Genomic DNA, 288,358 nt, shown 5'->3' on the forward strand with positions numbered 1-288,358 from the left:
GATCAAGGTTTAAAAATAACGTGTTATTGTCTACTTGAAAGATCGATATGAATATAATAGACAAAATTCCTAAAAGTTAAGTCGGTAACGTACAAGTCTTAAAGATTAATTCTCCGACTCTGGTTTATCATATTTTACAGACGTTCGACTGTATTTTGTGATAGCAGATTACTAAATGCATCTGTTAATTATTTTTGGATAAAAATGTTTGTCGTGTTTTCAATATTTTACCTTCCAATCCAATATCGTAAGCGGCAGGACTTCTATAACTGGCACTGAGTACCTTCCTCAAACGACTGCTTGTCCTACACAAATAGCGGGAAATAAAGTAGTTATGCCACATAAGAGACAAACTAACTCCCGAGTTAGGATTTCGAGTTGGATTTTCGAGTTAGGATTTCGAGTTGGATTTTCGAGTTAGGATTTTCGAGTCAGGATTTTTTTGGCGAAGCAAACCAATAACAATTATTGAAAGCTAACCGTAAACAGGCTATTAAACCGGAGTGCATAGTAGGCCGGCTAACGGAAGTGAATAGTAGGCTAACCGGGGTGTATAGCAGGCTAACCGGAGTGTATAGTATTCTAACCGGAGTGCATAGAAGGCTAAACCGAAGTGTATAGTACCGGTAAGTGGCGGAAATCTTAAAGTTTTGCTTGTTTCGGTGATTTCGTTTCATCCTGACTCGGAAATCCTAACTCGAAAATCCAACTCGGAATCCAAATTTGAAAATCCAACTCAAAAATCAAACTCGAAATCCTAACTCGAAATCCAACTCGAATCTCTACTCGGTAAATAGGCAACCTCGCCACATAATGGTTAAAGAAATTACCATTTTAGCACATTTCAATATAAGCCAATAGCACACAAGATACCGTTCGTTTCTGTACCTCAACTCTATGCTATTAAAGCTCGTTTTCTATCCTGCAGAATATTGATCACAAACACATCGCCTATATAGCTGTGATCTTCTTTTAAAGGTTCCACATGTGATCCACCTACCCCTCCCTATGGTTCAACCATTATTTATCCGTCAAATCAAGGAAAGCACGCAAGTGGCAGTGTGGTCCTGTTTGGTTGTAAACAAGGTTTTTATCTTGTTGGAAAACCCATAATAAGATGCACTGGAAATACTTGGACAAAAAGCATGTTCAGTTGTGTAGGTATGATCACTTTCAGTATTAAACGAAAAATACTAAAATTCCAGTCAGGAGAAGACATTAAAGTTATTTAAAAGTTCTGACGCTGACTTGTGTTGAACGTAACACTACGCTTATAAAAAACTTTTACAAGACGTTTCGACCGAAAATCTTCGGTCTTCTTCGGTTTAAATATGGCAGAAAAAGCAACGGCTTTTTAGCGGTTACACATTTGAACGCGCGCGAGTGACTAATACAAGTACACGCGAACACTGCGCGAGATCGGGAACAGTTATGTAAGTGATTTATAAATATCAGGGATGTCTATATGTTCATTTCCCGCATTCTGGTCCCTCTGCGCAGTGTTCGTTCAACACAAGTCAGCGTCAGAACTTTTTAAGAACTTTACTTTCAGTATTCTTCTTTATGTATCTTGCTCCTTCAGTCTGTGATCCCAATAGAATCCCTTCATCTTTTTATGACGATTACGCTTCATTTTTTTCAGGTTTTTGTCCAGACCTTCGTCATATTCCGAATGGTCAAGTTGTTCCTGCAAGTCCTAACGTCGGCCAAGCTGCCGTGGAATTTCGCTGCAATATAAATTTTCGTCTGATCGGTACACCAAGGCTGGAATGCATTAATGGACGATGGAACGGAATGGTGCCCTTTTGTGAGAGTAAGTTGTCAAACCTATGATGGTAGAGCATCTATCGAAGTTATTATTGTTTCTAACCTTGGTTACAAATTAGAACCAACGATTTTCCCGATTAATAAGTACCAAGACAACGGCAGCTGTCCGTTGTCTAGCTTTTTTTTACAGCGCGATGTTCTTAGCCTCTGCACTGTCTTGGTTACAGAACCTCAGACCTTCGTTCACATGCTTACTGAGTGACTCACACCAAGTACGTACAGGCTTGATTAGTAAACCTAGTCAGTCACACGAGTATAGTAAAGCACGAGCGCAACGCGTGGGTATGGCGGCGGTTCGAACGTCGCTCGTTTCTCGGGCATTTTGACTCACTATGATTTGACCCGTTTCAGGCCTTCGGCTCGTTCTTTCTTCTTGTTTTGGTTGTTGTTTGGTTGTTTGGTTGTTTGCTCTTTTTTCACTTGCCGTTCTTTGCGCTGTTCCCCACTTCGATAAAGTAACAATTAATTAACAAGCCGAAAATAGAACTTTAAAAATTTAATTTTAAAAAGGCTATTTGATCTAAGCCGAAAAATATCTATCACATAAATAATATGCATAAAGAGCCACATTTTATTTTTTTCTGGCCAAGTTTTCTTACTCGGAAATTAACGTTCATTTATTTTATCTTATTTTATTTTATTTGTTGTTACTATAGAGTTACGGTCATGTGTACCACTGAGAGCTCCTGCTAACGGTACTTTACATGGAACTGACACTACTCATGGTACCAAGGCAAGCTTCTCCTGTTTAACAGGTTTTGATTTATTTGGTTCGTCAACTTCAACATGCAACAATGGGGCCTGGAGTGCCAGGGTTCCATCTTGTAAAGGTAAATTGATTGTTTTTTTTTTCCTTTTTGTATGCTTTTATTAAACCAAAACAATTGATAGTTTTACAAATTCCTAAATCCTGTGAAGCAGACACTTTTTTACACTCTCGCCCTTATATTTCATTTTTTTTTTCTCCTAGCCTATTGCTTGAAGATCAGAGATCCACCAAATGGTCGGAAGTTTGGTACACGCTTTGCACATGGCCGAGTGGTTTCCTTTGAGTGCAAGACTGGGTACCAGTTGGTTGGAGATCGTGCAGTGCGCTGTATTCATGGCAGATGGAATTCAACTGTTCCAGTATGCAAAGGTCAGCTAATTTACAAAATCGTCGCTAATTACGATCCACGATTATTTATTCGCATTTCATCTCCTATTTTTATTCGCTACTGGCTGTCAACTTTTTGTCTTAAGTTTTTTGTATGATTTTAATTGTTTCAAATGTGTATAATATTGTGAACTTAGGACAGCACAAAATGTTTTAATACTGCAAAATTGAGGCAGTCGCGTGATTAAAAGAAAACAAAGACTGTAAAAATATAGTACCGCAGAAGCTATATAAACTCTCTCTTCAAATCTCACGTCCGTCATTAACCTCTCTTGAAATTCATATTTTTAATAAGTCCCCCTCTGTACTAGCTTCTTTTATTCCCATTCAATACTGGTGAGGCAAAAACTTTTTTTCTCAAGTGGAAAACAATCACTTATACAGCAAATATGAATAGTGATACATTTTTTTTCTGTGTACACCTTCATCTCTAGCAATGTTGTGTTCAAAGCCCGCCATTCCAAGTAACTCTTACATTATTCATCCTCAATCAAATCAAGTCAACTACACTCATGGAACCCACGTTTTTCTGGCCTGTCGTGATGGATATTATCTTAAAGGATCACCAATCATGGTTTGCAACCAGACTGTATGGATCAAGAAGGAATTCAGCTGCATTGGTACGTTTATGCACAGTTTAATACATTCAGTTTTTAATTTACTACATAACACCCGATAGTAGCACCAGCAATTGACCTGACTTACAACGGAATTCGTGAAAATATTGAACACTTTCCTTCGATATTATAGCTTCCTGCCCTGCTGTTCTTTCAATTAAAAATGGAATCATTACACATGTTACGTTGAAGGAAGGTGGTGAAGTTGGCATAAAGTGTCGCACCAACTACACGTTAGTCGGATCATCAAAACTTAGATGTATTAATGGAGGATGGAATGACAGCCTACCATCGTGTAAAGGTTTGCAAGACATTTTTTTTTTCAATAAAAGCATTTTTCGATTAAAAAATTGCGTTCACTACATTTAGCTAAGAACAGCTGTTGTCTTATTTATGGGTTGCTTCAGTAGGGGACGTATTCAAAACTGTCTTTTCGTTTTATTCGTTCGCTATCTTGTTTGTTTGTTCGCTTACTTGTTTGTTTGTTCGTTTGCTTGTTTGTTTTGTTTTGTTTAAAAAACTTTAATTTAGGGTGTTGAAATGTAAAATGTTTGTTTGTGATATTCAAATTCATGCCAGAAATGGTATCCGGAATCTAAACCATCTTGGAACCTATAAAGAGGATCATAACGGTTCTTTTTAACATTGACAGCCATTACCTTGGTTTTCGACTTTTCTTTTTAACAGCACCTTGCCCTGACCCTGGCCATTCTTACCAAGGAAACAGGATTGGTGATGACTTTCGTCATGAAAAAACAGTTACATTCACGTGCCCTAGAAATTACATCATGATGGGTGCGCGAACGATAAAGTGTTCAAACGGCCGGTGGAGCAATGCGAAACCAATTTGCAAGGGTAAGTTTTATTTTCTGTTTGAGGCGAGTGGTTTTCTAATGACATTCATTAAACCAAAACCAAGGTACAAGTATCCACATGTGACTGATGACAATTATGTAAACAATGCAGTGATTCTCCCTGATCTCAAAGCAAAACATGTAATGGTGTAAAGTTCAGCGAAGAATATGCGCTGCGAAGGGCTTCTAGCCAATGTAAATAAACTTTGCTTTGCCTTAATAGAATGTAAACCACAGGGGGTCTAACAAACCCTTCACCCTTGTCTGTACCACGGCTGGGTATGAATTTGCTTGTTCAATTGCAGAAGAATCATGTGTATCTCTGTACCATTGTCACCAGGGCGTTATTTTTTTAACTAGATTTACGGAATCCAGTGAACATTAAGGATTTTAAATACTACTGCCCACTTTCCTATATAACCAGATACTTTTAATGAGAGCTTCCAGAACCAGTTGACAGTCACTACCATCAACATTTTCAATATTAACAGAAACACATAAGGGTTTAAAAAGTGTAACGCGCGCGCACAGCGTTTGAATATTAATTTTGCTAAGTACTATATCTGGAAACACGAAGAATTTGTATGCGAATGCTTTATACACGTAATGACACACGCAACATAATTTGTGGTTAATTTTGCGGTAAGTTGCTTGAATTTCGACCTAAACGCCGTAAATTTCTTACAAAAATTAAAGAAATTCATTAAGTGTATCGAAGCGAAGTTCTCCAGACTAGTTCATGAAGATGAAACATGAGAATTTAACCAAATTTAACTTTATTCAACCAAGCTTGTTCAAAAACAATATTACGCCATCGAGCGCGAGCTAGCGCGCGCTGTGAATTTAATCCAAATAGAGTAATTTTGATTGGTTAAACGTTTCTCCTGCTTTTCCAAATATGGTACTAAGTGTAAACGAATGTGCAAACGCTTTGTACAATGCAAATCATAAGGAGTTACACGTTCCAACCCTTATGGGTTTCTGATATTAATTACTTGTATTAACGTTTTCTAACGACAACGACGAAGAAGACGACGATAAGGATGATAATGATCGTTACGACGGCGATGACTAGGACGACGACGACGACGATGATGATGATGATGATGATGATGATGAACAAATTAAGAAAAGTTAAAGACTTTGAGACCTGTATGTTAGCATATTTTAGAGTGAAAACCCACTGAAATCGGGGTTTTCAGTTTCACTCCGCGTTTTAACAATAAAACTCCTAATGTGAGTATGTTATGCCAAAACAAAGAAAAATATTTTCATCAGTGGCTGATTGAATTGATTGTGTTGGACTACGTAGCACCATGTGACAAACTCGTCGCTCCAGCTCATGGCAGAAGATCGGGAAATGACTTCAGACATGGACGCTCTATGAAGTTTTACTGTTCTTATGGCTATGCAAGGGTTGGCGCCTCTTCTGTCACGTGCAACGATGGTAACTGGGACAATCCGGCTCCAGTCTGCAAAGGTTAGTTTAAGTTTCTCACATTGTCAAATTTTGGGATGCTTAGCACCAATGAAACCAACAACAACACTTCACTGATATTTCGACAGGTATTTGCCCACGACCGAGAACTCCATCCAGTGGAAGACTGCATGGTAATAAAGCCCGATTTATTGAAGGAGATGAAGTTAGGTTTTCTTGCGACAGCAACTATGACCTGTTTGGAAATGCCAAACTGCGCTGTGTTGGCAGAAATTGGGACTCCAGAGAACCAGTTTGTAAAGGTGAGTTGTATTTCTGCTAAAGGGTTGACAGCTGCCAAACGCAAACGTATTTACAATCGTCTATTGTTGATGTTCATGACCTTTCTGCATGACAATAAGTTGCTGACATTCATGAGACATTACTTTACTTGTTAAAGTCCCCTTAATTCTGAAATTAAAATTTGAGATTTATTTTCGTACAAAACATGGAACCAGTTTCTAGTTGGTTTACACTGAAACATAACAAATGTTCGTCCAAAAGCAAAAAACCTACGACAAGACTCGCCGTTACGAATGTGCGCAGTATCGTTAAGGTGATGGTTCAGTTTCCTTTGTGACTTCTTCATAAATGAAAGAAGGCACCATTTTATACATATTTCCAATTAACAGTCCTTCCTCTGACTGTTAAGGGACTATGAAAGGTCGACAGGAGACAAACTCAGTTAAAAGTTTGGTCAGCCGATTTCAACTTCATTTTAAATAAAGTTGTAGACTTACTTTTCGCAGTAAGTTTTTTTTGTAATTCTCTGCTACTTTCGATTTCAAACGAAAAAAACGTGAAGTGTTCTTTCGACAATTTGTGACTAAGAAATATTTTCATACTTCTATAATTCACATACTTCTATACTCACATCCTGGGTACTGGGCCTCTGTAATTATCAGCGGCCAATACCTGCTCACATTCTATCGCGCGTAAACGGCGGCTATGTTCTAATGATTTACGTGGTCCAGCCTCTTTGACTTGCAAGCAAGGAGCATGGAACGGTGGAATGCCGGAATTCAAGAGTGAGTAATCAGCAATGATGCAAATCGAGCTCTGAGTAGTCCAGCTATTTCTAACTCCACCCTCAAAGCAACATATATTAACATTTTCACTACAGAAGGAGCATAAGCGTTACATCAGAGCCTTATAACGACATACAGAATTCATTCATTTATTCATTCAGGGTGGGGGAGCTCAGCGATCGCGCTCGCAGCGTAAATTGATTTGTCAAGATATTTCGTCTGATCTTTTCACAAACGCTCCACCGCCACTTTCAGTATTATAAATAGTCATTTTCTTATTACTCTTTCTTGTTAGAACGCTGCAAGGATCCTGGGAACCCTCTAAATGGTTATCGTTTTGGCGCCAACTATACCCACGGTGGTGCTGTACTATTTAAATGCAAATACGGGTCTTTTGACCTCATTGGGGCATCATGGATAACATGTGATGAGGGTGAGTGGAGTCACCCAATACCCTCCTGTGAAGGTGAGTATGTGAAGGTTAGCTTATAAAAGCTTTTAAAAAAGCTTATCTTATAAAAAAAATCAATCATTAATGTACTGTTTCTAGTTTGTTAGTGGTTTGACGCTGACTGTTTTTTTAAAAGAAGGTGGCGCGAGACTTAGGGTGCGTTTCTTTGGGAAAAATCCAAATCCGGATTCTTGATCCAAAAACGGATTTTTCGTTTCTTTACCTATATCCGAAAATGGATTAATCTTGGATCAATGATCTGAAGAATCCACATTTCGAGTGGATACATCAGATCATATCTGAATCCGGATTTTTAGGATTCATGATCCGTGCGTTTCTTTGGGAAAGGATTCGAAAAAAGTATCTTGACCCAGCGGTCTTTGCTGTGAAAATACAGGTTCGCTTTTTGTAAACACTGCCATACGGAAAGTTTTAGGCGGTTATTTCGATCAAAATACAAAAATATTTCACGATAAAAAGAAACGGTAGCTTCAGATAGGTATGTAATATCATTTTAAACGGGATACAGGTTTTCTAGAACAGCCACTGTGTGCCTACGGAAGTTGTATCCTTTTGAAATTGTCACGAGTGAAATTTGCACTGATCATTTCGCAATCATTCTTCGCTCTCAGATGCTTTCTCGCCACATTGTGCTTAACGCTAAAGAAGATCTACTTCGACGTGTGGTTTTTGTAAAAGATTTTGTATGCCTAAATTATTTTAGCTAGGATACATTCGACGAAAAATAAATTTGTGCTGATATGTTATGTTCAGTACGAAATGTGTTTACGGGGTTGTCATGGCAAAAATCCGTTTTCGGATTCTCCGTTTCTTTGGGAGCAAAGTATCCGTGTGATCTGAGATCAATGATCCAATTTTGGATTTTTCCAAAGAAACGCACCCTTATGCACTCATACCAAGGATTTGTATATTTCTGGGATAGCATTGTTGTCGTTTTGTTATAACAATTGACCAGGTCTTTTAAAACTTACATGATTGATATTTCTGTTTTTATCTTTTATCGTTTTTATCTTTATTTGATGAATAACTATTTCATTTCTTGCGAAACGTCTGTCAAAAACAAACGAAAGAAAAGGAATTGTACAACTAGAATAATACTAAGATTCTCCTTAAGTTATAAATATTCTCGTGTAACTCTTTGACAGCTCAATGCAGTGATCCTGGTTCACCTGTTGATGGTACAAAAGAGGGAAATGACTATCAAAGTAGAGCAAATGTCACCTTTAGATGTAATCATCCACTGGAGTTAATTGGAAGTCATGTAATTGTCTGCCAGAATGGGAAATGGTCCGATTCGAGGCCCACTTGCTCAAGTAAGTATCAATGGACCTTGCTACCATTTTCAAATGTACTGTAATAACATAACTCATTTGCCCGTCCTATTTTTATTATTATTATAACATAACACATCTAATCTGGAGGAGGCAAAAAGTAGAAAAATTATGTGGTTAAAGACAAGTAATATAAAAAGCAGTATAAAAATATAGGTAAGACAAACTTTAGAGGATTGAAAAAAAAAATTAAAGGAAAAAATACAGAATGTAATATCGACTCGTTTTATTTTGATTTGCCATGAGGCCCTTATTCCGGCTTAGGCGACTCGCCTGATAACGGAGATCAACATTTGGAAACTTTTTTATTTCCTTATGTCATGTTTTTTTTCTTCTTAATCACACAAATTGAAGTCTTGCGAAATTTGCCCGTCCTATTTTCACGAAATTTATAAGGTAATATTAAGCCAATCCGGGCCAGTTTTCATTTGAAAGGTACCATTTTTTTTCCTTATGTATCTTATGCCCCACACAAACTGATCTTTAGAGCGACTGTTGTTAACCCATTTTGTCGACATGACGACTATGGCAAAAATTGCAGTTTGAACTTGAACTATTTAAAGTTGTGTCTTTTAGGTTGTGCAAGGCCTCTTGGTTTAGAAAACAGCACAAATCTAGATATCACAATCATATCACCTGCATCTTCTATACACTCTGTTTATGGACCCAGTGCTGCTCGTCTTAATGGTCCTTCCGCTTGGTGCCCATCAAGGCAAAGTTACTTACAAATTGACCTCGGTAAAAGTTACAAGCTCACGGCGATTGCTACACAGGGAGGAACACGTCTTAATAGATGGGTTAAAAAATACAGAATCAGCTTCAAGGCTGGTGCCAAAACGGTAGCTTACAGCGAGTCTGGATCAACAAAGGTTAGACCTACACGGCAGTTCACGGCATTGTAATATAATGCTGCTTTTAAAATCATAATGCTACTTTTACACGTTCAGCACTACTGCTGCTGCCGCTTCTAAAAACGGTATTACTGTTGTCTTTGGTGTTTGTTATTCTTATCTTTTTTGTTTGTTTGTTTGCTCTGGTTGAAGTTGCTGCTACAATTGTTTTAGTTGCATAGTTGCTTGCTTGCTTGCTCCCTACTTGCTTGCTTGATTAGTTGCTTTGCCTTGCCTTGCCTGCCTGCCTGCCCGCCTGTCCTCCTAGTTGGTTGATTATTTTGTTTGTTGGTTGATTTCGATGGTATACCATTCTCACTCATTAATTATGCCGCTCATATCATTGTTCGGCGTGGATAAGATATGGGAAAAGATTGTGGCCGAGGCAATGAGCGACTGGGCGAGAAAGCACTATACCTGTGTATTACGTCGCCGAAGGGGAGGTGGGTGGGTCGAACATTCGCCCGGACTTCCCGGCTTGCGTATCTCTTTCGAAATGCCCCGAAACTAAGCAAAGGGATCTTTAAATACGGCGATTGTGCACGTGGTGATTAAGCATTATCTAACGCAACTATCTATAAACAAACGGGGTTATGTAATCCACGCACTTCTGGATTCCGCGTCATAATTATGAATGGGAATATAAGTCTCACGGCTTATCATTCATGTTAATGTTGTTTTTGTTGTTTTTGTGTACTTGTTTCAACTATCTGGAAATGATTATAAAATCATCCGAGGGATTCACGACACATTTGATAAAAAGCCGTTTACTTTGTATTTTGTATTCTTTTTAAAGGATATCGATGGCAACCAAGATGCTTCATCTCCTCTAAAATATAAATTTAAGGAGCCATTTGTAACCAGCACTGTGTGGATTTATCCCTTGTCTGTTAACAATGGCCCTATCTGTTTAAGAACGGAATTATACGGCTGTGATCCTACTCCAGGTAACTTCCTTGTGGTTTCTCTTCCCTTGTTATATTAACTTTCTGTATATTTAACTAAATTATTTTTCGAATCCTAATTGAGAACATTTCTGGCAAATTCCACATGCCGAAGCTAGGTACGTGTTTGAATAGCGAGAAGAAAAAGACATCACGTCTCTTTGTCGCTTACGACGCACTTAGTAAAAGATATTAAAACTTATATAAGTTCGCCGTTGTTATAAAAATATGTTAATAATATTGTAAAAATGAGGAATATATTTCGATCTTTCGATCCTATTCATCCGCCACATAAAAATATGTAAAAGTTTGCTGATGTAAACTCTACTGAAACGGTTCATGTTTTTCAGGATTTATGTATGCCACCATGAAACTATTTTAATATTCCACGTGCAGTGGTCACGCATGGCTGCGTAAATCCACCAAGATGAGAAATCTCACGTGGCATACAAGAATCCTGAAAAAACATGGATCGTTTCAGTAGAGCGTAAAAGAACAAACTTTTACACATTTTTATATGGCTGCTATTGAGAATCGAAAGATCGAAATATATATTCCGCGTTTTTACTATATTATTAAGATATTTTTAATACAACAGCGATCTTATATAGTTTGACTGAGTGCGTCGACATGACAAAGAGACGTGATCTCCAGTTCTCTCGCTAATTGAGAGCAAGGACTGAATAAGGCCCTAATTTTTTTCCGTACGGAAATTCCCAAACGTTAACCGGCAATAAGTATTTTCATGCAATTTAATTCCTAGAACCCACGGCAGGATTTACCACGCTTACCTATTTTTCCTTTCTATTTTCTTTAGATTGTATCCTGGTTGGTTCAATGGTCTGGGGATTATGGAAGTATAATAATGGCGCGTTTAACTACTACCCGGCTTACGTGACAAAGCTTACTACCACACATGTTGACTTTGTCTTAATATTAGGTGAAAAGTTTACACGTAGCTACAACAGGACTGAGCAAGTGCTTATTGTAGATGAAATTCCAAAACAGAAGGATATCTCGGTTAATACAGCAGTTATAACCCAGCACGGTGATAAGCCAGAATGGTATCGATCCGGCACTATCGTGGGAATTCCGAGTGATATGTTCGCCACAGTAAGATTTGATGACGGTAAAATACAAAAATGGGTTAACCTAGATAATATCCGTATAGTTAAAAGACCGCGTTTTTGTAATGACAACATCTAACACAGATAAAGGCACGTTTAACGACGAGTTGCATTGAAGTTTTTTTTTTCAGTTCATAGTCAATGGAACTGAAGTACTTCCTTTCGATATTTTAAAGATTAGGCCGGAATAACATTTGTAGGAAGATAATTAAAGAAACATATATTATTTTGTTAAGAGAAGCCATATTAGCAACGTTATTACTTAAAAGACACTGTAAAAGATATTTGTTGTCACCATGTCGTAGGATTGTTGTCAACGTTTACATAAACAGTTTGCAACTGTGTAATTTAACTGTACAAAATAAACGTATGAAAAAAAGATTTTCACTGTTGTTCATTCCATTTTGCCCTTTTGTCACATAAGTTGTGAGGAACCTCACTTCTGTCCTTGAAAAATATAAAAAAACTAAAGCAATACAGCTTTATGCATTTTGTGCTTAAGCCCTGAACTATTCATGTAGAACCGTGCTTGTCGAACAAACATTTTAAAATAATGAGCACAACACAAATCTCGGAAAATTCCCCGTAACAGTTTCTGCTTTTTTTTATCAGAGCATGGATTTCTGAACGTACTCTAGCAATACAACAACATATAATATCAGGTCAACAGTTTTTTGCTTGCAATTGGAAGACGTTATTTTTTTCCTAAGGACTTAATCGAAATACATATAAAGCATTTAAGGTCATTGCCCCGAAATAAAACTGAACATAGATTTTTAACCAAACTTCGCCTACTGGTTTATTACTTTAAGGGAACTTAAATTTGAAATAAAAAAGGGGGTCATCACTTTCGTTTAGGAGCAGGAAGACCTTGTATATTCCATATAATTCCTTTATAATTCCTCTTCGAGTACTGGCAAAGTACACGTTTTAAGCGATAATTTATTTTTCAAACATCTGTTTTCATTTTACAGAAAGAATTTGATCGCTACCCCCAAAATATGAGAAAAAATTCATAGGTCACCATACTCGTTTACGAACTAAGGGGAGCTTAAAAACAACTCAAAGAAACCATCGCTCTCAATGTTTAGAGACTGCAGTAGCCTTCAAAAGACTCGGATCTTAGACCCTCACAACCGTCGTAACGAAACGTTATCCTACGAGCTAACCGCCACTTCAGATATACGAGTTGACGGTTAGAAATCCACTGATCCGATACACAATACATTCCTTTAAAGGCTATTAAGAATCTTTCAACAAACATGAGCCGATAAACCTAACGTATTATGCCACAGAGCTAGCAAACACAATGGCTTAAAGATCATCACTGAAACGGCTCTAGAGAGCAATAATTAAATCCTCCGTTAGCAGACCTGAAGGCTAACATTTAGCAACCAGCGGGAGTCGTGTTTGGCCTGTCACACTTTATATTATCACACTGACCCGGGTAAATTTGAAAATGCATCTTGTTTTACACGGATAGGCCAACCGTCCACACTGAAACGGCGTTTTTTGGTCACCGAAAACGTAGCTTTTCAAAAATGCTCTCCAAAGTAAGTATCGTTTTAAAATTCACCCGGGTTAATGTGGACGGAAAACATTTTACCCGGCTTTTCAAATGTATTCGTTTTCAAATTTACCCGGGTCAGTGTGGGCGGGGCCTTAGTGCTGAAATGCAAATGATTGTACCACAATTTTCACCTGGCCCACATGGGGATTGTAAAAGAGGTAAAACAAAGAACGACCAAGTCAACAAACAACCTCAAAACGAAAGAACAAGAACAATAGCGCCGACCGGCGCGGGAATATTCGATCGCCACGTTTTCATGACCATCTCCGTGATGGTTTAATTTCATAACAAGCACCACATATTGACACCAAGAACTTTTCCGGAGAAATTTTTGCTGCTTTGAAGACAAAACTTACAAAACCTTTTTTTCTTTCACTACTATAAAAATAAATAATCGAACTCTCCCACTGGTCCCATGTTGTTATTGTTTTGGCAAGTTCACAACGAAAGAAGCTGCTTATGCGCCTTAGAGACATCCGCTGACTACTGCCCCGATGATTGCTTTGCAAGTTCTGAGAGCATAGCTCAGATTTCATATAAGAGAATGTATGGAAAGTTGCTCCCCCCTCCCCCCCCCCCCCCTCGTTAAAAAAGTGTTATAACCGTATATTTCCCACCCAGTGGCATAAATGTTTAAAAAATTCATTGAATAAGTTGGATGAACACAAAATAATTTTTTTTTGAAACACAACTAATTTTAGCATAGTCTGTTTTGTCTTTCATTGATTTTTTTCTGTATCAGTTTCGCCAGTCGTCTTTAGAACAAGGCTCTGGTTGAGGACAAAAGTTGTTGCTGTTGTCTTTCTTAACTTTTTTATGGGCTGGCCACCAAAGACTTGGTCTTCATACAACCGCAAACAAGGCTAGTTCTGAAGATGACTAGCAAGGCTGATCAAAACGTCAACACGAAAAGTTATCTGCTCCCAAATTTTTACGTTGGTCAGATGCGTCATCATTCAATTTCAATGCCTATAAAGATAAAGGTAAAAGGTAAAGGTAAAGCAACTTTATTTATACACGGTTTGTGTTTAAAGCTAGAAGCTTGTGGGGCCGTGTATATGAAACAAATATAATATATTAAATAAACATAACATGATTAAAAATCCCAACTGGCAGGAGACAGACCAGTTGGCTATTTACAAGCATGACCGAGGATTTGAACTCGGGACGACCGATAACAAATCCAGATAGTGGTCAGAACGGGACTTGAACCGGGGACCTCCAGATTTCAAGTCCGGCACTCTAACCACTCGGCCACGCTGCCTCCAAGATGAAAAAAAAATATCAAACGTAAGGAAACTTGCACAGTATCGCTATTCTGTTATCATTTGAATTGCATTTTAAAAGTGGAGGGTGTTGATTCACAACAATTTGAATTTATTTTTCTTTGTTTTATGTCTTTCAGCCTGTGACCTTCCCCTTGGTATGGAAGATAAACGAATCGAGGACAGGCAAATCTCCGCGGAACCACAATCAATAATTCAAGTTTCCTCAAGAAGCTGGGCACGACTTAACGGCCATATGGCTGGTGTGCGAACATGTTTTTTCTCTTTTCTACCACCTTTATTCAAGTTGATTTCACAAAACAATGCGGATAACGGCGATAGAAACACATGGAAGTGAATACTACAAATCGTGGGTGACTCGGTACTCGATGAAATACAAGCAATCAGGCAACGAGTTTGTTTGGTACAAAGAAAGTCATGGTCAAAAGGTATGGCTGTTCATTACACGAAAGAAAGAAACAGAAAGAAACAGAAAACCCGATTCAGGTGCAATACCCATAATTTACTTATATCTTTCTAATGATGATTGCCTGACGTTTCACATTTTTCGTTATTTCCATTTATTTCAGATTTTTCAAGGCAACAATGATGCTAGTGGAATTGTGAGTCACAAATTACAAAAGCCGATCATCGCACGTGCCCTGCGAGTTGTGCCGTCAGGGCATTCAAGGCGGCCTTGTCTTAGAATGGAGCTTTATTGCTGTGAAGTTTGATAAGGTTAGATTATTGGCAAATTACATCAACACCTTCGTTATCGTTCGTCATTGTAGTCGTCGTCATCACCATCATCATCATCATTATCATCAACAGCGTTATCATATTTACGTCATAGAGTTACAGTAAATTACCTATGATAATAATTGCTTTCCCACTAATTTACTGCACTCTTATACTCTTATACTACTTAAGAAGAAAAACTACACAGCTGGCCTGTAGAACAGGAAAAAGGCATTCTTTTTGTTTTTCCTTTAGTCAGTGTCCTCTACACGTTTTTCACGATTTTCAGCTTCTAAAGCAGTGTCTAAAACTACATTTTCTACATTCCTGTCTAGGAATCAAGATAAAGCCAAAAGTTACAGAAATTGAGGCATACACATTACGGTGGAGTATCCGTTTGACACAGTCCAAACAACGTGTTGCAACAAGGGTCCTTATATCGGTTCTTATTACTAATAACAAAAATTAATAAGAAAAAATAAAACTTAGGTTCACACTATTCAACAAAAGCAATCTTTTAATCGGGATACTGATAGAAGGAATTTATATTTTGTCAGTCTGCTCACATATAGAGGAGAAAATGAGTGTCGTTGTATTTCGGGGGTACACAATTAGGCCCAGCGATTATTTCTATTCAGCTAGATTGTGATTTGCTGAAAACAATAAAAACAGGGAACAATAATTTTCTAGTGTTTTATTACGGTGACTTTGACTCTTCCCTCCCTTATAATCAGATATTCAGGTTAATAGCAATTACTTAAACCTGTCCCCTTTTCAATTATAATAAAACCCCCTATAATTGTGACTTTATGGGATCACAGAAAGTGTATGTAGAAAGGGATTATTAAAAGAAAATGTATGGGACTATCTAAACTAATGTCTGTAATAACAAGGTCTCCGTAAATCTGAAATCCCTCGCATATGTACCAAAACTATTAGTTTGAAAGGAAACTGTTACGCTGCGTTTGCGGGCAAGTTTAACACTAATCTTGTTTTTTAAAAAAACTGTCAGTGAATAGAGGCAAAAAACCTGCCGCAGTGAATTAGAACAGCTGACGTTTCAGGTGTTAATCCCTTTTCACCCTTTCCTCCTACGTACGGCAGGGCTTAAAACGCATTCTCGTCCCCAGAGCCGCTTGTCCCTCTTAGCTGGCAGAGTCTGGAGCACTATGGGGACACATGATTTGATTGGCTAGATTTTCAACAAAGGAAATTTAAATCAAACCAATCAAATCAACCCGTTTTTAAACCCTTTTGTGGTAGGGGAATTTAAAACGGTTGATTTGATTGGCTAGATTTAAATCATCTGTTAAAAATCTAGCCAATCAAATCTTGTGTCCCAATAACCACTGGTTCCTCTTGCCCCTGGCTGTGCCAGCTTAGAGAAAAAGGCGACTCTGGGGACGACAATGCCAAAAACGTTAACGGTTAACATTTTTTTTTTTTTTGTTAACGGTTAACATACTTCTAAGTCATAACTAATGATTGGATAAGCAAGTCGATTGTACAACCTTTCAGTTATAAATTATGTTTCAAAGGTGGCAAAAGTTCTTATATCAGAACCCTGGCCGAGTAATATCTAGGAAAGCAGGTTCCTAATTTTTAGAATATATTTTTCAGTTGATTATGTTACGATGAAGGATTTTTTTCACTCCCTAACAATCTGGCCATCAACCGGGTATGAATCCAGTTAGTGTTTTTTTGTGTGAGAGTATTGCTTCGTTTTCTTTTCTTTCTTTCTTTCTTTTTTTTTTTCAAGTCATGCAATACCTTCTAGTTTCATCGCCCACGAGCTGTTTGCTGCAAAGGTAATGTAAATACCTGGCAAATGATAGTCTACGTTCACGAGATAGCAACGAGGAAAACATATTGAATCTTTTATAAGTAACGCTGACTGCAGAAGCAAGGTCAAGAATATGAAACAAGGAAAAAAATATTAAACCTTATATTACAATCGTGTCACACGCTACGTGGCTGCCGCGCTCGCTTACAGAGTCTGTAAGGGCAGTATGGTAGTTTTTCCTGATCGTCAGTGCTTATTCCATTTATGCCCCTGAGGTTAGTGCTATACGTAAAAACCGTTCATTTTTATTAATTGTAACAGGTGTTGATACACCATCCCGCTTTGGGTCTTTCTTAAAGTAGAGTAACTGTTTACTGTGTACGATTAACGCTTTTTGCAATGTCTCTTAGTTCAATAGCATCTGAGGAAGTTCTAAAACCCCCAAAAATAGCTCTAGCTGTTATTTGGCAAGTGTTCAAGACACGAACGCTTGGTCCTTTGACATTGTGGAGTAAACAGATGGTTACCCTGTGATATGAGGTTAATATTTTTAAAAGATATCAGTAACTCACGCACGTTTCTGCGTTTACTCTCCTCAATTCAAGCCAAAACTTGGACCTGTGAATAGTGTCGACATCGTACAAATTAAAATGTTCGTTGGGTTAATCTTCTGCATCAAAATGAGGCATGTCGTTTGGGCTTTTTACTTCTGGATAATTTGCACGATCGTTGGTATGGTAAGTAGCAACTTTAACTCGGAGTAGCAGTTCAGACGTCGTGCTTCTGCCGTGTCGAACTAAATTCAGGAATTAAGTTCGACAAAAGCACGGCAGAAGCACGGCGTCTAAATCAAACTTTTGAATTAAGTTCGGCAAAGCAATTCAGTTCGACACGCCATGCCGTGCTGCACGGCACGACTCTGGCACGACAGCGGTTCAAACGTCGTGCTTTTGCCGCACCAAACCAAATTTATAAATTATAATAGTAGTAATCAGAGATTAGGGGAGTCCGTTCGACCTATTGCTGGTTTTCACTGTCACGCAAGTAACGATACTGTCACACGCTGCAAAAAATAAATCCAAAGCTATTGAGTCAAAAAAATCAAGAATATTACAGGTTAAAGAAAATTACTAGATAGTCTACGTGTCCAAGTTTCAGGTCTGTACGGTATTCCGTACTCGAGTTATCCGTTAAAATGTTCCACACAAATTTAGAGAGCACAGTATGGAAATTCCATGCTGGAGTCCGTGTCAAGGGGCACCAAGATGGCCGCCGGAAATCAATGAAAACATCTGGCATTCACTTCTGCTATAAAAAGAGGTCAGTTTACCTTCGTGAACACCTAGACATTCACATAAACACTTCTTGTAAAACCTCCGTTGTTTAGATCGTTTAAAATCACAGGATGATGCATTCTTTTTAAGCATACGTGACTGCCTTCCGGCGGCCATTCTGATGGCGTGTGTCGCAAAACTCCGAAATTCAAAATGTTATATTTTAAAGACGGCGGATGTTATCGAGCTGAAAACCTTCAATAAGATATATATTAAAAACGTCAAATAGCCAGTGAAGGATAAAAAGGCAGGGTTCTCGCGATTCTGGATTTTAGAATTTTGATGATGTCACGTGAAAGCCAAGAATAGGTAAAATAGACATAAGATAGGCAGGAATTGGCAAATACGATATGGCTGGCCTACTAGTAGTATGCCTTATACCAAAGTTAGTTACCATGCTTATACCTCACTAAACACGAGGAGGATAAGTGTTAGAAAGATTGTGTAACGAGCCAAAAGAACATAGAACTGAATGGAATATTATGTACACAAATTTTTATTTCACTTAACTTTTTATCGTTTAGCACTAAACGAGATTTAAACTTTCACAAACTTGTGGAAATAGTTTCATATCGATTTAAAATTCCACAAAGTATTTAAGAGTGTGCCCGTGAGAGACCAGGGCAGAACCATGCAACAGGTGATACAGCTCATATCACCGATTTCGCCCAAACTTAGCATAAATGTTGGGTATGGTGAGCTATTTACTGTGGCAAAACATCAACTCAAAATATTTTATTCCCTTCAAGTTATGGCACCTTTTGCAAAAATGGCCATTTTTCACTAATTTATGCATATTTAATTAGCTGACTTTGATTGACCAGTTCCACAAGAAAAAAAGACTTCTGAAAATAAAATTCACTGCACTATATTCTGTGGTTATTATAGTCCAGGAAAGTTAACGGGATAAGGTACAATGTGGTCAAAATGCTTGCAACAGAATTTCTATCTTCAGGGACGTTTTCTTTAAGGACTCCAAATAAACATATTAAAAGTCAACAAAAATCAACCTAGGGGAAATACGAAAAAAAGCAAGTATTTTACCTCCGTAATTTTTCCCTTTAGACGCCATGTTTTTATGGAAATTAGCCTTATCACATATACGTTTTACAACAAAACTCCATTTTATGTGGCATTTATCAACTAACTTTTTTAGTAAAGTGTGTTTAAAGGGCGAATTAAGGCTTTGGTTTGCTCATCGAACATTCTCGAAACGAAATATTACTTTCACTAAAATGTTACGAAGTTTTTAATGTGTTTAGCTGAACAGGGCACTTTGATATTACAACTGCAAAGTACAGTGTAAAAGTACAGTCTTTAAATCGCGTTCTTAGAGAGAACAAAATATGCAAGCACCCTGAAAGATTGAGTTCTCTCCAGTTTCGCGTTAAAACTGACGATAGAGTAAAAGGTCGACATCAGTTCCTTAATAGTTCCAGCCCAGTCCATCAGATTTGAAGTTTTCGACAGTGGACACGCCTTATAGTTCTGGCGCGCCAGTAAGCTGCAACGTGTCGTCTACTCATTCAAGTAATTTATTACGATAAACAAAACAAACATTGGATAACATGCTGTCTGATGGTAGTATCGATGAAGAGCCAAGGGCTACATTAGAGGATGTTGATTCAAGAATTAAAAAAGAGAAGAAAAGAAATGAAGCTAGCCTTTGGCTTCAGTACATGAAAATGGTGAATGTACTGAAGCGTTTTCTAAGGGCAAAAAGGACGGGAGACTGGAATCTCCATTTGTCTTCATTGCAAGAAATCTTTCCTTATTTTGCGGCAGCTGGGCATGCCGTTTTTATTCTATTAACCGCCCTGGGCGCTTATTATTTTTTTGAATCTTGAGAGGAAGCGCTTATTCGAGGCTGGGCGCTTATTAAATTTTCACCATTTTTAACAAACTGTAGTAAGTTTATTTTGCAACAAAATAATAAATAATAAGAACACGAGAAGATATTTCAAAGCAGAATTTTAACTGTTCGTTGAAAGTTTCTATAAAATGCTAAGAAAACTCGGTCTTCCAGGGGTCTCTTAGTAGTACTTAGTCAATCAATACTCCTACAGGTGTCCTAGGCCTCTTGCGCACTTCAGTTTTTTCATGAAGGTAGGGGTGGGCGCTTATTCGAGGTGGGCGCTTATTCGAGTTCGGGCGCTTAATCGAATAAATGCGGTAATTTGTATACCAAAACGATCTACGTGTACCTTCAGCAAATGGTTATACTGCAAACTGACCATCCAGATATCTATTTTCATTTTTTGAATGGTCTGCATGTTGTTCGCCGCACTGATGAATTTTGGGATGGTCTTTCAACTAATTTGATAACTGAAGAAACGCTGATGCGCAGCATCAAATCAACTGGCGGCCTTACAAGAGAAAGAGGAATAGTTGAGCTGCAAAGATTAGTGTGGGTCAAGTCTATGCCTGTCTGTTGCGACGTGAACAGGTCTATGCAAGATTTCACCAGCGTCGCTTACAACACTAGCGAGCAACACGTAGAAGCTTTAGACACTCGACAGAAGAAAGACTGCAAGGATACAGAGAAACTAGCCTGCTTTCTACGGATAAGGAACCCCTTTTCCAAGCGCGATACCTGACTAAGAAGCATAGTATCAGGAGTTGTAGCACAGGAATCTGTAAATGTTGGAATGATCATGCTGGACGATCCTTAAGTCTATGCAGGAAAGAGTATCAATGAGTATTCTTTTAAACGAAAGTAACAAGCTACCACCTTTGGATCAAAAGCGACTGTGGCAATCACAAGGATCATGTGCAAATTGATCCATAGTTGCTCTTTCAGCGATTGCTCTCTCTATGTTCTTGATGGAGGACGGTACATGGAAACACGGTACAACCTTTTTGTGACATCTGTAGCTGCTATGTTCATTACGTTTCTCAAAATTATGACAGGTGTATTGTTGTTTTTGACGGTTATTGCAATGGGCCTTCAGTTAAGAGGATCAAACAACACTGTAGCTGTACATTGTGATCTTCTGAGCACACTCACTGTAAAGAAAGACGTTTTTTTTCTGCGAGACAAACAGAATAAACAACGTTTCATCAACATGCTGAGTGAGAAGTTAAAGGAGGTGAGGTTTGACACCATCCATGGTGCAGGTGATGCTGATATCTTGATAGCTCAACCTGCGGTCTCTGTATCTGCTACTAGAGACAGCGTCGTCATCGCAGATGACACAGACATTTTAAATTATTTTACTCTGCCATCATGGAAACAACAGCAATAAAAAAACTTTTCTTCAAACCAAAGCCGAAACGAGGAGTCCGCGCAAGGCAAGGTTTGCCGGGACATCCAAGCTACTTGTTCTGTACTCGGGTAAAACCTCTACAGACATCTCCCGTTTCTACACGCGCTGCTGGGATGTGATACCACGTCACGTCTGTTTGGTATTGGAAAGGCCGTCGGTCTTAAGAAGTGATCACAGTTGTAGCAGCGTACCGAAGTATTTTATGATGGCAATTCGTTCAAAAAAGATGTTATCAAAGCAGGAGAACGCGCATTGGTAGAGTTGTATGGCGGCAAGGTGAGCAACAGTTTGGAGGCCTGCGATATCCTTGCCTCCGACGTCGTCTGCAGCGAAATTTCATTCCCTTCGCGTGTATTACCAGGTGCAACATTGGACTGGGAATCAAGAGCTTCCACCGTGTGACTGGGGATGAAAAAAAAAACAGATAGTACCCTAACTCCGGAAATGACCGAGAAAACTCCTGCACTGGAAACTCTCCTCCGTGTTATCAGATGTAACTGCAAGGTGGACTGTAACATTGCTCAATCGGCAGTTACAGAAAGCACGGACTTGACTGTTCACCTGCCTGTGGAGGGTGTCGTGGAAGTGCTTGTTTCAATTGACACCAGCTCTGACAGATCCAGATAGCGATACAAAGGACGCAGTCAATGCCATATGATTTAATGTCAGTACTGTTAGAAAGGTACCGATAGATCATCAGTGATGTTTTTATGTCTAAAGGTATTCCAGTTACTGACCAGCAAGGGTTGATAAATTGCTATTTTAATACTTTTTTGTTGAATATTGTTTTGAAAACGGTCCATGGTAGAACTTAAATGTAAACTTTACATAAAAGCACAATGTTTTTACATGTTAATTGTAACTACAAGTAGTAAATGTCTTGATCGAACAGTTTACAATGGCTAATTTGCATAAAAAACATGGCAGTCGTCATCACATGGATTTTTTACGTATTTCCCATAAGTTGATTTTTGTTGACTTTTAGTATGTTAATATACATGCCTCAAAAGCAAACAATATGAAAAGAAAAATTCTGTTGCAAGCATTTTGACCTCCTGGCATAACTTTACTGGGCTAATTAGGCTTTAAGTACAATAATTCACTTTAACCGTCAAATTTGATTTCTTCTCCTCAAACGGTCTTTTGGAAGGTACACATTTCGTACTGTTGGAAATAGCCTTTAACTAGTGCCCAATATCTCCCATGAGCAACAACTTATATACATTATTCTTACATGGGTAATGAAGTCCATCATTAAACTTTACAAGAATGCAACAAAATGTCTGGGGACTACAATATTTTATTAGTATTGAGGAACTAAACACACGTGACTTAACGATTTCTTACTATTTCATCAAAATTCACCGAAACACAGAAGCCATTTATTTGCCTCAATTTGGCATAAAATCGGTACGAAATAGCTAATCAAGCATTAATCTATAGATAACAATCAAAATATTGGCGAAGAAAAGGCAGTTAGGACATTTTTCGGAGCGTTTTCAGAGCCATATAATTCGGCAATATTGTGATATAGCAAATGTAAAAACAGCAGCGAAAGATTTTCTTTACAAGCTCGCTCAATTCAACATTTAGGCACATCAGAGTAAAGAAACAAGAAAGTAATACTACATACATGCCACCTATCGACACACAGATGCTTTCTTTTGAAGAATTTGTTCTTCCTCGCTGCACTTCGATTCTTTGATCGATCTCAATTGACATGTACTGTTGCTTTGAGGCGCGCTGAACTTAGTCAATCCATCGTGGTTCATCCTTCGTGAAAGGTGTAAGCAGGTTGTCAATAAAGTCATTCAAAGAGCTGTTTAAAGTTTACGGAAGGACACTTGTCTCAGCCAGTTTGCATGAAATAAATTTAACTGGAAAATAAACAGCCGCCATGTTGAATTTCTACCTTTGAGCCTGCCGTTTCAGTCAGCGGTACGGCTGTTCACTAGGCATCACGCGTCCATCACGCGTGACCACACCACACGCGCGATCATTTGCTTTTCCTCCCCGAGTGTTCGTTGGATGCGTTTGTGATGAAAATGAGAATATTTTCAAATTGTCGTAGGGAAAACAATTTCCTCCGCTACAGCTTAACGTGTTTACCGCAATGTGATGCTGAACGAACTTTAGGGTGCTTACCATTTGTTGGAAAGAACCGGTTGGAATGACCACTGAAAAATGGAAAGGCTTCTTTCCAAAATTAGCAAACTAACCGAAATAGATGTCGCTTACCATTTGTAGCTCAGTTTCCTGTTATTTCTTTCCGTTGATGGGAGACCTGATGCATGGGAAACTAGAACTGGGAAACCTTACAAATGGTAAGAAAATTCCTGACGTTCCGTCAATCTCCGAAGAGATTTTCCAGAAAAAATACTGTTCCATTTGACTTTCACCGAGACAGAGTTCTTGATTTTTCTGTTCAACGGTCGGCTAGCCTGCGTGGCAGGCGTCGTTAGTTTCTAGCGCGCGCATGGGAGAAACGCGAAAGGCGCGAGAGCGCCACGCGAGGAAAAAATCGAGAAGACGGCGTCTCCTCTATTTTTACCTCGCGTGGCCTTCTCGCGATCGCGCACTCTTTTACGCGCGCTAAAAACTACACAGACGCCTGCTACGCAGGCTAACGGTCGGCATGCACGGCAACCGAGTCAAAATAATTGTTTATGTTCCAAAATGACGCTAAATGGCGGTATAAAACTGCTCCGACGTCTCGGCAATACTGCCTTTTGGGGGGTGGCACCCTGAAGAAGGCAGTATTGCCGAAACGTCGGAGCAGTTTTATACCGCCATTTAGCGTCATTTTGGAACATAAACAATTATTTTTAGCATAAAAGACGCTACACAGTTAAATAGATCAAAATTTCAACGTCTCCCAGTTACTTTCCAGACATTTGTATTTTTTTATGGCTTGTTCAAATTCCCCTCCCCTGGCGGGAATAGTGATTAATACCGTGCATAACGATTACATTTTTTGACCAAATTCCCCTACCCCGGGGCATAAATGGGAAAAAATGAATAACTCAGCAAAATTGGAGAATAACGTTTACCACGGGATAAATCACTATACGGTGGATAGCGAGGTAGGTTTTGTAATCGTTTCTTGCCCAAGTGCCTTAGTTGGGGGAGCGTCTGTGCTGAACTGAACAAAGAATTCACGTACGAAATGCCTTTAGGGACGCAGTCTATATGGCGCAGCAAATATATACATTTATTACACGACTAAGGCGGTCCGAGGGCCAATAACTAAATCAGCCAATCAAATTACTTTATTTCCGGTCCCGCGAGGGCCGATATTTTCCAAGTATCGGACCGGTCTTTGTCCCAGATGATCCCGCACTAATTCCCGCGCGATTTAGCGCAAGATTTTTTGCAAGATTTTTTTTTGTAAAAATATTTTGGAGTTTTTATTGCTTTGAAAATGAAATAACCTTCAACACAGAAATAATTTTAACTCCTTTGGCGCACGTAAAAGTTTTGCCGCATATTGTTTTCCACGACATCTACCGGGTAGCAATTCTTAATACACAAAGTTTCCAGTCGTGAAATAAATCTCTTATTAGCCACGCGCGAGGGCCGTACTGGGCGAATATTGGCCCGAGGTCTTAACAGTACGGATCGAGCGCAGCGAGGTCCGTACAAAAAAGACCGAGGGCTAATATTCGCCCAGTACGGTCCCGAGCAAGCTTGGAGAAGGCTACCTGTGCTGGTTGAAATATTAGCTAATAAGTTTTGCCGTCTTGCGTAGTCCTAGTCTTACAATAAATTTGTTTAGTTTTAATGCGGGGTTTAAGCTCTCTACAAAAGTCTGCATTCGCGTCTTTGTAACTCACATAGCCACTTAAATTGAGTCGGTGATGAAGAAAATTATCATTTGAAGCCGCAATTCGTCACTTGCAATGTGGGCATTCAGGAGGAAAAATTTGTCCCCATAAAAGCCCTTTTCTAAAACAAATTAATAAAACTGCAGTAATGACGTTTATCGGTAAATGGACAGATGGAGAACTTTGTGGGATCCCGAAAAAGAGAGTGGGTACAAATTCAGTCTCCTAGCTGCCAAAGTGTAATATAATATAGACGATTTGAACAGAAGGAATAGATGTACACAGGCCAGGCTGGCAACCTGACCGCGATTTCTTCGAATGTCCATATTCACCCCCTCCCCCCACCTCCCAAAAAAGACAGAAACAACAACAACAAAAAAATAAACATACTTGTTTTAACCTGATATAAGATGTAAAAACTTGCTCTGATTATTTAATGGTTTACTTATTCCGACGAAAACAAACATTTGCGAAGGAAAAGCAAATGAACACGCGTGTGTATAGCTGTGTATAGCTGTGTTGGGCTATGTATAGGCGTGTATAGCTGTGTAGGGCTATGCTATGTATCCCGTCTATGAACATCCCTATATAGGATTTAGTCAAACAACTATTTGATCACTACACTACGTACTTGCCCAAGTGTACGGCTTTAGCGCTGACTGAAACGGCAGGCTCAAAGGTACAAATACAACATGGCGGCTGTTTATTTTCCAGTTAAATCTATTTCATTCAAACTGGCTGAGACAAGTGCCCTTCCGTGAACTTTAAACAGCTCTTTGAATGACTTTATTGACAACCTGTTTACACCTTTCACGAAGGATGAACCACGATGTATTGGCTAAGTTCATCGCGCCTCAAAGCAACAGTACATGTCAATTGAGATCGATCGAAGGATCGAAGTGCAGCGAGGAAGAACAAATTCTTCAAAAGAAAGCATCTGTGTGTCGATAAGTGGCATGTATGTAGTATTACTTTCTTGTTTCTTAACTTTGATGTGCCTAAATGTTGAATTGAGCGAGCTTTTGAAGAAAATCTTTCGCTGCTATTTTTACATTTACTATCACAACATTGCCGAATTATATGGCTCTGAAAACGCTCCGAAAAATGCCGTAACTGCCAATCTTCGCCAATATTTTGATTGTTATCTATAAATTTATGCTTGATTAGCTATTTCGTACCGATTTTGTGCCAAATTGAGGCAAATAAATGGCTTCTGTGTTTCCGTGAATTTTGATGAAATAGCAAGAAATCGTTAAGTCACGTGTGTTTAGTTCCTCAATACTAATAGAATATTGAAGTCCCCAGACATTTTGTTGCATTTTTGTGAAGTTTAATGATGGACTTCATTACCCATGTAAGAATAATGTATATAAGTTGTTGCTCATGGGAGATAATGGGCACTAGTTAAAGGCTATTTCCAACAGTACGAAATGTGTACCTTCCAAAAGACCGTTTGAGGAGAAGAAATCAAATTTGACGGTTGAAGTGAATTATTGTACTTAAAGCCTAATAACCACAAAATATAATGCAGTGAAATTTATTTTCAGAAGTCTTTTTTTCTTGTGGAACTGGTCAATCAAAGTCAGCTAATTAAATATGCATAAATTAGTGAAAAATGGTCATTTTTGCAAAAGGTGCCATAACTTGAAGGGAATAAAATATTTTGAGCTGATGTTTTGTCACAGTAAATAGCTCACCATACCCAACATTTATGCTAAGTTTGGGCGAAATCGGTGATATGAGCTGTATCACATGTTGCCTGGTCCTCTTATGGATACACTCTTAAAAATACAGACATAATTTACACAGTAATCCACAACACGCAGTAACATTCAATGTACAACGATTTCCCAGTCAAAACGTCGCGTGTTTCTAGGAACAACGATATATCAAAAATTCAAAGAAGCGAAAAACAATTTTGATCTGTATTATACCCACTCTCGATGCATGTAATTCTAACAATTCAATTGTAGTTTTGTGCAACGTATAATTGCAGGAAAACACTCTGGTTTAGCTACGAACGAACTCCGTACGAAACTACGCATCAACTTACTCGATTTCCACTCTTTTTACGATGTTCAGTGGCTAAAGACAACTCTGCTACTTTGGATGATAATAATAATAATAATAATAATAATAATAATAATAATAATAATAATAATAATAATAATCTAATTTATATAGCGCTAAAATTATATAATGATAACCCTCTAATGTTCTTCATGACATTTTCGGCAAAATTACAATTTTGGCCACACGTTTTTAGCCCCCTTTTCTCAAGCAAAATAATGTTTTTGAGGTCAGTTTTGGACGCCATCTTGTTTTGCATGAAATCGAGGCCATCTGTGGCTACCAGTTTCCCGACCGAGATTTGCCCCTGCAAAAATTAAGCAGGAGAGGCTTAATGTGTGTCCATACATCTGCGCGCTCAATGCGGCTCGATTCATTTCTCATAACAGTGCACAGGTATACCAACTCATAAGACACAGGACACAAAATCAAAATTAGGCTTGCGCTCTCCTTCGTCCAACACAATTAATGTATTTTGGCTGGATTACGTTCCCGCGAGGAGTTACGAGGAGACCGAGAATAATTCTCCTTTACGGAGTGTGCGCACAACCCCGTCCCCAGGGTCTTCTCCGTTTTCAACCGCCATTTTGAAAAACATGGCGGCCAGCTAAAGGAATACATATGAAACTTTTTTTTTAAAGGAATACATATGAAACACGTCGGGGATGTTTCATTCAACGAAGTAAATGACACTTATGAGAGGGAGCAGGACGAAGAAGAAGTTAGCGAGGCTGAATCTGAAATAAGCAAGTTTTCGGAAACTAGTCGGGCAAAGAAACAAACATTCGCCGTACTTGCAAAAAGAAAAGTTTTTTTCTGTTGCTTTTCTTTGCTTCTTTTTCTTGAGTCTTGCAATGATTTTAAAAGTAGGAGTTTTTGCTACAATTTGGAAAGGGCGCCCTTTTTTGTTGGATCACCGCTGACTAATTGTTACGTAGCTTCAGTACTACTGAATTTGGTACGACTCTGGCACGACGTCTGAATCAGAGTCGTGCTTCTGCCGTGCTACAGTTGCAATTTAGTTCGGCAATACAGAAGCACGACGTCTGAACTAGGCCTTTGCTGTAAGCAATACAACTAATAATGCAACTTGTTCAAGGAATACTATTTAACAACCATCCACGGACCAACTTTCTCCAGAAAGTCATTAAGTGAAATTAAAGACACACTGGACTTTTTTTACTGCAGTATTTCGGTTTTATTGCAAAAAGCTTTGTTAAAGGAATACGATACAATTTAATTTTATCACGAAATAATTTGAGCGAACTTTGGAAGCCATCCAACACATCCAACGCCAACTAACGTACAGACATTTATTGAATAACGCATGGCACAGTTTACAAAACCAAAATATTTAATGCAGCTTTCCGAAACATTCATTGGAAATAATTCCGTTCATTTAAGGAAATTGCAGAGAAAAAAAACAGCAAAGAAAATCTGTTCTTTTATAGACACAGGAAGACAATTATTATTTTTTTTTTTATCATTTCAGGGCAGATGTCTAAGAATTTGACCTTTATTTCCGTTGAAGCGGCAGTTCAAACAAATCTGTGTCAGAGTGTACGTGTTCTCATTCAATTGTTTTTATTATTTCTGGCAAATGAACAAAATTGGCTCAGACGGATTAGATAGACGACATTAGAGAAAAAATAAAAAAAAACAGCCGATCTGAATTCACAATCGGAAGCACTTATCATTAGTGTGGAAGATCTGAGAGAAGGAATTCCATTTGGAATAAAAGTGTCATTAAGTGGTATATTCAAAGTCCAAGATGTCCTGCTGTAAGGTATGTTCAGGGTTTTTACGGCTGCCAAACTGATAACGTAACGATCGAACTGCCTTGGCGTTCTGACATATCTGATCAACGTGACATATTTGATCAACGAGAGGGCGCATAACAAACTTCAAATTATACCTTTTATTGTTGTCTATTGCAGCGAGAAACGACATAAGCACCGTTCGGAATTTAATTTTAAACGAGATCACTGTGGTTTTTGCCAAAGTGAGACGTAAAATATGTCCGATTTTGTTGAAAACTATACATCTGACTTGATTTAATAAAAGGTGTCTTCTGAATTTTGACACAACACTTCAGTTCTGAAGCCATATGTTTGTAAGGAGCGTTGAATGAGGGCTAATTTTAGCTTAATTTTTAACGGAACTTATAAATCAAGTCAGAGCATATTTCCCTGGTTTGCTTATGTGCGAGATATATTTAATTTCATTTACCCAAGTTTGCAGTAACCGTTGTTTCCGAAAATAGGAAAGAGGAAGTTACATTTCCTATCATTATTAACCCTAATCAAATATAATAAGAATCTGCAACATCACAGAAACAAGCGATGAATGGTGCCGGATCTCATGAAGCATGGATCCGTAACTTGGTTTAAACGGAAAATATAGACGGCAGACTCATCATGACGGCGTAAGCGGTTAAAAATTAAAACCATTCATACCAGAGGGGAGGGGGGGGGCTTTTGAGGCCCGCCCCAACTTTGAAGATTTGTAACTTCAAAACGATTTTAAAGCTACAACCACCGAACTTGGCGACTTTCCCTAAAATTGTTCTGGCAACACATGACCAGCAACTTTGACGTTGCCATGGCAACCACGTTTTGATAGCTGTGTTTTGCAAAATTTTCATTTTGTGTGTTTTGACCAACATTTTTCTCTGTTTTATGATGGATTTCTATTTTTTACTTAATTTATTAATTAATTACAAAATTCCAAAATCCAAGATGGCGGACAAACTTTCTCACTAGACCATTTTTGTCTGTAATTTCAATATTGCTTTATATTTTCTCATCTTGAAACATTTTTTTAATAAAGGACTTGCGTCTTACAGTCCGCAAACTTTGATTTTTAGGATATTTCATGAAATAAAACGGTGTCTTTCGGGCTGTTAAGGAAATGTATGGGGTTGAGATATTTTTATTTATTTATTTTTTAAAGGATAGGTAGGATTATTTGGCTTACTTGCAATAGAAATGAAGTGATTTCAATTTGATACTCGTGACTTTTTTCCCTTTCCTCCCCCCCCTCTCCCTCCATCTCTCCATTAATTTACTTTTGTTTAGTTTACCCCAGGCTCCAAGCCCAGGCTGCTTTTATCGTACCTTAAACAAACGGGTTGAACACTTGACTCGGTACGCTATGCAAGTTATAGATAATGAAGTGCTTGCTTTAGACAGCAAAGGTCTTGAGCCACATCATTTAGGACTCGGAAGTAGACGATGAATGCAGTCCTGACGATTTCGTTGAATGTTTCCGTGACTTAAGACTTAGTAATGTTTAGTTAATGTATGGACTGCCAAATCTTCAAATTTCCAAACTGCAACGTGTTCAAAATGCCGCTGCAAGACTAATTATGGACATACCTAAGTACTCACATATAACTCCAGCCCTCTACGAGCTTCATTGGCTTCCCGTTGCTCATCGAATTAAGTTTAAGATTTTAATTCTTACCTTTAAATCAATTTATGGTCTTGCGCCATCTTATCTTAGTGATTTGGTGAAAGTTAAGCAAACGAGCTCATACTCGTTACGCTCAAATAGTAGCCTATTATTAGAAGTTCCACGGGAGACAATGCGCCCAACACTTGGCGGCAGGTCCTTCACTTCATCTGCACCGGCTTTATGGAACAGTTTGCCGGCCGACCTGCGTATTATTACGACACTTGGTGTTTTTAAAAGTAAACTTAAGACATTTTTATTTAGATCAGCTTTTTAATGTATTTTTTTAAATTTTTACTGTATTTTACCTTTAGGTTTTAGTAGTTTTATGTATATGTATACTTTTTATTGTTTTTAATGAAATTATTGTAAAGCGCTTTTGATCAGCACATGTAAAAAGCGCTATATAAATTATTAAATTATTATTATTATTATTGTAAAGTGCGGAGGTATTGGGCCATGATGATGATGTAAACAAGCCATCATGATGTAAACAAGTTAATTAAACTGGTTCAATTCATGATCTGAACAAAATGCCGTACATGCAGTCTTCTTGGTTCGAAAAGACATTAATTAGAGTAATTTACGTTGAACTTGAGCTAAAACTTTATTCAAAGCTCCTTGCAAAAACCCAGACCAATTATTGCAAGGTTTTTACGCTACAAAGATTGCGAGCAAATTCTTGCTATGGGCCGCCGTTTAAAAGATACGGACTATAAAATGTACCAAGACTTGCCCTACGGCATTGTCGAAAGAAGACGAAAGCAAATGGAAGCCTTCAAAACAGCCAGAAGGAACAACATTCCAGCAACTTTCAGTAAGTCACAACCTGACAAGCTATATATAAGAGGAAGGTTATGGCCTATCGGCAAACCTTTTGACTTGAGTTCTCACTAAGCCACTCTAACACCATAGTCTCGCCTTAAAAGTAACTTTTCAACACTTGAAATCCGCTAGTATATCATACCTATTCAAAAATCAACGTATTTGATCTAGTTTAGCGGTCGGGCAAACGCTGCAAAGTAATCCGACAATTATTTGCTTGCTGCCGTGATCCAGTCCGAAACGCAAACAAGTGCGTTTTAAGTCCATCTGTAGGGCCTCGTTTATATTTTTTTTCTTTTTCTTCGTGTTATCGATGTATCTATTACCTGTTTGCTGCTGTGTTTTAATTTTGTTAGTTGATAGTTACTTTTGTTTACTTTTTATCGCACTCAAATTTTCTTTGCAGAATTATGCCCAAATGCCAAAATATGCAAATTGCCCCACTCCCGCAGGACGAAAGAAAGCTGTCAAAACCGTATCGTACTTTAACATTGCCGTTACGCATCTGCAAATTTTAAATAATCTTAAACACCCCAACTGAATTCCACTGAAAATCTTGACATTAAGTGCCTCTCGTTTAACACCAGAGGCATGAATAAATCTATAAAGCGCCGTTCCATTTTTAGATGGATTCACAACCAAAATTCACACTTCACCTTTCTACAAGAAACTCACAGCTCTAAGATTTGTGAAGACACTTGGTCAGCCGAATGGGGAGGCAAAGTCTTCTTTAGTCATGGTTCAACAAATAGCAAAGGAGTAATGATACTCATTAACCCCAAACTTGACTGTAAAATAGAAAACTGCATCACTGACAATAATGGTCGATATATCATCTTGGACGTATCTTTTGACGATTCCCACATAATTTTAGTTAATATTTATGCCCCAAATGATTTGAACCAACAAACCAAATTCTTTAATCTACTACAACATAAGCTGCAAGACTTCACGCAAGAAAAAGTCATTATCGGTGGTGATTTTAATTGCGCTTTGTCCGACAAAGACAAAAAAGGTGGGAACTCAGTCGCAAAGAAAGCTGCGGTAATTAGGGAAATTGAACAATTATGTAGATGCAACAACTTAGTGGATATCTGGCGTCGCTTAAACCCCGAATTAGAATCTTATACTTGGAGAAACAAGTCACACAAAATTCAGTGCAGGTTAGACTTCTTCCTAATCTCAGAAGAGCTCACAAGCATTGTCGCGTCCAATAAAATTTTTCATGCTCCAGAAACTGATCACTCTGCGATCTCATTACACCTTCAAGCTGAAATCAACAAACAAAAGAGGGGCCCGGGATTCTGGAAGTTTAACACTTCACTACTAAAAGATGAAGATTATGTTAATGATCTACGCAAAAACATGAATGTGTATAAAACCAAATATGAAAGCATTGACGACAAAGGCTTGAAATGGGATCTGATAAAAATGGAAATACGAGGTTTTACAGTCAAGTATGCTAAAACGAAAGCAAAAAAACGCAAAAATGAAGAAGTAGAACTTCAAAACAAAATAAATGAACTTCAGCAAAAATTGGCAAACAATCCGAAAAATAATCATGATTTAAATGAACTATATGCAGCCAAATTGCGCTTACAAAAAATAATGCACTTTAAGACAAAAGGAGCAATCCTTAGAAGCAAAGTACGATGGTACGACGAAGGCGAACGCAACACCAGATATTTTTACAACTTAGAAAAACGTAGTCAAACCAAAAAAACCATCCACAAACTAAAAATAAACGACACATATATTTACGACCAATTTGCAATTCTAAACGAACAGAAAAAGTTCTACGAATCAATTTACCAATCCAAAGAAAGCGACAATACCAGCTCCCAAGAGTCCTCGTTTTTTAAAGCCGAAAATGTAACACCATTATCACACGACGAACAACAGTTATGCGACGGTCCCATCACGGAAGCTGAATGTCTAAATGCAATCAACGGGTTTAAAAAAGACAAAACGCCAGGAACCGACGGCTTTCCTGTAGAATTCTACAAATTCTTTTGGCCCGAGCTACGATCTGAAATGTTGTCAAGTTTTCATTTCGCCTTTCAAACCGGATCACTGTCGATTAGTCAACGACGCGGTGTAATTTCTCTCATTCCCAAAAAAGACAAAGACAAATCCTTATTAGAGAACTTGCGACCGATCTCGTTACTAAATTTAGACTATAAAATACTTACAAAAGTCATTGCGAAGAGACTAGAAAAAGTTTTGCCTAAAATTATCAACCCCGACCAAACGGGTTATGTGAAGGGTCGCTACATAGGTGAAAATATTAGACTGATTCAAGATGTTATGTTTTTTACGAAAAATGCGAACTTACCTGGAATTGCTATTTTTCTAGACTTTCGAAAAGCTTTTGATACAATTGAATGGAACTACTTACTATCTGCACTCAAAATGTTTAATTTCGGACCAGACATTCAAAGATGGATAGAAGTTATTTATCAAAATGTATCCAGCTGTGTCCTGAACAACGGTCACGCTTCGCCTTTTTTTCAATTGCATCGAGGCGTCAGGCAAGGATGCCCACTATCAGGTGTCCTTTTCGTGATCGGCATTGAACTTCTCGCAAGAGCCTTGAAAAATAACGAGTCCATCAAAGGCATCAACGTCGGCAAGAAAGAAATAAAACTTACGCAATTCGCAGACGACACCACGGTGTTTGTAAACGATCAAGTCTCAGTGATCAATCTACTCAAACTGCTACGTGAATTTAAACATACCTCCGGTCTAGAAATCAATACAAGCAAAACAGAGGCAATGTGGCTAGGCGCCTGGAGAAACAAAACGGATACACCATACAACTTCAGATGGCCCCAAGAACCGATCCGAGCCCTCGGTGTTTTCTTTTCCTACAATGCCGATGAAGCAAATAATTTGAATTTTGGAGAGAAAATCCGCAATTTAGAAAAAACATTCAATGGATGGAAAAGAAGGAAACTTACTCTGCATGGTAGGATAAAAATAGTTAAGACTCTAGGTTTATCGAAGCTGATATACAACACCTCTGTGTTAGAAATTCCTGAGTTTTACGTGAAAGAAATTAACAAATTAACATTCAATTTTATATGGGAAGGAAAACCAGCAAAAATAAAAAGAAAGACCATTATTAGTAGCATAAAGCAAGGAGGTCTAAAGATGATGGATTTTGAACTCATGGACAAAGCTCTCAAAATTGCTTGGATCAAGCGAATTACTGAAAACGTCGATGCAGCCTGGAAGGTAATCCCAGAATTCGCAGCTGCGCACTATGGCGGTCTCTCCTTTTTAACAGAATGTCAATACGACATCAAGTACCTACGCCTAGACAACCTACCACCATTTTACCACACTCTTCTCAAATATTGGCAAGAATATAACACCGACAAATTCTCAGACGAATCCCTCATTCAAAATAAAATTATCTGGAATAATAGCTGCATCCTAGTTAATGGTCGACCGATATTTAACAAAACCATGTTCAAAGCTCAGATCATCCGAGTTAAACACTTTCTTAAAGAAAATCAAAATTTTCTCTCACTGGACGAACTCTCGCGCAAGTTCAACATTAACATTCCTTTCACAGTTTACTATGGCATCATCTCGGCTATTCCAACCAAATGGAAGAAGTTATTAAGAAATGAATTCAATTTACCGCAAACTGTAATCCCCTCTCAGGACCTCCCGTCAACCCGAACCGCCTACTCTGCTCTTCTAATCAACCAAGTGAATCCACCAACATCAGAAATCAGAATTTTAAATTACGGCTTCACCAAAGAAAATATCCACAAAGTGTACACTCTACCATTTGCGATAACCAAAGATTCTAAATTAATTGCATTTCAGTATAATGTTATTCACCATATATTACCAACTAAATCAAGCCTCTTTCGAGCCGGAATTACTGAAAGTGCTGCATGCAATTTCTGCAAAACTGAAAAACAAACTATAAACCACTTGCTCTTCCACTGTTCTGAAACTAAAGCTTTCTGGGAAAAATTCACCAACTGGTGGTTTTTAAAATTTACACAGCTTATTTCTTTAACAGAAAGCACCGTCCTATACGGATTACATGACAATATTCAAAACAAGCAGGCACTTAATGTCACTCTCCTCATTGCAAAGTACCACATCTTCTCAACAAGCTCATGCGACGGCAAACTATGTTTTGAAAGCTTTCTCCTCCGCCTTCAGAACCATATACAAATATTAAAACAAAGTTTCACAGCCAATAACAAACTGCAAATATTTTTGTCTTTATGGGGTAAAATTCTGTAATTTATCTTTGCTCCTTTTCTCTTTTTTTTTTTCTGGACAATTATATTCAATCTTAGATGTAAGTTCACTTTTGCTATCGTTATCGTAAACGTTCTTCGAAAAAATGTAACTGTTGTAAACATCAATGTATAAGTAATCTAAGCACCATATTGTAAGCAGAGCATTGTTAAGTAGAGTAATGTAAGTAGCGCCCTTGTGTAAGCATTATAATGTAAGTGATGTAGTTAAGTAATGTAAGTAATGGTTGTAAGTAGTGCTTCTTACCGTAATGTAATGTAATGTTATGTAATGTAACTTGTTTGTGTCTTGCAATTAAAAAAAAAAAAAAAAAAAAAAAGCTCCTTGCAAAAATATTGCTTCAGAGCTATAGTTGTGTCAAAATTCTGTAGACACTTTTACACAATTTTATCTTACCTGTAAAGCGCTTTAGAATAATTTTTGTATAATTTAAGCGTTATATAAATAGGGTTATTATTATTATTATTATTATTATTATTATTATTATTATTATTATTATTATTATTAAATCAAGTCAGAAATCAATGTTAAAGAAATTCAAAATGGCGGATCCAAGGTTGCTGATTCAAGATGGCGGCAAATTCACTGAAATACGTCATAATGACGTCATTGCTGTTGCTAATGACAAAAGTTTATCAGAAACAAACTCTTATCAGGCATGTTGCTACTAAGTTTTTGTGGTCATACATTCAACTGCGATTCAGCCAATAAAATTTTGCATATGACGTCATAATGACGTCGTATTACGTCATAATGAAGTCATAATGACACCAAAACATCTACACAAACTAAATCTGCGAGTTTTATTAAAAATTTTGGGAGCTGTTAGGACAGGAATTAGTTGACAGCCTGAATCACGCTTTCGAGATTGGTGAATTTTCAATGTCGAAAAAAATGAGGAACAATTACCCTCATGCATGCTAAAGAAAGATAAAAATAAAGCTTTTCTAGATAATTGGGGACTCATCTCGCTGCTGAACACAAACTGTTAAATTGCCAAGTTGAACTCAATCTATACCTATGTTGAAAAAAACTGAACAAGAAAAAAAACTAAATTAACAACATAATCGGACAAATGGAAACTGTGAAACCTACAATTACAACAACAACACTGCGAGCGCAATCTTCCCGACATGAAACTCTTTCAAAGACAAAACATGTGCGACTGTGTCACGTGATTCGACACAGTCCGAAAAACTATGCACAGTTCGGCCAAAACGAGTGTCAGCTTATAACGGGCCTAGATCAATTTCAGTTTATCAAGTTCGGGCCTTAGTCGGCCTCAACAATTTTGGAATATGTAGAAAGAGGGGATGGTATTGACATGTAATTTAAATTAGTCTCGGAAGAATGTTTTTTCTTTGTTATTTGCTGGTAGTAACATCTTTTCTCCCGGTTTAGAAGAATTATAAACATGTTTTATTTTTGCCTTCCAGGTTATGTTGTGTATATTTGCTGTTACGTGGTTATTTTCGAGTCCAAAAACTGACGGTGCAAGTAGGTTTAATTTTTTTTTTCTAGTAGAAAAACAATTGTGCGTGTACAAGTGAGTGCTTTTCGCGCGCGCTGATTGGTTAACTCGGAGATGATTGGCAAAGCCCTATTCACCTCGGAGCAGCTAAAGAGAAACAAACCGCCTTAGCGTGTCTCTTTGTTTACCGAAAGAGATGTTTTCGTTCGCTAGTTAATCAACTTGTGTGGTATACTGACTAAAACAGTTATTCATCTCAGTTTCAGTGAATGTGATGGATATTTACTTTTACTTCCGGTAAATAATTGTTAATAAGCTAGATTTAAAATTGTGTTTTTGTATGTTGTTACGAGGGATGATAACCTACATATATCCTTATGGAGATTAAATAAAATATTTAAAGTCAGTTGTTAAGATGAAGCTTTAAACTTAGGGAAAAAATACTTGATTAATGAAGGTAAGAAAGCCTTCCATCATGAAAGTTCGATGGTATGTTCTTAAAAAAATATAACTTGGCTTTTGCAGGAACGTATATTTCAGCATAAATACAAAAATACTCTGTAAAAGCATTCCTCTTTATTCAAGTTCTACGTTATAATTAGTTATTTATTGCAGGAACCGATAGAAGATGCAGCAATTTGCTGCGAAGACTTCGGAAGAACCCACCAAGTAATACCAAGATTGCTATAAACATTGGCCTTTCTAAGGCAAGATATCTCTGTCATGAAGGATTTAAGCTGGTTGGCCAAGAGGTGCGAACTTGTAGAAGAGGAAGGTGGACAGAAAATAAAGAGCCCAAGTGTATGAGTAAGTACACGAGACCATTAATTAAATACTATACTAAGAAACAAAATTTAAAAAAGGTTACGTTTAGGGTAATGATAAGGCCTGCTAGTCTGACCACAAAATTCTGTTTGTGTTAACGGGGTGGCTCTTAAAGGAGAAGTTCACTCCAGAATGGCCATTTATTTTCTTTACGCCAATAAAAAGTTTATACAAAGATATGTTATTCACCAAAATTTCAGCCTCCAACGTTCGCTATAACCCTGCGAAATCTTTCCCAAAACTCGACAACTGAACGCCGCCATCTTGGAGCTGGTAATGTATGCGTGACGTCAAAGAGCTCAGCCTGAAGTTTGACGGGGAAATTTTAATAGTCGAAACTCCTTGTTTTTTGTATTTCTAGGAGCTCTGTTTGAGAAAAATAGAGCTGCACAAAGAGGCATTTTGTGTAACAAAAGCCACTTCGAAGAAACAAGGAGTTTAGAGTATTTAAATTTTCCCACAAAACTTCAGGCTGAGCTCTTTGACGTCACGCATACATTACCAGCTCCAAGATGGCGGCGTCCAGTTGTCGAGTTTTGGATAAGATTTCGTAGGGTTAAAGCGCACGTTTGGGGCTAAAATTTTGGCGAATAACATATCTTTGTATAAACTTTTTATTGACGTAAAGAAAAAATGGCCATTCTGGAGTGAACTTCTCCTTTAAGGGATTCATAACTAAAGGAGGTTATTTGGTAAGCTTTCTTACTTCGGCAAAGGAGCCAAGTTTTCCGTAGTTATTATTGATCAGTTGGCTAGCGGGTAATAGCGAGTTTCGGTTAGCTTCGAGGTCCTTTCCTGCTGAACAAAACTTTTCATTTTCGTAGGATTCGGATTGACCGACGGTACATAGCGGTAGAAACCAGAAATAACATTTTATTTGTAAAGCTTAGCAACATGTTATTTTTAATTGTGTTCCTGTGTTTTTGTTTTGTTCTCCAAATCAGGACCTTGCGGCAAACCAGAGGATATTCCACACTCCAAAGTTGTTGGCTCAAGTTTTAATTTTAATGACCAGTTAAGGTACAGATGTGTAGAAGGCTACACGCTTAATGGACCCAGACTGAGAACATGTGGCGAGGATGAAAAGTGGTCCGAGGCTCCTACATGCGAAGGTAAGCAATATCATTTGATTTTTTTGAAAACCCTTAGTAGAAATTTCCGTTATCGCTGTGTGACACTTCGCCGGAAGTTTTGTTTTTGTTTTGTATAATGATAGTCCTTTCGATTTCTCTTGTATTCGTTGTAAAGTCGGAGAAAGAGGATGTGGAGATCGGTGGGAAGATGGATGCAATCCCCCTAAGAAAGAAATACCCCTGAGGGTTTCCTTCTATAAAGACACATCAAAATTATTTTGCTTGTACTAGATAGCCCTTAGCTCACTCTGCAGGGTTTTCTGTTACCGCCGAATTCAGTGCCGTGTAAAAACCGGTGTTTTTCAAAACATCATTCGACTGTCGATCATTTGCCAAAGGCGATCATGAAAGTGGCAATATACAAATTTTATGCCCACACATTTTTTTTTTATAAAGAAAGCGTTTTTTGAAAAAGACGAAGAATAATGGCGAAACCTAACCAAGCTGAATAAAATAACAATGTGATGCTAGATCGCATATAATATTACATTGGAAAATAGGAATGAAAAAATCCCAAAAGGCGAATGATACAGTAGTCGCTTATAATGTCAGCAAGGCTTATATATGAGTATTTTTTTTATCTTAAAGAGAGAATTCCCTGTGGCCAGAAAGTAGTTAATACAAGGGAAAGAATAGTTGGAGGACAAATTTCTCAAAGAGGAATGTGGCCTTGGCAGATTGGACTATACAGGCTCAACAAAAACGGTAAAATGTTTGGTTTGATTATTTTTCCTACCGTTCAAAAATTGGTTCAATATTTTCCTTTTCCTTTTTAGTTATTGGTACTTTCAGCTATTTTGGTCGATTAATAACATAAGGTAGGGATTTTAGTTTATTTCTGTCAATTAAGGGCCAAACGGGACCGCTTGGTCATAAATCGACACTAAAAAACTCTTGATCAGAACAGATGGGACCTCGAACTCGTTAGCTAAATAGAATGCTTTATTTTTAATCTCAAGCTCCTTGGTTTTCAAGCGTTCAGATTTTCAAACTTACGCTGTTATTTTATTGTTTCCATCTAACCAAGTAATAATTGAAACAAACAAACTGGAATCGATTTTTACAATCCATGTTTCAATTTATGCTATTCCTAGGTTAGATGGTAACAATTCGCTTTTTTTTTCAATTATAGTTTATCAATTTAGTTGTGGTGGTGCTCTAGTTTCTCGACAGTGGGTTTTAACTGCAGCTCACTGTTTCTACGATGGCCGACTGTTCATCGGGAATGCAAATCTGTAAGTGTACAATTATAGTTAAAACATAACAATTTCCAGACGGTTTAACAGACTTACCTTTTAGAATGAAACGAGAGTGGACCAAAGAGGTCAAAAATTATATGTTGCTGTTGTTGTTGTTGTTGTTGTTGTTATTCCATCAGCAAGGACAATTTTAACAATTTTGCTTGATAGATTATACTATTTGGTTTGCCTTTAACATACCCGTGTCACGTACACTTATGTTTTAGTTACCTAATTAAAGCTGGCGACCACAACTTGTCTATAAACGAAACTTCCCAACAAGAAGTTGTTCCTGAGAACATTTTCGTTCATCCTCGATTTAAACCGACGGGTTTGCCGTTTTTTGACGGTGACATAGCTCTCGTGAAGCTCAGCCAGAAAGTGACACTTACTACTGAGTTTGTTCGAGCAGTGTGCCTTCCAAAAAAGGACGAAGGGGAACTGGCAATTCCTAAAACAAAAGGTACAGTGGCAGGATGGGGAGTAACACGAGCTTTAGAGCGTCACGAGCGTCTCAGTTTAAGTGACATATCCAAAGTTCTTCGTCATGCTACCTTCACGATTCAAAGCGACCAGCTGTGCTTCAATAAATCAGGTATCCCATTTAACTCAACGACAGCATTTTGCGCTGGGGATGGAAAAGGAGGAAAAGAAGGAAGCGACGCTTGTGTGGGAGATAGCGGGGGAGCTTTTGTTCGAGAAGGCAGTGATTCTAAATGGGTCGCTGTTGGAGTTGTCAGCTGGGGAAATGGATGCGCGCAAAAAAATCAGTATGGATATTACACCAGGGTGTATCCATTCCTTGACTGGATTGAGAAGACTATGGATAAAAAGGCAAAAGAAGGACAAAGTAAGTTGCTTATTTTGACAGACAATTAACTAAAGTGCATAATAGTGAAATGAGGTATATAACATAATTCATACGTGAACACAGATGTAGATGTAAGTGAGAAACGATCTACAGAGATCCATGGTGATGTAACTTCTTATGCAGTTTTCGAACATTTTATGCTTACTTGAAACCATTTCGAGCTTCATACAATGTCTAAACTAGTCCAGCCCTTTAATTAAAGGGGGTTGAACCCAGGCGCGCGAAGAGAGAGTCCAGGATAACTTGCATGCGCATGCTCAGAACGAACCAATCAGAAGCGAGGAGTGTGGCGTCACTTGCTTGGGACGCGCTTGCTAGGCTAAATTTGACTCGCTCAAATGACGAATTCAACTACGCGACCGAGCGCGCGAATAAATGCAAGAAAAAACTGTGCTCGATTGCATCCATCCGGATAAAGATTTTTGTTTTTGCCGTTAGCTTTTAGCAGCTAGACACTGACTACAAAGCTAGGCTTTTTAAAGTTATTCCAGTGATCCTGCTTTAGTACATGGTCGCATAGTTGAACTCGTCATCTGTGCGCGCGGGTTTTCAAAAGGGCTGCCAAATATGGTTTTTCCCCAAATTTTGGGGGAAAAACTGGCGCATGCAAGTTATCCTGGACTCTCTCTTCGCGCGCCTGGGTTCAGCCCCTATAAAACGCGCGCGAAAAAGAGAGTTCAGGGACTGGACTAAGTCTAAACGGACCATATTGTTGCTAATATGGCTATCCAAACCTTTCCTCTGTAATGCCCCTCGCCCTTCATTGTCAAACCCTTCGTAAGCAGACACCTCGTAAGCATATAGGCGAGTTTAGACTATAATTATCATGAGGTTCATTTAGGTTTGTTTCAATTGTCCTGCACTCGCTCTCTTGTAAATGTAATCCCAAGTTCATGTTTCGACAGCTGACGAACCTAAAAACAGATGCAGCAGGAAAGCAGGAAGTCAACAAAAAAGAAAAGGGATCGACTTAAACGAAGATTGTGGACTGGATCTAGTGTTTGTTTTTGATGCCTCCGTCAGTGTTAACAGATACTATTTCCAGACTAGTTTGGAATTTGCAAAAGAACTTCTTGGAATCATTGGGGCAAGTAAAAGGTATAAGTAAAGAGTGAATAAGAAATTTGCACTGTTGCCTTCAGAAGTGCCAATAAGGCAACAGGGAATTAGGTCATTAAGATGTTCTTGCATGTTCTACTGTAGTTTGAATTTGTTTCGCTCTTTTATTTTCTCGTATAGCCTCCCACTTCTAACACTGCTTTGAAATGAAACCCCGCGAATGTGAGGGGGGTGGTGATGGGAATGATTGGAACGCCTACCCTTTCCCCTGCTAAGCTCCCTGTTCGCACTCATCGTCGTTTCCAGTTCACTTCACCCGCCATTTATTCTCAATTCCCTTTTACCCTGACTTCTCAAGTTCCCTGGAAAAGCCTGTGGCTGGAACGCAGGCTTAAGTTGTTCGTCGTGACGTCTGTGGGATTCTCAGAATTAATGCGCATGGTCAATTGAATAAATCAAACTGGTACAACACAACAAGGTTTAATCAAACATGGCGGTTCAATTCAACAATAGGCGCATATGGCATCCGTGCGCATTGTAGTAACAAAACCGCAGACCATCTTGTGCGGCATATCATTCATGAACATCATTCGTGTTCATATTGGAATTATAATTATGTATAAACGGTTAATTTTACATCTTAATTTTAGGGCTGGAATCATACAAGTAGCAGCTGTGACTGAAGCTAAGCTTGAATTCAACTTAGGAGACAACAACGTGGATACTATCGATAAAGCCATCAAAGCTATTGACAATATCTTGTACGTGGGCTGGGTTTCTTCCTACATTCGTGCAATTAAAATTGTAAAGAATAAAGTGGCTCCAAATGCTCGTAATGATAGCCATCAGGTGATGATGTTCATTACAGACGGATTGGATCTCAGTGGATCCCTGAGAAGAGAAGTGAGGTATCTTCGCGATGACAAACATTTTGAAGTGTACGCAATTGGTAAGATTTAATAGTTGTTCATTCTGAAACTTACTTGTTGTTTCTACACTCCCAATTTTTGTTTGTTTCAAATGCTTTTGCACTTTTTTCTCATGTTACCATAGTTACTCGAAACGTTGGTGCTGTGAGAGCTTCAAGTCAACAATGAACTTCAAACCTGGCCGAGTTGCAAATGGATCGAACCTTTTGATTCATCATAAAAATCTATATATATTTAGTGTTAGCCCTGTAGTAATTAAATAATGTCAAGCGTTAAAATGTTGTTGTTTTTTGTTTCGTTTTTTTGCTCTTAAAGGTGTTGGAAGGAAAGTAAATACACGTACTCTGATGAGCATAGCGTCCGTTAACCGATATCATAATCACGTGATCTCTGTTAGAAAATACAAAAGTCTCCAAGAGGCCGTCAGAAGAGTAGTGGTAACAGAGACACGAGGTAGGTCAATACATGACATTTTGCGACCAAGTCGTTGGAGGTTGGTAGTTTTCCTTGTTTTTTGTTTTTGTTTTTGTTTTTGTTTTTTTGCATCGAGTTGACATCTGCGAAGGTGACCATGAGACTTGTGAACCCCTAAAATGAAAGACGACAAAAAAATGTTAGTGATCGTCATCGATAACTGATAAAACTTGTTATAGAAGTTGGAAGTTTACGCCAACGACTGGTCATTACTTTGGTTTCTGATTTGACTGCCACGCCATGCAATCGTTTTAGGGGCGATCGTGTGAAGACACGATCTCCCCTAAAACTACCATGGACCACTAATATGGAAGGTGAACGCGTTAGCAAGAACATCTTGGGTGCTTAAATATTGCCATTCATTGGGTGCTTTAATAAAACAATTACTCCACACGCGCTTGTTGGAAATAGACAGTTACAGCCTCGTTGAATCTTCTATCCAATGCACGCTCCTGATATATTAGTTAATTATCCCTTCGTAGGAGTTTGCAGGTCATAGGACACGAGAATTACGTCATGATTTCTGAATAGCTATAGCCGCCATATAGAATGTCTTGATTTCTCCTTGACGTTAGAAAACCAAGAAAACTGGCCCAAGAGTAATTAAAACCAATAAAACGATGGCGAATGGTCTTAAAATTTAGTTACTGCAAAAAAAAAATAATAATAATAATTCTCAATTATATGATACAAAAATGATAGCCTAATTGTTCATGGCGTCAGTATGACCTCCAACAACGTTTTGAAATCCGCCATATTTGATTTCACTATATTAACAAAATTATTTTTCACAAAAAATAAGATAATGCTACAAAGTTTAAAGATAATTGCTAGTAGGAAGCATTCTGAAAATCTGCAATTTGTAACATTCCCATTTCTCCAGTACTAGCTTCCTGTCAATCTCCTGGTGGCATAGCTCATGGAAAAAAGCTTGGTATTGATTATAGTCACAACAAAACAGTAAGGTATGAATGCGATGCAGAGTATACTCTTGAAGGAGAGAAGCGATTGATATGTAACAATGGAAAATGGAATTATGATCCCCCAAAATGCAGAGGTAATTAAATGACTTTCTCTGACAAATAACAATAGTTTAGTTAAAACAGTTTCAAAAACTTCTTTAAGGGCCTGATTACATGAGCCGGGCTGGCTCGGTTTGCCGAGATCTCGGCACGTCTGTTAAACGCAACAAAAATCAACTTCGCGATTACATGACAACCGGGCCAGCCCGGTTAGCCGAGATCCCGGTATCGCGGTGCCGGGATCTCGGCTAGCCGGGCTAAAAATTTGCCATGTAATCGCGTTCACCGGGCCAGCCCGGCTAAGCGGGCCAGCATTAAATTTCTCTTCCGAGCACAATATCCGACGAAAAAATCAATGCTACTCCTTCTAAATAGGATGTAGAGGTAAAGTAACCTATCCAGCTGCACAAGTGCAAAACATTTAACCACCAAATTGCCGGAAAAAGGTGATCAAGATCATTCGTGCTCTGATCATTCGTGCTGAAACCGGACTGAAAGTCATCTCGGCAAACCGGGCCAGCCCGGCTAACCGGGCTCATGTAATACCGGGCTGAAAGTCATCTCGGCAAACCGAGCCAGCCCTGCTACCCGGGCCAGCCCGGCTCATGTAATCAGGCCCTAACAGAAAGAAGGCAAGGCCGAGAAGCGTAATCATTGTAAAAACCAAGTTTTGGTTTATTACAAGGAATTTTGACTTTATAAATACAATATTTCGGCTCTATTTCAGAGACATAGTCTTGTGATGTTAGTTTTACAAGAGGAACTTAAATATTAAGGCGTGTTGATAATTACGCTTCTCGGCCTTGTCTTCTTTCTGTTATATTCTAAACTGTTAGATGCATGGCTCTGGATTTTGGTCAAAAACCTCTTGTTTTCTTTATTTTATCCAAAGTCATTGTCGATCTTTTCAGTATACAGTTCTTTTACCCATAAGCAAACAAAGTTTCATTAGAACCTTGATTTGCTTCACAGCAAAGGCAAGAACTTCTTTGGTTTTGGATAAGTTTTTGAAAACCCAGAATGAAACAAGAAACTTCAAGCAGTTTATAACCGAGCGGTTAAAGTTTGACCACCTCTTTCAGTTCTTTGGTTAGGGAGGCACGGCGCCGCACAGTAAAAAAAAATCTTTAGAAAAGCAGTCACTTGAGAAACACACAGGTCGTGTTTGCGTGAATCACGGAGTGTGCGTGAGTTGAATTTCCTCCATCACGTCTTCTCTTGCTTTAGACAAATATTTATTTTTTGTTCCGAATGTTCAATTAAATAATCCCAAAGCAGCTAATGAAGGAAATTAAGGCACCGTCCACACTGACCCAGGTAAATTTGAAAACGGAGAAATTTGAAAACGCTGGGTAAAATGTTTTCCGTCCACATTAACCCGAGTAAATTAAAAGACGATACGCTTCATTGGTGAGCGTTTTTGAAAAGCTCCGTTTTCGGTGACCGGAAACGCCGGTTCAGTGTGGACGGTTGGCCTAACCGGAGAAAAAAAGATGCGTTTTCAAATTTACCCGGGTCAGTGTGGATGGGGCCTAAGAAGAAGTCCATTTAACGCCAAAATAAAGAGTAGGCTAAGGCCATCCCGTTGTATTTCTTCGTTGTGCGTCGTTCGACGTAAATGGAGCATACCTGACTGGGCGATCCAGCAGGTTATTCCCCTGGCACGATGACGTGTGTCCCGTGCCTTGACACATTCCGGGCTTACAGTTTTCGTTTGCATTTCTAAAATATAAAGCTGAAAACAAAAATTAGAATATAAAGAAAACAAGTCGTTGTTTTGTAATATTAACCACGTTCCGAGTAAATTGTACAACTTGTACTCGCTCCGAGCCAAACGCTTGAATAACACAAACATAAATATTTCACACAAGCAGAGCGCAGAGCCTCGTAAATATTTTAAAAATAGGCGAATGATTATTTATAGCTACAGGCGAGCGATCTCGCGACAAAAAATACCGGCCAGATTATATGAACCGGCTGCTACCGGTTAATTAAATTAGCAGTGAGGACACTTGTTGCTTCTTAAAAATAATTAAATTTAAAGTTTTCTTTTAGCACCGTGTGGCAACCCAGGGTCTCCAATTAATGGAACAATGCAAGGAGACAACTTCAGACACAACTCGTGGGTGACCTTTGCATGTGATCAGGATTATCAACGTAATGGCAGTGAACGGATAAAGTGCAGCGATGGCTCTTGGAATGGCTCTGTGCCTGTTTGTATCGGTGAGTATCGATTACAATGAACAATCGCTGAAAATAGTTCTGTGCTCTAGTGTTCACGAGACACACAACAAAGTGGGATCGATTTGTTTTATACAAAATGCGTAGCGGTACGGAACGCAGAAGAATTTAAAAACCAATAAATACGAATGCATTTTCAAATAATTACAATGTTGAGTACCTTTTATTCCATTATTAATATTGAGAGTATTTCGTTTTGCTGCGAGCGATCACTGACTGACAGAGGTCAAGGCGTCCTACAGTATTGAAACTACAAAATGAATTTAAGGTGGCTCCATAGGGTTTTGAGATATTACGGCGCGCGCAGAAGTGATACCCATCAAGAGATCATTTTCGCGTTATTTTTTAAACTAGTTAAATAAAAGCTGCCGAAATATTAAAAACAAGGACTAAAATATGTTGTGCATTATTCTTTTTTAAAATAACGGCCTTTGTTTTTGAGCTACATCTACTCAAAAAGTCCTATTTTTTGGTGTTTTTATGGTTTTGATCTTAAATTTCTTTAATTTTCTTCGGTGAAAAATTTTTAAATTCTCCCAATGGATTGAATCTGATGAGAAGTAACTTTTAAAAACAAAAAAAGTAGGGGTTGTCCAGATCGTTTTTGCGTTTTTGGTTATTTTGTGTTTTTTTGACTAAGCAAAAAAACTGGCTTACCTTATTTTTTAAAAAAACGGCAAAAAGGGCAGTTTAAAAGGTATCACATCTATGCCAAATTTTAAGGAATTTCACCGAAGGAAACTCGAGTAAATACCAGGGGAAAATTCCTATTTTTGCCCGAATAACAATTACGTCATCAGAATAGAAATTGTCCAAGATCGCTATTTGAGCATGCGCGAACTTTCGAACCATACGAGTTGATGTGTAAAGACGAGCGTTTCCCGTTGTTGTCGGTTTTTGTGCGAATATCTGTTAACACAACGGTTAGTTAGAGACATACCTTAATCCTTTATGTAGCAGAATCTCTGAAATTCTGCTCGAATTATCTTACAATCGCGGAGACTATTCTTTATTTTATCTTTTGCTTTCGATCGTACGAACTTTACAAAAGCGGCCAGAAGCACCGCGGACGTTGTAAACACCTTTTTAGGGTGTTGTAAACTCTTTTATCTGCTCAACACAGGAAAACACGGGTGTTATTTCATTGGCAGGAAGCAAGTTTCGCGTTTTCTCGCCGAAAATTTCACGCTCGCGTGAAGCCGCCATGTTTGTTTTGATTTGCCGGCATTTCAAGCTCGTACCCATTCTCCGCGCGGTCAACAAACCCTATGGAGCCACCTTAAAGGAATGAAATAAATGTTAGCTTATAACGTCCCAAAGTGACCCTTTTTTACATCTACTAAAAACAAAGGAGACCTGATTTGTACAAAGTATAGAATAACAAAACTTAAAGATAAAATACTAGACCGGGTTTAATGAATGTATATGGATGATTTCAAAAATAATAAAAATGATCGGATTTATTCGTGATCAAAGAACTCTACTTTTCGAAGGTGAAATTGTTACTAAATTTGGAAAATTGCTCTTTATGAACTATAAATGAAGTGACATTGTTTTTGGGAAACCACAGTTATTAATGTGCATTGTATTACATCCGCAGTTTTTCTTGCTCTAAAGACGATTCGCATTGGCTGATTCGTGATCACGTGACCTTGCATAAATTTAAATGTATCCCGATCGGGAAACATTTCCATCAAATATATCCCGATCGGGATACATTGACCTGAACGTGATCAATGACCAGAAAAAGCACGTGATCAAAACGAGACCAAGGCCGGTGGTGTGATTGTGGGGTGATGTTTTTGAATCTCACTTTTCGGCGATTCCAGGAAATTTGTCGCTAGTTCTTTGAAAGTCCGTGAAACACAGTGGAACAGTTTGAGGCTAAAACCGGCGCTTTCTACTTTTCATTAGAAACACGAAGTCAAAAAACTTTTAGAGCAGAAGAATTTCGAAAATGCCTGGAAAGTAAGTAGGTTCTTTGTTTTCTTTTGTACGTATTTTGCGATGTATTTGTCGTACATTTCAGTGTTTTACAGAGGAAGTAAAGTCATGCACAGGCGAGCTGTTGTGTTTAATTTGTTCATCTTTGGGATGTATAACAAAGCTCTTATTGCGGTTTTCAGTGAAATGCGAACTCTGAAATTCAATATACAACTAACGATTGCGTTTTTCGCTGCCGTCAAACATAATTAGGGCGACAGCCAACGAACCATGAAAAACAGAAACAAACAAAATAGATCGAAATCTACCAATCACAACTGACATATTTGACCTTTTGACCCGATTGATGTGAACTTCTGTTTCCCGAGAGGTCCGCTAAGATGATTGACGGCAGCAAAAAGCGTAAACCGTTGGTTGAGGATTGAATTGCAGAGTTCGCATTTCACTGAAAACCACCATTATGTCTGTTCCCTCGGGAAACAGTTAGTTTTGTTTTTCCTCGAGTCTCGGTGTTTATACGAAATCAAATCGCAAAGAGATAGCCAGCCGAAATCGCCTCGAGCCGGCCTGAAAACGACCAGCAAACCACAAAGAAAAACGACGATTATTTGGCTTGCACGAATTAAGGACGAACCGATTGCATATTCTATCAGTAGAGTTTCGTTTCCTGGAAATAATGTGTCTGTTTTTTTATACAAAGCCTCTTTTGATTAATTTGTTTTATTATGACCATCAGCCATACTACGTGATTCTTTATTTCTCAGAGATTCTCTTGTTTGAAATCGGCTCGTCCTGTGTGACCACTAAAGACGTCACATCAGGTGTCCTACATTTGTTGCATAAAAACTCTATAGAGACACAAAAATAGAGCGAGCTGTTGATCCGTTGATAGTGGGAGCAAAGAGCCTGAATTTACGTTTTAATTGCGGGCCCTAGAGAGGCCCGCAACTCTAATCATGACAGTGACCAGCGGATTACGTACCCAGCTTGCGCGCCACGTTTATTATCTAGCAGCTCAGATCCGGAAGTTAAAAATTTGTTCTCCCAACTAAGAACGATGAGAATGCGAAATATGTGTAAGTCACAACAAGCGTACCGTGCCCCAACTGAAAGTTAACAATCGCCCCTGTCACTTCAAAACGTTTTCTTGCGAAAGGGGCGATTATATGAGAACATTGCAAAGGCGATCGTTAACGTGGGCGGCGATTGGGGTGATCACGATCGCTTGGATCGCCTGTGTTCTAAGCTTCTAGCTTCTCTTTCCCTTCTTCGCCGTAAAACTGTAATAACAGAGAAGATAGGAGGCCACGAGTTTTGCTCTTTCATTGAAGGCTGCCATTGTGTTCGATTTAGGGCTAAAATGAGTGTTTTTCGTAGGTCTTCACTCATACCAGGCGATCAGAACGATCATATGAGAACCCCGAATCGCTTCCAATCCCTCCGATCGCCTACTATCGTCTCAGTATTTTCAAACGGTCTCTACGATATTAGCGATCGGGCGATCAATCACAGGCGTCCCAAAATCACGATTCGAGAAATCGATCGAATAAAATTACTTATGTAAGCGTACGAATGATAGTTTTGTAGGTTCTTTCTTCGTCTTATGAATGCTACGACAAAAACCTCAACCCCCCCCCCCCTCCAAAAAAAAAGGCAATGAAATAGCCCAAAAGGACAACAGAAACCAAGAATGGTGGGTACATTTTCTTTATTTTATTGAAAAGAAGGTAAAATTTTATTCCGTCCAGCACTTTTATTCGACATTATTTTAAACTCCATATTAAGTCTTATAGAGCGCTCAAATTCCCAAAGGCCTAAATTGAAACAGAACACCACGCACTTCAAGTAGACACGTTTTACTCGACACGCTTTCATAAATCATTCATACGCTTACATACATCATTCATACACTTACATAAATAATTTATTCGATCGATTTCTCGAATCGTGAGTTTGGGACGCCTGTGATCATATGAGAACCAACCTTTACAAGGCATATACAACTCTTGCAGTCTATCTAGGTCTAACCCATGGTTACCACTAGTAGACCTAGTAGTTTAAATGATCTCAATAAAGAGATCATTTTCCTTCTTTTCGTCGCAGTCATTTCGAAAAGAAATCTGTAAAGAAAATTATCAGCCACCTAAAATTTTCCGGAAATCTCCATTTTCTGCAGTGATATTAAACGCAAACGTCTCTAAGACAAAAAGCTCTCAGTAGGTATGTGCGTACCATTTTCAATCGAAGATATACGAAAGTGTTACCTTTTCTGACAGAAATGGTATGTAAAAGGTTAGGGGTTTGGACCCCAGGGTGGTTCCTCCTCGTGTAAAAAACAATCAGTACCCGGGGGGAGACTTTCTAACTCGGACATCTAGCACTTTGAAGCGTACAACGTTTTGAAGTGGTCAAGTCGTTACTTTTCTAGACAACTTTTGAAAGGAAATACAGCTATGTACATAACAGTGATATCTTGAGTTGCTTCCTAAAGTGTACAATTAAAACGTCTAAGGACGTTTATATAAATAAAAAAATAAATAAATAAATACATAAATAATCAATTTGTTTTATGTTACCATACTGTCACTTTCTTATACAATGTTTTAATCGAATTCTTAGGTTCTTTATCAGGGATTTTATGATGACTAAAATTGTACTCAAGGCATGTGTGATAATCGATGTTGTATGTTAAAGCCATACAAGAGCGTAAACCTTTGCTAAACGGGCCACGAATGTAACAAAAGTCATTGTTAGTTTCTAGATTTATTGAATGTGTTTGTTTTCCGTGTTTTGCTATCTGCCTAGTTGTTCAGTGTGGAGATCCTGGAAAACCCGCAAACGGAGAGCAAAAGGTCAGCAAAGGCTTCGTATACGGTGGATCTGTGACGTTTACGTGCGACAGGGATTACACTTTGAAAGGCACATCCACCATGTACTGTCAAGAAAATAAGCAATGGACTGCCTCTGTCCCACAATGCCTCGGTAAGTGTCCGCAGATTGAGAGTCTACGCGGCCATAAATGAAACCAAGAGAAATCGAATGCAAAATCTAGAAACCTACAACCCGTAGTTCGATTATTCGATAAGTCAGCAGCTGTTTCTCTTCTTACAGTTGATCAATGCAAAGTGTTTAAGTTTGGTTTGACTCTTGTTTTCAACAGCTCCTTGTCCAGACCCTGGCCAGCCTCATCAAGGAAACAGAATTGGTGATGACTTCCATCATGACAAAACAGTTACATTCACGTGCCCTAGAGATTACGTCATGGTGGGTGCGCGAATGATAAAGTGCGCAAACGGTCGGTGGAGCAATACAAAACCAAGTTGTAAGGGTGAGTTTCATTTCCTCTTCAAGCGTGTGAGAGCTGTTTTGACTGACTGTTGCAAAATCCAAAACCAAGGTAGTCACACATCTGACCGATGACACTAAACGTAAAAAAGCAGTGAAACCCGCTTAACTCGAACATGCAACAGTTTTAAAATGAGCGAAAACTGCTGTAGCCCTACACTCCAAACCTACCCCCTCCCCCCTGATTCACCCCCCCCCTCCCCCCGCCACATACACACACACCCCAGATTTGATCTACAGCAGAACGTCTCACTGAAAAGTTAATAAACCGAAATAAATATTCTAGTGACACCTTGGATTATTTTAAATGTGCCCTCAACAACCCAACACTGTGTAATCATTATATTTCTCGGTTATCAGAAATCACTATATTTCTCGGTAGAAGTCTATTGTAGTCGCTTCTCATAGAGAAGCACCGTGTTTTAATTGGACGATGTTAAAAAAAGTTAAATCGTTTTTTTTTCCTTAACTATACTGGCTCAGCTGTTATTACCGGCGAACTCGTCTTTTTGAGTCAAGTTTCGACAAGTTTTTCGGCTAAACTGACGTGATGGCTATAAAGCTTTGAGAAAAATATAAGCGAGTGCCGATCGTCCGAACCGTTAAAAAGTATTCGCTACTTGTAAACATAATAAAATGCTAATAGAATGATAGAAAATCTGCTAAATCGCCAAATTAAAGTTGCCTTTTTATGAAATTGAATTTCAAATTGGAGCAATTGCTGCAGGGATTATGACATGTACTTCATTTGAGCTTAGGTGAAGCTCACAAACGGTTTTGTTTCTATAATTATGAAGGCGAAATGAGAACGTGTGGCAGTAATGCTAAGAATTCGCACCTTTTTTAAGGGAGGCGTGATTGGTATATTAAAGGAATAATAAACAAAAACAATTCACAAAATGTTGCCACCAGTGGCTGATTGGATTGTTCGTGTTGGGCTCCGTAGCACCATGTGACAAACTGGACACTCCAGCTCATGGCAGGAGATGGGATAATGACTTCAGACATGGGCGTTCTGTAAGGTTTTCCTGTTCTTATGGCTATACGAAGGTTGGTGCATTCTCTGTCACGTGCGACGATGGTAACTGGGACAAGCCGGCTCCAGTCTGCAAAGGTTAGACTGAGTTTTTCACAATGTTATGTTTTGTTTAGAACCAAAGGAACCAACAATAACAAATTAACTGATTTTTCGGTCTAATAGGTATTTGCCAACGACCGAAAACTCCATACAGAGGTACACTGCTTAATATTAAAACTCGATATATCGACGGAGAGGAAGCTAGGTTTTCGTGCGACAGCAACTATGACCTGTTTGGAAACGACAAACTGCGCTGTGTTGGTAGAAATTGGGACTCCGGAGTGCCAGTTTGTAAAGGTGAGTTTGTATTTCTGTCAAAGAGTTTACGGCTGCCCGTGACCGTTTAAAATAGCGCACGCAAACGTTAGGTATTTTTAATTGTTTTTACCACATCACCTTTCTGCGTGACATAAAATTGCTGACATTAAAAAGACGTTATTAAAATCACATCAATATGGAAATTAGAATTTAAGTTATACTTACCAAATAGAAGTCCAGAAGCAGCTTATCAGGAAATAATACACGCTTGAGGTCCAAAAAAGCTCGTAGTGGACGCGCGAGCCGTTAGATCTGCTTTTGTAGCCCTCGATAGTGCATTATTTCTTATAAACAATCTCTAGAATATAGCATAAATGCTTCCCCAGGAGCACAAGACTAACGAGAAGACCCAAAGTCGCGAATGCACGCAGTATCAGTAAAGTAACGGTTTAGTTCATTCTTTTCTTTCGTGACTCATAGATACTATTTCATTCATATTTTGCGCCAGCGGAGCACCATGGCTAAGAATGTTTAATAACATATTGATGCGGGAATTTTGTTTCTGACGTCAGCGTACTCCCTCCCTCCCACTCGGCACTCGTCTGAACGGAATCTGGGAAGGGGGGAGGGGAGGCTCAAGGCAACCGACGGGGGAGGAGCGTCTTTCTTGACAAAAAAATCGTTTCGAAATCGTTGGCGCGTTGTTCACTTTGTGAGCTCAATGAAAGACGAAAAGAAAGCAAGCAGACGAAAATATTCCTCGCTCAGGTTTTCTACATTGTGGAAGGTTTTGAGAAATGATTTAGCTTAACAGGAACGGCCAAAATAATTGCTGAGCTGAACATGAGATATTGAGAAATTGTACATTTGAAACGAAGCTTCTCTTACAGCGGGGCAATGTTATGGAATAACTTTCCCAAATAAAAAAAAGAAGGTAGCTGATATATCGGATTCCCACACGGCAACCATGTAAAGCAGTTGTAATTAGTTTTAGTTGTTTTACTGAAGCTTAATATCATAGGTGAAAAATTACTCCTTAATTTTGGCGCGAAATTTTAACATTAATTTATAATTTCACATGTGAAATTATAAAATTGCCATGGCAACGTAGTAGGCGACAAGATGGCGTCCGTAATAAAAGATGTTTTAAAGCTTAAACTTTGTAAATTTTCGCTTGAATTTCATCTTAGCCAGCTAGCCTTGGCCATGTAAAACAACTTTTGATGATATTTTATGTTTAAAAACGTCAAAACGACTTCTAGACTTAAGCCAATTACATAAATGGCATCGAGCGGATTTTTGAGTGTTTTACACGGGCACCGTTTTCATTTCATTCAAGACGAACTACGGTCATAATGTGAGAGATAATTGACAGTTGATTCATCTTTGAAACTTTTTGTCATCAGCAAAAACGAATCTCTAAAAGGTTTTCTTCAAAGACCAACTTGAAAATTTAAACTTATTGCAAGGATATGAAAGTGAGCTCAGTGTCGATCAAGATCACTAAAGTGAAGGACAAAAGAAACTGTTAACAGCTACATGAATGAGAAATAGATTGATCTTCGCAGATAATTCACATGTCGGTGGTTTTGGAGTATACCGCCACGAAAAACTTTTGCTTCATCTTCGATATTATTGAACTGGTTTCAGTGAAAGCTTTGCCCTGCTGAATTGAGAATGAGGAGATAACAAACTTTACTGAAGCCTTCTTTTATTGTGAAAATAGTTTCATACTTTGTAAACGAGGTTGTGATGGTTTTCGGATATTTCCGTAAATTCCATTTTGTTTGAGCTTTATAACGCTACTTTTAATTTTAAGATCTCAGCTTTAATTGTGACATTAGCCGTTTTCACACTAGAGACGGACAAATCGTCTAGACGGACAAATCGTCTGAGACGGACAAGTCGTTTTAAGCCCCATTTGCACGGCAGAAAATTTGTGGCACGGCTCGGATAAAATTGGTACGCGTATCAAAAAAATAGCACTGATACCCTGTTTACACGTCCTTTTTTCTACTGTGCTAAGCTGCGTTAAATAATGTTTTGGTGCGGGTAAAAAGCTCAAAACCTTGTCCAGCGTTCGCGATTCTGCCTTAGTGCGCATGCTGCTATTTCATTAAAACGTCACATACGAGTCGCGCATCTTTTCGCCTCTTTCCCAGAAGACTAGAAAAGGGTGAAAGTATGTATGGTTCTTGTTCAGATGGCAGCAGTGATGGCTTGTACCTCTCCTATTAACGACGACGATTATTATCATTATTATTATTTTATTCTTCTCGCATTATTTGGTTAAACTTTTTACATCATGCTCTTCCAAGGTAGCATTTCAGCTTTCGACCATGGACACTAACGAGCACGAACTCAGGAGAAAGCGACCGAAAATGACTGCTAAAAGTCATACTAGTTCTTCCATGAGTGTTCATGTGATTTTCTTGACAACTGTTTTTCATAAAATACACGTCTAACACACCGCCGAGTGGAACTGATTTCTTCAAATTTATTGAATGAAGTAACGTAAGAAAAGAGTTGGTTCAGCACGGCTAATCGTTTACACTACACATTTTATTCGAGTTGGGTTAGATTTTCAGGAACGCGTACCAATTTTATCCGTGCTCGGACTACCTCGCGACTAGGTCCGAGCACGGGTAAAATTTTAGTTCGGCACGGGTGAGGAAAAGTCGTTTACGCGACAAAATTTATCCGTCCCGAACCATTTTTTTCGGTACGCGTACCAATTTTATCCGAGCCGTGCCATAAATTTTCTGCCGTGTTAATGGGGCTTTAGTGTGAAAACGGGACGGACACGATTTTGGACGTACAAGTTGTCTGAATTTGTCCGTCGATTTGGCCGTCTAGGAAGACAATTTTCCAAAGACGACTTGGTCGTCTAGACGGACAAGTCGTCAAAAAGCCGTCTTAAATTCACAATAGACGAACAAATCGTCAGACAACTTGTCCGTCTGAACGATTTGTCCGTCCTCTAGTGTGAAAAGGGCCATTTTGGCTGATTTTGACGAGCAAATGATCTGTGATATTAAACGTTTTTGTTAACAAAAAAATATCGGTTACACGGATCAAAACACAATTGATTGTATTGTATTTTATTTAAAAATAGGCTTCGCCGATTACAAACTGCAGAAAACTGGCAAGCAAGTCAAAACAAAAACAATGTTGCGTAAATATTTTTTGATGAAAAAGGTGGTGTTCGTCTTCAAAACAAATATATTAAACTAGCTTCAAGTCGTGTGAGATTTAGGGTCGGGACACACTATGCGACAAGTCGCAGCGACAGGTCGCTGCGCTGCGACAAGGTGTTTCTTTGGTGCACAAACAACGAATTTGGAGGCATGGGAATGCGAACTAGTTTTCCATATTCAATAGAGTTAATTCGTGTAACCCGTTTTTTATATGCAAATGCGCCGTGTAATATTTAAATGAGCTGTACAGGAAAACAGAAAATTGCGGACAAATCGTAATTATTTGCATGTGGAAGTCAGGTTAAAATTCAAGCATTTACCCATATGTAAAAACCAAAACAGATAACGGAGCTTAAAATTTCTCATGCCTTGAATTGTCTTGCGATTTTAGACAAACATTTTATATTCAACATCCCGTAAAGAAAAACAAATTAAACTTGACTGTAACACAATTCTGCGCGAGCAATCCAATGGGGAGCTTTAGCAAATCACGATGACAAGCAACTTTTGTTTAGCAAACAAAAGGTTTAATGAGCAGGAAAATAGCTGTACACGTGTCTTATTACTCTTGGCAACTTCCCATCTTCTGAAAAACAACAATGTGAAATGACTAAATCCTGCGTGATTTGAACCAGACCGCTAATTTTCGATGTAGGTTGAACATGTTCTTGAAGTGCTTAAAGAAAGACACGTCCTGTTTATACTTATTTTCTGTAAAACTATTAAAGTGATTTCTTTGAGGTTTTCTGACCACTCGTGTATTGTTTTATTGTATTATGATTGTACAAAAACATTAGAATATTATACGACTCATTAACATATAAAAAACGGGTTACACGAATTCACTCTAATATGGCGAAAATACATGACGCGCTCTCATTGGTTAATTCATATTTTTTCGCAGCGACTTGTCACAGCGATTTGTCGCAGACGAGTACACACGATGCGACAACGCTGCTATCGCTCATTTTGTCGCTGCGATGTGTCGCACGAATTCAAACCAGTTTGAATTCGTGCGACACGTCGCGGCGACAAAATCCTGTCGCAGCGACGTAGTTTGCCCGGCGTATCAAATCGAACGTTCGGTTTTCGAACTCAATCAAACGCAATCGAACAAAATCGAACGATTTAATTCGATTTTGTTTGGTCATCGAACGAAATCGAACTCACAAAAAATAAATACAAATCGAACCAAATCGAACCTTCGATAAAGTCCGATGACGTTCGATTTAGTTTGGTCGTCGAACGACACCAAAGCGAGCGGCTTACGTCGTATGACGATATGATCTGAATCGAGCGAATGTTCAGTTTTCCTTCATTTGATGATCACGGGAATAAATGCCCGGGTAAATGCGTCAATCGATCCAGCCATCTAAAGTTATGTTTCCTTTATTTCCATACTTTTTATGTCAAAATGGAGGAATAATTCTGTCACTAACAACAATAAATAATCATATAAAGTTATAATTCGCAAAATGTTATTCTAAAATACGGTTTCCACAATACGCCGGGGGTTGTATTTGAGTATTTATAATTAGATCCCTCATACGAGTTTATAAATGGCTTACTACGTATTCCCGGGCGTATTAGATTGCTCGAATATTATGTTTTGTTTCTTTAGGATAAAAAAAAGACAAAGATTTTACGATGCCGTGTCCAGTCACTTATTTCATTAACTTTTTACTCGCTCATTAGGTTCCAATTTCGTTATTTTAAATTTTAGCTACAAGTTCGATTTCCGAACTTAATCGAACGCTTAATTCGATTTCGTTCGATTTGGTTCGGAAATCGAACTCACAAAAAAAATTGTTGTCCGATTTCGTTCGATGACCGAACAAAATCGAATTTAATCGTTCGATTAGATTCGATTTCGTTCGATCGAGTTTGACGAAAAATTTGTTCGATTTCGTTCGATTTGATACGCCGGGAGTTTGTCGCATGTCACACGAGGCGACACGTCGCAGCAACATGCCGCTGCGACGTGTTGCAGCGACGTGTCGCCTAGTGTGTCCCGACCTTTAAAGTGTATGATGCTTGACACATATAATGCAACGATGAAAAATACAAGTAAAATAGAGCAGATGGTAAACCCCTTACTATATGTTTTGGTGTGCAGAGTCGCTGAGTATTTGTTTTCGTTGTACTTCGCTTTTTTTCGCTGATCATGTAGGTAGTTTTAGTAGTTTCAATAATTGTATATTTTATATTTTTAGATCTGTGACATTTGTACTTCCAATGTTTAGATTTTAATACTTTTTATCTCTATGGTGGACCTCCCTGAAAACCACGTATTTACGTGACGGGCGCTTCCTCTTTAAGGTCGCGGGGGACACCTTTGGCTTATCATTATGCATTTATTTAAAGCACGAAGTGCAACGACTGACATCGACGTATAAAAATATGAACGCGCGCGTGATTTGATGTGTTCGCGTGTGGAATTGTTTGTGAAAAAAATGTTTACTCAAAAGAAAAGTAGGGCTCTGAAAAATTCCCATGTTTATTTGATTTCTAAAACATAAAAATGCTTGAACTCTTACGAGATTTTATCCGATTTACAACGCTTAACTTTATGCGTTTATACAGATTGAAGGAAGTCTATGGCCTAATTTTCGTAGCAGGAGGGCATTTTGCGGGCGCATGCGTGCAACCGCTGTACAAAGACCGCGTGATCTTGGGAATAAAAATGGCGCGGAAGATTCAAACTTTGTTTTTTGTACTGTTTATCGTCACATAATTTAATATAGACGTAAATTTCGCTAAGAAAAAGTGTTTTGTGTGTGGCAAGGCTCTTATAAAGCAGATTTTCTGGCCTGCTTCGGGATCGTTGTTGCAAATAATAGGAAAATATGTGGGACAGTTAGGAAAGCCTTCACCGACAAAAATCAAACAGGCCGTAAAAAGAGGAAAACATTTATTCGTGTGCTGGAGTGTGATATATTAGGATCAAAACTTCACATCAAATCAATTGCTGTAATACAGGCAGAGTGCAAGCAATATTATAGCTTGTCGGGAGATTTTTTGCCTAAAGGGACGACCACCAAAGAAAAGGGTTTTCCCTGAGGGGAAAGACATGTTTGGGTGTTCTGCACATGATAATGCAGCTCACTGATGACTCTAAAGCAAAGCCAACTTGCCCGCGACTGGCAAACAGGGTTTCCTGGAACAAGAACTGCAGTTCTTTAAATCACATTTAGGCGACACAGAAGGAAAACAGTCGTTATAACAGAACGAACATCAATCTTAAAGAAACAAACGTTGAATGAAAATTTGAAAATAACATTGTTTATAGTTAAAAATTATTTCTTAAGACATTTTATGCAGCAGTTATTAGAACGTTTCTGAAAAATATATATATCGCTTGTTCGTTTCATGCTATTTTTTGACTGGTGATCAAGGCTAGATTTTGATAAAGGAGCCAAAAATGTACTAATTAACATAGTAAAATGTAAACAAATAGTCTACCAGCAAAGAATTACCATAACACTTTAAAATTAAGACCGATCTCAGTAATTCTTTTCTTGTTCAACGGAATAATTGTGGTACATCGAAATGTGAAGTTATCTTGACCAATGCTTAAGTTTAAGGAAATAATCACAAACGATAGTTTCTCTGTTAGAATAAACCAGCGAGAACGTACGTTAAAGAAAGCTAAAAATTACCACAATAGACCATTTTTTAACGCTACCTTCGCAGCACTAGACGATAGTTTAAGTACTTCAGGCTCCATATATCATCGGTAGACGCTGGAGATCAAGGTTAGATTTTGAGATTTTTGCATCGTGAGAACGATGAAATTGCAGTTTTATGAAAAATCTGAACAAAATCATGACCACTCGCTCAAACCCGAGATACTTGATTATAACATCGTATAGATAAAACTGCTGTTTTATATTTTAGTACTAAGTAGCCGTAGCGCTTTGTCCGTTTAGATCTCCCAGCTATTAAAAACATGGGCAAGGTATTTAGGCTCTCGACATTCGGTCGCCATTTTGTCCACGCGCAATGTTTAATACACATAGCCAAAGTCGATCAGATAAACGGCACGCCGACACCAAAGTATGCTTGTTGTTATCAGAAGATAAAGCAAGGACTCTTAGGATCGTATACAGCATATAAAACTTAAAACACCTTTTATTTTGAGCTGAAAATTAGGCCATAAATTGTGAAAAATATGTAAACAATCGATAGCAGAACTTCTCTGTCGTGCGCACTAGCCCATATCGACGCATGCGCACGCAAAATGCCCTCCTGCTAATTTTCGTGTAACTCAGAGTTATCATAATAATATTCACTGATAAACAATCGTGTCTTTTTTGTTAAAAAAACGCATTGTTCTCACGATTAAAGCGTGGAATATAATTACCATAATTACCATTTGGAATCCGTGTTTTGATCGGGAGACCTTCGGAAATCTCAAAGTTTGGACTTTTCCGACAATTTTGGGGCTGAGAATACAGCGCGGATACAGAACTTCATGAGCTTCCACTGCAGAGAGGTAAACTAGGAATACTGTAATGTGTCATAACAGAAGCGGAATTCTAAAAGAGCGCTTTTTAAAAAAGAGAGAAGGCATTGAATTCAAATTTGCACATTTAAACCACCATAACTTGCTGGCAAACTTTAAATTAAAAAATCCGCTTCTGTTATAAAAAAAAAAAACCGACTTTCGAAGGGTAACACAATTACTGGTGTCCCAGTAGTTTTCATTGTGGCCCTGAATCCCTGATAGAATTGGAATTTAGAAGTGTTGGTTTTTGAGGAGGGAGGAAAACCGGAGAACCCGGAGAAAAACCCTCGGAGCAAGGACGAGAACCAACAACAAACTCAACCCACATATGACGCCGGGTCCGGGAATCGAACCCGGGCCACACTCTAGAGGTATTGACTGATTAGTTTTTGACAAGATCACAGTGTGCTGTCTCCTACTCGTTCCGCAAACTCTGCCCCAAAATCAAGTTCTTCCCAATTTGGAACTAACGAGGCTATAACATCGCCGTTAAGTGCAGTCTACCAAAGAAAAGATCACATTCATAGTCTTTCATCATTTCTGTATGTCTCTGTAAAATTTGAGCTTAATCGCACCCATAACAGCCGAGAAATAAACGTTTTAAAAGATGCAGGTCAAACAAAATTTCGCTGCATGAATTTATTCATGTTGTAGGTGTCCCCCGCGACCTTAACAGAAAGAAGGCAAGGCCGAGAAGCGTAATCATTGTAAAAAACAAGTTTTGCTTTATTACAAGGAATTTTGATTTTATATATACAATATTTCGGCTCTATTTCAGAGACATAGTCTTGTGATGTTAGTTCTACAAGAGGAACTTAAATATCAATGCGTGTTGATGATTACGCTTCTCGGCCTTGCCTTCTTTCTGTTATATTCTAAACTGTCAGATGGCTCTGGACTTTGGTCAAAAACCTCTTGTTTTCATTATTTTATCCAATGTCAGTGTCGATCTTTTTTTATACAGTTCTTTTACCCATAAGCAAACAAAGTTTCATTAAGCCTTTATTTTCAGTTTTTCACTGCAAACTTCTTTGGTTTTGGATAAGTTTTTCAAAACCCAGAATGAAACAAGAAACTTCAAGCAGTTTATAACCAGGCGGTTAAAGTTTGACCACCTCTTTCAGTTCTTTGGCTAGGGAGGCACGGCGCCGCACAGTAAAAAATACTTTAGAAAAGCAGTCACTTGAGAAACACACAAGTCCTGTTTGCGTGAGTCACGGAGTGTGCGTGAGTTGAATTTCCTTCTCCATCACGTGATCTCTTGATTTAGACCATTTGCCTTGCCGGATAAGTTCCTGCTTACGCAGGCAAATGTTTATTTTTTGTTCCGAATGTTCAATTAAATAACCCCAAAACAGCTAATGAATGGAATTAAGGCCTTGTCCACACTGACCCAGGTAAATTTGAAAACGGAGAAATTTGAAAACGCAGGGTAAAATGTTTTCCGTCCACATTAGCCCGGGTAAATTTGAAAACGATACGCTTCATTGGTGGGCGTTTTTGAAAAGCCCCGTTTTCGGTGACCGAAAACGCCGGTTCAGTGTGGACGGTTGGCCTAACCGGAGAAAAAAAGATGCGTTTTCAACTTTTCCCCGGGTCAGTGTGGACGGGGCCTAAGAAGAAGTCCAATTTACGCCAAAATAAAGAGTAGGCTAAGGCCATCGGCATCCCGTTGTATTTCTTCGTTGTGCGTCGTCCGACGTAAATAGAGCATACCTGACTGCGCGATCCAGCAGGTAATTCCCCTGGCACGATGACGTGTGTCCCGTGCCTTTACACATTCTGGGCTTACAGTTTTCGTTTGGATTTCAAAAATATAAAACTGGAAACAAAAATTAAAATATAAAGAAAACAAGTCGTTGTTTTGTAATATAAACCACGTTCCGGGTAAATTGTACGACTTGCACTCGCTCCGAGCCAAACGCTTGAATAACAGAAAAATAAATATTTCGTATACGACACAAACAGAGCGCAGAGTCTCGTAAATGTTTTAAAAATAGGCGAATGATTTAATATTTAAAGCTGCAGGCGAACGATCTCGCGACAAAAACTACCGGCCAGATTATATGAACCGGCTGCTACCGGGTTTTTAAAAAAAAATTAAATTTGAAGTTTTCTTTTAGCACCGTGTGGCAACCCAGGATCTCCAATTAACGGAACAATGCAGGGAGGCAACTTCAGACACAACTCATGGGTGACCTTTGCATGTGATCGGCATTATCAACGTAATGGCAGTGAGCGGATAAAGTGCAACGATGGTTCTTGGAATGGCTCCGTGCCTGTTTGTATCGGTGAGCATTGATTACAATTGTACCGGTGATCAGAAAAACACATCTCTGAATATGTAACAGTTGGAATATATAGAACGAGAAAAATTACGCCAACTTCACAATATGTAATAATAAATTAACATCCTTATATAGAACGGCAAGCTCGCCACTGATCAATGGCGAGCTAACTCTGTCTGTATAAAGATGGAACGAAAAACTCGCCTCTTATCAGCCGCGAGCTAAAACGGTCTGTATAAAGAAGGAACGAACAACTCGCCGCTGATCAACGGCGAGCTAGCTCTGTCTGTACACAGAACAACATCAAAAACTCGCCGGTGAACAAAAAAAAACTCGCTGCGAGCCAAATCTGTCTGTATATAGTAGGAAACGAAAAACTCGCCGCTGATCAACGGCGAGCTAGCTCTGTCTGTATAAAGAACAACATCAAAAAGTCACTGGTGAACAGCGGCATTAACATTGACCTGATCGTGGTCAATGACCAGAAAAAGCATGTGATCAAAACGTGACCAAGGCCGGTGGCGTGATTGAGGCGTGATATTTTTGAAGCTCACTTCTCGGTGATTCCAGGAAATTTGTCGCTAGTTCTTCGAAAGTCCGTGAAACACAGTGGAACAGTTTGAGGCTAAAACTGGCGCTTTCTACTTTTCATTAGAAACACGAAGTCAAAAACTTTTAGAGCGGCAGAAAATCGAAAATGCCTGGAAAGTAATTCGGTTCTTTGCTTTCAAAGCCACTTTCGATTATGGCCATCACAACGTGATTCCTTATTTCTCAGCGATTCTCTTGTTCGAAATCGGCTCGTCTTGTGTAACCATAGTTCAGTTCCTGAACTCTCTCTTCTCTCTCTTCTGGGTTGAACCCAGGCTCGCGAAGAGAGAGTCCAGGATAACTTGCATGCGCATGCTCAGAACAAACCAATCAGAAGCGAGCAGTGTGGCGTCACTTGCTTTGGACGCGCGCTTCGTTAAAAATGCTCGCTCAAATGACGAATTCCACTACGCCACCAAGCGCGCGAATAATTCTTTGCTAAATTGCATCCAAAACTATTTTAATAAACAGCTACAAAATGTTGGGAATAGTAAACAAATAGCGAATTGTGTTTTGGCCGATAGCTTTTTGTAGACATTGACTGGAAAGCTTGGTTTTTAAAGGTTATTCTGGTGACCCTGCTTTAGTACACGGTTGCGTAGTTGAACTCGTTATCTGTGCGCGTGCGTTTTCAAAAGTGCTGCCAAATAGCGCATGCGCAAGCAAGTTATCCTGGACTCTCTCTTTGCGCGCCTGGGTTCAACCCCTTTATAGGGCGCGCAGGGAAGAGAGTTCAGGGACTGGACTAGTGTAACCACTAAAGACGTCACATCAGGTGTCCTACGAATAAATAAATAAATAAATAAAAAAATAAATAATAATTTTTTTTATGTTACCATACTGTCACTTTCTTGTACAATGTTTTTATCTACTTTTTAGGTTCTTTATCAGGGATTTTATGATGACTAAAATTGTTTGTACTAATCATGCTTACTTATAAATGCATCAAGGAAGCTTCCATCTATTTTGTTGTTGTTGTTGTTTGTTTGCTTATTTTGCCGTTTCATTAGGAGAATAGACTGGGTTGCAAAAAGCGCTTGAAAAAAGCCAACAAATATCCTTTCTAATAAGCTTAGGTCTTTGTAATAACTAGGTTGTATTAGAGCGGTTTTCACTTGAGTGTCGAAAGTAAATTGCGTTTGCTTTGGTTTTGCATTACTACGCTTAGTGATTGGTTTAAAAATTTCGCGCCACTTTCTCGGCCAATCAGGAGTAAAACCAAAACCAATCGCGACTCGCTCGCGCACGTTTTCCCGCGTTCGTGCCAGCTACATGTATTTGCTTCGAGTTTTGATTGGTTCACTGGATTGTTTGTGTCGTTTGTGATTGGTTAGAATAATTACTTTGGTTTTGGTTTTGGTTTTACGGCACTCAATTGAAAACTGCTCTAGAAGACAAAGAACAGTAGTGAAAACACTTCGAATAAACTATAATTAAAATTATAATATTCCTCATTTTTATGAGTATCTTTAGCAATTGTCATTTTCATTTTCTATAGTCGTGAACTGTGGTCCTCTAAACAAACCAGATCATGGAGACATAATTGAACAAGTGGCGCTAACATTTGGAAAAAGGATAGTTTTCGAATGCAACGAAAAAGGCTACGAAATGAAGGGCTCAAGAGTAAGGACGTGTCAAAGTAACGGAAATTGGAGTGGTACTCCTACAACATGCGAGCGTAAGTAAATTACCCATTCAATGTAGCCTTCTTTTTTATAATTTACAGATGGAGACACGATTGCTCTTTGTTTTAGAAGTACGGACCTTGTCAACAGATGATGCCTTGTATTGTTTAAGTTCCATACTCAAGGCATCTGTGATAATCAATAATGTATGATAAAGCCATACAAGAGCGTAAACCTTTGCTTAACGGGCCTCGAACTTAATAGATTTATTGAATGTGTTTGTTTTCCGTGTTTTGCTATCTGCCTAGTTGTTCAATGTGGAGATCCTGGAAAACCCGCAAACGGACAGCAAAAGGTCAGCAAAGGCTTCGTATACGGTGGATCTGTGACGTTTACGTGCGACAGGAATTACACATTAAAAGGCATATCCACCATGTACTGTCAAGAAAATAAGCAATGGACTGCCTCTGTTCCACAATGCCTCGGTAAGTGTTTCGCAGATTGAGAGTCTACGCGGCCATAAATGAAACCAAGAGAAATCGTATGCGAAATCTAGAAACCTACAACCCGTAGTTCGATTATTCGATAAGTCAGCAGCAGTTTCTCTTCTTACCGTTGGCTTTGATCAATGCAAAGTGTTTCAGTTTGGTTTGACTCTTGTTTTCAACAGCTCCCTGTGTAGACCCTGGCCAGCCTCATCAAGGAAACAGAATTGGTAATGACTTCCGTCATGACAAAACAGTTACATTCACGTGTCCTAGAGATTACGTCATGGTGGGTGTGCGAACGAATAAGTGTACAAACGGTCAATGGAGTACTTCCAAACCAAGATGTATGGGTAAGTTATATTTCCTGTTCAAGCCTGTCGGTCAACCCAAAACAAAGAAAGAGACACATCTGACCGATGATACTAAACGTCAAAAGGGCTTGAGGCTTACTGAACTTAAAGCATGCGACCGCTTTAAGCTAAGCAAAAAGGCTAAAAGTGGCTTCAGCCCTCCACTGCACCGACAAAATGTATAGTTTTTATTTCGATAGCGAGGCTTGGTGGTGAAACCAGCAGTCTGACATAATAGGAATATTACAAAAAATAAATAGATGAAATAAAATAAATTTAAAAACATACGGGATAACGAACCTTACCTGGCCTTATTAGCAAGCGAGTAACGTTAGCGATATGTTAATGCAAAAACTGAAAACAAACCAACAACATAGTAAATAATAAAGATGGTAAATTTTTAAGCTCGGTAATAAATAATAAAGATAAGATGTTCTACATGACACGAGCATGGGACAAAGAAAAATTCTGAATCCCCGACGGGAATCGAACCCATGGCCTCCCAGATACCGGTTGGGCGCTCTAACCAACTGAGCTACGAGAGACTCGTTGTGAGCTGGGCCATTATCTGGGAGGCCATGGGTTCGATTCCCGTCGGGGACTCAGAATTTTTCTTTGTCCCATGCTCGTGTCATGTAGAACATCTTATCTTTAAACCAACAACATGTTCACATCAGTGGCTGAATGGATAGTTCGTATTGGACTCCGTAGCACCATGTGACAAACTCGCCCCTCCAGCTCATGGCAGGATATGGGGAAGTGACTTCAGTCATGGAAGGTCTGTGAGGTTTTACTGTTATTTTGGCTACACAAGAGTTGGCGCCTCTCCTGTGACGTGTAGCGATGGTAACTGGGACAATCCGGCTCCAGTCTGCAAAGGTTAGACTCACAATGTTATGTTTTGTTTAGCACCAAAGGAGCAAACAAAAACAATTAACTGGTTTTTCGGTCTAACAGGTGTTTGCCTACCACCGAGAACTCCATCCAACGGAAGACTGCAAAGTTATAAAGCTCGATATCTCGAAGGAGATGAAGTTAGGTTTTCTTGCAACAGCGGCTTTGACTTGTTTGGAAACGCCCAACTGCGATGTGTTGGAAGCCGGAAATGGAATTCCAGAGAGCCACTTTGTAAAGGTGAGTTTGTATTTCTTCTAAAGCGTTTACGTCTGCCCATGACCATGGAAACGATTTTTCAGTTGTCTTTATTTTTATCACCTTTCTTTATGACAGCCAACTGCTGTCATAAAGAAGACATCATTTTACACTTCGTTGTTAAAATCTTGTTTAAGTTGATTATTGTAAGAAATGAATAGTTTGTAAGTCATTTGTGTGAAATCGGACTTCAAGCAGCCTATTCGCCAATCTAAGGAGATGTATACTACTCAAAAATCAAATATATCCGAGCCGTAGAAATCAGATGGATGTTTTAAGACTTTGAGAACGCTGCAGTGAAACAATGTCGATAGAAAAATTGATATTGTCCATCCAGATATCTGGATAAAGAAGGAGGCAGCGTGGCCGAGTGGTTAGAGCGCCGGACTTGAAATCTGGAGGTCCCGGTTTCAAGTCCGTTCTGACCACTATCTGGATTTGTTCTCGGTTGCCCCGAGCTCAAATCCTCGGTCATGCTTGTAAATAGCCAACTGGTCTGCCTCCTGCCAGTTGGGATTTTTAACCATGTTATGTTTATTTAATATATTATATTTGTTTCATATACACGGCCCCACAAGCTTCTAGCTTTAAACACAAACCGTGTATAAATAAAGTTGCTTTACCTTTACCTTTTACTTTTTGATCAGAAAATATTTATGTTAAAAAGAGGTGCCCACGTTGTTGTTAGCATGCATGCACTTTTCATTTTTCTGTAGATCCCGTTAAATTAAATGTAGGCCTCAAAAACATACGAAACGTTGACGGGTAGGCTCAAAGAAACTTTGTGATTTGGCCTGGATAACATGAACTTGTAACTGTAGGTATGGGTTGCCTCGCTAACCCGTAAGTTGAAAACAACGCATTTGCACCGAAGCGAAAGGTAAATCTAATATATCCTTTTCACATGAAGTTTTTTAGTGGTCTGAGCACTGGTCGTGGTCACTAAGGGGGGTTCTTCGGCAAGGCTCTTTCCTCTCACAGTGTCGCTGCCCATTCAGGTGGTGCAACCTGGCAGATTGTTAATGTTATTTAAATGTAAACGTTGTTTGGAATTGCTGTGTACTTAACTTCATATCTCTTTGAGATTGCTAGTTTACAGACATACCACAGAAACAAAGGAAACAAACACTTTAAATGAACATAACGTAGTTAAAAATCCCAACTAGCAGGGGGCAGACTAGTTGGCTATGTAAAAAGCTTGACCAAGGATTTGAACTCGGGACGATGAATAACAAATCCAGCTAGTGGCAGGGTGGAGGGCTTGAACTCGAGATCTCCAGATTACAACACCAGCGCCCTTAACCACTCGGCCACGCTGCCTCCTGGAGAATAACCTGTGATTGACTAACAACCCATCCGTGGGGGGGGGGGATTCTCCTAGCCGCTTTATGCTACAGAAACCGGAGTTAATTACCTACAATATTCTTTCAGCTCGTTGCAGATTTTCAGGCAGACCCGCTCACGGGTATTACATCACAGGCAGTTGGAACAGAGGTGACTTGATCAGACACGGTGTAAAAATAACTTACGACTGCCTCGCATCTTACACGATGGTGGGAGCTAATGTGCAGGAATGCGACAATGGGCGCTGGACCAATGCTGTTCCCATGTGCAAAGGTATATTTGTAAGATAGTGTAATCAGTGCCTGACCATATGAACCTGGCTCAGACCATCTGCCCATAGGATGCATTCAACTGCATGTCTGTTCCTTTTCTTTATAAATCAATTGCTTTAAATCAAAAGAATTAATGAATCAATACGAATCTGAAGGTATCAAAATAATCGTTATTTGAACTTGCACAAAGACGATGACGATGATGTCACAGTAAATATGATTTCAGAAAAACCGTAAAATCCAGAAAAAAATACTCAAGGACCCAACAACAAAACTCAACACACATTGACACCGGCTAGGGATTTGACCCGGGCCACATTGGTGAGCGCTCCTACCGCTGCACCATACTCAAGCTTGCAATAATAAACAGGAGCAGAGAGTATTTCGCCCTTCACCCGACCGTCCTCGAGGCATTTACCTAAAGACAAAAGAGCAACAAATACTTTTATGAATATATTTATCTTTTTTTTCTTTAATACTAGCCTCCTGTCGACCTCCTGCTAATATCGCTCACGGAAGAAAGATTGGTTCTGATTTCAGCCATGGCAAAACAGTTAGGTTTGAATGCGATGCCCGGTATACTCTTGACGGCAATACCAGACTGACATGTAATGATGGAACGTGGAACTCGAATCCCCCAAGATGCAAAGGTAGAGATATGATTTTTTTTTCGAAAGATAAAATATTTTACACAGATGCGATAATGAAAAATGGAACTTGAATGCCCCAACGTTGAGATGTAAAGAACTAACTTTCTCTCACAGAGAACGTTTTAGGTCTCAACTAACTTGAATTGTACAAAAAATGACACTGGCAAATGATCAGAAGGGTTTTAGCAATATCATTGTCTGTTATTCTTTTGCAGAAAGAGATTTTTTGCGATTTAATACCAAGTTTTTTAATGCTGATCAAGAATGCAACACAGGCCAACATATATTTTTTGTGGGATCCTATGACTCTTCGAAAACGAATACCGAAAAAAATATATTTAGCCCGTCTCTCCCTCTCTCTCTCTTCTATTCAGTTCCCTCCCTTTTATAATTAAGCCGCCCTCTGGAAGTCTAGTAGTTCATTGCTTTAATTATCACCCCCCCCCCCCCCCCTGCTCTCTTTTCAACCACCTCCTTTCTAGATAATTATTTCAACAAGAAAGCAAGGTTTCGATAGGCTTTTATACTTATCCGCGCACAACATTTACTTTTTGTAGTTTTTGTTCGAAAATGTGTTACTAAACAGCACAAAATTAAAGAATTCCACTTTATTTCTGTACCCACCTGGTTTGAGGTTTGAAATAAGCTCCCGTTCTATAATGTGCAACCCTTTCTATTAAGCCCCCTTTCAAAAGGTCTCAAAAAGAATTAAGCCCTTTTACGGTAAATGAAAATATATTACTTTTAGCACCATGTAGCAACCCAGGAGCGCCATTGAATGGAAACATACAAGGAGGCGACTTCAGACACAACTCGTGGGTGACATTCGTCTGCAATCCGAATTATCAACTTGATGGCAAAAAACAAATACAGTGCAAGGATGGAACTTGGAGTGGCTCTGTGCCTAATTGTATCGGTAAGCAATAAAAACTGATTATAATCAGTCTGAGTATCAGTATTTTTTAAAGGGAACGGGGGGACATAGGGCGAAAAAAGGGGGCCTACCTTCTCCGTCCCCTTATAGGACTCCCTTCTCCCTCCCCTATTCGGACTAGCTAATAGATCATAATCGTACTTATTAAAGATATAAGACAAAACATTATACGGTTGTGGGTTGAAGTTTTTTTTTTTCATTCTTGCTCAGATATTTAGATTTTGGGTTATTTTGGCCAAGGAAATTGGACATAAAATGTGGTCGTGCCTTTATCAGGTATAAAGACACCCATAAAACATTAATTTCCTTTGTATTTTCTTAATGAATTATTAAGCTTTTGAAGGATAGTTACATGTAACCTCTCAGAGGCAGGATAGTTACATGTAACCTCTCAGAGGCAGTTAAAAGGCTTTAAACGGCTAGCTAAGCTTTGGCAACTTTATTTATATTTGCGTTTATTTTGTAACATTTCTTCATTTATCATGTCCTTGTCAACACAGCCGTGTGTCCAGATCCCGGTGTACCAGCTAATGGCCAACGCCTGCACGACAATTTTCAGGATGGAAAAACAGTTACTTTCAGTTGTAATAGAAATTATGACTTAGTGGGAAATGAAACAATTCGGTGTGATGGTGGAGTATGGAGTAGTGACACACCAGAATGCAAAGGTACTGTTATTAAAATAACTCCTATTTACAATAACCGTTATAATAATATACATGCCAAAATTTCTCTATGCTCATTGGCTGAGAGCACGTCATTGGATCCCAAACAGTGCAGAAAGTTAAAATTGAGTGCAGAATATTGAAATTAAATTGGTTGACAGGAAAGTCGGAGAGCGTGTCAAAACAAAAAGGCTTCCGATGTCGGACAAAATTTGACCTTTTTAAGGAAACTTAAAAGTTAATAAACCGGAGTTCTAGCTACAGGACGATGTGTAGCACAAAAGAGGCTTTACGAAACTTCTAAAAGTTACAAATCAAGGATTTTCTTATGCGACAGCTCGTAAAGCTGAAGGAAGATTACAATCATGAATTAAAGTTGCACATTTCAGCCAAAACATGTATACGTAAATGAGGATAAAAGCACTTGATAATGCGTGAGAGAGAACTTTCAAATTCCGTAGCAGTATCTGGATTTTACAAAGCTGGGCAATTCCGAAATGTTTTACACTGAATCGGAAAGTTAAGCGACGGAACACGTCTTGCTTGTCGTCCGTGAAATTTTCGTATGTGTATTGTTAACAAGTAATGACATGATTTTTCTTGTGCAATCTGGGACAAATAACCACTCATAAATTTTTCAAAGACAACAAATTGCACTCGCCCTACGGGCTCGTGAAAACCTTAACCTCACTAAATTATACTCGGAATCACGTGATTACCTATACACATTTCATAATTGCCTATTTTAAGCAAATGAAGGATCATCGCAGTAATGTACTCAACTTAAGCAATTGAGAAAAGCAAGCCTGAAAAAAAAATTCAGGCTTGAACGGGAATCGAACCCATGACCTCTGCGATCTGACTAGTGCAGCGCTCTAACCAACTGAGCTATCAAGCCAACTGGGAGCTGTGAGTTCGTAATATACCCACGGGTTTATTACGAACTCACAGGCTTGCTTTTCTCAACTGCTTAAGTTAAAGTACATTACTGCGATGATCCTCCATTTGCTTAAAATGTATATCCGCAGTACAAATATATGAATTTCATATATTCATTTCAAATAATTGCCTATATTTGGTCTTCATGTCTTTGGTGTTTCTAACTGTTAGAGTGAAATCAAAGCTATAGAGCAGAAATTCCATGGGGTGTTTTTTCATCTTTTAACTTAGCCACTCTTGGGAGTACAATCGTTTTAAAAGCGAAGTATTTTTGTATTTTAAAGGTCGATGTAGGTTCGATGGTAACCCAAACAATGGATACACACCAAATCACAACTTTAAGATGGGTGAAAGCTTGAAACATGGAAGCAACGTTGAGTATGCTTGTAATGTGCTGCACACTATGTTTGGATCAAACGTCCGCCACTGCGACGATGGTTCATGGAATACAAGCCTTCCTTCTTGCAAGGGTAAGTTCATTTCGGACGAGAGAAAAGGGTGGTTGGAGCAGTTATTTTGTGGTTTTAAAACGTACTATTTATATTTCCTCTAATTTTCGGTTAGCTTCCTGCCGTAATCCTGGGATGATAGACAGAGGTAAAAGAATTGGAAACAACTTTTCCCATGGACAGATGGTCAGGTTTGAGTGCACTTCACAAGGTTACAGTTTGGTTGGCAATCCTCGATTGATATGTAACGATGGCAGCTGGGATTTGGATCGGCCGGAATGTAAAGGTAATAGTCTCCTCTTTATATACTACTGTTAGATAAGTAATCTAAAAAGTTCGATGTTGGTGCTCGCTAGTTTACTTTTAATTGACTATATTCCTCATATCTTTTTTTGTTTTGCAGCCTCTTGCAATCCATTGCCAGTGCTATCCGATGGTAAAGTACATAATTATGGCATTAACCATGGGTCGTTAGTTTCTTTTTCATGCAATAACGGATTTCAACTTAAAGGATCGCAGCAGATTATGTGTATGGATGGAAAATGGAATGGAATTTCTCCAACTTGCAAAGGTATGAGCTATTCTTTCATATTCTATTAAGAATATCCCTCCCTCCCCAGCTCGTGACGATAACCTTTGTCCAACTTCAGTTATTCAGTTGTGTTTTTTGATTGCCTAGTTATTTCTTTGTTTATTTGCTGTTTTTTTTTCTAAGAAGAGGAACTAAAGCACGAATCGTCAGTTTTCCACGTTTCGACCAATTTATACCATGACAGTTGCATTAAAACTATTCACTTTGTTAATTCAAACTACTTTTTAATAGTTTCGTAAAGGTAGACTGAATAAGAATATATTTCTTTATTCATAATTATGATACTTTCATTGCTAAATAGTCTCGATTTTTATGTACTTTATTTTTGTTGCAGGTACCTGTAAAGATCCACGGCCACTCGAGAACGGACGAATCATCGGAGACGACTACAGCTATGACTCATCAATTAATTTTGTATGCGATTCTGGCTATGATTTACGTGGCCTAGCCTCTCTAACTTGCCAGAAAGGAGCATGGAACGGTGCAATTCCAGAATGCAAGAGTGAGTAGACAGCAGTGGTTTTAATAGAGCAATGAGTAGTCCCTTAGTCCTATCCTAATGAGACTCAGGATTTTACTTCACCCTTTAAACAGCAAAGATTTATTTCCATTTTCACTATTTAATAGCACTTTTTACTTTTGATTTATCTTATTTGCGTTACAATTTAATCTAATGTGGATGTGAGGCAATTTCGAGCAAATTCAAAATTGCCTGGGATCCACGTTCAGCATTTTTGTAAAGGTAACGGAGGATCCGAAAGGACATTATAAAAGAGAGATTATACAAGAGCTTTTTATTAACATACAGGTGTATTAAACAGAAACGTTTTTCGTAAAAAAAACTTTTTCACGCGTTGTATTGTTGCACATTGGAAAAGAATAGCATATTTAAGATAAATGACAAATTGTTTGGATTTTTTTATCGTGTCTAAATAAAGTTATTTGTTCATTCATTCATTCATTCATTCATTCATTCATTCATTCATTCATTCATTCATTCATTCATTCATTCATTCATTCATTCATTCATTCATTCATTAACTCTTTAACATTAAGTGACTTCATAGAAAACGACAGGCATAATCTGGTAACACCAAATAGCCATTATCGCCTAGACAAACATTCTCCGAAGCGGAATAATGCAGATTATAACGTAAACAAAGTAGGAGGAGAACTTCTACGGCTTTGCATAGGAAACAGATTAAGAATTTTAAATGGTAGGCTAACGGGCGATCTTGACGGAAAACTTACATCATATCAACGTACGGGAGTTAGCACTGTTGACTATGGAATAGTAAGCGAAGAACTCCTTAATTCACTACTCGGTTTTCAAGTGCAATCACTGACCCCATATTCAGATCATTGGCCTATTAGTAAGAAACTAACTTGTTCCATATCAAGCGGAATAAATGACACACCTAGCGAGGAGTCCGCAGGGCAAGCGGCACACTCTCCATCAGTCCGAAAACCATTTAAAACATTTTTATGGAAGCCAGATTCCAAAGACAAATTCAAAGACAAAGTCAAATTCAAAGACACAAATTGAAACACAAATTCAAACAAATTCAAATTCAAAGACAAAGTCTTCTTAACTCAAAACATTTCGCTTCAATAGAGGAAGAAATTTCCTATTTTAACAACATAATGACGTTAACGGCTAAAACGTCAAGGAAACACACAAAAGCAACAAGCAGAACAATCCATGGTATAATAATACTTGTCGACAATAAAAGAAGCAATTACAAAATATTGCTAAGAAAATTAGCCCGACAACCCAAAGACAATTGCGACAAGAGTATTTTGTTCTTAAAAAGAAATATAAAAAACAAGTTAAATTAGCGCATAAAGAGAACAAAAATCAACTTATGAATGAAATAACTGCATTGGATTCTAGACACAGTCAGGACGTCTGGAAACAAATCAACAAACTTAGGAAAAATAATACGGTTGAGGAAAAACCCCTCATCTCTCCAGAAGACTGGATACGGCATTTCCAGGAGTTACTATGTGATAACCATGAATCTCGCGCCAATAATTATCCAACCGATGACGAAGAATCTCGCGAAGATAATAACCTCACGAAAAACATGGATGATACAGAAGTTCTGTTAGCTGATGACATTTAAGGAATATCTATCACATCGAAGGAAATACATGAACATATTTCCAAACTTAAAACAAAAAAAACCAGTGGCGTGGATTCTATCTTAAATGAAATGATCAAACATGGAAGATACTATTTATTGCCTTCATTAGAAAAAATTTTCAACGATATACTTAACACCGGTAAATTTCCTACTGATTGTAATATTGGGGTGATAAGACCCATTTACAAAAAGAAGAGCGATACACGCTCGCCAGCCAACTACAGGGGAATTACTCTAACAAGTTGTTTAGGAAAATTATTCACATCAACTTTACAATCAAGATTAAATAAATTTATCGAAACTCACAACATTCTCAACCTAGAACAATTTGGATTTAGACCAAATGCGAGAACAACAGATAGTCTTTTTATTTTGCAACAACTCATTCATAAGTACACCGAACAACATAAAAAGCTTTATGTTGGTTTTATTGACTATGAGAAAGCTTTTGATAGCGTGTGGCAGTCTGGGTTGATTTATAAGTTGCAACGTTACGGTATCAAAAGCAAATTCCTAAATGTCATTAAGTCCATGTATTATTCGATTAAGAGTTGTGTTTGCATAAATAAAAACACAACAACGGATCTGTTTTCATGCAATAAAGGCATAAGGCAAGGTGATGGATAAAGTCCAGTTCTGTTTTCTTTGTTTATGAATGCTTTACCAGATTATTTTAGAGTAAACAAATGCAAAGGGGTAGTATTAAACAATCAATAACTTAACTGCCTAATGTACGCAGATGATCTATTAGTATTAAGCGATTCTCTAGAAGGATTGCAACAACCACTTGACGTTATTCATAAGCACGCTCAAGAATGAAAGCTAAAAGTAAACACCAAAAAATCAAACATCATTGTATTTAGTGGTAACGGTCAGAACAAACACAAAAAAGATTTTAAATACGACAATGAAACTTTAAACATTGTTGACAACAAACATATCTAGGCATAGAAATGACATCTTCTGGTCGTTACACCTATGCAAGAGAAATAATCAGCAAAAAGGCTACGGCTACCAAAGTTATTTCTATCATTAAACGTTTTCTATCCATCATTGATTCATCAACAATTGCGATACGAAATAAACTTTTTGATGCCCTTGTTAAACCCATACTTTTGTATGGTTGTGAAATATGGGGACCCGAACTTTTATCATACAAAACACATTTCGATAAAAGTACAATTTAACAAGTTCACATCCGGTTTTGCAAACAAGCATTAACTGTACCATGGTATGCAGAAAACGTAGCATGTAGAGCAGAACTAGGTCGATACCCTTTAGCAATAGACATAAAAGCATCTATCTTCTGCTATTTTCAAAGATTAGAACATAGGATAACCAATCCTATATTAAATGATGCATTTCTTTACGTCAAAAGACATACTAAATCTGCTAGTTTTTTAAATGATGATGAAACATTAGGAATCCACTCCGATAATGACACATCAGCTCAACAACTTTCAACGAATTCTTGTTCCAAAATTAAACATAGGTTAAGAAAAAATTATTTCAAAAAATTGGTCGAAGGTCCGAAATTGCGCGTCAGATAGCTCAAGAGAAAAATTCACTCACAAAGAAGTTAAAAAGGGTTACCAATTAGAAGAGTATCTCACTACAGTTAAAAATCCAGCGCATCGAATAAGTATTACTAAACTACGATTAGGGGTACATTCCCTACGCATACAAACTGGAAAATATGAAAATGCAAGAGCATCCATACCAGTTGAAGAACGAAAGTGCTTGGTATGTAAGGAAACCGCATAGAGGACGAACAGCATTTTTTAATGTATTGCAAAGGGTATAATGATGTTAGAAGAGAGCTTCATTCCATCGTGTCACAAACTGATCCTCACTTCGTAGATTTAACTGATCATGAAAAAATAAAGTACTAGATAATTATGCTACCTCTAGAATCATAGCTAAATATATCTTCCTAATGTTTCAAAAAAGAAAAGAAATTTTAAATTGAAAGTTATATCAATAAATAGTTGTATAATTAATAGTTTAATTATTTCCGTAAACGTTTGCATTGTATTTCAATTGTTTGTTATTAAGTAATTTGTTAGCATAGTTGCTATAACACCTTTATTGTAACTAGACCAATACCTCCCTTTGGAGTGTAAGGCACAATAAAGATTTACTATTATTACTATTATTACTACTATTCATTCATTCATTCATTCATTCATTCATTCATTCATTCATTCATTCATTCATTCATTCATTCATTCATTCATTCGTTCATCCATTCATTCATTCATTCATTCATTCATCCATCAATCCATCCATCCATTCATTCATTCATTCATTCATTCATTCATTCATTCATTCATTCATTCATTCATTCATTCATTCATTCATTCATTCATTCATTCATTCATCCATTCATTCATTTGCTCTTTCGTGCGTTTATTCGTTTGCGCGAACTAACGCACCTAAGGAAGTCACACCAGTTAAATCCTGTTTTAAGACTAATAGATTTAGAAATTGTTTTATTGTCTCTAATGTACTTAAGTTTGGATTTTAATAACTCGTGTATAGTTTTTTGTAATTATTGCATTTTATCGTTAAGTATTTTGTAAAAATAACATAATTCAACCTTCGGGTTGTGAAGTTGTATATAATAAACTATCTATCTATAGTGCGTTCGTTCGTGCGTTCTTTCGTTCACTGTTACCATAATGTACTTATCTCTTATTAGAACGCTGCCAGGATCCTGGGCACCCTCCAAATGGTTGGCGTTTAGGCGTCAACTTTTTGCACGGTGGTGTTGTACAATACACATGCAGAAATAAAACTTATTACCTCGTTGGAGCATCAAGAATAACATGCGATGAGGGTGTTTGGAGTCCCCCGAGACCCTCTTGTGAAGGTTAGTATACCTAACTAATAGCAATTTAACTACGAATGTGCGGTATCTATGCATGTAGAATATGGGCGTGTAGAGCTGAACCACCCAAACGTTAACTGCATAGTCTTCCAACCATGTAGAAAATCCATATGTACAGCTCACGAATTATTTTAACTGTATTTAGATTTATTTTCCGAAAAAAAAAAAAGCAATTACTCTTGTCTTACCCTTGTCGCTTTGTTTTTAGTTTGCCATGTTCCTTATTGTAATCAAATTTAAATAGCAGAATTTGGCTTCGAAAATAAAACTCACAGATTTAATATATAAATTAAATTGAACCTGTGTACTAAAAAGCGTCAATTAAAACTGATCAGGCCAGTCGAAATGTACAGGATATTTTTTCTTCTATCGCAGAATTAACAATTGGTTCATGCTTTTAGCTGTGCACTATCGAGTTATGGTGTACTTGGGAAGTTTGGAGAGCACGAACGAAGAGTAAGAGTTGCCCTCAGCTATCGCCTCGGGCAACTCTTACTCTTCGTTCGTGCTCTCCAAACTTCCCAAGTACACCATAACTCGATAGTGCACAGCTAAAAGCATGAACCAATTGTTTTATAACATTGCCGGTGGAATTGTGCATCAAAACCGGCCGCGGGGAAAAAAACTAACTACGTTTATTGTGTGCTGTGAGAGAAAATAAACACAGCGGTCGGAGCAATGAAATACACATGTACAAGTTCACCCAATTGGTGCAGTTTGTGAAAAATGGCTAATAAATTGACTAAGTTTATTCGGTGGCAGAGCGAAGGAAAAAACTCTGACGAAAACAGCAAATGCTGCTGTTGATTCTGAGGTAAGTTTAAATTTGTACTCTCAAGTGGAAGAAATTAAAACAAAACAACCTCGAACAGCCGAGCAGATTCTAAAGGTTAAAAGAGTCAAAGAATTCGCTTCCATGCTTAGTTTTTTAAGTATTTTTAATACAGGACCGATTTCATTCGTGGTTACAGAATTAGGGTCGTGATGAAAATAAACGTTTTAATTTTGAAAACGGTAGTTGAATGAATCGTCCGATGAAGTAAATTTTTCCCGAGAGGCAAAAATCACAACAGAGCCGTAGACGCTTTGGTGTAATGCTTAAAACGCGAAAACTTTTGTTTGGTAGCTAGGTTTAAGTGTCATCGAACTGGTGTCATTCATCCATTCTTCCACGTTAGGGCCGTGAAAAAAATGATTTTCGTCCTTCGAGACTCGCGCGTTAGTTGTTGTTATTTGTTATCCCTTGGGAGTCAGATTAATTGGATTAACAACCGAAATAACCAATAAAAGTATCATATATTGGTCCCTTGGGTGTTGGGCAAACCGGTTTTGGCAAGGTTGGGTTAAATTGTGAGGAATTGAGGAAAACAGGTTTTGATGCGGAAGACAAGGAAATTAGTCAAATGCATGAGCTCGAGGATAACTGGTTTTGCAAGGTGATTAATCGATTGTTTCTATTTTCGTGTTCAGCTGCGTGTAAACAGAAGCGCTTAAGTTGCTTTCAATAAACCGGGGAATAAACCGCCCGAACTAGCTAACATCTAAATATTCAGTTACATATCGTTAGAGCGACTGGCGGAAATACGTTGACTATGCCAATATGATAAGCAAAAGCGAATTCTTTTGGTATTTTCCTTCGTGAAACCTAAAATTCCTTACCGTTCCGTTTCAGTGTTATTATATGGAGGAGAGTGTTTTACTGGAAACTAAACCACTCGTAGATTCCATACGCCACTCCATCCGGGACCCGAGTGGCGTATTTTCCGTAGGACACTCTTGCGAGTGGCATATCGCTTATTGACGTCACGATTCGCGAGTTTTCTACTTTGTTGAATGAGCTTGGTTTCGTGTCCTTGTTTGTTAGCAAGCATCGACACGAAGGTTTAATAGAAACCTTGACGATTTCAAGGTTTTTAGAGGGAATTCTTCGCAAGGGTTTTCACAAGTGCAATATGTCGTAAATGAGAAAACAAAAGCAGTCGAAAACTATCGGTCGTCAAGACTTTACCGCATCGGATTCAAGTCAAAGTCAGTGATGTTTTCAGTTCTTACGTGTTATTTAGTTGACAAGTATTTTGTTTAATTGGAATTTAGTTAGTGTTTCTATATCCTGGGCACGGGTGCTTTGTATTTTCTATGAAGACGAACGCTGATTTGTAAAATTGGCTCGATTTATATTCGAAAACAATGAAATATAAATCGGCAACATCAACTACATCCGGTCTCCATATAATAAAAAAAAACATTACACGTTGGCTCAAAGTTATGAATTTTATGTTTTCGTGGCAAAAAGTGATATCCCACGAGTGAGCGTAGCGAACGAGTGAGATATCGTTTCTGCCACTCGAACATAAAATTCATATCTTTTCGCCACCGTGTAATATCCTCTATTTACACCATCAAATATTGTATCTTTTAGCTTGTGCAAGGCCTCTTGGTTTGGAAAATAACAAAAATCAGGCCATCAGGATCACATCACCAGCATCTTCTTTAAACTCTGACCATCGACCCAGTGCTGCACGACTTAATGGTCCTTTCGCGTGGTGTCCATCAAGATACAGTTACTTACAAATTGACCTTGGTCAAGATTACAAGCTTACCGCAATAGCTACACAGGGAGGAACAGGCATAAACACATGGGTTAAAATGTATAGAATCAGCTTCATGGCTGGTGAAACAATTGTAACTTACAGTGAGTCTGGAATAACAAAGGTGAAAGCCACGTGGCATTTAACTGATTTATCTGTTTATTATACTATATTCCAGGACCTGCAGATAACTTCTGATCATTTTGCCACACGAAGTGCAAAGTTTTCCTCGTTTCGATCGCATTTCCCACCTAGAAATACAGAAAGAAATTGGAAAATTTTAAGAAAAAAAATAGGAAATGGCAAGGAAGCACCCGAGAAAGTATCACAGTGAATGTTGGAAACAAGCGAAGAAGTCCCCCAACTGTGACCACATACAGAGTTGAGAAAACTGTTAGTGTCTCAAATGGTCTGATAATTTGACAGAAGAGGCTGCATGCATACTACCTTAAGGTTTGGGAAAGAATGCTATTATCTGCTCTTATCAGCGGTAACGGTAATAAATAATTCAATAGAATGTCTAATTGCTTTTGAGATGTGGATAACTATGCTATTGGTTTATAAGGTGGTGTAACATACATTTTGCGTGGGAACAGTTACTTGAACTGATTGGCTGGGTCGACACAAGTCAGTTACGTTGTTCAAATCCCTCTCTATTTAAAGCGATATCTAGTGTGTCACCAACTTAAGTTGACTTTTCTTGCTATCGCTAATCACGTGCTTATTCTGTATTTATTTAAAGAACATCGTGGGAAACAAGGACGCATCGTCTGTCGTGCAATACAAGTTTAAAGAGCCATTTGTAACCAGTACTGTACGGATTCACCCCATGACGACTGGCTCAGAGTCAATCTGCTTGAGAACGGACTTATACGGCTGTGATCCTATGCCCGGTAATTATCTTAGATGCATTAACAATTAGACAGACTGTTTATCTGTGTTTCGTTGTGTTTTTTTTGTTTTTGCTAATTGCTATTGGTTTTCTATAAATGAGTCCGGTTCAATCAATAGACAAAATCGCCTTACTCTCGCGCGTGGGTCACGTGACCTGAATTGGGTACAACAACAAAGTTTTTGTCACGTGTGCTCCTAACATTGAGTCAACTTTCTTCGCCATGCCTCACTTTTGTTGCGCTGGTGGTTGTAAAAACAGTTCTGCAAACCGAAACGATCTTTCGTTTCATGTATTACCGATTCATTTAAAACGCTTGTTGTCTGTATGGATCACGAAACTGAAACGAGATCCTCGATATTTTTAGTGTCAACAGCCACACTAAGAGTCTTTTAAGAAACGATTCAAAGCGGCTGCAGTACCGTCTATTTTTTTTCTTGGTCTGAAGAGAAAGCCCAGTCTGTGGAAAGATCTGTTTTTGAAAAGTTGAACGTAAGCAGGACGGAGGAGGAGGAAGCAATAGATACAGCATCAGCAGAAGAAGGAGAAGCAGTAAATTAGATGATAGTCTTAGAATTCCCTGTTCACATAAATCTTCGGTATCTCATCTTCTTTCAAAATCTACAACGTCAAAGAAAGAAGAGAAGTTTTTCCCTCATTACACTGGATTCAATTCTCACTTTGAGTTTATGAATACTATACAATTTCTATTGCCTAATTGCAACAGAAAATTGTTGATTTACTGGGACAGTGCAACACGAAAATGCAACATTGTTGACATGGAAAAAATGTTTGAGAGTACGAATGACAATGCAAACAACAATAGTGATGATTATGATGATGCGGACTCTGAAGTGTCCTACCGCTCATAAACTGTCAGTTGACGATGAATACCTTCTTGTACTAATGAAGTTAAGAATGGGCTTATCATGCATTGATCTTGGAGAAAGGTTTCGTGTTCCTGAAAGCACAGTTAATATTATATTCCTTGCCTAGATCAGCTACCAGTACGTAACACTTGGAAGTCTCAAAATATGGCCACATTTTAGAAATTTCACCCAAGTTGTTCTTAGAAAAGTATCTGGGTAACATTATCATTATTGATGCTACATTCAAATGTCAGCTGGGTGTTAATACTTAAGTCACTAAAGGAGGGATTAGGTTCATCTCTCAAATTTATGAGGGTTCTATATCTGGATTCTTGGAAGTTCTAAGACAAAAACTGATAACAAAAGAAATAAAAAAAAAAAAAAAAGGAGATGCCATCATGGCAGACAAGGGTTTTGATACCCTAAATGACTTTAAAAGACTTGGCTTGCATCCTAAAGTTGGATTTAAAAAAGATGATAAAGTTGGATTTGAAGAAGATGATGTGATTAAAACTCAGACCATTGCATAGAGCAATTTGCAAGATTAGAAGGTTTCGTATATTCAACTTGGTAATTCCGGTCACTATGTTTGGAAGCATCAATCAAATATGGTCAGCCGCATGCCTTCTCTCAAATGTCCAGAACCTTGTGCTGGCTTGATTCATAAAATCAAAGAACTACAACAAATGCAAGGCTATTTAGGTTAACAAACACAGTACAACAGTCTTTTTCGTCATTGAAATACATATCTAAACTCGAGTTTAAAAATTAAGGTAACTTTTATTTCTTTCTTTTAGATTGTATTCTGGTTGGATCAAAGTTCTGGGGAATGTGGTCGTACAAGGAAGACGCCTTTCACTACTACAGAGCTTACATCACAAAGATGAATGGCACACACGTTGACTTCGCCTTGAAAGTAAATAAAGACAAAACGCGCAGTTACAAGAGAACTGAGCCAGTGCTCATAGTAGATAGAATTCCATTAATGGAAGATATCACTGTGAATTCACCAGTTATAGCCGAACACAGAACCGATCGTCCATATTGGTATCGAACCGGTACTGTCAAGGCTACCTCGGGTTCAGCCTTTGTAAAAGTAAAGTTTGATGACGGTAAACTGACAAAATGGGTCAGACTAGAAAACCTCCGCTTAGTGAAACGACCACGCTTTTGTGAGGATAATATCTAACACAAAAAAGTCAGAATAGCATTTGTAGTTAAGATATATATGTTATTTGCCAGCCGGGAGGTCCGTATACGGAAAAACTGTGCTGAGGTCTTGAGTACAGCCCGAGGCCGCAGGCGAAGTAGACATTGCGAAGTAGACAAACAACGAGAAACTTTAATAGAACAAACGGTAAACTAACGCTCGATTCTGTCGTGGAAGAAATTAATTCTCGCCTTTTGAAGAACTTCGAGGTCTTCAATTCCACTGCATATTGTTTCTTTCACAACTACAGCGGTTCGTGAGCAGCTACTTTGATTTTGGAGAGCAAAACTTTCATGCATTTGTTAGCACAGCGATCGCGAAGGAAAACATTTGGCAAAGCCGGTCCGGATAGAAAAAAAAAATGGACCGGCGGAACGCGCAAATACAAGAATTCCGGATTCCGGACCGGATAGATGCTTCAGAAAAAAATGAAAACTTATATTATTTTGTTTAAAATAATTACTGTTAAGAGAGATAAAACATCTCAGCTACGTTACGCTTAAGAGCAAGCGATTTTAAAATATTTGTTATCGACCTGTTGTAGGTTGAAGAAACTGTAGAGACAGTTTGTAACTGTGTAATTTGACTTTACAAAATAAAGTCATGAATAAAGCAATAACTATTTTTATTCTTGGTATCTATTAAATGGTACCAATATATAATGTCCGATGTTTTTCCTTTTCAGCGCTTATGCAGCAGGGCTTGTAAAGAACACAAACTCTGCCTTTGAAATAATGGAAATGTGGTTTCTCGACTAAACCGTAGCGATTAGATTACAGTCAACTCTCGGATAACGCGAACCTTCCAGGGAAGTTAAATAACCGGCACGCATACATGCATTCACAGGCGATGACGCTTTACAATGATCCCAGAAATTGCATTTTTCTTATTCATTTTAATTTTTATTTGCCTTGACTGCAGAACGAACCTCCAATACATTACAAACCTACAGTATGATAAGATAAATACATTAAATCATTATGAACTTCGTCATTTAGCAACAGAAAGGCCCAGGATTGATTTCCACACCTAGTCGACCCTGAAGATTGTGTGACATTTCCGTATTGAAATGGTCTGAAATGTAATGAAGTCAACACCGCTTACTAGAATCACTTACATGCATTTATGCAACTTATCAAACAAAACATTTTAGATCAGCTAAATCAGCAATAGGGTAGAAGTTCTTTCTGAACTCTGGCTTCTCATACAAATAGGAATACGGATACCGTCACTGTGTGTTTTTTTTTAATGGCTTGAGTTAAATACCCGAATAAATATTATCAAAAGGAGTAAAAGGAAGATGGCGAGTCGCGAAGGGAAAAGTTAAATATTATTGACAACAATGCACGTCAAAGCAAACAATGATTTCAGATAGCTCACCTTTGCAATCTAATCAAGATACTGCTGCCATCGGTCTCCCTTTTGGAAAGGTTTCAAAAGTTATGACACTATAAACCGGCCTTCACTCGTCAAATTCAACATCAGTCAACTTAGCCTGCCATCACGTATGCCGACTTCGAATACACGTACAACGGTAAAAAAGTTCTTTAAGCGAGCTCACAATTATCCAGTACACCATTCTCCCCTGACCCCAAAACTCCGTTTAACTGTACGTTAGAAATCAAACGCGGTTTGCCGATGGATGCTCTTAAAGTTGATTCATACTCATTGACAATGAAAGATGGCGTACCGAAACTGAGTAAACAACAAAGTGCCTAGTTCCCAGTGCTACTCGGTTGGAGTAATCTTTCACTCCTCACACGGCCGTCCACCGGGCCATAGCATATAGGCGTCACCGCCTAAAAATGAAGGTTGGGGAGGGGGGAGGGGTATATAACTGGATGGTTTTGCGTTAGTTAAGAGAGGGTCTGGAAACCGGTTTTGCAATGTATTATTAGACATCCAAGTTAGTGGCAATAAGTTACCTGAACCCTACTATTTTCCTTTACAATCAAACACTGTTAATTGAAACATCGTAGCGACCACAGAAAGTATCCGAATCAACAAAGTAGCCGTACGGCACTCCGCCCGTTATATTTACATCTTCATTTAATTAGGTCGGTAAAAATCTAGAGATATCACACCAACCGTTAAAAACTAAAATGAATGTTAAAAATGTTAAAAACTAAATAAAACTAATACAATAAAATATTAAATATATTATTTACTTGCAAATGGCGTGGACATTGTCTTGTCTAAATGACTATCACTTTAAAAATTTGAAATTATTTGATTTGGTTTTACCACTGTTTCAAGTACTATGGTATATCTATTACTGATGTTATTCTTGTATTGGTCCGTTAAAGATACGCTTGGCGGCGAGCATTTAAAATTGGGCTTATTTCGACTTGCTAAAAGGCCCGTTTTGTGGGTTTCGGGTATCGATGACTCAAGTATTATCGAGAACGAGAACCAAAGAAATGTGTTTTCTTTCACCTTATATCAACCTTGTTTAGTGGAGAAATTTTGAAGGAAATCGAACTTTTCATCCAAAAATTGAGCGGTCGATCCTTAGACGGACTTTCACTTAATACCCTAAACACTAACATTAAAGAAGGAAACACATATATGAGATTGTACCTATCGAAATAGGGGATGCTTATTACAAACCACCTTCAAACGGGGGCGATTGATTTCGGGCACGCTTATGGGAAGAAGGTCGCCAAATCAAATCACGGTAAACTGAAAAGAAATGATCGAAATGTACACCAAGAGATGTCAAACTCGGGACAGTCAGATTGAATGGAAGAGCGCCTATGATTTGGATCTTTCAAACACATTTATTAGCCAACATGACGAAACACAAAGAAATAATATAATCCCTTTGTAAATCTATGTCGAGAAATTCTCCTAAGTATTTGTTGCAGTATATTAGCTACCTACACTTTTGGTAGCTCTGTCATTTTTTTTATGATAAATGTAAAGTACAATTAAAACTGATACATTCGTATTTAATTACGATTATACTCTCTATTTTCCTCTACAATAACATCGCCTTTTGTGTGCAGCTATACAATTCCTCGTTAAAACAAAGGCATGTCATCATAACAATTTTTTTATTTTATTTTAAAAAGCTTTCAGCTAACAGAATACAAATGTGTGTTAGTGCACATGATTCACGTATCGTCTGTGAATCACACTTAGATTTGAAAAATAAAAGTATTTACTCACTGTTTTGTTTGATATAATCATTTCATTATTTTATCGTTAAATTTGCATTGTTCTTTTTATTTACTTTCAAAGTGTATATTTACGATGTCATTTTCTAGTGATCAACGCATTTGAGACAAAATGAAGATAACTTGAAAAAGCTATAAACAATAAGGTTGCTTATGTTTTAATCAATGTATTATGCAAGGCAAGAATAAACTAAGCTCAGTCTTCTGGCTCTGTATTGTCCTTCATTGTTTTCTTTATCCAGTCAGTAAATGGAAACACTCTGGTGTAGTATCCATACTGATCTTTTTGTGTGCATCCGAACCCCCAGCTGACAAGACCAGTAGCCACCCAAGACCAGTACCTTCCCAAGCCATCACCTCTTCTTACTTCTCGAATGAAAGCTCCTCCACTGTCGCCATGGCAAGTATCGTTTCCTCCCTTCCCGTCTCCGGCACAAAACGTCACTGTAGAGTTGATGTGAATTACTGATTTGTTTGAACATAGTTGGTCACCTTGAATTGTGTAAGCGGAGTACTGAAGACGTGTTGAATATCGGTTTTCGAGATCCGGTTTTTCTCCCCTTTTCAAGGCTTGCGTTACTCCCCACCCAGTTGCTATACCGTATTTGGTAGGGATTGCCAAATCGCCTTCATCTTTTTCCGGAAGACACAGTGTTCGTACAAAAGCACTGAGTTCCACTTTCTCTTTAAGTTTGATGAGAGCAATGTCATTCACAAATTTACGATCCTTGTATTCGTGATGGACAAAGAAATTCTCTGGTTGAATGTCCTGTTGAGATCTCTCTTCCCTCACCAAATTGTGGTCACCGGCTCTTACCAGGTATCTACGTAAAATGGTAATAATAATCAATTATGCAACTTAATAGCGTGTACTAAGTATATAACATTTAAAAGGTGCATTGTGTCACGCATTTGCTGAATGAAGTTAAATTAGCCTTTTCTTGCTGAATTCATAGATCAGAATGCTGATAACCAAGAAAGTTGTTTCAAGCCGTGAAGGACCTTTCAGTAGAAAAGAACACACGATTTTTGCTGACTTCTTTGTTTACATTTTGCGCATTAGCATATTACTTTGCCTAGAGAAGGCATATCCTGTTATATCCAAAAGAACTCCAGAATTCGAAGTTTAAAGAGCTTGCAATTGTGACACTTAATCGGCGAAATTTGCAGCTCTTTACGTGTAACATTAAAGGTAATATATATATTGGCTTTAAAAAACTGCAAAACTTATGGTGGCAAAAACGCTAATGAACCCATACATTCCTTGTGAAATTTAAAATCTCCAAACCTGCGTCAAAGAAAAAGTGTTTAATACATCAGGCTCAAATTTATAGCGAAAGTTAATCGAGGGTCTCAATGGAGTTTAGTGTTTAGTGTTATTTGCCCATTACTTTTAGTGTTTGTTGTTGCACTGACCAATTGTTTTTAATGTTTACTGTTTCCGGAGAAAATGCAGTAACTGTTGATTGTTTGGAGGTTTTTTCTTTCTTGAAAACCCCATAGTCTTTAACATTGTAAATTCTTATCTGCTCTTCGAAAATCGGTAACAAAATCACTCATGAACTTTGAGAAAATTTTCGGATTTCTACTCGGAAATCCTCGGTAGTCTTCGGACATCTTCGGTAGTCTCCATGTATCTTCGGTTGTCTTGAAAAATCTTCCGAAATGATCGGAAATATTCGGAAAATTACCGAAAACTTCTTGATATACTAAACAAAATAATATTACCCTCTTTGGAGCCGTTTTTGTTTCTTGGATGAAATTTACTGTTACAGTGAATTTTTTACTGTTAGTGTTAAAATGCCTACAATTTTACTGTTTCATGTTGCAAAGCCAAAAAATTAAGTGTTTAGTGTTATCGAGCTACCCCATTCAGACCATGATAATCGTGTCATGCTCTTTCAATAATATTCGTAACTGATATTTTTGTAGCTCGATCAGAACCTGAAGCGCTTATGCTAATGAGGCAAATATTGTTAACAAAGATTCCCCTATTCAAAAATGATTCGTCTCAGCACTTACTTTCCAGTGTTGCTCTTGAATTTGTACTCACGAAATATAGGATCATAGTGGTAGAAACAGTAAGCTGCGGTCAGAATCCAGCGACGAGATATCAAGGCACCACCACAAATAAGCTGAAGTTTTGGAGGAACTAAAACGGGAGGGAAGCATAAAAAGATATTAAACTGAAAATGTTTGAATTTTGCTCATTTTGTTATAATTTATTATAAATTCATTATTTTTTAACTTCTATTTATTATCCTATCACAATGCCATCTCGTAAAACAGTTACGTTATTTCCTTGTCATGTATGCAAGAAAATTTTGAATAACTTTCAAAAACTTAGGCCCCGTCCACACTGACCCGGGTAAATTTGAAAACGGAGAAATTTGAAAACGCCGCGTAAAATCTTTTCCGTCCACATTAACCCGGGTAAATTTAAAAACGATACGCTTTATTAGTAAGTAAAAGTAAAAGTAAAGTTTTATTTAACGAGGGTAGCACTAAAATAACATAAAAAATACTAACAAACCAGTGGCCCTCTAAAATTATTTACAATAAAATATAAAAATACGCTATTTCACGCTCCAAGTCCAAACGCTCATTGGTGAGCGTTTTTGAAAAGCTCCGTTTTCGGTGACCGAAAACGTCGTTTCAGTGTGGACGGTTGGCCTAGCCGAAGAAAAAAAGATGCGTTTTCAAATTTACCCGGGTCAGTGTGGACGGGGCCTTAATTTAACCCGCGGGTATGAAAAAAAAAAATAAACAGTTAAGGAGGATTGAAATTTTATTGATATTAATGAAGATAGATTGACGCATGCTCGTGATGGGTTACAGGTGTACCTACCTAAGCAGGAATCGCTTTGTGGTTATTCATAAATATTTACTGATTATCTTTATTTAACAATTCAAAACAGAAAAACAACTTTTTTTAATTTACTTGCATCGCTGTTTTTGTACAGTCCAATCTGCCAGGGCCACCATCCTCTTTCCGAGCTTTTAAAACCAACCACTCGAGCCCTGAGCGCACGTATACCAAATGGACTCACACCACAGAGAGAAAAATCTGTGAAAAATGCAACCGATTTTTGTTAAAGAAAAATAAAGAGACGTACCGTATTGGTTAATATGTTATGGGAGCGCGCCGGCGCGCAAGAAATGCGCGTGCAGGTCACTGTAAAAAGTCAATTTTGTCTTATATACGTTGTTGTTAAGACTGTTGCTCTTGACGTTTAAATACAGATTATAACATAGTAGCAAAGTAAATTCAGTAAACGTAAGCGTGCACCATAATCCAATACAGTAAAAACCCGCGAGTAACATGTTAGGCTAAAATTTGCAAATTAGCCCTCTTTTTAAAAGAACCTATTAAGCCTAAAATTTGGAACCAGGTTCTTTTTTTCTAAAATTTATTTAAAATGTTAACTTTTTGGAAAATAAGTTTGGACAAGGCATTACTGTACTATTTAATGTTATGTTCTGAATGATTAGTGCTTCACTTTTACACTTATGTGGTGTGTAAATTTTATACAAGGACTGTAGGCCGACTGCCACTAAAAGTTCTAATAGCAACAATGCAAATTTTTCTACAGAAAATAAGAACCTATTAAGAGTGTGTCCGTGAGAGAACAGGGCAAAAACAGGCAATAGGTGATACAGCTCAAATCACCGATTTCGCCCAAACTTTGCATAAATGTTGGGTAAGGTAAGCTATTCAACGTGGCAATTATTTTATTCCCTTGGAATTATGGCACCTTTTGCAAAATTGGCCATTTCTCACTAATTTATGCATATTTAATAAGCTGACTTTGAATGACCAGTTCCACAAAAAAAAAAGGCTTCTGAAAATAAAATTCACTGCATTATACTCTGTGGTTATAATTTACTTCAACCGTCCGATTTGATTTCTTCTCCTAAAACAGTCTTTTGGAAGGTACACATTTCGTACTGCTGGAAATAGCCTTCAATTAGTGCCAAATATCTCCCATGAGCAACACCTTATTTACATTTTTCTTACATGGCTAATGAAATCCATCATTTAACTTCACAAAAATGGCACAAAATGTTTGGGGACCAATATATTTTATTCGTACTGAGGAACTGAACACACGTGACTTAACGATTTCTTGCTATTTCATCAAAATTCGCCGAAACACAAAAGCCATTTATTTACTCAATTTGGCACAAAATTGGTACAAAATAGCCAATCAAGCATAAATATATCGATAACAATCAAAATATTTGCGAAGAAAAGGCACCTAGGGCATTTTTCGGAGCATTTTCAGAGGCATATAAGCTTCTTAATTCGGCAATGTTGTGATAGCAAATGTAAATACAACAGCGAAAGATTTTCCTCACAAGCTCGCTCAATCCAACATCTAGGCACATCAAAGTTAAGAAACAAGAAAGTAATGCTACATACATGCCACTTATCGACACTTAGATGCTTTCTTCTGAAGATCTTGTCGTTACTTCAATGCTGCACTTCGATTTCAGTTGACATGTGTACTGTTGCTTTGAGGCGCGCTGAACTCAGCCAATCCATCGTGGTTTTAACTTCATGAAAGGTATAAATGTTGTCAATAAATTCATTCAAAGAGCTGTTCAAAATTCACGGAGGGACAGTTCTCTCATCCAGCTTACATAATATAAATTTAACTGGAAATAAACAGCCGCTATCCCCCGCCATCTTGGATTTCTACCTTTGAGCCTGCCGTTTCAGTCAGCGGTACGGCCCGTTCACTTGTCATCACGCGCGACCACACGCCACACGCGTGTTTTTATATATTTGCTTTTCCTTCACGAATGTTCGTTTTCATCAGAGTAAGTACCGTATTTATTCGATTTAGCGCCCGGAGCGAACCTTGAGAGTGGGCGCTTATTCGAGGCTGGGCGCTTATTAAATTTTCACGATTTTCAGCGAAAAGTTGTTTTTTTTGTAACAAAAAAATTTCACTGTTCATTTAAAGTTTCTGAAAAATAGAGTAAAAACCCGCGAGTGAGAACCTTTTGTTTTTTTTAGATAGCCTAAGCAGGTTCTTACGTAAAGGGTTATTAACGCAAATTTAGGCTAATCGGGTTCTTAATAGGGTCTTAATTTCTAAAGCCAATTTTCACCAAAGTGCGGCAGTCTCTTTTGAAACCAAACATATCTTTTATGATTCCGTCTATAAGTCTAAATAAATCAGCAAACTATCATTTGGCAAGTCAAAATCCAGTCGCGTGAACTTCCTCACGAATTGGCTTAATTAGCATAATTTGATCTAATTTACATAACTGTCGATTTCCCAGAAAATTGTCACGCTTTTTTATTTCATGTTGGAGGTGTTTATTATCTTTTTTTTTTAGTATTAATTAACACGATAGACTACCTTTTGAGAATAGTAGGTATACTTAAAAGAATTTTCCCACTTACAAAGTAAAAGTCTATCCTACAGGCTTCCTAAGAATTTGACCAGACTTGCACTATGCCTATTTTTTGGGAAAACATCATCAAACACATCATCTTGAACATCATCGAATTTTGTTTATTATGAAACTGATTGGTTTTTCAGGCGTAAAAAAGTCCGCACGTTCGGACTGTTCGGTGTCTGATCATAATTATGCTATATTGAGTATACGACTGAACTGAAATGGCACTTATAACTAACATCGTGTGTTGTATTTAATCTATAATAAAGCAACAAGATTGACAGAACTAGTTAATCTTCATAACCGAACAACATGCCAACAAGGTGGCATGTTTAGTTACGCGTTGCATGCAAGAAGCTTGTTACTAAACTTAAACCAGAATTTAATACGTGTCACGTTTCAATATTGTTTCAATGTTTTGGTTTGACAACGTGACAGTATATAGAGATTGTGTCAACAAAGCTGATTAATATTCTGTTTTGTTGTTGAAATCTCCCAGCTATTTTGTATTTACTTTTGTTCTGCCGGGGACGAAAAATGAAATAGTTTTTATCCTTGATCACGTCTATGCAGTGACATTTCTTTCAGCATGTAGAACTATAGTCTAAATACTTAGATTTTCACCTAACTAGTAAGATAAATACAGAGCTAAGTCCGAATGATTAATTTGGGTACGAACATCGATAGGGAATAATAGAATAAGAATGACGAATTTTTAGTATGGAATAATAGAATAGGATACCAGCAAGGTATAACATAATTTAAATAGAGCTGTGATAATGGAGATGCTAGAGCTGGTTAATGAACACTCAATTATTCCTCTTCACCCTTGCGTTTCTAACCTAAATGGCAGTAGATGTCTTTGGTAACTACATCTACACAAATGGCATGAATAATAAAACTTCGCAAACCCAATTTTGATATCTAAACAAAAAAAGACGATTCTACGTAGCTGGCGGTTTATTGGCACGTAATGTCGAACACGGGCTAAACTAGCCAAAGGGTATCCTCGCGATTTTACATGTATTAAAAATGCCTGTCATCTCAGAGACTCAGTGTACCTAGCTTACAAGCCTTAATGGAGACAATGGGTTACAAAAAGCGACATAGGTGCTTTTGGGACAATTAAGCTTATGTCGTAGTTTCCTTGGCAGAATGTCCTCCACTACCCCCACCCCCACCCATCCCACATCTCCTTTCGACATCCTTTGTTCCAAAATTATTAGTTATTAGCTATGATCTTTAAGTTATGTTACTTTTGAAAGCATGTACAAATTTCGGAAATTGCTTCAATGGCCTCGATAAAAGTATTTTCTTGATAACGGTCCGCTTGTCATCAGATTTGTTGTGTTAGCTTACATAAAGTATTGTTACAGTTACGGACGCAATGCATGTTGGTTATTAAAAGATGGCGTCTTGAAGCAAACACGTGTAGTTCACTGAAGTGTACTTTAGACCCAAACAAAAAGCTTGAGAAGCTTAAAATCGGGCGCTTAATAATTAGCTATCTGTTTTGACTTGAAAGGCAGGGTACAGTACAGTAAACATCACTGGAAAAACAGTCACTTAAACCTATTCAGGCCGGGGGGGGGGGGGGCTTTGAGGCCCGCGCTAACTTTGGACGCTTATAACTTTTTCAAGATTCAACCAAACGCTGCCAAACTTTGCGCGTTTATCTAAAATTTATCTCGCAATAATTTGGTAGGATTAGTTATTGTGCCAGTAACTTGAAATCACCATGGCAACGTCATTTGGACAGGCTTGTTTCCCAAATTTGAATTTTTCGTGTTTCAATTTAATAATGAAAATCTGGAATGTTTTCAAGATTGCATTATTACCTAATGACATAATGGTCTCAATTTATAAAAATATATTTCGGACAATACAAATAAACGATTGAACTAGACGTCAAGAAAATATAAACTTGTAACACTAAGCAAAGTGCAGCCTTTTCTCAATACTTAAGGTGGCTGACTCATTTCAGTATTTTCCAGCCCTTACACTTTAATGGAATAGTATACAACTCTTAATCAGGTAACTACTATTGTCAAGAAAATGATCACAACTTAAGATAAAGATAAGATAAGATAAGAAACTTTATTTAAGTGTCAAAACCTTTCCATTGCCTGGAAAATATTACAATACTAATGAGAGGACCAATGATTAGGTATTTGTTTCATACCATTACTGTAATAGCAACTGGTGAAGAATAGTAGTACTGACCCAAAGTATAAGGGCTGGAAAACACTGAAAACCATTTCAGCCGCGTTTCAAGGTATCCAAAAAAGCTTTACTTATCCCATATATATTTGTTTTGCAGTATTTTGTTAATTTTTGGACGATTTGGGGGGATATCTGGGAGGCGATAGTTTTTCTCAAAGGATTAGTAAAATTTAGACAAATAAGAAATATTGAAGATTAAATGTGATTTTAAAATTTGAATTTGAAGTTAAAAATTGGTGGACGGACACCAAACAGTCTCCTCAACCCGGAGTGCTCTTGCGAGGGGGTCAACTGTTTGGAGGTGTTTCCATTCTTTTCTTCAATCCCTTCTTTAAATCTCTTAAAGTTCCATTCAATTCAGGTAGAACCCCATCTTAAGTTTTGTTATTGTGAGAAAACAACAGAAGTCAAAGGTTGCGTGATATAACCAAGCATGGATTTTAATTCTCTCTCCCTTTCCATCTCCTTAGCCTTTCACCCGCACCTGTCCCTCCCTTTCTACTCTCATTCAATTTAATGTTTACATTTCCTAACCAATTCAGTATCGTTCTAATCTGTGCCAAGCAATCAGATAATAACAGAAATTTGCCTTAATTTTGATCTCCCATACCAAGACCTTAGAGTATAAACCGCTAATAAAACAAAACACACTTGATAATAATTATCTGAGGTTATACACTTTGCAGTATTAACGTACTAACGAACTTGATAACAAACCCATGTCGTACTAAGGATTTTTACTGATCAACATAGAAAATAAGTTCACAATCATGTCACAATGGTTTGCTCCCAAAACGTATATACAGAGGGTCTGTATATTGACCTGTAGCTTGTATACTGTATTGAAAATTCAGAACGAACCAACTTCTGCTCGCTACCATGATACCATGTTGAATAATTAGCTCGTTCGAAACCGTAGCAAAATCGTTGGAGACAGACAAGATACAGCCGTTTACTGACAGTCTTTGAAAATCCTGAATTTCGTCAAAACGAGCCAAAATAAAGTTTTAAAATATCCTTTATCAATATGGTTCTTATATTTTTATTCAAATCTATGAACTGTTTTTATGCAGTACTGTCCACAAAGATTTCAATTTCCTCAAAGTTTTGAGACAAATGGATACAAAATATTTCGTGCAGAATGTAATTTGATTAAGCGAATGTTTTCACGTTTATAAATACTTCAAGCAGTGAATGAAAAACCGTTTTGTTTTCATCGATGAGAACCACTTTTAAATAGTTAATGCATAAAAAATAACAATCAGATCAGAATACAATAATTATTAATGTAAGGTCTCGCTATTATGTCTCGGCAGAGATACTTCTTTTTGCAAGTTCAAATGTATGCAAATTTCGTGTGAAATGTAATTCGATTCCATTTTCTTGTTTACAAACTCTTTCTTAAGGAAGTTGTATTTTCGTCAATAAAAACCATTGGCCTGTTTTTTTTTTTCCTGATCATGTTTGTCTGTGATTTTTACAAAACATGTGCTCTTTTTTTTTCGGAACTTTAAGTTGTACAAAAAGTCCTATTTTGAACACAGATGTCACTTCCGGAATTTCTCATCTAAAATTCAATTGGTATTTAATTATTATTATTCGAAGGTTTCATTTTCAAGTCATCTTTTTATTCGATAGCTTTACTGATCTCGTAAAAATTCCATTCAAGTTCACACCAATACTGTACATTGCCAATGTTTTGCTGAAGTCTTGAGAAGTGTCTTAGTAACGTCACTAGGCAAATCTAAAATATATCCAAGGCATGTTGTGCAAACATTCTACTCTTTGGAAGAGTCTTTTTAAAACTTGACGCAAACTCAGGATTTTGGCAGATAAAGCTAACTTGGGAATCAAGGCTACTGACAACATTCATTACTCCATGGGGCCGTTTCTGTTTCAATGTATTGCCTTTCGGTATCAGTTCTGGTTCACAGAAATTCCAGAAGAATATGAGTCAGATCCTCCAGGGATTAGATGGTGTGGAGTGCAACATAGATGATGTTTTAGTCCATGGTTAGGATCAGCAAGAACACGATGAAAGGCTGGAAGCAGTACTCAAGCGTCTAGTCGAAGCTGGCGTGACACTCAACCTCGACAAGTGCCAGTTCAGTACAGAAAGAGGTAAGTTCCTCGGACACGTCATAAGCTTCAGTGGAATTGAGGCAGATCCTGAAAATTATAGTTACAAGCAATTTCTGACCTACCGCCGCCTCAGAATGTGCAAGAAGTAAGAAGATTTCTTGGCATGATAAACCAATTGAGCAAGTTTTCCGACCACCTTGCTGACAAGACAAAGAGCATCAGAGACCTTCTTCACAAAGGGAAGGAATGGGTATGGGGAAGTGAGCAACGGAAAGCATTTGAGCAGATCAAAGCTTACCTCACGCAAGTCCCAGTACTGGCACTGTACGATCCAAACAAGGAAACCAAAGTAGCAGCTGATGCTTTCTCCTACGGCCTAGGCGAGGTAGTTCTTCAACTCCAACCAGACAACTCTTGGCGACCAGTTTCATTCATATCAAGAGCGATGACTCCCACTGAGACCAGATATGCACAGATAGAAAACGAAGCCCTAGCGCTCACCCGGGCATGCGAACGAACCTGGGAGTACATCGTGGGGAGGTCGATCTCCATTGAAACTGACCACAAACCCCTGGTGCCACTTCTGAGTACGCACACTCTAGACCAACTTCTCCCGCGAATCCATAGATTTAGAATACGACTAATTAGATTCCACTTCAAGGAGATCAAGCATGTTCCTGGAAAGAAGATGTACATACCCGATTCGCTTTCAAGACTCCAAGTCCGAAGCCAAGCAGTTCAGTCTACAATTGATGATGACGAAATGTCAACGGTGGAGCATTATTTGATGTAAACTATTATCAACATCAACTTTAATGATAAGAAACAATTTAACAAAAGTTTAGTAAACATTGCACATTAAAAACCTTTCGTAAATCCCACCGGCTTACTCAGGCGTTTTGTGTATATATCCTTTGCTGTAATGATCTGAGAAAAGAACATTTGCTTTAAAGACGAAGAAATTTCCCTTACCATGCTGGCGCTTTATCAGATTACATCTTGGATTTCTTCGCTGGATCTCATTTGGAAACCAAAACAAGTGAAGACCCGTGAGAAGCTCGCTCGCCTTTTTTACAGCCAAAAGCGGACCAATAATTTCCTTACATCTTATGAGATGACGAAGGAGTAATATTAGAATTGAAACTTTATATTATTTTCGAAAACCGCGAAAAAAGACGAGCAAATTGCCGAATCCTCACTGTAATCTCTCTTCTCGCTCAGGCGCGGGTCAACTCTAGCTTCGCTTTCATGTCTGCGCGGTTACTATTCCAATAAGGCGCCGGGAACTGTAAACAGGGCCATTGACCCACTGACTCACCCATTCTCATCGTGCCCAGTGGCATGCACAAAAGGCCCCTACAAAGTCCCACCAAGCCGCTCTGTCATGGGCTAATCTAATGTCGCTCTTCCTCCCAATACCAAAAGCTGATGATTTACAAAAAACAATCTTGCCATTCGCGCTTGCTGCATATGAGATGATTATAAACAACTCCGATAAACTTCGCATTTGTTGATTATTTTATCACCTTTTCATTGTATCTATTTACAAATGTCTTCTTTGCTACTATATCTAGTAGAAAGGTAAAAATTCATCTGATATTAGATTTTCCTCTTGTTTCATCTTCTATTTCAAGTCCTTACAAATTAGGGAAGAGGAGCAAATGTATTTTAAACTCCAGTTTATGCGAGGGCCACAATTTCTTAGACTTCATAAAAAGAGAGGCCCGAATATTAATAAAAGCACTCCATAACACGCTACTCGATAATCAATGACAGGTGCCAAAACAGAACTCTTATAATAATTCTTATTTTGCGTCAATAACGATAGTTGCAAAACATAGCTCTTTCTGATAAAAGGTCAAAGAAAAAACTCCGCTCTTGGAAATGTAAGTGCATTCTTGCAAGTATAACACACTGTTTTCGTGTATGTACTCACTTGGAGGGCAAGATTCAGGAGCCAACATGAAGTCGTCTATTGCGATGTCACCGTGGTAACTGCTTCCTCTTACCCCTTCAAATGTAATCTAAAGACATTACAAAAGAAGTAAAGTCACCGTGTAAACATCACGCTTAGTGAAGTAGAAATATATAACTTACAATGTAGAGAGCGGCCATTGTCTAGAAGAGACTAAGATCAAACTAAAGGTCGAAAGGTCGAAAGGTCGAACATGATTCGATGCCCAGGGGGGGTACTCCGGGATCCAAGTGACGGGGATGTGCGAAGGATTTTTTTTGGGTCGAAATTTTCGATTCCGGGATTTTTTTGGGTAGGAGAATTTGGCAGGTATTTTTTTGGGTGACTTGATTTAAATAGGGGATTTTTTGGGGTATTAAAATCAAACTAATGTGCTGTGGCGCGGCCTTGGCAATCAAGAGATAATTTGACTAGGGATTTTTTTGGGCGTTTTTTTTTTGGTCCAGGTATTTTTTTGGGTAATGTCGGGAGACTTAGGGATTTTTTTGGGTCCTGAGTTTTGCCTCCATTCGATCATCCCCGTCACTTTGATCCCGGAGGACCCCCCTGGGATTCGATGCGCCATTAAGGCTGGTTCTCATATGATCGCCCCGATCGTTTCTATCGCATCGATCGTTTGCAAATACTGAGACGATCGTAGGCGATCGAAGCGATTGGAAGCGATCAGGGGGTTCTCATATGATCGCCCCGATCGTCTGGTATATGCAAAATAGGGTTAAACAAACAAGATAATAATTCATGATCTTTTCTTTGTTCCCGCATATGAATATTCGATTTTATTCCGATCGACGTACGTGTGTTTCTTCAAAACTGCGATATCGCTTATGGCAGCCTTCGATGCAAAAGCAAACCTCGTGGCCTCCTCTCTTTTCGGAATTGCCGTTTTACGGCGAAGGAGCAAAAGGGAGGCCAAACGGAAACGTAGTTCCGGGTAATACTGATGCACCATGGGACAGTTTGGATCGCTTCGATCGTCCCCCTCTGTGAAAGTAGTTCTCATATAATCGTTCGCGATCGCCGCGGTCTGCGACCGATCGCCCGGATAGAACAGGGACGATCGAAGCGATCGCGATCGCCCCGATCGTCGCAGACGTTAGTGATCGTCTCTTTAATGTTCTCATATGATCGCCCCGATCGCAAGCAAACTTTTTGAAGCGACAGAGGCGACAGAGACGATCGGGGCGATCATATGAGAACCAGCCTTAATTGGTCGATGAAGAGACAAATGTCAAATACAATATTGAGGTAAGAAAAGGATCAAAGGACAGAAGACTTGCAAGAAAAAGAAAGCAGTGACCATGCGAAAAAGAGAATGGAGAAAATTTTTGCTGGGGCAAACTAAAGATGTGTTAAGCAGAGCTAAGAGAAGCAGTCAACATTGGCTCCGTGGAGGAACACGGAGAAAAGTGGAAGAGAGAAGACAACTTAAACTCCTGCTTGAACGTACATCTCATAAAGGGTCGTGCAAAGAGGGAAAGGTACAAGAGAAGAGGAAGAGATGGGAAAAAAGTGACCCTAAGGTATCAGTGTACCAAAAAATTGACCATTTTAAAGAAAAATATATTTTGGTATTTTTGGGTAGATCTCATTAAGACCTTTCATTAAAAAAGAGCATGGAAAAAGATTGACTCTACACAAAGTTATGAACGAAAAACTTTTCTTGCCATTAATTATTTGATATTGTTAGCTGTCAACAGGTTGTCTAAAGAAGCACGGCCATCTACTGTTGCGTGATTATCACAGTTCTTGGTTTTCGACGAGATGCCGCGGTTGGGTGTTTTGCGCGGGCAAAATGCATAGTTTTTCAGACGTGAAAACATTTTCCCATTCCTTTCTCATGTTCAAAGAATGCTACAACAACGGGAAAAAGACTAAAGATTTGGCAGATGCACTAGTAGATGGCGAATTACTAGTAGATCAGCGAATTATTTTTCGCCGCTTGATCTTGAAGCGGTAACGCCACGACCCGGCATCACGACCAGTTCCTCGGCTTACTTTAGGACCTTTAGGATGCTTGCGACTCCAGGTTTTTGTTGTTTTAGATTTAACATTTCTAAAACTGTTGCACTGAGATGAAAATTGTTATAAAGCGAGCGGGTGAATTAAAATTATGCAACAGACTGTTTCCGACCAGAAGCAACATCTGACACCGCTTTGAAAAGTTCTATTGTTAAAGTAAAATGAACCTTCATTCTATCGCTTAACGCGTGATCATTTTCACACGTCTTGTGTAATTAATCTCATTAAAGCGGAAGTACGCCCCAAAATACATTTTCTTTCGTATCTCGTAAACAAATTTTCGAAGAGAGTGGCGCACATTTTAAGTTCGTTTTCAATGGGGTTTCAACAATTTTCGCTGAAATTTGGCAAGAATGTTGCCCGATAATTGAGCAACAAAACTGTGACATTGATTTTAGCTTTTTCCTCTTTCAAAAGTTATGGCTGTTTAAACTCAGAGAATAGTTGTTCCTTACACTCTTCAAGTTTAACTGCGTGTCAAAAACAAACCAGACAAGTAATCGCTTTTTCCCGCTCAAATTTGTCCGGAAACGAACCCGATTTATGAGCCTCGGTACTTTTGGAAATAACACGCTCTTTTTGGATAACATTAATATTTTTACTTAAAATAAATATATCTCCGTAATCTACAATTCCTAAGCTTTCAGAAAATATATACTTTGCTGGGGTTTGCGTTAATTACCAGTCGGTAAGGCAGCTCCAACGCATGATGGTCATTTGGGGTACACTGATACCTTAAATAAAACATGCATTGGATGAGCGAGATGGGCGTACGGAGGGGCGCGGGACAACAAACTGTTCCTTACACCATGAGTCAATGTGTCAAGGTGATCTTTACACAAAATTTAAATCAAGGTTTGCTGGTATACAAACTGGCTTTGGAGCACTCAACTTTTGTTTCGGTTAGTTCCACTCCAATTTGCTTGCAGTTAGTTCCACTTCGCTTTGCTTGCGGCTACCGTATTTACTCGAATAAGCGCCGCCTTCGAATAGACCCCGCATTTCGGACAAAAAAGTTAACAAGCGCCGCCCCCGAATAAGCGCTGCAGTCCCGATGCGGCGCTTATTCAAGGAAATCCGTTTAAGTAGAAATAGAACTACAAAGCAACTCTTAAACAAATTTGGACATTTCTTTCCACAAAAGCGATGTTCTGCAGTTCAGAGTGCTTGTTTTACCGCTAGTCCATTAGTTTTTCTATGGAACATTCTTACAATACGTAGTTCTGTAAAATGTCGTGAAGGCTGCGATCTTTGCCAAGACAGCTACCGCCAAATTTCTCTTCAGCAAGAGACGAATTTTGGCAATCAAGGGACGTTATTTCATTTAAGGTGGCTCCATAGGGTTTTTTGGCCGCGCGAAGAATGGGTACGAAAGGGCGAGCTTGAAATGCTGGCAAATCAAAACAAACATGGCGGCTTCACGCGAGCGCGAAATTTTCGGCGAGAAAACGCGAGACTTGCTTCCTACCAATGAAACAACACCCGTACTTTCCTGTGTTGAGCAGATAAAAGAGTTTACAACACCCTAAAAAGGTGTTTACAACGTCCGCGGTGCTTCTGGCCGCTTTTGTGAAGTTCGTACGATCGAAAGCAAAAGAGAAAATAAAGAATAGTCTCCGCGATTGTGAGATACTTCGAGCAGAATTTCAGAGATTCTGCTACATAAAGGATTAAGTTATGTCTCTAACTAACCTTGGGGTTAACAGATATTCGCACAAAAACCGACAACAACGGGGAACGCTCGTCTTTACACATCAACTTGTATGGTTCGAAAGTTCGCGCATGCTCAAATAGCGATCTTGGACAATTTCTATTCTGATGACGTAATTATTATTCGGGCGAAAATAGAAATTTTCCCCTTGTATTTACCAGAGTTTCCTTCGGTGAAATTCCTTAAAATTTGGCATAGATGTGATACCTTTTTAACTGCCCTTTTTGCCGTTTTTTTAAAAAAAATTGTAAGCCAGTTTTTTTGCTTAGTCAAAAAAACACAAAATAACCAAAAACGCAAAAACGACCTGGACAACCCCTACTTTTTTTGTTTTTAAAAGTTATTTCTCATCAGATTCAATCTGTTGGGAGAATTTCAAAAATTTTCACCGAAGAAAATTATAGAAATTTAAAATCAAAGCCATAAAAACACCAAAAAATAGGACTTTTTGAGTAGATGTAGCTCAAAAACAAAGGCCGTTATTTTAAAAAAGAATAATGCACAACATATTTTAGTCCTTGTTTTTAATATTTCGGCAGCTTTTATTAAACTAGTTTAAAAAATAACGCGAAAATGATATCTTGATGGGTATCACTTATGCGCGCGCCATAATATCTCAAAACCCTATGGAGCCACCTTAATGTAAAGGATTAGATTTTTTTGTGGCATCAAACTTTTTAATAAGCGCGGCCCTCAAATAAGCGCCGCATTGGAGGCGCAAAAAATTTAAAAAGCGCCGCGGCGCTTATTTGAGCAAATACGGTAGTTCTACTCTGGTTTGCTTGCGGTTTATTTTAAAATTTGACTGATAGACTCATGACTCATAACTATTTATTCATTGACCCACATCCGAGCTTTGATTTTTTACTTTCAGAGAAAATCAAATGCCATCTATTGTGACTGCAAGAACCATACAAAAAGTCAAAACAATTAAGATATGCAATGCATCTTTAAAAATAAGACATATATATTACTTACCGCATGCATTCCCTCTGAATATACATCTACATCCGCTTTAAGCCACGTGCTTCCTTTATTCCCAGTTGCAGTGAAAACTATCCTTCCATTTATGTACACATTTAATGTCCCCATGCTTGCACCATACATATGATAGTAAAACGTAAGACACATCTCTCCACCGAATTGCATCTTGGGGCTGCTCAGTCTTGCACTGTCACCTGGCTGTCGAGGACTTGATGTTTCTATGTACATGTAATAACCTGTAACAGTAGACAGGTGTAAAATTTTAATGTTTACATGACAAAGAAGATCTGATGATTATTTAAAACATTAAGAATATAGCCGCTAAACTTGAAGAGGCCTGGTTTCCCGGATGCACGAACAGTTTGTTGAATTTCGCTGAACGACTTCCTTTCTATTCCACTGTTTTGCTTTATAAAGAATATTTTGATGCGGCATGGTTTCTTCAAAAACGTTCTTCTTGTTTAAATGGAGCTCGGACAGTAACAAAGAAGGAGGCGGACGATGAAGAATCATTGAAATTTACTGCTCTTCTCAGGATTCGTGCACGCCACCATTTTGCCGCTAATCAATTCCAGGCCCCTGGTCTTTCCTTATTCAGTATTAAAAGGGCAGTTTAATTATGAGAAAAAGAGGAAGGTCTTTTTAAATATCAGTCAATAGTATTTTTTAAAATGAAAGATTTTCTTGATGTGATTATAAAGTTTATTATAAATGAGAAGAAAAATATTCATACCATTCCCGGTATGGTCAGCAGATGGTCCGCTATTTGTAGACGGAGTACTTCCATTGAGTCGCGTCCAATCAAACTCATCATTTTTGTCTTGAACAAAGCCGCACATTGATTCGTCGAAATTGCAACTATGGGCTGAAACTACAAAGATCGTGCAGATTACCAACACGGCACATCATCTTATTATATTCAAAACGGATAATAATAAATTATTTATGGCCCTGATAAATTATTTATGGCCCGGATTCTGGTCCAACGGCGTAGACCGCATATACGGTTGTTGTAGCCAAGAAAAGCAAAACCGCAAATTGCAGTGATACATAACAATGTTTATAAGCCAAAATGTAAAACTTGAAAAGCTTTGTCCTTTAAATATACGGTTTGCCTATGGCTTTAATAAAAAACTTGAATAAACATTCCTTAAAAAGAATATGAGTGGGAGGGCCGGACGGGAAAATATTTGGCTCAAGGTCAGGGCGTACGAACCGAGCGCAGCGAGGTCCGTGCGTTCTGACCGAGAGCCAAATATTTTCACGTCCGGCCCGACCTCACTCAGTCCATAAGGGACGGACCATTAGAAATAACCGGAGGGGGAGGGGGGGGGGTGACTTTTACCAAAAAAAATTCCTGCAAGGGAAACTTGTCGAAAAAAAAAATTCCTGCAAGCGGTTGTGCCTGAAAAAAAAATTCGTGCAACGGAATAACTTTTAAGTGTTGTATAATGGGATCTATAAACATCCATCAGAATGGCTAAAATAGCGTTTCTGAGGTTCTGAAAATTAAAATTTTCCCGAAGGAGCATGCCCCCGGACCCCTCTAATTTGTCATGTATCGAGAGAACAGCATCAGCTCAATCCTACCAACTATATGGTTGCAAACACACCTGACCCACCCTAACAATCGTGTCCCATCAGTAAATAGTTCATCAAAAGCACAATTAGTATTATTTTTATCACTTAAAACTGCAATTTTGTCTGATATTCTAAAGTTTAGCTTGATAAGTTTTAGCTGTCACCTTTTTCATCTTTTTTGTTGAGGGTCCAGGGTAAAAATTTCATTTATTTCTTATATTTAACAGGCACTATCTATCATATCTCTTCAGCCCCCCTACGCCATAAAAAATAAACGGTCCGGTCCCTGAATGTCGCTAAAATTATTCAGAAAACGAATCTGGAAAGTGAAACAATAATGCTATTTAATAATGACAAGAGAGGATAATGATAATTGTAACGCAAATCATAGAATGATGCGTTACGAAAAAAGACCTGTATCTTTGGGCGAAAAAAAATTCGTGCAAAGCTTGTACCCCCGAAAAAAAATTTCTGCAGAGAAGTAGGCCTTCAAAAAAAATTCCTGCACCGAAAATTTTTTACCCCCCCTCCGGTTATTTCTAATGGTCCGTCCCTAACCAATTTTTTTTTCATATGACCACCCCATGTTTTTTGTTTTTCTTTCGTGGATGCAGACGCGGCCGCCCGTTTCGCGCGCATTATTTTTGAGCCAATGGTAGCTCGTAATTTAAAAATAAAACTTAAGGTAAAAGCTGTTAAAAATTGATACTAAACGTTTTCGATCTGTTCGATCATCATCAGAGTGAAAAAATCTGCATACGCTCATCGTTCTTATAGTTCAGATAACACCAGTTATGTAATACCCGTTCCCATTGGACAATTGTACAAGCAAATAGATGGATGCAGTATGGGGAACCCATTGTCTCCCACCCTAGCCAACATCTTTATGTGCTAACTAGAGGAAGACATCGTAACACCACAGAATTTACCTTTCTATGACCGGTACGTGGATGATTGTTTTAGCAAAAGGAAGGCAAATGCTCCCGACAATCTACTTGATAAGTTAAACAGCTACCATCCAAACATCAAGTTTACCGTGGAAGAAAACCCTGGCCACTTCCTGGACACCTCTTTCAACCATCATGAGGGATACTTCACCACCAGCGTCTACCAAAAACCGGGTAAACTACAAGTACATTGGAAATCGGCCATCGCAGAAAGGTGGAAGCGCAATACTATTCTAGGGGCCCTACATCGAGCAAAAAGAATAGCCACCAATTGGCAAGCAGAAGTCAAAGCCATCAAACATTCATTCATCAAAGCGGGATACCCCACGAAATTGGTGAATGAAGTCATCCGCGATTTTGAAAACCCAAAAAGCGACGAAACAATAATTCCTGTCCACTGGTTCGATGAAAGACCTAAACTTGGAATTCGCATCCCTTTCTGCAGAACAAATGAAGTAGAAAGTAGGAAATTCTTAAAGAAGCTTAACATGTACACCAAATGGAGGTTTAACTTCTTCATAATGTGGCAAACACGCAAGACGGAATCAATATTCAAGTTAAAAGACAAAATCACACACCCGTCACACGTCATCTACAAAGGCAAGTGTAATTGTGGAGTAACATACATTGGCGAAACAGCACGCAACCTCGAGGTTCGTGTTAACGAACATTTAGATGTCAATAAGCAGTCAGAGCCAGCCAAGCACATCAGAAAACACCCTAATCACAAGTTCACGTGGAATGTTTTAACCACTGCCCACTCATGGTTAAAAAGAAGAATAAAAGAAGCATTCTACATTGCACGCTACCACCCTGAACTAAACAAACAAGTGCAATCACTGGACCTCACCTTGTTCCCAATGGGAACGGGTATTACATAACTGGTGTTATCTGAACTATAAGAACGATGAGCGTATGCAGATTTTTTCACTCTGATGATGATCGAACAGATCGAAAACGTTTAGTATCAATTTTTAACAGCTTTTACCTTAAGTTTTATTTTTAACCTTTTATCGGCGAAATGTATATAGCTCGTAATTTGTTTGGGAAGCTAGTAAAGTGCATCTCAAGTGAACTACTGCGATGTGCGTACAAAGTTTTGTTAACTTCTGCGTTAAAATTGTCCACCAAATATCTGAGTATTAGTTTCACTCCAAGAAGATTTAAATCCGACTTAATTCCTCATACATGACTGCCGTTGGTAGAAATTTCAATTGAAACGTTTATGAAGGAATACAACAAACAATTTGCACAACGTTTCAGCTAGTGGTGCTCGTCTCTCAGCGAAGACTGAATTAACCTGATTGCATGAACAACTTAGCGAAGTTTCTTCTGAGCCGAAATTCACTATTGGTTTGAACGAGAGGATTAATTAACTTCAACTAAGAAGGATTTTGGACCGGTAAAAAACAACATTAGATCATAATCTATGAAACTACATAAAGACTTGGAAAGTGATTGTACTGGCAGTTCAGCTTCAAGTTGTTTTGTTTATCACGGATCGTAGATTCATGAACGTCTGTTGTTGCTGCTTAGTTCTTGAATTCGTTGGTTCCTCGACGATGTTGAGCTCTGCATTACAGTTGATGTAAAAATTGCGCTGAAAATGCTTCGTGAGAACAAGCGGGAAACTGTGCCATTGATGATCATTTGTGACCTCTCACGCGAAAACGTTCCTTAGGACTTGCCGTTTTGCCGACACGGATAGCCGCGCGTTTGCCGTTCAGTAGCCGTGTGCACGGAAAGGGATGCCGTTTGAGCCGTGTAAGCTATCCGTGTTACATAAAATAAGGGCCGTTTGTTCCGTGTGGCCGTTCCGTGTAAAAAAAATTGTCAGCCGTTCGAGCCGTGTGACCGTTCCGTGTGAAGAAATTGACTAGCCGTTCGAGCCGTGTAGCCGTTCCGTGTGAAGAAATTTACTAGCCGTTCGAGCCGTGTAGCCGTTCCGTGTGAAGAAATTTACTAGCCGATCGAGCCGTGTAGCCGTTCCGTGTGAAGAAATTTACTAGCCGTTCAACCGTTCCATACAAAGAAAACTTTTAGCCGCTCGAGCAGCAAAAGCTATCCGTTTAAAGTTTCGTCAGCCCTTGAAGCGGCTCAAGCTACACGCTACAAATACAAGAAAGTTGACAGACGTTCATATGGCATGAGCTAAAAACTGCACCTTAGTAAATGTGATGTTTTTTTTCTCTGCTCTTGAAATATCTTCGCTTTTATAACATTCGATCATCGAAAAAAAAATTATCTAAGACTAAAAACTAAGTTCAATTCAACGAGTTACGAGAAAATGTTCCGTTGCTTGACGGAATGCAAATTTCGAGCGCTTCTGATTTGAGATCTAAGAAAAATATTACCTCGTGTTACGTTGGAATACACTGTCGACCCGTTGCTGCGAACACGCTCTCTCGCTGAAAGGATAAAAACGAAAAACTTTGAGGAAAAAATTCTGCTTGAATGCTTTGACTTTGAAATGATTTCGCAGCGCGGGACAGTTAAACAATGACGGCCTTCTTTTACTAAATTTTGTGACGCGCGTAAAAGGATAAAAACGAAAAACTTTGAGAAAAAATTCTGCTTGAATGCTTTGACTTTGAAATGATTTCGCAGCGCGGGACAGTTAAACAATGGCGGCCTTCTTTTACTAAATTTTGTGACGCGCGTAAAAGGATAAAAACGAAAAACTTTGAGGAAAAAATTCTGCTTGAATGCTTTGACTTTGAAATGATTTCGCAGCGCGGGACAGTTAAACAATGGCGGCCTTCTTTTACTAAATTTTGTGACGCGCGTAAAAGGATAAAAACGAAAGACTTTGAGAAAAAAATTCGGCTTGAATGCTTTGACTTTGAAATGATTTCGCAGCGCGGGACAGTTAAACAATGGCGGCCTTCTTTTACTAAATTTTGTGACGCGCGTAATAATAATAATAATAATAATAATAATAATAATAATCTTTTATTAGGAAGCCTTCATTCACTATACAGTGGTTTTCAGAAAGGTCCTAACTAAGATTAAAAATACTTAATAAGACTATATACAATAAAACGAAAAATACCTAAGAATTAAAAACTATTATTAAAAACTAACTTGAATACAAAAGAAAGAATTAACTAAAAAACCTACTTAGAACGCTACGCTTAAAATTTACAAAATCAAGTGCATTTCTAGTGTCTCTGTCTAGGTTATTCCAGTCTTTCAGAGAGTGATAACACACTCTCTGCTTTCCCCAATTTTTGGTTACATAAGGACACCCCTCTGTAACAGACCTGGTGACACCTGATTTTCCACCAGGTTTTCAACCAAAATCGACCAGGGAAGTAAAAAATCCACCAGGTTGATTACTTACTTTTTGTATGCAATAAACTTAGCGGGGTAATCGTGCACAATTTTCCGCACCGATGTCGCCTAACGGCTGTAGATGACACCGTCGTTTTTTCGCATTGTACGTAAACAACTGAAGTAATATACTCTTTGTATCCTGCTCTTAGACGGAGAAAAGTGGCAAAGGAAAAACAGAATCGAATAAAGGCATCGGACTTAATTTCTCTTATAACAAGTCCTTTTAGGCTTTCGCGTTATACGGCAAACGGGCCGTTTTGCGATCCCCGAGCGTTCTTTGTATCGAACAGTGCATTACAGCCACTAGATCCGCAATGGGTCAAATTTAGCAAATCATTGTCACAATGAGCCAATGAGTATAATCATACTATTGACACTGTCAGTTTGCACTTGGACTTGAAGCAGTCGTGTTATATTCCTGAAATTCTCGCACGTTTTTGTCCATCAGAGATCATACACGGCACGCAATGCATGCAGAAGCGATGACGAATAGAAGAACAAATTCCGCCGACCGCCTTATGATATAAGGCGATGGACTGACGTTGTCGCCTTAAAATGATTCCTTTAGATGCATGTTACTTTTACAGTTCTTAGCAGGCCTGTAGGCAGGATTTAAAACGACGGTTCTTCAGAGCGCCAAAGATCTGAAAGATGCACCCGTGTGAATGCCGAAGATGTACCGGTAAGCTACTACTGGGGGTCCAGGGGGCATGCCTCCCCGGGAAATTTTGAAAATTAGACAGGCCGAAATCACATTTTGTGCGTTTTGAAAGGGAGTTTCATAGGCAACTAGGCAGCTTAAAGTAAACTTAAAAAACACGATTATTTCTAGTCCTTTTCAGTTAAAATCAAAGCTCCTTATTTTTGAAAGGGGAACGCGCTTCACCAGGCAACCAACCTTGCGCTTGACGGATTACATCACCAAAACATACATTTACGACTTAAATTCCTAAACCGCGTGTTGAAGGATATTCAGACAGATATTCGATATGTTTCAAAAACAAATTAGGAGAACGTTTCGCGGGATCATTTTCTCGACTCCCTAGTCCCTGGTTTGAACGTCTCTCAAGCCCTGCTAATCTGACTACAAGTTTAATTACTTTTCCAGAAGGTAAATGACATAAATATTTATTATCAAAAGAGCCTAGCCTAGCACCAAGAGACAGATCCAGAGGTTGTCTCGCACGGGCGCGCCTAAATTTAAACGGTCCGTTTACCATTAAAATTGCAAAATGTTAAAAATGCCGGCCCTTATTCGTTGATCCATTTTCCGTAGGTTATAGCATAAAGACGTCAAAATAGAAAACCGTTTGCTTATATCTTTTACAGGTCGAATAAATTGTCTCTTTTTTTCGGATTAAGCGAGCAATTACAAATACGTTTTAATGACTGCAGTCATCGGCATCAATAGTTTCATGCAGGCGAAAGCTACACAAAGTAATATTTAGACAGTACTTACAATTTGAGGCAGCTTAATTAAAATTTACCGTCATACGCCACTTGAATGATCTTGAATGTACTTGAATAACTTGCGTATTTTTTACATCACATTGAGCTGGCGGGCTGCAAAGTTTAACACGATATTTTTTACATCAAACGCCTCTCAAACTGCTCAAGGCTACTAAATCGACGAAAAAAGGCCGTTTAATACTCACCAAGAATTATTTCGGTCAAGCTGATTATCCTCTGCGTAGTTATTCGATAAAACGCTGTAGAGCGTCTGCTCTCGCAGGCTATAGAAAGCCGGGTCAAAAATACTTCCACACATTTGTTTTGGGCCGCGCGCGCTGTTCAAATCGCTCTGAATCATTCACAAGCTCGTATTACATACAGAAAAGGAAACAGATCTGTTTTGTCTCTTCAGTGATGTGCTTGACAACGGAACAAGCAACAAAAACAATAGAAAAAAGTTAACAATTACCTTTTGCTATATTTACATCAAGTTATAGTCAATTATTAAATTATCTTTTTGCCGCGCGTCGTTTTCTTCTGTTTATTAAAGCCAGCAGAAAGATTTTGGTTGATTTTTCCTGACCAGGTAAACAAAATTCTTCACCAGGGAGAAATAAAATTGACCAGGGATTTTTCAGATATTCACCACGGAACAGGGAGGTCAAATTTCCACCAGGGAGGGCAAAATAACCCACCAGGTCGGGTTTCACCAGGTCTGTTACAGAGGGGTGTATAAGGTAGCCTAAGCATGTCTTTATTCCTTGTGTTATAGCTATGAATGTCCCTGTTAGCTAGTAACTCCATAGAGTGATCCATAAGTCCATTTATACACTTATAAACATATATACAGCGATGATAAAATCTACGTTGTTCTAGGTTAAGCCATTTTAAAGCTACGAGGGCATCAGAAGCTGACGAATAAAGTGGTCTGTCCAGGATGATTTTCGCGGCTTTGTTTTGTAAAACCTGTAGGTCATTCATAAGCTCCACATTGTTCTTGTCGCCCCACACAAGATCAGCATAATCAAAAATTGGTAAAACAAGGCTGTTGTAGAAAAGTAGGCGAGCGGTGAAAGGTAGCAAATGTTTGATCCTACGTAAAAGACCAAGTCGCTGATTTACTTTAGAAATTATATACTCTACATGATCAGACCATGTGAAGTCTGAGGCCAGCTTAATCCCTAAATATTTAAACGTACTAACACTATCTAATTTACAATCAAAAATAGATAGAGACGTAAAAGGATAAAAACGAAAAACTTTGAGAAAAAATTCTGCTTGAATGCTTTGACTTTGAAATGATTTCGCAGCGCGGGACAGTTAAACAATGGCGGCCTTCTTTTACTAAATTTTGTGACGTGCGTAAAAGGATAAAAACGAAAAACTTTGAGGAAAAAATTCTGCTTGAATGCTTTGACTTTGAAATGATTTCGCAGCGCGGGACAGTTAAACAATGGCGGCCTTCTTTTACTAAATTTTGTGACGCGCATAGAAGCATAAAAGCGCAAAACTTAGAGAAAGAATTCTGCTTGAATGCTTTGACTTTGAAATGATTTCGCAGCGCGGGACAGTTAAACAATTGCGGCCTTCTTTTACTAGATTTTGTAACGCGCGTAGAAGCAAGAAAAAAAAAACTTTGAGAAAAAAATCTGCTTGAATGCTTTGACTTTTTACTGTTGCCGTGAACCCGCGGAAATAAGCCATGATGTTGGTAATGCTCCAGAAGCCTCTGAAACCGGGACTTGCTAATGCCATAGAAATTGAGAAACATTTCTTTGCACATAGTTTGTGAGTGATAAAGGAAACTAAAAGTTGGATTTCGTTTCCTTTTTTCCCCGATCACTTCAGGACCTGCAGCCGCCGAGAAAGCCTGGATGTTCGCCAGTACAATCAAGTCCTCTCAAAAGACTGAGATATTCGATACAGTTTAAGTTTAATTCAAAGTTTTGATTCAAAATGCAGATTAGAAGAACAATTCGATTTTATGTAATCAGTGTTATTGTATTACGACTGTTTTGCGATAATATTATTCGGAGCAGTTCGAAAGAGGAGTTTTGCTATTTTGTTATGAATGAAGCCGTTTAAACTTTTTTCATCCGCGCGGCCGTTCGACATCATCCGTGTGAAGAAAATTTACATCCGTGTAGCCGTTCGACTTCATCCGTGTGAAGAAAATTTACATCCGTGCAGCCGTTCGACTTCATCCGTGCGAAAAAAAATTACATCCGTGTAGCCGTTTAACTTCATCCGTGTAACAAAAATTTACATCCGTGTAGCCGTTCGACTTCATCCGTGCGAAAAAAAATTACATCCGTGTAGCCGTTTAACTTCATCCGTGTAACAAAAATTTACATCCGTGTAGCCGTTCGACTTCATCCGTGCGAAAAAAAATTACATCCGTGTAGCCGTTTAACTTCATCCGTGTAACAAAAATTTACATCCGTGTAGCCGTTCGACTTCATCCGTGTAACAAAAATTTACATCCGTGTAGCCGTTCTCGGTATCCGTGTAGAACGGCTCATCGAGCCGTTTCTCATCCGTTCGCTTGCCGCGCGTTTCTCCGAACACACGGATTCCGTAAGGAACGTTTTCGCGTGAGAGGTCACATTTTAGTCGTAAACATGTACTCGCATTTTGTTTGTTGTGATTTAAAAATTACGCAGCAGAGTTAAGAAATTTGAGTTTACTTTGCATTTACATTTTTTCTTCAATGTTTATCATGACTACAAACCAGGATACGTCTTTGTCCGATTATGTTGTTTTTGGCGGCTGCTATTTCGATTTTATTGTTGTTGTCAGGAATATTTCTTCATCATTTGCCGAGTTTAAACACGTTTTGTTTTAATTTTTGCGCCTGCAAACTATATTGATTTATTTAGATAGTAAAGTTTTAATAATTATGTTGGACATTCTTTGCTTTTTAGAAAAATCTTACCTATCGCTCATCTGAATTCAAAGCTGTGGAATCAACTGGTTCCAATTCGCGGCAGTTGCGGGGCCGTACGCTTGGAGGCCGTACGGCTTTTTTCCGGCCTGCTAGAGCGAGGCGTCCGTACGGGCATACGATAAAACTCGGAGGTTCAGGAGTTAATTACTACACCCACAAAAGCCGATCAGAAACTAAAAAAATGAAATTTTCATTATCTTTCCTTAAAATTACTTATACACATGCAGAGGAGTGTTGAAGCTCTCCGTGTGAAAAACGTATGTACGTCTGTTAAACACTACCCTACTGGTCAGGGCTGTTTTTTATTCTTTCCTTCCCCTCAGGTCTTCCACCTACTCTGGCCCTACTCTCCCCAACACGCATTCCACTTCTCAATAGATCTCAAGTGAAAAAAATAGGGCTCGACCCAGGCCGCAGGTTTAACTAAAAACCACCAAGCGAATTATGAACCGAACTCACTCCAGTTCGCATTGCTGAAATACACTGGGCGTGATCCAATCGAACAAAAAGTCCAGTTTGAGTTTTCAAAGTTATCTAACATCGAATGGAACTGTATTTTCCAATTGGCTGAACAAGGCACTTGTTTGTTAAAAAGATAATTTTATTAAGTTCTGTTACAGCAGATCATAAAAAAAAACTAAATTTACCCGTTTATTACTATTTTGAGCCAGGTTTTCCAAGATAGGAATGAACGTTTATTCGTTTGTCTCATGATAGAATCGCTTTGAGATGTCAAGTGTTTTTGTCAGAGAAAGTGTTCCAGACCTTGGAAGTCGTGGTCAACCGATTTCCCTGAAACTTACTGCAGTAGTTGGCCTTGATGAGATATTCCAAAAGCCATTTGGGTTTGGTTTTCTGACTTTTACTTTCAAAGTTCCAGGGGTGGTCCCATATTGAGCCTTTAAATCATGAAAAATCCTGTTTTTGAAGGAGTAAGTTTGCACTTGTATAAAATAAAACACACAAACCTTTTGAATAAATACTTGTAGGCTGTGATTCTACTATAAATGCTCTTTCATTTCACGTATGCCGATTTGGCACAGAGGGTTCTAACAGTGTGAGGCATGGCACGAAATTTGGCCATTTTTTTTATTAGAAAACCACTACCCAAAATTGCCAAAATTTAGATGTTCATATTTTTTAACTGCCTAACTACCAAAAAAAGTACACTTATATCAGGAGTTATCCCAATGCATATAGAACAAAATTCAGTTGAGAAAAATTTGGGCCGTGTAAGTTTTTAGTTCTTTAATGACCCATTTTGAAACACACCCTGACCTAATTTGCATAGCCATTAAAATATTCTCTTTACTGCAGATTACACTTCTATAGGGTATAAAGGTACAGTCAATAACCCTTGAAAGAAATGGGAATTTTTTAAGTTTTTCCTCATAATCAGTCATTAAAAAAAAACATCTGTGTTTTTTCTCAGGTTTTTATAACTTGCAGAATTACTCTGTTGCCATTTTCTTAATGTGAGAAAACTATTATTTTTAGACCGACTACAATTTGAAAGTAATTGGAAAATGACTGAAAAAACCCGTGGCTGATTGCTTGAGCAAGAGGAGTGTACGTAAACGGCAGTGTCTGCCTGAAACATGCATGAACTTTTACTTTGTTCTCCACAGAGGCCTCTTCTTTATTTTTTTGCAAGGGATAGGAAATGGGGAGAGGTGAAAAGTTAGCGCGAACTAAGGAGTGAAAAACAAAAGCGCTCGGGGGACACTGGGAAAGAAGGAAGGATAAATCGAGTCGTTCCACTCGCTCCCCCTCCCCCCCCCCCCCTTTTTATTTTTCATGTTTTTCACCTTTCCCCCTCCACTGAAGGTGTCTCATTTTGATTCGAGTGATGATTATAATATAATGATGATCTAACAATAGTAGTTAGACCATCCCGCTCAACCCACGCAACAAGCCGGTGCGATTTATACGTAGAAATTAATGGAAAATTAAAAACGTAACTGAACGCTTTATATCTTAGCTACATCATTCAAGTTTGTTTGATAATTTTTTTGCCTAAAAGCTAGGCTCCACGTTTCATAAAGTTGTCTGGCATTTATAAAATTTACCATCGGATTCCCATAAGACACTGTAATTTGTGACGGCGTTGCATATCCTTCCAGATGGCGGTCAAAACCGTGACCGGCCTGAAGATCTATTATTCTCGTGTTGACACGACACGAGCATGGGACAAAGAAAAATTCTGAGTCCCCGACGGGAATCGAACCCATGGCCTCCCAGATACTGGTTGGGCGCTCTAACCAACTGAGCTACGAGAGACTAGTTGTGAGCTGGGCCATTTTACTAGGTTGATAAGTGACACGCGTCCTGCATACTGCTAGGATCAGCAATTATTGTATCAAGTATTCAACATGACACGAGCATGGGACAAATAAAAAAAACACGATATGTCCCATGCTCGTGCCATGTTGAATGCTTCATCTTCATTATTTATTACCGAGCTTAAATCTTACCATCTTTATTATTTACTACAAATAACTTGATTAATTCGACATTGCTGATCCTAGCAGTATGCAGGACGCGTGTCAACCTAGTAAAATGGCCCAGCTCACAATGAGTCTCTCGTAGCTCAGTTGGATAGAGTGCCCAACAAGTATCTGGGAGGCCATGGGTTCGATTCCCTTCGGGGACTCAGAAGTTTTCTTTGTCCCATGCTCGTGTCATGTTGAATACCTTCATCTTCATTGTAACGTGCTCATCAAGTTGAACAGTTCTAGCAGAGAAACTACGCCGTAGCCGTTGGGTACGCAGCATGACAATGGTTGAAGGTTAATTCCGTTTAAGGTAAGAAGTCGTCTGGAAGAAAAGGTTGCAGTAGTTTCCTAAATCTAACCTGAGTTGTCGATTTTCTGTTGTAATTCACCAGTCAGGTCACTCTGACTTCTAAGCTGAAAGAAATGGTGAGCGCACCATTCACATGCATATATACGAATGTGGCTATTCCCTTCAACTGCAACCAGGACTGGTTTTCGGTCTTGTGCATCATTGAAGAGTCCTGACAACATTTTGATGTCGATTGATGGCTCTTATTCTACACCATATACTATATGCATGCTGTCACTTGTTTCCCATCATTATATGAGCATTATTCATTTCAAATCAGTACTGCTTTTTGCGAATTTAAAACTGTCCCTAAAATCCGACGTTTAGCTAGTTTCACTAGTTCTTCTGGCCAATTGTTAATTTTCTTAGCTTGGTGAGGCACACCATTATGATCATTATGATAATTACGTCAGTTTTAAACTCGGAAAATCCCTAAAAATAGGTCCGCACTGCGTACATGTGTCTAGTGCTGAGCTTCATTGAGCTTTGTGCATTATTGTATTGCTCAGTCGTGGTAGCGCATTACTTAGGATTTTGTTGGCATAGACTAGAGGTGTGGAGAAAGGGTCAAAATATTAAGTTTCAACAGTGTAGCAAAGAAATACGGGTAGAAATAATATACAGTTGCAAGGTGATCTAGGAAGGTTATCTGGAGTAGACGTAGCATAACTTTTTGTAGCAACCTAAGTAAAGCATGTGATCTGATTAGATGATTTAAGGTAGCATCTAATATTTAAACAATATAGTGTTTCTGTGGGCGAACTATCGGTTAATAGTTGCCCTGCGGAAATTAATTTAATTTCCAAGGGGCAACTATCAGACAGATAGTTCCGAGACCAAAACACTTTATTGTCTTTATTGTTCACCACTAAATTTTCTTCCGTGTGCCCACACAAAAACGAGCATCGTGAATTATTTTTACTTTTGAGGATAAAAAACCCAATTGAAAGCCAAAATTTAACAAACGAAACAAAACCAGACGAAAAACCCACTAAATGCAGTGAATTTGGTTCGTTTTTTTTTTGTCTGCAGGCAGCTTGTTTACAAAAAAAAAGTCACGGGCGGGCACTATCGATCCGGGCATTTTTCACGGGAGGGCTATATAAAAGTTTACTTTAGCCTTTTCGGGCAGGAAATGGAAATATTCCCATGGATAAACATCCATTTATTTTTACTTACGTTCACATTTTGGTGTGGGGTTATCCCATTCTCCTGTGTCCAAGCATTTAAGTATAGCTGATCCCACTAGCTTGTAAACATCACCAATGCACCAATACTTAATATACTTCCCGGCTTGCATGCCGTCTACTCGTCTGTTTCCATAAGTGATTTCTCCCGGGTCCTTGCACATGATTTCTTAAAACGAATGAAACAAGAAAGTAAACACAGCCTTAATAATAAATTTCGCTTTACCTTACTCGCAGTCCTCGGGTTTTTGGTCGTCCCCAAAACACTCTGAAATATGCTTATTCTCTCACACGACTGATATATTACGTGATAGTAAATGATTGTATGTGGTTCTAGTTAATCTACAATTTGATTAACGTCTTTTACAGTCAGGTTAAAGCCGTGTCATTGTTTCCACGGTCCCTACACTCGTTGTTGCCTAGTTTTTTGCATTTGCGACAACAAAAACGCCAGTTATGCGTGCTTGTTACGGTATTGTCGAAGTTCTTCGCAGTATTGCGGCATTTGCGGATTGTCTATATGTTAGTACGGAGTTCAGCACACCCCATCCCCCACCCAAATGCCCCGCCCATCAAGTATCCGGCTTAACTTTCAGCAATACTCACTGCATCTTGCCTTCTTTCCGTCCCATTTTCCTATTGCTCTGCACGTTCGTTTGGCTGAGCCACGCAGTTTGTATGGACTGTTACATGTGTACGTCACAACGCTGTTAAACGAACGACCATTGCTGACGGTTTGACGAGAATTTTTAGCTTTAGGTGGGTCTTCACACCGTACACCTGTAAACATCCAATCAAATATGATCAGCCTTGCATTGTATGAAATCAAATTATAAATAAATAAATAAAAAATGCCTGTGCGCATGTTTGAAAAAAAAAAGGTCCCATGCACATGTTAAAAAAAGACAAGTGGCTTCTCATTAGGGGTGTCCGTTTTCGAGATATATCAAATGCTACGCGCTTTTGATTATTCACATCAGTTTTGGAACACAATTTAATTTGGCGGGTGCCACAGTCACGCGAATATGACAGACATTCTCGGCTTGTCACGAAGTCTTTCCATCTGATTGCGTGACAAGCCAAAACGACCTTCGTGTGCACAAATTTTAGTCACAGTTCACCTCAAAAAAGCATGGTCATTGTATTCAACATAATTTACTTTTATTTAAGAAATAGAAAACATGTTCCATGTTTCTATCGAGTTATAGAAACACGAGTGGAAGTTTGGGAGAACGAGAAATGCTGTGGGAACACGAGTCGATAGACGAGTGTTTCCACAGCTTTTTCGAGTTCTCCCAAAGTTCCACGAGTGTTTCTATAACTCGATAGAAACACGGAAAACATCTTTTCTATTTCTTTTAGAAAACAGCACAAAGAAAATAACGCACATCAAAGTAATATTTAGCGCTTTATTTAACATCAAAACGTAGATTCTCTTCACCTCGCGGTTTTACGTCATGAACATAATCAACCAATCATAGTAAAGGAGTCGATGAAAAGAAATAAATCAACTGTTCAACATTTGCCTGAAGGTTAAAATTCACCGTTTGGTGCCAAACAAACATAGAAAACAGGCCCCAAAGTTAACGTAATTATGAGAAATAACTAAGCCGATGGTTTAACTAAAGTCAAGCACTGGAAGGAGTCAAGAATTGTGGTTTTATTTCGCTTCATCGACCTAACCGAATGGTTTGACGAGCAACGCTGCCGATTGAGCGACTCGAACCTTGGAGGTGAAAGTGCATTATTTTTCTGTGAAAAGAAGTTTGCCTCGGCATTCTCGACGAATATCTTGTCCTGTTGAGGAGCTGTGAATAGTTCTGAAGTGCTAGCTGCAAAGCCTAGAATGGAGTGAAGTTGCGCCAATTCATATACTTCTTTGAAAGGACAGCCGCTTCGATAATTTCTTTCACAGACTATTTTTGAATGTGTAGCGGGCTCTGTAAACATCTTACTCGCTTGTTTTCAAGTGTGCAAATATCTGTTTAGTCTTAACATGGTTTCTTGTCAGCTGTGGCATTAAAATTAAGCACAATTCTTAGTTGTTATTTTTGCATTGCTTATTTCAGCGCCGTGAATATTGATTGCCGTGTCTACGACAACTGTCAGTGTCTCCATCGAGTTATAGAAACACAATTTTTAACCAATCAGCGCACGTACTTACTTTGTGCTATTTTCTAATGTTTATTATTAGCTTTCCTGTATCGTCTGTATTAAGAGTTTCCGTCTCCGAAGATACGTCACTAACGTCAAAGTCATAACAGTTATTGCAGTTTTGCTTGGATAACTAAAATGGTATATGTTAGTTGACGGAAAAGATAGTGCAATATTTTACTGAATATATACGACCTTCGTATGAAACTAGTAAATATTTGTCTGCGTTCATTTCGGAGATTGGTACAAAAAAAATCGCGTACAAGGCTGTTTGATTCAGATACGTGTATTCAAACAGCAGTTTTTTCATAGTGTAAGATGAAATAACTCCGCTTTTTAGGGGTAATTCCTTTTTACAATTAACAACATACTTACTGTTTCTAACGCAACTCATCCCACAGTCCTCATCACATAAACATTTCTCGTTTGACCGGCAATTTCTGTCAGACCGGCAAGATTTCTTACAGTACCGAAAAGCTTCCATATTCGTTCTTCGGCAGTCATTTATAGGATCTAAGGAGAAAATACGTCGTCATTTCTAAAAGTAAGTAATGGAAATAAGCTATGATAAGCTACAAGCCCGAGGGGGGGGGGGGGGGAGACTCGCATATGAAAGTGACGGGGTTTGCTCGTCGTCTCGCTTAGGGGTGTAAATTTCGGATCTTTGGTCTCGATTAGGGTGTTCCGGGAAAAACGTCAATATTTTTAGTCATAATGGTCTCGTTTAGTGTTACACACGAAGAAATATGCAAATATAAATTCTATTCCTAGTTTTTTGGTATCTTTTAGGGGTCAAGAAAAGCTTGAGCCACACCCAGATTGGACTCTTTTAGCGGTTCTTTCCAAAATTTCCGACGAGCATCGATTGTTCAATTTTCTCATTTTCTCTTGCGTTTGTGTATTTTAATATATTATAGTTTGACGTTTAAAAAACTGGATCACTGCATTCGTAATTATTAAATTTATTATATAGCCGCGAGTGTTTTACTGAAAATAGACCACACGAAACTGTATCCGGGACTGTATACGTAGTGGCGTATTTTCCATATCCTTACTAGTGAGGATATCGATGACGTCATTCCCGCCTTTGCACGGTTGTTTGTGCAAAGCTGCCAAACGCCGGTTGGAAATGGCGAGCTATCGATTCATGAAGTTCACTGAAGTCAAAATAAAACCTTTTACTGAGGAGCAGGAAAATGCTAACACGAAGAAGAAAACTTAATGTTCTCAAAACAAATATTAGCCCGAGAAGCGAAGCTTCGAGGGCTAATATGCTAGTTTTAAGAACATCAAATTTCCAAGGGGCAACTATCAGACCAATAGTTCCGAGACAGAAACACTCTATTGTCCTTATTGTTTACCACTAAATTTTCTTCCGCGCGCACATACAAAAACAAGCATCGTGAATTTTTTTCGTTTTTCAGGATAAAAACCTCAATTGAAAGCCGAAATTTAACGAAAGAAACAAGACCAGACGAGAAACCCACTAAATGCAGTGTATTTGGTTGTTTTTTTTTTGTCTGCAGGCACGCTTGTTTACAAAAAAAGGCACGGGTGCGCTCGGGAGCGCACTATTTTAACAATAGAGTGTTTCTGTCGAGGAACTATCGGCTGATAGTTGCCCCGCGGAAATTTAATGTTCTTAAAACAAATATTAGCCCGAGAAGCGAAGCTTCGAGGGCAAATATGCTAGTTTTAAGAATATCAAATTTCCAAGGGGCAACTATCAGACGGATAGTTCCGAGACAGAAACACTCTATTGTCTTTATTGTTCATCACTAAATTTTCTTCCGCGCGCACATACATAAACAAGCATCGTGAAATATTTTTACTTTTGAGGATAAAAAACTCAATTGAAAGCCGAAATTTAACAAACGAAACAAAACCAGACAAGAAACCCACTAAATGCAGTGAATTTGGTTGGTTTTTTTTTGTCTGCAGGCGGCCTGTTTACAAAAAACAGTCACGGGCGGGCACTATCGATCCGGGCATTTTTCACGGGAGGGCACTATGGGCTGATAGTGCCCTCCGGCGGACGGGCACTATCGCGTCACGTGTTCAATTTAAACCAATCAGAATCGGAGAAAATTTAGTGGTGAACTATAAGGGCTGATAGTGCCCTTCGGCGCGCGGGCACTATCGCGTCACGTGATCAATTTAAACCAATCGGAATCGAAGTAAATTTAGTGGTGAACTCTAATTAAGTGTTTCTGTCGAGGAACTATCGGCTGATAGTTGCCCCGCGGAAATTTGATGTTCTTAAAACAAATATTATCCCGAGAAGGGAAGCTTCGAGGGCAAATATGTGTTAATTAAAAGCTAAATAAACATATCCCAAAGTTTCAAAGTTAGCAGACATTGCATCGCAGAGATATTGCAATTTGAAAAAATGCTTTTTTAAGGCCTTCGTAATCGTAGAGTGCTCGGAAAAATTGTCGGAAACAAAAACTTGTGACGTCATAATTGGTGTTTTTAAGGACGACCGCAGACCGATTCCGCAGATCGAACGTTAGAATTTAAATAAATGTGTTTAGTGACAGTTATTTGTTCTGTTCGGCCGTTTTTCAGTTGATTGATTGTTGGCTGTTGTTCAGAGGCGCGCGTATTTAATTAAGCTCAAAAATAGCTTAAAGTTTTGTTTGCTGTCGTTTTGCATAATCATGTGAGATATAGGTAGAATGCACGCTGGAATGAAAACAAATCAGGAATCTGTATTGTTTTTCTCATTAGCATTTAACGCTAATGAGCAGAATTATCTGTACGTGCGTTAACTATGCACGTGCGTTTTGAATCTTGGTCCAATAACAACGTAAAATGACGAAATTCTGCGTATTTTGGACAACGTCAGCCACGACGGGTAATATTTGGTTTTTCTATTTGGGTTTAACGCTCCCTTTGAATATTCAGCGGGAGCTAGTTCTTAAAGCAATAAATAAGCAGAATACGTCCGGAAAGTTGCGAGATTCTCAAGTAAAATATAAATGCATTTTCCACCAGACGTTGTCGTTGACGTTGCCGTCGGTGCGGTCTGTGGAATCGGTCTGCGGTCGCCTTCAAAAACACCAATTATGACGTCAAAAACTCGTTTCATTCCTTCCATTTCAGTGCGCAGTCATTCAAAAACGTTTTCGTGAAGCCTTCGGAAATCTTCGTATTTTCTGCTGTTATTCACTCTTTAAGGCTCGGAATCTTTTTTCTTAATTTTATTCAATAATGGATAGTTTTAGCGTTTGGTTGGATAAAATTTCTGTTCATTTGACCTTTAATCGCGACGTTTCGACTGCAATACTGCTAGTCTTCATCAGTTCGATTGTTTAGAAAATCTTTCTTCGTTCATACGAAAACTCACAACAAGACCAACAGCCAACAACGAACCCACGCAGGAATTAAATCTACTGCGGTTTTAACCTAGAAGTGTATCAGAGGTTCTTCGCCGCTTCCTACAAAAACATGGCGTTCGCACCGTTTTTAAATCTGACACAACTCTTCGATCTCACTTAGTGCGACCGAAAGACGCCTAAGAACTAGGCAGACAAGACAATGTTATCTACAAAATTCCATGTGAATGCGGCAAAGTATACAAGAGGGAAAACAGGAAGAGCGATGCAAGACAGGATATCTAAAATAACACAACGGAGACATACAGCTTGCTCATACACAAACCTCCGCAGTTTCGGAGCACGCAAACGAAACGGGGCATCTTCCTTTATGGAATAAAGTCAAGTTTATCGATCGTAACCCTCGCCGATACACACGCAGGGTCAAAGAGGCTATCCAAATAAGACTCCATTCAAATAACATCAATAGAGACAGCGAAATTGAAATTCAGCGATTTTGTATAGCGCCAATATCCTAAAAGTTCAAAAGCGCTTTATAGAAGTAACGTTAAAAATTTTAAAAACACTTAATATAAAAATAGTAAAAAAGTTACAAATATGCTCAAAATCTTAAGGTCGCGGGGGATACCTACTGCATGAATAAATTCATGAAGGGAAATTTTGCTTGACCTGCATCTTTTGAAACGCTTATTTCTCAGCTGTTATGGGTGCGATTAAGCTCAAATTTTACAGAGACATAAAGAAATGATAAAAGATTGTGAATGTAATCTTTTATTTGGTAGATTGCATTTAACGGCGATGTAATAGCCTCGTTAGTGCCAAATTGGGAAAAACATGATTTTGTGGCAGAGTTTGCGGAACGAGTAGGAAACAGCACACTGTGATCTTGTCAAAAACTAATCAGTCAATACCTCTAGAGTGTCATAACAGAAGCGGATTTTTTAATTTAAAGTTTGCCAGCAAGTTATGGCGGTTTAAGTGTGCAAACTTGAATTTAATGTCTTCTACCTCTTTCTAAAAGCGCTCTTTTAAAATTCTGCTTCTGTTATGACACACTGCAGTATTCATAGTTTACCTATCTGCAGAGGCAAGTCATGAAGTTCTGTATCCGCGCTGTATTCTCTGCCACAAAATTGTCGGAAAAGTCCAAACTTTGAGATTTCCGAAGGTGTCCCGACCTAAATACGATCATTTTGCCAAGGAGAGCTGTAATTATGGTAATTATATTCCACGCTTTTATTGTGAGAACAATGCGTTTTTAAAAAGGACACGATTGTTTATGCCGAATATTTTTGTGATTACACTGAGTTGCAGAAATATTCAAATTTAAATGAAAATAAGCTCAAAGACTTCCTACAATATATATGAACGTATATCGCTAAGTGTTGTTTTATATTGGTTTAAATATCAAAGAAACGGGTTGTTGTTTTTTTTTTTACAAATCACGCGCACGCCCATATTTTTGTCCAGTCATAAATATCTCGAAAGGTTGTCGATGTCAGTCGTTGTACTTCGTGCATACGCTTTAAATAAATGCATAATGATGAGCCTAAGGTGTCCCCCGCGACCTTAAGACTAATAAAAAAAATTGCTAAAAAGTTATAAAAATGCTTTTTTTAAAAAAAGGAAAGTTTTAAGTTTATGTTTAAAAAGGGACACTGAGGAGCTGTTATTGTTATGTCAGAAGGCAGAGTATTCCAGAGTGTAGGAGCTGCTACGGAGAAAGATCTTGCGCTATATGTTTTTAAATTGAAATGTGGAATTGAAAGGTCTTTAGAAGATGAACGAAGCTGACGAGGTGGAGTGTATGGAGTAAGAAGATCGCGAACGTATGAAGGTGCCAGATCGTTTAGAGCCTTGTATGTGATGAGTAGAATTTTAAAGATGATGCGATAATTAACAGGAAGCCAGTGAAGATTGAACAACAATGAAGACTAGCAGTATTGCAGTCGAAACGTCGCAATCAACATTTCAAAGCGATTTTATCGTGAGACAAAGGAATAAACGTTCATTTCTATCTTACACCACGATGAACAATATTCACATCTTTAATTAATGACAGTTTTCCAAGATGTTTGCCGAAAACGTAGGCATTTATTTTCCTGCGCTAAAAGAAAAACGAACACCGATGTGAAAATGAAAATATATCAAGGAAAAATATGCAACTTGCCCTGACGCCGCCATCATTTAGGCCTTCATTTTCGCAATTCCTGCCTGACAAGCAGCTGGACTGAGAAAGTAGGGTCTAGTGTCTAACGAAGTGGAAATGTCACAGAAAACAGAATATTTGCGGTATTTCTAAATTCTTCTGAGAAAAAAGGTAACCTTGAGATGTTGACTAAAACTTCCGCAACAAACTTGTCGACAATTTCTGTTGCATTCAACTCTGTATCGGGATTTTTAAACAAATTTTGTTCGAATGAATCGCGCCCAAAACCTTGAGCGAATCATGCCATACCTGTTTTTTTGAACTGCAGTTTGAAGCCTTTGAACGCAAATGTCAAATCTGAATAAAACCTGAGGAAGACCTGTGGTCCGCTAGAAATGATGGGATCAGGTAACACATCTCCACATAGCTTTGCCACTTGGTTGGCTGATTCTCTTGTTTCACCGTTATAAACCTCCAAATAGTCGTAGTCGCATTTTTGGCTTCCTTCCACCTAAAAACAATACCAGTCCAGTAAAAGATAGCAAACAAATTAAAGTAATCGACCGCCTTTTTTAACGATTAACCGTAGTCGTGCATGCATGTGTTAAGAATACAAGAGTTGATCAGTGAGGGAACTGGTGTTATTAATTAATTTCAGTCCCAACTACTGCCCTGCGAAATACGTGCGAGCCAAAACGGATAAACTGTGAAATTATCATTTTTATAGAAACATGGAATACGGAAAATTTACACGTACCCTTGAATTTTCTTTCGTTGTTAATTGCTTTTTAAGGTAAATTATAACATGCCGTTAGTTATAAGATTCGATATATAGTACAAGTTCTCAACACAGTCACACCAGAATGACGCTCCATCAAGTTAGTTTTTATTTGATGAAATTAGAAGATAAAAGGTTGGATATCAGTTTTAGACAGTGAATATATGTCTTGACTTCAAGCTATTGCGGTCCGAGAAATTTGAAGGGGGGTGGGGACGTCAACGACCGCTGTGGCACGTAGCCCGGGCCATGGCCTAACAACACTAGGGAGCTCTGGATCAGCTGTTGAATTGCAGGCTGGCTGGAGGGCTTGGTAAAGTCAGCTTTTTTATGGTTTTAGCAAAGACTTTGCTTTCAAATGTGGCCAGGACTGGTTTCAGCTTTGTTTTTTTTTTTGGCAGCCAAGCCCAGCAGCCTTGAGGCCTCTGATAGGTTACCTGTGACCGGGGATAGGAAGGCTTTCTAGCAATGCCCCTGGACTCTCTCAGACCCAAAGGGGGGAGGGCAGTGGGAGGCTAAGAAGTTGCTAGTATCTGGAAGTTCCCAAGTCATCTTTTCTAAATCAGGACATATAATTATTACTATTTATTACTGCCTTTGTTTCATGGAATGAAAACAATGAGCAGCGCTACGAGCTACTACGCGAAAATATTTCATATTAAGGTTTGGTTACATAGCTACGCAACCTTTGTCAGGGGCCGGATGGCACGCTGAAAACACGATTAAGCAAATCTTGTATGAGCATGAATTTTGAACTTTTCTTCCAGTTTATGAGTCCACTTATCTCAAACTCAACAAAACATAAACAATAAAAACACTTTTGTAATATAGCAAGATCCATACCTAAGAAAGCTTGGTAAACTCTATCGAGCTGAGAAATTTTGGTTCTGACGTCCACCCACCCGCCCTGTGCAGTGTTTACTTGTGAGTTGAATGAAACGTGAGTAAAGCTAGCGAGACAGAATTTTTTTCCGAATTTTTCTTGCCGTGAGCCGATTTTCTTTGGCCGTTATTTTTTTTAGTCGTAAGCTGATATTGTTTTGCTGATTGACCTGAGTTAATTCCGACTTTCAACCGTCATTTTCTCACAAAAACAAAAAGCATTTCATACAGTGTATGTCAGTGAAGTTCTCTGAAGTGTTAAGCGAATACAAAACAGAAAAGCTTGAAAAACTTATTTTATTTAATCAAACTCTGAAAATCAAGATTACTCGCGCGCGCTGTGAATACAAACAAATTGACTGTTACGATGGGAGCCGAGTGACAAACTCTCATAGATCGTCAATCCCGCTTTACGGACACTCTATCTGTGCAATTTCTATTTTCACTGTCACAATAAAGTGCTTGCACCCTGGTCGAATAATGACATATTTTAATTGATAACAATTTTATTTCTAAATAAAACAGTGGCAAAATAGCGATTGTTACTGTTTTCATGACTGCTTTATTCCTTTCAAGTGATTTGAAGAACAGTACTTTAGATATAGATTTAATCTGAGAGTATGATAAATGCCCATAAATACAGTTAAAAAAAATTCCCACAAAAATGATGGCCTTCGTATTTGTGTAGATAAAACATGTCTCCAATAATTCCAATAATTCCATGTCACCGCTGAGAGAGTCCTACTAGTAGTCATGTATCTCCCTCATACCTCAAACTCAAGAAATGTCAGTGTAATTCCAGGACCATCACCAACGACAATCTTCCATTCACAGTTGACTCCAAAGGGGTAGTGAGAAGGAAAACCCGGACTTTTGATCTCACCAGTGTCAGTTGTCAGATTTCCGCCACACATACTTAGAGCTTAAAACAAAAGAAAACATGCAAAAATAATCAAACAAAATAACCCAACGTCTGCTGTTTCGATAAAGCTGAACGTTGTCTGACCATTATGCTTCTCATTGAATGTTTTGTTGTAGTTTTTTGGCTACGTGCGCAAATGCAGCGTAGCTATGTTGCAGGAGAAAGCATAAGCCTAAGCTTTGCGTAACTTAAGAGGCTATATGTGAGAGAAAGTAACTTCTTTACCTCTGCATCTTGGAGGATTATAATTCCATTTGCCATCGTCGCATGTCAATCCATTTTTTCCTTCCAGGGCAAACTCTGCATCGCATTCGTACCTAACTGTTTTGTTGTGGCTATAATCGGTGCCAATCTTTCTTCCGTGAGCGATATCACCAGGAGATCTACAGGAAGCTAGTATTAAAAAGGAAAAGAAAGTAGTAAATAGGTATACAAAAAGTACTTGTTGCCCTCAATTCTTTGTTTTTGGTTAGCCGTACCTCAAAGAAGATTGGGTCTTTTTTTTTTTTTTTTTTTTTTTTTTGGGGGGGGGGGGGGCATACTCTTTGCTTCTGTATTTTATAACAACCTATGGTATGGCGTAGCAGCAAGAGCTCTCACCGCCCACTAATGTGACTAAAATTTATTGATTGATGTAGTTAACTAGTGTGATTTACGTAAACATTCGACCTCTGAGGAAGACCGCAATTATACTGCAATTAATACTTTATATTAAAATGATGATAATATGGGTTGAGTTTTGTTGTTGAGTCAATTCGATAGGGAATCAAGAAGCATTCATTGGATATGCCACTGAATTATTTGAAATGTTTTCGTCTTAAAATCAAAGGTGCTTTGTTAGCCCACTCGTGAATGAGAATACTAAATGTATTGGTGTAGAGCTATGAAATGATTCTGTCTTTTTGTGAGCGGCATGTTAGTAGAAGTTGTTTGAAGGGAGATATGATCACGTTGGTTCCTTGTGTTTACAGCGGACGCGGGTAATCCATTCATTTTTTACTCGTTTTTTACAATCTATTTTACAATTTTATACGACGTCTTTTTTTTCTTTCTCCTTTTTTATGAATGTATTAGAGATGCAAATCAAGTACTATACAGTATATTATTAAAAGGCAACAAAATTCGTCAGTTTGGCGAGCTTTTTGACGATAAATTATTTACGAATGATGACTATCGATTATCGTACAATACGCTTGGAACTATAAAACATTCAGAGACTGCTAAAATTGGACTTTATTCATACAAAATCAACCTTTTAATACCCAACGCAGTCGCAGTCCACAGTTCGTGCCTGCAAAATCTAAAAATGTCATGAAAACACGGAATATCACTAGTGCTTCAAAGATTTTCATATTTTCTCTAAGATTATTTCTTCTATTTGTCATGTGAAATTCTTAAGAGCTATAAATCGAGCCATTCGAATAGGTTTTATACATACAAGCCATTAAACTTTGAGCCTACGGTATCGGTCAGCTGGATAAGAACATTACAAAGAAATCTATATGCTAATTTTCAGCCCAAATGACACGCAAGTCGAAGTGGTCTAGCGGTTAGGCGTTTGGTCTTCAAAACCATAATTGATGTTAGGAGTCGCCGTTTCAAACCTCAGAGGGGTGAAACAAAAAGTTAAAAAAAAAACAAGGAAAATTAATTTATAATTTAAAGCATAAATTATTATTCATAAATTAACGTTAACAGCCCATAATTTAATGGATAAATTATTATTCATAAATTAAAGTTAACAGCCCATCGACCGACTGACCGAGTGAAAATTTGCATATCACTTTCCATAACCATACTCGTTTCATTACATTCACGAGTAAAAAGGATTATTCCGAGCAAGTCGTTAATGCAGGAGATAATAAAAAAATCTAAAAAGGATCGACTTGTAAAGTGTTTGTCGCTTAATGGGAACTTGATCGAACAAAACACATGGAGTCACAAGTGGAAACAAATGTTTGGCGACCTAACGCAAATACCCATTGTGTTTTACTGATTTATTTATTTGTATGATTTACAGCTGTTGATTTAAAAGGAACAGTTGTGCATGTTTATTCGCAGTGTAATTCTGTTTATATATTCATGTATTCTATTGAATGCAAAATATTACAATTTATTCAATCCAAGGTTTACATTAGCAGACATTAATTACATCTTACTAATATACCTCTGCACATTGGAACATCACTGGTCCATCGACCATTGTCGCATTCTTGCGTTTTAGCTCCCTCCATCGTGTAAGACGGGAGGCAGCGGTAAGTTATTTTTTCACCGTGTCTGATCATGTCACCTCTATTCCAACTTCCTTTAATGTAAAAACCGTGCGCGGGTCTTCCTGAAAATCTGCAACGGGCTAAAAGAATTTTTTGGGTAGTAAGTGAAGCTTTTACGTCCAAATGGCTCACATTTTTTTAGCTTAAAGTAAACATGAACTTCATGTGAGATTTACCTTCCGCTGCCGTGCACACGGGATGTTTTTATCTTACCGGTTAACTAGACAGCCCTTGCCTATAGTTACAACTGCAAGTTATCAAGGTTATACCACAAAGCTCCTCTTAGCCAACTCTTTCAATGTTTTAATGAGATTAAACAAGTTCATGTGAAGATGACGTCTTCTTAAGGAGGCTCGATGTAGTTTCTTTAGTCCTGGGGTGGTTGTTTTGAAAATAACCAAGAAATCAGCTTGTTTTTGTTGTTTGTTTCTTTTTATTATTATTGTTATTAGTTTGAAACATGGTGCAACAGAGCCCAAAACCGAAAAAATCCAATGAGCAACTGATGGGAACACATTTGTTTATTTTTCTTTAATGTATTAATCACGCCCCCTTTTAAAGTGCACGTAACCCCAATTTTTTTTCTCTTACGTAAAAAAACATGTTTTTCTGATTTGGTTAAATCCTCGATTTTCTATGCTCGGTTGAAGTCCAGCTCTGTTTGCTTCACGACCGCGTTCAAGGCGATCAGAGGAGGGCGAGTATTTAACGTCAAATCAATAATGACGCTCAATCAGTTTTCTTCTCTTAGGCTACTGCAGGATTAGGGAAGACAGAATCCAAAAAAATGCATGTTTTAAGTGGTCTGTTTCGATCTGAACACTGAATGGGTTTACCTTATACGGTACTTTGATACGGTTTATTTTCTAGCTCATTTGCTAAAACTGATTCATTCTTGTAATAATGATAGTGAAATTGCAATGGTAAACTGGGGAAATTCTTGTGTAATAAGCTTAATTTTGATCGATTTTGCTTACAAAACAAAGGCTAAATATGAATTGATTTGATTAAAAAATGACCCAACAGATAAGATTCTTTTTTATATACAGCAACATGATCGTCAGAGAAAAGGTACAGGAACTTGTGTTGAATATGAGTGCTCGATTATGGCAATGGTGAACTGGGGAAATTCTTCTGTAATAAGCTTAATTTTGATCGATTTTGCTTACAATACAAAGGCTAAATATTAATTGATTTGATTAAAAAATATACAGCAACATGATCGTCAGAGAAAAGGTACAGGCACTTGACTTTTTGTTGAATATGAATGCTCAATGAACGAACTGACGCTATTATAGCAATGCTTAACTGGGGAAATTCTTGTGTAATAAGCTTTATTTGATCGATATTGATTATAATACAAAGGCTAAATAAATATGATTTGATTAGAAAATGACCTCATAGATAAGATTCTGTGCGACTTAGGGCAGTTTTAAGTGGTGCAAGTGTTAAAAAATTATACATTCGCCAGCTAAAATATGCAAAACCTGATTTGAGGTTCGTTCATTCAAAAGAGCCCCCTGCAGAGATCTTTACAGTTTTAGCAACTAGGATATCTGTGTAAACTAACTGCGTAGTTTCTGGTCTGTAACCAGTGTATTTTTGGAGAAATTCAAAGAAACATCTTACCGATCAACCAATATGACCAAAAACGTACTTAGTTGATTGATAAGTCGTTGTTAATATAATGTAAAAACGCCTGGTAAAGCCTTAACTATAAAAAATATTCTTCAAATTCTTAAAAAGATAACAGTTTCTCGTCCTTGTGAAACGTTTGTCGAGTTTGCAGTATTAGCTCATTAAATGAACTTTTAGCATCATTTGCTTTTTTGTTGAAAACTTTGTGTTAATTTATGCTTTGTTTTTATAAACATGATAAAATAGTCAAATTCAATATTACGTTGTATGATGTCATTTGACATCGTTTGACACCATGCTGAACAGATAGTAAACTTATCTTATATAACTGGCTCTGGGCTATCAAATTAACTCGAATTAGCCCGGAGGATGGCTGGATCTATCCGCTTTAATAGCGTACTTTTTTCCTTAGGAAAATGCTAACAAACTTTGTGATTTATCTGATAGATATTTGGAGAAATGAGTATGACATGTCTTTATTTTTCGAATTCGATGTTGCCATGATAACCATACTTTGACATGTTAAGTCAGTTTTGGAAATTTTTTGACAAAATGGGAAAATCAATCGTTTCCAAAATTTAAGTCCCATTTTTACGTCAATAAAATACCCACCCTTGCAGGTAGGAAGGCTTGTATTCCATGACCCATTGTCGCAATAACGAACATTGGAGCCAACCAAAGTGTACGTCAGATTACAAGCGTACTCTATATTGCTACCATGTTTTAGGCTTGCACCTCTGCTTAAGTGCTGATTTGGTGTGTATCCATTGCCGGGGTTACCATCGATAATACATCGACCTATAAAATACAAACATATTACGCTTTTCGAACAGTTTTACTCCCAAGGATGGCCAATTGAAATATTGAAATACTACAGAAAAAATGCAAAAACCCTAAAAAAAACGGGTGACCCTATTCGGCGGAATGGCGGGATGATGAATTGCCATTAGTTTAACGATTTGCTTGCGGTTAGCTTACGGCAATACCATACGTTACCCTAAGCAACAAATAAAAACAATGAACATGAAAACAATGAACTTATTGTGCCATATCTTTTATTTCACTCCAATTTTGTAAACGTGAAAATTTTGCACGTTTCAGTCCTGCAAGTAAATATATTGTTTCTGGTAACGTGGTACCTCACTCAAGAGAAGAACTCAGTTCACGTGGAGTTTCTACAAATTTATCGCAATCGATTGATAACTTCATAGACCGTTTAGTTCAGCACCTTCTGTTTTTTAACATTCTAACTAAAGAAGGTCTCTTAAGTGATCAAAACGTTTTTCTTTCAAATCTTTTTATTCAGCGTCACCTCCTGTCTTAGATAAGGTTTTGACAATACCTGATCAACCACAGTATTTTCAGTTGCATTTCCAAATAGCAATAACAGAAAGAAGTGGCCCATTACATCACAAATGGGGAGGGTAGATTGTTATTCTTCAAATAAATAGTCTAAATGTCGAGCAATGTTCTAATCTAAACAGTTATTTTTACTCAGTTTTATAACATGTACATTACCTTTGCATTCGGGTGCGTCACTACTCCACACTCCACCATTACACCGAATTGTTTCATTTCCCACTAAGTCATGATCTCTATTACAACTGAACATAACTGTTTTCCCATCCTGAAAGTTGCTGTGTAGGCGTTGGCCATTAGCTGGTACACCGGGATCTGGACACACGGCTGTGTTGACAAGAACATGATAAATAAAGAAATAGGAATTACAAAATAAACGCGGCAACAATAAATAAAAGTGCAAAACAAGCGAAATCATTTTTTCTTACGGGTTTTTTACTAATCGTATTTGTGAAATAAGGATTCGTTTTTGTAGTGATCTCGTGGTTGAAATTTTTCAAGCCGGGACAAGAGCCAATATTACCCTGGCCGGGGATATTGTACGCCATAGTACACCAGGGATCTCCTAAAACACGCTTTATTGATTCAGACGTTGTACAATTGTAATCGATACTCACCGATACAAACAGGCACGGAGCCATTCCAAGAACCATCGTTGCACTTTATTCGTTCACTGCCATTACGTTGATAATGCCGATCACATGCAAAGGTCACCGACGAGTTGTGCCTGAAGTTGTCTCCCTGTATTGTTCCATTTATTGGAGACCCTGGGTTGTTGCATGGTGCTAAAAGAAAACTTTAAATTTAATTATTTTTAAAAAGCACCTAGATTCCCTAATTTAATTTTGATTTTGATTTTTATAAAACTTATCCACAAGTTAAGGAGTTCTTGCCTATGGAGTGAAAAAATAAAGGTTTAGATGAAACTTTGCTTGCTTATAGGTAATAACATCGTTATATATATAAAGGGGTTTGACACTGACTTCGTAAAATAGTTAAAAGAAGAGGTTTTTTAATAATGAATTCATTTGAAACGCTAAAACCTCTTTATCGCTGAATACTTTCTCAATTATTTTCGAGGGTAAAACAAGGGGCTACAGGGGGCCACAATTTTTTTGGACAACTAACAAGGGAAAGTTATTGAAATTACCTCTGCATTTTGGGGGATCATAATTCCATTTTCCATTGTCACATGTCAATTGCTTCTCACCTTCAAGAGTATATTCTGCATCGCATTCATACCTAACTGTTTTGTTGTGGCTATAATCGGTACCAAGCTTTTTTCCATTAGCTATGCCACCAGGAGTTTGACAGGAAGCTTGTACTGGGGAATTATAAATGTTAGATGCAAATTAGCCCAAGTTCGATTTTCGGGTATAGCTCGCTTTCTTCTTATGATTATCTTTCAACTTATCATTATTATTTGATTCTGTTTTAAAATAATTTTGAAAAAATTTATGTTCTCGTTTGCGACATGACAGTACAGTGAAGTTAAAAATGGCGGATTTTATTACATTGTTGGACATCATATGACGCCAAGATCAGCAGATAACTAGCCAGGTTATGTTTTTATATTATATAATTGAGTATTATTCATTTTCTGTGCAAACAATTTACATTTTAAGATCATTCGGCATCTTTTCATTAGTTTCGGTTACTTTTGGAGAAGTTTTGAAAAATCGAGACATTCAATATAGCAGGTATAAGATGGCGGCGATACGAAAATCATAATGTTATTCTTGCGTCTATTACCTTAAAAGTCCAACAAAGGATGACAGTCCGAAAACCTGCTTTTGATTACAAGAAGTTTTATACCAATATAGTTTTGCCAAGGGAATCGACCTAAGCTATGACAAATCTATTTGAGTTAAAATAAAGCTGTCACAACCAAAAACGAGCCAAAATACAAACCAGTGACCAGTCGTTAGCGTAAACTTCCAACCTGATTTTTATGTTTCATCGATTATCGATGACGATCAATAACATTTTCTCTATTTATTCTTCGTCTTTATGATTTTAGGATTTCGCATATATCAAGGTCACCTTCACAGATGTCAACTCGATGTACAAAAAAAAAAACAAGAAAAATCACCAAGGACTTGGTCGTTAAAAAGCGATCATCTTGACCTACCATGTGCCTCCGTTACCACTACTCTTCTAACGGCCTCTTGGAGATTTCTGTATTTTCTAACAGATATCACGTGATTATGATATTGGTTAGACGTCGCTATGCTCATCAGAGTACGTGTATTAATGTTCCTTCCAACACCTTTAAGAATAAAAAGGTAAAAAGATGTATAAAAGACGTTTTACCACTTGACATTATTTAATTACTACAGGGTTTCACCGCACATGCCTGAGAAGGGTGCTGAGGAGATTCTGGCCCAACCAGCTGAGCAACGAAGAGCTGTATGAAGCAACAGGGAGTACACCGGTATCAGTCCTCATACGAGTGAGAAGATGGAGATGGATAGGGCACGTATTGCGGACAAGTCCAGCCAATATCTCGAGGACTGCACTAACGTGGGCACCTGAAGGTAAAAGGAGGCGAGGCCGGCCAAGAGAAACGTGGAGAAGAACCGTGGAGACAGAAAGAAACCGGCTGGGTTGGTGTTCGTGGGGGGCTGCTGTCGCATCGGCGGCGGACCGGGATGGATGGCGCAGTTTTCTGGCCGGGTTCAAGAGTCCTCATGGGCCCGATGAGGATAAGTAAGTAAGTAAGGAAGTAAGCACTGAATATTAATTTTATGATGAATCAAAGGGTTCTATTTGAAACTCAGCCAGGTTTGAAGTTTATTGTTGACTTGAAGCTCTCACAGACACCGACGTTTTCGAGTAACTATGGTAACATAAGAAAAAGTGCATTATAACATAGCTAGCAGAGCCGCGCAATCAAATTCAGTATACGTAAGCGTGCTCAAAATCCCGATGGAGCACGCTGATGACGTAATCGACGAGCGAAAATCTCACTGAGTAAAGCTCATACGCTGCGGGTGTTTTGCTAAAGCGATGACATATTATCTTCGGAATATGAAAAGTGAATCCTTTCAATATTTTGCCAAGGATACGAGGTACAAGGTTAGCTGTTTCTTATTACGAGACGGAGAGCGAAAGAGAAAATAAATTCGATTTTGCTGTCAAAGTTGTTTGTGTGCTTTCCTTTATTCAAACAACAACAACTAACGTGCGAGTCTCGAAGGACGAAAATCATTTTTTTCACTGCCCTAACGTGGAAGAATGGGCCAACCATGAATGACAACAGCACGATGGCACTAAAAACTAGCTGCCTGACGAAAGTTTTCGCGTTTTGAGCATTACACCAAAGCGTCTACGGCTCTGTTGTGATTTTGCCGCTCGGGAAAAATTAACTTCATCGGGCGCTTCATTCAACTACCGTTTTCAAAAATGTTTATTTACATCAATTACAAATCAAATCGGTCCACAAAAATACTTAAAACTAAGCATGGAACCGAATTCTTTGACTCTTTTAACCCTTGGAATCTGTTCGGCTGTTCGAGGTTGTTTTGTTTTAATTTTCTTCTACGCGGGAGTAAACATTTTAATTTTAATTCAGCGAAAACTTGTCTCAGAATCAACAGCAGTATTTGCTGTTTTTGCCTTTTTTTCTTCGCTCTGCCACCATATAAACTTAGTCAATTTATCAGCCATTTGACACAAACTGCTCCAATCGTGTAAACTTGTACATGTGTAATTTATTGCTCGACCGCTAAGTTTATGTTCTTACACTGCACACAATAAACACAGTTTTTTTCCCGCGGCCGGTTTTTATGCACAATTCCACCGGCAATGTTATAAAACAATTGGTTCATGCTTTTAGCTGTGCTCCATCGAGTTATGGAGCACTTGGGAAGTTTGGAGAGCACTCAAGGAGCTAGAGTTGCCCTCGGCTATCGCCTCGGGCAACTCTTACGCTTCTTTCGTGCTCTCCAAACTTCCCGCGTGCTCCATAACTCGATGGAGCACGCTAAAGCATGAACCAATTGTTAAAAAGCATTTGAAACAAAGAAATCTTTGGAGAGCAGAAACAACAAGCTAGTTCCATAATGAATAACTATCAAATCTTACCAATCGCGTACACTTCAAAGTTTTTCTCATCGCGGAGATACATTGCTTCTCTTCTCAGGGATCCACTGAGGTCCAATCCGTCTGTGATAAAAATCATCACCTGGTGGCTATCGTTACGAGCATTTGGAGCTACTTTATTCTTTACAACTTTAATTGCACGAATGTAGGAAGAAACCCAGCCGACGTACATTATATTGTCAATAGCTTTGATGGCTTTATCGATAGTATCCACTTTATTATCTCCTAAGTTGAATTCGAGCTTAGCTTCCGTCACAGCTGCTACTTGTGTTCCACCGGCCCTAAAATAAAGATGTAAAAATGACTTTTTATACATATATGTCTGATACATATATGAGTCCCTATACCACACCATGTTCATCTGATTTTGCAACCTTATACTATACTAGACACCGAAAATCCCAACCCTATCCTAGACTTTATTTACCAGAATTGCACTATAAGTATTTTTAATGAAAAACCATCTGTCAACAACGTTGCCGCGGTGATTTTATTTACGTCTAGGAAAGCCTTTTCAGCTCTTCCAAAGTTTCTATTCCTATTCTGGACTTAATTCTTCATAACACTGATCAGTTTTACGGCAAAGGATACCCTATTCTTGACCAAAACTCTCTGATTTTCATAACCCTTTCCAGACTAAACTGCTTGAAACCATACCCCTCACAGCGGCACATCATGTACATGTACCTATATTGGTCATACATCGGAGTACCCCCCCCCCCCCCCCCCGAGATGAAAACAACATGCTTCTGAAGTGGATCGCGTGTGAACAACTTAATCATCTGATTCGTTGTTGCCCTGTTGAAGTTTCTATTCCTATTCTGGACTTAATTCTTCATAACACTGATCAGTTTTACGGCAAAGGATACCCTATTCTTGACCAAAACTCTCTGATTTTCATAACCCTTTCCAGACTAAACTGCTTGAAACCATACCCCTCACAGCGGCACATCATGTACATGTACCTATATTGGTCATACATCGGAGTACCCCCCCCCCCTCCCGAGATGAAAACAACATGCTTCTGAAGTGGATCGCGTGTGAACAACTTAATCATCTGATTCGTTGTTGCCCTGTTGGAGTTTCTAAAAGTTAGAGTGATTTTTTTTTAATATACTTCTAACTAATACCTTTTACTTGCCCCAATGATTCCAAGAAGTTCTTTTGCAAATTCCAAACTAGTCTGCAAATAGTATCTGTTAATACTGACGGAGGCATCAAAAACAAACACTAGATCCAGTCCACAATCCTCGTTTAAGTCGATCCCTTTTCTTATTTGTTGTCTTCCAGTTTTACTGCTACATCTGTTTTTAGGTTCGACAACTGTAGAAACAGGTACTTAGCGTTACAATTTTAATAAGGAAAGGGCAGGACAAACGAAGCAAAATCGAAACTGAACCTCATTATAATTATAATCAAATCTTGCTGAAATGTCTACGGAAGATGTCTGCATACGAGGGGTTGACGACGAAGGGTGAGAGGCACTATAGAAGAAAGGTTCTGGAAGCCATATAATTACCAATATAGTCTTTTAAGACATTACATGAAGCACGAAGTGGTTGCAAGTGAGCATATACTGTTTGGAAAACGAATCAGAAGTTACATCTACATGGACCTCTGAAAATCGATTCTTACTTAAATCTACATCTGCAGTTCACATACAAATCATTCACATACCTAGTTAACCTGTCGAAGTAATCAACTTACTGCTTTTTGTTTTAGGCCGTTTATCCATAGTCTTTTCAATCCAGTCAAGGAATGGATACACCCTGGTGTAATATCCATACTGATCTTTTTGTGCGCACCCATTTCCCCAGCTGACAACACCAATGGCGACCCATTTAGAATCACTGCCTTCTCGAACAAAAGCTCCCCCGCTATCTCCCACACAAGCGTCGCTTCCTTCTTTTCCTCCTTTTCCGTCCCCAGCGCAAAACGCTGTCGTTGAGTTAAATGAGATACCTGACTTATTTAAGCACAGCTGGTCACTTTGAATCGTGAAGGTAGCATGACGAAGAACTTTGGAGAGGTCACTTAAACTGGGACGCTCGTGACGCTCTAAAGCTCGTGTTACTCCCCATCCTGCCACTGTACCTTTTGTTTCAGGAGTTGCCAGATCCCCCTCGTCCTTTTTCGGAAGGCACACTGCTCGAACAAACTCAGTAGTAAGTGTCACTTTCTGGCTGAGTTTCACGAGAGCTATGTCACCGTCATAAAACGGCAACCCCGTTGGTTTAAATCGAGGATGAACGAAAATCTTCTCAGGAACAACTTCTTGTTGGGAAGTTTCGTTTATAGACAGGTTGTGGTCGCCAGCTTTGATTAGGTAACTGAACATAAGTGTACGTAAACAAGGGTAATATTAAAGACAAAACGAATTAAATAAATTTATGAAGCACGGTGGTAACATACATTATTTATATTCCACGGTCATTGCATTTCTAGCTTTCTGATTGGTTCACACTGTGGCTAAAGGCATAGTGAATACACGGTCTAGGTTTACTAGGTTACTGTTATTGCATTAATAGCTTTATGATTAGTTCAAATAGGGTTCGTCTATCAGCGCATAACCCGAGCAAGTAACTTTCTATAAAAAAATGGAAAGGTGTTTAAAAAGATGGCAAAAAAAAACATTTAAAAAAGCATTTTCTAGGCAAAAAACGAGAACACGCAAACTTTAATACATCAAAATATGTAATCATAAATTCTTGTTAATATACAACGATTAGCCCGCGGGACAAAAATATAGTCTCGTTCAGAAAGTCAAAACATGAATTTAGGCCTACTCTGATCAGTATGGCGTGCAACCTTAGCTAACCTTGTACTTAAGGGGATTTTCAATTCCTGTAGGACACCCCACCTATAACAGACACTGTGCAACTCGAGCTGTAGCATACAAAATGTAAGTCAATTCAAACCTTGCGTTGTCCATGTGCAATGTTTGTTACCACTGTTTGTATATCATTTCTTTCGACCTAGTTTGTTCAGTGAAACTGTCTTTGCCGTTAAAATTTTTGGCCTTTATGATCCAGTTCAGCACTCTCGGTTCATTCTAAAGAGTGAATCTGTTAAAACATCTGGGAGTTGTTGTGTTTTAACCTTGCACTTACAGATTTGCATTCCCAATGAACAGTCGGCTATCGTAGAAACAGTGAGCTGCAGTTAAAACCCACTGACGAGACAGTAAAGAACCACCACAAATAAATCGAGGAACTGAAAATTAAAAAAAAGGTGAATTGTTATAATCATTTCAAATTACAGCATGAGCTTGAAACTCTGAAGGCTTTGAGAATAAGGAGCTTCAGAATATAAAAACCGTTCCAGTCCGTTCTGTTAGATGTGGATCGAGTTTATTTCCCGTCGGTTTATGACCGTTTGGTCATAAATCGACGGGAATAGACTACATGACAACGACAGCTTGTAGTGCTAATAACTAAAACGGAAAGGAAACATTATTGAACCAATTCTAAAAAAAGTGCGTAGGAAGGCAAAATTGATCAACTAACCGTTTTTGTTAAGCCTGTATAGTCCAATCTGCCAAGGCCACATTCCTTTTTCAGAAATTTCCCCTCTAACTATTCTACTTCTTATATCTACAATTCTCTGGCCACAGGGAACTCTCTCTATGACAAAAAATGCACATATATTAGCTTAGCTGATATTGTGAGAAATTTTGTCTACATTATTCACGATCACTTTCGCAATGTGGTTTTCTTCTTATATAACAATGTAATAATTAATGTGATCTAGCAGTAAACTGTTATTTCATTCAGCGTGGTTCAATATCCGACACAATTCTTCCTTTTGATCGTATTATTTTTTAGTTTTTGTTCAGCAGTACAGAATTGTTACATTGTTACATTGCATTGTCATATAAGTGTTGCATTAATCTACGTTATTTTCTGTCTATCGGCGTGAGCAAAAAGGTGAGATCCAAGATAGCGAAACTAAGATGGCAGATTTAAGACGTCTGATTACGTCATGACGTTATACTTAACAAAAAACATTTTATCCTGCAGAGAAAGCTGAGGAATATCTACTAAATGCAAATGTGTCTTATCAGAACAAAACACTTAGGGTCATTCTAACCCTAAGTGGATTCCATTTACCCCCGCCCCCCTTCCCCTCCTACGCTACAGTGAAAGAATGAATTAGAAAGCACATCTAAGGTTGAGTTTTACCGAATCACTTATTCGATGGAGACGTGGATTTACGCAAAAACAAAAATTGACATTACTGCTGCATCGTAGTGGATGCATCAATCACTCCACGTTCATTTCCGGCCTACTTTTAAACGATACAAACAGTGACAAATGGACCAACATGCAAAACAAAAACACAACCGCCGACGGAAGTGTCACAAACCAATAACGAAGTTTTTCTACTAAGGGTTTTCAGACAAATCAAATGATCTTGCTTACCTTCGCATGTAGGAGCCTCGGACCACTCTCCATCCTCACCACATGTTCTCAGTCTGGGCCCATTAAGCGTGTAGCCTTCTACACATATGTACCTTAACTGGTCGTTAAAATTAAAACTTAAGCCAACAACTTTGGAGTGTGGAATATCCTCTGGTTTGCCGCAAGGTCCTGATTTAGAGAACACAACAAAAATAGAAACACAAGTGTGTGCTTTCCATTCCTTAAATAATACATGTACCCTGAGTTCCAGAACTAATTAAACGTTCAAGTTAAAATAACTTGTTGCTAAGCTTTACAAATATAATGTAAGTGCAGGTTTCTACCGCTGTACACCGTCACTCAATCTAAATCCTATGAAACTGAAAAGTTTTGTTTATCGCAGCACGAAACGACCTCGAAGATAACTCGCTATTACCTGCTAGCCAATTGATCAGCATTAACTACGGTAGACTTGGCCCTTAGCCAAGGTAAGAAAGCGTACCGAGTAACTTCCTTCCCTTCTAAATCCCACCCGTACCCCGTTAACACGAACGAGTTTTGGTGGTCAGATTAGGAGGCTAACACTGTTCTGAATCTATCATTACGTTAAACGTACCTTTTTGTTTCTTTTTATTTTTAATTCTGTGCATTAATGTGGCATATAATTAAAGGCCTCATGTGAACTTACTCATACACTTGGGCTCTTTATTTTCTGTCCACTTTCCTCTTCTACAAGTTCGCACCTCCTGGCCAACCAGCTTAAATCCTTCATGACAGAGATATCTTGCCTTAGAAAGGCCAATGTTGATAGCAATCTTGGTATTACTTGGTGGGTCCTTCAGAAGTCTTCGCAGCAAATTGCTGCATCTTCTATCAGTTCCTGCAATAAAATACGAATTACAACGCAGTCCCCGAATGGAAAGGTTAGTGCTATTACATAATCGAGCATACCGACCCTACGGTATGTTGAACTGATTGTATTTATGCTGAGTATCTAAAGACCGGTTCCTGTATAGCCAGGTTATATTTCTTATGACATATTATCGAAATTTCTTCATTCAAGGCTTTCTAACCGTTAATAGTCACGGTTTTTCACTAAAGTTAAAGTTTCATCTTAAGAAGGATTTGAAATCTTAAAATTTATCTCCATGAGACTATAAGTAGGTAATCAGTCCTCGTAACAACATAAAAAACACGTCGTACATATACGCTTTTTTTTTTTTTCTTTACTAGAAAAAAAAAATTAATTAAACTCACTTGCACCGTCAGTATTTTGACTCGAAAATATCCACGTAACGGCAAATATACACATCGTGGCCTGGAAGGCAAAAAGAAAACATATACATAATTCTTCTGGACTGGCGTAAAAGATGTTACCACCGGCGAATAACTAAAAAAAAAGAAAAAATTCCACCGAGACTAACTAAAGTACACGTCAGTGCCATTTTTTTCTTTATACACATTCCAAAATAAATTAACTAAATTTAATAGTAAAATCACTATGCGTTGATATCACATAGCAGCGTAATTAATTTAGCGAAGGCATGCAGAGAAGCCGATTGGTTTTATTCGGAGGTCCCTGGTTCCAGCAACTTCTTGTCATACTATGTAAATAGCAGCTGGTCTTCTCCCTCCCGCCCCACCTCTCAAACGTAGTGCACAAGGACTTCGGGCGCATCGCCTTGGCAACATTGCATGGGGGAATGGGGGTGGGTATGCCGACAACTTTCGTCACTGATTGTAGGTAGCGCATTGTTGCTCGATGCTAATTGCATGACCACAAAAATCACACACATCGTTTTAGTTCTATAGCTCTCTAAGAGTCTTCTCTGGCTCAGGAGAGGTGGATCATTTTACCGTGTGTGTTGAAATACGTTATTGTTTTCCGACTAGCGTGTATCAGTGTCTTATGACATTTTTTTTTGGCATCATCAGAATTTACTGCTTAGTAACCGAGTGTCAGGGCTGTGCTGAGTGAATACCGCCAGAGGTATTTTTGATAAGGTCAGGATCGAGCGGAGGGAGGTCTGCGTACATGAAAGACCGAATGCAGTATTCTCTAAGCACGGAACCAGGCTGTGAGAGTTATAAGAAAGTTATTATGTAGATCGCCTTAACCTTTTCCGCGTTTTGCCAATGCGCGCCCGTGGGCATACTATAAGCATATCTGTTTAATGACATGTCACTTCCTCTTTCCCCTTCCCGAAAACAATGGTTACTGCAAACTTGGGAAAATAAAATTAATGATCGTACATTAGCAAACCAGGGAAAAGTGTATAGTTTTCAAAAAAAAAAACGGACATCGTTTACGACGCACTGTAATCTTGCTTAAGATTAACGTGAACCGTATATTCCGAACGGTGCTTATGTCGTTTTTCGTTGGTTTTGACAATAATAAAAGGTATAATTTGTAGTTTGTTATGCGCTCAATAGATCAAATAGGTCACTTCACGCTGGAGAACAAACGCCAGCTTCGTATTTATATCACTTAACTCAGAAGGCCAATACAGTTCGATCGTTATCAGTTTTGCAGCCGTAAAAACCCTGAACATACCTTACAGAAAGCTAAGGACATCTTCGACCTTGAATGTACTACTAAATGGTACATTAATTCTTAATGTATTCCTGCTCTCAGATCTTCCACACTGACACTAGTGGCATGCCAAGTGTTACCGATTGGGAATTCAGATCGGCTGTTTTTTTTTTTCTCTCTAATGTCGTCTATTTAATCCGTCTGAGCTAATGTTAATAATTTGCTCATTTGCCAGGAATAATAAAAACAATTGAATGCGAACACGTACACTCTGACAATGATCTGATTGAACTGCCGCTTTAACGGAAAGAAAGGTCAAATTCTTAGACGCCTGCAATGAAATGAAAAAGAATCAATTGTCTTCCGGTGTCTGAAAACGAACAGTTTTTCCATGCTGTTCTCTTTCACCTCAAATTCCTCTTCTTGACAGAATTCCTTCTAAACATAGAGAATTTTTCGGAATTATCATCTAAAATAGCCAAACGGCGGTCAGGAATTTACGTTGAAGATGAAAAATTGTTCCATGTGTTATCAATGAATGGCTCTACGTTAGTTTGAGTTGGATGGCTTCCAATTCGCTGTTACTTTTAATTTGGAAAAGAAAAATTGGAGATATAGTGAATTATATAGTGTTTCTTGAGCATATTTACTCCTTGGCCGATGTTTTTTTTTTTAATAAAGGTGGTCATCCAAGCAAGTGAATCGTCTGCCAAGCGAGTCCATATTTGTTCATACCTAGGTAGGGGTGCTGTGCTGGACTCAGCTTTGTTTACTAGGTCTCAAAACTGCAAGGAATAACAGGAACGATTGGAATACGTGTGGGATAATTTCAGCTATAATGAAACTGAGCAAATTCAGTTGTTAACCTCACTTGCCAGAAATTATTCTACAAACACTACAACGATTCCATTCGGGTCTCGGGTATTATTACTCTGGCCCCATAGGGGCGGGGCAGGTGGTGTGCGCCCTACGATTGCGGTGCATGATGGGTCAACGGTCGTATTATGCTCATTTCCATATGACCGTCGGAGCGTGAACATCTCTGCATAAGTTAGCGCATTGAGAGTTTTTGGGAAACCCCTGAAATTTATGCCATTTTTAATATGGGTATAAATACTCTTTTACCGTTTTTAAAAGAGGCTACCAAAGACGCTTTCATAGGCGATTACAAAGGCAAAACGGCCGCCGTAGACGCTTCTTGTTGGCTCCACAAGGCTTTAACTGTAAGCGTTCAGCGAACTGGTCGACAAGAAAGGTGAGATAATTTCAAGATATCACAAATTTAACTTGTCTTTTGTGCTTATAAACATTTTTCCCTTAGTCGATCCGATTTCTTACAACGATTAACATTCCATTTTTGTTTTTCGAAATCTTAGTTATCTTGGAATCTGTAATGGGTATTTGGGACTTCTCCTTCGACGTGGTGTGAAACCATTTGTAGTGTTTGACGGTTTTCCCCTTCCTGCAAAGGCTGACGAGCAAGAACAACGTAAAAGGTAAACTTTTAAAAGCTGTAATGCCTAAGAACGTGTATTAAGTTTTCATTCTGGGATAGATAAGTTTAGAAATGAAAGCATTTTAGTAGATATCCACCAGGGTGTTGCACTATTTAATTTCGCACTTCGGTTTCCTGCATATTTTAAGCCTAGTAAGTTAAATTTACCTTTGATTTTCCAAAAATTTCAGAAAACGAGAAGAACTTCCAGAGAAAAGTAGATTGTTGGAAAGAGAGGGCAAAAGGGAACAGGCGTGGAAAGCGAAAGGTCAGGCCTGGGGGCGGGGGACATGTTTCGCGCAAGTCATTTAAAAATACTAATAAGGTAAAAAACAAATGAAATTGTCCTAAGCAAGTTTCGAACCCAGGTTCTGACGCCTCACTGATGGCCAGTCGGATGTGATTTACCAAGTGTTACTTAGTTCCCTGACTACTAATTTTAGAAGAAAAGAACATGTAGTGAAAGTTTTTATTTCCGAATGCTTATTACAAAACCACCGTCAAATCGGGAGCGTTTGATTGATTGGACGCTATACCGTAAAATTCCGGTTATAAGCCCTGGGCTTATACAAGTTCATAAGGGTTTTTGAGTGGGCTTATAAGTGGAGGGCCTTATATCCGGGAGGGCTTATAAGCGGAATAAAAAACGTTCCGAAACGAGCCAACGAGTGTTGATCAAAATACGTTTAGTTAAAAAAGCATAATAAAGTAACATTTAGCCTTGTTCAGACTGTTATCCGGCAGAGGGGGGCTTATATCTGGGGGGGGGGGAGGGGGGTTTATTATCGCATGTATTTTTTTGTTCCAAGTAGACGGGCCTATAACCGGGGGGGGCTTATAAGCGGGGGGGGGCTTATAACCGGAATTTTACGATATTTGATAACGAGTGCCGAATGGAATCGTTATAGTGTTTGCAAGCTGAAAGGAAAAGATCGAGATGTACACCAAGTTGGGCCAGTCAGATTGAGAGAAAGAGTGCCTATGATTTGTGACTTGACGAAGTACAATGAAATCTCTTGTAATAACGTCGCAAAAATCTCCAAACTATTTGTTAGAGCTGAAATACCTATCTGTTCTTTCGTTAGTTCCGTCATTTTGATGATTTTAATGAATCTGAAACCGATTTCCACGTATTTAACGACGATTATACTTTCTATTGCTTTATGCAATAACATCGTCTTTTGCATGCAGCTATACAACTCCTGGTAAAAACAAAGGCATGTCATAATAATAATTTTTTTTTTTTAATTTTATTATAATAAGCATTTAGCTAGCAGAAATCAAGTGTGTGTTAATGCCCATGATTCATTTATCGTCTGTGAATCGCACTTAGATATGAAAAATAAAAGTATTTACTCACTGTTTTGTTTTATATAATTATTTCATTTTTTCAGTTCCTTTAATTTACGATGTTTTTTTATTATTATTTTTTACTTTCAAAGTGTATATATTACGATCTCATTTTTCTAATGATTAATGCATTTGAAAAAAAAAATTGAAGATAACTTCAAAAAGCTATAAACAAAAAGGTTGCTTATGTTTTAATCAATGTATTTTTTGCAAGGCAAGAATAAACTAAGCTCAGTCTTCTGGCTCTGTATTGTCTTTCATAGTTTTCTTTATCCAGTCAGTAAATGGATACACTCTGGTGTAGTATCCATACTGATCTTTCTGTGCGCACCCGAGCCCCCAGCTGACAAGTCCAGTAGCCACCCATCGGAAGTCATCTCCTCTTTTTCCTTCTCGAATGAAAGCTCCTCCACTGTCGCCATGGCAGGTATCGTTTCCTCCCTTCCCGTCTCCGGCACAAAACGCCACTGTAGAGTTGATGGCAATCACTGATTTGTTTGAACATAGTTTGTCGCTTTGAATTGTGAAAGCAGAGTATTGAAGACGTGTTGAATATCGGTTTTTGGGATCCGGTTTTTCTCCATGTTTCAAGGCTTGCGTTACTCCCCATCCAGTTGCTATACCGTATTTGGTAGGGATTGCCAAATCGCCTTCATCCTCTTCCGGAAGACACAGAGTTCGCACAAAGGCACTGAGTTCCACTTTGTCCTTAAGTTTGATGAGAGCAATGTCATTCACGAATTTACGATCTTTGTATTCTTGATGGACAAAAAATTTCTCTGGTTGAATGTCCTGTTGAGATCTCTCTTCCCTATTCAAATTGTGGTCACCGGCTTTTACCAGGTATCTATGCAAAAAATGGTAATAATATTAATCATGACACTTAACAGCGAGTACTTTTAAGAGTTATTTCCCAAGTTTGTTTGGTCAAGATGGCACTTTGTACACGTTTGTGCACATGACCGGTGTTTTGATCTCCTAAGCGCGAAAGAATTATTAAATAAAATAAAATTCTTTTGATTATACATATAATTTAAAGCTGTAAAAATACTACGCAACTCGCAAAACATCCGCGCGTATTATATGTTAAACCATCGAATAAGGTGTATTTATTATTTTTTCATTTTATTGTATAAGAATCTAGTGGTTATTATATAAACTGCAGTGGTAAAGCGAGTGGTAGCAAATCGATAAAAATGGTATCACACAGGTGTGAATAAAATAATATCTACACATGTGTGATATCGTTTTTGACCAATAAGCTCGCAGTTTGCCATGTTTCAATGCTCTACGAGCCAAAGCTTGTCGATATTAAGTCGAAACATCTTCGGAGATTCCTCGGCAATCTTCAGTAGTCTCCAGAAATCTTCGAAAAATTTTCGGAAACATTCGTAAGACCTTCGGACAGCATTTTGAAAATATTCGGAAATCATCGGGAAATTGTCTGAGATCTTCGGAAAATCGTCAAAAACTTCGTCATTAGTAGGTTTATATAATAAACAGAATAGTACATGGTTGCTTGGAGATATGAAATTTATCTTCTCGTGTTCAAATCGATATCTCAAAGGTAAATTTCTCCGCGCAACCATGTATATAGTATTTCTTATTTGTATAAGTTAATGTTAATATCTAATTTTGCTGTTAACAGACCTTTCTTTAGAAAGTACGGCCAGAAAACATTTACTTTTACTATAACACTATTGCCTCAGCACTTACTCTCCGGTGTTCCTCTTGAATTTAAATTCACCAAATATAGGATCAAAGTGGTAGAAACAGTGAGCTGCAGTCAGAATCCAGCGACGAGATATCAAGGCACCACCACAAATAAGCTGAAGCTTTGGAGGAACTAAAACGAATGGGAAAACACAAAATGCTCATTCAGCTCAATTTTAATCATTGATTTATTAATTTTAGATATCCTTTCACGATGCGTTCTCGTAAAACAAGTACGTTTTTTGCTTGTCGTGTATGCAAGAAAATTTTGGATGACAAAACTTAGGAATGGTGAGCGAGATAAAAAGGCTTTTCTAAATTCTGTGGAAAACTATTTAAGGTGGAGATTGAAATTTTATTTATGTTAATGAAGATTAGAATGGTGCATGCTCTTGAGGGGTTACAAGTGCACTGATCTTGTGGTTATTCCTAACTATTTACTTATTATACCTATTATACAATGCATAAAAGGTAAACAACAACTTATTTCAAATTACTTTCATCGTTGTTTTTGTAGAGTCCTATCTGCCAGGGCCACCATCCTCGTTTTGAGTTTTTACCTCCAACCATTCGAGCCCTCAAATCTACTGGACTCACACCACAGGGAGAATAATCTGTGAAAAACGCAACATAATTTTGTTTAAAATTAATGGTCAGAGCGCCGGACTCCGGATAGAGCGGTCCGAGTTCGAGCCCCGGCCGGGGTCACTTGTGTTGTGTTCTTGGGCAAGACACTTTACTCTCATAGTGCCTCTCTCCACCCAGGTGTATAAATGGGTACCGACGACATAATGCTTGGGGGGAACCCTGCAATGGACTAGCATCCCATTCAGGGGGCGTAGAAATATTCCTAGCCGCTTAATGCTACGGAAACCGGGATAAGCTCTGGCAGTGTGGGCCGCTTGGCTTGTGGCTTCTCCTATATTGGTGTAAAAATGTGAAGGGGGGGGGGGGGGAGACAGGAGCTCCACATGCAGGTAACTGTGTCTTCTAGTTTCTTGTTAAGACAAATCGACAATTTTTGCATATATACACTGCTGTTTATACTGTTGCCCTGTGTGGCTGTATGCATACAGATTCTACCGCTGACGTCCCGCTTGTTTTAATCCCAAGAATTAGAATAACAAAAATACATCCCAACTGTGTTAAAATGCACATCAACGAACGTTTATGCCGGGCTTTGATCTAAGAAATTTCACATACCAATTTTAATGTATACCGCTTTCTTGATGGCTTCCTGGAGAGTTTTATATTCTCTGACAGAGATCACGTGATTATCGTTTTCTTCAGGAGACGCAATGTCCATCAGTTCACGTGTGCGAACCTTTTTTCCAACGCCTGAAAAAACAAAAGGATAAGATAGCTTGAACAAAGCGCTGGTAATAAAAAGTTTCATTTTTCAAACACCATTTGCCTCTGGCCTCTGCGGCTCTCGTGCTTCAAATGAGTGATGTTAGAAGTAAAACGAAAAAGTTCAACTAGTTTAAAATGGAAACCCAAGAGATAACAACTTCTTTCCTTGGGAAATAAACGCCAAACTTGTCTCCTAGGGATTTATTTTTTAGGAGCCATATTGAATATATTGTATGAAGATCATAGAAGGTGAAGTTCATTTGGAAAGCCTTCTTTTCTCGTTTTGCACTTGTCCTATTAAAATGACATCCATTGTAAAACCAAATGTTTGTTATCACACCAAACGAACGACGTGATTTGCTAACTATTGCATGTTACACTATAGTTTGTGCCAGCTAAACTCTGGCTTATTTCTACCAATGCAGCCAAAATCTTAAAGCTTTTTTTAAGTTGTTCCTCCTTTTCGAGAGGTAAAAAGTGATCTTACCGACTGCGTATATTTCAAACTTTTCCACATCGCGTAGATGCTTCGCTTCCTTTTTGGGGGGACCACCAATGTTCGACTTTCCGTCAGTGATGAACATTATCACCCGGTGGCTGTCTCCACGGGCATTTGGCACGACCACTCTTCTGACCATTTGCAAAGCAAGTGCAGACGCAGTTGCCCCTCCCATGTACACTATATTGTCGATGGCTTCGATAGCCTTTTCCAACGAATCCACTTCCGCATCTCCCAAGTTGAACTCAAGCTTGGCTTCAGTGCCAAATGTCACTGCTGCTATTCGAGTGCCGTCAGCCCTGAAAAAGTGATTAAACTGAAGTAAGCAAGGTTTCTTCTTGGTATTAAAGTCACTAGTAAAGTTGAAAATTTCCTTTTTAAACCGCCAAACGACGTTACGAGGAGCTGCAAAAATTTAAACACCACCTGTACATAATGGTCAAGATGGTTTCATGCAAATATTAATGTGATAAAATACTTATATCAATTCAATGTTTTTGCTGATAAATATTACTTCAAAAATGAAATAAAACAGTTTTAATTAAAAATGAAACTTGATGTATACGGCGGATAGTTTTAAGAATTTTAAGGAATTTAGGGATTTTCAAACGCAGGACGTGTAGCGAGAGCCAACAGGTACTTCAAAGCGTTTATGACTAATATATTCGAATTACAACACCAAGAGGAATCAATAATCCATTGGTTAATACGAGGATCTTTCAAAGATATGCAGGATCGCTTTTCTTTCTTAAAAAAGTTTACAGCCATTTACTTCTGACTTAGAGGAAGGTGAATCATACAGTCACATTCCTCAGGGGGGACGGTGGACTATCAGAAATTGAATATTGATGTATTTTATACAAGAAGCACGCCTACATGAAGGAACGCGGCAGCCTTTAACGCTTCAAAACCTAATAATCATCTTTGTCTCCATGGGTCATACCTTTTGCTTGCTCCAATGGTTCTCACAAGTTCTTTTGCGAATTCCAAGCCACTTTTGAAATCCGTGTCTTTCTTTACGCTGCTGGAAGCATCAATAACAAACACGAGGTCAAGTCCACCATTCGCGTTCAAGTTGATGGCTCTTCCGCGGAAATCTAGTCCACGGTCATTTGTTTTATTGCAGCCGGTCTCGTTGTCACTGTTACATGTGTATTCCAATAAAGGATCAATTAAGTTTTTTCGGAAGTTGTAAGCAGTGGTGTTGACATCTTTAAAGCGATCTTCAAACTCATCTGAAAGAAAGTATTTTCTGACGTTAGATGCTTATAGCTCCTACATACTTTTCCACCCTAATAAGATACTTATGGTACTACTGGAAATTTTTCGTTTGTCAGACGTTTACTCTTGAATGGTCAATAAGGAAATTTATTTTTTTCTTTGTGGAGGGGGGTTCTACAAATCCTGCGATCTGATTGGTTCCGGGAGCGGGCGGTATTCTCCCATCCGGCCCGCTCACAGCAGGCGGTTTCCATTGCGAGATGAATCGTCGAGTGAATTTTCCGCGCGAAATCATTTTGCAGTGTTGTACGAACGAACACATGAAAGATTTGCTCTGCAAAATCGAAATAGCTGCTCACCAACCGTTGTAAAAGTGAAAAGAAAAAAATAGAAGTGGAATTAAAGGCCTCTAAGTTCTTCTAAAGGCGAGTATTCATTTCTTTATCGACAAAATCGAGTTCTAGTTTCGTAGTTTGTGGTTGTTTGTTATTTTGCAATCATTTTCACGCCATTACGGTACGCTGAAACGGTTTTAAACTTCAATTTTGAGTAAAAGACTGCTTTTTTATCGGCCACTTTTTTCCAAAACAAAACTTTAAATGCTATCATTTAAGAAAATGTGATTCTTAATTACAAAACAGTCAAAATAATTCTCGCAATATTGTGCCGTACGTCCAAACTACGCATTTCATTCAGTTTCACTTTCGCACTGTTCATCACAAAGAAATTCTGCTGGGAATCAACGCTGAGTTTATTAATGCGGCCTCGGGCGGTATCCAAGACCTCGGGCACAGTTTTTCCCAATACAGACCTCCCGGCTGGTGAATAACCTATATGTATCCATGTAGCGCAATTTGGATGAAAATTTTACACGATTTGTATAAGCTGCAGTCAAAAGGGGTTGCTAAAAGTGCAGTGACTGCGGCAAGGTTGGAACCCAGACCCTGATCTAAAGACCAAGGTTCTAACCAGTCAGGGCCCTACCTATCGGGGCAGTTGCCCCCGCCAGGAAAACTAAAAAACTAAGTAGACTAAACAAAAAAACTAAACAAAAAAAAAAAACAGTACCCCCGCCAGGAAAACTTGCTCCTTTTGACCATGCTATGACATCATTCTACTGTCAATAAGAGTACACACAATAGCCAGGCACGCATTTGTGAAATTGACAAATGATAACCTTACCTTTACAAATTGCCTCTGTACCATTCCACGTTCCATTTTCTAAGCACTTTCTTACTGCAGAACCTTTGAGTACAAATCCAAGGTCACACTCGAATGTCACAATGTCTCCATTATTGTATTCGCTGCCGTATTTACGTCCGCTAATGGGAGTTCCAAGAACTGGGCAGTAGGTCCCTGAAAGAAATAAAATTGTTAACGCGTTACAATATTTGACTGACTGACTGACTGAGAGACAGACAGACAGACAGACAGACAGACAGACAGACAGACAGACAAAGGAACGGTACCCTCTTAACAAAAACCTGTCAAAAATGGCCATTTTTGGAGCAGTCATCAAAGGTTTAATGAGTTTACTTACTTTTTAATTACTCGTAAGGGACTGAGTGATTGAAACTGACTGACTGACTGATGACTGACTGACTGACTGACTGACTGACTGACTGACAGACAGACAGACAGACAGACAGACAGACAGACAGACAGACCGATCTGTCGACCGACCGACCGACCGACCGACCGACCGACCGACTGACTGACTTGTTTCATACATTACTTGCAGGTTATGGTTTATCTATCTATGCCTATTTATATAAACCGAACAAATGTGCTAAAAAAATCAGATGTCCCAAGTTGTATTCGAACCCATGAACTTAGATCGCATGGAAGGTACTCAGACCATTGCGCTACGGAGGCGACTACAGTGGAGTGAGTCGAAAACTAGCTGCCGGGCCTCTCAGACAGGGAATTACTTCATTTGGCTGCCGATACAATGATCATCAACCAGATGTTCTAGACCATACAAATGTGCGTAACACGGCATACCTCGAACGAATTGTTCATCATCAGAGAGGTCAGCTCTGATATGCCCATCTGTTGATGAACAAGTCGTTCGAAATATACCGGGGTGTTACGTACAAAAAAATACAAATTGCTAACTTACTTCCGTCTTGACAAGTGGTCAGAGAACCGTTCCACTCCTTATTTTCCAGACAGGTTCTTTCTCTTGAGCCACGCATTTCAAAACCTGACTGACAGGAAAATCGTACCGTACTTCCCACTTTAAAATATCCAAACCGATCACCATTCTCTGGTCTGCCAGGGTCAGGACAAGTTTTTACTGTAAACCACAAAATAAAATATTTGAAATATTTGTTTCCTCAGGTTTAGTTGCACGCCTGAATATGAAGCTAAATACATGACCACTGTAAACACACATTTACTTTCTTTGGCAACCTCAATTTCTTTACGGATGTTTGCTTGCTAAACTACTCAAACTGCTTGGTACGGAAAGAAAAGTTTCATTTCTTAATCGAGACGTTATTTAACGGTTTTCCAGTAAAAGCGAGGGTTCTATCGTACCGTTTGCCAACCAGGTTTGTTTTCCTAAAGCCAATTGACATGTTCTAATCACATAAAGAAAACGAGTCTTTATAAGAAGCTAAACCAATAAAAGCCACCATTAGAAAAATTTATCATAAAGTTTTACTTTTTCTTCAGAACAACAACAGGACTTTGGTGTTGACTTATCTAGATCTGAGGCCGAATCAATCCGCACAGCCAATCTGTTACTGGATATATCGATATCATTATTTATCACACTTGGCCAGAAAGAGAGAAAGCCTTTATTTAAATAGGGTTACTCCATCAGCTTTTACAATGAAAACTGTTATCAATAGAGGCCCTAGTAAATCAATAGAGGCCCTAGAAAACACTTATACCGATGCAGTATGGTGGTCTTCGAGGTTTCCAACCAAATTCCAAACAGGTCATAGTGTCAGCGCCTTTCAGCTCATATCCTTCATTACACTCAAACGCCAACGTAGCGCCATACAACAAATCAGGGTCAGAGGATGAAACATTTCCGTTTCGTATTTTTCCTTGTCGAAATTTCAAGGGATGAGTGCACCGAATTTCTGAAAAAGCAAAAAAAAAAAAATTAGCAATTATTTTAATATTTTCCAAATTAAGTAAAGCCAGAAACTCATAAGAGGTTTCAAGTAAAACATAGAAAGTAGTTTGAGCCCCTAGTATCAGTAATTTGTATAGTGTGTTTGTCAGGGTGAAGGTAGTCCTGAAAAGAACTGTTTTTGACGACTGAAGTTTCGACAACTCTCAAGCTGAGCGTAAGTCATCTTCAGTCACGTAAAAACGATCTCTCCGTGTAAAATCTCTGTTCATTTCATAAAAACCATCAGTTTTAGGACCACCCTCGCCCAGATGATCACACTAAGCGAATCTCCCCCGGATAGTGAAACGAGCACACACACTTTTTACTTGTATTATTTGGAAATGTATTATCTGCAGATATGATATATTGTTGTTGCAAATAAAATATATAGCGCCTCCATGCACTTTTATATATTAAACTTATATTGTGTCGTGCCTCTTTTCATCTAAAAATCACCATATGGTACATTCAGTCAAATTTGAAATATCAAACGAGAAAATTTAATTTTCTACTAACCTCATTTCAAATGTTTCCCTGAATAGTTTCTCATACTAAATAGTTTCTGATAATTTCGGGTGTTGTGTTGTTTCACAGTAAATAATTAAACATAACTAACCTGTACAAGTAGGACCAGCTGACCATTTTCCATCTTCTCGACATGTTCTACTATTGGGCCCGTTAAGGACGTAGCCTTTTTCACAGGTGTAAGTCAAAGTGTCCTTAAAGTTGTAACTTGAACCATTAACCTTGGTGTGAGGAATATCCTCAGGTTTTCCGCAAGGTTCTAACAGAAAGGAAGGAAAGATCAGTACAGTAGGGCACACGAGAAAATCGACTATAGGGGATGGCAAAATGCCAATCGTATAAAAGTTGTTATGGGTCATCTTCTAGCTTACGCCCCGCTTGACAAGGAAACTTCAAGGCTGGCTCATTTTAGATCCTCTTAAAAGATTAAAAAACATTTCATATAAAGTGGTAGCCAGTCAGTGATACTCGGAAGAAAATCGAGTTCTACCGTAGGGTGTCGTTCCAGCCGCTCTAACACTAAGAAGTGAGTGAGAGGCCTGTGACAAGTGAAAGAGTCTGTGCCATTTCAATACAGTAGAACCCCGGTAACTCGAACTCTGAAGGGTAACGAAAAACCGTTCGAGTTAGCGGGGTTTCGAGTTATCGGGGTAGATTGCATATTTAATTTGCCAAGTTTAAATATTGATAGTTTACTGATTTTTCAGCACCAGTATACAGCACAGTGCAAATTAACTTACCTCGTCAAAAACTCTAACACGATATATTCTTAGGAAAGTGTGGAAAAGACTGTCAAACGTGATCTTTTTTTCTCTATCAATGGGCAACCGTGGCAGGCAAGAACGAATCGAGTTATCGGGTGACCCAGACAAGGAAACAATTAGTTCGAGCGGGGCGAGTATCCGAGTTCGAGTTAACCGAGTAAAAATGACTGAAAAGTGAGTTCAAATCCAAGGGAAATGAAAGTTTTCGTTAACGGGATGTTCGAGTTATCGGAGTTCGAGTTACCGGGGTTCTACTGTAGTTACTGTGGCAAACATAAGATTGCTATTTAGCGACTTTTCTCCCTAAACTGAACCGCAGCCCCGGGTACAATGTTTTTAACTTTTTCAGTGAGATTAAGAGGTTCAGTAGATGTCAAATTTTGACTTACGTAGACATTGGGGAGCTTTGGACCACTTTCCGTTCTCTCCACATCTTCTTCTTCTGGGTCCGCTGAGCGTGTAACCATTTTCACATTTATACTTTAACTTATCGTTAAAGTTAAAACTTGAACCCGTATACTTGGCGTGTGGGATGTCTTTAGGTTTTCCACAAGGCCCTGATGTGGAGAAAACCAGACAAAATGGAGTACACTGTACTGACTGTTTCCAGCATTTTTTTTTTGTAGACAGAAGCTTTAGTTTGCATTACGCATTTAAGTGTCAATTAAAAACCTTATTGAATAATGTTTAGAGATTAATTTTAAAAAGTAACTAAAGCTGTAGCTACGTCTGACTTGTCAGTAACGTAGTGGTACGAAGTAACAGAAAGTTAACTGAAAGCTTGTTAGTCAATCGTTTCCTTTCGAAATTTGGAAATACTTCCAGTTTTTCTCTCTCAAAATCCATTATTTCCCTACAAAAAAGTTGACATGACTTAATGTAAATGTGATACGTTATTTACAAGATTTTTTAGTCTTTATTACAAACACACTAGTTTTATTTTAGTTTTAAATAAAGCCTCCACAGAACACAAAGTTAAAATCATAAATGATAATCTTCAAATTCCTCAAACCATATACAGCATACATGACACATTCATGGGTTCATACAAGCCTCTCTCGTACTACAAAGCTACCTGAGATGTAATGGAAATAGAAGACGGCTACACGCAAGCTACTGAGAAAACTGTGCATGAGTCTATAGCTTCAAGTATGATTATAGAGCATCAGAGAACTGCATGAAATTTAGAATACCTGGAACTTTTCCTAAACACTTGGGTTCTTTTTTTTCTATCCACTCTCCTCCCTTGCAAGTCCGGTATTCCTTGCCAACCAACTTAAAGTCTTTACGACAGCGATATCTTGCCTTACACAGCCCAGTGTGTATAGCGATCACGCTGTCCTTAGGTGGACTCTTCTTAAGTCTTCGGAGTATGTCAACGCATTTTTTATCGCAATCTAATTTAAAAAAATTATATAATATAAAATGTATTTCTTTAGCGCTGTTGACACACCTACTTATTATAGTCAGAGACTCTTACTGAAAAAAAAAGGAACCTTGAGGCCAAGATTGAGACACTTGAGATTGGAGATTGAGGCCAATTTTAGCCTAGCAATTGATATATGTTTTACTAACGGGAATTATGCTATACCCATGCATCATATACGAACTAAATGTATACACAAGACCTAAAAGTTTTTTCAACAAAAGTTCTGTCTTATATAACTGCCCTTTTTTTTTCTAATTTCTGTTACATTCTGTGGTTGTTACATTATTCTCTGTTTGGTAATCTATTTGTCACACAGCTATTTTTATTTCCGTTTGCTGGCTGTTTGCTTCATTTCATTCTCTTTTTTCATTTTATTGTTCTCTTTTACCCTTTTATAAAGGAAACAATCTCTTTGCCAATGCCATTACACCTCTATCAAGTGATACTTTACATACCAGCTCAAATCAATTAAAAATGAAAATAGTAAAAGGAACAAATCTTGAAAAACCAAAAAATGTTTGCTAGTTTAACAATTTACCAAATACAGAAACTTGTCTAAAAAACAAAGCATCCAAACTTACTTGCACTCCGGCGACTCCCTGTACTTTGAATACAGAATGCCAACGTGCTCACAAAAATGTACAAAAGAATCTGAAAAGCGAAAGAACGAAGTGTTTACATTACATCTCTAATCATTTTGTCCTTGACGTTAATTCCCAATGTTTGTTGACCTGCTTGTTGCAGAATTAACTGGGGTTTTACTGTTCTTTTTTATGAGAAGGGTGGAGAATTAATCTATATCAAACAAAGCATACAAGTGATACAAGCTTCGTTACAACAACAACAGAGATAGCAGATCAACAATTGTATTAACTGTCTGGCTGAATTGTAGACAGTTATCTAATAGCCTCACATTTCTAATCTGAGGTACTACCTAAAGCTCATTGGTGCATCTTCCATTGGGGTTAAAAAATGTCATTTGGAGTTCAGTTAAAAAAGATGCACTTTTTTAGTCTTTTGGAGTCTTTAATTGATAATGAAAATCTTGGTACCAAAACCCTTTACTCTTCTTGACGTCTGAAAGTTCATATAATCTAGCTACTATCTTACGAATTTTTACCTTGTTTTTTATCCCTCTATGCGGTGAAAATCGCTGACTCAGGGATTAATTTTATCTTAATTTGCTTCGCTTCAAAACAGATTAAAGTCTTAACCGAGGTACCGAAAGAGAGATAAATCTGGGAGCAAGGGAACATTTCCATTCCTTCCTCGTTTTGACAACCGATTGCACGTCAAATATTCCATACCACCTCCTTCCCAGTCTCCCAGACATCTCATGCTTTTTTCAGAAACTGTCGCTTATTAGGCCGTCTTTGAATTCAAAATAGTTTCCTTTTATTATAATAAAACGTTTGCAAATTTCACTGTGGGTGCAAGCCACTGGATTCACCCAGTGGTATATGGTTTATGTCGATTTATATCATCTTAGCTCATCTTGAACACCCCCAGACAGGATATGTGTGTTAAGAAGGACACCATTTTAATCTTTTGCACACGAACAATTATTGCAAATGGAAATCTAAAATACACCCGTTTGATTCTATGGATAAGCAACTCCTGCTTCGTTTAACTTGTCATTTTCAAGGATTCCTTTGAGGATGTTTTGGCTCCAAGAATTCTTAGAAGGAAAAACATCTATCATATATCACGTAAATGACCTGGTATTTCGAGGTATCGCATTTTAGTGTATTTTTATGTTAATGCTTTATACAAAAGACAATTCATCTTACCTGATATCTAAAGAACATCTTGCTCTTTTGATGAAACTCTTGATTGGGACTAAAATACAAATGTCTTCTCTTTAACTTCCGCAGCAGTAGCGTGCTGAGGCGAATTCTTTTAATTTATTTTCTCCGCTGAGGTGAGGCGATCAGATGTTGCTTCAACAGAATGAAAATTTGCCAAGGAAAACAGATTGTGCGCACACTTCAACAGTTGTATCTGTTTGAGCTAACGTTTCAACGGAAAGAGGGGTCAAATTCTTCGACGCTTGCAAAATAAAAGGTCAGGAAAGCTATGTTCTTCCTGTGTTTAAAAAGACATTTTCCTCGCTTTCTTCTTCGCTTATTTCGCTATTTGCTTTGTAAGCAACTTCTAAAAACATTTCTCGCTTCGAGCTGATTGAATTTCCTCAATAAAAGAGAAAAGAATCCTCATAAATGGGTCATCTGAAAACCAAGTTCAAGTATGACGACGCACGCAGTTACCCAATGGCTATAAAAAGATAAGCCGCAGGGGTTGGGCAACTTCTAGATGGAGCTATTGGCGTTGAATAACAAGTTAATTACACAGTTTTAGCTGACTTGGCTCACGTAACGAAGGTATCGTTTTTAAATGACATTTCGCTAACTGTTAAATTCAGACTTCCTGTGGTATCAAACCCTGAGAAACGAAAGGACTCACAATTTATCTATTGTTTCTTCACGGAGCGCGCCGGGTCAATGTCAAAGCGAGGATATCGTTGACAGCCAATCCGATTACACGTGCTGAAAGGAACAAATCATTTTTGGCACGTTCGCGCGCGCGTTTCTCTTCCTTTGTGGTTGATACGCAACAGCAATACCTCAAAAGACAATTCGTCTTCGTTAACACGATGTACGGTGACACGATACCTCGTATCTGCAAATATATTTTTTGTCTTTTTCTGCTCCAACTGGCAAGAGCCGAAGACCCAACTCCGGGTAAGTAAATCACCTCTAAATGTCGAAATATTTCGGGAATATTTCCGTGTTGATTTCATGGTACCAAAAATATAAATGTGTCGTTTAGATGCGAGATTAAGCACATATTAGTCTTATTCGAATACTCTTCGGGTATTTGTACGATATCTATCATCTAGCCCATTTAATGCAAGACTAACGAAAATATCATCACAGACATTGCGAAGTAATGAAAACGTATATGGAACTCACTAAATTTCCAGCTGGGTTTGTTGTTTCCTTTAGTTCCACGAAAGATAAAAATCTGGTTTACATAACTGAAGATAACATATATACCCTCTAGTGTGGGGTAGGATGCGAGACAACTACTTTGTCTACCAGGGGTTAGGTATCATACTTGCCTGACCGGGAGACCCTTGCTGACCAAATTTCCCTTGCAGTGGTGGGATAAATTCTATTTTAATTTCACTGGGGTGCCGAAAGTATGAAGGCGAAAGTAACGCAGGACATGGCAACAAATCATGTAACGCGTCAGCCCACACCCACGCAATTTCGCGCGCGCAGCCATTTCCCTGTTGTGTGTGTACAAGTGATAAAAATCAGCCGCGTTTCGCAGTTTGGGAGGATAAAAATCTAATGTATTTTTGTTATAACTCTTCCAAGGTTTAAGCATTTTGTCATTTTGATCGTTTCTTTGCTTAGAAGACATTTCACAAACACAATTCCCTATGCGACCCATTGTGTAATTTTTTTCTTCCTTCAGTAAATGCACACGACGAGTAAAAGCGTATAGCGGTAATACATACTTTAAATATCTAAATTTTTTATTATCTAACACTTCCAGCCCAAACAAAATAGACTTTAAACTGTGTAGGACATCAACGAGGACTACAGTTCAACTAAATCGGGTTCTTACATTAAAAAATACTGAAACATTTGTACTCGTTTCGCACTTTTCATGTTATCTGTTCGGAGGGGACGAAATCCAATCACCGTGTACAAACGTCACTATTCTTTGTTTCCCGTTCAGTGTCGACATGCCCTGCCCCAGAATCTCCTGAAAATGCCATAGCTGTAGGCAACAATACAGTTGGGTCCACCGTCAGGTTCTTGTGTAAAGAAGGCTACTTTCGACTTGGAAAACCATTTGCAATCACATGTCAATCAAATGGACAGTGGACTAAACCGAATGTGTCCTGTGTGGGTAAGTAAAGATCTAGGGGTTTGCGCGTTCTGAGATTCTTAGTAAATTTTAATGAACGTTTAATGCAGGAATTTGCTCAAAAAATGCTCATCCGTTTTACACAACTGCTAGAAAATGCACAAATATGTTGGCTGTTTTTTACTGTGTTCATTTACTTTAAGTTGCAATATAATCGTTTACTTTGCAACAATCTCAACCACAAAATTGCAACTAATAGCTTAGCACAACTAACAGCACCAAAATCTAAATTTTAAACGGAAGGGGCGGACATCCACAGGCAACATCCCTGTTATTCTGTTACTGTTCATTCACATACAACATTACAATCATCTCAGCTAGATTGGCTTTTCCGAAATTCAGATTTTAAACTGTGTTTTGCATTGCATCTGTTGGACGATTACCGAACCCTTCCGATGAAAGTGGTTTCTCTTCCCTCCGTCGAACAATGCCTTTTTACCCCCGATTTCTCACAGTTGCCGATTGTTCTAATCAATTTCGTCTCCGCCGGAAGTTCGAAATATTGGGATTCATCTGTAGCCTTATCTTTTAATGTAAAACTAGTTTAACTTTTACAATCCTAGCATTAATAAAGATAAGATGTTCACGACACGAGAGGGACAAAGAAAATTCTGAGTCCCGGGAATCGAACCCATGGCCTCCCAGAACCGGTGCGCTCAACCACGAGCACGAGAGACCGGAGCTGGGCCACAGGTTGATATGTGACACGCGTCCCAACGCAGGATCAGCAATGTCGAATCATCAAGTTGTGACATAAAGTAGGCACAATAATCAAGTGATGAATCGACAGCTGACCGAGCAGGACGCGCCAACACCAGTAAATGGCCCACACGAGCTCCGAGCCAGGGCGCCGGGGGCCAGGGCGCCGGGGCTTTCCCGTCGGAACATCTATCTTTTTATTTATTACCGAGCTTAAAATTACCATCTTTATTATTTACTAATTCTAGCATTATTCTCGAGGAACTCATTTTTCATTTGCTTTGCTTTGGATCGCTGTTTGTTTGTTTGTTTATGTTTATGTGTTGTTGTTGTTGTTGTTTAGTTACTTTCTTGGCAGATAACAAGTAACGCCATACTTAACAGTAACCTATCTTCTTAACAGCCGTAAGCTGTGGAGATCCGGGATCTCCCAAATATGGCCAACGTGAAGGCTGGTTGTTCCAGTATGGTAACACAGTTAGTTTCAAATGCCTGCCTGGGTATGTGCTGGAAGGTCCCAAGACAAGATCCTGCCTTGCGAACCAAACCTGGAGCAAGACACAGCCGATCTGCAAACGTAAGATGGCAATATCGATTAGTAAATGCTCCCGACCTAAGATTATGTGTGATGAAATCCCTTGTGGTACCAAACATGTCTTCACCCGGTGTCCAAACACAAAAGCTTTGTAGAGGAGAGTTAAGAGCATTCAACAAGTCAGTTACTAGTTTTGTTTTTGACAGCTAAAAGTTTTTTTTAAAGGCGGTGCTTAAATTATCACTAAGCAAGATTGTACATGAAACCCGCAAGGAGAGGATTTGAAAACGTCTGCCCAAGTTTTTCAGTTTGGGATGTGAAAACCTAGTGTGTAAATAGTTCAGTGTTGTTCATGGTCGGACCACCTCGCTTCTAAGCTCTTCGTTAAAAAATGGCATTCTGAATATAAAATCACTGAGAAGGTTTTTTCCGTTTTTTCTTTGCTTCATGATAGCTGTATCATGTGAGGACCCGCCAATAGTGGCTGATGCTGAGATGTTTGGCGGCGGTTTCGTGTTCGGGGCGCACGTGCATTACACGTGTCGTGAAGGTTTTAAAATGCAAGGACAAGACAGTTTGACTTGTGGAGAAAAAGGAAAGTGGATTGGCGAGACTCCAGTTTGTAAAGGTATGTTGAATTTTACTGTTTGTTTGTTCGTTTTCTTAGTTGTGTTACAATTTCAAAATCGGCATGAGTTTTTAGCTCACTTAATTAAGTTAATAGATATCTCCTTATGTTTCTTTTAAACTAAATGAATTGCATTAAATTATGTTTGTGGCTAAGCTTGCTCTGCTGAAAAAGCTCCATTTTTATTTACGATCTTTTGGCCACAGTCATTACATGCTAACCTAATGTTTAAATTATAGAAAAGAACCAGGGTTTAGAGAATTGTTTAAACAGGGTAAAATAGGGGTGGGGGTTTTTGTTTGGTTTAAAAATAAAAAATTTTTTTAAAAAAAAAAAGGAATTACGTTCAATTTCGCGCTCGCCTTACGTAAGAACCCAGGAGCAATATCCCTGATGGTGGGTAAGCTTGTGACGGGAAGCTGAAGGATGATTATGTTGTAACAAGCAATTGCAAGCTTCATAATCACTAATATTCAAAATTAAAATCTTTAAAACACCAAAAAATAAACACACTGACAGTAATCACTTCATGTTATCTGTTATTACGGTTTTCAGCAATAACCTGTGAAGACCCTGGTATACCGCAGTATGGTTCAAGAAATGGAAGCAAAGTTTTCATGTATGACTCGAAAGTCTCTTTTCGCTGCAACAAGGGCTACATCATCTATGGGTCTTACGAGAGGACCTGCGATGGCGAAGGGGAGTGGACTGGGGTGCAGCCTTACTGTGTCGGTAAATAAGATCTCTATACTACTATTATTGCATGTGAGACTCATTAAAGAGATCTCATGTTTCGCTATTCAGGTCATCTCCTCTTTTCTGCCCTTCTATTCTCTTCGATTTTATGTAGTTATCGTGTATCAGCTCTAGCCTTCTTGGCTTCTATTTTCTCTCTTCTATCTTCTCTCCTTTTGTCTCATTAAATCTCTTGCCTTCTCTTTTCTTCACTTCACTTTTCATCTTTTCATTTCATTTCATTTATTTTCCTCTGTTCGAATCTTCTCTCCACTTCTACTGACATCTCTCCACCTACCTCTCTTCTTGCCTTTTTCACCCAGGCTCTCTTCTCTTTTTCTTCTTTTCTTTTCTCTTCGCTTCGCTATTCTTCTCTCCTTTGCTGTTTTTTCTTGTAGTCTCTGTTGTCTTCTCTTTACATTTGTTTACGTTCCTTTTTCAACAGCATGTGCCGGAGTTGACACACCTGTTTTCATCAGGAAAGGCATTCGTTTCATTCGTGGCTTAATTAAACAAAAACGCGAACACGTCGTCACAGTCTTGACGGAATCTTCTGAAGAGGAAAAGGAAATCGTGATATTAGGACCAGGAACACAGCACTACATCATTGTGGAGGACATCCTTCCATCTCCAAGGCACATTTTCCTGGGGAGCCGAGTCTTAGCAAAGCACGTTCGAACTGGAAAGTACACCTTCGCATCGATTGACGCGATTAATGGCGACAAGTATTCGGTCACGTTCGAGGACAAACAAAGAACCAAAGGAACAGTGGCTGCCGAGTTTATCCGGAATTTGTATCCTCCAACGTTTTGTGGTAAGTAATTTATGAAAGCTTTCAATAAAGGTGAGGAATGGCCTACCTTGTAAACGGGTTGTATTTCCATTACAAGTTTCCTCCCAACATTTTTTACATTGCCGTAAAAGGTCACTGGCACCCTTAAACAACTGACAGAGGGTAAAGTGTCTTGCTCAAGAAAGCGCCATGATAGAGCCGAGGACGTGTCGTTGTGGATTGCAATACACTGGCCATTGGCCACGTCAGAACACCTCCCTTTGAAGTCTCAAGAGACAAATCTATTTTAACTAAGTTTCTCCAGCGGGAACGGCATGCAAAGCCTCTATAAAACCTGCTGTATCTTTGCCCAAAAATATAGACTCGATAAAAGGGGTGAGATGTACTCTTTATTACCAAGGACAGTGTTCTCTTATGATTCATTATTTCCTTTTGCCCACCGTAGCCGCATGCCCAGATCCGGGGAGGCCAGAGAAGGGCTTCAGAGAGGACAGACTGGAGGAATTCATTGTAGGCACAGAAGTGGAGATCGGTTGTGAGATAAATACCAAGTTGATTGGCACAAGTAAACGAAAATGTCTACCGAGTGGAGAATGGACTGGAGAACAACCAACCTGCGAGAGTAAGTGGACATGCTTGCCTTTGACTTTGTTACAACGAAGATCAAAGGCAACTTCAGTCTGCCAGACACCCGTGGCTCAGGAACGACAGAGCCTTCTGCTTTACTTATGCGAAAATTGTGACTACAGGTTCTGTATTTGAATTTCTACAGCGCGTAGAAATAATGATGTCCATATAAACGAATTAGAAAATGGTACGTGTGTTAATCTGATGCAAACGAATTAAAAGATGAAGTTGTATAAAATAGTGCTTCAGGTCAGGGTTTACATAAGTATTCTCTCGACCTTTCGAGTGTTGTTTGAAGGCGCAGTTTATGTAACCAGAATTAATAAGTGGAATATAAAATTGGGAATAAGGATTGAGCAAGAGATTAAATAAAGCCTATTAAAACGTTTAGACTTGAGTTGAGTTTTTTGTTTACCAACAGTCACGTCTTGCTGGGATCTCGACGCTCTTCCTCCCAAAAACGGCAGACGAATTGGTGATGACTTCGCTATTGGCAGCACTGTGAGTTTCTCTTGCAATGAGGGATATGAGCTGGATGGAGCATCAAAGTTAACTTGTCAACCAGATGGTCTGTGGTCTGACATTGTGCCGTTGTGTAAAGGTATGTTCAATCAAAGTTTAGTTACTCTTAGTTTAGAGCAAGATGTCGTCTGCAACAGTTTACCGTAAGGAACAAGAGAGGGTCTGGAAGGGGCTTAGCTGATAGCTGAGAATTGGTCAAAATTTTAACTACAAAGAAGCCAAAACAAATGGCCCATTTTGTACCTGATAGCTGAGATCTATGGACGGCAATTGCAAGGGGGTCTCAATGGTGTCAACCGTTAGCCGTAAAACGGCCAGAAATTCAGCCGTTAGCCGTAAAGATTATAGACGTTAGCCGTAAAATATGTCACCGTAAAAAATCGTAGTGATATAATAAACCAAACTATTTCACTTCATCGTCCCAGAATGGCCCTGAGATTAAAATATGTTTTTTCAATAATGGAAAATAATTTTTACTTTTTAAAACATGAAATTACTTTTAACTTCTGTTACCCGTTATGGAAATCAATTAACCGTAGCCGTAAAAAAGCCAAATTTTTAACCGTTAACGTAAAATGTCACCACCCTATTGAGACCCTCTTGCAAGTGTGCTGTTACAAATGCCAAGATGTTTATTTTTGATTCAACAGATCGTTGCGAGGGCGTGTCTTGTAAACCTTGGGAGAAGTGTGTTTATAACAGCAGGAGTGGAGTAAGATGTGCCTGCCGTGAAAACCTGGACTGTCCAGCGGATTTCCAGCCCGTCTGTGGCTCAGATGCAAATAGATACAACAATTACTGCATCATGAAGGCGACAGCTTGTAGGCAAGGCAAAGCGGTGGAGAAGGTTGCAGATGGCTCTTGCACCCCAGGTGTGTTCAGTGTTGTAGCTGCTTGCTTTTGCTGTTGTTGTTGTTGTTGTTGTTTTGTTGTTGGTTTTGTTGTTGTTGTTGTTGTTTTGTTGTTGTTTTTGTGAGGGGGTAAGATGGGAACTTTGATTTGGGCAAATTTGCACTGGGAAAATGGGATTTGGGTCTCCGGAACTGGGAATCACAAAAATATAAACAATAGAACTGGGACTGAGATTTGGAAAATCTGGAAAACAGTAGGCTTGGAAATGGGATTTGGGCAAAATTTGGTATGGAAAATGGATTTTTAATACTAACCCCCCTTAGGACTTTCTGTTGTTGTAGTTTTGTCTTTTATCATCAATATCACGTCAGCTCACGTCATCGGATTCTTTAACGCCTCCTCCAGTGTTTTCTCAGTATTCTGGCCTAGCTCGACTGTTGTTTCAAATTTTCACAGGAGCAATTTGCCAGATCTTCCCAGCAAGCAACTGCAGGGCATACTTCAGAAACTTTTATTTCAACTCAACAACCAGTAAGTGCGAGCCAATCATTGCCGGTGGTTGTCACCCAAGTGGCTGGAATGGCTTCACCACTATGGAAGACTGCAACCGCACTTGTTCAGGTATGGTAAAATAATAAGATCAAACATTTCACCTGGCCTAAGTTAATGGTAGTCCAGACAAACGTCCATTTATTTGACTAGGAAACGTTTATATGAGTGGATTTGGGGCGAACATAAAGGACTGGTGTTACCATTGTTTTAAGGATTTGAGACAATCGCTATTGAAGGGACTACGTAGTGACGTTAGTTTGGAGTGATTCCTTCAAATAGTAAAGAATGAATGTCAATCCGAACTAAAGACAAGTTCATGGTGATATTCACCAGAGTGGGTTCGATCAACTTAAGTGAAGGCATTATATTTCGGGTATTTTAGAACCATCATCAAGCCAAAACCGAAATATCTAGCAATTACAGTTGCATTATCACTTATCCAACCTACAATAACAACCAGTGTGCAAGTTAACATTAATGTTAGTTGCCGAATGATGTATACCCCCGAAATTAGCCATATTTTTCAGCTTATCCTGCGTCACATGTGCGGCGAAATCAATTAGCACCATATATAGTGTGACTTTTATGCAAAACTACGAAATAGTGGAACTAAAATAAATACCTAAATTTTGCTTTTTTGTAGCAATATATGTTGTTTGCATTTGAATTAACATAGTTTATCGTTTGCAATGTAAATGTTCTTTTCAGTGGATGTCTGTAACCAGCGTATTGACACAGGCCCTTGTAACAAAAAGACGACTCGATGGGCGTTTAACAAAAAAGCTGGAAGCTGCAAGAAGTTTAAATATGGGGGCTGTTTTGGCAACGAAAATAACTTTGACACTGAGGAAAAATGCAATAAACGATGCCCACCTAAAGGTTAGAAGTATTTTGTTTGTTGCTGTTCTGCTCTGATACATTTTTGTTTCTTTTTAGTTTGTGCTATTCTTTCACGTATAAAAATACATAATCTAACAAGGCAACACTTTATCAACTTTCCTTCTTTCTTAAGCATATGCATCTTAGTAAAATCATCGAGAGATTCTCTTGGCGAATAAGTAAGATTGCGTTAATTGCATTAAGTGGAAATTTTTAAAGAGATAATGCGTAAAATATTTATAGCATTCACCTATTTTCCTCTTTAGTATAATGGTCAATTTTGTTTTCCAGCTAAACGAAGTGAAGATTGCCCAAAGTGTGTTCACATGAAAGTTGGCGAGGCATGTCGAGGAAGTAATATTGGTAAGCGGGCAGTTTCTTGAAATTCGTTCTCTAAAACTACTAAATTAAGATTCATTGTTCATTAAGGATTGCAAAACAGAGGAACAGGTTTCAGTTTTATTGTAATGTCGATTGAACGTTCTTATTTCAAGCCCGAGAAACTTTAAATTGTACTTTATTGTATGTATGCACGCTAGACATGTATGCATCCGTGTATGCTTAGCAACATTCAAACTCACATATGTCAAGAACAAGGAAAGTTCAGCTTCGACAAAACAGTAAACTGACACACTTCCCGTCAGCTCAGTTTTTTCATAGAAGGGATTAAAAAAAACTAAAATCAGTTTACTTTGGATCCGAGGTCCCTTTGCTGGATTGAATTCCAGGGTATATAGTCCTCTCGCCTAATAGGCAATATTCGTATTCTAGGTATTGGACTGGCACTAGCTTGCAATGGAGGCTAATGCGGGGAATCTTTTCAAATATAAATGACATGAAGCTCTTTTTAATGATATTCCCCCGCATTAGCTTCCATTGCAAGGTAGTTCCAGTCCAATACCGAAAATAGGAATATGGTCTATTTCACTGATTTATGTATCATAATTTCGTTTTGATTTCTTTTTTCAGCTTTTATAGGCAAGGTAAAAAGTAACTTACCAGAAGACTCGGCAAAGAAACACGTCCGCTACTTGGTTGTAATAAATAGGGTGCTAAAGAGCGCCAATGGGTCCCTTCCAGTAGGGAAAGCAGTCATCAGTGTCCCTTATGACAAGTCACCAGACTGCCCCTGCCCTTCGCTACCCGGCAAAACGTTCCTCCTAGTGGGTAATGTCGTAATTGAATCTAGAGAGGAAAATCCTAAACCGGGTCTTATCGTGACTCAACAAGCATTTGTGCAAAAGTGGAACAAGGATAACAAGGATTTTGTCTCCAAGTTGCAGAAAAAATGTGGCGATGATTTGGATTTCAGTGGGCTGATTTAAGTTGTACTCAGTTCTTTGCTAAAATTGCTTTAGTGGTTAGTTTTAAGTTGTATCTGCCTTTTATTTTTGTTTGTTGTCCTCAGGTAGCGAGTGTAGCTTTAATTAGGGGAAATATGGAGTCCAGAACAGCAATTCTAGTGCTTAGCTTTAGTCTTTTCTGTGCTTGTTTGCTTTTCATTTTTGTAAGAAGGTAACTTGAAAAGAAAATCGTGAAGTAAATGATAGCGCTTGAAGCAGTATATCATAGTAACTGTTCTTATAACCTGTATGTTTGTGATGAATAAATCTTCAATTATAAAATAATCCGTTTTGAATTTTCTTTTTACTATAACAGCGAGTCTCACGTAGCCAGTTGGAGAGCGCCCACCGGATCTGGGAGGCCATGGGTCGATCCCGTCGTGGACCGACGCCCCGCCGGCGGAGAAAACCACACACGAGCAAACACCACAAACACAGAGACGACAGCACAGAGAGCGGACGCGGCACCAGGGCCAGCCACGCGAGCCACGAGCGGGAGAGCGCCCCGGACGGGAGGCAGGGCGACCGCGGGGACAGCGCCCCGCCGGAGAAAATATTTCTTCACTAAAATAAGCATTAATAAAAACATTATATCAGGAAAATTTCAAAAGCTGTCTTTTATATACAACTTAGTAGCAAAATCCAAAAAATGCTGAAACCAAACAAAGAAAGGGGGCGGTGCTGAACACCACATTATCGCAAAAAAAATTAATGGCGATTAACGCAATAATGCGAGGAAATTTGGCAGGGCAAAAAGAGAAGCAAAAACAAGTGGCAGGACCGTGGAATCAACAACACAACTTATTTCTGAGACAAGAATTTTTGATTAAGTTCCCAGCACTTTTTAGCTCATAAAGTGTTGACAGGTCAGTACAACGAATCTTAAACAAGCTGCTGCTACAATAATGATATCAAACAAATTTCTAATTATCGCTTAAAGGGGCTAGGTCACGGTATTTTATTTTTCGTTCAGAGCTCCTGAAGGGAGCAAATATATTGGCAACACGGCAAACAACAAGGAGACGAGCACTGAACGTCAAACACGAGACGACAAGATCGGTCCGACGCAGCACCCGACGCAACCGTTCTCCGAACGCCCATCCATGCCCCTTGTCCTCCTACAGTAGCTGTTTGAAAGTATCTGACGGGCAGGCCGACAGCAAAGCAGACATAGCTCCGTTAACAAGTGGATTCATTTTCATGACGTCACTGGTTACTATAGCAACAGTAAAAACTGATAAGCGCTTTAACCTCAAAAACGAGTCCGGTGACCCCCATTTTTTATCATTTAATAATGATCGGCATGTTAAGATACAACTTTTTGCAAAGTTTAAAAAAAGTTCTCTGGAGCGGTTTCAAAGCCACCTCAAATTTTTCAAAAATCACCTACAGGTTATTCTGTTGCTATGGTTACCAGTTACGTCAAGAAAATAATCACAATTTGTTTATCATCGATTGGGCATTTGTTTGATACCATTTTTGTAGCAGGAACTGATAAATGTTTGTAGCACTGATCCATCTCAAGTATGAGAGCTGGAAAGTGTTGTAAACTGTTGTGACCCGTCTTAAATTTCGATCTATCAGTTCCATGACAATCTGGGCTCACGGATTGTGGAAAGGGAAGGGAAAATGGACCGAGCGGGCAAACAAAAAAGGGAACTGGAACCGAGGAGCTAATCCGAAAAAAAAAATCAGCTGTTTTACTCTCCCGTTTGCTCTTATAGAGTGTTTTCAAGACAGCCATGTTGGAGGAGTCAAACAATAAATGATATTTGCATAAAAAAATGATTTTTTTTTCCCAAAGGAAAATATTTTTATTGTTTCACTCCTTCAATATGGCCGCCATGAACACACTATAGGCCATTTCCGAGTTATCCTTTGCCTCTTTTTCAAAACGAGTCTACGTGCGAAAAATGCACAACCATTTTCATGCAAATCAAACTCATCTCTTTTTAATGGTTTCGCACGTAGACTCGTTTTGAAACAGAGGCAAAGGGTAACTCGGAAATGGTCTTATAGGCCATTTGCGATCCTTTCTTTATCGTTTGCTCGTCCCCCGCAATGGGTGGTCCTGGAGCAAACTTTCAGTGACATAACACACCACACAAGACAAGAAGTGTGATTTTTATTTTTATTACCTACAAACATGTCTATCTATTACACAAATAGGCTGAGAATGCCATTAATTACAACAATCAGCCAATCAGGATGTTTTGCTGCTGGTCCAGTACTTTCTAAGTGCTTGACCATGCAGTAAAGTTTTTGTAACTGTTATCCTCAATTATTAAGTCTTGTAATAAGCGTCTTATCAACCTTGCACTGCACGTAACCTACACCGAATGCAAATATGGGGCGCTCGGTCGTTGGTGGTGTGGGGTTTTTTTTTTTTTTTTTTTTTTTTTTATATATCATACGATTTTCTCATACGATTTTCTCTCAGTAGGGCCATGCGCTGATAATTACATAAAGGACTGTTCTTCTACGTGACACGATAACTTTAATATTGACAGATAAACTGCACCCGGCGTTTAATGAATAAAACTTTGTGAAATTATTATTCAAAAGAAATAAAAATAAACGACTCCTGAAGAGAACTTCTGTAAACACTTTTTATTTCGATTTATCAAGTGTGATTCATATATCAGAGATAACTTTCGAATCTTAAACCTTCGACGTTTTAACTCTTACTCCTAGACCCTCCTAATCCGAAATACATGCAGCATAAATGTCATGCCTAATCTGTAAAACATGATGCATCTTTCTACGCTATTTAAGAGGGAAAGGTAAATAGGTGCTAGGTGTTTTATGGGCGCCAAGTACAAATTAAAAAATTAACCTTCCATTTTAAAATTGTGTAAAACCATCTTCGCCAAAAAATCCCTGATTTCAAAAAAATACAGTAGGACTTACAAAATTATTGAAGCCATGAATTCAAAATTTAGATTCTTGATTAAAACAATGTTCGCTAACGTATGAAATGTCATTATATCAGTTTGCATTATTTCATAAAGTTATTTCTTTCAGTCAATTAATTATATTATATAATTTATTATCCCGATTTAATTTGAGCTAACATCTTAGTATATTTATATTTTAATCTTTTTTTAATTTTTTATTTAGGTATACTGAAGGTTTTTTAGGATATTTTTATTTTTTTATTTTTCTTTTTATTAGGGCCTCTATTGATAACAGTTTTAATAGTAAAGCTGATGAAGGGAATCCATTAAAATACAATGTTACTTACTAATAAGTTATATCATATAGTTCGTTTTATCATATAATTAATTATATCATATAATTAATTAATTCGTTTTATCATAACTCCTTCATACAATTGATTATGTGATATTCATAATGAATCATATGATGTATAATTCGATGTATCATACACTAATAATATGATATATCGATAATTATCATACATTTCATCGTATATGATATAATGAATTGTATGTTGTAACAAATTTTATCATAAAATTCATTATCTCATATAATAAATTGTACGATAAAGGAATTTTGATATACGAATTATATGATGTAATTAATCAAATGATATAAATAATTGTATGAAAGTAATATATAATGACATACCATAGTATGAAGAGAAAGTTGTTTAAATCATGAATCTATAGTTTTAGAATGTATGGTTTCAAATAATTTTGCAAGCCCTGTTGAATCATTTGAAATACAAACGTTTTTTTAGGAACATGGTTTCGCATAATTTGAAATAGATGTTATTCGATTTCTTTAATATAACGAGTAGCTTATCTATATCACCGAGCATATGATTAAATAAAATTGTATATCAGACACAATGTTTTGGGAGTAGGTTTTCTTAACCCGTGAAGCAAAATGTTAATTAAAGGGAAGTATCAGCTTAGACCCAAACAAAATGCGTAAAATCGAGTCGAGTAATCTATTTAACCAGATTTAACGGGTTAAGAAAAAACACTCTTGATTAGCCTATACCATTTGTAGGAGCAACGAATGGGCCTGCTAGCATGTAGTCTGCAACGCAGGCTGACTAGCACGGGATCCTGTCCTGAAACCTTACTAGAATGATCAAGAGTTCATTTCTCCTTACTATAAATGAAGTGTTAAACAAAGAGTAACTATATTCTCTCTATATTCTTTTTTTGCATGTGATGTAGTACAAAATTTTTCGAACTTGTTTTTTTCATTCACTTCCATTATTTCTATAAACATATTCATCTAAAGAATGGTTTTTGGTAGCATTTGTTGTCTCCAAAATTAAGATTCAAAATATTCATATAATTTTCTTTAAATAAAATATTGTATTTTTTTTTTTAAAATTTATTTTGCCCCCTTTTTTTTGATAAAATTTTTTTTTAATTTTTTTTTTTTTTTTTTTTTTTTTTTCCACGTTTATTATTTATTTTCTTTTTTTTTCTTTTGAGCATCAGTTCTGTTCCAGTCATTACTGTACGTAGACTGCCATGGGCCAAGAGAGACCTGGTAAGTAAACTCGGGTTTTTTTTTTTTTTTTTTTTTTTTTTTTTTTTTTTTTTTTTTTTTTTTTTTTTTTTTTTTTTTTTTTTTTTTTAAATAAATTTTTTTTTTATTATAAATATTTTTTCTTATTTTTTTATTCTGGTTTTTTTTTTTTTTTTTTTGCGGTAACTGGTAGGCTGCATACGTTCATGGTAGATCCGCTGTTCTGGGGCAGCTCTCAGAAGACGGGTGACTGACTAAATGGATTGATGTTAGTAGTCAGGATCACTGCACCGCCTGCTCACTCGTGAAGAAGTGGCCACGCCGAACACTCTTAAGTGGGAAGTATATCATTGCTGACTTGGCACGCCGGCATGCTTCAAAAATATACGCAGCTACAAAATCGCCTCTCTTAACCATGAGGTCTTGTTTCTGAGATGCAGATCCTGAAAGCTGAAGCAGCAGAAAGCATCAGCTGGCCTCTCTGATGGCAGAGAAAATTATCGTCAGAGCCCGAAGTCTAGACAATGTAAGATTGCTCAAATAGTCTTATCAGCAGGTCTGTCTGATGGAAGAAAAATAATCCTCATATTCCGAGGCAGCAGGAAGAATCGACACTGTCTGGTGGAGGAGACAATCATCCGTAGAGCCAAAAGTTTGCAGGATGTAGCTTGCTGAAACAGCAGGAAGAGTCAGTATTTTTTTCTAGTGACAGGGAGTATGATCTGCATAGCCCGTAGTCTGTTCGATGCTGAAGCAACAAGAAGAATTGGTATGTCTTTCCTTTGATGGGGAAGATGGTCCTCAGAGCACCAAGTCTGCAGGACGTTATTTCCGCTGTATAGCTGAGCTGATGGTTGCAATTGTCTTATCAAAGATTGGTATTGTATGCCATTCAGGTGTAAATCTGCATGAGTTCTCAGCTAAATGTCCAAACAGCATATACGTTGAGATGACATAACTGCATTGGAGTTTTAGTTGGAATGATACCGATTACGTACAAAGCTGCAAGATATAAAGTGTACTACCAAACTGCACAAGTTAACAGATACATTGCCAGGACATATCATTAAAACTGGGTCTTTTGGAAACTATAGACTGCTTAAAAACTTGAATATCCGGGACTTAATTATTCGACCACGTGAATATTCATGTGTTAACGATGTAAGTTATTAGGTTACCAACGGTAGTTTCCGTGAATAAGATCACTGTACTTGGAGAAACCCTTTAACTACACTAGACTGATTAAAGAATGTTCTTTAAGTTACATTTCAAAAACTTCGAGGGCACAAGAATCCTCAGGATCTCTCCTGAGAGATAATGGATCTACGGCCCATAACGATTCTTGTGCCCCTGCATAGACAAATTTACTCCAATGAATTTGACATGTGGGTTTCAACAAAAGGTCAAACCTGGTATTGTTTTTACGAGACCAATGTTCAACGTCCATGCACGACGGATCCCCGTCCGACTCTCTCGATGTAGATCTGATGTGGCTATGGACAAATACGTGGTCTTCACAGACTCAAGCGGGACTGCTTAGTTGTTGATGTGGCCATCACCACTCACAACACTGGTAGCGTCGCTGGGTAAAAAGTTGATTGTCCAAGAGTTCATTTTGTACTGCAGAATGTCAGATGTGGTAACCTGGGTCTGTAGAAAACTTTATGGATGAGTAAGTAACAAAAGTTCCTTCCAAGAATGTCGCTACAATGTCAAAGATACTTAGATATACCCGATTGCAATAACGTTGTCATATAAAAAAGAAAAATGAGAATAGCCAAAAAGGAGTTAATTAGGTTAATTTCTACTAATAGCTTCAGCATTCACAGGGACCTCGTGATACGTGAGCAGAATTAGAATATGAGTATGGGGCGCCAAGTGTAAAATAATTAGTTCGCATAATTATATCGATATTGTGTCAAAATTATATTAAAAATGTATATTATTTCATATAAATCATAAGGTTTTCCCATTAATTTTTTAAAATAATGTTTGCATCCTTAATTAATGTTTTCATAAAATACAAAACTTATGTTACATTATTTCAAACAATAAAAAAGGCCTTACAAAATTATATCAAACCATGCTCGTCCAAAGATATCTTTTATTTGAAATAATTTATCTTCATTTGCAACATTATTTCAAACCACGATTTTTTTTACTACATTCATGATTTCAAATAATGTGTCTTTGTTTCTTCAATTCATGGTTTCATGTTATGCATTATATCATATAGTTCATGGTTTCATATGATGTTTTATATTAAACAATCCATTGTTTCAATATAATGCAATACCATATAATTCATGGTTTTATATAATGCATTTTATCATACAATCCATGGTTTCATACAATGCGTTATATGATTTAATCCAAGGTTTCATATAATTCATGGTTTCATATAATGCATTATATCATATAATCCGTGGTTTCGTATAATCCATGGTTTTATATAATTCGTGGTTTCATATAATGCATTATATCATATAATCCGTGGTTTCATATAACCCATGGTTTCTTATAATCCATGGTTTCATATAATATCATGGTTTCATATAACGCATTACATCATATAATCCATGGTTTCATAGGCCAGTTGGAAAACAAGGACTGGACTCTGGACTGCACTGAACTGGACTGAACTTTTTTGTTTTTGTTTTTGTTTCATGTTTTTCATTTTTAGTGCCAGGGGGAGGTGGGTCCATTTTTAGTGGGGGTGAAGGGGCTAGTGTTTTCTTGTTTTATGTTTATTATTTTCAGTGGGGGTGGGAGGGGAGTTATTCAGTGTTTTTTCTTTTAGTGGGGGGAGCGTCTAATGTTGTCATCCCGGAGGGGAGGGGGGTCAGTAATTTGCGTGTCATTGGCAACAACGTCTGTTTTGTCTACTAGTCAAAGTATAGTCACACGACGTTTTGATCTCAGCATGAACTTCGTTTTCCTGCGAACGGTGAAAATTCTACTTCAGTTTGTCGTGAATGTGTGATTTGTCCCCTATCTTGCTGGGGGATTTATTTATTGGAGGTTTGCTGCATTACAATACACTGATACCCTTACGCTGCAATGACTGTGGTTGCATCCAAACCTGAGGGTCCTGTATTGCACTGCTTATTAGAACGGTATTGAACTATTTATTAGAAGCAGTGCAATACAAGATCTTCAGCTTTGGATGCATCCACAATCATTGCAGCGTAAGGGTATCAGTGTATTGTAATGCAGCAAACCTTCAATAAATAAATCCCCAAGCAAGATAGGGACAAATCACACATTCACGACAAACAGAAGTAGAATTTTCACCGTTTGCAGGAAAACAAAGTTCATGCTGAGATCAAAACGTCGTGTGACTATACTTTGACTAGTAGACAAAACAGACGTTGTTGCCAATGACACGCAAATTACTGACCCCCCTCCCTTCCGGGATGACAACACACGCTCCCCCCACTAAAAGAAAAAAAAACACTGAATAACTCCCCTCCCACCCCCACTGAAAATAATAAACATAAAACAAGACCCACCTCCCCCTGGCACTAAAATGAAAAACATGAAACAAAAACAAAAACAAAAAAAGTTCAGTCCAGTTCAGTCCAGTCCAGAGTCCAGTCCTTGTTTTCCAACTGGCCTATGAAACCATGGATTATATGATGTAATGCGTTATATGAAACCATGAATTATATGAAACCATGGATTATAAGATATAATGCGTTATATGAAACCATGAATTATATGAAACCATGGATTATAAGATATAATGCGTTATATGAAACCATGTATTATATGAAACCATGCATTATATGAAACCATGGATTATGTGATATCATGCGTTATACGAATCCATGAATAATATGAAACCACGAATTATATAAAACCATGGATTATACGAAACCACGGATTATATGATATAATGCATTATTTGAGACAATGAATTATATGAAACCTTGGATTAAATCATATAACGCATTGTATGAAACCATGGATTGTATGATAAAATGCATTATATAAAACCATGAATTATGTGGTATTGCATTATATTGACAAAATGGATTGTTTAATAAAATACATCATATGAAACCATGAACTATATGATATAATGCATTACATGAAACCATAAATTGAAGAAACAAAGAAACATTATTTGAAATCATGAATGTAGTAAAAAATCGTGGTTTGAAATAATGTTGCAAATGAAGATAAATTATTTCAAATAAAAGATATCTTTGGACGAGCATGGTTTGATATAATTTTGTAAGGCCTTTTTTATTGTTTGAAATAATGTAACATAAGTTTTGTATTTTATGAAAACATTAATTAAGGATGCAAATATTATTTTAAAAAATTAATAGGAAAACCTTATGATTTATATGAAATAATATACATTTTTAATATAATTTTGACACAATTTCGATATAATTATGCGAAATAATTATTTTACACTTGGCGCCCCATAAAAATGGACGTTTATTGAACGTTCTACGTTTTACGCCGACGAAAATGGGCGTAGCTATAATCAATCAGAACACGCATGTTGACAAACTTGTCCGAGTCATCCCGAAAATGGACGACCTAAACATTGACAACAGTTATTGGACGGATACAATGACAGGTTGAATTTACAGAACAATACACACCAAGTCCGTCTCCTTTACTTAAAAGAAGAGAAAGGTGTGTGGAGTGCGAATAGTCACTTACAGATGGTCGCACGTGGTTTATTTACCTGAACTTCAAACTGAAACTGAATAAACGTGCAAGTTAATTATAATAACCTTGCATAAACATAACAATGTGCAGCTAGCAACTTACCCCAGTCTTTAATGGCGTGATGTCGTTCAGATTTTATCTAAGGTAATTTCCTCTTTTTAACTACGGTCAACATTTATTTTTTTTTTTTTTTTTACCTAAAACAACCCCAAACAAAAACCCAGGGCGGGGAAGTTGTTTGTCCCCGAAAATGGATATATATTGTACGGTACTCCGTTTTACGCAAACGAAAAGGGGCGTAGCTAGAATCCATCGAACACGCGAGTTGACAAACTCGTCCGAGTCATCCCCGGAAATGGACGACCTAAACACTGCAAAAAAATTATTTGGATACAATTAAAGGTTGAAGTTACAGAACAATACTTACCAAGTCCATCTCCTTTACTTAAAAGAAGAGGAAAGGTGTGTAGAGTGCTGAATAGTCACTTACAGATAGTCGCACATGGATTATCTACCTGAAGTTCAAACCAAGAATGGAATAAAAATGTGAGTTAGCTTTCATAAGCATAACGATGTGCAGCTAGCAACTTACCTGCGTGATGTCGTTCAGATCATTCAGATCCAATCTGGAGAAATTGCCTCGTGTTAACTGACGGTCAACATTAAATTTTCGTTGTTTCTTTAATCCAGCTAAAACCCAGGTAGTGAGAAGTTGTTTGTCCCCGAAAATGGACATATATTGTACGGTACAACGTTTTACGCCGACGAAAATGGGCGTAGCTAGAATCCATCAGAACGCGCGAGCTGACAAACTCGTCCGTAGTCATCCCCGAAAATGGACGACCTTAACAGTGAAAAAAGTTTCTTTTATAGTTGAAGCGAATTACTTAGTCCCCGAAAATGGACATATATTGTACGGCACAACGTTTGACACCGAAGAAAATGGCCGTAGCTAGAATCCACAAAGTCGCGCGAGTTGACAACTCGTCCGAATCATCCCCGATAGACGATCTTAACAATAAAAATAGTTCTTTGGATACTATTAAGGGTTACATTCACAAAGCAATACTTGCCAAGTAATTTTTCTTTACTTTTAAGAAAAGGAAAGGTTTGTAGAGTGGTGAATAATTAGTTACAGATTGTCACACTGTATGGTCACACGGGGTTTATCTACCGGAACGTCAAACCGAAACTGAATAAAAATGTGAGTTACTTTCATAAACATAACGATATAGAGCTAGCAACTAACCTCAGTCTTTAATGGCGTGATGTCGTTCAGATCCAATCTGGAGAGGTTGCCTCCAGTCAACTTGCCATTTCTTTGACCAGAGAGAGAGAATTTGTTTGTCCCCGAAAATGGACGTGACCTATATTGTACGGTACTCCGTTAACGCCGACGAAAATGGGCGTAGCTAGAATGTACAAGAACGCACGAGTTGACAAACTCGTCTGAGTCATCCCCGAAAATGGACGGCCTAGACATTGAAAAAAGTTCTTTGACGAAAACAATTTAAGCAAATTACTACGTCCCCCGAAAATGGACGCTAGAAAAATTAACGGATACCAAGAACCATTGACCGTTGCCTCGTGTTTACTGACGGTCAACATTGCCTTTTCGTTATTTCTTTAACTAAAGCAACGCCAAGAGAAAAAACGGATTTCGAGAGTTTGTTTGTCCCCGAAAATGGACATATATTGCACGGTACTACGTTTTACGCCGACGAAAATGAGCGTAGGTAGAATCCACCAGAACGCGCGAGTTGACAAACTCGTCCGAGTCATCCCCGAAAATGGACGACTAAAACGGGAAATGAAAGTTCTTTGACGGATACGGGTCGGATACAATTGACCAGTAGAATTGACCATTACGTCCCAGACAATGGACGCTAGGAAAAAATAACTGAGACCAGCAACCTCTCACCGTTGTCAAATCTTTTGCAGTCCTTACTACCATCATAAAATTACAAAGAGCGATCCCAGAAGAGAAGGAGTAAAACGAGACTGTGAGTCGGTTGTGTGCTAATCCGAGTTATTACTAATTAATTAATTATTTCAGTATTTAGAAAAAAGCGACACAAACGTAAAAAGTTTTTTTTTTTAATTTATTCTTAAGCTGAATATACCACTAACTACACACAGTACAGATATTTAGTTCATACAAAATGCTTTTGAACCTGATAGGCCCTGATAGATGGAGCTGAAGTGCGCTAAACCGACATTTACCTTGTTGTGTCTTTACTTAAAAGAAACGCAAAAAGCAGAACTTTTTGCTGTGGGTTGTTTGAATTCGTTGTACCCGCAAATGAAACACGTTTTACGCCGCCGAAAACTGGCGTACTTTTGGACCCGGCCTAAGAGCTAACGCTGACGAAAAACCAGGTGTGAGAATTCGGTCCCCGAAAATGAACATATATTGTACGGTACTGTTAAAGCCGACGAAAATGGGCGTAGGTAGAATCCACCAGAACGATAACGCGAAGTTGGCACCAAAAGAAGAACTTTTTGCTGTAGGTTGGTAGAATACGTTGTGCCCGCAAATGAAACATATTTTACGCCGCCGAAAACTGGCGTACTTTTGGACCCGGCCTAAGATAACGCGAAGTTGACGAAATTAACGGCTCGATCAAGTCATCCCCGAAAATAGACGGCCATTCGTTGCCAGCTTAGGTGCTTAAAAAATTCTTGTTAAAATATCATGTTCTGCGTCCCCGAAAATGGACGCTTGGATAACGGAACCCGGCTGAAATAGATGAAATAAAAATGTGACAGGACGCGTGAAATTCCCTGAAACCGAAAAGAAGATTAAACATTCAGAAAAAAAAAACACAAAAATTATAACGACCAGCAAAGCTTTTTGTACAACATTTATTTTTATTTTCAAGTTGAGTGCACCAGGAATTACATTCAGATATTTAGTTTTTACAATATATTTATAAACCGGAGACGAAACTGAAATCCGTTACGTCCCCGAAAATGGACGATTTAGCACTTCGCATGTACTCATATACTCAGCGCAGTTTTTGGATGTATTTTAAAAATTAAAGCGTCTTACAGGCCTACAACGTACCGTTTTTTAAACTGGAAAGCGCTTAGTGAATAAGATTTTATAGCAACGAAGACGTCCCCGAAAGTGGACAAGTAAAAGTTTGCAACTTAAGTATAATCCCTTCCAACCCCAATAGCTTTGAAGCGGCGGTGAGCGTTCATCACACGAAGATAGCGATGCTTTAGCAGTTAGTTATCCATCCAGACAAAAGATACCGACAAAGTAACCACGAAACACACTGTTAACTCAAACATAATATTTATTCTCGAATTTTTGTTTCATGCCGGTCGCTTTTGCTCCCGAAAATGAGACCCGACGGAAAACAAGATCTTAAGTATAAACAGAACTTCATGGTATAAACCTTCTATTTGGATTTATCTTAATGTATTATGTAAACAAAAAAACAGTTGGCCAATAAAAGCCTCATAATAACACTAGTCATAATTAAAAGTTAGTCCCTTCTATGCTTACATTTCCTGTCAAAAGAATATTAAAATTATTCTAAGTACATTACCTTAAATTATTCCACAGGACCTAAATTAATCCATGAGGGGGTGCGCTCCTATTTGAAAAAAAAAAAAGTGCCCAGAGAAACCAAGAATGTTCCTGTGTCTGCAAAACTCGACACTGCTCGTGGAACGCACAGGGCTGCTCGGACATTTATATGGGGTTCGCATCGGCCTGCTATCGAGAAAAACGCGATACCAGGCCCTTGTCGTAGATTCTCGGTTAAAGCCGAATGCCGAAAGCCGATCATAGTTCGAAGCGTTCCGAAAGAAACCGAACCAAAACGTTCACCGAGCCGGAACCGAAGCTAGGCTATGCTGTTTAACGCTGGAATACAACCCGCACACAACAGTCCACAATGTCTGCTTCGACTTTGTTTGTACGTTCTGGAGTAAATTTAGTGATTTTTTTTTAAAAAACAGACAATTGAGGCTTAATTCTCAAAGGAAACAAACATTGTGGTGTAGAGCGCGTGTTTCACTTCCAAAGTCTTATAGCATTTATCCGCGCGCGCTTTCCAGGCGTGTCACGCGCGTGGCAAAGACAACAACAGCAAACAACAACAACCTTCATGTTATCATTTTATAAATATTAATTTAAATTGCCTTAAGAACGTCTTTAATAAATAAACAATTGTTCACCGACCTCAAAATGAACAGTTGTTGTAGTATGCACCACATCAACGAAAAAAGGTAATACGGTGAATAAGAATATTTTGCAAAATCGGCACGCTTTTTGTTCTGGCTAGAATACCGGTTTGTGGAGAATCAAAGAACCCGAAATCAGACCAATACTCACAAGTGTGGTCCATACTAGTTTTATAGTTATGTTTATGCTATCTATACTATCTTGTCTATCAATTCAGATGCAGTGAAAAGAGTTGCTGTTTTTTCCATGCGTTCTTCTTATCCTTGCGTGTTTGCAATGTTTTCTCCTTGTTTCACTTGTCCTGATTGCCTTGGATTGTCGATGTTGCGTCTACCTAACTAAGTTACTCTGTTACTGTCTTGCTACTGCGCGAGGTCGATGTTGGCTTTTCTTTCTCGAGGACTTAGTATCTATAACTTAAGAGGTCTTAACAACTGTTTATCGAGTAACTTGTGTATATCCAGTCTCCAAGTGGCGCTCCAGTTGCTCCGATGTACGTGAAGTCTACCAACGCCTACAATTTGTAGACGGTCTAAGCTTCCTGCGCCTGCGAGGTGCAATGCAAGCGGATTCCTTGAGGAGACTCCTCCCACGAGGCAACGCTAACAAAGAGACATGTATATGTCCGGTTGCTAACATCGCCTGTAAGCGAGAAAAGCCTCTCAAGTAATTACAAGTAACTCCTGTGCTATTCTCTCATTCTCTTCACTGTCTATTTCTAGATGGATGATAAGATCTTCTCATAGGATGAATCTTGAAGCTTTTGGAGGCTGCCTACGCTTAAATTTGTAAGCAATATTAACTAGAATGTGTGCTTTGTCCCAGATTCCCAGCTAAATACTTTTAACAAGTATTATCTTTAAAAAGCCTTAACGCTAAACTACACTCGCAAGAGCGGGTCTACACTAATTAGCTACCTGCAACTAGAAAACTGACAACTTAACGTGACAGGAGAAAACAAAACCGTCTTCGTTCCCGTGTTAAGCGGTCATTCTCTAGTTTCCTAACTTTTATCATTAAATACATTAATTAATTGATTAATTAGTTATTTAATCAACTGGATGAACCTTGAACAAAAATGGCCCAGTTAATAACAGCGATAATACTGCTATTAAGTGGATAAAGTTCCAGTCAATAACAGTGATATTGCTGTCATTGAAAGGAACTTAGATAAAAAAAAAAACTTTACAAAAAACACTAAGCGGGAGATTGCGCAGAAGCCGAAACGAAGCCGAAGTCTTGACGAAACAAAGCCGAAGTGTGCCAAAGAAGAGCCGAAATTTAAACCTAGTGCCGAATAATTGACCGAATAAAATATTCGAAACCGAAATGTGAAACCCAGGAAAGGAAAAGGGAAGGCCCAAACCATGCCCACCCATCACTAACTAAACTGTCTAAATTAAGTTAAGCCGAAACAGTCGTATAAGCCGGTCGAATATAGGCCGAAGGTGAGCCGAACGTTAGCCGATCGAGTGTAAGGTTCATCCAGAGCTCTAACTATTTACCCACCCTTCCCTGCCCACAATGAACCACACTAACCACTACCAAGAAGATAATGTGTCATTCGTTGCCATGGCGAAGCTGAGAACAGTGGGCGAGAACATTGTGCTGGCATGGACTGCTAACTAAGAACAGTGGACTGACTGCTTGACGAGGTCGGCAGAAGCCAGACTGAAAAGGACACGGCAAAGAAAAACTATGAGTCAATCTTTACTCCTAAATGAAATATTTTAACCTTGTACTTATTATTATATAAATATTAAAACCTTATACTTAATTAGGCCTACAGTTTCTTTTATACTATTCAGTTACATACGATCCGAAGTCATGAAGATCGAGACATGCATAATTAAATATAATGTTTGTATTTGGATATATTGCCCCAAATTCACACCATTTAGTTCGGTTGCTTAATTCAGATCTTAACATTTTCCTCAATTAAATTATATAATAAGGAAAATAGAAGATGACATTTTATTTCAGACCTGTCATTCCAATTTATAAACTCTCACGTCTTTCTTCTACCTAAATTATTAGTTTACGCTGCACATTTTGGATCATTGCTTAGCAAAAGCTTCCCAGCATATTATAAAAAGCTTGACAGAGTTCACTACATGTATTAAAACTACAGGCGAAAAACAAGCAAATGAACGACTGAGATAAATAAACAGACAAACGTACCTGACATGAATATCGATCGGTCTAAAAACCGGAACGGCCACATTTCAGTACTATGATTATTTCACGAAGTTTGTTTGGAACACGTTTCGTGTTGTTTTGCCTTCAGACTTTGTTCACTGGGTAAATTCTTCGGTTGCTTGCGTCTGAAATAAAAAGAGCAAGAAACTGACTTAACTATTTGGTCAAGTATTCGCAATTACATTGAAATGTTATGTTCTGAAGTTGAGTTCAGTTCCCTCAGAAGTTAACAATTCAATTTCGGAATCGAAACTAAAACATCTTATCAATGCTTACCATTTCTCCGGCCAATATCGTTTTTGTAGTTCTGTAGTAAGAACAGCTACGTACGTACAGCCTTCTTATTTATCCTTGGGTCTGCAAAGACGTGAATGGCTTTAGTATGTTTTAGCGTTCAAAATGTCAGCCATTTTCTTCATTCACTCTAACGTAGAAGTTGAATATGTAATTTAAATTGGGCGCCAACTGCTTAAAATGCACACCCTCGACTTAATACGGTATTTGATTGGTTCACGTCATCAAACACAGCACGGGATTTCACTGTGACTTAAGTTCTTTGGTTCAGTATGCTAATTAAAAAAATTAGTTTCTGGTGAAAGGACAAAAACTTGTGCTCTCTGTCGGCCGCCACAAAAGCCTTAACCGTGGAAAAACCAATTGCGGATTCAAATGCAAAAGAAATAATAGTTGTTTCCTCGATTCAGACGACATATGATCACCATGATCATTTGTGTACTCCTCTTTTCCCCTTAGTTTATACGGCGGTAAGCTGAAAAAGTGATTTTAACGTACCACCGCGCCATCTTGACATCTCAACAGCAAATGTAAAGTAATATAAAGTGCCATTCACTGTCGTGTATCTATTCATTTTATGAAAGCTTTGCACTCCTATCCATTCAGATCTGATTGCAGTGTTCTTGCCACTGATTTAATAATAGGAGCCAAAAAGGAGAGAGGAGGTCAGAATGCATCACGTCATCTCCTTTTCACCAAAAAAAAAACGTATATGTAGGCAGGAAATATAGGTGGTTGGTAAAAATAATGGAGAAAAAAAAAACAATAATTGGGTTATGTTCCCATATTTATTATAAGCAACGAATCTGTCCCGACGTCCCGTCCGTTTATCGTAATAGGATATTTTGCCAACAATCCTATTTATAGGGCGTGCTGTGACTCTAGTTGTCGCCTTGGCCTCAGTTCCCGTTTTCATAGCCTCAATTTCAGTATTCCGCTGGTCGCGCACTCCCGAGAAGAGACGACGTCACTTTGGGAGCGCGCGACCAGTGAAGGCGTCTGAAATTACGCTTCCGTTTTCAAGGCAAAGCAGGGTGAAGTCAACATTTCCAACGCTGCCGGCTGCTTCAACTACCAAAACTGTTTTCAGACGTGCGGGTCAGTCGATTACCTTTGGCGGGAACATTATTCAGAGTTAACGTCGTTTATAGTTTGCGTATTTGGTGAATTAATTTCGCAGAGCTTGGCTCTGAAAGGAACAGTAAAATCGCCTTTAGAAAGAGCTGTCCTTTTTATGTGATTAAGAAAAAGAAAAACTCCTGACTAAAGAAGCTCCTTTTGTAGCAGAATTCGCCCTGAAATTTCAAGCAAATTCACCCCCACTCCCGGCGGAACTCCCGGCCCCCCACGCGTCTAACGCGCAACGCGCGAGAAGGACCGATTGGTTCTCAGTCTTTCCCAAGACCAAAATAAGGCCTGGCTGCTTGGCACGGTTTGTTTATCATGTGACTGTCATGGCGGCATGAATCAGCGCAAAAATCAGCGCTTGTATTTTCAGATCACGAGCATTATAAACAATATTATTGCATTAGCTTGAGGGAAGGATACTTGCTTATTGAAAGGAAAACTTTCGTCCTCTGTGAACATCGTTGCAGAAGCCATCATCAAACTCTGAACTTGTCATGAACGACATGACGTGACGAACGGTTCCACAACACAAGATGAACGCTATTATCGCCTTGTGTCACTTTTGTGAATTCCACGGACCTAGTGTCTTGTTTTGCACACAGGTACTGTAATTATCTACATAAACTGTGATAGATATTTTACTAACATGTGCAGCATCAAAATTATGTTTGATGACCTTCAGCACTTTAATTAAGTTTTGTCGGTTTCGTCCCCTTCTCCCTATAATGTTTCTCCGTTGAAAGGCAGGAAAGAGCCCTCTTATTCCCGTGATCTACCTTATCCACTTTGTTCTAATAATTTTTACTTCCCTTGGGGCAAGCCATTTTAGATCTGTAGTTCGTCAACCTTGCCATGAGCATAAACATGTTGTGACCAATACTTTCAAAAGTAGGATATAATTTTATGTAAATGGCATCCCGCACAGATCTCAAATGCTTGTTAATTGAAGGGTGTTTGCCCAGGGGGGTACTCCGGCTGTGTAAATGACGGGGATGATCGAAGGATTTTTTTGGGTTTGAAATTTTCGATTACGGGATTTTTTTGGGTTGGAAAATCTGGCAAGTATTTTTTTGGGTGACTTGATTAATAAAGGGAATTTTTTTGGTTATTAAAAACGAACTGGTGGTATAGGTTTTTTTGTGTTTTTTTTTGTGAAAGTGCCCTGGCACGGCCTTGGCGTTTTTAGTGGTATGATGAATAAACAAACACGAGCGTTCAATTTTTATGGTTTTCTTTGCGTTAGATTACTGCCCTCCTGGCAATTTAGGGGTAATTTGACAAGGGATTTTTTTGGGTAATGTCGCAAGACTAAGGGATTTTTTGGGTCCTGAGTTTTGCCTCCATTCGATCATCCCCGTCATTTACAAGCCGGAGTACCCCCCTGGAGATGGTCGAGATCTAAATCTTGTAATGAGGGTGTTTGTGGCTTGTATCGAATTCAAAGAAAATTATACTGAGGTGATTTCTTGCAACACCTTGAAGCCTTTAATCATCCCTCTGTGATTTCAGGCCTTTCACTGTGAAGCTCATGACCCTCTCAAAGGAACTTGTACTTCTGTTTCGGAGTGTGGAGCTTGTATCAAACGGTATGAAATAGATGTACAGTGTGTTAAGAGAAGAACTTTTCTCTCTTTGAGTTTTGTTGAGTTGTATCCACTAATGCATTGTTAGTGGAGAGGCAAAAACAAGTGAAAAGCAAAAACAAAGTGTTACATGGGACTCTGCCAGGGTAAATTCCGACAAGCGACATGGCCCAAAAAGTAGCAATAGCATATTAAATAAAGTTGGGACAGACGACCACCCTTTCTGGAAAACTTTAATTCCCTACAAAACAAGCAATTTTCCTTCAATTCTGCTACCAACAGTGACGTGAAGTGCAATAAAAAAGCAACATGGGACATTTTTTAATTTAGACAAGCAACACAGGATACCCTTCTTGCAGGGCCTCTTATGTTGCATGATTTTCTTGTTTTGGCCTGCTTGACTAACTATATGTAGGTTTTTGTACACATAACGGCTTTCCTTACTTTTAAGGGACTCGCGCTATATAGGGAAAAAACTGTCTGAATGCACGCGCAAAATGGCGTAAACAAAAGTAGACCTACTACGCTAGTGACACAGTTATCAATTTTTTTTAAAAAAGTGCTGCCCTAACTAACAAATAAAAGCTAACCGCAAGCAAACCGTAGTGGAACTAATCGCAAGCAAACTGGAGTGGATCTAACCGCAAACTGATTATACCCACGTAACTGATTATGGTGTTAGTGTTTGAAAGTTCTGAAATTACACTCATCTTAACATGAATACAATTAAAACTGAGAACTTTCAAAGCATCACTAGTAATACCCAAATTGTGCTCAAGATCATCAATTAACTAAGGTATCCACAACTGTTGACAATTTTGTTTGTTAGGAATTTTACCCGCTTTGGATCAGAAACTCCAGGCTCTGAAAGTGCACATGGATCAAGGCAATCTTGGGCATCATCCAGACCAAGCCAGTGTGAGGTCAGAAACAAAAACTTGTATCAAAAGATGCACCTATGTAGATGTTAATTCTAATACAAATTTGTATGTCTTTTGTTACACTATAGTTATGGTCTGTTTTCTGCGCTACCTGAAAGCTTTGTTGCTGTTGTTGTTGTTGTTGTTTTAATTACTTTTGGACATGAAGAAGATTGTACCTTACAACAACATATGATTAACTGTGTACTAAAAATATATACTTCACACACTTTTGTACTAACAGTAAATTGCCTCCCACCATTTAGCCATCATGTAGACAAATCCGTTGTTAGTTTGTAGTTAGTTGGTGTTAAGTTAAAATTACAATCTTATTATAAATGCCAGTAACAAATTTATTGGCATTTATTATTTAAAGACTATACCTTGCTCCGACCAATTGACCAACCAACGTCTGACTCTAGTTACAAAACTGAACCGTTTTTTGTGTTATTTTTAGGCTTGCAAGTCTTTAGACCACAACCATGCAGGATATATCAGTATTGATCACGAGGCTCACATCAGTTACTATAGCAACAGATCACCAGAGCAACCAGAGTTGTACAGCGTGGTAAGGCAGGCATGTGTCAGAAGGTAAGATACATAACTAATATTTATTGTACAGCTACAAAAAGTAATCTGCATGCAGCGTCAGTGTACATGTATGAGATTTGTAGTAACAACATGTACAGTTAATACCAGACCTCTCAACCTCAAAGCACTGGAAATTTGGAGATTGAGGTCAAAAAATCTGGAGATTTCATTAAAAACCGGGAGATTGATCAACTGACGGACAAAAATAACTAAAAGAGTCCTAAAACCAGGCGCTAATCAAATGACTTGTTACTCTGTTTACCGTGAGATTTCTGTTTCTCATCGTGAGATTGAAGTGAAGACCGTGAGTCTCACGACAAAATCGTGAGACTTGAGAGGTCTGGTATACATACACTTTTTGGCAATTAGCAACAATCACGTGTATATGCACACTTAGACATACATTAAGAAATGTGTATCTACATGTACATGTACACCATGTAGTAACCATTACCAGTACAGCTAGCCGTTATATGCTGCAGCCAAAAGTAATACTTTTCCATAAATTTTTTTTAGTGCAGCAGTTAATTTCCAGTTACTGTTAATAAATACTGTATGTGTTACACTTCCCAGCCAGGATTCTAATTTGTCACCCTGTTGCAATAATATTCACTGAAAACTTGTTAATTTCTACATGTACTTCTGATACATGTATGCATGTTAGAAAGAACACCTGGCTGTACCTACAAACAGTAACAGTATATCAAATGTTAAGGCTCAAACTTGCCCTTGTTTGACACCCTTTGATTACTTTTGCACAGCCAAACATTCCACTGATCCTAACTTTTCCTGTTTTGTTACATGTCCAGTTTAAGTTGTGAAGTGTGTCCAGGTCGTGAAGGTCCAATGTTCTTTGGGGAGGAGTCATCTGGTTATGTGTTCACTCACACTTTCTTTCTAAAGGACACTCAATCCAGAGGATTCCAGAGATGGTGAGTTAAACATCAGGCTGAGTAAACAACATGTAAAATTTAATTAATGTGAAGCACAGTACTTATTACATTTTGTGTACATGAATGTGTGATGCAATTAGTACATCAACATGTGCATGTACATTGCACATGTAGTGCTGTTGTCACTGAATACCACACTGAATGTTCTTTTTGAATGTTCTTTTTGGTTTCTAGGTATAGCATTATTGCCGTCATGAAGGACAGGATTTATTTGGTGAACTCTTGGCCTTTCTTAGTAAGGTATACTGTAGTAATTGGAATTGATATTCACCATGCATTTAAATTGTTGATTGTTGCTACAGCGGCACCTCGATATAACGAAGGGCCAAGGGACTGGCAAAATATGTTCACTATAACGAGGTTTTGTTATATCGAAGTTCTTTACCATATGTTTTACTATTACTCGGGTGAAGAATATTGTTCGTTATATCGAGGACTTCGCTATATAGAGGTTTGTTAAATCGAGGCTCCACTGTATTGAGAACTGATGGCAAATAAATTGATTACAAATAGGTTTTATTTAGCCAGAAACCTCTAACTTATAGTCACTGAAATGCATGAAGCTTTTCCATAACATCAATATATGATACAGCTTCTTTCACTTTAAAATAATCTTGAATTTATTTTGTCTTTGTTTTCCTTGTTTGCAGCCATTTCAGAGAATTAATAGATGAACTACAGGCAAAGGTAAAAATTAACATGTACTTACTTAATAGATGATGGAGTGTGCATTTATTTTTTTTTTGGAAAATATAACCACGCATGATCTATTGTTGGTTGCAGCATCTCTGTAGAACACATCCCCAGACACATAATAGCCTTACATTGAACAAATTTTAAAAATTCAGTGTCCACCAGTAAATGTACAAATTATTTTTGTCATTGCAGGCAACTGCTGTTTATGATGCCGAGCATGCTGAAAGTATTCAGAAAGGACAACACATTCAGCCCAGTGCATTTGCTCCTGGTAACAAGGCCTTTATTTTTAAATTCTATGTTTCACCATAATTCCATTTATTGGCAACATTAAATTTACATACCGTAATCCTGCTTGGCTGGATTTGGCAGTGGGAGGAGACTGGTGAAAGAAAACATGCAAAATACCCAGTAAATAGACTGCTATACATTAGCTCATAGTTACTGTATTAGATACTGTACATACAGTGTCTGATTGTAGTGTATTCCACTGTGGTAACTGTGATTTATTTACTTATTAATTAATTAATTTATTTATTTTATCATTACTTCATTCCTTCCTTCTTTAGCAAAGCTCCACATAAGCAGTTCCTTACCTCTTTATCCTTAACGGCTTAAAAAACCTAGTTTATTTTTAATTATGTAGATATTTTCAGAAGGCAGCGAGGTGGAAATAAAACCTACAGAGGTATTGCAGACCTACTCAGAGATAAGGTTAGTAAGATGGCACCACTTTAACAAAAGAACTTACTGACAGTAATGCAGATATCAAGTGCTACACACATACATTCTATTTCTAAGAATCTGACTCAGTAAGGCAGGATAAGGCTACAAAATAATAATGCAATCACCTGCATGTATGATGTGAGAAATCTTATGTGAACTGTAGTTTAACTAATAGTAGAGAGATTAAGCTTGACATTATACAGCAAATGGCATACGCGAACTTGCCTTTCATTTTGATACCTTTTTATCAAATTCTAAAATAAATCCTTCATAAAAATAGGGAAAAAATCCCACATTCACTACAAACAAAAAACTACTCATTTCCGCATATGAACGCCAAAGGGCAGACGGCAGAAGTTAAATTTTTGTCTTTTGGGGGAAAAATAAATGTCATGCTTAACTAATAAAATAATAGTATTTACATGTTGATTTAGGATCTGTTTGCCACTCTTCATCAACGGTTTTCATGGATGCTGAAGGCATGTGGAAATAGAATAACAGAAAAGCTTTTAGAAGGACCACCAAAGGCAAGTAATTCCATGTTAAAATAATTATATGTTACAGCAGTTATGGAGACAATGTTATTATTTTCCAGCCATTCTGTTTTGTTCAACTAACACAGAAAGCAAAATTTATTTATGAAATTACATTAGAACCTCCCTTGCGACCAGAAAATGGAGGTTCAAAATGTAGTGTTTGTATGTGGCTAGGGCCATGACTAAATTTCAACACATGTAAGTCTTGTATTGTCTTAAAAACCAACCAGAATAGAAAAATGTATTCAGGCACAAAAGGAAAGTTATCCAAGTGAGTACATTGTACATGTCATGTCCTAGTGTACATCATCTCCTATTGTTGTATTTCAGGAAGAACCGTTAACAGATCTAGAGGCTCAATTTGAGGACGATGAACTTCAAGGTACATGGAGTAGACAATTCAACTCTTAAATAAAGCTACTAGTAGATTACTTAACTATAAAACTACCATATGCTATCTTGACTATATTCAACACCTGAGGTGTAACCCCTCATCTGTTTTTCCACTTGCCTTTCTTGTACTGCTCTTTAACTAACCGAATAAATGGAACAGGCTACATCTTGAAGATTTCATTGAGTTCAAAAATTAGAGGGTCAGGTAGCAGCTCATAAGGTCTCACCTGAATGGCTCACTACCCTTCAAGAGAACAATAAAACAAACAATGGGACAATGCTCAGAGTGCCCAAAACAATAGCAAGTGCTACACTAGAGGACCAGTAGTATAACAAGCTTATGGGAGCTGCCACACTACTTAAATTAAATACGTGTACAAAATAAGAGCTGTGTAATAGTTCTTCAGATGTTGTATCCAATTTGTTGAGTTGAATATTAAACGTGTTTTGACTGGTTATTTTACTGATACATAAAAATTTTAAGTGGTAGCTCACAAACTCTCTTGTACATAAATTGTGTGATGAAGTATTGATCAATAACTCGTACTTTCTTGTAGAAACCACTGATACAGAAAAGGAGACTGATAGTCAAGAAGGTAAAGAGGAATTTTTCTGAGTCTAATTTATCTTCTTGTAATACAGTGTATTAAAATCAGTTATGGTCAGTTAGCGAAGCTGGTCAGTTAGGGAAGTCTTCTGTTTCATCAATTTTATTTAGAATTTTTGATTTTTTTTGATAAGGTGACATGAGTGGACCGGTTTTCAACTCTCTTCGGCACATTCTAAAGGTGAGTTGTACTTGTCACATGTACCTCTTTGATAGGGTGGTAGCTGTCCTGTTGTAATCCTTATATTATGTCACTACAGACAGAAGCCACGTGTTAGTTTATCAAGGGGGTCAAGCTTATTCTGGTCTCTGTAACATTGCTGCTTCACGCTGGATGGAATGCCAGTCCATCACGGGGTTACCCTCACCACTCGAATTGCCAGATTCCATTTATACACCTGGATGGAGAGAGGCACTGTTTGTAAAAAATGCCTTGTCCATGAATGCAACACTGTGGTCTTGACCATGGTTTGAACCCAGACCGCCTAATCCGGAGACCAGCTTGCTATCTATTAAGCCACCATGCCTCTCATGCCCAAGGGTTGCACTGCTTCGTAATGTAACTTAACCCATTGACTCCTGAACCGGCCTAAACCGGTCGTAAAGGATCCGGGCATTTGTCCCGCTTGTGATGTCATTTGTCCCGCTTGTGACATCTATGCTCAAATTGTGAAGCAGACCAAGACCTTTCCAACGATACCTAAACCAGCGTGATTAGATTAATGGAGCTTGAAATATGCACCAAAACGCTTCAAATTTTAGTGAAAAACCCAGAGGAAAGTTTCCCCTTTCAACCCTTTGATGGTCCATGGTAAGTAGTTCTTGCCTCGTTTGCGCTTTCGCGGAAATTCTTCTACTAGAAAGAAGCCTGGTAGAAGGCCAAACACTGCAGCAAAAAGAAAGGAAGAAGAGAAAAAGGAAAAGCGAAAAAAAATCAAAAAGCCTAAAGTGGTAGGATGGTGATTTATGCGCATTTACGAACTAAAAAGTTGTTAAACGTGGTTCTGGTGAGAAAGAAGGATGCATTTTGCGTTTCAAGGGCCGTTTTGATTGATTTGTAGCTATTGTAGCTTATAATAGACCTTAAAAGGTCAAAAACACCTAAAAAAATGCGTTTTTTGGAAAATCTTCAGGAGTCAATGGGTTAATTGTCTGTCCGCCGGTGACTCATGACTATCTTGCCATTTTGTAGGTGTTAGGAAGTCACCATTTTCACTTGTTAGCATTTCATGTGATTCAAGGCAACCAAGTCATTGTACGAGGCGAGAAACGAAAGACTGTTGAATCGGTTCTGAACTGTCTAAAGGTAAGTTATTTTTGACGTTCGTTCGTTAATTCAGTTAATCACTGATTTCATAAATTGCACATTTCGTGTTTTTGCGTCGACTATGCCGATCTTGCCAACTGGTTTACTTACTTTACCGCCGACCGGTTAGCTCAGTTGGTAGAGCGACGGACTACAGTGCGGGAGGTCTCGGGTTCGAGTCCCAGACCGGACCAACACCCAGGGTCTTAAAATAACTGAGGAGAATATGCTGCCTTTGCAATAACGACTGCAAATGGTTAGATATCCTAGTCTTCTCGGATAAGGACGATAAACCGTAGGCCCTGTCTCCTGCATCTTCAGTGTTATGGTCAGCAGGGGACGTAAAAGAACCCACACGCTTATCGTAAAGAGTAGGGCATGGAGTTCCCGGTGTTGTGGTCTGGTCTTTGCCCGTTGTATTGTGCTTACTGTGAAATGCTCGGAGATATTAGCTGTATAAGCTACTCTTTAAATCCGAGGGTAAACAAAGTGATGATGATGATGATGATGATGATGAATTGTCTAACAGACCGAAACGGGCGTTTTACTCATTGATTCGTTGCATTTTTTAATAGGTTCTTATACCCAGTGGTTGCTGTTCCTTCATTCCTTACAGTACAAAGTACAAGGTAAAGTATCTAGCACAGAAGCAAGTTGAAGAAGTAAACCTCGCCGCAAGGTGTTAAAAGAGTGCGCCATAGTTTTCATGCAGCTTTTGTTGTTATAATAATTTTGTCTGCCGCTTTATTTTGCTCTTGGGTTGGCTAAGCAGTTTGGAACATGTACTTTCACTTCATGGAAAAAAATCTCGCGTTTGATTATAGTTTTTATTATTGTGTGTTTGGAACTTATGCAAGGTTAATAATCAACTTGTGGACCTTTCAGGATTCCTGGCGATGTAATTTTCTTGGTCTTGCTCCAGGAGTTGAGATTCCACCTCATGTGCTATCGTCTGACCTTTTTGTTCTTCTTGATATCATTTCCCCACGAGGACATGTAAGTACAAAGATAATCCTTGTTGCTGTTAAAGTTATTAACGTCCAATAAACACGAATAAAGGAGTTTTACGCGGATTGTTCAAAAAAGGGCTTTAGATGCCTCATCTCCCACGCTAAGACAGTTTCAGTTGCCTTAGGATGCTTCCCCCAGACTTTGCAACGTCTGGCAGCAACCTTTCCAACAACCGTGCACAAGTTAGTTCTTTGTTAGGACTGGATAAACGTCTGCTGACGTATTGTGAACTACATTTGAAGAAAATTGCTTTTGGAAAAGCAATTTTTTCCACAGTTATTTGACGCCCAAGCGGTAAAACAGTCAGGTATTCGGCCATTGAGTCACTGTACAGTATGTGAGGAGAAGGTGGCGAGAGGTACATGTAACCAACGAGTTTCCATTCTTCTTGTTATCACTGCCTTTTGTTCAAAGATTGATATCTGTGTTTCTTGCCAGGTCCCTGAGGGTTCTGCTACTGAACAATCAAGGTGAGTGGTCCAGAATTGTTATTACTGCATATATTTCCTTTTTCCCCTTTATCCGAATTTGAACCAAAAAAGAGTTTTGACAGTATCGGAGGTCCCATGTATGGGTGTATATGCCTTCTTTTCAGCACGAGTTTGCATTAAATGTTTGTGTGTTTAATAATTGTTTGTCGCGTGCTATTATACACTTTGATTTGTGCATCCTACCATTCATACGCATCGTGATCATGTGTCCTTTTTGTTAAATTTGACTGCGTGGTTTCATTGTCCCTACCGTGTTTATCCTGTTTATTAGAGATGAAGAAAACGACTTTCCTGGATACGGGTTTGTTGTCTGTGGAAAAGAGAATGCTACAGGTAGGATACAGTTATTAAAAATAAATAACAGTGAAGTTCCGATTTCTCGAACCTCCAATGGAAACGAAAACTGGTTCAAGAAATCGGAGGGGTGATGGGGATTGTTTAACTGCCGTTTAACTGAGTGAAGAAAATCCAAGAGAAAAGGCTTTTGGTTCGAGTTTTAGGGAGGTTTATGGGAGGCGCGGTGGCCTAATGGTTAGAGCGTCGGACTCCGGATCGAGCGGTCCGAGTTCGAGTCCCGGCCGGGGTCACTTGTGTTGTGTTCTTGGGCAAGACACTTTACTCTCATAGTGCCTCTCTCCACCCAGGTGTATAAATGGGTACCGGCGACATAATGCTGGGGGGGGAACCCTGCAATGGACTAGCATCCCATTCAGGGAGGAGTAGAAATATTCCTAGCCGCTCAATGCTACGGAAACCGGGATAAGCTCCAGCAGTGTGGGCCGCTTGGCTCGTGGCTTCTCCTTTTTAGGGAGGTTTGAAAAATCGAGGGTTCGAAAAATGAGGATTCCACTTCGTGTTTAAACACTTCTTTTCTTGCCCAAACATGACACACAAGGCCAACTACTAAACTCCTGTGTTTAAACCATTTTAATGTTCTATGTTTATTACTTTATAGATTTTTTTTTAATTTACTAGCGTTTAGCACGATGGAACTAACATCAATCAAACTCTTTTCAGATCCAACCATTCTGCAAAAAGTAGAAGAAGCTCTGGAGAATGACAGCCTATCTGATGCAGTGTTTGATCAACTGTTGGTTTGTCTCAAGGAGGAATGGATGGAGTAAGATTTCTTGGTTTAGATTCATCCCTTGGTCCTCAAATCCACGGGGGGGGGGGGGGGGGGGGGGGGACTCAAACACTCAGGCCTTCTAATAGTATTTTGTAAACTATTAGAAGCACGGGCACTAGAAGAACGTACCGAGCACTAGAGTAAGTAGCAAATTACAAACCCAGTTCGTGTGTTCGAGATCATCAAGCATTAACTTGGACCTGAAGGCTACAACTTTCTGTTGTATTTCGTTTGTTTGCTTTGTACTTTTAATTCTCCTTATTAACATTTACTCAAAGTTATAATTTTTTCATGTTATCTATGACAATTCGGCATGGTGACATACATTAAGTTTATTTTTTTTTTTGTCAGCTGTCTGCTTGAAGAGCATTCCAACCACTCAATAGCAGTAGATTCCAAGTAGCCTGTGTACAGCCGTCCCGCTCCCCTAAAGACAGGCTAATTCCAAGTTGATAGAAATTAAAGTTCAATCCCAACCAAGATTGAGAGACTGAGAATCCCAATGAATTCTAACCTTTCTGTTTGTCTGTTATCATTTCGTCTTTATAGCAAAGTAAAGGTGATTTTCAAATTTGCGCGGTCAGGTCCCAGCACCAGTGAAGATAAAGAAAAGTAAGTGCATCTCAGTAACGCAAAGGCAATTATGTCACGCTAGGTCACGCTATTTTAGAAATTGGTTTCTCTAGTGCGTTTACGTTACCTGTAAGTCATACAGTGTTGTAACATTTTAATTTCCCCGTTTTATTAATATCGTGGTGTTATTCTGTTTTAATCCTTCCAGGCTTCTTAAAATTCTTGGTGCCAAGCCAGAAGATGAAATTGTTCTCAAGTTTTGGATGACAGGACTTAACAAACAGTATCGATCGCATCTGCTGACCTGCAGTAGTACTGGCTCATCGCCATGATTAAAGCCCACCAAAACCCTCAATCTGTGTGTCTTACGGCCCGGCTCCTGAAGCTAATTCCCAGATTTCATCGGCATCGAGTATCGTGCAAGATTTAGCTCTCGTCAGTTTGCCTTCCTGTTTACTTGGTGATGAATGTGGCGGCTTATAAGCAACTGGTGTCACGGATAAACAGAAGAAAACTCGTAGCTTAATATATGTGGCAACAGACAAATGGCACAGAATTTTAAATGACAAAACGCCAAATAGACAACTAACAAGTGGGTCTCCAGGAACATTGTTTGTCAAGAAATATTCTGACCGTTCGTTTTCTCTTTTACTCAAGCTTTGAAGAGGCCATGGTTTGAAAGGTCAAGCTTGCTATAAATGCTGTCAGTATATTTCGTTCACGCAAGAAAATAACTTCATTGAAGAAGAAACTCAAGGATGATGCCCTTTTCGTTTGTAACTGAAGAGTTTGTTAAAAAAAAGAAAGAATTTTGAAAAAACCGAGCAGCTAGTTACAATGATGAAAGCTAGCCAGTAGCTTCTTCAATAATGGACAAATCGCCAGAATATCAATACCTACTCAACAGAGATCAGACAGCATTGTAATTATTAATTGGCCAAAAGCAGCAAACAGGCAAGGTTGTCAGGCTATAAAACAAAGAAACGGCGCTCATAGAATGCATTATTATTGCATGCAGCTCCAGGAAAGAAAGTGCAAAACGTTTGTAAAAATAGATATATCTATATTTTCTAACCTTTACGAAAATTAAACTTCTTAGAAAGCAATGTAAATGGCGTTTAGAAACCGGTGGCAGTGCTGCATGTAGCCTGGCTAATAGTGCGGACTATTAACTTTGGTGGCGGCTAGGAGAGTTTTATTTTACCAGACCCGTATAGTCCAACACGCAGAAATCATTCGTCCTGCTCACTACTTCGCAACTGACATCTTTTTATTTTTTAGTAGCATGGGGTGGACTGAATACAATGCATGCTGTGGAAAGAAAATACTGCATGCGCGGTCACTGCATGTAGCGTTTTCCGACAGAACCTTTTTCTTGTGTGCAGGTGTCGTTGGGAGACTTCGAAATCATCCGTGATTGATGTTTGGGTGGATCAATCACAGCCACATTTCAGCTGGGCTGAGGCAAATCTTGCGCCTGTCTAAAACTTACATGGGGGATTTTCCGGAAGGTTTCAAATTAAGAGCCCGATTTTTAAAACTCTGTTGCAGTGGCACAAATTTTAGAACTCCAGCCGATTTTCATCCTCGCAATTTAAATAAGGCCCGGGCCAAACGTCGAACTTCACATGAGTCGAACCTAATGCAAAAGACCAAAAACAATAGGTTTTGCTCATTTACGTTAGGTTCGACTCATGTGAAGTTCGACGTTTCGCCCGGGCCTAAGGCAAAGAAAATCGGGCTGACGAGAGTGTAAATTTGCTTGGAACAAATCAGGTCGACAAATCGTAGCGTGTAAACCGGCCTTAAAGGTTGAATTACAGATATATTTGCCGGTTAAAATAATCTTCTAGACCCTAAAAAACACTATCCAGTAGATGCCGTAATTTTTTTTGTCAACCCTTACTCACTGGATAACGATTTGGCCGATGGATAAAGTTTTTAAGTATATACCAAACCAGTAAATGGTACTTTCCGCACGCCCGATTGGCTACTCATAGTTCGGCTATTTAGTATATACTTAAAACCAGAGAGTCATATTCTCTTGACTAAACCAATAATTCACCACTGTGTCGTTGAAAAAAGTGGATATCCACCACCATTTACCTCCACTTCAGTGAATAATTTTTAACTACCCGTTGTACCTGAGTGGACAGTGGCACGTGACCTCGGCTGCAAAGTTAAGTGTGGCTTCAACGAGTGAAAAGGAATGGTTTTTGCGGTAAAAAGCAACGAAAAATCACTTTAAAGCATTTTTATTACTAATTGTGTATTCTACAAAACTACAAAAATCTGTTTTAGCATTGAAGTTGATTTTAACTTATTTTTTACTTTTACTTGTAAATTGCTATTAAAAGTTTAAACTCCAAACTGTTATAATTGACTAAAAACAGTCAATCAGATGGACGTTCTTCATCTTGCATTGCGCCGGTTACTCTTCGTCACGGACAGGAAGCAATTCCACGTACAGTTTTAGTTTGAACGTCATTTCTTTGCCTGAGGAAGTCCTTTTCCCAGTTACGATTTCTCCTATCCATTCTTGCTTATCAGTACATTGGATTGGAGCTGTTGATTTAAGTGTACCAGATATTCCAATAATTGCATAACACTAACCAGATCACACCAATTGCAGCTGGGGAATTGACCCCCTTCTTTACAAGCTCATGGTCTCCAGGTCTAAACCTTCCTGGAAGGTTAGTTAGTTAATGAAAAAAGCTAAAATATCCGAATTACCGTATTTATTCGATTAAGCGCCCAACGTCGAATAAGCGCCCACCTCGAACAAGCGCCCACCCTATAGGTAAGAAAAGTTAATAAGCGCCAAGCCTCGAATAAGCGCCCACCCCGACCCACTCCTCCAAATAATCTGAAGTGTACAAGTTGAGTATTGACCTCATAGGCGTACGAGGCGGGGGGGCGAGGGGGGCTGCAGCCCCCCCAGTGCCGAAAATTTTCGGGCAAAATGCTTAGAATTCGGGCAACAAGCCTAGCAAAAAATAGAAAATAAGCCGACAAATCTCAAAATTACGTTCAAATCGAATTACATTAACAGGAAAAGTATTGGAAATATACCGAGCTTTGTGGTTCAAAAGTCCAAATTTTTCATTCATTTGCTTTCGTTTCCTCTCGCAAATTGCAAATTGAAAATTCTGTGTGACCCCTCAGTTTGATTCAGTTGCAATCAGCTTTTCCATAGCTTGAGCGTTTGCGCGCGGTGGACCCAGTGTAAGACCTTGAAACAAAGCTGTTACAATTGTGATGAAGCTGCAGACGCTTTTCTCAAATGTTAAGTTCTTAGGGATAGCTCAAAATTTTCGATCCATTTATCCCTGAAAATGTTTCGCACGCTTTTGTGTAACTTTCAAGGTGGGGGAAAACAATGTAAATTGGCTCCCCCAAAATACTTTAATTTTTATAAATAAATTTTTTCCCTGAACTAGAGTGAATAAATAAGTATTTCCGAAGAAAAAGGATTCAGTGCATTGACACCTTCGGGCAATGCCACGAAATTAATTAAAGTACTATCGTTTCCTTTTAGCAAACAGCAAGCTTTTTTCAAAACTATTTTAATGCACGTTTTGTTTTGCATATTATATATGCCTCTTTATTTGGCTTTCAACCCATGCCAATTTTTTTTCGGGCAACAAGGTCTCCGCCCCCCCAGGTCTGAAGGTGCCCATACGCCTATGATTGACCTTGGTGACAATTGAGTTAAATGTTGTTAACTATGTAATACTAAAAGACTTTTTCGGAGACCGAGTTTTCTTAGTGCATTGCAGAAACTTGCAATGAACAGTTAAAATTCTGTACATCTTTAGGTTTTGTTATCATTTAATATTTCGTTGCAAAATAAACTTACTACTTACTGAAAGGGTGAAAATTTAATAAGCGCCCAGCTTCGAATAAGCGCCCACCCTAGAGGTTCAAAAATTAAATAAGCGCCCATGGCGCTTAATCGAATAAATACGGTATTACCTTGATATTGTCGCTAATCTTAATTGGGGACGCAACCTCGTTTACCTGAGCATCTAAGAACAACTGGGCCTCGCCAGTATTACGGAAATGATAGTTTGTTAAAACACTTTTTCCAATGGAAAAAATTCGCCGAGATAAAACATAAGTGCAAGCTACGACTGAGGTTCTTTCTGAAAGAGGGGCAGAGGAGGGCCGGTTGCTGCAGCCCAGGACCCCTAGCATTTTTGCCACTGAGCCTGGATCCCCATTGTTTTGGTGCTTAGAGCCCTTTGCTGCAGAAATGGAGCCCTGAGAATGTTTTCCACGGACCCCAGATTTTTGTGCCTGAAGCCCTTAAATAACCCCTTTGGGACGCTGACAACTGCTTATAAACAGAAGAATCGCGATAGAATTGAAATGTTATTAATCCCTACCATGCAAGGGAGGATCTGTAATGTTAACCACAATCCCAGGCACGTTTTGTTCCTCATCCGGTGTATTGTTCAAACCTAAAACACAGAAGTAGTATAGGAGTTGGGGGTACGAGATCATAAAAATTTTTATAATCTCTTACATCCCCAACTCCTATACTACTGCACAGCACTGGAATCAAAAATGAAATCAAAAATAGAATCAAAAATGAAACCAAACCTCGAAGCCAAACTGAAAACCAAAATGGAATCAAAACTGAAAACCAAGCCTGAAAAACCAACCCTAGGTCAACCTTAGGATCAAAATAAAAAAATCTCTTATACCTTTTTCAAAATTTTGGATACAGTGCGTTTAAACAAGCCTTGAAATCATAACTGAAATATGAATCTGGAAAAACCAAGCGAAGCAGATTTTAATGAGTCCGGCACCGCAGATCGTAAGATCGAGGAGGGGGATGGGACGAATGTTAAAAAATCACAAGGCCTTGGTGGGTAAAAAAGCTTCGTAAGAAGCTTTTCGGGCCTTGTTTTATGATGTTTTTGAAATTTATTTCAAAAATCACCTTATTTAAAAAATGCTCTTATACTCTTTTTAAAATTTTGAAATCAAAGTGCGTTTTAATTCGATATTTCAACCTAGATAATTAAACCTATATATTAATTCTTTTTCAGTATTTATATGATTAAACGAAGTTTTCCTTACTTCTCTCTTTTTCTTTATTTAAAATTTTGTAATGGCCGTATGCATAGCTTGATATACCATTATCTAGCAAATATCGTTTATCATCAAAACAACTCAATGATACTTTATTAATTTCATAGCTTCCAAGTTGATGATTTTGACTTCTAATGGTTTTCATCTTATGATGCATTATTTTGTTGCTAAACAGCGTTTCTTTATAATTTTCATGTGTGATATCATATTTAATAACGTTCTTTTTGATTCCTTTAGCGGTCTTACCTACTGATTGATTTTTTTTCAAATAGCTGTACATCTTTGATCTTAAACCAATGAATTCTAAAATTGGAATAAAAGAAGCTTCGTCTTTGAATTTACCTACAACTTTTTTATTTGTTTTATCATAAAACTGAGAGCTTTCAGGATAGCTACTAGTATCGAATTTTTCTTTGTCATTCCAAAAGTCTTGATATACATCTTCAGCTTCAATTTCATAGGTTAAACTGTCAGTATCCGTAAATAGTAGCTTAGCTCTGTTATCATATTTCTTTTTAATATAGTTATAATGAAAATCATACATCAGTGTTTTACTGATGTCTAAAATGCACATGCCGACATATGAAGGGCGATTGAGTGTGAGTGTTTCTTTGATCTTATGAACTGCTACGAGGTCTTTATTAAATATTTTGTTGCTGACATAGGTTGGTTTAGATGCCATCTTCAATAGTTTATTCTCATTTGTAATAAGTCTGACATCAATCCGTTTTCGGAGGTTTTCCATTGTCTTACCAAAAACGCTATTATTCAAAAGCTTAAAAAAGTCTTTTTCAAAATTATTGGAAGCATCCTGTCGTTTTTTAGTATTGAAATCGATATATTGTTTTAGCCAAGGAGATTGGTCAAACTCTAATACTCTATGGACTTTAATTAATTTCAAGCCGAGATCTAGGTATAATTGAAGGTTTCTATAATGTGTTATATATTTATGCTTATTATTCAAGGTAGGTATCAGTTTATGAACTAATCCCGTGGATATATTGTATTTGGTTGCAATGTTTTTGCAATAATCTGATAGCATATCTTTGGTTACTTTTATCTTTTCCGGTGCAAGAGGGTATTCATTATGAAGATCATGCAATTCTTTAGGATATTCAAGATCGACTTCTAATATCAAACCTTTTTTAGTCTCTTCTTTATACTGAGCTAAGTCAATTTTATCAATCTGTTTCTGTGTCATCCATTTAAAATTACCTGTCGGCAAAAACTGACTCATTGCCCAAGAATATAAAGCATTAGCATCTAGATACATTATATACTTCGATGGCGCCTCTTTATTATATGTTTTCATATATTTGTTATTAGCTTTCCCATATCGATGAGCTATATAACTAATACCTCCTCTCATTCCTTTTTCAATGAATTGATACATATCAATGTCTGTCATAAGTTCTAGTTTTATACCAGTCATTTTAAGCATAGCATCCCATGAAAGATTTGGACTACTAAAGTACCAACAGGGATCTAATCCATAATATTTAAAACATGTTTTTCTGAAATTTTCAAATACATCAGCCAGCAAAAGCACATCAGATTGGAGATACAGATCATGATATTCACCCATTGTTTTGAGCTTGAAGGTTTTACACACATTACGAACATGTTTATAGTCTTTATCCGATATATGCTCATTATTCAAGATGCTGTAAAAGTCTTCTTTAGTCGGTAGCCCCTCATTAAATTTATTAAAGCTGTCCATGTAGTCATAAGGGTATACTCCTTTTCTCGTCATCAAATTTAATTTCTTTCCCTTGAACATGTTTGAGGTATATTTTAACGATTCTCTAGGTAGATTACTGACTAACTGCTCAAGGCTAGAACTCATAAACTGAAAACTATCAATAAAATTAAGATGATTACCAAGCATAAAAGCCATATACTTTTCCATATTATTTGGTATAGCATTGATATTCATCTCTTTGATCTCTCCTTTTTTATTTTTGTATGTATGGTTCTTAACAATAGCTCCAATCTCTTGCATTATAAAATGACTATCATAACTCCTTAGATTATGGAATATAACAGGTATTTTTATCTTATCCGATTCTATTCTCAGTTTAAGATTGCATTCTTGGTGTGCTGAACCTCTGTATTTACCAATGATATGGCAATGGTCTCTGACTCGTATATCATCATCAGTATATTGCTTATCACAAATATGACATGCTTTTGCATTTTTGAAATTCTCTTCATTGTCTTTAGTCATTTTCAATGGTTTGTTGAAGAATTTTTTCATTGTATTTTTACAGTATTTCACTTCTTCCAGCATAGCTTCCATGAATTTGTAAACAGCCTTTTCACCCCTATATATTTTTGTTTGTTTTGTGTATTTATCATCATAGCAACAGACAACCTTGTAACCATATCCACAGTCTGTATGCTTCTGGTATGCCTCTGTATATGATTTATCATCATTAGGCTTACAACCAGAGATCTTTTCGGTTATAGCTTCAAAATCAGCATATATGACGAATGGCACTTGTTGTTGTTTATGGAAGTTGTTAAATTTTAGTATGTTGTTATCCTTATTAGGCATCTTTACTGCTTGTTCTCCATTTACTTGAATGCAATTATCTTTGTGATCGTTTAATACTCTTTCCGAACTAAAGCACTGGAGACAATGCATGCAGAAATGCTTCTTATCTCGATGTTTTGTTTGATTATACATGAATTTGTTGAAATTCTTAATTAGAACATAATGCTTATTTTCGTCTTTTGTTATCAATAATAAATTCATCTGATTATCAAATTTTTCTTTTGATACATAGATAGGATATGGTTGTTTGTCTTCATATCCAAATACATTAATATTGATTTCATTCTGCTTTTCGATCTTGTTATACTGCTTAGTGGTTGCCGGGAATTCAATCCCTTTATAATTTAGTTTATCTACATATTGCCGGTCAGATTTTTTAATCCTCTGGGGGTATTTATCTTGAGGATTTAAATGCCTGATATGGCACCATCTGAAGCATTCATTATCATCATTTTTCATATTAATCAATCCCTTAGCACTATTCCTTAGTTCTTGGGGTAGCTGAATATATGATGAGCCTTTTAACGGTTCATATTTCACAAGGTTGATATAATGACTGTCAACGGATTGAATAGTCCAACCTGAGCCTTCTGATATCCATTGAGCTACGAAATTTAATATCTGTTGTTTGGATGCTTGTAGTGATTCAACGATTTCCAGATTATTAATTATGGTCTGTGCTTTACTGTTGAAATAAGCGGTTTTATATATTACACTATCCCCAGACATTTTAGTGAATTTCACCTTGAGCGTTTCAATGAACTTAACACCTTTCATTGCTGATAGCTCTTTTATTATGTGATTTTCTACAGCTTTTCTTGTGTTTTGAAGCTGTAATAACGGGTCTTTATTATTTTTTATACCAATTTCAAAAGACTTTGTGTAGCCTTTCATAGCTTTAGCAACTTCCTCTATCTTTGTCCTTGGTAATGGTAGTGGGGCTGTTTTTATAGTCCGTGGCATGGGGACAGGTTTATAATCATTCCTAAATTCTAATGGTGGAAGAATTATGTTGTCTTCATAATCCTGAACCATCTGTTTTACACTCTTACGAGGAGTTGGGATTGGGGGTCTCGGCTTGTAAACTCTTGGTTGGTTTGCTTTTAGTGATAATATCATTTTTATAAGATCGGTTTTCGATAGCTTAGCTAGATCTGATTCGTTCATATTATTAGATGAGATATTTTTATTTTCCATTTTTTATACTATATGAAATTATTATTTCTTTAAGTGTCTTATAGTAAAATTATTTTTTTTATTTTTATAAGATCGGTTTTCGATAGCTTAGCTAGATCTGATTTGTTCATATTATTAGATAAGATAATTTTATTTTCCATTGTGTATTGTTATTTTCAATTATTTCAAATCTATCATCATCTTCTATTGCTTTGAAAACAGCATTTTTGAAATGTTTTTTTGACTTCAAATGTGTCCATTTAGCTGCTAATGAACTATCGTAATTACATATATCGCATTTCCATCGTTTATTTAACATATACTTAGTCTTTGAATTTTTGATAGCGTTTATTCTATCAGCGTCGTTATCATACTTTAAATTTCTTCCCATTTTCTCTTATTATACTATAAATGATATTTCTTTATATCTTTTACTATAAATATATTGTGCGTTTAAAAATAACTAGTAATAAAATATTATTGGTTGTCATCAACAACAATAACAGTATCATATCAATACTGTGTAACCAGCCTTATAGCCTTCTTCAATATATGTTACATAACTTGTCTTTATATATGTGACTGTTATAGTGCGTTTAGATATAAACAGATAATTATTTTCTTTAATATATATATAGAATGACTGATATAACATTAAATATCAAACACCTTTTAGAATCTGATCAAAGCTCGAATGATATAGCCTTCATTAATAAAATGTATTGTATTCAGAGCATCCTTAAAACAAATATTTGTATTATTAAAATGCTATCTTCAGACCTGAATAGCAGATCTGAAATATCAAATGAAGACAAAAATCATGTACGTTTAAAGTGTATACCTGAAGACCAGAAAAGACGACGTGGAAGACCTCGTAAAGATCAACATTAAATAAATAATTATTCAGTTTACGGTTTTAGCCATAAGTTATAAATGATTAATGACTAAACCATTGACCGAAAAAACCTGCTGACGCGTCAGCAGGTATTTTAATCTGGTGTGATTTCTATTGACCAATCATATTTCAACAAATTTTACTCAAAAAGTTTACACAAAAGTTTACACAAAAGTTTACACAAAAGTTTACTCAAAAGTTTACTCAAAAAGTTTATTCTGAAATTTACTGCCAAACACAGCTGTGCCGTGAAGTTATGTGTGTTATATATATAATGGTTTGTAATTCTGAAATCCACGATGAATTAAAAAATTTAAAAGAACCTATATGCCCTTTATGCGATCAACTATTGATAGAAGGTAACAAGGATGCTGAGCCATGCTGTAGTAAGCAGGATATGTCAAATCAAAACGGTATAAATGTTTGTATTAATTGCGGTTTGGTTCATGGTTCTATTTATTACAATGAGTTCATTGATTTTTATGCAAATATGGATAAAATACGCCGAAAATCGGTATATCATCGGAAGTATCACGTTGAGAATGTTTTAAACGATTTATGTATTAAAAATAGGGTACAATTGACTAGTGATCAAAGGAATCGAATTTATAAAGTGTTTGATATTATCGAATCCGGCGCTATTCCTGTTGTAAACAAAGGTAGAAAAAGACTTATATCAACCAAATTCATAATTAAACAGCTTTTTTTGATGATGAATCTACCTTGTGAATTTATCAAAATTAGCAAAAGCAAGAAAACGTTAGCCTATTATCGATTGTATTGGAATGAGATTTTGTCATTAAATTTTGGCGAAATAAATCGGATCATCCAATAAATTTCTTATCATATTTTCGTAGGTACTTGTCGATTATTGGACCGGTATCCGTCACATAATCGTCAATGTTCTTCATTGAAATTATGACGCTAGACGGATTGTAATCACCGCATCTCATCGTGTTTTTAATTGAGTTGAGTAAATGCTGGTAGCTCTGATATGCATATGTACTATTTTGAATTTTTAAATCGAGATTTTGATGATGCATCCAGCCTTGTATTAAAAGCGCTATTGTACTAATTGCAACCAAACTAACACCTCCTGTAGCAATACTTGATGCAAGGGATCCGGATGCAAAGAGAATAGACAAAGAGTTACCCAGTAATTTCAGTCTTTTCAAGCGCTTTACGGCCTGCTTGTAAGCCCAGCATTTTCTGTGATAGGTGCTGTAATAGGCTTTTAATTCTGTGACTTGGTCCTCATTTAACTTGGCTGAAATATGATTCCAGTCAAATATTTTGCGATTGTCTGTCATATATTATATGATTAGACTATGTTTTTTCTTTCGATTTTCTTTTTTTTCATTGAGTTGATTAATTTCCTGATATTTTGAATCAATCGATCAATACTTTTCAGTATCTCAGTTATCAATTCAGCAGTCTTCATATATATTGTTTATACAATTAAACAATTTTTATTCGAAGAAAACATTTTTTTTCTTATCTAAAAATCCAATTTTATGATACTGTTTACTATTTATCGAATATGGAATTTTACTGAAACCGATTCTTTGTATATAGTAACCTGAAGAAATTTGAAGGCTAGATGCATTCAGCGTATACCCCGAGAAAATTTTATCGAGACTAATGCCGTTGTTACAAATACCGATTCTAAATTGATTACCTATTTTAGTATACCAGAGATTCAAATAAACCCCTATGTAAACATCTCTAATTTGCTCATAAGATACATCTAAATCATAATCGAGTGATAACTGATTAGACTCTAATTTCACCCATGGAAAATCAAAACTACTACCATTGTCGAAGTTTATTTTAATTCTTTTATTATCACCGGCTTTATAGTCATATTTAAGTGCCATATATATAGTCCATTCATCAGATTCAGTGACATTTTCATTTAAATTAATTTCGAAACCACTCATAAAGCCGTTTTTTGGATCAAAATCTTCTAACAATTTTGTGGTATTAAAGACAAGATTACTATTTAATCCAGACACTACAGCACCGTTACTATCTGCCATGATGAATTCAGATGGATCCGTTAGATCATAAAAATACTCGAAAATTTTATGGTAATAGCTGATGTTTCTTTTTTTAGCCATTTTTAATTCAAGATCAGACTTCAAATCGTCCCGAAAATTTTTTAACTGTTTATAATTAACAGCTTGATCATCAGTAGTACCTTCTGCAATACCATAAATAGCCTTTGTTTTCATATCAATTGATGCATTGAAAGCTATTCTATCATTTTCAACATAATATAGCTGATCGTATATCCTAGTATCAACGTTACTCTGATAACCTTTTATTCCATAAATCACGATATATGTTTGTAATTTTGGGACATATACGTTCCCTGATTTCATCTTTAAAACGATATCAACATAGAGATAATTATTAGGATGTTGTTGATATTTATTAATTTGTGCTATTGTTCGACTATATCCATCATAAACTCGCGTAGTTAATTTGTCGATGTTGTCGATTGATGAAACAATATCGATATCTAGACTATCATGATCTATTTCAGCTGGAAAAAATAGCTCGAAAACCATTGTGTATCGATTGATTGGTAAACTATATACATTGATACCTAATCTGCTTGAGTAGTAGCCTTTATTGCTGTCAAGTACCAGCTTACTGTCTACAACTTTCGTATTAATTTTGTGATATGGAGTCGGATGATCAATTAAACTATCAAGCTTGATATCATTTTCTTCGCTTAGTTGATTGATACTATCGGTCATTATATGGGCAAACGTGTTTTCTTGACCAACTGAAGTTATATGACTTTTACCAACATGATCAAGCATGTATTTTTTGTTTACAGCGTCTGTATCATTGCTTGGTGTTTTTATATTTGTTATTTTATGAGAGTTCATATCGAGATCAGCTTGCATTGAATTACTACCATGGATATTTAACCTATTTTGTATGCTCTGAGCTAAGCTATTACTAACGGATTTAGTTAGAAAAGTACTGTCTACATATACCTTCGAAGCCTTACTCTGAATATTGCTGGATAAAATAGCTCCTGTTTTTTTTGTTAGAAAAGTATTGTCAACATACATTTTATCAGCTTTTTTTATGTCTTGAGCATCAATATACATTTTATTCATTACGTTAGACAAATTGCTGTATCCTTGATCGAAATTTGGAACATTTATTATGCTATTAAATGTTTGTTCGTTATTGGTACTAAGATCGGCTTTATCAGTGAGTTTGTTGTTTAGTTCTGTTTTGACATCTGTATCTCTCATGTCAACATATTGCTTTGATACAAGACTAGTCGGTCCGTACATACCGTCATACCATTGCTCAGTGTTGTGAATATTACCTTGATTTGCATCAAAATCAACCCCATTCTTGGCAACAAACAAGCATTTTTGTTTTACATATGTCTTATTTACGGCCATGGACAAATCATAAGGATATCGATTAGATTCGAAATCAGCATCGGTTAAATCAGTATGCAAATTCACAATGCTTTTTTTAGTCAAATCAAAATTACCTTCATGATCTATTTTAAAGCCTATACCAGAGTCGCCCTTTTGGCCTTTTATATTTTGAGAATATTTGGTATGCATAAAATCATTTTCGTCATTAATGTACCCCATTTTCTGTTAATATGTTAGATTAAATCTTCTCATCGAAATTTTTTGTTATGAATTTACGTGGTTTATCAATATATAAAAAGCTGAATGGGTCTTTAGTTGCTTGCTCGTATAGCTCTTTTGGAATACTGTTTTCACGGCATATCAGTGCCCTCTCATTAGCACTTGGGAATTCGTAAATACAAAAATGCGAACAGTTAAGTCTTATGTCTTTTTTCGTTTTAAAATAGCTTTGAGACAAATATATCACGCTACAGTTTTTATGTCTCCCTTGTATAAAATAATCGATTAATGGTTTTTGATTTTTATCACAAACATAATCGTCAAATATCACGAGCTTTTGATTATCATCATTTAGTTTAGAAACAGGAATTATTTGGTCGTTACTAGCTTCAATAATGTTATAACCAGCTTCATCGCTTATTGGTTGGAACACATTGATAAGATTCTGGTATTTAGACTGGTCTAAATTTTTTGCATATAAATATATTTTATCGAAATATAATAAATTGTAAATCATATGCATTAAAGTATTAGTCTTTCCCATATTACTCGGAGCGCAAAGTAGCATACGAAAACATTGATTTGGCATGAAATCGTATACTTGTTTAAAGTTCGAGACTATATCGTCTTCAGTGTCATAATTTGGTATTTTCATATTATATATATCAGTTATATAATATGAAAGACTTCTGGAAGACTGATGAAAGACTGATGAAAGACTGATGAAAGACCGATGAAAGACTTCTGGAAGACTGATGAAAGACTGATGAAAGACTTCTGGAAGACTGATGAAAGATTGATAATAATCTACACTAATATATATAAATGAGTCTATTAGCTTGGCAAAAAATTGCTAATCAAAAAGAAGAAGTTGAAAATCAAATCAAGAATATTAATAATCAAATAATGTCTTCAAAATTGGCAGATGAATTAGGACAAATTAAATTTGCAAAAATGTTTAAACCAGTAACATCTCGTCTCGATACACAAATTGAAGCAACCAAAAAGTTGAATAATAAAGGGTTAAAAGAGCTTGACCCTCTTCCAGAATATCCAATTGAACCAGAAGATGGGGGTGATGAAATGCCCAATTTCGAACCACCACCACCAATTAATGAAACTCAAACAGAAGATGAAGATGAATATGAAATGCCCGATTTTGATCCACCGCCACCCATTGATGAAGCTCAAACAGAAGATGAAGATGAAATGCCTGATTTTGATTTACCACCCTCAATAGAACGAAAGAGAAAAGAATGGACACCTAGCTCTTTCAAAAAGGCTGATCAAAAGAAATTAGATAATGAACGCAAATATCTAGCTGAAGAAAGGCGTCGCGTCAACGTTTTGTTAGGTAAACTAAAAAAGAGTGGCGAAGCTTTTATCAAAACTGGCAAGTATGAAGGAGAATCATATGATGATCTGTTGAGAAAATCTTCAGATTTTACAAAACAAATTGATAAAATTGAAAATCAGCTATTACTTACTAGTCAAAAAAAGCAAAGGATGGAATACAAAAAAGTTCCTTTCTCAGCTTCGGATTTACAGGAAAAATCAAAAAAATTGAAAAAGACCCCCAAAAAAACTAAATATAAAAAAAAACCAACTATAGAGGAATCATTATTTGATAAGATAGATGCTATGAGAAGGGACACAGCGCCTGATTCTGATAGAGAAGACGATGAATGGGAAGGTGGCGGTCTAGCCCATAATTATAAGGCTATTTATTACAGAGACCCTGAAAAACTTATTGAAAAACTGGATGTAATTTGCGGAAGCATTAACGCTGGAAATTCAAGTAATGAAGTAAGAAATCAAGGTGTTACAATATTGGACGAACTGTTAAGAGTGAAAAGAATTACAAAGCGTCTATATGAAAAAATTTATAACAATTATTTTATCTAATTTAAATATATATAATGGAGAAACATTTGATACTTAGTTCATTTAGGGCTAAAAGACAAGCCAATAATTATAATCAGAAAGCACATGATTTTACAATTTATCTTGACCAGCCTTTATTCCTTGATCCAAATAAAAATTATGAGATGGCACTAGACGAAATAATCAGTATGACGTATAGCTGGTATAATATTTCGGCTTCATTCACCAATAATAAGATTAGATATCGAAAAACAACAGGTAGTGATACAAGTTTTAAAAATGTTGAATTTCCTAATGGCATGTATTCATATAGTGATATTAATACTTTTTTAAAAAATACAACTGGTAAAGATGGCGATGATTATCCATTTTTAGTTACGTTTGATTTATCATTATTTAGAACAATAATAACCATACAGCCAAATTATGAATTAGATCTATCTGTATCAGACTTTAATATGATACTGGGTTTTGATAAGAAAATTTTAACTTCAGGTAGTAATATAAGTGACAAAATACCTGATTTAACAAGGAGCGTTGATATGATATGTATTCATTGCGATTTGACTAAAAGATCCTTGACAGATGAATCAAGAGACGTTTTATTTTGTTTTAGTATTATAGCACAAGGAATTCGTAGGTCATTTCCTTTCACTCTTGAACCGAGAAGATTGAAATTTTCTCCAATTAATAAAAATAGCATTGATTCAATTCGAATATATATAACCGATTCGTATAATCGTCCCATTGATTTAAATGAAATCGATACGGCGTTTCATATCGTTATCAAAGAGGTGAATTAATCTAAACTAATAATATAAAATGAATCGAGTATACGAATGGTCAAAATTTTATAACCCTAAAAAAGGTTTATATCAATATCGCCATAAAGGATCAGGTTTAATAACTAATGATTTATCAAATATCGGACAATATGCTAAAAAAATGATAAAAGATATCAATAAATCACCAATAATCAAAGCACAAAAGAAAAGTTTAAAAACCGTGTTAAATAGAAGTGAAAAAGCTGGGGATCTTATTTTAAAACGATTAGCACAATTGAAGTAAATTATATAATCTAATAATATAAATGAGTTTCAGAAGCATAGAAAATGTTGAAAAAGTTGATTATCTCCGATTCAATCTGCAAACACCTATTATTCGACCTGCAAATGGGCTATATCAGGAAAAAACAGGGTATATATTCAATATGACTGATAGGTCTAGTTGGTTTGATTGGTATAATGGGTATTTTATCGTGAAATATAAACTTGAGAAAAAGGCTGATGGATCGAACATTGCGGTCAATGCTCTAGAAACACCTGCGCTAACGTCAACGATAAATGATAGTACCAGTATTATAAATCACATTATGATAACTTCAGGAGGTAAAAAACCTTACGATGGTAATGACTTGCATAAAATCTGTTTCATAAAAGGATTGCTTGAATTTTCTGATGACTTTAGCCGTACAGTAGCTACCAATTTCAATTGGTATCTCGACGATAGAGCTGTATTAGCTGGCGATTTAAGAACAGCCCCAAAAGTAGGAGCAATTAAAAGAGCTGAATTGTGTTCACAATCAAAAGACGTATACGCAATAATTCCGTTAAATAGGTTTTCAATTTTTCAAGAACTCCGCGATAAAATGATACCACCTATGCAAATCGAACTAAACATAACACTAAATGATGATAGAGAATTTATTTATAGAGTTGATGGGGATGAAACACGGTATGTTGTTCTAGATTTTCAGTTATGGTTACCACGTTTGAACTTTACATCAGCAGGACAAAAATTAGTGAATAGTAGTTTTTTAACAGCAACAAAATGGACATATTTAAGAGAATTTATTAAACATTCATCGCCAACAAATGCTATTTCCGGAATATATCAAATTACACCAGCTATTAAAAATGCAAAACATGTTTTTGTATATCTACAAAGAAACAAGTCAAATAATGAATTAGAAAATCCCTTTATTTTTGATACTTTTAAAATAAATGCGGGTGATAATGCATGTACACTATCTACCTGTCGATTGCAACTTGGGAATTCATATTTTACTCCAGAACTAGAGTATGATTGTGATTTTAAACCAAGATTATATAATGACATTCAAGAATATGCATTTAGAACCAACGACTACAATACAGGAACTCAGTTAAATTTACAAAATTATTCTGAATTATTTCCTGTTATCTATTTCGATTTAAGAAATCATAAGGAATCGGTTACCGATGATCCAAAACAGTTATTGTTTCATTACAGATTGAATGTACAAGCTACTGACGATTACATGATATACGCTGTAGTTCTTTATGAAGAAAAAATTGTAATTGACAAAATTGGGAATGAACTTATTTTTATGTAATATTTAATCTAACACTATTATATATAGAGCAAGACTATGAGCACAAAATATATTTCAACATATATTCCTTTAACAGAAGGCCAAATGAAAAAGCTAGCCAGAGCAATCAAAAATTCAAGTGAAGTGAGTTTATTGATTGATAAGCATCAGATCAAAAAGAAGGGTAATACTGAGTTATACCTTACAGAAAGACAAATAACACGGTATAATAAACTAAAAAGTAAGGGTAAAGGGATTACATTGAGTTTATCTAAAACACAAATAAGTAAAATGCGAAAGGTGATTGGAAAAGGAATTCAAGTCACTCCTGATAATCAAGGAGGTACAGGAATGCAAATAGAATACCCTTATTATCCATCACCAAACATTAGAAAACAAAGATCAAAAAACGGTGGTAAAATTAAACTACCAAGTAAGAAAGATGTATTATCTTACAGATCTCCTCCAGTAATAGGATCATGGGGTGAATATGATAAATTTCTTAGAACAGGTGGATTAGTGCTTCCAAAAAAAAAAATCTTAAAACCGAAAAGAAAGTAAGAAAGCCTGCATTTGTCAAAAAGCCTCTGAGTAATATTGATCTCCTGAGATGGTGTAAGTATTTGGGAATTAATATCACAGGGATATACAGCAGAGACCAACACATGCCTAAAACACATAGCCCGTGTATAATCAATTTAGACAGATATAAAGGTGTCGGTACTCATTGGACTTGTTGCGTCCCTGCTCATAAGAAAGAAACATTGTGGTATTTTGATAGTTTTGGGATGCCTTACCCCAATGAATTTAAAATGAGAGCAGAGACTGATGGAATAAAACAAGTTTTGTATAATAACACACAATATCAACATATTGATTCGGTTCTTTGTGGCTATTATTGTATTTATTTCCTGCATCAAGCATTGGTGTACGATAAAAAGTATCACGATATATTAATGCCATTATCAATGTCTGATACGATGTACAATGAACGTTTTATAAGCAATTATTTCAAAAATATGTAATCATATTATATATAAAATGGTAAAATCGTTTTGCGTACGTGAAAAAATACAAACTAATTCAGTTCCTGGTTCTGAAAAATATGTGAGAACAAAAAACAATCGTTTAATGCTCAAATCGAAATGCGTTTCTTGTGGTATTACTAAAACTCGTTTTGTGAGTGAGAAAAAAGGGCGTGGAGTAGGTGAAACGATTAACAAAAAGGTCGGCGAAAAGATTCCAGGGTTTCAACAGGCTCAAGACTTAGCATCGGCTATCATGGCAGTTACCGGAGGTGATAAAGATCTATTTAAAAAATATTGGCGCGGTGACTTTGCTAAAGGTATATTTAATAAAAAAAGCGGAATTCAGACATCTAATTTTTGGAAGCCTGCTGGTGCATATACAAATGAAAAATTTAATCCATCATGTAATTACACAGAATATAAAAACGGCAAATGGGTTAATCATTATTGTGATTAATATCTAACATATAATATATATGTGCCTGTCATACTGCGTTTCATGTAATAAAAAAACAAATTCAATCAATACTAAAAAAGTAAAAGCAAAGAATGGCCGACTTATGGAAAAATCAATTTGCTCAATCTGTAAAAACAAAAAGAGTAAATTCATCAAAGGTGAAGGTATCGATATCCATAAAGCTATTTTAAAAGTAGCACCAAAAAAGGGTTTTGTAATGCCTGGTCATCGTTATACAGGTCCTGGTAATCCTTTAGAGAAACAGGTAAAGTGGGATCAAAAAACAGGTAAAATACTGGAGATATATGAAAAACCAACAGGAAAAACGGACGCCGTGAGCATGCAACATGACGTGGATTACTCAGTATGTGCAAACAAACCATCAAAAAATCAGGTTAAATGCAAAAACGAAGCTGATAAAAAGATGGTAAAAGCCCTTGATGCTATCCCATGGAAAGACAGACAATGGGGTCATGCTATTGCAAGGAACACTATTGCTACCAAGGCTAAAGTAGGTATGGGTGTAAAACAAAAGAAGACAAAAAACGGAAAACGGCGTTGAGTAAAAATGATTGGTCTCAACAATTAGCCGATGAGTTACATAAACCAATCAGACGAAAATTTAAAACTAGAAGAGTAATATCAAATGGAATTGACGACATATGGTCTGCTGATTTAGTTTTTATAGATAAACTTTCAAAATGGAATAAAGGTTATAAATATCTATTGACTATAATTGACGTATTTAGTAAATACGCTTGGGCTATACAATTGAAAGATAAGAAAGGTACATCAATAACTAACGCATTCAACAATATTGTCATTAATGACAAACGTAAACCTGAATTTCTCTGGGTCGATCAGGGATCTGAATTTTATAACAAAACATTCAAGGAATGGCTAAAGCAAAATGATATTAACATGTATTCCACTTTTAATGAAGGTAAAGCTGTTGTTATTGAGAGATTTAATAGAACTTTGAAAAATAAAATGTACAAACAGTTTACTATTCAAGGTAACACACAGTATCTTGAAATGCTACCCATACTGGTAAAAGAATACAATAATACAAAACACAGTTCAATAAAGATGACACCAACAGAAGCTTCAAAGGAAAAGAATCAAGGAATTGTATATCTTAACCTATACGGTGATATGGAGCCATTATCAGCAAAACCCAAATTTAAGGTTGGTGATAAGGTCCGAATATCTAAGTATAAACGAATTGTTTTCGATAAGGGTTATTCACCAAATTGGAGTGAAGAAATGTTCGTAATTACTAAGATCCAACATACTAATCCCATTACATACAAAATAAAAGATTTGAATGATGAAGAAATAAAAGGTAGCTTTTATGAACCTGAATTATTAAAAGCAAAACAGGATGTATTCAGAATTGATAAAGTGATCCGTAGAGATTATAAGAAGAAACAAGCTTTAGTTAAGTGGAAAGGATACAGTGATGACTTCAACAGTTGGATTCCAATCAAGGATTTGAAAGATATATAAACAATTTTTAATTTTATTTATGGAGTATATGTTAAGAGTGCCTTAAAATCAATTATCAAGTATTACACATGCAAATAAAAATATTAAGTATAATATTTTTATAAATCAGTATTTGATTACAAAAAATATTTTAGGACATACATTCATTTTAAAAAAACATTGAATTTATCAACAACTAATTTTTCATCTAATTGATTTTCATTATAAAAAAAGGTATCAATATTTATAATACTACAGCCGTTATCAAAAAGCATTTCGACAATATCTAAATTAAACAAATTTGATATTACGTAATTAGTATCTTTATAATTATCAAAATATGCTTCAATATAATCGGCCCATGGGTTAGCCCCGCCATCCATAACAATTACACTGTTTGGCTGATTAAATACCATGTGCTTGAAATTAAATTCATCTTCTAAGATTTTAGCAATTATTTTAATATCATTCGATCTATTATTTTTATCCGAGGTTAAACCGATTATAAATCTTTTATCATTCATATATATATTACAAAGAGATTTTATTTTTATATGGTTTTATGCGTTTTTTCCTTAATGATTTTAAATTATATTTTAAATTAGTATGAATATTACTGATATAACTTTTAGTAAAAAACGCATAAAACCATATAAAAATTTCTAAAGTATATATATATATAAATGGTTGAAGTCCGGAGATATTTTACTGAAAAGGACAAAATGGATGCAAAAAGAAGATCGAAAAGAGTATATGCTTCTAAAAAGGAATGGTTTTGTGTCATTTGTAATAATTATAACTATAAACTAGCCGGTAAATGGAGACATCTTTTAACACAAAAGCATATTAATAACAGCATCATTTACAACAAAAAATCAGATTAAACGCACTGTATAAATGATATAAAAAAATAATGTATAATAAATATTATAATGACATCAAATTACATCAAAGAAAAATTCGTTGAGATGATGAATATAATTGAAAAACATTGCATGAAAGATAATATACATTTTTTACAATTAAGTGAAAAAGAACAATCAAAAAGATTAGTTAACATTTGTTATGATCTAGGTATTATATCAAATATGATCATACATAAAAACATGTTCAAAAATCTGATAAAAATACAAAAATATTATATTGAAAATGTAATATAAGACGTTCATTTTAAACGCACTAAGATGCAAGATTTTTAAAAAAGAGTATAAGAGCATTTTTTAAATAAGGTGATTTTTGAAATAAATTTCAAAAACATCATAAAACAAGGCCCGAAAAGCTTCTTACGAAGCTTTTTTACCCACCAAGGCCTTGTGATTTTTTAACATTCGTCCCATCCCCCTCCTCGATCTTACGATCTGCGGTGCCGGACTCATTAAAATCTGCTTCGCTTGGTTTTTCCAGATTCATATTTCAGTTATGATTTCAAGGCTTGTTTAAACGCACTGTATCCAAAATTTTGAAAAAGGTATAAGAGATTTTTTTATTTTGATCCTAAGGTTGACCTAGGGTTGGTTTTTCAGGCTTGGTTTTCAGTTTTGATTCCATTTTGGTTTTCAGTTTGGCTTCGAGGTTTGGTTTCATTTTTGATTCTATTTTTGATTTCATTTTTGATTCCAGTGCTGTGCAGTAGTATAGGAGTTGGGGATGTAAGAGATTATAAAAATTTTTATGATCTCGTACCCCCAACTCCTATACTACTCACAGACAAGGTTAAGGTTCATTAGAGAGAGATTATTAGCTATTGAGGGGCACTCCGGCCGCCATTACCCTAGCTTATCCTGGTTTCCATAGCATGAATTGACGCTGTGTGGGACACTAAAGTAGGATAAGCTAATTCAAATCTGATTTCATTGGTTGATTTATCGTACACTATCAGGCAAATAATTAATAATTAGACCGCGCTTACGTAGCCAATCGATTGCGCCTTTTACTCGGTCACTGGGTTATGGTGCAGTGGCTAAAATTAAAGTCGTCTACAGAATGGCGTGTTTACGTTTCTCCGAAGTTTGCTAGGAAGTCTACAAATATAACAGGATAATTCAATTCCCGAAAAGACTTAGAGAAAAAAGTTCACCGTTATGTGAATTTAGAACGTAAATATTGTTGAATTAACTGAAAGGCGTGCGTACACAGCTGAAAGTTTCAAATGACAATCCAGTCCAGGCGCGATTTCACTAAAGCGTGAAAATTAAACATTACTGATATTAGTTCATAAGTAAATAAATAATTGGATTTGGGCAAATTTTCACTGGGAAAATGAAGTTGTGTCACTGGTACTGGTACTGGTACTGGTACTGACACACACACAAAAATAAAACAGTAGAACTGGTATTGGGATTTGGAAAATCGGGAAAACAATTGGCTGAGAAAAGGGATTTGGGCTGGGAAATGAGATTTTGTTAATTTTGCTCAAAATTTCTCTCTCTGTTTTCTTTTCATACAAAAAGTGCACTTATCATTTGTTTCTTTTAATAGAAGTGTTTGAGTTATAATTCATCTCTTTTCACTTTCCTTGTATTGTGCGTTTGCTTCTTTTCATGAAAAAAAAAAAAAAGAGTTTACATGCCAATAAATCAAAACGCGCCAGGCTCAAATATCATTCGTGTTCAGTGAATTAAAAGTATAGTCGATTAAAAGGTTTAGAACAGTAACATATTTAATGATCTTTGCACGAGCTGTATTTATTCTTAAACAACAGAAGCTTAAAAGTTCCGATAACCTCCAGTTGGTGCTTTATTTCCGATTTCTTTATGTGCGCATTATTTTAATAATTATTACTCGGAAACACACAGCAAACAACGTACGATCGCCACAGGAAAATTATCAGTGCGCAACTTCCTTTAGTTTGCATACTAGAAATATATTAACCGTTACAGTGAAGCGATCGGGAAAAAGAGTTTATAACATAAAGTAGCTAGCAAAGCCGTGCAAACTATTCAGCATACGTAAGCGTGCACAAAATCCCCACGCTGATAGCGTGAGCAAATTGCTTCGCCAGAAATTTTTTCTCCTCGCGCAAGGTTTTAGAACAACAAATAAAATGCGTATCGGAGGTGCCAACGATGCGCCGCACGTTTTTGGTTTTGGTGATAAAAAGCCCATTAATTGATTTTGAGAAAGGTTTCTATTTTAATTTTGATACTCTAGCTTACCAAATATCTCGTTATCTCTCAGTGTTCATTGGGCCGTGTGTGTTGCTCTCTACCAACACACTTGGTGAATGCGCTACAAATGGATCCCATCACAGATCGTAAAAAGTTCACCACACGAAATAATTACTTGCGACAGCGAAAGACAAATAGAATCTCTGGCACCCGGGGTAGTTTTTCCTAGCAGGTTCAACCTGTTCTCAGTACAGTTAAGATGTCGCTTAAGAAATAATGTATGGCCCATTCAATAAACAAACATAATACTACTTTGAATTCAGGAAGTCAGTAGTTTTTATTGAACGAGTACTAAGCATCAACAATTTGTTTAAGACTTCTCAATGACTTGAGAAAGGTATACAGAACAATTAAAAACAATATGATTTTTTTATGTTATATTCAAGCTCTTATGTGTGCGTTCGGGGTGTAGAAGTGTCGCTTTAATTGATCTTATTTGTCAAAGTATTTATTTTTACCCTTCGATCGTTTAATACTGAATAAAAGATGCTTCGTCTTGGAATGACCGATTCCCAAGTTAGCTTCTGTGCTGCTAAACGCGGAATAGGTAGCTCAAAGAATAAACACGGTATTGAACATAAATATGTTCTTAGAAGGATTCAAAATTAATTTGAATTGAACCTCAGCATAAAGACATATCTAGCAGGTAACACGTGTTATTATATGGAGGAGAGTGTTTTACTGGGAATTACACACTCGTAGAGAAAAGTTAACATGCGAACAGTGTTTTTCTTTGCGAGCACGATCATTGACAAACGTACGCCTTGCGAGCAATGAACATTTTCAAAAAACTACCTCCACTAAAAGTCGAGCATGCAAGTATTTGTATATATATGCAAGCACGAGCAAACGAACACCCACAAAAATGTTGTGAGCATTTCAAGCAGAAGCATGATTTTGCAAGCACTGCAAAATTTTAAGAGACCATTCATGACCCTTAGCAGAATATGCAGATGCAGATAAATCGCTTGAAGGAAACCGATAATAGTCAGCTAGAAAATCCGAAAAGATTTAACGGTGTTAGAGTACACAAATATCCCTTTAAAAGGCCCAAAACGATACGGGCAAACAGTTATGTACATGTACAACGACTTTCAAAGACGTTTGTCTGAATTTCCTCGTTGGGTGCTCCTGACTATTGCTTACCTGATATCTCCTCATCCCTCAGTTGTGTGTGTTGCTCTCCACTTACACACCTAATAAATTTGCGAAACATGGATCTTATAGATCGTACGAAACCGCTCACTACTCCACAGTAAGACGACATCTTTGGAAAGCACTTTCCACGGCAAGAAAAGCGTCTCTTTCAGCAAATACTACACTGGCTACACCTAGAGAAGGACCACTTCGATCATGCAATCACAATCACATGCCTGCAGGAATAGATATCTGGAGATAAATTTGATCTGTTTTCCTGCGAGTTATATTTTAAAATAGTTCAGGTGTTAACTGGAATCTCATTTTTGAAATATTAAAATTCCGAAAACTTGTTCGCAAATCCTGTTTGTAACACGGCAGGTGTATAAATTGACATGACCGTCTTTCAAAGATACACTTTAAAAATCGCTTAGAAAGCCGACATGTTATTCTACTATGTGTAAACCAATTCAATGGAATTAAAAAATCCAGAGGCTTGATTTATTGTACTTAAACAGACAACCAACTGCGAAGCTTTCGGCTTTCTCGTTGTTCTTTTATTTTCGACAAGAAAAAGCTTCGCTTTAGGCGTCAACGTCAATAACCTTGATGTTAAATCTTCAAGACAAACATAAAACGCCAATAGAAAGATGAGGGTGTTCTCCGATATTATTTGTAAATAGCTATTGTCCTTATCCCCGCCTGCGCATGCTTACCAGTGGTTTATTTTCACTGAGATATATATAGGTATCATAATCGTACAAACAAAACAAATGACTAATTTAAAAATTTGCAAGAAAATGCAAAGTCATATGCGGAGTTGTCGAGACGTAGGATTTTATCTTACAATTAATCCGTGTAAAATTATTTTTTAGCGCGGAAGAATAAGCATGGTTCAGAATGTGAATGTGTCGACCGTTACACTTTGCAAAAATATCATCCACATGCAACACTGCACTATAAAAGATTATAACTAAATTGTAAGTTTCATACCGTAAAATTCCGGTTATAAGCCCTGGGCTTATTCAACTTCGTAAGAGGTTTTGGGAGGGCTTGTAAACGGAGGGGCTTATATCCGGGGGGGGGGGGGGGCTTATAAGCGGAATAAAAAAACCTTTCGAAACAAGCCACAGAAGTGTTAATCGAAATACGTTTTTAAGTTAAAATGTCATAAAAAGCAACATTTAGCAATGTTCAGTACTGCCATCCAGCAGAGGGGGATTTATATCCGGGGGGGGGGCTTATAACCGGATATATTTTTTATAGTCGGGATTTACAGAATATGATCAGAGGATTCTAAAAAGGTAGCTCTTCCCAGTGATCTTACAAGAGGATAAAGACCTATGACATGTTTTTTTACGTTCAAAATGTCTGTGTAATGATCATTTTTACCTTTTCGTATAAATTATTGTTATGCTATACCTGCCCCTGTCACTAGCTGGATTTGTTTCTCGGTTGTGCCGAGTTCAAATCCTCGACCACGCTTTGTATATAGCCAACTGGTCTGCCTCCTGCCAGTTGGGATTTTTAACCTTGTTATGTTCATTTTAAATTTATTTGTTTCCTCTGTTTCAGTGGCATGCCTGTAAACTAGCTATCTCATTGAGATATGAAGCTAAGTTCATGACCACTATAAACATATTTATTATTATTATTATTATTATTATTATTATTATTATTATTATTATTATTATTATTATATGCTAGACAGATCGCGGTTTTTATAAGAAAAAGAGTTCGCATCGGATGTTGTAAAACGCGTATTCTTTTTGAAATTCGCTTTCAACAAACGATAAGTTTTAGCTTGAAAAGCCATCAGTTTTGAGGTATTACATGCAAGAAATGTGCTGTATGCTTACAAACCAGGGCAAAAGGCTACTTTTTTAAAAAAAAAGTGTAAAAATGTTTAAGAATAAATAAAGGAAAAAGGTGCGTATATTTTCTTTACTCGTTGAATTTTTCCAGCTGTCGATTTTCTTAGAATGGTATATCACCTGCTGCTTTTTTGCCGTGATGTGATTGGTGGCTACATGACTGTGTTTGCCGCACACCAATATAAATAGTACACGGGGATTTCCCTTTTAGCCTTTTCAGTTCAATTAACTCAACTGCCGTGCCAAGTTTTGCACCTACTTACCTGGTATTGCAAGACTTCAAATAACAAGATGTTAGATAATATGCTCAGTTTCGATTCCACTTCTTAGACCAAAATCATTCCTGACTACCACGTTACTTTATGAAGCGAAATTTCCCACGAACGACTGCGACTTGGCTCACTGAGTCCAAGTGAAATTTAATGAGGAATTCACGAAATTTGTCTTGAATTACATAGCTTTTAAAATTGAAAAAGGATTCCGTTTCGGTTTTTTGTTTTTTATTTCCTCTAGCTCTGTGGAAATCTCAACAGCGCTCGAGAATCGAGAATCAAGAAAGCCATTCACTGCCCATTCCACCTTAACCGGGTCAGGACTTTCAGATCAGAACCTTAGCAAATTTCTAAACATTTGAGTTAGGAATTAATTTTCGCCGGGTAGAATATTCATGTGTTCCATTTAAAGTTTGACCGAAGAAGCTGCCATTTTTGTTGAGGCGCGAAATTTGGCATTGCCTTGAAAGCATAAATGCCTGGAACTGATGCAAGATGAGAAGAAATTTATCCCCTATCGATTCTATCTCTGCCTTCTGACGCGTTCCTGCAAATCAAAATGTAGCCAGTCCTTCGAATCACACCCCTGTACTAATCAGTAAAAACTCACGGAGGCTGATACGACCATGGGTGGATCGAACAAACAAATTAACTTATCTAACAGTCCGTGGTAAAAGAATTGACCTGGTATAGCTAATGAATGAAATCTTATTTATTTACAAATACGGTTCAAAATATCTGTAATATTGTATAGAAAATACATTAACAATTCTTTATAAACTGGTTTACATATTATGGTAACATATACATGGAAGGTTTCTATATGTTAAAATTATTTTTATACTTTTTCTAATTTAAAATAAACGAACAAAACAACAGCCCGCCAACCTAAACAATTGCTTCATGTTGCTTTTCTTAGATCCTACCAGAAAACAAAATTTTGTATCAAAAATTATAAAAAAAATAATCAAGTCTTGAAAGTGGTTCATGGCACACTCTGATAACAAAATACATCCCGTCTATCTGCCAAGAATTCATATTTGCCATGATATGTCATTTTTCTTCACTTTTTTTCATTCATAAATCATGTAAACCCTCTTCAGCTGTAGCCCGGCAGTTGTCTTGTCAGGGTAAGGTTCTCTTCCCAAGGTTCTCTTCAAGACTTGTGGCTCATCATGATCAGTGCACTGGACTGGAGCTGTTGATTGGCAAGGTTACATTAGCAAATCATGGGAGGTACTCCGGGGGCTCTGGGTAAGGGACTGAAAAGAGACGACTGATAGCTAATCGCTTGGCTATATTTTACATCATATTTGCTCCACGTTTACAAACAAGTTTACTCGAATCGGTTTTAGAAATTTGATTCTTGCTTGAAAGGGAGAAGAAGTAAATGAAATATAATTCTGGGACCAGTTGTTCAAAGGGTGGATAATGCTATCTACCAGATAAATCGATATCCAGTGGATAACTGTTGTACAAAACCAACATCGCTATCCAACGGATAGTGATTTATTCGATGGATAGCGTTATTCACCCTTTGAATAACTGGGGCCTGACAGAAAGGATACACAGTTGATAATTTTGGATTGTTGTTTATTTTCAGTTGTTGTTAAAGTTTTTTCTACGACGTACATGTATTGAAAAAAAGCTGATTGAGTTTTATATGGCCAATATGAGTATTATTCACATTTGAGTTACGTACATTCAATGTATTCCGCGTCGAAGTTCTTTTGTTTCAACCGTTAGAAATTTGAATAATAAATAAACCCAGCCGCATATTATCGCGTAAGTCACGGTCGATGACGTAATCTATTTTTTGGATATGACAACATTAATGACCCAGAACGACCAGCTGAAGCGAGCCTCTAAGAATGAGCGTTTGATGATAAGCTGGTACGCTTACGTATTTCCATTAAAAGAGGGCTTATTCAATCAGCGAGTGCCACGCGTTCTTTTTTTACGGTTTAGCCGCTAAACATTTAAGACTTTGCCTAACAGCGCTGAACCTCATCATGGAAGAGAATAAACAACTTATATACGTTATGTTTTGGTCTATTTACAGCTGTAGGAAAATAAGGGTTGTGAAGCCGGTAATCTAAAATACTAAGTATAAATGTAATGATTTGTAGCGGGGTTAACTAATTCAAATTTAAAGCCCAGCAGATTGAGCGGCAGAAAATATTTTCATACTGCCCGTCAGGAAAAAAAGGCGGGAAAAGAAGACTCCTTTGACAGACAGGTGTCAAGGAGGGTTGCCCAATACACCCACATAGAGTCGAGTCGTCATGGGTACGTATGGTCACGTATCGACCGGACTAACCGAAAGTCTAGTCACGAGAGACTTAGCGTAAATACGACAAGGATGTAAGAAAAGGTAGAAAAAGTCGTTGACTCGACTCGATTGAGTCTTGACGACTGGTCTTGCACAAAGTCGACTGGACTAACCGAAAATCTAGTTGCAAGAGACTTAGCGTTAAATACAGCAAGGATGTAACGAAGGGTAGAAAAAGTCGGCGACTCGACTCGACTCGATCGAGTCGTGACAACTCGTCTTGCACAAAGTCGACTGAACTAACCGAAAATCTAGTCGCAAGAGCCTGACTTAGCGTTAAATAGAGCAAGGATGTAAGGAAGGGTAGAACTGAAAAGTCGGCAACTCGACTCGATCGAGTTTTTACGACTCGTCTTGCACAAAGTCGACTCAACTAACCGAAAATCTAGTCGCAAGAGACTTAGCGTAAAATACAGCAAGGATGTAAGGAAAGGTAGAATATGTCGGCGACTCGACTCGATTGAGTCGTGACGACTCGTCTTGCACAAAGTCGACTGGACTAACCGAAAATCTGGTCACGAGAGACCTCAGAGCGTAAAATATAGCAAGGATATGTAAGGGAGGGTAGAAGATGTCGGCGACTCGACTCGACTCGACTCGATCGAGTCGTGACAACTCGTCTTGCACAAAGTCGACTGGACTAACCGAAAATCTAGTCGACACGAGAGACTTCAGTAGCGTAAAATATAGCAAGGATATGTAAGGAAGGGTAGAAAAAGTCGGCGAGTAGACTCGACTCGATGGAGTTGTGACGACTGGTCTTGCACAAAGTCGACTGGACTAACCGAAAATCTAGTCGCAAGAGACTTAGCGTAAAATACAGCAAGGATGTAAGGAAAGGTAGAATATGTCGGCGACTCGACTCGATTGAGTCGTGACGACTCGTCTTGCACAAAGTCGACTGGACTAACCGAAAATCTGGTCACGAGAGACCTCAGAGCGTAAAATATAGCAAGGATATGTAAGGGAGGGTAGAAGATGTCGGCGACTCGACTCGACTCGACTCGATCGAGTCGTGACAACTCGTCTTGCACAAAGTCGACTGGACTAACCGAAAATCTAGTCGCAAGAGACTTCGAGAAAAATACAGCAAGGATGTAAAAAAGGGTAGAAAAAGTCGCGAGTAGACACGACCCGATCGACAATGATCGAGTCGTGACGACTCGTCTTGCACAAAGTCGACTGGACTAGCCGAAAATCTAGTCGCAAGAGACTTAGCGTAAAATACAGCAAGGATGTAAGGAAGGGTAGAAAAAGTCGGCGACTCGACTCGATCGAGTCGTGACAACTCGTCTTGCACAAAGTCGACTGGACTAGCCGAAAATCTAGTCGCAAGAGACTTAGCGTAAAATACAGCAAGGATGTAAGGAAGGGTAGAAAAAGTCGGCGACTCGACTCGATCGAGTCGTGACAACTCGTCTTGCACAAAGTCGACTGGACTAGCCGAAAATCTAGTCGCAAGAGACTTAGCGTAAAATACAGCAAGGATGTAAGGAAGGGTAGAAAAAGTCGGCGACTCGACTCGATCGAGTCGTGACAACTCGTCTTGCACAAAGTCGACTGGACTAGCCGAAAATCTAGTCGCAAGAGACTTAGCGTAAAATACAGCAAGGATGTAAGGAAGGTTAGAAAAAGTCGGCGACTCGACTCGATCGAGTCGTGACAACTCGTCTTGCACAAAATCGACTGGACTAACCGAAAATCTCAGTGGTCGCTAGAGACTTAGTGTTAAATACAGCAAGGATGTATTAAAGGAAAGGTAGAAAAAGTCGGCGACTCGACTCGATCGAGTCGTGACAACTCGTCTTGCACAAAGTCGACTGGACTAGCCGAAAATCTAGTCGCAAGAGACTTAGCGTAAAATACAGCAAGGATGTAAGGAAGGGTAGAAAAAGTCGGCGACTCGACTCGATCGAGTCGTGACAACTCGTCTTGCACAAAGTCGACTGGACTAGCCGAAAATCTAGTCGCAAGAGACTTAGCGTAAAATACAGCAAGGATGTAAGGAAGGTTAGAAAAAGTCGGCGACTCGACTCGATCGAGTCGTGACAACTCGTCTTGCACAAAATCGACTGGACTAACCGAAAATCTCAGTGGTCGCTAGAGACTTAGTGTTAAATACAGCAAGGATGTATTAAAGGAAAGGTGGAAAAAGTCGGCGACTCGACTCGATCGAGTTGTGACAACTCGTCTTGCACAAAGTCGACTGGACTAGCCAAAAATCTAGTCACGAGAGACTTAGCGTAAAATACAGCAAGGATGTAAAGAAGGGTAGAAAAAGACGGCCGGACTCGACTCGACTCGATCGAGTTGTGACAACTCGTCTTGCACAAAGTCGACTGGACTAACCGAAAATCTAGTCACGAGAGACTTAGCGTAAAATACAGCAAGGATGTAAAGAAAAGTAGAAAAAGACGGCGACTCGACTCGACTCGTCTTGCACAAAGTCGACTGGACTAGCCAAAAATCTAGTCACGAGAGACTTAGCGTAAAATACAGCAAGGATGTAAAGAAGGGTAGAAAAAGTCGGCGACTCGACTCGACTCGATCGAGTTGTGACAACTCGTCTTGCACAAAGTCGACTGGACTAACCGAAAGTCTAGTCGCAAGAGACTTAGCGTAAAATACAGCAAGGATGTAAGGAAGAGTAGAAAAAGTCCGCGACTCGACTCGATCGAGTTGTGACGACTCGTCTTGCACAAAGTCGACTGGACTTACCGAAAATCTAGTCGCAAGAGACTTAGCGTAAAATACAGCAAGGATGTAAGGAAGGGTAGAAAAAGTCGGTGACTCGAGTTGATCGAGTTGTGACGACTCGTTTTAATAATAATAATGATAATAGTAATAATTTGCACAAAGTCGACTGGACTAACCGAAAATCTAGTCGCAAGAGACTTAGCGCAAAATACAGCAAGGATGTAAGGAAGAGTAGAAAAAGTCCGCGACTCGACTCGATCGAGTTGTGACGACTCGTCTTGCACAAAGTCGACTGGACTTACCGAAAATCTAGTCGTAAGAGACTTAGCGTAAAATACATTAAGTGTAGAAAAAGTCGGTGACTCGAATCGACTCGACTTACCGAAAATCAAACTTAGCTAAACTTGTCCGCAAGTGCGAATGGCCCCTTGTAAAACATCAAATACGAAAAAGTCAGTTATCAGTGTGATTACGAAAAGTCGGCAGCTCGATTCGACTCGACTCGAATTGAGACGCGAGTTTGTTTAAAAGGTGCGACTAAAACGAATGGAGAGAAAAACTCAAAACAGTTACTAAACAATAAAAACAGTAAAACAAAGGATACCAATATAAATGGTAAAGAAGCTGAAAGTTTGTTGTAAATTTATATACAACGACTGGCATGAAGGTGAAAAGAAAAAAAAAACTTTTATTAAATGAAGTGTGCGGCTTTTTACGCTTAACATTTTTGTGTAATGATGTTGGTTGATACTTCGAAAGTGGACTTCCAGTAAGTCGAGTCGACTTTATTAAGCAAGACGAGTCGTCATGACTCGATCGAGTCAACTCAAGTCGCCAAATTTTCTATCCAGAGTTATGTTGGAAAAAGTCGCGACGACTCGTGTCGAGTCACAACGAGTTGAACATTTTGTAGCCTCCGCCTTTCACCAATTTTACTACTTGGGATTTCCACTTCCGGTATGATTTGTTACTAGACTTTTGCTTAGTCGAGTCGTCAGTGCTTAGAGACGACTCGAGTCGATGCAGGTGTATCGGACATGCATGGTTCTTAGATCTTCTTACGTTAGCACCATAGAGAGCTCGCTATCTCACCTGAGTATTTTTTAGCGGTCAGTGGGCAAAACTGGTTTGTGTTATTAGGACTTGATCTACATAATGATCGTAGCAAGCTTCCTAGTCCACAGCAACAAGTTGACATCTTTCGTCTGTACTCCTTGTTAGAAACTGGATGGCAGATAAGCCAAGAGCGCCTTTTTCTTTGTCCGTTATTCGCGTTTTCCTTTTGTGGGCATTTGGTGCGCTTTGCTTTTCTGCCCTGACGTGTCATTAGTGTATTAATATTCGGGTATTTTAAACAATTTGCATCGCAGGAGAGTTCAAGTGGAAAGCTAATCGAAAGGTCATTTAATCCAGTCCACCAGGGTAGAGGCGGTCCAGTAACTGATATGACACCGGTTTGCACGAATCAGTCTCAATATTACTATGTACTTGAGTTTAAGTTTTCTTACTTATCACCATTCCAATTTATTAGCCTAAAGGTCCTTGCAAGATCCTGGATCATATATTATCAGTGTATTCTTCTACTTGTTCCACCCCACTCCCTCCCCCCCCCCCCCCCCCTTCCTATAACCCAGCGAATAAAAAAGTTCGTTGGTGGAAACCTCTTGCTGCCGCAGTATAGTAATGCTTTGAGTAAACAATCCGGAAGGCCACAAACGTATAGATTGTTTACCGTTTACAACAAAATTCCGGAAATGTCGTGCCATTTGGGTTGAGGTGCGAAATTTGGCCGTGTAAGCCAAATGGCCTGGAACTATGATGAAACAGCTGAGAATAAATTTATCCCCTTTCTCTCTCTCTCTGTCTTATGAGTTTTTCGAATGACTCCCCTGTATTTATCAGTAAAAAGTAGGGAGGCTATGACCATGGGTAGATCGAACAAACAAATTAACTTACTCAACAGTCCATGGTAAAATAATTGACCTGGTAGCTAATGAATAAAATCTTATTTATCTTATTTATTTACAAATACGGTTCAAAATAACAGTAACGTATAGAAAATACATAAACAATTCAGTGTAAACTGGTTTACATATACACCGTCTGGGAGTCCGAAGCAGATAACTATTATTGTAACATTTACATGGAAGGTTTCTATATATGCCAACCTAAACAATTGCTTCATGTTGCTTTTTTTAGATCCTACCAGAAAACAAAATTTTGTATCAAAAATTTTAAAAAATACTAAGTCTTGGAAGTGGTTCATGGCACACTCATATAACAAAATACATCCCGTCTATGCCAAGAAATTCATATTCGCCATGTAATTTTTGCTTCACTTTTCTTCAGTCATTCATAAATCATGTAGACCCGCTTCAGCTGTAGCCCGGCAGTTGTCTTGTCTACGTAAGGTTCTCTCTTCAAGACTTGTGGCTCATCATGATCAGTGCACTGGACTGGAGCTGTTGATTGGCAAGGTACATTAGTAAATTATAGGAAATATCCGAGGGGTCTGGGTACGTAGGGGAAAACGAGACATCGGACGGCTAATTGCTTACTGTTCTACCATAAATTATACTATATTTTTATATTTGCTCCAAGAATACAAACAAATTTACTCGGATTGGTCTTAGGAATTTGATTCTAGCTTGAAAGGGGGAAGAAGTATATCAAGTATACAAAATTTGATATAAAGGCCCAGGTGTTCAAGGGGTGGATGTTAACGCTATCCACCGGATAAATCGCTGTCCAGTGGATAACTGTTATACAAAACCTACATCACTATCTACCGGATAGTGATTTATCCGGTGGATAGCGTTATCCACCCTTTGAAGAACTTTTATAGTAAATATACACAGTTAATAATTTTGGATTATTTTGTTTATTTTCAGTAGGTGATAAAGCCGGGATAAAGTTTTCCAAACCCGAAACGAGAAACGAACGACTTTTAGAAAGTCTCACTACGACGTACGTGTATTAAAAGGTCTTGAAAAAATGCTGTTTGAGTTTATGAACACTATGGCAAAAATGACTATTATTCATATTGGAGTTCCGTACATTCACTTTATTCCGCATCGAATTTCTTTTGTTTCAACGGTTAGCAAATTTAAACAAAAAAACCGCAGTCGCATATTGTCGTCCGATTATCGCGAGAGTAACCGTCGATGACGTAGAAAGACAACATTTAAAATGACCCGGAACGACCGGAAACGAGCCGCCTTGACATCTGTCTGTCAAATGAGTCTTATTTTCCCGCCATATTTTCCTAATGCGCACTCGCTGAAAATATTTCCCGCCGCTCGTTCAGCTGGGCTTTAAATGTGATTTAGTTTACCCCGCTACAAAAACCATTTAAAAAGCCATAACCTGGGATTTAAACTTAGTATTTCGGATTACTTCACAACCATTTATGTTATTTACCCAAAAAGACCACCACAGAACAATGTTTATGGATATTTTTCTCTGCCGTAATATTGATATGACGCGCATTCGTCAACAGTCAGTGTTGTTAGACAAGTCGAAAATCTTTAACGGCTAAATCATAACAATGAGAACGCGTGGCCCTCGCTGAGTAATGAGCCCCCTTTAAACGGAAATACGAAAACTTGCCAACTTACGATCAAACGCAATCACTCTTAGATTAGCGACACAGCGAACTCGCTATCTCACCTGAGAGTTTTTCAGCGGTCGGTGGGCAAAACTGATTTGTGTTATTAGAACGTGATCTACGTAATGATCGTAGCAAGCTTCCTAACCCGCAACAGCAAGATGACATACTTCGTCTGTGCTCCTTGTTAGAAACTCAACAGATAATAAGTCGTCTGAAGCGCCTTAGCTTTTCGTTATGGTCTGTTGTGAAAGTGTTCTGTACGCATTGCTTTCCTCCCACGTGACTATTAAAATGTCATTCGGTAAACAGTTAATTGAGCAGGAGAGCGCAAAAGGTCAATTAACTTCCATTTTCCATTCCGATCCACCAGGGCAGAGACGGTCCAGTAACTGATATGACACTGGTTTACAAGATCGATCGCTATTTTAATTTTAGTTTCCTAGTTGCTATTCCAATCTCAAAGCTATAAGTCCATCGTGTCTCATCAGTGTATTTTCTACTTATTCCATTCTACTCTCCTCTCCCCCTCCCCCCTCCCCCTCCCCCACCCCCACCTACCCTTCTCCTCGTGTTTCTATAGCCCAAGGGAAGAAGAAAACTTTTGCTTAGTTCAGTTTTAGCATTGTTACCGGATAGATGACAGATACTTTTTCTCGGGACACGAGTTCGGCTTTTAAAATTAAAAGTGAGCGGCTTCCTCCTTTGCCGAGTACGGAGCAAGTTTTAAATTTACATATCTGTTCAGTCAGCCATATCAATAATATCAACACGGTTTAAAGTCACGTTTTGTCTACATGTACAAGCACTGTGTGCCTCGTAAAGCCAACCTACATCTGATTTGCATTGTTCCGTACATTATACCTTAGTTAATAATAAGAGGTTATATGCTTCTGACGTTATTTTGTTGTTTCATGAAAGATTGAATACCGGTACGGTAGTTGGTCATACACGATGCTTATCGATTAATGGACAAATGATCTGTAGACCTCTTTAGCTTTCATGATGGCAACTGTTACTGAACTGAAATCAGACCAAGCCACTTATATTCTCGCTCTCGCACGACATACTGCCGCCTCTTGAGTTTAGATTGGAAATGAAATAGTTTCACATTGGAGTTCCAAACAGCAGTCATCCTAATTTAAGCGTCGTATTTCTTTTGTTACTGAATGGCTGCCAAATTTTTTATTAAAATAAAAAAACGAAATTGACATAAATGTCGTGATCCAGTCATAACCAATGCTATTACACAATTTATTTTTAGAAACAAACCGGATCTCCTGCACGAGTGTCATTTTCTCGCCACGGATCTCTTTTTCCCGCCACGAGTCTCATTTTCCCGACAGGAAGTCAGGAATCTTATTTTCCCGCCAACTCTCATTTTATGACTATTCGATTAGCAAGACCTCTTCTGGCTCATTGACACCGCTTATAAAACATTTCGTTAGAGACAGTGGTTTAAAAGAGTACTTAAGCGGTCGTTCTTCCTTAAAAAAACGCCTTATAAGCACTCGCACTGTGCTAAAACGCATTTATGCACGCGTTTGTTGTTTGCCTACTGAGTGTTTGTTAGAACTGGAAAACGGAAGGCCTAAAGCCTTCCGTTTACTAGAATACAGAACCATTACTAACAAACGGTATCGCTCAGCTTTCCCTGTTGCTTTCTCACCTGAGATTTTCTCTACTGCCAATGGACAAAACTGTTATTAGGACGTGATCTACATAACGATCGTAGCAGGCTTCCCAACCCGCAACAGCAAGATGACATTTTTTTCTGTACTGGTCGTTGGCGTCTGATGATATTAAACTGAGACTATCAGCAGATATCGAGCTGCACGTCCATTTGTGTTGCACGCTTTACGGTTGTTTGTATGGTTTAATTGTCTAAATTGTCTTTCACGTGACGTTTTAAATGCCCTTTTCGTCACAAGGGTTGAACCCTCACAAAACTTCATATCACTAGGGTAGAGAGGGTATTTTGACAAGGTTCTGTAATTCATGTGGCACAAGTTTCCAAGAATTAGCGTCTTAATTTCGTTCTCAGAGTTAAGTTGACTTTTTTGTTCGCCATTTTTTTTTAATCTAATAAATTCATGTCTCATCGATCTTACTACTTCTTTACTTCTCTCGTTCCCTTATTCCCGTTTCCCCGCTCAGCCCCGGTGGGGACAAATCTTCTTCCAATTGATGATATTAGCACGACAAAAATTAATGCCAATATTATTGACACATACGAATACACGCTGTATGCATGTAGTTTTAGGAACGAATGTGATATCGAAATTATCAACTGCTTATATTGATCTACCGTATTAAAGTATACACTCATACCTATGCTGCATTTCTACCTTTGATCTTAGAATCTAACGTTTTAAAAAAGCATGAATTTTCGCTTCGTAGATATTTCCTTTCTGTATGGCTGCCAAATTTGAATAATAAAAGAAGTTTGACATCCGTTGTCTGTTAATGTCGCGACGCAGCCTGATATCTTTACTCCCACTTGAGTGTGGTATGACGTAATCTATTTTTAGAACTAAAAACAAAACGTGTCTAAGCGAATCTCATTTTCCCGCCAAAATTGTTGTAGGCAGTTTCAGCAGACTAAAGCAAACTCGTCGTCGGGTAGCCACAGGAAATAAGTAGACTAAAGTACATCAGATTTTCCCGCAGGAGGAAGACTGTTGCTTAGTAATCATTTTCAGTTTTCGTATTCAGTTACCGGCTAGATGGAACAATATCGTGTTTCGCTATTTTGTCCTTTTTCTCGGGAAACTAGTTGTATTTCATGGGATGCCCAGTTGTATTAAAAGAGAGCGGCTTCCTCCTTTGCCGAGTAGCAAGTTTCAAGTTTATATAACCTGAGTATCAGGCCTTCCTAAGGGGAAGGGGGGAGGGTAGGGAAGGAAAGAGGAGAGGAAGGCCTGACACAAACGCTTTGATTGGGTCATGTCAAACATCCAGATTCTGGATGTGGCGCTGATTGGGTAATTCACAATGGGCCCTGACGTCACACCACCGGAAATAAAAGTTTCATAACGGCGTCTTCAATGAACTGATGTCCACGCGAACGAACAGTGAGCGAAAACTTCGCTCGACGTTATTCAGCGTTATTTCAGCGTTAAACGACGAATTCAAAACGGCTCGTAAAGGCGCTCTACAGTTTTTCCTGGAATTAGACGTAATAGAGGACAGAAATTATGCCTCGAAAGCTGCTTGTGAAACGGAAAGTCGACGTCCTCGGAGTTTTAGCAAAATAAAGGTGACGGGCCTACGTTTGTGACATTTGTACCCTTGCCGTTCTGTGTTAAATTCGGTTTTTCGACGTAATTTGCTTCTCACTTCTTTCTGAGGGGCACTGTTTTATTTAGAGGCATTATGTATTAAATAGAGCCGTAAGATTGTGGCCAAGGAAATGTAGAGGTCATTGCATAATTGTCTGCGCTGCGTGGTTTCCTGTTTGTTTCACACTTCTTTGCCACATGTTTTGCTAGCTTGTTTTGCTCAATTCTATTTGTAAGATATACTTTAAACTCTCGAAATTTTCGCCGTGTAAGGACAAGATATATGTTCCGTGAAAACGTTGATTACTTGCATTTTATTGATGCCGGGATCGGCATTATAAATATTGTTGCAAGATGTATTGTGTCTTATCAGTTATATCTTGGTCCGGCTTCGCAAGTGACAACCGGAAATGAATTTGATTGGTTGACGCTTATCACGCCGTGAGGGGTGGAAGACTGGAATTAAAGCCTCTGTGTCAGGCTTTTCTTTCCGTCCGCGCTCCTTCCTTTTCCCCCTACCCCTTAGAAAAGCCTGATACTCAGGCTAAAGTTTATATGATTATCTGTTCAGTCAGCCATGTCACGTGTACGTGTGTCTCGCGTGATGGAAATGGAAATGGAATACAATTCTAATAGTATTCTATTGCTAATGAAAACCAATGAACGGCTAAATCGTGGAAGTGCATGTTTCTCTAGGTGACGGAATGTATGGAAATATGAAATTGTTTCACATTGGAGGCCTAGACGCTCACTTTTATTTAGCGTCGTTTTTCTTTTGTTACCGAGTCATTAACAAAAAGAATCCGACGTCATACCGTGAATGCTATTAGTTTGAAGAAAGTTGCTCGATAGCTTGAAAGCGCCGAAATTGCGAAAAACTTCAATACTCAAAACAACATGAAACAAAGAATGGTATGGAAAATTATTAGGCATAATAAGAAACCAGCTGAAATCTGCCGTTTTGAACGTGTTTGCCCCCTCAGAAGTCACGTGCCTTATTTTCATTCTAAAGGGAAAACATGCATGCATGGCGGCTGGGCCTATTTCGTACCACGTTTCAACTAAAACCCGAAGCGGGAAAATAAGACTTGTGGCGGGAAAGCGAGAAACGTTAAATCACGATTCCATAACTTGAATCTCAAATGTGATTTTGGCGCAGATAGTTTACTACTTAGACGAGCCTATTTCCGAGAAACGGCTTCATTTCAATGTTTGCAAACATAGCAACGTGGCTAATTTGCATTACAATATGATCATGGCAGCTATTGTGAATATTGTCTATTTTCGCGACCATTCGATCAGTTCGATCACATCTAGCTCGCCATTTATCAGCATTTGTTGCTCGATGACGGAGTGCTTGTTAAGCCTGCCATTTAAGATATAAGAAAACCAACCCTATCAAATGTAGTCTGTTGCCTTCTTACCTGAGGTTTTCTCGACTCTCAATGGACACTGATTTGTGTTATTAGAACGTGATCTGCATATCGATCGTAGCAAACTTTCTAGTCCACAACAGCAAGATGACATCTTTCGTCTGTACTCCTTGATAGAAACTAACTTATCAGCGTACAAGCTTAGTCAGAGCACCTTTTCGCTGTAGTTGTCTGTTGTTTACGGTCTTCTTTCTGCCCACTCGACTATGAAAATAATTAAAATGCCATTCTACAGGGCGGTTATGCGTGAGTGACGCGCGATTTCGCGCTAAACGTACACATGCAGGCATGAAAAGCGAAATAATTTAGCGAAGGGGATGGAGAGCTTATGTTGAAAGGTCAATTACCTTATTACAGAAAATTAACGATACATGTCATTAACGCGAATTTCAAAAATTCGCGTTAATTTTATTGATGTTAACACATTTACTATAAGCATTTAATTTATTACACGTAAATTTTGTTCGCGTTGTTAAAATGCTTCGCTATATTCCAATAATAAGGGGTTATCCAATCCCATATGACCAGGGTAGAGACGGTCCAGTAGCTGACTATGACACCGGTTTGCACGAATCAGTCTCGCCATCGCTATTTGAGTTTCAGTTTCCTAGTTGCCATTCTAATCTCAAAGCTAGTAAGTCCACACAAGGGCCAGTTTCGTATCTCATCAGTCTATTTTCTACTTATTTCACTCTACGCCCAAAACAAACAACCCCCCCCCCCCCACTCCTTCACTTCCCAAGTTCCTTTAGCCCCAGAGAATAAGTACACTAACTACGTCAGATTTTCCCGCCGAAGGAAAACTTTTACTTCAGTATTAATCATTTTCAGTTTTCGCATTGTTACCGGCTAGTTGCAACAGTTTCGTTTTTTGCTATTTTATCTTTTTTTCGGTATTTCAGTCTAGTTCTATGATGGATATACTATCCATGGTTCTATTAAATACGAGTGGCTTCCTCTTTTGAAAACGTGATTTTATCTGTTCAGTCAGCCACGACAATATCAACACCGGTTAGAAATTACGTGTCGTTTAAAAAGCGCGCACTTTGTGATCCACTTGAAAGTTTGTGGTTATAGTATGACCGCAAATATTTTTGCGTAATTTGTCTCGGTTTCCAAGTTACAGTTAGCAGGAGTCCCATTAATTTTGTTAAACACAAGTATGCACGTAGTCACAATGCAAATCATCTTCACTGATTTCAATTAGTCAAGCTAATCAGTTTATTTCTCATTTGTTGCCCTCTTTTTTTAGTTCTAACTGCCTGACCCCCCCTCTAATCACCCCGGCAAATAAAGGCAGATCAGCGCATAAAGCTGTCACATTTGTCTGCAAGAGTGGTTTAATATTGAAAATATCTGCTTACTTAGCATTTTCAGTTTCTGGCTGTTTTCTTATTATTCAAGCCTTTTACAGTTCTTACAACAATATTTACAATTTATGCAAAATAAAGAATAGTTATCTCACAGACACAAAGAAGCAATAATAATTAGTTGCCTGGATCCTCTAGCAGGGAACCAGCACTCTACTTTATGTCTTTTCTTTCAGTAATTCTGTTGTTGTTGTAACATAAAGTAAAGTATTTAACCATAATTTCCATCTTGTACTATAAAATATCGAACTTACTGTAATAACCTTTACATTCCTGTTTGTGATCAGCATTCTGTTTTCTTACTAACACCAATACAAGAAGGAACGGACATAAGTTATGAGAAAACAATACCTGAACACAGAAAAAAGGGAGTTTGTCTTCATAAATAAATTCTCCCAACTAGTTTTATTAGTATATGTGTAAATGTTAGTGATAGAGATCTTTGAACAGTTTGATTGGGCTTAGAAAAGACAGACTATTTTTTTTTTCCTTTATAATAATTCACAGTTGAAACTCTTCTTAATTACTGACAATTTACTTGGTCTAAAAAAGACAAAACTGAATTAATACGTACAAACTCTACCTCTCTAATGCAGGACACTTTTGTAATACGGGCTCTCTTCCCTGGCTCTTTGGTGTCCATATTAAAGAGGTTCAACTATGTGCTATTGCTAATGATATTATTTCTTTTTATTCTCTTTTAAAAATATATATCAATTTATAAACCACCAGAATTACTCCTTTAAGTTACTTTGTCTTAGTCTTAACCCTCTTTAGAGCAGTGTTCAATTGAGTGTCATAAAACCAAAGTAATTACTCTGGCCAATCACAAAGGACACAGACAATCCAGTGAACCAATCAAATCACAAAGCAAATACATGTAGCTGGCACGAAGCTTGGGAAAACGTGCGCGAGCGAGTCACGATTGGTTTTGGTTTTACTTCTGATTGGCTGAGAAAGTGGCGCGAGATTTTTAAGCCAATCACTAAGCGTAGTAATGCAAAACCAAAGCAAACGCAATTTACTTTCGACACTCAAGTGAAAACCGCTCTATCAGGAGATCCTCTATCTCTTTTTAAATTGAAACTGCTAAATGACTGTGCTTAAAGATCCGAATAAACATAGATAAGCAAAAGTATAAATGTATGTTTGACTCCAGTTAATGTCAGAAAAATCCCAATAGTTGGTACTGCTTTTTTAAGTACTCTTTTCTATCGTCTTTGTACCTTGAAATAAAATGCTTTACAGCTTCACTTTTCGTTAAATATAAAATTAACCTTTTACATTCCCAACTTCTTCTGCAAACGTTTTACATGTATAAATAACTCATGAAATTAAAACTTTTCTGTGTTTTTATAGTTACAAAAATTATATGGCTTTCAGCCAATAAGAGTATAGATGTTATAAGTCATATAGGTTTTCAGGTTTAATATATTTCAATGTAAAGATAACACCATAATTAACTGGGTTTATTTTTAATGAATTCAATTTGTTGCATGTCAGTGTAAGAGTGTTACCTTGAGGTTGAAACAAATTAACCTAAAAGGTTAAAAAAATAATTTAACTTGAAAACCAATTTGTCCTACAACACACATACATAGAGGGATCTATAAATTTCTTATTTCTCAATTATATTGTATAATGTGCTATGGATAAAGAAAGAATATACTGTACACAATGTTAATTCACAAAAAGAAAAAGAAAATGAAACCAAACTGATCGCAACTACCATAGTGCTATTGTTATGTAACTGACTGTTGTTGTATGTGATACTCAACACTGGCCCCTTCACTGTTTTCTGTATCCTTGGTACCATTGCCTTGGGTCCTTATTAACTGGAGCTCATCCATGAGGACCTTACAGCATTGCTCTGCTGTGTCCTGCACGACAGGGATCTCCGATGATTCAAACTTGCTTAGGACATAATCTGTGACGTGATGTCTATTATTTGGCCTTCCTATTCCAACTCGCACTCTCTTCAAAGCCTAAAATAAAATTAATACATTACTTAATTAAGTTATACCACTTCTTAAACTATGGATAGGATAGGACGGATAGGACACTTAATTAACAAGGAAATATACTGAGCCATACGGCTGGTTAACAGAAATCCCACGAATAGTGTTAAAAGCTAAAAAATTAACATTGAAATATATTAAAATAAAGAAATGTATTATACTAACTAATTATAATTATTATTACCCGGTAACTATGATATAAATATGCAAAACTTGCAAATATAGATAACTTACAGTGTACATATATAACTTGCAAACTAAGATCAACAGTTAAGAAAGCATACTGATGAACATTTTATTCAAAACATTTTTTTTTTTATTCAAGGATTTTACCCACATATTGTAGCTACATGTACATACTTAAAAGCAGCAATCCCCTAAAAAATTGTGACCTTCTGAAAGCAACAATAGGAAAAGGCTTCTAAATCACAAAGTAATGCAGGCCACTACTTTTAGAACTTTACTGTACCTACATGTACGTTAAGATGTACTTCAGTTATAACTGCTGACGTCAAAACTGCTCTTATATAATTACCGGTATGTAATATGGAAATACTTGGACATACACCAGTGTATTTTTATGTAGTTTGAAGTTGTAATAAAACTTTATTAAAATACTATAAACTTATCTTACATCAGAGCTGAGAGATGCAATTGCTGATCTAACTCCGTTGTGGCCCCTAAAAAACGCCATGAAAAAATTGCGATCAAATAACAAGTACAGCCATAAATCATGCAATGGATACCAGATTCAAAATAAAATGTACATATATACATGTACAATTAATGGTCATGAAACACTGACCAATTATTTAAAAAAGACTCAAGCAATGTAGCTCTTGATTTCTCTGTCTCTCTCATGCCCTCAAATACTCCTTGTGCTTTGGGACTGACAGTGTAATACAGGACTTAGACTCTTTTACAATCATGTATACAAAAAAATAGATAAAAATAATAATAATAAGTTGCTGTGTAGCACTTTGTACATGTACCATGAAATGTTTTTTTATTAAAAAGTGCTAAAATGTTATCTCGTTTTGGGAAACGTTTCGGCAATTGGGGTTATTCATGAAACATTTCACAAAACAAGACATTTCAGCACAACAAAAAACATTTCATGGTACTCTTTTACATGTGTATGTTAAATAAATCACAACACGACTCACCCAGCACTTCCTCCATGTTTCAAGCTATATTTCCCCACAGGTCTATCAAGGTCATCATGTACAAGAATAACATTGGATGGGTTAACATTGTACATTGCAGCTACAAAAGAAAAAGATATAATAATAGCGTTAATTTATTAGATTTCAAGTAAATGTTTACAATAATCATTATTAAATTCCTTCTGGGTCTGAAAGAGAGCAAACACTGTTTTGAGTACAAATAAACTGCAAATGAGTTCAAAGTTGCTTTTATTTTATATTTGAAATGGCAGCTCTTAAGAGCACAGGTTTCCTACGGTCAAACATATGTCGGTAAGAGTCCTTAAATGGATTTCGCTCATACTCTTACCATGGGTAGGTCTAAATATGAAATAAATCACAGTATACTTTGTTTGGCTAAATATCGATTTGTTTTCGAGAAAATCGATAATTCTAAAATCCAGCAAAATTGACGCTTTCGGAGCTCAAAATTTATGCCGAGTTTGTTAGCTTCGAGTCGAAAAATAAAGCACTCTGGAAGAAAAGTACCTATTTAATATCGAAGAATAACATCAAATTAGTACGTCGAAAGCAATTTCTGCTCTCAAAGTCCTTTTATTTACAAAATATAATTAAGTTTATTCGACACACTTTTGATTTAATTCAAAATAGGTCAAACTTATCGCTTTATTTAAGTATGAGCGAAGCGAAATAAATGGCCGAAAATTTGGTATTAGACAGATAAATGATTGTTCTTTTCGATACTAAAAGGATTTCCTAGGGAAATGATTTAGTGCGATGCTTTCAGATCTCAAAGTTGCTTAAAATTCGTTAATTTAACCGACCGTGACATTGTTGATCTTATCAACATTATGTAAACATTCCACGCAAAGGTTAATTTTCCCAATGTGAACTTCAACTGAGTAAAATAAAAACATAGACTTGCTTACCGTGGTGTTCGCTGATACATTGTAAATCATGTTTTCCTCATTTACGACAAAACCTAAGCCCTCGGCGAAGCTGTTATCCAATTTTCTTGACGCGCCATTTGTAACTGATTTCCACGTCTTGAAGTGACAGTTCTTTTCCATGCATTCTTGAAAACAGTCCTGAGTCTTAACTGATCAGTGTAAACAGGAATACGAAGTACTTTGCTTTAAATCAACTTAAAGCTTAGCAGCAGTGGTAGATAAATCGATACGGCCGGCGAATCTTCGTTTCGAAAACCGCCATTTGAGATTTGTCGGCCCTTTGTCCTGCGGTATGCAGATAATTAATTCACACTTGAGTAACTTCCGGCACATGAAATCGACAACCACCGTGACCAGATAGCACCCTCCTTTTCGAAATATTGGTCGAGGCACTATTTTTATCATTTTAACATAAGCTCTCAATGAAAAACTTTTGGGCTGAACTTGTAATAAAGTTTCACTTCAGTTAGCCACCGTTCGAGAGAGTTGTTAAATGGTTGCATGAAATCCGGGTGGAAAGTTCTTCTGTTGCGTTGCTTCGCTTTGTTTCATATTTTTTATCCAGTTCTTACCCTTGTTCAAATTCTTGTCCCTTCTTCAGTGGAAAATTTGAAACGACGTTAAAATCCCTATAAGACGGAGATCTCTTTTAGACGAACTGAGCTGGAGCCGGTCCCGATCGAAGGTACCCGTTTCAGAGAGAGTTGGCTGTACACAAAACCTTAGATGGCGTCGTTGGATCCGTCTCCCGTGAATGTCAGTTAAAAATATATATTCCGCTGTGTAGTCTAGCCTATAACAAGCTCTCATTCTTTCTCCTGTGGAGGATTGGGCGAAATAAAAGCGGGAAGGAAAGGTGGGGAAGGGGTGGGGAAAAAAGGGACCATATATCATGTATATGCAGTTGTAATACCAGTCACGGTAAACAATTTATAATAAAACGCTGAACATTTATGACTGTTTACACCAAGGTGTATATTGGTGTAAAAATTAAGGAAAGGGTGCTTTTCACTTCATTAGATTAAGCTAGGTGAAGAAAAGTACACGTAATCAAAAGTTTGTTATGGACTTCTGACGTGATGCCATATTTTGTATTTATTTCTGCAAAGTACAACAAAGCATTAATACCAAAGTAGCTATAAAACTATAAAGCGAAGCAACGCAACAGAAGAACCTTAGACCCGGGAGTTAAAAGCGCTGTCATGCAACTATTTAGCAACTTTCACAAACGGTAGCTACCTGAAGTGAAACTTAATTACATGTTCAGCCCAAAAGTTTTTCATTTAGAGCTTATATTAATATAGCAATAATATGGTGCCTCAACCAATACTATACCAAAACGCAGGGTGCTATCTGGTCACGGCGGTTGTCGATTTCATGTGCCGGAAGTTACATACATACATACATACATACTTTATTTAACGTGGAAAAAAGTACACACTTAGCTGTTAGCTAGTTGACAGGTGCTCCACGATTAAAAGTTTAGTATTTACAAAAGTATTTACATCAAAACAAAGGGTATAAAAGTATTACATCAGACTATTTTAAAATGGTAAAAAAAAAAAAAAAAAAAAAAAAAAAAGAAACAAACAAACAAACAAACAACAACACCATCTAGCTAAATTAAGATTCCCAAAAATATATATATATATACGCAAGTGTGAAATACATTATCTGCACACCGCATGACAAAGGGCCGACAAATCTCAGTTTTCGAAAAGAAGATTTGCCGGCCGAATCGGCTCCGGTCCGGTCCCGTGTAAACGTAGCCTAGCTGGTTAGAGTATAAAAATGACTGAAAAAACGGCAAGGACAGGACTAACACCAGGTGTCCGTCTTATAGAGATCATTAATAAGGGAGAGTTGACTCTACAACTGTTTTGCCTAAGCCTAATCAAGAATTTGAACAAGGGTAAGAACTGGATAAAAAATATGCAGCAAAGCGAAGCAACGCAACCGAGGAACTTTCGACCCGGAAGTTAAAAGCGCTTTCATGCAACCATTTAACAACTCTCTCGAACGGTGGCTTACTGAAGTGAAACTTAATTACAAGTTCAGCCCAAAAGTTTTTCATTGAGAGCTTATGTTAAACTGATAAAAATAGTGCCTCGACCAATATTTCGAAAAGGAGGGTGCTATCTGGTCACGGTGGTTGTCGATTTCATGTGCCGGAAGTTACTCAAGTGTGAATTAATTATCTGCATACCGCAGCACAAAGGGCCGACAAATCTCAAATGGCGGTTTTCGAAACGAAGATTCGCCGGCCGTATCGATTTATCTACCACTGCTGCTAAGCTTTAAGTTGATTTAAAGCAAAGTACTTCGTATTCCTGTTTACACTGATCAGTTAAGACTCAGGACTGTTTTCAAGAATGCATGGAAAAGAACTGTCACTTCAAGACGTGGAAATCAGTTACAAATGGCGCGTCAAGAAAATTGGATAACAGCTTCGCCGAGGGCTTAGGTTTTGTCGTTAAATGAGGAAAACAGGATTTACAATGTATCAGCGAACACCACGGTAAGCAAGTCTATGTTTTTATTTTACTCAGTTGAAGTTCACATGGGGAAAATTAACCTTTGCGTGGAATGTTTACATAATGTTGATAAGATCAACAATGTCACGGTCGGTTAAATTAACGAATTTTAAGCAACTTTGAGATCTGATTGCATCGCACTAAATCATTTCCCTAGGAAATCCTTTTAGTATCGAAAAGAACAATCATTTATCTGTCTAATACCAAATTTTCGGCCATTTATTTCGCTTCGCTCATACTTAAATATAGCGATAAGTTTGACCTATTTTGAATTAAATCAAAAGTGTGTCGAATAAACTTAATTATATTTTGTAATTAAAAGGACTTTAAGAGCAGAAATTGCTTTCGACGTACTAATTTGATGTTATTCTTCGATATTAAATAGGTACTTTTCTTCCAGAGTGCTTTATTTTTCGACGCGAAGCTAACAAACTCGGCATAAATTTTGAGCTCCGAAAACGTCAATTTTGCTGGATTTTAGAATTATCGATTTTCTCGAAAACAAATCGATATTTAGCCAAACAAAGTATACTGTGATTTATTTTATATTAAGGCCTACCCATGGTAAGAGAATGAGCGAAATCCATTACAGGGCTCTTGCCAAGAATTTTCATTTTTGTTTGAAATTTGTACATATGTCCTCTTAAGTACTGTAGAGTTAAGTTCATGTGACAATGAAATATAACAGGAAAGAAAAAGAAAAATTATTATTTTCATTTTATGCAAAATGGTTAGCTATATAGTTCACAAATATATCCACTTTATAAATTTTCCTTAAAATGTTACTTGAATGGCACATGCTTGACCTAATAGTTACGTAGCACTGGACTCTAGACTGAGTGATCAGGGTGTGAGAACTGACCATGTCACTGAATTGTACTTAACCCAGATCAGGGATTTCAAAATGTTTTGTAGTTATCCCAAGCTTGTTAATGTTTGTCCCAAGCCAATTGCTACAACCAGAGTACCTGGTGACATATAATCAAGTAACTGGCAGATCTCTGGTGATCACCTGCTAGTTTTAAAAACCCTTTCTTATGGTGCCTCACTCCACTCAGAAGTACATGTATATTAATTAGTAGGCACAGGTAAATTGTCAGGCCATCTACACCTGAAGAAGGGATTTTGAGATGGCGTGATGGACTAGCATACCATCTCAGAGGAGAAACAACACTCCTTGCCAATTCATTGTTATAAGTACAGTGTACCACCTGATAAAGCAGATTGGCTTCTTAAAAGACCTTTTAAAAATATTGCTTTGCCACCAATGTGAGTTATAAACAATTTTACAGTTTCAATACCTGTTCTTGCAATGCTCTTTCCATTTATGTTCATTAACACAGTAGGTTTCAACAGTATAATCTGCTGGTTGTCCACTTTTGTCACAGCCAAGTGGCCCATAGATCTCATGTTAAAACGCCATGTGGCCCCTAACTGTTTTGCCAGGCAGTCAACTACAAGCATTCCCACACTGTGCCGAGTGTCTGGAAGGCAGTGATTACCCAAACCTACAACCTAAAGAAACCAAAACAAAATCCATTAACAATAACCTGTAAGGGACGACTAAAATTATGAGATACTAGTCTTGGTAAAAAGAGGAGGCCAATAAATACATAATAACCTAGGACAGAGCTGTGCTCTAGCAGAGCTTGGGTGCTACAGGCGACCTACCATTTGTCTTTGGACGACTTGTATACATGTAACTTTGCTATCATAAAAACTTTTAAGAGCTGGGCACCCAAGATTTCTTACAAAAGAGCCTTTGGGCACCCTGGAATTATTCTAAGACACAGAAAGCTATTCTTGCTTACCATAACCACATGCATTTCTCAAGACAAAACAAAGCAACAAAAGAGTTGACAGTCATTTGAAATTGTACAGCTAAATTTGCCGAGATCAAGACCAACAAAAGGAAACCAACATCCACCAGAGACTGATCTTCACAGAGACTACAGGCGTGAGTTGCTCACTTACTGGTAAGTAAAAGTTACATGAAATGACTTAACAACTTGCACTGATGGTAAAAAAAATATTACAAAAGTACAGTCGTTTCAGTCGTACTGTGGCCTTCACTTCCTGCGATAAAACCTATTAAGTTCATATGACCATGAATAAATCAAAACATTACGTAACCCTGCTATGAGATTAGTCTTGCGTAAGATTAAACATAATTTACAACAACTTAATTTTGACCAATAACATTTGAAAACTTGCTTCAGAAAATTGAAAAGCCAAGCATAGCCCATGATACCAGCAGTTTTCTCCTTTTCCACTGTTGGGAGTTGTCGAGGATCTCGATATTTTTAAGCTTAAAATCTATAATTTCGTGCAGTTGTTAAAAGCTAGGGTGTCGGGCCAATAAAAGCTCTAACAAAGCGTTTTTGTCTCCAGTTTATACGAACGACTCTTCGCTTTTTATGTGGTAATCTATTCTAATTTTCATGTGCGACCATTCAACTGAAAAATTGTAAGCAGTATTTTAATTTTAAACTGTGCAGAATGACTTTTTCGGTTTTGAACTGCTAGGTACTTGAGGCGGTTGAGTTCAAATAGCGAGAACATACCATTGCACGCAGTTTCCTGACATCAGAGGCTTGAGCTTGGCTTATATTCCGCTGGCAAATAAGTCTGAATGATTTTACAGTCCTCACAAGCCCAAAATTAGCCGAAAGCAGTCGCAGTGCACGTCCACACTGCTCCGCCATTTTGAATTTGCGGCTTAAAATAGATCACGAGCCTGTGTTTTTACAGCGGTTAGCACTTGTACGATTAAAGATGGCGGCCTACGCGTGTTTCAGGTCACGTCAAGTTTACAGACAAATTTCTTGGAATCATCTCATCAAAAATGTTTTTCGCTGCCCCCACAGTTTATATCCATCTGTACAGCTTCTGTGCTTAAGACGGAGTCTTTGTGATGAAGCTTGGAACAATATCTCTAAACCACTGGGCTCGATCGAGCAGAGTTCAAAGTTCCATCTGGTGTTTACTTGCAAAGTTTGTGGAACTCGATCTCAAAAACTGATAAGTAAACAAGCTTATTCTCAAGGAGTAGTCATCGTCAAATGTCCTGGATGCAACAACAATCATCTGATAGCTGATAACCTGGGATGGTTTTACAACGATAAAAGGTAAAAGTCGTCTTTAACCTACAATGTACAGTGTAACAAAAAAATTCGTATGATATTTGGAAAACCGGAAACTGGGATACCGCTTTGTATTGTATTTTCTTTGTTATGAACAAAGACGTACTTGGCCATTTTGCTATAATGTACATTGTCACACAGACAGGTGGCAAAAATTTAATAATTATTTAATACGAAAGCCACGTGCTCAAAGCCGCTTGTCCCTCTTAGCCGGCGAAGCCTATGCACGAGAAAAAAGTGGCTCTGGGACACATGATTTGATTGGCTAGATTTAACAAGGAGTTTCAAATCTAGCCAGTGAAATCAACCATTTTAAACTCTTGTATTAAAAAAGGGATTTTAAAATGGTTCATTCAATTGGCTGTTCCCAGAGCCCAGAGCCACTTGTTTCTCCTGCAAAGGCTTCACCAGCTAAGAGAGACAAGCAGCTCTGGGACAAGAACGGATATTGTCTGGATGTACCTTTCCCATTGGGCGATTCCAGAAAATATCCGTACCATACCACGGACGGCTTCCATATTTTAGCCCCCCTTGCCTTCGGAAATTCCAAAATTCGTTATCCCCCCATGTCCTCGGAATTCCATAATCATTAACCCCCCCCTCCCGTTCAGATTTTTCATTTTTTAGTCAAGCTCTTTAGAATTCCCGTCAGGGTTCGCAAATACGCCCAATGTGGCGTATTTTACATCAAATTATTTCAAATGACTCGATCTGTACATAGAGACAGTCATTATGACTCGAGAGATTCTGAGATGAAAATGTAAAAAAAATTAGACTTTTCTCCTTACCCTTGTTCAACAGATACAACCTACATTAATTTTACATTGCCCCAAACTGGTGCAGAACATTAAAATAAAAATATCGCGTGATGCACGTGTGTAAACTCGGAAGATATAAATACGATCGAGTGCACTGACATATCCGCCATCTTGGATTTGAGCCTTCACGGTCAGCAGTCGCTCCCAACCCACGTGCTTCAAAATGGCGTCTCGAAGCGTAGCAAAAGAGTTTCCCACTCCACTGAATGGACTAAATATTTGTGGATCCGCTTTGACAAGAAAACAAAGAGCGAATGAAGAAGTTCATCAAAGTTAAGGCATCTGAAGATTGATGTAGAACCCACATTTTAGCGATTTTCTTTTGTAAATGAACGCAAACACATGCCTGATCGATCGATACTTGTCTTGTATCCTGCTTCCGCTACGCAGTGTCAGTTCGTGCTTTATTTGCGACTTGGTAGTCCACAAAATAAGCATTTTCAAGGAACACATTCTTGTTTTCTCCTCTGGAAATCCAAGACCTGGAACTCCCCCATGCCTTTGGAATTTCCAATCGTAAGTATCCCCCCATGCCTTCGGAATTCCAGTTCAATGAACCCCCCCTTGCCCTCGGATTTCCAAAAAGCCGTCCGTGGTATGGTACGGATATTTTCTGGAATCGCCCATTGTACTTGGAAATCCCATGAATCTCGACAGTAGATTTTAATATACAATAGAGGCCTTCCAAGGGGGGTAGCCGTGTCGCAATGTCCCATGATTCTGAAACCCGAAGTCGCCTAGCCAACAACTGTAAATGTTGCTGTTGTTTTTGCCTTTATTGTTTTGCTGTCGCAATGTGTCACTATCACATTTCAGTGCCGTAATGATGTCGCTTGTCACTGTTAAAATGTTCCTGTGTCGCCAGTATTCAGGTCATGTCACTTGTCCCTCTACTCCTTGGAATGCCTCACAATAGTGCTTCATGTATGAGCTTTGGCTGCCTGCGATTTGGTACACAAAAAATCTCTCAAATTCTGGTGTGACCTTCCCTGGTGAAAATCTTTTGAAGATCCTCAAGGATCTTCAAAGATCTTTAAAGATCTGCAAAGGTCCTGTAAAGATCCTCACACACAAGGATCTTTAAGAATCCTAAAGGATTTTATGAGGATCTTGTGAAGATCTTATAAGGTTCCTGACAAAAATCCATTCAAAGATTCCTTTGAAGGATCCTTTGAAGGATCTTTCTTAAGGATCCTCAAAGATTTAATGAGGATCTTTCAAGGTTCTTATTAAGATCTTTCCAAGGATCTTACAAAGTTCTTTGTCAGGATCCTTTATATAATCCTCAAGTATCTTAGAAGGATCTTTTAAAAAGAAGTTCTTGAAAGGATCCTTTAAATGATCTTCATCAAGATCTTTAAAGATCCCCAAGGATTTAATGAGGACCTTTAAAGGAACTTAAGAGGATCCTATTAAGGATCCTTCAAAGATCCTTCTAAGGATCCTCAAGGATTTGACAAGGATCTTTCAAGGTTCTTAGAAGGATCCTCTTAATGATCTTTGTCAGGATCTTTAAAGATCCTCAAGGATTTAATAAGGACCTTTAAAGGAACTTAAGAGGATCCTATAAAAGATCCTTCAAAGATCTTCTAAAGGATCCTTTTGGATTTTACAAGGACCTTCCAAGGTTTTTAGAAGGATCCTTTTAATGATCCTTCGAAAATCTTTTTCAGGATCCTCAAATTCCTCAAGAATTCAATGAGGACCTTTTACAAGAACCATAAGAGAATCTCATCAAGGATCTCACTTGGTTATCGGTCAAACAACAAAATGTTATCTGATTATCTTGTAGTTTGAGTTTGATCTTTATAGAAAGGGTCTAGAAACAAACCAACAGTACATGTATGTGAGAAGCTCGGATCTGCATCTATTATTGACTCTTGCTTATTCAGTTTTTCTTATAAAAGCAATACACTTTCCAAAGCAGTCATGTTACCTCTTGCAATGCTGAAGGCTGAATGAAGCGGCGATTACAGTTGCATTCCACGTATCTGACTTTATTTTATATTTAATTTAAGTTTACTTTCTTACACAGAGATAGACGACTACTTACAATGTCCAAGCAAGTTTAACAAAGATTGAGTGTTGTTTAGTGCTATAGCCATAACCAGTGCAAATTATTGAAGAAAACATAAATACATGTATTGTTCGTGTCAACAGACTTAATTGTATAATTTTTGGTTTAAAACGTTTTTGGTTATTTCACAGAAATATTGAGGATATCTTAGCTGAAAAGGGGGAATCAGTCAAGAAGTTGTCAGAAAGCGATTCACTGGAGTTTCTTGTGCAAGACTTGAAGGACAAAATTGAAAAGGAAAAGCAAACGGAAGAGGGCGACAAATTCTTAGATTTTTGAGAACACTTCGCCTATTTGTAGTGTACATTAAACCTGCAATGAACTAGCATACCGTTCACAACAAGGAGGAGTACAGTAGCAATGTGATATGATGCTATAAACAAAAACAGTTGAGCACTGTACTGATGTGTCGCCAGGCGTCAAGATATAATTTTATGTGTTAACTTAAGAAACCGAAACCTTATAATAAATGGTTTTTATTTTATTCGATCTGCCGTGTACTGTCAGTACACACTAGGTTATCCTTTGAGTCTTAAGGCAGAAAAAATTACGACAAGACTTCTGCCGTGCCGCCGTTTCTCGTATGAGTTAACATCACTTGGCGGCTTAGTTTGAATACGTTAGATCAAACTTCTTTAAAAGGGTACCGTAAATGATCTAATAAACGTCCACTCTCAAATAAACGCCTCGTATCTAATAAACGCCCTCCTGAGGTGTAAAGTTTTTATTAGACGCCCCTCTCTAATAAACGCCCCGTGTCTAATAGACGCCCCCTCCAAGGATCGCCTCAAAAACCAAGGTACCGCTACATAGAGTAAAATCATGTAATTTATTTCGTTTCTTGCTTGATTCGAACATCGAAAAGGTCAACGATACCAACATGGCTGACCCCGATGTCGATAAAAACATCGATAGCTTTGCATTAGCGCAGAATAGATTTGTCTTACTCCGCGCCGGCAAACTTCGTGTCTTATTTGTTTTGTAGACGTTGTTTCAGTTTGTGTGAAATATTAACGCCTCTCTAATAAACGCCTCATATCTATTTAACGCCCCCTGTAAAACCCCTACAATTTAATAGACGCCCCGGGCGTTTATTAGATCATTTACGGTAACTAATTAATCTCCTTGGTCTAACATGGGCGCGTGCGTTACTTGACCTGACTTGTCCACACACACAACAAGTCAGAAGTCACAGTTTATTGTTTAACTCATTATTATTGCATTTAGAAGTTAAGCAAGTACGTTTTGAAACACAGCTAAGTTACTGTAGCTAGAAGTGTCAAAACCACAAGTCTTGGTGGATTGTTTTAAACATTTTTTTCCTGCGGTTAAATGCACGGTTAAACCTTTTCGATCGCTCGTAGGAAATGTATTTTTTTGTTTCAATTGGCATAACTCATTACGTGAAATACATCTTTGTCAGGATTCAAAGTTGAAGTTACTTGTGTGCCAAAATCTATATCTTGTTACGCGTTGCTAACTCCATAAACCTTTATTTTCTTTGTCCGATGTTCGAAACAGCAGAAATATCATCTTTCTCATTTTATTCACCGAGCTTAAAAATTGCCCATTTTTGTTTCTCTATCTCCACACTGGACGCTTTCCACATTGCCAATCCCAGTAGTATGCAGGACCATGGACTCCTTCCTGGCAGTACGCGTGTTCGCACCCGGAAACCTTAAACATTACGATTACAGGAGCTGACTTACATTCACTCATTGTCAATATGAACAGTGGTTTCCTACATACAAAGTTAAAGACCTATACAGATAACTAAAACAGCTTTAAGGGCCCAAAAAGTTTCCGGGGCTTTCGAGAAACGGGCCTTACGCCCTGAAGGTCATCTCTTCGATCCCCGTCGTTGAGTCAGGTTTTTTTCTTTGTCCCACACACGTGACAACAGAAATGACATCTTCCCCATTTCGATGACACAACCAGCGAACAGGAGGGCATTTTGCGTGCGCATGCGTCGATATGGGCTAGTGCGCACGACAGAGAAGTTCTGCTATTGATTGTTTACATATTTTTCACAATTTATAGCTTAATTTTTAGCTCAAAATAAAAGGTGTTTTAAGTTTTATTTGCTGTATACGATACTAAGAGTCCATGCTTTATCTTCTGACAACAACAAGCATATTTTGGTGTCGGCGTGCCGTTTATCTGATCGACTTTGGCTATGTGTATTAAACATTGCGCGTGGACAAAATGGCGACCGAATGTCGAGAACCTAAATACCATGCCCATGTTTTTAATAGCCGGGAGATCTAAACGGACAAAGCGCTACGGCTACTTAGTACTAAAATATAAAACAGCAGTTTTAACTACACGATGTTATAATCAAGTATCCCGGGTTTGAGCGAGTGGTCATGATTTTGTTCAGATTTGTCATAAAACTGCAATTTCATCGTTCTCACGATGCGAAAATCTCAAAATCTAACCTTGATCTCCAGCGTCTACCGATGATATATGGAGCCTGAAGTACTTGAACTATCGTGTAATGCTGCGAAGGTAGCGTTAAAAAATGGTCTATTGTGGTAATTTTTAGCTTTCTTTAACGTACGTTCTCGCTGGTTTATTCTAACAGAGAAACTATCGTTTGTGATTATTTCCTTAAACTTAAGCATTGGTCAAAATAACTTCACATTTCGATGTTCCACAATTATTCCGTTGAACAAGAAAAGAATTACTGCGATCGATCTTAATTATAAAGTGTTATGGTAATTCTTTGCTGGTAGACTATTTGTTTACATTTTACTATGTTAATTAGTACATTTTTGGCTCCTTTATCAAAATCTAGCCTTGATCACCAGTCAAAAAATAGCATGAAACGAACAAGCGATGTATATATTTTTCAGAAACGTTCTAATAACTGCTGCATAAAATGTCTTAAGAAATAATTTTTAACTATAAACAATGTTATTTTCAATTTTTCATTCAACGTTTATTTCTTTAAGATTGATGTTCGTTCTGTTATAACGACTGTTTTAACATGTGTTTTACTTCTGTGTCGCCTAAATGTGATTTAAAGAACTGCAGTTCTTGTTCCAGGAAACCTTACTGGCCATTCGAGGGCAAGTTGGCTTTGCTCTAGAGTCATCAGTGAGCTGCATTATCATGTGCAGAACACCCAAACATGTCTTTCCCCTCAGGGAAAACCCTTTTCTTTGGTGGCCGTCCCTTTAGGCAAAAAATCTCCCGACAAGCTATAATATTGCTCGCACTCTGCCTGTATTACAGCAATTGACTTGATGTGAAGTTTTGATCCTAATATATCACACTCCAGCACACGAATAAATGTTTTCCTCTTTTTACGGCCTGTTTGATTTTTGTCGGTGAAGGCTTTCCTACCTGTCCCACATATTTTCCCATTATTTGCAACAACGATCCCGAAGCAGGCCAGAAAATCTGCTTTATAAGAGCCTTGCCACACACAAAACACTTTTTCGTAGCGAAATTTATGTCTATATTAAATTATGTGACGATAAACAGTACAAAAAACAAAGTTTGAATCTTCCGCGCCATTTTTATTCCCAAGATCACGCGGTCTTTGTACAGCGGTTGCACGCATGCGCCCGCAAAATGCCCTCCTGCTCAACCAGCGTAATATAGATTGATATAACAAAGCACAATCGCTATCATAAAAGAATCAACTTTTATTATTAATTCCCACTGCTGATGCACAAATGATTTTAATTAATTACGTCTTTCATAACACTCAGTCATTGGCAAACCGGGCCATAATAGACCATTTTACAGTTGCCTGCCAAGTGACCTGGCCTTTGAATGGAAGTGAGGCTGGAGGTGACCTTGTTTTGATACAGACCTCACTGCTTTTATTGTGTATATCTTGTTGTTTTGATGCTAACTAGTTTGCATTTACATAATAAAGCAGAGAGGTTTGTATCAATGCAAGGTCACCTCCAGCCTCACTTCCGTTCAAAGGCCAGCTCACTTGGCAGGCAACTGTAAAATGGACTATTCAAGAAATTTGAAAGACTTTTTAGTGACTAACGGCTGACAAGCAGCAGGAGGGCATTTTGCGGGCGCATGCGTGCAACCGCTGTACAAAGACCGCGTGATCTTGGGAATAAAAATGGCGCGGAAGATTCAAACTTTGTTTTTTGTACTGTTTATCGTCACATAATTTAATATAGACATAAATTTCGCTACGAAAAAGTGTTTTGTGTGTGGCAAGGCTCTTATAAAGCAGATTTTCTGGCCTGCTTCGGGATCGTTGTTGCAAATAATGGGAAAATATGTGGGACAGGTAGGAAAGCCTTCACCGACAAAAATCAAACAGGCCGTAAAAAGAGGAAAACATTTATTCGTGTGCTGGAGTGTGATATATTAGGATCAAAACTTCACATCAAGTCAATTGCTGTAATACAGGCAGAGTGCGAGCAATATTATAGCTTGTCGGGAGATTTTTTGCCTAAAGGGACGGCCACCAAAGAAAAGGGTTTTCCCTGAGGGGAAAGACATGTTTGGGTGTTCTGCACATGATAATGCAGCTCACTGATGACTCTAGAGCAAAGCCAACTTGCCCTCGAATGGCCAGTAAGGTTTCCTGGAACAAGAACTGCAGTTCTTTAAATCACATTTAGGCGACACAGAAGTAAAACACATGTTAAAACAGTCGTTATAACAGAACGAACATCAATCTTAAAGAAATAAACGTTGAATGAAAAATTGAAAATAACATTGTTTATAGTTAAAAATTATTTCTTAAGACATTTTATGCAGCAGTTATTAGAACGTTTCTGAAAAATATATACATCGCTTGTTCGTTTCATGCTATTTTTTGACTGGTGATCAAGGCTAGATTTTGATAAAGGAGCCAAAAATGTACTAATTAACATAGTAAAATGTAAACAAATAGTCTACCAGCAAAGAATTACCATAACACTTTATAATTAAGATCGATCGCAGTAATTCTTTTCTTGTTCAACGGAATAATTGTGGAACATCGAAATGTGAAGTTATTTTGACCAATGCTTAAGTTTAAGGAAATAATCACAAACGATAGTTTCTCTGTTAGAATAAACCAGCGAGAACGTACGTTAAAGAAAGCTAAAAATTACCACAATAGACCATTTTTTAACGCTACCTTCGCAGCATTACACGATAGTTCAAGTACTTCAGGCTCCATATATCATCGGTAGACGCTGGAGATCAAGGTTAGATTTTGAGATTTTCGCATCGTGAGAACGATGAAATTGCAGTTTTATGACAAATCTGAACAAAATCATGACCACTCGCTCAAACCCGGGATACTTGATTATAACATCGTGTAGTTAAAACTGCTGTTTTATATTTTAGTACTAAGTAGCCGTAGCGCTTTGTCCGTTTAGATCTCCCGGCTATTAAAAACATGGGCATGGTATTTAGGTTCTCGACATTCGGTCGCCATTTTGTCCACGCGCAATGTTTAATACACATAGCCAAAGTCGATCAGATAAACGGCACGCCGACACCAAAGTATGCTTGTTGTTGTCAGAAGATAAAGCATGGACTCTTAGTATCGTATACAGCAAATAAAACTTAAAACACCTTTTATTTTGAGCTAAAAATTAAGCTATAAATTGTGAAAAATATGTAAACAATCAATAGCAGAACTTCTCTGTCGTGCGCACTAGCCCATATCGACGCATGCGCACGCAAAATGCCCTCCTGTTCTGACAAGCTACCGGTATGCGCTAGTCATCAACATTCAAATTCAAACGTTAGACCTGTTCCTTTCATTTTTTCTTTGAACACTTTATCAAACAACTGGTTCTGTTCCTCAGTGAAGTATTCTTTCCATCCCCCAACTTTACCCTTTCTTATAAAATTCTCTCCTTCAAACCAATGATGGTTCGTGTGTTCGGAGCTCTTCATGGAATCAATGGAGGTTTGATGGACAATCAGGTCACGTGTTTCTTGGGAAAGCTCTTTACCAATGAACTTGGCTATCTTTTCGACAGTGTCTGCTGGATCCTAAACAAAAAAGATAAATATAACAAATATTAAGAATCAGTTAATACATGGTGTTAATTAGTGATAACTGTAAAATAACCAGGTTGGTAGAGTCAGTACATCCACTTATAACATGGTCAATTATATGAGTTCTCTGTATGAGTTTATGTCTTGTTTGGCTAAAATCGAATTGTAAGTTTCTAACCAATCGGTAAGCTCGACGAACCAAAAATCTTAACTGAGATCCTTCCATGCAGTTACATGTACGTGTGTGCACTCTTCAGTTTTTCATCCCGATCTTTAGCTCTATTTGATTATAAGAAACAATCGTGATTTATTTCAGTAGAACCCCGGTAAATCGAACTCGGATAACTCGAAAACCCCGTTAACTCGAACTAACTTCCATTTCCCTTAGATTTGACTCCACTTTTAGGTCATTTTTACCCAGTTTACTCGAACTCAGATAACTCGAAAACCCCACTTACTCGAACTGAATTTCGTTTCCCTTGAACAAAATTTGGGTCAAATTTACCCCGATAACTCGAATTCTTGCTCTTGCAACTCTCCACAGTTGCTCATTGATTAGAGCAACGAACAGATCACGTATTCGACAGCCATTTTCCACTCTCATCATAAGAATGTATGGCCGTGTAAGAGTTTCTGACGAGATAAGTTTAATTTGCACTGTACTGTATACTGAAGTGCTAAAATATCAGTAAAATATCAATTATCAACTTGGCAAATTAAACATCAATCGACCCCGATAACTCGAACTGTTTTTTTGTTTCCCTTCAGAGTTCGAGTTACCGGGGTTCTACTGTAATTGTATTTGCGTAATATATGCCACGAAATTCCAACAGTGAAATCCCAATCCCAATTGGTTTAAGAAATCAGAAGGCGAAAAATTAATGTGTTCCACTTGGTAAGGCAAATCCAAGGGAAATGACTTTGGTTGGAGGTATCAGGAGGCTCGAAGAATCAGTGGTTCAAAAAAGTTGGGTTCGAAAAACTTGAGTTTTTGTTCCATCCATTAAATTACTTTGGCCCAATGGAAACACTCAAATGTTACAATAAAAGACAACACTTCATAACACGCCGATGATGTTATAGAAAATTTCTATTCTATTGATTTTCTCACCTTAATCCTGTCTTCGTACTTCAGAAACAAAATGTTAGGATCGTCTTTGTGCTTCCACCAGCTTAGCACGTGATCAAACCACACACCACCTACGGCTATATACAAGTCACAGTAAACAACCATTCAATCAATCAATCATTTGTTTATCCAAGTAACGACTACTGATCTAGAAGCTCATTCAAAATACGTACATGCAGATTTAAAAAAATGAAAATTACAATATATCCATCTACATTTAGTATAAATCTACTAGCGTTCTATCACGAATGCTGTTCTCTGATTGGCTACGCTACTCACCTTCTATTTAACAATTAGACGGCAAGCTCGAGGTTTCTACCGGCTGATAGTTGGCGAGGGGCGAAGCCCCGAGCCAACTATCAAAAGCCGGTAGAAATCGAGAGCGAGCCGTCTAATTGTGTTAGCATAACCCACTGACCGATCTATTAAACTCAGAATATCGCTAGAATTGATTTATTGAAGGTTTTGAATGATAAAATTCAGCGAAGACTAAGCGCGCGCTCCGAGAGCCTTCTACGGATCATTAGCATAACCACACTGACCTACTATTGGTAATCGCGCAATCTGATTGGCTACACAGGTGCCTACTATTGATCCGTAGAAGGCTCTCGGAGCGCGCGCTTAGTCTTCGCTGAATTTAATCAATCAAAACATTCAATTAATCAACTCTAGCTATATTTTGTGTTTAATAGATCGGTCAGTGGGTTATGCTAACACAATTAGACGGCTCGCTCTCGGTTTCTACCGGCTTTTGATAGTTGGCTCGGGGCTTCGCCCCTCGCCAACTATCAGCCGGTAGAAACCTCGAGCTTGCCGTCTAATTGTTAATTATAGTTCACCACTAAATTTTCTCCGATTCTGATTGGTTTAAATTGAACACGTGACGCGATAGTGCCCGTCCGCCGGAGGGCACTATCAGCCCATAGTGCCCTCCCGTAAAAAATGCCCGGATCGATAGTGCCCGCCCGTGACTGTTCAGTTGTAAACAAGCTGCCTGCAGACAAAAAAACCCAACCAAATTCACTGCATTTAGTGGGTTTCTCGTTTGGTTTTGTTTGGTTTGTTAAATTTCGGCTTTCAATTGAGATTTTTATCCTCAAAAGTAAAAATAATTCACGATGCTTGTTTTTGTATGTGCGCGCGGAAGAAAATTTAGTAGTGAACAATAAAGACAATAGAGTGTTTCTGTCTCGGAACTATCGGTCTAATAGTTGCCCCTTGGAAATTTGATGTTCTTAAAACTAGCATATTTGCCCTCGAAGCTTCGCTTCTCGGGCTAATATTTGTTTTAAGAACATCAAATTTCCGCGGGGCAACTATCAGCCGATAGTTCCTCGACAGAAACACTCTATTGTTAAAATAGTAGGCACCTGTGTAGCCAATCAGATTGCGCGATTACCAATAGTAGGTCAGTGTGGTTATGCTAATCTGTTGTAGAAGGTGAGTAGCGAAACAGCGTGCGGTTGTCAACAGAATGGTCGCCGCTTTTTCGCTTTTAAATTGACCGTAAAGAAGGACTTGGATTATTTACTATTCCGGGCGATGTTGGAGAAGATAAAGACTGTACCGAAATATGTAATGAAGATTTTACACGGTAAGAAAAGCAATTAATATTCATTTACGCTCTTAAAAGCGGGCGAATCTATAATTTTATAACATTCAGAGATGCGTTTCACCGAGACATTTTGTGGAAATAAAGTTTAAAATGTCTTTGCGAACTAACACAGTTTCATCGTCCCATCAAGGAGCAGTAAAAGAAAGGCTAAACAGATTCGACCTGCAAGTTTTTTTATGCATCAATAAGACTTCAATAAAACAACAAAATTGAATGCGAATTCAAGGTTGCGGGCGAATCGTTCAACTTTTCATAAATTTCTTATCGTTCAAGTTTCCTACATATAAAACAACTTGACTTTCAAAGGGCCTTTGTAAGTCAGTCTATCTTTAAATTGTCATTTCACAATGAAATCCGGCTTTTAGTTCAATTCCGAGCAAACGACGGTTTAAATAAATCGTGAATGAAATGCAAAGGCGCACACAGAAGCTAAACAGTGCAATGTGGTTTCTTCCTTGCGAACAACTCGCTTAACTTTTTTTTGATCTTTTACGTTTTCGAATTTAAAAAAAAAACCTGACTTCCAAGGGCCCTTGTACGCCAGTACATCTTTCAATCGTCATTTTACATTAAAAAACTTGGCTTTTCCTTCAGTTTCGGGCATATAACGGTTTCAATAAATCGTGAATGAAATGCAAACGCGCACACAGAAGCCAATGCAATGTGGTGAAGTTGTCAATTATCCGCGTGTTGTGTGACTTATTTACATCATTATTTAATAAAAACGAGAACCTGTCTTGTTGTTAAGTTTTGAACGTCTAGTAGATTTATACTAAAACAATTAGATTATTCGCTCTCGATTCCTATGTGTGATAGTTGATTCGGGCTTCGCCCTCATCAACTATCACACGATAGAAATCTCGAGCTCATAATCTAATTGTTAAATATAACGCATTCATAACATATAATCGCATTCCTCTTGTTCCCTTATTCTACTTAACAAAAACTATTGATGATGATGATGATGATGATGATGATGATGATGATTGAAGCAGTTTGTAATGATTTGCTAAATGGGTAGGCTATATGCCCTGCAAAAGTAGCTAATTATTCAACAAAGCGTAAACAACACGAACAATATATACAAGTACTCTGTATTGCAATACTTGCAAAACAGCATAAAATGACACGTTACTACGCGACACAACGAGAATGATGTGACATTTAAATATGACACGGGACAAAAAAGAAATGGCATCACTACATGAATCTACATGACACAGCAAGCACGATATTGACGTGGCCGCATAACATAAGACAACAAAACAAGGCATGGCATGACGAGGAATACGATGACACACCATGCACGACACAAGAAGCAATGTGCTTAAAACCCTTATCGTGTTTAAATAAAGGATATGATGATGATGATGATGATGATGATGATGATGATGATGATGATGATGATGATGATGAAGCTGCTATGATATAAGACACAACACAAGACATTACACGATGTGACAAGACACAACCAGGCACAACACGGCATGAATGACATATAAAATAACAATATGCATTGTGACATAACATGACATGACATGACACGACAATATAAATTGTAACATGACATGGCATGACACGACAATGTACATTGTGACGTGACATGACAAGATGTGACGTGAAATGACAGGACAATATAGACAAAATTTTACCAGTTAGTTTAGCAGTGGACATGGTGCTTTTTTAAAACACATCTACATTTACATAAGGTTGATTGATTTGTCAAAATGGCATATAACCTGCGTATTCAGCATACCTTTATTACTACTTACTTTCCCCTTTCATGAAACGTTCAAAGGCCTCATCCCACGTGGGAATTTCCTTGAAATGAGGCATGTTGCGATGGTGATCGAAATAGGACACAAAGGCATCTTTAGGATTGCGCATGGGATAAATGTAGCGAGGTTTGGTTTCTTCATCGCGGCCCTTTGGCACCATTTCGTAAGTGAGGTGAGTTTTGAATACACGTGGGGCGGGGAAGCTTGTAAAAGTCTTCTCTATGGACTCCACATCATTAACAGAGTATGGGTAACATTTGAAGGGCATAACGATAGCTTCGAGATAAGGTACTCTTTTATCCAATCGACCATCGCAAATTTTACCATCGTGTATTATCTGCCATACTATTTCTTGGGTCCATGTTGAACCTGCGATGATAAGAGTTCTGTTATTTTTTCTCTCGCCCGTCACCGCTACTCTCAGATAACTTAAACCTTCATGTTTTGGATTTCTAGATGTTTGACATTATGGGAATCTTACTTACAAGACTTGAATTTACGACGATTATTTTTTAACTTTGAAATATTTTCAGCTTAAGTTCACTATCACAAATATTGAGAGCATCCAGCTTTAAAAGCTCAGGTACGATTTCAGGTACGATTTCCAAATTGTTCTTCCATTCCGTTTCCTTCCCTTCTCAGTGCTCCCCAACATATTGCACAGAAAATACTTTAATAGCCACGAAGGGTTCAACATTGAAAAGAGTAGGTGGGACCTCTAAAAATGTTTGTGTGTGACAGAGTATCCGCATTTTATGTTCTTAACGCATGCGTTCCAACTACAGTCAACTCTCGCCTTGTGGACACCCCGCTATTGCGGACACTCGCTATTACGGACAAAATCCAGATCCCCGGCGAATAAGGATTGACTGGAAATGACTCCCGCTATTACGGACTCTCGCTATTACGGACACTAAACGACGCCCCGAGCGTGTCCGCTTTAACGAGAGTTGACTGTACTTTTGTCCACGTTTGCGGCTCTCTTTCTGTAACGCAACGCTCGCGTAAGGTACAGCGTTGCATGACAGAGAGGGTCAGAACTGGACTAGAGCTCTCGCGAATACTCACATGTAAATTGGTAAGGTCGACAATGAAACAAACATTACAAGAAGTGCAATACAGTCAACTCTCGTTAAAGCGGACACGCTCGGGGCGTCGTTTAGTGTCCGTAATAGCGGGAGTCATTTCCAGTCAATCCTTATTCGCCGGGGATCTGGATTTTGTCCGTAATAGCTAGTGTCCGCAATAGCGGGGTGTCCGCAAGGCGAGAGTTGACTGTAAACAAACCTGATCTGGGGTATGACGCAATAAAGATGTCATCCTTCCTGGCAGGCAATGTTGGAAAAACCGCCACCATTTCTTCCGTTATACCCACACCACGCGGCAATGGAATGCCGTGAAATATCTCCATTTCATCCATATCAGTGTGCACGTAGGTAATTCAATTTTTAGTGTAAATGCCTCGCTGAGAAAGTAAAAATTAAGCCTACAGTTTTACCTGTGAGAGCAATACAGTCAACGAAGCGTTCTTTGTACGCTGTGGCGGGTACCTTAAGGTTACTACTGTTAGCGGCTACTAATTTTGCGATTTTAGCGAGTTGGGCCAGAATCGCTAAATCAAGTACTGGCTAAAATTTGTCTCGGTCAAATTTAATACGCGTTACATTAATATCCCCGTCCGTCAGAGGAATACAAAATTAAATATAGTGGCCCTGTTCAACTATATGACAACGTCAGAAGGTAGAGCAACAATTAAGAAGGGTTGGGAGAGAGCTGGGATCGCCGGCATCGTAGAGAATATGACTGATTTCCCTGACGAGCACCCATTATTTAACATTTGCAATTCACTTTCTTCTAAATCTTGCTCAGAAAAAATCGCTAAAATTAGTAGTCGCTAAAAATAGTAACCTTTTGTTGCAAAATGCACCGCAGTCAGCTGACTAAGATTCTCTCGTTTTAAATATCCCCCCTCTTAGAGATTCCCTACCTTAGAGATTTCCCCATTTTAGAGATTCCACCACTCGACAACTACCTTTGTCCAGTCGACAATTTTGTTGCCCACTAGTACGACTCGACAACCCATCGCAAGGTCCCTTGCTTACTACAACATGCCGGAATATAATGAAATGAGATGCATTTCTCTACTCGACTCAGACTCCGTTTATCTAGTCGACAATGGTTTTGACCACTCGTAGTGGTACGACTGGCACTCAAACAAGTTTTATACGGGAAGGCTCCGCCCCGACGTCCAACCCCTTACCTTTTATATACCATTTTGACAGAAAAAGCACCCCTTTCGTATACCTACACGACAGAAAATATACTTAAAACAGGATGTTTTCTTGACATTTTTATGTAGCGCTTAATAAATTGAGAGGATACAGCCATAAGTTGCGTCTGTTCGGAATAATTAATTTAAAAGCCTTTTTTAATATCTTAATGACAGATTTCCCTACCCTTTCATATACCTAAGCTTGTGAAATCCCTACGTACCCTTTAATATACCTGAAGCCTGAAAAAGGTACCCCTTTCGGGCGGAGCCTCCCCGTATAGGCCATTATGTGGAGTACCCCCCGGGGGGTCGGTAAGCCTTCGCAGGGCCCCTTGCTTACTACAACATGCTGGAAACTTTTAGAAGTCCCCTTAATGAGATGCATTTCTCCTCTTTTTAAAATTGATTTGCCTATCTTTTAAAAGACCGCTCATTATTTAGAAGGTGGGGAGCGCTGGTTGAAAAAGGGGAAGGGTCAATGATTTTTATGCAGGAAAAGGGAGGGTGGCATTAATTTAAGCACGCACATTAGGGAGGTTTAAGGGAGTGAGTGGGTTAGAGGGAGAAGGGTCAGCAAAAAATGTATTTCATAAAAGAACAGGGTCAGGAGAATTTGAACATACCCTCCCTCCATTTGCACCTACCACCCCCACCCTGTTAATAATGACCGGTCCCTAAGATATACAGTAATTGAAAGCTTTCTGGAAAAAAATCGTCTTCTACAATACCCTCCGGAGGCGTTGAAAGTTGCATTAAGCTGTATGTGAAACAGTGTAGAGGTCATAGGTCTGCACGGGTTAAAAAGTCATAAAAATGAGTGTAATAAAATAAAGAAAGAAATCAGACCTCTACATATAAGATTGCAGGGAGATCACAAATTTAATGCTGTAAGAGCTTTGCTGGTTATCCAAATTTTTACTGATCTGTTTAATGAGCTTTGTTGTCTCAGGTTTATACCGTAAGATTACCAGTACTAGCAACGAACTTATTCTGCGTTTTTTAGAACAATCCGATCCTCACCCCCACAACCCTTCCACAAAAAGAGACTTATTTGTGTAGTCTACCCACTTCGCCTCACGCAACAATTCGAAGTCTTTGAGTTAGCACAGTGGCAACGTTATATTTGCCATTTATAAATCGAATAATAGCTTAACAAACAAGACAAGGAAACTCGAACTCGGAGGTTGGTTTAATAAGCCCTCAATCTTAAATCAGATGAAACTCGTAAAGTTTAATACTGAACAAATTCGGGATCGTTAAACAAATTTACACCGTGCCAGATTGAATCAATTGGTTTTCCGGTTACTCTTCAGCCGGGCTCTTCAGCAGCCTGTCTGGGTTTCTCTAGAGATCAAGAGTGCTCAGTATCTCATATACCGAGCTGTGCACATCATTTATAATAGAGATTCCAACCTTAACAATTCGAAATCCGGGAGACCACGATTTAAACAACAAGATATCTCTTCCCAACGATTTTCGATTTGCCGTTGAATTACCGCAATTTTTTTTAACCGAAATGTGCATGCAGGGCTGCAAATAACAGTCGGTCATGGGACATTGGCCGACCAAAATTTGCTGATGTCCGACGAAATCCGAATTGTAGTCGGACATGAAACTACATGATGTCCGGGCAATTTTGATCATAAATCATAAGTGATAACTTGTAAGTGCAGGCCTTTTGTTTTTGGTGATGTCCGACCACAATTTTGTTTTGTACGACCAAGATGTCCTTTCAAGTAAAAAAAAAATATTTGCAGCCCTGTGCATGGGATGCTTTAATGCCAGAAAATCGAAAGGCACAGATAAAAGGTTTTACCTTTTCGGCAATACGTAAATAAAATAAAGTAAAATGTTTTTTTTCCATTTCGTGTCCCCAACATCAATTATCAGAGACGTGCACATGACAAGGCCTGGGATAGTTCCGGTCAACCTACCTTCGATTCCTGTGTGTTCAGCTCTATATGCGGAGAATTTAGCAGTTCTTATGGAACGTATCTTGTAGGTTCATAGGTCTTTATACGGTCTGTTTATCTGCCTGAATACATGTCGCGTGACTGCTCGTGACCCACGTTATGGTGAATATTAAATGACATTTAATATCGGTCAAGTTCTTATTAACCGAGCAGGAGGTCTCTTGACCGAGGTCGTGAGGTACAGACCAAACGCAGTGAGGTCTGTTCTGTTGTAAAGCACGCAGGAAGCGGCTAGAGCACGAAAGAAGTGTAGGGTGAAACGCGAGCCGTAGGCGAGTGTTTTTCCCTACTTCTTGAGTGCTCTAGTCGCTTCCTAAGTGCTTTACAACAGAACAGAGCACAGTCGAGGCTTCTTTATTTGTTTTATAATTAAGAAATTCATTAATTTCCCCACGAATTCGCGCAATTATTTTCAAAACAAACTTTTTTCAAGCGAATAGAAGTGGCGTCAGCGTACATCTGTACTCTGATAAAGTACGCAGCAATTAGCCAATCACAAAACTTGTTAGAATGGTTAAAAGAATTTGATTGGTTGAATAAGACATCAGCTGTCAACAGCTGTCAAACCATCAAGTTTGAAACCATCAAAGTTCAGAAATCCTCAAGCTGAAAACGTCAAGTGAAATCCGAATTTTAACACGAGTCCTTGAAGTTCTTAGGACTTTTAGTACAACACAGGATAGAAAAGTAGACTGTTCAGTGAAAACCGACTGAATTCTGGCCCATGAAAACTTGCACGTTGTTAACTTGACAACTAGAAAAACAAACTGCTCAAAGCTTGTGGCTGGTACTTCACAAAATGCGGCCGTACGGCGTGTTTCGCGAATCATTTACAACCATCGGATTCAAGGGAAAAATAGAGTCGGCTGCTGTGGTTGCTGTGACCTTCCATTCATCGCACTGGAAAGGATATAGGAACAGGATTGTCTTCCTGAATTGCATTGGAGGTTTTTAATTTCTGGACGTCTGCTTCTGGAATGACAGGTAAACTTGTGTTTGATGTTTTCTTTGTTTTCGCGCTTGTTCAATTTTTTCTAACTTTGCAGCAGCTTGTTTGAAGCTTAAAATTCAACCCCTTTTGCAATAAAAATTCCTAGGTTTAGGGGTGAATTGTTTAGGTGTCTCTCGATAGCGTTGCGAAATCCAAGAAGCGATGACCTCGAGTAAAGTTCACCGTCTTTTGTTCGAGCTTCGGCGTAGAATTTACCGAGGTTGTTGTCTAGCTTCTTTGTTGGTCATTTTGTGAAGGCTTTTGGCAATTTTTCTTTCACGGCACCAATCTGTTTTGTTTTTATTCAGTATGTGTTAAGTCTGAGTTGTGTGAATATTCGCTAGCTAATTTAGTTTTCTGTTTTTTGAATTGCTGTTTGTTTGTTTTGTTTTTTTACACGAAAATGTAGCTGTGCGTGATTTCTAAAATTCCGTACTTAAATAATGTGAAACTCATATTCAAAAACTCAGATAGCACATTTTGTACTATCTTTCGTGTTTTTCGTTTCTGCTTTCGTTATAATGTCTTCAATTTCGGCCTTGAGTTGTCTACAAATCTTTGGTTGGTTGTTTTGTTGTTAAGCTTACTTCAATTCCGGCTCGGTGTTTTTTTCCGTAACTTGTACCGAAATTTCACTTTCTATCGCCGTGCAATTTGTGCTGTTAGGAACAGGACGTTTTAAATTAACTGACGCTAAAAGCTCGTTTTCATTCTCGTTTTTCAGGTCAAAGAAGATGTCAGGGTCAAGACAAAACCCGAGAAAGACGTTCGGGAATAGTGGTCGGCCATATTGGGTCGATGGCGTGACATTTCCTCCGTACATCTGGACTCTGATAAAGTACACTGTTTCAGCCAATCAGAGCGCGCGTTATATGAAAACTTAATTATAATTATTTGTATGTATTGATGCAAATTGACAGATATGTATGAACCGGTTTAGATGCCGGTCTAGATGAGAAAATCTAGACCGCGTTTAATATCGATTTATAAAGCCAATCAAATTCGTGAATTCGGTAGTTCCCAATCCTTGTGAGACACGGCCATATAATAAGTATAAAGTAAGACTGTGGACTACGGACTAGGTTTAAAACACGGACTGGTGTAAAATAATGAGGACCAAGGTTGCAGACACAAAGTCTTGTTTTATCTCGGCAAAAAAAGATTTTTTTGACAAAACCTAAGTATTATCTTACAGCAGTTATTATTATTCAACACATGCGCGCGCTGCCCATATATGGTCAAAATGTTAACGATATCTGTCATCCGTACATAACAGATATTTAACAATTATCCTACGAAATCGCGCGGAATATCGCCTGATACTTAGCCGACGAGGCCGTAGGCCGAGTGGGCTAAAATCAGACGATATTCCGCAAGATTGAGCAGGATAATTGTTTTATTATTCGAAAAATTGTCAACGAAACACATTTTGCAGAAAGAAAAACTGTAATTACGCAGCGCTTTACAAGATTTCGGACGAATCTTCGCAACCTACGTATATCGCAGGATATCTGTTATGTACGGATGACAGATATCGTTAACATTTTGACCATATATGGGCAGCGCGCGCATGTGTTGAATAATAACCTGCGATATACGTAGGTTGCGAAGATTCGTCCGAAATCTTGTAAAGCGCTGCATAATTACAGTTTCTCTTTCTGCAAAATGTGTTTCGTTGACAATTTGTTGAATAATAAAACAATTATCCTGCTCAATCTTGCGGAATATCGTCTGATTTTAGCCAACTCGGCCTACGGCCTCGTCGGCTAAGTATCAGGCGATATTCCGCGCGATTTCGCAGGATAATTCTTAATTATTCCTTTTATTGGTTTTGATTGCTTTTGAGTTATTCTGTGATTGTTTTATGAGTCCATGGAAAATCAAGAAATCCAGTGTCTTAACGTCATCAACTTCAGTTATGAATCTCCGACAAAAGAATTCTCGGAGTAACAGAGGCGGAGGTCATCTTTTACGTCTAAAGAAGGGCTCTATCCAGCAGATGGAGGAACGAAACTTAATGCAAATTCCAATGGATTATAACTGATTTCCGGAGTTTCCAAATTCCGGAATAAATGGGCAACTTCGAGAGGTGACCGAAATTCTCAAAAACGATTTTTCGGAAACTTTCTGTTCCATTCAGTTTTGTACCAGAATTTCCGGAAATTTTGGTCGAATGTAACGCGCCCCCGAATGTCACGAGAAGCGTTACCTAAATCGGTTTATTAAACGAAGAAACATCAAATCAATTTGATTTATTACCAATATTTTATTTCCCATACACCTTAATTTTAATTACTAACTCTTTCATATAAATTATGTGCGTATTCGAGACAATAGTAAGATTAAACGGCGACACAACAGAAATAAAGCTTCTATTTCTAGTTGATCAACAATTAAAAGCCCCTTTAGGCTAGAAAAGAACTTATAAAGACTGTTGTTTGTTTTGACAGTCATCAACCCTCAAATTCAAACGTAAGTCCTGTTCCTTCTATTTTTTCTTTGAACACTTTATCAAACAACTGGTTCTGTTCCTCAGTGAAGTAATCTTTCCATCCTCCAACTTGACCCTTTCGAATATAGTTAACTCCTTGAAACCAGTTAAAATTTGAGTTTTCAGAGCTCTTCATGGCATCCAATGACGTCTGCTGGACAATCAGGTCACGCGTTTCTGAGGAGAGTTCTTTACCAATGAACTTGGCTATGTTTTCCACGGTACCTGTAGGATCCTAAATAAATAAAATAATAGCAACTGATTAGGAACTACATATACCTGATTGCAGAAACGTTGACCCGTAAAAAGCATAAACCATGAACGATAAGACCGAATGGGATTCTGGTTAATAATAATAATAATAATAATAATAATAATAATAATAATAATAATAATAATAACAGTTCTTAGCACGCACTTTACGTACGTCTCAGTGCGTTTACATTTGAAATTTAAAAGTAAAAATATAAAAACCCGATTTAAATTACAATCAGATAAAAATACGCTAAGGATAACCTAATTTAATTACAATTGACAATTGGTTAGACAGCAATGGTAAGCCGGCTTAGTAATATTCCATTTATTTATAATCAAGATATCTTATTTCTTTAAGAACGTTCAGAGCATGATTTATGCAACCCGTCTTATTAAAATCTTCATTCTGTCACAGACGACGGTTACGTTTTTCTGTTTCCCAGTAAATCGGGTGAATGCAATTAATCCAACTTTGGTGTCATTACCGATCGATAAATTGTAAAAATAATGTAAGTTTCCTTTCTTAGCATAACGTTTTAAATTATGAGCAATTGAAGGTTTATTTGTTTTCACAATAAAATATTAAGTGAATCTTGTAGCTCAGTATTGCTGGACCAAGTCGAAGCAAAAAGTGCGATTAACAGTGCTCAAGGTATATAAATCAAGCATGGGATAAAGTTTGTATATTTTGTGAGTAATTCCGCTCTTTTCTGTATCATAGGCGAACGTCTAAATGGATTCTGTCTGCAAAACTCATTCAAGCCTATCGGAAAAGCCTGGTTTTAACAAGCGACGCAAGCGCAAGTATAAGTAGTTTGTGCCAAGTGATATTGAACGTCGACTTAAGCATAAGCACAAGCATAAGAACACAATGTTTACTAGTTACAAGGCCCAAATTCTCAGACAAAGGAGAATCTAGAAAACGAGTGCTTTCCCTGTGCTTATGCCGTGTTTTGTTTTCACACGGCATAACGCGAACGCAAGCACCCAAAAAAAATTGTTCCTTGTGCTTGTGCTTGCGCTTGTGCTTATCCTTGCGTCAAGACCGTTTTTACGATAAAATAAGTGTTGTTATGCTTGCGTTTGTGCTTGCCTTGTGCTTGCGTCGCTAGTGAAAACCAGACTTAATGCCTATGTCGACTTTCGTTTTCACTTGGCACAAACTAATTATGCTTTCGCTTGCGCTTGTGTCCCTAGTGAAAGCCAGGCTTAAATCATAACTGTTTATCAAATGGGTCTTAAAAAAACACTGATAATACGCTTGCGTTCCAAGGCTCTTTCATGCTATACCCGATCCTGATCTTCAGTTTGGTAGAAAATTCGGCACCTTCCATGCTAAGTTTATATTTGCATAATCATTTGTTTTTATTTCAAAATTCCGTGTGAAACGCAATTTGTTGATCGGCGTAAATTCTCTTATTTACTTAAACTCGAAGATGTAGAAAGAGTATAAGAGATAACGACCTCACTGTTTTTATCGAGGACGCGTGTTCCAATTGCCTCACATGCACTACTCGATACATGACACTTAAAGTGTATATGACATGAAAAATATTTTCTGCTTATTTGAAAGGCCTTTCGAAATACAGAAGAATGGCGTTTTTCTTTTTCGACATATCTTTTTTCGTTTCAGAGATATTTACGTCTTTGTATTATGCAAATTAGATCAGTGATGACGTCACAAGATTTGACTCTAAAATGGTAAAATACTGAATAAACAATATCTCTAAAACTATTAAAGCAGTGTTCTTGAAACTTGGCACCACAAATGTGCATCACAAAAGGAACAAAATGACACCCTTAGTATTGTTGCCATAGCAACTCTTTCAGCTCCAGTCTCTCTCTGTCAAAAAGACAAATATCCCCATATCTGACCTCTAAAGTGAGACAAAGGGTCCTGCTTAGAACAGACATAGTTCCCATATTGCCTTAATTCCCACCATTGGTTTGGCTGTGCTAGATGGTTCTTGGTTTAAGACAAAAACTGGGAATTTCATTTTTTTATTGAGACAGCACCAGCGGCAAAACTGTTGTCATGGCAACAGCCCTAAGTGTAACGTTTTGTTTCTTTTGTGATGCACATTTGTGGTGCCAAGTTCCAAGATCACTGCTTTAATAGTTTTAGAGATATTGTTTATTCAGTATTTTACCATTAATTATTTTTTAGAGTCAAATCTTGTGACGTCATCACTGATCTAATTTGCATATTACAAAAACGTCAATATCTCTGAAACGAAAAAAGATATTTCGAAAAGAAAAACGCCATTCTTCTGTATTTCGAAAGGCCTTTCAAATTAGCAGAAAATATTTTTCATGTCATATACACTTTAATTTATAATTAATACACCTATCTATCAATTATCATTTCTCTCATTTTAACCTTTTTTAATTATTTTTGTATTGTATTGTGTTGTATTTGTAATTTTAGGAACCGTTTTCAAATGATTTATTCTCATTTAATACTCATAATATTTAATATAGTAAACTATTATAATGTTTAATTGTACATTGTAAATTTAATATATTATAAAGAACTAGAGTGTCCCCATTTAGCTGCTGTTAGCTAAATACATACACAGTTTCGGGATGACCAAAGGACAACATTTTCCGTAACGTGGCAGTGATTTTAATTAAAAATATACATTAAATCAAATTTCTCACCTTAATCCTGTCTTCGTACTTCAGAAACAAAATGTTAGGATCGTCTTTGTGTTTCCACCAGCTGAGCACGTGATCAAACCACACACCACCTAAGGCTACATACAAGACAGAAATTGGACAACTCATACTTCTCTCCCTTTATTTTACAACAAATTAAATCATCATTAAACCCACATAATAGTAAAGGTCAACGCATTGATCAAAAGATTACTCTTGTCATGTAGAGCAGTTTCCCATAATGAAGAGGATTCTTTCAAGGCAAAATCTGCTTATTAGTCACGATTGTATCTCAAAATCTTGACTCGGAACACTGCAGCATCAAGCACATCAATCGCTTGTCATCAGGCACTTAGGTGAAGTTTATATGAATTAAACGAGTCATGAGTCAATGACTCAATGAGTCAAATCTTAAATTAGAGTTATTGCTTTGAAAATAGTGCTGCCCTAACAAACAAAATAAAAGCTAACCGCAAGCAAACGGGAATGGAACTAACCGCAAGCAAATAAACCAAAGTGCAACTAACCGCAAGCAAACCAGAGTAGAACTAACCGTGGTTTAATAAAAAATCACCTAGATTTATTGACTCATGACTCATAGACTCATTTGACTCATAAAACAGAGGACCTCACTTAGTCTATTTATTTCTTGAAACGCCAAATGTATCATTAAGGACCTGGCACAAAATGGCCAACGTACATTGCATTGCATAACACGACACAAAACGGTATGACATGAGATGCAGTCCGCGACACAAATTAATAAATTGTCACGAAAAGACAGGACACGACAAAGCAAGGAGCCCCCGGGGCAGGGAGAGAGAGACCCTGGGAACGAGGTTGCCCTTCGGCGTCATAGAATGACATAAGGAAACATTACATTGCACGATACAACACACGGTATGACATCACATTAAAGACGATAGGACAGACAACGAAATTCACAAAATAAAATGACACAACAGGACAAGAAATGAGACGACATAACAAGATATGACACGATATGACAAGACAACAAGATATGGCATAAATGTCTGACACGAAAGGAAATGAGATGATACACACAATACGTCACACGTTATGCATGCATAAAGATATGTGTCATGACATGACATGACATTTAAAATATTTGTTTGTTTAAATGTTTTACCAGTTAGGATCGTCGAACACCTCTACCCTTACATAACGTTCGTCGATTTCTGTGTGGTAAGCATTCCTTTATTGAAAGTTAAAATTAATACATAATCCCTTACTTACCTCCCCCTTTCATGAACAATTCAAAGGCCTCGTCCCATGTGGAAAGTTCTTTGAAATGAGGCATGTTGCGATGGTGATGGTAAAAGGACACGAAGGCATCTTTAGGATTGCGCATCGCATAAATGTAGCGAGGTTTGGTTTCTTCATGGCGGCCCTTAGGAGCCATGTCATAAGTGAGGTGCGTTTTGAATACACTCGGGGACGGGAAGCTTTCAAACAATTTCTCAACTGACTCGCCATCTCTCGTGTTGTAAGGGTAACATCCAAAGGGAATAATCATTCCTTCGAGATAAGGTACTCTTTTATCCAGTCGACCATAACCAATCTTGCCATCGTTAACTATCTGCCACACTATTTCTGTAGTCCATGTTGAGCCTGCAATTGATATTATTATACATTTTTGTCACCAGCTTGATTTTGATTGGCTATAAGCACGCAGCTAATTCTTGCTTGCTGTTTCTCTTACGTCATACCTACAGACATTAGATTTTACATATGTAGAAGTGACGTCATACCTACAGACAATAGTTTTATGCATGCAGAAGTGACGAAAGGTTGTAAGCTTATAAAAGTATATAAACAATAAAGTTGTTTACTTACAAGTTGACTGTTGTAATGTGCATAATAAAACAATTATTGGATTCGGTTTTCGCATGATAGCGATAATTATCAAGGCCTCAGTTTCTGTTATCCGCCTCAGCCTTCGGCTTCGGCAGATAATAGAAACTTTGGCCTTGATAATTATCGCTATCATGCTCAACCTCATCCAATAATTGTTAAGTAGCAGATGTCGTAATCATAGGCATAATGCTATGTTATTAACAAACACTCATAGAGTTTCATTTATCAGTCTTAATCCTTTTCAGACTGGGCTTTTTGGAACCTTCTGGCACCATGTTGGGGGGTGGGGGGGGGGGGGGGGAGGTTGGGCTTGGGCTTCCGAGGGCGCGATCCATTCGACCAAAATTTCCGGAAATTCCTGTACAAAATCGAATGGAACAGAAAGTTTCTGAAAACTAGTTTCGAAAATTTTGGTCAACTTCTGGAGGTTGTCCTAAAATTCCGGAAAATCGGAATTCTCGGAAAATCCTGTTCCATTTGCCAATTTCTACTCGGGCCCAGTTTTTCCCAATCCGGAAATCGACTAAGTTCTGAGAATGGGCCGATACAGATTTTTCAAAACGATACGATATCGATACGATATTTGCCTTTTTCTCGATATCGATATCGATATTATTACGTCATTTCCGTCCTGACGTCATTAGTATGTCACGTGATTTGTCTAAGAATTCAAAACACAGTCTTTGTTTCACCTTTGCATCAGCAATTTGTGGAGCCTGGTGTGGACATCAAGTCAATGCAAGAAAAATTCAAATATTGACAAGAACATCAATATTTGTTTGAGCAAAATTGCATTCTTAAACCTCCTCCTGACCAGGAGACCGCAGGCTCAGGTCACGTGTGCAGTATCGAAAACGTATCGAAACTGCGATATTTTTCGAAAGTATCGATACTTTTCAAATTGTCAAAATTATATATCGATCTATCGAATATTTGGTATCGAGTATCGGCCCATCCTTACTAATTAAGTTCGACCTGGCGGTCATTCCAGCTGCTCAACAATGATTAGTGCTCGTCTTGTCTTCTTGCGGCAGATAGCTTAACTGCGTTATTGGAACATGAGTGTTTAGCAAGCTTTGGTAAGTAGTTCGAAAATACGTGCACACCACGTATAATTCTCTTAAACGAATGCGATAGATCACATCTTGTGAATCCAAATGTTTCCGTAAATGTCATAAAAGCAGATGTATGTGTTTCCAGTGTAAACATTTCGCATTCTTTACGCTTAAAAGAGCGTGGAGCTGCGTTTCTGAGCTAAGTGAAAGGCTAGATGGCTTCAGAATTTATCAAGAGAGGAGTAATATCTTCAGATGTCTTTATTGTTTGCGGGAATGGAACTAGCCTGGCCGATTCAAGCGGAAAATACCGTTCCATTTGACAGATGAAAATTTCGGAAATTCAAACCGAAAATTTGGTCCAATGGATCGCGCCTCGAATCTCCCTTCTATAACTTTAAAACCGTTTATCTTATGATCATCATCAAATTAACATAAGATGTAGTGGGGAGTGATTTTATTTTAATAACCATAGATGCTTTGGTGTCATGGTGACGTAATATGGCATCATTTATGATGTCATTTGTTTAATTTTTATTGGGTAAAACAGTATTTGACAATAAAAATAAGCGACAGAAATACACAACGTTTCGATGTCATCCTGACATCATTTTCAAGTGACAAGTAAGATAACGGTTCAACACTGTTATATTTGCGGTTAGAAGTGTGATGTTTCATTAACATATTTGTTTTAAACAAATGGTTTCGCGCGGATAGAATCCGATTGCGTGTTCAGGCTAAGTTTCTTCTTTCTAATAAACAACATTTCGTAAATCAAGCAGTCCAGTTTTACGCTGCATTTCTTAAGGACGGAAAAATTACTGGTGAGGTCGCCGATGTTATTAAGGCCGTGATCGTTCTTCAAATGCTTCCCGATTGCGGAGAACCTATGTTCATCAATACGTTGGTGTAAATGCCGGCTTGTATAGCCGACATACTCTGCATCGCACAGATTACATTGGTAATTGTACCAATGTGATATGTTAATGAAACATCACACCTCTAACCGCAAATATAACAATGTTGAACCGTTATCTTACTTGTCACTTGAAAATGATGTCAGGATGACATCGAAACGTTGTGTATTTCTGTCGCTTATTTTTATTGTCAAATGTTTATCCAAATTTAGTCTTATTCGAATTTTGAAACAGTATTTATATCTGATAAAACTTTGGCTGTCATTAGCAACAAAGACGTCATTATGACGTCTTAATTATTTCATTACATATTTTATTATTATTTTTTTATTAATATTTCCGTACCTATCCTGAAAATCAAAGTTAATGGAATTTGAATCTTTAGTCTGTAATAAATAATATTCCAAGAAAGGAAAATATAAGGTTACAATGAAATTACAGAGAGAAATGGTCTGGTTACAAATCTAGTCCGCCATCTTGGATTTTAGCATTTTAATGTAAATATTTGATCAAATAAGCAATAAATGATATTAATTATACCTTATGTGATAACCATTTGTCTAAAACCATCAAAAAACATAGGAATTATTTTGATTATAACCCGCCCGATTCGAATTTTCTAAACCATAGCGGCCGTCAAAAACCGGTTGCTATGGAAACGTCAAAGTTGGTGGTTATTGAAGTTACACATCTTTTAAGTTGGAGCAGGCCTCAAAAGCACCCCCCCCCCCCCCGCGCGCGCGCGCGCGCTCCTTCTTGCCCCGTTCTAAGGTACCTAGTAAGTACTAACTGCCTTTAACTGGTCCTAACTGCAAGATTTGAATTTTTTAAGGAAGTAAAGTCCAACAGGCTCAAACAGTTTGCATGATTAAAATCGAAATAAATATCGCAAAGATTATGAGCAGCTTTTTTGCGTTCAGGTGAAAATTTCATTACCTAATCGTGGCCTCTCTGGAAGCGGACATTAAAACAAACGTACACTAAACTTCTAAAAACATATATACATATAGTAAGCAACAAACCTGATCTGGGGTATGACGCAATGATGATATCATCTTCTCTAGCAGGCAATCTTGGAAGAATTGCCACCTTTTCCTTCGTTATACCCAAACCCTGCGGCCAGGGAAGGCCATAAAATGTCACCATTTCAGCCATTGTGTGGTGATGCACTAAAGTGAGGGTTCAAACATAAAGCTTGATTATTCTGCTTTAAGGAGCCGTTAAATAATTCATTAGCCAAATTTCTTGACGGGGTGCCATCTTGTAAACCTTTTATTTGCTACATTGCTTCTTTGCTTTCCTGAATTGTTGGACAAGTTCTTGGTCTCAAAAAACGTATTCGCACTTGTTTTCTGTAACAAGTGACACATAAATGAAGAAATCTACCAATGTTACAAAATTTGTCCGCTGGTGCGAATTGGCCCTAAGCAACAATGTAAATTTTTCTTCAGAAAATAACAACCTATAAGAACCTAAATAGCCTAAATTTTTGTTAAGTTAAACTACCATTTATGTAAGAACCTGTTTAGGCTTACTTGGAAAATAAGGTTCTTTCTCGCAAGTTTTTACTGTAATTCTTAATAAATCTATTAAAAGTTTTAACGCCAGATATAAAAATGACACTGATGACCCGTAAAATTTAATTGGTTTCGTATATATAACCATGCATGGAAACGCGGAAATATGAATAAAATCAACAAATAATTCTAGGAGTGCCTGTTGTTACTCATAACCCTAATTTTCAGTTGAACTTATCTCAGTGCATCGCTTTATACAGTGCGCTTTTATCAATTAACTTTAATTGTTTTAGATCACACGCGCTTCGTTGAAAACTGTTTAACGTTTAAGCGAGCTTTCGGTCACAATTATATCAAAAGACATGTGTTCCAAATCAGAAAAGTTTATTCCTTTCTAGGGTATGCAACTGGCTTACAAAAATCATTAAAGCTGGGAACAAGCTGTGGGCAGTTTATTGTTCCTTTGAAGTCCAACGAGCAACTGTAATATTCATAAGGCGGCATTAGGCCATCCCAATAATAGTTTCGTTTCCCATCACCCCGTCTCTTGTGATGGTGGGTCGGTCGGTCGGGCAAAAAAACAAAAAGAATGGGCACTTTTTAAAGTACATCTCCTGGCTACCTAAATAAACTCAGACCCCTTTACCGAAAGATTTTGTTTCAGTCGATCTTGCTGAGAATGTAAAGTACTTGGCACGAAACAGCCTTTGAAAAACTTAGTATCGATTTTACTTGTTAAAGACAAGGACATGACATGATATCAATTGTTGTTAATAAAATAAGATCGTGTGCAGTGAGTCTGAAATTTTTATTTTTTTTTTACATTGCGGAAAAAATGGGTCAGTTGGGCGATGGGAAGCGAAACATTTTATTGGGATGGCCTTAGTAAAAAAAAAAAAAATTCGCAAATTAAATGCGCATTCGCAAGTTTAGTACGCACCCCAGAAAAACATACTTCTAGGAAGTAAAGCTTCTCTAGCATTCAAAGTTTGAATGAAAATGAAACTGAAATAGCCAGCAATGAACGGCGGTCTGTATGTTCTCTCTAGAAATACTGAGATATTACCTACCTTGGACTCGCTGAATAATTATATCAATTTATCCACATATGGAGTCCTATCTCAAGTGATCAAAATCTAAAGAAGCAAATAAGCGGTCCGGGTTTTTGTAACAGTTTGTTTTGTTCTTTGAAAAAAAACCTACCTGGCTTACTCCAGCAAACAGAACAACAGAATTGAAATAAAGACGGTGTTAAATCCAGTTTAGAGGGTTTGGGATATGCCGACAATGACAATGTGGGATTTCTATTGGTTGTTGATGACATTTAATTTCGCGTTATTCAGCCTTCTCTTAGCCCAGGGGTATGCGAAAAAACTTTTGAATTCTTGCTTTGACAACGGCGATTGCCTTCACAAGAATTCAAAAGCGGCAAGGTCTGTGAAAATGTTTTAATTAGTCCATTTTCTAACATCAGTTCTGTGCGCTTATAATATTGTGTATTTGTCAATGTGAAATTATGACCGACACTAGCCTGCAGAACAGGCGGTTTATTTTGCGGGTCGAAGCGCTCGTGGGGTCGCGCTTCGCGTGACCTCGCAATAACCCCGCAAAAAATAAACCGCCTGTTCTGCAGGCTAGACCGACACAGACTATCGATGTCTCGATATTGGTTAAGTGTGAGTTCGGCATCAAGTGGCCAACAATTCTTTTCGACTGGTTATTAAGCCGTTTTTCTGATCGAGTGCCCATTGTTCTCAAAGTGTGTATTTCTTTATTTTAGCGAGATGTGAGTAACAATATGGTAATGACCCTCAAATTCAAATAAGAACAATTAACATTTAAACTTTTTAAAAGCATTGTTTTGTATCGTTTCTTCCTCGACGTGACTTTACACCAAATGAATAAAGTTAAACACCGGTGTCATCTTCAGCAAATAAAAGGAAGCAAGAGTTGCGCCAGTTTACGAAGCAAGTGCCCGAGAAAACCGTGACAAGTATCGGTCAATTTTGATCTTGCCAGTCAGGGAAGCAGAAATACTCCAAGGGCCTGATTATATGAGCCGGGCTGGCCCGGTTAGCCAGGCTGGCTCCGTTTGCCGAGATGACTTTCAGCCCGGTTTTAGCACGAATGATCAGAGCACGAATCATGCCTCTACATCCTATTTAGAAGGAGGAGAATTGATTTTTTCGTCAGATATTGTACTCGGAAGAGAAATTTAATGCTGGCCCATTTAGCTGGGCTGGCCCGGTGAATGCGATTACAGGGAAAATTTTCAGCCCGGCTAGCCTGGATCTCGGCTAACCGGGCTGGCCTGGTTGTCATGTAATCGCAAAGTTGATTTTTGTTGAGTTGAACAGGCGTGCTGAGATCTCGGCAAACCGGGCCAGCCCGGCTCATGTAATCAGGCCCCGGCCTAGAAGCCTATGGTTCAGAAACCAGGATAAGCACTGGCAGTTTGGGCCAATCAATTGGCTCGACACAGACTTCACCTTTGTTTTGATTTTTTGCACTTTGCATGACACCAGACTTTACCACATCACCCTTCCTGCAGCCAAGAAGGAAATTTTTCCTTTCCACTTTACCCTGATTCTCAAATAAAAATAGAAGAGAACTTTGCTCGCAGAATAAAGTTATGGTGACAAAACAACAAATACAAGCTGGCAAAATTAATGTGTACAACTTTATTCTTTTTAATAATTTGCCTTCTTGATTGAGGAAAGCACCTGAAAAAAGATAAAGAGGAGAAATTTCTCGGCTTTTCAGAAGTACAAATATTTATTTGTATCAAATTTATATGCATCATATACACTGGTGACCCACTGGTACCAGGATCACCTCCTTAGCATATTCATATTGGTATTTATACCATGCCATAGAAAATACAGCCAATCAGAATACAGGAAAGCCGTTGTATATTCGACGGTATTCAACCCAACCTTCCCATAGGCTCGTGTGTATACCGAGAAAATACAAGTGATTCGTGGGATATTCCATAGTATTCCACTCGAAAGCGTTGCATAACTAGTATTTAGCAGGCTTATTTACCAGTACCACAAATCATCATCATCAACCTGCATCAACAAACTGTATATTTCCAATCACATTTATAATAATAATTTTTTAGGAAATTTATTTATTGTACAGCTTAAAACGAAAGGAAGGAGATAGTGAGGAAAATCCCTGCAATAATCCCCCTTATTCACGATAATTGTACTAATCCTGACTAATCGCTTCGGCAAAGTGAAGTCTTTCCGGGAGTCTTTTCAGATGATAAAGCCACAAATTTTCCATGCTGATAATAGATTTTGCCTGCGAAGGTACATTTCTATCTGAGTCAAAGCAAAAGAGATTACCATTGCCGCGAAAAGCTTAAGGTTAAACACTACACAAATACACAAATACTTCGAGCGTGAGTGCAAGCGGCGGACTCGCAATGAACACTCGATTTTCAAAAAAAGTGTACCATTAACTGAAATGGTACAAAGACGAAACACAAGCAAACGAATTCAGAAAAATTGTTCATTTCCCCGTCAAAATTGTGTAAAGATCAGAAAACCAAATGAAATATACATTTACCGTTATATCAATACCAAAATGGCGGACACACCACCGCTGAGACGAAACTTCAAACGCCTGCAAAACGCTTCACATTGCACCTTTCCTCGCCAAACTTCGCCATGTTGTTCAAGGTTCTATTCACTACAAAAACACAGGTTCACGTTCCCGGATGTAATACGAAACGGCCGAAAATAGACTGGAAACAACAAAGTGTATTTTTTGCGGAATATTTTTGGCGATTTTTTCGTATTTTCGCTGAGAACAATGGTTTCGTTACGTCACGCGTATACCCTTTTCTGCGTATATTCTGGACTGGCTAGGAGGCTGCCCAAATACAGTCCAACCTCACGTAAGTCAAACAGTACGTGGTAGCTTACGAGAAGTCAGAACATTGGAGGCCTAAATCTTGAATTGAAGCCTGTGATCATGAGAGGCTGTTCCATGTCCCAAGGTATACCCAAAACCGTAAAAACCCAAAACTTTTTTCGCGAACACATCTGGTTATTTAAATAGATTTCAGAGCATCTTCAATTTATAATAATATCACAGCGACAAACCAATGGTCTCTTGCGAGTAACGGATATGAGAAAACAAAAGGTTCTAATGCAAGAACAGACTTGATCATAAAATCTGGGTTGTAAAATGTCACGCTACCCGATTGGCCTCCAGAGTGAGCTCGGATTATATATAGCGGTCGCCTACCGGAGGTTAAAAACAATAGAAAATTTCAAACCATTAGCCCTTAAAGTGGTCATAGAAGATAAAATTCAGAAAGAAACAAGCTCGTTTTTTTCTTTCGGTTTTGACAGCAACTTATCATGAGATCGTAGGTATCGGCTGGCACCATTTGCTACTTTCAGGAAATCTCATTCTCTACTTGTTTACAGCTTCTAAGTTGTTAACAAAATGATAACATACATTTACACTTTTCAACACGATTGACTGTTTTTATTTATACTTTTGTCATCCTAAAACAAAACATGTTTAGTCTAATTATGATTGAAACAGGCAGTGTCTCACACGAATTCATGATCGAAACTACCTCACCCAAAACCTTAGAATTTCCACCATAAAGTAAGTTGAAGGTCCCTTAAACTTTGCTAGGTATAAACGTTATTTTACAATATTTTACCACAAAAGGATTTAAACCACTGTCAGTGACAATGGTAATAAGACAACCTGAAAGTTTGGACTTTGTAGCGTTGGGTATTGCATTTGTATTTTCATTTATATTGGATCATGAGTATGTCTATGTCTTTATCTGAACGTAATCTGGAATCGGGGGGGTGTTTACATGATACCCTGGCGCCACTTTCATTCCGGTGCGAGATTAAAAAGTCATACCGCGTTCCTCGTGAGTTTTAAACCATGTTTTTTTGGTTTATTGGGGTGTGAGTTTCATACTGCCGTTTAAAATAATATAAAACGATCTTTCATCAGCTCAGTCGTACCGCGTTTACGTGACACCGGAATAAAATTTCATACCGGAATGAAAATCTCGATCCGGTGCAGTAACCGGGGAGAAATCGCACCGGGATGACTCATTCCGGCATGATGGCATTTAATGGTGCTATCATGTAAACGAACACAGAACCACAAGAGAGTTGAGAACAGGGATGAACTCGCACTGGAATGAAAGTCTTGAAAAGTCGCCTCGGTATCACGAAATCACCCCACCCCCCCCCCCCCTTATTCGGCGGATTTATTTTAAAAGGATTACAGATCATTATTTTAAATGGTTCAAATAACAAATCAGTGCGGTTAGTCCGACGTTAAATTCTAATCCTTCAACATGCCCGAGAATATGCTAATTAGAAAAAAAATTGGTTTCCAAGTCCGCTTATTGCTATGGGCTAAGATCACAAGTGGAGAACACCTGTCATCAACATCATGAAACTGCACTCTGAAGGAAAGGATTTCTACGTCTAACTTAGCTATCTTTCAGGAAGAGGCAGGATGTATTATTACTAGTCTGGTAAATTTATAGTACTCAGTATTTTCTGTTTGTTTCAGCGATATCAGTTTGATTAACTTTCAAACTCAAACATTAATCCTGATCCTTCCATTTTTTCTTTGAACACTTTATCAAACAACTGGTTCTGTTCCTCAGTAAAGAAGTCTTTCCATTCTCCTACTTGACCCTTTCTTATAAAGCCATCCCCCTTCACTCCTTCAAACCAACTGTAATTTGTGTGACCAGAGCTCTTCATGGCGCCAAATGACGTTTGTTGGACGATGAGGTCACGTGTTTCTGGGGAGAGCTCTCTACCAATAAACCTTGCTATCTTGTCGACAGCCTCCGCTGGATCCTAAATAAATAACACATCTAGCTATATGGAAACATGTATGTTTAAAATTCACCAGTTGCATTCATAACTATAAAAACAATGAATTATTAATATTTCATTGATGGTAGACCTTTTTTTCCCGAAGTCATACTCAATAAATCTTGTTTGTTTTTTTTTTCATCATATGTAAGACTCACTTAAGACCTTGAACATGACATACGTTGTCTGGTTTGATAACGTCTTTGACCAGTTTATTTGGTATTGATTACGTGATTAGTATATGCTAGGCAGGAGATTAACTTGCGCCTTGGGGATTATAATTATTGATGAGTTTGAGAAAATTATTTCCAGCATAGAGGAAGGTTTTCTTTCTTGCTTTCATTTAACAATTAGACAGCGAGCTCGCGGTTTCTATCGGTTAATAATTGGCGAAACTATCAGCAGTTATAGTTCACCACTAAATTTTTCCGATTCTGATTGGTTTAAGGGATGGACCATTTTATTTTTGAGGGGGGGGGGGGGTTGGGCAATTACCAAAAAAAATTCCTGCACAGCAAAAGTTGAGAAAAAAAAAATCATGCACAGTGGGCCAAGGAAAAATAAAAATCGAGCAAGCCTTTCTACTTGTAGGATCCTGTTAGACCAAATAAAAAACTAATCTGTAATTTTTGTCATAATTTTATTTCAACAGACAAAAATGCTGTGTAATTGTTTGTAAAATAATTCAACTCTTTGTGTTTCTTATCATAAATACATCATTTCTATCCATCTCTTGTATTTAAAACATAAATTTGAACCATTTCACTGAATCTGGTATAATATAAAATTAATGTCTTAAAATTAAATATCATTTTATATTAAAATATAACTTGTATTAAAATTTAACTTTCAGCTATCTTCAGCTATCTTCAACATATCTGATATCTATTTAATTAAATAAACAATAATTATTTGAAAATTAGATTATGGCACTTTCACAGGACCAAAAAAAGTGCAAGAGTTGTGTTTCGACATACGCTTTTATCGAAAAGCGGACTTCCAGTGATCATCGCCCATGCCACGCTATGCTTTTTTATATTTTTGTAGTTCAGAATTATGAGTGGGGGGGGGGGGGGGTACTGGGGTTGTTTGGTTTTGTTATATGTTATATAAATGGAGAGGTGGGAACATACCATGTTTTTCTTTCAACAAACTGTATCTCTAAAACTGAGATTTGAGCAACAGAATTGATGCCAAGATAGTAAAGCTTTTATATGTATATGAGGAGGGGATGGGGCTTTATTTACTATTTTATTTTGGCAATGGACACTTATTGAGGGGAGAGAGCCTATTGTATTGTGGCCGCTTTATATTCAAGGAAATATGATATTATAGATTTAGGATTTTAGCTTTTTTTCTGTATATCGTCCTAGATTTGTAGGTCTTCAACCCGGGGAGTGCCCCCCCCCCCCCCCCCCGGGGTCTTCAAGAAAAGCCTCTAGATTTCATACCTCTCTGGAAGAGCACAAATAAGGTGTTGGACACAGATAAGCAAGAAACCCAAGAAATACCTTTAGCAATATCAGCTAATTTGAGGACAATCATGAATTTGATGTCATCTGCGAAGGAAATGCTCATTTTTCGTGATACTTTAATAAATATGAAGACTGAAAACTGAAGAAAAAAATTCGTGCACAACCTTAAGGTGCTAAAAAAATTCTTGCACAGCCCAAAGGAGAAAAAAAAATTCTTAACAAGACAAAATTGCCCAACCCCCCCCCCCCCTCAAAAATATAATGGTCCATCCCTAAATTGATCAAGTGACGTGATAGTGTTTATCCGCGGAGGGCAATATCAGCCCTTATAGTTCACCACTAAATTTTCTCCGATTCTGATTGGTTTAAATTGATCACTTGACGCGATAGTGTTCGTCCGCCGGCTTTCAATTGAGTTTTTTATCTTGAAAAGTAAAGAATAATTCACGATGCTAGTTTTTGTATGGGCGCGCGGAAGAAAATTTAGTGGTGAACAATAAAAACAATAGAGTATTTCAGTCTCGGAACTAGTTTGTTGAAGGTTTGTCGCTGACTGTGTTTTGATGTTATTTTTTCAAGACGTTTCGGCTATTGCTTAAGCCTTCATCAGTTAAAAAATCAAAGCTTTCACACGCGATTTAAAAAATAGCAGCACGTTAGCGCGCGCTTTAAAAATAACGTGTAAAAGTTTGAAACAAAAGAAAACGTGGCGCGAAACTCATGCGCGTGACAAGGACTTGTAAACCTCTGGGATGACAGCATGGTCGTTCCCAGAGTGCGTATCCTTTATGGACAACCAGGCTTCCAAAAAGAGTCGCTTGTGGTAATTTCGCTCATGTCCAACTACATTGACGGCATTGAAATCCATGTGGTGATTATTTTCATGTACAT

The 288,358-nt window shown here is 38.0% G+C and overlaps 13 protein-coding genes and 2 long non-coding RNA genes across 20 annotated transcripts in view; 6 read left to right on the forward strand and 9 right to left on the reverse strand.

The window, feature by feature from the left end:
* The window catches only part of LOC144647265 (sushi, von Willebrand factor type A, EGF and pentraxin domain-containing protein 1-like), a 35,848-nt gene extending 23,750 nt beyond the window's left edge, over positions 1-12,098 (forward strand). The window contains exons 22-35 of the mRNA XM_078507046.1: positions 979-1,161; positions 1,643-1,813; positions 2,484-2,657; positions 2,798-2,965; positions 3,418-3,603; positions 3,734-3,901; positions 4,288-4,455; positions 5,767-5,934; positions 6,021-6,194; positions 7,255-7,425; positions 8,577-8,744; positions 9,339-9,631; positions 10,449-10,599; positions 11,414-12,098. Of these exons, the coding sequence (XP_078363172.1) occupies positions 979-1,161; positions 1,643-1,813; positions 2,484-2,657; positions 2,798-2,965; positions 3,418-3,603; positions 3,734-3,901; positions 4,288-4,455; positions 5,767-5,934; positions 6,021-6,194; positions 7,255-7,425; positions 8,577-8,744; positions 9,339-9,631; positions 10,449-10,599; positions 11,414-11,802 (2,732 nt within the window). The 3' untranslated portion in view covers positions 11,803-12,098. The remainder of the gene's footprint in view (positions 1-978; positions 1,162-1,642; positions 1,814-2,483; positions 2,658-2,797; positions 2,966-3,417; positions 3,604-3,733; positions 3,902-4,287; positions 4,456-5,766; positions 5,935-6,020; positions 6,195-7,254; positions 7,426-8,576; positions 8,745-9,338; positions 9,632-10,448; positions 10,600-11,413) is intronic.
* Positions 12,099-29,193: 17,095 nt separating this feature from the next.
* LOC144633094 (uncharacterized) lies at positions 29,194-85,483 on the forward strand. Its single transcript, XM_078491881.1, has 29 exons — positions 29,194-29,359; positions 37,578-37,638; positions 38,228-38,419; positions 39,382-39,549; positions 40,159-40,275; positions 40,703-40,805; positions 41,036-41,658; positions 42,585-42,777; positions 43,389-43,687; positions 43,983-44,120; positions 45,025-45,198; positions 47,219-47,386; positions 66,111-66,290; positions 66,546-66,722; positions 66,908-67,075; positions 67,787-67,954; positions 68,033-68,209; positions 69,659-69,844; positions 70,326-70,493; positions 71,242-71,409; positions 71,928-72,095; positions 73,316-73,501; positions 73,596-73,766; positions 73,884-74,051; positions 74,407-74,574; positions 78,921-79,091; positions 81,529-81,821; positions 82,440-82,590; positions 84,256-85,483. Exons 1-29 carry the CDS (start codon positions 29,345-29,347, stop codon positions 84,645-84,647), a joined length of 5,511 nt encoding a protein of 1,836 aa, XP_078348007.1. The 5' UTR covers positions 29,194-29,344; the 3' UTR covers positions 84,648-85,483.
* A 2,501-nt stretch (positions 85,484-87,984) lies between these two features.
* On the reverse strand, positions 87,985-145,235 carry LOC144633100 (uncharacterized). The gene is made up of 25 exons (XM_078491894.1): positions 145,099-145,235; positions 143,802-143,862; positions 143,233-143,424; positions 142,566-142,733; positions 141,651-141,767; positions 141,255-141,357; positions 139,852-140,474; positions 139,275-139,467; positions 138,127-138,425; positions 136,172-136,309; positions 135,191-135,364; positions 134,658-134,825; positions 134,200-134,367; positions 133,294-133,479; positions 130,938-131,123; positions 128,996-129,163; positions 121,077-121,214; positions 119,154-119,327; positions 118,540-118,716; positions 104,987-105,124; positions 104,248-104,489; positions 99,501-99,588; positions 90,789-90,914; positions 89,870-89,999; positions 87,985-88,671 (listed from the first exon to the last, which is right to left on the reverse strand). The coding sequence occupies exons 1-25, from the start codon at positions 145,150-145,152 to the stop codon at positions 88,044-88,046; spliced, it is 4,839 nt and encodes a 1,612-aa protein (XP_078348020.1). The 5' UTR covers positions 145,153-145,235; the 3' UTR covers positions 87,985-88,043.
* LOC144645791 (uncharacterized) lies at positions 112,212-117,542 on the reverse strand. The gene is made up of 2 exons (XM_078505366.1): positions 117,371-117,542; positions 112,212-112,828 (listed from the first exon to the last, which is right to left on the reverse strand). Exons 1-2 carry the CDS (start codon positions 117,540-117,542, stop codon positions 112,212-112,214), a joined length of 789 nt encoding a protein of 262 aa, XP_078361492.1.
* An 836-nt stretch (positions 145,236-146,071) lies between the features above and the next one.
* On the forward strand, positions 146,072-146,884 carry LOC144647272 (exonuclease 1-like). The gene is made up of 3 exons (XM_078507059.1): positions 146,072-146,332; positions 146,454-146,573; positions 146,764-146,884. Exons 1-3 carry the CDS (start codon positions 146,181-146,183, stop codon positions 146,882-146,884), a joined length of 393 nt encoding a protein of 130 aa, XP_078363185.1. The 5' UTR covers positions 146,072-146,180.
* Positions 146,885-148,090: 1,206 nt separating this feature from the next.
* Positions 148,091-160,794, reverse strand: LOC144633212 (complement C2-like). The gene is made up of 14 exons (XM_078492033.1): positions 160,347-160,794; positions 159,138-159,207; positions 158,321-158,524; positions 157,517-157,684; positions 156,455-156,622; positions 155,609-155,803; positions 154,831-155,007; positions 153,891-154,064; positions 152,431-152,722; positions 151,476-151,786; positions 150,839-150,973; positions 150,133-150,249; positions 149,639-149,768; positions 148,091-148,769 (listed from the first exon to the last, which is right to left on the reverse strand). The coding sequence occupies exons 1-14, from the start codon at positions 160,362-160,364 to the stop codon at positions 148,154-148,156; spliced, it is 2,775 nt and encodes a 924-aa protein (XP_078348159.1). The 5' UTR covers positions 160,365-160,794; the 3' UTR covers positions 148,091-148,153.
* Positions 160,795-161,090: 296 nt separating this feature from the next.
* LOC144633217 (complement component receptor 1-like protein) lies at positions 161,091-170,948 on the forward strand. The gene is made up of 13 exons (XM_078492045.1): positions 161,091-161,297; positions 162,307-162,480; positions 163,601-163,774; positions 164,187-164,360; positions 164,916-165,092; positions 165,541-165,909; positions 166,334-166,510; positions 166,937-167,116; positions 167,688-167,909; positions 168,346-168,510; positions 169,150-169,320; positions 169,612-169,683; positions 170,290-170,948. The coding sequence occupies exons 1-13, from the start codon at positions 161,210-161,212 to the stop codon at positions 170,643-170,645; spliced, it is 2,499 nt and encodes an 832-aa protein (XP_078348171.1). The 5' UTR covers positions 161,091-161,209; the 3' UTR covers positions 170,646-170,948.
* A 17,006-nt stretch (positions 170,949-187,954) lies between these two features.
* LOC144633048 (folliculin-like) lies at positions 187,955-200,253 on the forward strand. Of its 2 annotated transcripts, none has more exons than XM_078491822.1 (21): positions 187,955-188,234; positions 189,142-189,218; positions 190,045-190,138; positions 190,593-190,726; positions 191,536-191,658; positions 191,854-191,919; positions 192,330-192,366; positions 192,568-192,646; positions 193,022-193,089; positions 193,536-193,632; positions 193,972-194,019; positions 194,588-194,626; positions 194,772-194,818; positions 195,830-195,943; positions 196,519-196,572; positions 196,829-196,939; positions 197,231-197,424; positions 197,717-197,778; positions 198,463-198,565; positions 199,124-199,186; positions 199,356-200,253. In XM_078491822.1, exons 1-21 carry the CDS (start codon positions 188,166-188,168, stop codon positions 199,477-199,479), a joined length of 1,803 nt encoding a protein of 600 aa, XP_078347948.1. In that variant the 5' UTR covers positions 187,955-188,165; the 3' UTR covers positions 199,480-200,253. The 2 variants fall into 2 exon arrangements, with proteins under 2 accessions (XP_078347948.1, XP_078347954.1); XM_078491828.1 differs by having other exon boundaries at positions 197,393-197,424.
* Positions 200,254-226,973: 26,720 nt separating this feature from the next.
* LOC144650925 (uncharacterized) lies at positions 226,974-232,424 on the reverse strand. The gene is made up of 2 exons (XR_013570226.1): positions 232,292-232,424; positions 226,974-227,368 (listed from the first exon to the last, which is right to left on the reverse strand). It is a non-coding gene; the product is annotated as an uncharacterized LOC144650925 (long non-coding RNA).
* Positions 232,425-233,233: 809 nt separating this feature from the next.
* Positions 233,234-239,728, reverse strand: LOC144650931 (uncharacterized). 2 transcript variants are annotated; one of them, XR_013570227.1, is made up of 2 exons: positions 239,512-239,728; positions 233,234-233,661 (listed from the first exon to the last, which is right to left on the reverse strand). It is a non-coding gene; the product is annotated as an uncharacterized LOC144650931 (long non-coding RNA). The 2 variants fall into 2 exon arrangements; XR_013570228.1 differs by lacking the exon at positions 239,512-239,728 and adding an exon at positions 236,476-236,654.
* Positions 239,729-240,842: 1,114 nt separating this feature from the next.
* Positions 240,843-250,263, reverse strand: LOC144633379 (putative peptidyl-tRNA hydrolase). 3 transcript variants are annotated; one of them, XR_013567057.1, is made up of 6 exons: positions 250,123-250,263; positions 248,860-249,073; positions 244,075-244,174; positions 243,543-243,588; positions 241,937-242,875; positions 240,843-241,659 (listed from the first exon to the last, which is right to left on the reverse strand). XR_013567057.1 is itself a non-coding variant. In XM_078492261.1 (5 exons), the coding sequence occupies exons 1-5, from the start codon at positions 250,261-250,263 to the stop codon at positions 242,633-242,635; spliced, it is 744 nt and encodes a 247-aa protein (XP_078348387.1). In that variant the 3' UTR covers positions 240,843-242,632. The 3 variants fall into 3 exon arrangements, 2 of the variants coding, with proteins under 2 accessions (XP_078348387.1, XP_078348394.1); XM_078492261.1 differs by having other exon boundaries at positions 240,843-242,875; XM_078492268.1 differs by lacking the exon at positions 250,123-250,263 and adding an exon at positions 249,370-249,686 and having other exon boundaries at positions 240,843-242,875.
* Positions 250,264-250,333: 70 nt separating this feature from the next.
* On the forward strand, positions 250,334-254,085 carry LOC144633417 (DNL-type zinc finger protein-like). The gene is made up of 2 exons (XM_078492297.1): positions 250,334-250,686; positions 253,728-254,085. Exons 1-2 carry the CDS (start codon positions 250,334-250,336, stop codon positions 253,873-253,875), a joined length of 501 nt encoding a protein of 166 aa, XP_078348423.1. The 3' UTR covers positions 253,876-254,085.
* A 4,127-nt stretch (positions 254,086-258,212) lies between these two features.
* LOC144633332 (sulfotransferase 1B1-like) lies at positions 258,213-268,370 on the reverse strand. Its single transcript, XM_078492225.1, has 5 exons — positions 268,307-268,370; positions 265,388-265,561; positions 264,095-264,469; positions 260,690-260,784; positions 258,213-259,572 (listed from the first exon to the last, which is right to left on the reverse strand). The coding sequence occupies exons 2-5, from the start codon at positions 265,518-265,520 to the stop codon at positions 259,300-259,302; spliced, it is 876 nt and encodes a 291-aa protein (XP_078348351.1). The 5' UTR covers positions 265,521-265,561; positions 268,307-268,370; the 3' UTR covers positions 258,213-259,299.
* Positions 268,371-271,661: 3,291 nt separating this feature from the next.
* Positions 271,662-281,228, reverse strand: LOC144633341 (sulfotransferase 1C4-like). Its single transcript, XM_078492232.1, has 5 exons — positions 281,178-281,228; positions 279,613-279,759; positions 275,998-276,372; positions 274,744-274,838; positions 271,662-272,062 (listed from the first exon to the last, which is right to left on the reverse strand). Exons 2-5 carry the CDS (start codon positions 279,743-279,745, stop codon positions 271,790-271,792), a joined length of 876 nt encoding a protein of 291 aa, XP_078348358.1. The 5' UTR covers positions 279,746-279,759; positions 281,178-281,228; the 3' UTR covers positions 271,662-271,789.
* A 1,541-nt stretch (positions 281,229-282,769) lies between these two features.
* LOC144633322 (sulfotransferase 1B1-like) overlaps positions 282,770-288,358 on the reverse strand; it is a 19,462-nt gene continuing 13,873 nt past the window's right edge. For both annotated transcript variants that reach the window (XM_078492217.1, XM_078492210.1), the window contains 2 exons: positions 283,684-285,974; positions 282,770-282,830 (listed from right to left, as the gene is read on the reverse strand). In XM_078492217.1, coding sequence (XP_078348343.1) covers positions 285,693-285,974 — 282 coding nt within the window. In that variant the 3' untranslated portion in view covers positions 282,770-282,830; positions 283,684-285,692. The remainder of the gene's footprint in view (positions 282,831-283,683; positions 285,975-288,358) is intronic.

Source organism: Oculina patagonica, chromosome 1, assembly GCF_052425735.1.
Source record: "Oculina patagonica isolate OP01 chromosome 1, crgOcupat, whole genome shotgun sequence".
Lineage (NCBI taxonomy): Eukaryota > Metazoa > Cnidaria > Anthozoa > Scleractinia > Oculinidae > Oculina > Oculina patagonica.

Bases quoted from the DNA above. Each gene is read 5' to 3' on its own strand.
- LOC144633094 (XM_078491881.1), top strand. The intron at 39,550-40,158 runs GTAAGCAATATC...TTTATCTTAAAG, and splicing joins CGAGGCTCCTACATGCGAAG to AGAGAATTCCCTGTGGCCAG. The intron at 41,659-42,584 runs GTAAGTTGCTTA...ATGTTTCGACAG, and splicing joins AAAGGCAAAAGAAGGACAAA to CTGACGAACCTAAAAACAGA.
- LOC144645791 (XM_078505366.1), bottom strand. From the start codon at position 117,542: ATGTTGTCAGGACTCTTCAATGATGCACAAGACCGAAAACCAGTCCTG. The intron at 112,829-117,370 runs GTTAGATTTAGG...TTTTTCTCAAAG, and splicing joins ACAGAAAATCGACAACTCAG to TTTTTCGTTTTTATCCTTTT.
- LOC144633100 (XM_078491894.1), bottom strand. From the start codon at position 145,152: ATGTACCATTTAGTAGTACATTCAAGGTCGAAGATGTCCTTAGCTTTC. The intron at 141,768-142,565 runs GTAAGCAAGATC...TTTTTGTCATAG, and splicing joins CGAGGCTCCTACATGCGAAG to AGAGAGTTCCCTGTGGCCAG. The intron at 121,215-128,995 runs GTAAAGAAGTTA...TTTTCTCCTTAG, and splicing joins TAATCCTCCAAGATGCAGAG to ATCCTATAAATGACTGCCGA.
- LOC144647272 (XM_078507059.1), top strand. From the start codon at position 146,181: ATGGGTATAAATACTCTTTTACCGTTTTTAAAAGAGGCTACCAAAGAC. The intron at 146,333-146,453 runs GTGAGATAATTT...TCGAAATCTTAG, and splicing joins CGAACTGGTCGACAAGAAAG to TTATCTTGGAATCTGTAATG. The intron at 146,574-146,763 runs GTAAACTTTTAA...CAAAAATTTCAG, and splicing joins GAGCAAGAACAACGTAAAAG to AAAACGAGAAGAACTTCCAG.
- LOC144633212 (XM_078492033.1), bottom strand. The intron at 155,804-156,454 runs GTTAGTTATGTT...TTGCTTTTTCAG, and splicing joins AGCTGGTCCTACTTGTACAG to AAATTCGGTGCACTCATCCC. The intron at 149,769-150,132 runs GTAATTTGAAAT...CATTCGTTTTAG, and splicing joins CTACAAAAACAACGATGAAA to TTCCTCCAAAGCTTCAGCTT.
- LOC144633217 (XM_078492045.1), top strand. From the start codon at position 161,210: ATGTACGGTGACACGATACCTCGTATCTGCAAATATATTTTTTGTCTT. The intron at 165,910-166,333 runs GTAAGTAATTTA...TGCCCACCGTAG, and splicing joins GTATCCTCCAACGTTTTGTG to CCGCATGCCCAGATCCGGGG. The intron at 168,511-169,149 runs GTATGGTAAAAT...TGTTCTTTTCAG, and splicing joins CTGCAACCGCACTTGTTCAG to TGGATGTCTGTAACCAGCGT.
- LOC144633048 (XM_078491822.1), top strand. From the start codon at position 188,166: ATGAACGCTATTATCGCCTTGTGTCACTTTTGTGAATTCCACGGACCT. The intron at 192,367-192,567 runs GTAAAAATTAAC...TTGTCATTGCAG, and splicing joins TAGATGAACTACAGGCAAAG to GCAACTGCTGTTTATGATGC. The intron at 194,020-194,587 runs GTACATGGAGTA...ACTTTCTTGTAG, and splicing joins TGAGGACGATGAACTTCAAG to AAACCACTGATACAGAAAAG.
- LOC144633379 (XM_078492261.1), bottom strand. From the start codon at position 250,263: ATGGCGGAGCAGTGTGGACGTGCACTGCGACTGCTTTCGGCTAATTTT. The intron at 249,074-250,122 runs GTATGTTCTCGC...TGGTTTCTTTAG, and splicing joins TCAGGAAACTGCGTGCAATG to GTTGTAGGTTTGGGTAATCA. The intron at 243,589-244,074 runs GTGAGTCGTGTT...GGCGTTTTTTAG, and splicing joins AAACATGGAGGAAGTGCTGG to GGGCCACAACGGAGTTAGAT.
- LOC144633417 (XM_078492297.1), top strand. From the start codon at position 250,334: ATGGCGGCCTACGCGTGTTTCAGGTCACGTCAAGTTTACAGACAAATT. The intron at 250,687-253,727 runs GTAAAAGTCGTC...GTTATTTCACAG, and splicing joins TGGTTTTACAACGATAAAAG to AAATATTGAGGATATCTTAG.
- LOC144633332 (XM_078492225.1), bottom strand. From the start codon at position 265,520: ATGGATGAAATGGAGATATTTCACGGCATTCCATTGCCGCGTGGTGTG. The intron at 260,785-264,094 runs GTAAGTAGTAAT...ACTTGTATATAG, and splicing joins ACGTTTCATGAAAGGGGAAA to CCGTAGGTGGTGTGTGGTTT. The intron at 259,573-260,689 runs GTGAGAAAATCA...TTTTTTGTTTAG, and splicing joins AGTACGAAGACAGGATTAAG to GATCCAGCAGACACTGTCGA.
- LOC144633341 (XM_078492232.1), bottom strand. From the start codon at position 279,745: ATGGCTGAAATGGTGACATTTTATGGCCTTCCCTGGCCGCAGGGTTTG. The intron at 274,839-275,997 runs GTAAGTAAGGGA...TCTTGTATGTAG, and splicing joins ATTGTTCATGAAAGGGGGAG to CCTTAGGTGGTGTGTGGTTT. The intron at 272,063-274,743 runs GTGAGAAATTTG...TTATTTATTTAG, and splicing joins AGTACGAAGACAGGATTAAG to GATCCTACAGGTACCGTGGA.